General features: G+C 39.7%; 1 protein-coding gene and 1 non-coding gene across 5 annotated transcripts; one reads left to right on the top strand and one right to left on the bottom strand.

Annotated features, from left to right (window-relative positions):
• Nucleotides 1-62,005: 62,005 nt before the first annotated feature.
• MITF (melanocyte inducing transcription factor) lies at nt 62,006-284,614 on the bottom strand. Of its 4 annotated transcripts, none has more exons than XM_022572571.3 (10): nt 283,801-284,614; nt 148,112-148,361; nt 93,603-93,830; nt 92,477-92,560; nt 90,268-90,363; nt 82,732-82,849; nt 79,939-80,013; nt 74,399-74,474; nt 70,709-70,856; nt 62,006-65,584 (listed from the first exon to the last, which is right to left on the bottom strand). In XM_022572571.3, the coding sequence occupies exons 1-10, from the start codon at nt 283,902-283,904 to the stop codon at nt 65,183-65,185; spliced, it is 1,581 nt and encodes a 526-aa protein (XP_022428279.1). In that variant the 5' UTR covers nt 283,905-284,614; the 3' UTR covers nt 62,006-65,182. The 4 variants fall into 4 exon arrangements, with proteins under 4 accessions (XP_022428279.1, XP_022428280.1, XP_022428282.1 ...); XM_022572572.3 differs by having other exon boundaries at nt 79,939-79,995; nt 283,801-284,436; XM_022572574.3 differs by lacking the exon at nt 283,801-284,614 and adding an exon at nt 160,186-162,730.
• Nucleotides 185,818-185,925, top strand: LOC115803153 (U6 spliceosomal RNA). The gene has a single exon (XR_004023824.1). It is a non-coding gene; the product is annotated as a U6 spliceosomal RNA (small nuclear RNA).
• Nucleotides 284,615-288,358: the final 3,744 nt, after the last annotated feature.

The raw sequence follows: 288,358 nt of genomic DNA, 5'->3' as shown, positions 1-288,358 counted from the left end.
ATATTTAAATATGAACGGGGCAGCTGGCTTCTGTTATCTTAAAGGGTTACATTATGTCATTGCACATTTTCAGCTGGGGTAAAAACAAACTGTGCTCTTTCCACATATCATTCCAGTAATATATATTTGTATAAGATCACAGGGACTTATAAGCTGTCTGAAATTTTTCCAGCTCTAAAAATTAAGACCAAGGTACTCGGTTTCTTAAGAATTCAGCAACAACAACTAAAAACATCTGTTTATTACTCGTCGTGCTGTTTAGGATTATTTCTTAAAAGAAAATGACGATGACAACTATGATATTGACAAGAACAATGGTAATAAAGGTTAACTTGTGTTGACATTCACGACACACCTGGTGCTGTGCCAACAGCCTTCCCTGTAGTCTTCACTACACTCCAAAGAAAGAGATACTCTGAGTGTTCCCAACTTTCAGATAACGACTCTAAGGGCTTAATGGGAAAAGGTCAAAGAGTTAGAAAATGGAAGAGGCAGGCTGTGAAAGTAGCCAATTTTAACTCCAAAGCTTGTACTCTTAACCATTAAGATATGCATTCATCCTCATGTCTTAGTAAATAATTTTCTAAGGTTCTGGTAAGCAAATCTTAAATCTTCCTCAGGATGTGTATCCTCCAGGAAACCTTTCCCGGCCACCCAAGGCTAGACGGGATGTCCTGAACTCTCCTACCACATGCACAAGGCCTCTACGAGGCCAGGCAGCACACTGTTTGCCAACCTGCCACTCCTGCCCCCACGATGGAGTAAAAAGTCCTTGGGGACACCAACTTCATCTCCTCTAAGGGCACCCAGGACTGGTAGGCACTTGGTAGGTGTTTGATCGAAGAATGAGCATATCAGCAAATGAATTCTACCTCCTTTATCATAGAGCAGCCAAGTGGAATTTCAGCCCTACATTCCTCTTCTATTTTCCAATCATTCTCCATGAAATTTATCTCACTGGAAAGTTATCCCCAAACCTGCTTCCTTCCAAAGAATGGCAGGCACTGGAGTTGGACTACCTGGGTTAGAATACTGGGCCATCACTCCCTTGATGTAGAGCTAAGGTTTAACCCTCTTGGGTCTGTATCCTTAGCAGTGAAATGGGTTCTAAAACAGCACCTAATCTACACTACAGAGCCGGGAGGCGGTTTAAACATCATAACACAGGTACTGTGACTAGAATACTGACCGACACAGAGCAAAAACTTAGTATACGCTAAGTACAGTAGTAGCAGCAACAGTATTACTAGCTGTAGCTGTAGGTATAGGAGCACTAGTATTAGCAGGAGAAGTACTCCCTGAAAAACTGAACATGAGGAATCAAGGAGGAAAGATGAGGACACAGCCTCACTTTTTAAAAGTTTATATGCTATGTGGTGCTTTCCCTGTAAAGGACATAGCTATCTCACCAAAAACGTATCTTCTGGGCTTCCCTGGTTGTGCAGTGGTTGAGAGTCCGCCTGCTGATGCAGGGGACGCGCGTTCGTGCCCCGGTTCGAAAAGATCCCACATGCCGCGGAGCTGGGCCCGTGAGCCATGGCCGCTGAGCCTGCGCATCTGGAGCCTGTGCTCCGCAGCGGGAGAGGCCACAGCAGTGAGAGTCCCGTGTACCGCAAAACAAAAACAAAAACAAAAACAGAACAAAACGAAAAAAAAGTATCTTCTTTAAACATGCCCCCAAACCAGTTACAAAATAATAATTCTTATGTGCCAACGACTACGTTAAACATGTATGTGCGTTACGTAATTTAATCTCCATAACAACGTTTCAAGGTAAGTCCTGTTAACCTCAGTTACAGATGAGGAAGTAAAGATTCAGAGAAGTAACAGTCATCTGCCCAGAACCACACAGCTGGTAAGTTATCGCACCAGGAATATGAGTTTGAATTTCTTTATTTACGTGACGGCCTGTCCCTTCCACTAGACTGAAAGCACTATGGGGCAACAGACCACAACTTCTGTTCATTGTTATATTCACAGCCCATTGCATAATAGCAATAGGGCATTTTGGGATGTGTGGGGAAAAAAAAAAAATGAATGAATAAATGGATGAATAAATCCAGAGCCTAAACTCTTAACCAAAGTGTGCCTCTTAGTTATCTGAGATGAATGACATTTTTGTTTAACACATTACTAGCAAAATTAGAGGCTGGCCCAGAAATTTTATAATAATAATAATGCTTATTGAGTACCTACTATATTCATTGTTCCTTTGCTAAAGGCCTTGTAAAGGTCTTGCTAATCCTTACAGCAATCCACAAGGTAGATATTATTACCTCTATTTTACCAATACTTGATTACCCAGTTATGCAGGAATTTAAAGCAGGTCTTTTCCTGAAGCCCAAGGCTTTTCCACTTTGGGATCTCAACTCTGAAACAGGAACAAAGACAGGTGTGTGCTCTGTTTACTCTCAAAGAGACACACGAGATTCAAGCCAGCCAAACCCCAGTAGTTAAAAGAAGCTTCATAACTCCATTGACTGTGCCCAAGAAGAATCGTCCATGATGCCAGATCACTCTAGGTGGCCTGTGTGTGCAGAACTTTATTTTGTCCCCTACTAGTATATTTCACAGGATTGAAGGCACACTCAGAGTTACGGAGCTTCTGCTGTCTGCGTCCTTCAGGGAACAGGTATACAGATTTGTACTTTGACTTTTGACCACTAGCAGTGGCTTTATTCCAGCACCTGATGCTTAGTTTTAAGTTCCTGTAGCCTCATGCCTCTGCCAAATGTTACACCAAGCAATGGATTTGCTTATACATATCAATAAATTCCTGCAAAACCTTTCCACTTCTCTGCTATTGACCAAACCTGAAGTGCCTTCTCACTTCTGCTACACGCTCCAAGTAATACCATCTGATGAATAAAGACAAGAATCAATGAATCCATTCATTCATTTTCTTAACAACTACTCACTGAGTGCCTACTGTGCATCATGCATGGTCATTTTTGTAAAATGCCAAAGGAGGCACCAAATAAAATCAATGGCAATGACTGCTATTGCTGTTGACTCTCTTCATCCTTCTTTTGCATATTGACAGAATAATGGTCCCGCAAAGATGTCTACATCCAAATCCTCAGAACCTGTGAATATATTACCCAGCCTGAGAAAAGGAACTTTGCAGATGTTAATCACCTTGAGGTGGGGTATGAGCCTGAATCATCCGGATGAGCCCAACCTAGTCTCACATGAGTCAACAGAGCCCTTTCCTGCTAAGGTGACAGGCAGAGGAAGATGTGACTATGGAAGAAAAGGCAGAGAGATGCAACATGGCTGGCTTTGATGATGGAAGAAGGGACCATGAGTCAAGGAATGCCAGCGAGCGGCCTCTAGAAGCTGGAAAAGCCAAGGAAACAAATGACCAGCTACAGCCTGCCAACACCTTCATTTTAGCTCAGCGAGACCTAGAATGGTAACATAATAAATTTATATTGTTTGTACGTGATACTTTGTTACAAAAAGCAATAGGAAACTGATACACACAGCAACCGAAAAAGAAACAGCTCTCCTAGGCTTCCAAATACAGGGAAACCTGCTGTACAGCACAGGGAGCTCAGCTCAGTGCTCTGTGATGACCTAGATGGGTGGGACGTGGTGGGGAGGGAGGTCCAATAGGGAGGCGATATATGTATACCTATAGATGATCCACTTCATTGTACAGCAGAAACTGACACAACATTGTAAAGTGATTATACTCCAATAAAAAAAATTTTTTTAAGTATATTAAGGGTAAATATCAACTTTTGTGCCTAAAAGCTGTAAAGTACAAGAACGTAATGAATAATAAAATAAATATTAGCACTGGATATACTTGATACCAGCTGCAAAAATTCCTATTGCACGTATCACATTGCAAATCTTCCAAAATCAATACGCAACATTAGTGGATTAAAATGTGCTCTCTCACCAACTGGGTTAGATGGTCATTCCTTATACCCAGTAAGCAGAACTCCAAACTGCTCACCAAAAACATATGCAGCAATCACTTGATTTTCATTTTTTCACTTCAAATATTTTCATTGGTCACATTCACCTGTAAATCTGTTCTTTCCAAAAAAAAAAAATGTGTTTTCCACTCAGATCATCTCATCCACTAGGAGAGGAAAGGAAAAAAGGATTGGAGCTGTGCCAAAGAAGAAAAAAAGTTAATTTTCTTGCCAGTGGAGGATCTCGTTAAAATGAAACATCTTTCCCATGAAATGGATGCTAACACAACACAACATAATACTAATAAAGCCTTTTCATAATATTTTTCCTAAAGATTACTTGCATTTTAAAAATTGCCTTTTCTATCGCCCCCAAGTGATGCTTAAAAAGATACATCACTTCTGAACAAGTGTTACTTTTTCCTTGCATTTCTGGTTAACTTACATATGCTTTTGTGAAGTTATCTTTCATCAAAAAAACTTACCAAAAGTAAAGATCCTTTAGAGCTAAAAGGAATAATTTGTAGGATTTAAAGAAGGGCTAATAAAGCCCCACATTTTTCCAAGATAACACACATGCATGGCAGACCCATACTTGTGCTTAACAACTGGGGATAAAAAGGACTTGTGTTTAACATTTCACAAACAAGATATTCATTTTATGTGTATTTAATACCTGCAATTTTAAATGCAGGCTTCTAAATATTCACTAGTCACTTCATAATGAAAACTGAATGCATCATGCTTTTGGGTCTTGGGGGCGGAGGGATGTATAAATTTTTAAGGAAATATGTATCTGCTCTTTCCTCCCGCAAGAAAAAGGAGGGTGGATAAAGAAAGCATTGATGGTGTCAGGGTGTGGAACCGCTGGTGAGCAGGTGTGTGCTGTTGAAGGGGCCTCTGGTGAATTGAAAGCTTTTAAAAGAGATTGATTCTCTTGCTTAACTAGTTATTTCAAACATGCTTTTAAAGGTATTAATTACTTTACGGAAAAGAGTCTCCATTTGCTTCTAAATTGTTTCTTTGGGTGATTCTTTGCTGGCAAAAATGTCTGGGGTAGAAGTTAACAATCTGTCACCATAATTTGCAGTATAACATTTAAATGTTATACTTAAAATTATAGAAAATATTTGTGTCATTCAAATTATATGTAAAATATATTTATAATATATTCAAAATATATTTAAAATTTTATAAAATATTTAAAATTATTTGTTTTATATGAAAAATTATAGATTTATATGTAAAACAGTTACATGTATTATTCTATACATACATAAATATATGTAAATGCTAGATGAGCATCTCTTAAAAGAACTTCGGTTTTTGTTTTATTCATACATAGATGCATATTCTACATAAGTCTATGAAAACTTCTACTACTTAGTTTATCTTGCAGGATTCTGTAAATTAAAATAAGACATTAATCGGCATTTTCGCTACCTTCAGTACCTGTCCCCAGTGCTACAAAGTTGTTTATTCAAGGATTTTTCAGTTTAATCCGCTGAAGGTATTTAAGTCTGCATCAAAACAGCATCTTTGGCCCCAAATATTTTAAAATGCATCGACTCTAGTACCACAACGGTAGACACCACTGTAATTAAGTCCTCAGGAGGTTAAGCATGATTCCATACCTCCTTGTGACTTAACTCTTAGGTTTTAGCAGCCTGGGGCATCCAGGTTCGCATGAAAACTATTTTTGCAGCCCCTCAGGTACATTATATTCTCCAAGTGCAAAAGGAAACTTTCCAGTGACAAGAGGCCATTTTGCCAATTTGCTGCCCAGAACACAGACTAATGAGTCACAGACAGCAGAAAAAAGAAATTTAACACTCCTGGCATTAATGAGTCGGGTAGGGATTAGTCATTTTAAACGATCCTTAGTAATGCCATAAAGCAACAAAATAACACTTTGAAAAAAAAAACCCACAGGCTCCTTGATGTTTGAGCAACTTTAACCCAGCACCTACCAAAATTTGTAGAAATATATTCCCTATGCCACGATTTCTATACCTTTTTCCACGTAAACATTTTGAAACCAAAAAAGAATACTAAAGAAAGTAACCCTAATCAATTGTGTTCACTCCTCTTAGATTTTTAATAATACTAACAGAAATTCACCATCACCTATCCAGAGTCTGAAAAGCTTCACTGCTAATGTGAAATACATAGATAAGTGAAACACGGAAGGAAAAAAATCGACATCAAAAATGCATATTTCATTGGCCCAAGATACATTTCAAGACACTGAATGAATATCTAATTGTTAAAACCAACACAAAAGACTGAAGCTTTCCTCTCAATGTTCCCAACAGGATAATGCAGTGTAACAGTTTATAAACACAAGCCAGGAATTAAAATTTAAAACTACCCCAGGTCAGAAATGAGACCACTTTATAATTAGAGAAAAAACTACTGGCCCCCAGTGGAGATTAAGAAGGAGATGGTTTCTGAAAATGTACATAAGAGCGACAAAAATAAACAACTTCCACAGTCTGGTGGCACAATTCTGTTCCCTTGTGATGGAAACACAAAAAGGAGTCTCTAACAAGCTCCAAAAATATGTGGATGTGTATTTTAAGGAAAATTTAGCTTTCCAGACAACTATGTTTTTCTGCTGGAAATAATTAACTAACATAAAAATGATACACGGGTGTGTGTTAAAAGGACATTTAAATGAAACAGGTTGAAGGGCTTCATAAATTTACCAAAGATTAAACTAAAGCTGGATGTGTAAGAGGTAGTGATAAAACAATTTGGGGCGGCTCCTTCTTGAAGCAAAGATGGTTTGGGCTTTAGCAGGAGCCAGGCTTGCATAGCTAATCAGTGGCATGACCAGCCCAGACTCCAAAGTAGGAGTCCCGGTCAGCCCCTTGCAATCCATATACGCTCAAAACTCGTTACGTTGGATATGCCTTGTTCTTGACCTAAATGCAATAGAAATTCTTCCGTGGGGTGCATGATATACATGAAAAAGTACAACTTCTTTTTAAAACACCATTAGAATATTTCATTGTGTGTGGACATACACTCTCGTTACTCCTAAATGCTGTTCTATCGAGTACCGTTTATATTCACTGGCAAAGCGAAATCTCCAGGGAAGCCAGAGAGGGGAATGCAATTTCTGGTAATAACAGCTCACAACAGTGAATACTATCCACTTATCCCCACAATTTCCAGCTATTTTGGACTCCTTTCTGAATTAACCTTTCATATCAAAAGGAGCAATTCTGCACACAAGAGACTCCGGTACAATTTCATGCATAATTTATTCACTCAGTTCAACATTAAACGCACAGTCCTTGACTTTGTCAAGGTGGATTCTGTTGGCAGACTTCACAAGCAGCAAAACAGGAGAAATGAGATCTACAGCTCAACCTCTTCACCTATGCTGTCTGGTGAGAGATGGGGGGTGGGGACACGGGAAAGAGAAAAAGAAGGCAGGACTGTAACAGGACGCGTTGTCATCTGGAGAATCACCAGCAAGCACACAGTATTTTCACATCAGTCAGCTCTCAAAGGTTTTGTTTTTTTTTTTTTAAGTCCAGAAAAACTGAAACAAGTTTGAATTCTATTTCACCCACAGAAGTCTAGGCCAATTTTTTACCATCCTGACAATTCTACCATTCAAGGGAAACAATACTTTTGTCCTGAGTTGCTTAGTAGGCCTGTTGGAAGAAATGACTCAAAGCTGTTATTCAAACAAACCCACACATTAGCTTGAGGTCATATTAGGAGGGCTCGTTTTAGAAATTTAAATAACACAGACTTTCCAATGAGATCCCAAATCCCAGATGTGCACGCCCAAATTGGCCTTCAAGAACGCAGACATTCGTTTTCTCTCTTAAACTACCCATTTGAACCCTCAAATGAGGGACGCGTGCAACCAGTTGTAAAAACCGAACCCTGATCCTCCATGAAACTGTTCCTTGGCCTTTTTAGTGTCAGCTGATGCTGAGTAGACAGAACATTCATTTGCTCTCCTTTAAAAGGCCCCTTCATTCAGAGCCGTCCAAGCCACACACCTGAATCCAACTACTGTCCGGATTAAAACCCACAGACTGCTCTAGTTCCCAGTCTCACGGATGACAAACTATTTTGTTCATCCTGTAACAGAGGGTTTTTCCCTGTCCAATGATTACTGTATTAGGACTTAACACATACCGGCAACTTTGCTATCATTATTGAATTTATTCCAACGAACGTCACCACGAGATGGTGTTACTAACATCCACGAGTTGCAGATACAGAAACTGAGGCTGAGATTCCGATCACTATGCGAACCACTTCCCCTGCAGGCCTCCCTGTGCCTCGAAAGGCAAACTGTGAAGCTAAAGCAATGATTGAATTTTAACACTGAAACAAACTAAGCGATTTCCCCAAATAAACTAGACGAAGTGAACTGCTCCCTAACTTCAGCACTTGCCCTTTAAAATGTGACGTCCCAGCAGCCAAGGCCCACTTTCCAAACCTGTGGATAATACGAGGCCTAGGAGTATACAACGAGACGCCCTTGGAAACTCCACAGAACGCTGGAAATTTTCACGCAGGACACTTGGCAAAAGTCTTTAAATTTCAACGTTCTTAGCCAGCTTCCCCCACAGGCTACTTTGAAGAAGCGCAAAGCACATAAATTGGAACCTTACCAAAACTGAGCCTTACTTTTCTAATTTGCCTTTAAGTTTATTGCGAGACCATGAAAATTAAATACCTCTGGTACCGTCAAAGTAGCTCGCTGAGAGTTTAGCCGTGTTTCTCGGTTACCATTCAGCAGCCTTTTTATTGTCTCGAGATAGTTTCTGGATTGGAACCAAATCACTGAAATCTGTAAAAAATTCTGAGGTGCGGCAGGTTTTCTGTTTATGACCTTTTGCACCCCCGAGATGTTCGTGGATTCGCGTCCCGCTGAGAAGCTTAGAGGCGCCATTTTGCCCTGGATTCCACTGACCCGCCTCCCCAAGCCACCCGTGCAATTTGAGATGATTGGTAGGTGGGTGGGAATAGGCGGAGCCACGCCCAACGCTTTCCGCCCAATGCTTTCCGCCCAACGCTTTCCACCCAACGTGAGAACGCAGCGGCTGGAGTCCCCGGTATTCCCACCGCTCATCACCCTTGCTGCGCATGCCCAAGGGAATGTAATTTCCCTGTAATCTCAGATCCCTGGAACAGGACCTCATGCTTCCACGACAGCCAAGCCTCAAAGCTTCTAGAATTCGATTTATTAGAAGCCACACAGAGCTTTATCTCCTGATAGACACTCAGAAGAATGTCCACTCCTTTGCTTCCCAGCCTGGTGACCTGAGGCACGTGTCTTAACCCTTCTCCGCCCAACGCTTTCCACCCAACGTGAGAACGCAGCGGCTGGAGTCCCCGGTGTTCCCACCGCTCATCACCCTTGCTGCGCATGCCCAAGGGAATGTAATTGCCCTGTAATCTCAGATCCCTGGAAGTGGACCTCATGCTTCCACGACAGCCAAGCCTCAAAGCTTCTAGAATTCGATTTATTAGAAGCCACACAGAGCTTTATCTCCTGATAGACACTATCTCCTGATAGACACTCAGAAGAATGTCCGCTCCTTTGCTTCCCAGCCTGGTGACCTAAGGCACGTGTCTTAACCCTTCTGCACCTCAGTTTCCACATTAGGAAACCAGTGGAATAAAAGCTACTTTAGAGAACTGCTGTAGGAACGTAACCTGAAAATGATTTTAACTTGCTTAACCCACTGCTTGGTACAAAAGTGTTCAGTGTTCATGGGTGAGATTTATTTGCTCTCCATGCATGATCACAATTTTAATTTTAACCTTCACATCTGAGAGGTAGTTGTTGTAATATCTGTCATACGCCTGTGGAATCAAAAGCCAGGAGTTAAGTTACATGTGTCAGTCAGTGTTGCTCAGCGGGTAAGTGGGCAGCTGGAATGTGACCATGTAGCTCTTTGACTTCAAGGCCCCAAAAGCTGAAATCACCATACTATGGTGCCACACTAATAAATATTGCTAAAAGGAGCTTTGCAAGAACTGACAAAAGTACCAAGGAGGGACTTACAAAGGGTCATAAGTTTAACTTGCAACTAAATAAATGTAATTCACTACTCTTTATTCTTGCATCATTTTTTGAAGCACCCCATAAAAGGGATGTCCAAAATCAGGCTCCTGGAAGGAGGCTGGTGCTTCACCAAGATCCCCTTTCTCAGCTGGTACATGTGGCCTCCAGCTGCTGGGAGGTCCACTGCAAAGGGCTATTTTGTGATCTCTGCAAAAGAATCGCCTTTGGCAGATGGAAGTCACTTCCCCCGAGACACAGAGTTACAGGAGGTGTTTTAGTCAGGATTCTCTGGAGAAGTAGAACAAATAGAATGTGTGTATGGAAGAAATTTATTATAAGGCATTGGCTCACACTGTTATAGAGTTAGCAAGTCCAGACCTGGAGTGTGAGCTGGAAGCCTGGAGACCCAGGAGAGCTGATGGTGCACATGAAGTCAAAGGCAGTCTGCTGGAGAATTCCTTCTCGCTTGGGAGTCCTTCAACCGATTGGACAAGGCCCACCCACAGTATGGAGGGCAATCTGCTTTACTCAAAATTCAGGGATTTAAATGTTAATCTCATCCAAAAACATTCTTGACCCATAAAATTAACCACTGCAGGAGGTTACCCCCCAGGCCCTCCACTTTCAGATGTCCAGTGAGTGATATAGGATTCAAAGAGCCCAGGACATCTTTATGGACCAGACTGAGGCTAGATTTTACATGAGATCATATTCTTGCTTGGACTTTCCCCTTCCCTATTCAGCTTCCATCTCTCTCTCACAGGTTTGTCATAAGAAGATGTCCTTCAATAATCACATACAGGGGCTTCCCTGGTGGCACAGTGGTTGAGAGTCCGTCTGCTCATGCAGGGGACATGGGTTCGTGCCCTGGTCCGGGAAGATCCCACATGCCGCAGAGTGGCTAGGCCCGTGAGCCATGGCCGCTGAGCCTGCGCGTCCGGAGCCTGTGCTCCGCAATGGGAGAGGCCACAACAGTGAGAGGCCCGCGTACCGCAAAAAAAAAAAAAAAAAAAAACACATACAACATAACCAAATCCCTGTCTCAGGCTTTGCTTCTGGGGAAACCATGCCAAGACAATCCCTATTAGCCCCTGATTAGCTCCTGAATCACTCCACACTTTTTCAGTTTTACTCAACTCCTCTGCTTGTGTTTGTCTCACTCCACGTGTTCTCCTATTATGAATTGTGCTATTCTGACTCCACCTTCACCTGTCTGTTTGACAAATTGCCCCTACTCACTCAACCCCTTCACAAAATCTTCATCTCACTGTGGGGCCCCATGAATCCAAACTGAAAACCAGGGCTTAAGGAAATTTCATTTACTTATAAATTTCCATCACAGGTTTTTGGCATGTATTGGAACTGCAGTCATAATGAATGACAGTTACCTGGACCTTCGTTCTACAGCTGTATTTGAGGTCCAGGATGCCAGAATGCCTTTTGGTATAAACTACCTTATGCTAAGACCCTAAGAAGTTTTTAAACTCCCCTTGATTGAGGTTAACAAGAAATTACCACAGATAAGAAACTTACCATATACCCGTGATATATTGCCACTCAATAGCAAATTGGATTAGTATTTTAAACTGGCTAACTCATATCCTCTGACCTTTTTTCTCAACTGCAATAACCCTCAATACAGAGTGCCAGGTTAATATAATCAAACATCTTAATATGATGGTCAAATCCCTCCACGCTTTGAGCTCCACAACTTTATTAACTTTACCTGACAAACCATCCTTCCACATCAAGATGGTGTCTTAATCTGTTTGGGCTGCTATAACAAAAATAATATAGATTGGGTGGCTTAAACATCGTTTATTTCTTGCAGTTCTGGAGCTGGGAATTCCGAGATCAAGTCACCAACTGATTCAGTGTCTGGTGAGGACCAGTTTCTGGTTCCTGTGTCTTCACATGGTGGAGGGGCTAGAGAGCTCTCTGGGGCACTAATAAGGGCACTAATACCATTCACAAGAGCTCCACCCACATGACCTAATCATCTCCCAAAGACCCCACTTTCAAATACCATCACATTGGGGCTTAGTTTTCAACATATAGAAGCATCATCATCCACCTGACCTAGCTAAAAAGCAGGGTGAAAACTTCAACTTCATCCTCTCCTTCAGCCTCCATGGAGTCACCAAGTCCCTTGAGTGAAGTGCTCTCACATCCTTCCAATCTGTCCCCTCTTGCTCATTCACATCAGAGTCTCCCTTATTCATCCTCTTTCATTTTGACAGTTACAAGCATCTCCTAGCTGGTCTCCCTGCCTCCTGCCTCTCACCTCTGATCATTGTATCCCTGGAGATCATGTTCTCTGAGGTCATTTACAAGACTGAATCCCTCCTATGTATCAGAAGGCTTTTCATGAGTGATCCCAGCATACCTCTCTAGCGTCTCCCCGTTCCCAGACCCCTCAGCCCCCATACTCTGACCTTCCCATCGTTCCCACACATCCTGTCACCTTTAGGCCCTCCAAGAATCACTCCAGGTCCTTGGTGATTTTACACCAGCTGCTCAATGTGCCCAAAAGGTAACTTGCCTCTTGGCCCACACTCACCCTCAACAAACTTCTACTCACATCATTCAACTCCCAGTCACATTCTGTCTTCATTTGGGTTCTAAAAGCAGAGCCTGAATTGAGGACTTGTATGCAGGTGATTTACTTGGAAATTATTCACAGAAAGGAGGAGAGCAATGAGGGAAGACTGAGGAAGCAAAGGAAGCAAAGTTAATAAAGCTGCAGTATCAAGGTGGTTGCTATTGGCAATCTCAGGACTATTGAAAACCACAATGAATCCTTCTTAGAATTGTTCCTTTATTAAAGGTGGGGAGACTGGGGCATTGATCTACTGGCTTTCCTTTCCCCAACAGTGGGAGGTGGCCACTGGGAACATTAACTACCTGGGCATTTCTGCACTCTACTTCCAGGTCCCGATGCTTCAGAAAAAAAAAAAAAACAAAAAAAAAAACCTCGGGCAGCAAAGCTGGCCGGCACAGCTCACACCCTCAATGTGTGGGAACTCTCCACTGCCTGAGCAACAGAATCAGAGGTGGACAGAGGGGATAAAAGGCCCCCAGAGCATCTGCTACATCTTTTTTGCAAAGCTTTCCCCCGCTCCTCCAACGACAGGAATTCTTCAAAAGCCCTCTGTGTTTAGTCCTTACTGCAGCACTTCTGGAGTTTATTGTGACTGTTTACTGCTCACTATCTTGCCCCCGTTAGGCTGTGAGCTCCCAGAGGGTATGTTCTCCTAGTAGAGAAGTTGCTCCATTCTAGAATTCCTCAAACATTTGTTAAATGAATCAATAACTAAAGCTTCTCCTAAGCCATTCCATGATCCTAAATGTCTAATTCTACATATTTTGAACACAGATAAAAAGATAAGCTATCACCTCATTAATAGGAAGTTTAAGATCTACAGCCCTGCTGTCAAACTATGACCAAATACTTTAGATTCGATTCAAAATGCTACAGTAAAGTTGTTTTCTTCCGGGCTTTTGTCATTTTAAAAGTAATAAGTAAAAGAGACAGAGAGCAAAATCCTCCAGGCTGAAGAAATTTAAAAATTTTTATATAGATACTTTTTAAGTCACTAGTCAATACATCTTTATTATATTTTTAAATGTTGTTGCTATAAACTTAATCAATACAAAGTTGCCTTTAAAATAATTTAAGCAAGTAGCTATATTTTTTTCTATTCCAGGCTCATTCAAATTAACTCGAATGACTTTTTTTTCTGTACCCTTCTCCTCCTGTTTGCTTGATGCGCCCTGACATAAATTCAATACAAATATGGGTGGTTGTTCAGAGGGGCAGCCTAGAAATGTTAATAGGCTGATCACAATAACAGTCTCACCCTAATTCTGGGCAGCTCTCATCCCTAAAAGAATCATGCTCTCAAATTCCTATAAATTTAAAATAGAATTCCAGTGCCTTTGATTGAGCGTGCCAGTTTGCATTATTTTTCCATTTTATAAAACACATGGCTGGGGGAAATGTGCATTGCACCCAAAAATGTGCAATACACAACTCATAAATAATCCTTAAAAGTTGAATTATTATGTTGCTGTTGGCTTTTGGTAAAGTTAAACTTACCATTCAATATCTACTTGCTTAGCACATCCCATGCACTGGCACTGTGCTGGTAGATGTATTTATTATTAGGGACACAGAGCCATTCTGCCATGTCAAGCTCCAAAAGTCCACAGTGTTTTAATAGCTCATCATCAAACTCTCTAGGAAAGTCAAGTAGGTTCCACTTAGCAAAGCTAACTGATATCCCACTAACAATGTGGGATACATTACATAACTCATTAATAGGAGGTTTAAGATCTACAGCCCTGCTGTCAAACTATTACATAACTAATACACCTAAAATAATTTTTTTCCCTTCAAAAATGTTTACCATCTGTTAAACCTGATAGCCACTACAATTTTAACCAAACTCTACACTTCGATTTACATTTCAGTTCTCACCTAGTCTTTTTTTTTCCCAGAAGTATTTTACCCACTACTGCATATGTATGTACATATATATGTATATAGAATACATATACAAAATATATATGTATGTATAAAATATGCATAACATAAAATTTATAATTTTAGCAATTTTAAGTGCACACTTCAGTGGCATTACGTACATTCACAATGTTGAGCAGTCATCACCTCTATTTCCAGAACTTTTCCATCACCCCAAACAGAAACTCTGTACCCATTAAACAAAAACTATGCATTCCTGTCTTCCCTGGCCCCTGGTAACCTCTGTTCTATATACTTTCTGTGTCTATGGGTTTGCCTATTCCAGGTACCTCAGATAAATGGAATCACACAGTATTTGTCCTTTTGTATCTAGCTTATTTCACTTAGCATAATGTTTTCAAGGTTTATCTACATTATAGTATGTGACAGAATTGCTTTTGGGGGCTGAATAATATTGCATTTATGCATATGCTATATTTTGTTTATCCATTCATGTGTTGACAGATACTTGGGATGTATCCACCTTTTGGCTATTGGAACTAACACTGCTATGAGCACTGGTGTGTAGGTACCTTTTTGAGTTCCTGCTTTCAAGTCCTTTAGGTATACACCTAGGAGTGTAATTGCTGGATCACACGGTACTTCTAGGCTAACCTTTTTGGAACTGCCAAATGTTTTCCATAGCAGCTGCACTATTTTACACTCTTACCATGAATGTTCTTGTTGTTGTTGTTGAGTTGTAGGAGTTCTTTATATAGTCAATATATTAATCCTTTATTAGATATATGATTTGCATATATATTCTGTGGATTGTCTTTTCACTCTCTTGATAATGTCCTTTGATGTTGAAAAGTTTTTAATCATGAAGGCCAACATACCTGTTTTCTTTTGTTGTAAGAGCTTCTGGGGTCACATCCAAGAAGTCATTGCCAAACCCAAAGTCATGAAGACTTTCCCCTCTGTTTTCTTCTAAGAGTTTTATAGTTTTGGCTTTTAAATTTAGGTCTTTGATCCATTTTAAGTTAATTCTCGTATATGGTTTAAGGTAAGAGTCCAACACTTCATTCTTTTGCATCTGGATATCATTTTCCCGGCACCATATGAGAAAAGACCATCCTTCGCCACTGAATGACTTTGTATCCTTGTCGAAAATCAATTAACCATATATGTGAGGGGGTCTCTTAAATGTAGTTTCAGTGAGTCAGTTGTGAACAATAACCACTGGAGAGCAATAATTCAATTAATTTCACACACTGTAAAGAGCAATGATCTTCAACACTGCACAAAATGTGAGATTTTTTGTATAGCATTTTCCAACATTGCTTAGATTCCTTATTTTGAAAAAGTCAGAGACGATATACAAATACAATTATCATGTAGCTCCAGGTCTATATATTTCATGCCACACACGAGCAAGAAAGGAGCATTTCCTCGCACTTTCACTTCAACGTAAGGACAGGTTTCACTGGATTCACCTGGTGCAGTGATCTCCCTCTCACAATGACTCAGGAATGAAGGTCTCAGTAGGAAGGTCTTTTAACCATACTGGATAATTTCACTAATGAACAAACCTGTTCTAGAATCTGTGGCTAGAAGTTACAAATGGCATTATCTGTCAAAATGATGGGTCCTCACTTCTGCATTTATTGATAGTTGACTCTATAGCCCAGATGAATCCAATCCATCACTAATTAGCCAAGGGATTCTGTAAACAGGGGCAGGTTCAGATTAAGTCATGCAATTCCCTGGACCCAGAATTAAAGTTAGAAAAGAAATGAGAGCATTTCAGCTATCTCAAACTTCATATTGAATATGGTGTTTTCCTTTGATCACCGTATCTAGCAACAAATATATGAACGAACAAAAACCATAAAAAGAAAAATTGTTATGAAAAGCAAAGAAAATAATCGAAGTAGTTCATGGCCAGGATTTCCTTAAGTGAAGAGACTATGAAGCCTGTGGCTCAAACAGGTACATGAAAAGATGCTCAACATTACCAATCATCAGGAAAATACAAATCAAAACACAATAAGATACCACCACACATCTATTAAAATGGCTATTACTAAAGAGACAAGAGATCTGCATTGGTAAGGATTAAAGAAAAGGGAATCCTTGTGCAGGGTTGGTGAGAACATAAATTGGTACCACCACTACGGAAATCATGTGGAGGTTCCCCCCAAACCAACAATAGAGCTACCAAAGGATCCAGCAATCCCACTTCTGGGTATACATTATAAGGAAATGAAACCACTAAATCAAAAAGATAGCTGCACTCTCATGTTTATTGCAGCACTATTCACAACAGCCCGACATGGAAAGAACCTAAGTGTCCATCAGCAGGTGAGGGGATAAAGAAAATGAGATATACATACATACATACATATATATATATATATATATATATATATATATATATATATATATATATATATAAAAGAAGGAAATCCTGCCATTTGTGACAACAGGTATACACCTTGGGGGCATAATGCTATGTGAAATGAAAAAGCTGAACTCATGGAAACAGAAAGTAGAATGGTGGTTGCCAAGGCCTGGAGGTAGGGGAAATGGGCAAATGTTGGTCAAAGGAAACAAACTTCCAATGATAAGAGGAATGAGTTCTGGGAATCTAACGTAGCAAGTGATGAATATAGTCAATGACACTGTATTATATACGTGAAAGTTGCTAATCGAGTAGATTTAAATGTTCTCACCACATACAAAAAATAATGTGAGGTGATGGAGACAATAACTAACCTCATGGTGGTAATCATTTTGCAAATATATTCCTGTATCAAATCATCAGGCTATACACCTTAAACTTACACAATGTAATATGTCAATGATGTCTCAGTTATGCTGGGGTTGTGGGGGAGGGAGAGAGAGAGAGAGAGAGAGAGAGAGAGAGAGAGGGAACAGCTCTTTAATAGTGCTTTGTGATTTGCTGGGGGAAGAGATACCAGGATGCCAAGTGTGGGTGGTAGGCGTAGAAAGCATGAAAAAAAGACTTTATTGTTTCTTTATAACATTTTTTTGCAATCCTCTTATATGACCAACATCAAAACATTAAAAAACTTTTAACTTTAATGCACTGACTGAAAACGTTTTTATTAAACATTTAAAACGTTTTATTAATAAAATGTTTAAAACATCATAAATGTAATAAAACATTTTTATTAAATGTGCATTGCAAAACAAAAGAAAAAATGAATAGAGTTTGTGCCATTATCCTTAGCTGACGTTTCTGAAACATATCTAAGAAGTTGGTAATACTGAGAAATATCATCGAGGGTTTTGGCATTAGACAAACACATGTTTGCTAGTCTATGGAGCCTACATAAAATACCCAATTCTTAGTTTCCTTGTTTGTAAAATGAGGTTATTAATAACCACTTCATAGTAGTATTGTAAGAGGTAAATGAGGTAATAATGTAGAATCAGTAGAATGTGTAGCATGTGGTTAGAACTGAACAAATGTCGTTGCATTCTGAAAATATTAGTTATCTATCCTTAGGGAAATGGTGAGGCTATATATATATCTTCTCTGGTTATTCTGTAGAAAGTGTAGCAAATAATCACCCATCAGAACTAGTTGCTTTATACAGTCTCTGAAGGTGGCCGGCAGTATCCTTCCACCTTAAAGGAAACTGATAAAGACGGAAGCTGAAGTTAGAGGCTGGTTCCCAGTCCCTCAATCACTTAAGCTCCAAAAAGGAAAACCTTTGTTTTTTTTTTTTTGCGGTACGCAGGCCTCTCACCGTTGTGGCCTCTCTCGTTGCGGAGCACAGCCTCCGGACGCGCAGGCTCAGCGGCCATGGCTCACGGGCCCAGCCGCTCCGCGGCATATGGCATCTTCCCGGACCGGGGCACGAACCCGTGTCCCCTGCATCGGCAGGTGGACTCCCAACCACTGTGCCACCAGGGAAGCCCCCAAAAGGAAAATCTTATTAGGACAATAAATAAATAATGTATTAAATGGAAAAAAAAAGTTTGTAAAACACTTGACTCAGTATCTAAAACTAAGCACTCATAAGTAGTAATTTTTTGGTCTTATTCATATCTGTTCAAATTCATTGCCAAAAATATCAAATAAAACTATATTGTCATCCCATATCCCCTCTTATTGGCACTCACACAAGATAAATATTCTGTAGAGTATGAACCAAAATTAAGCTCATTTTAAAAGATTACTAAAATTGGGCTTCCCTGGTGGCGCAGTGGTTGAGAGTCCGCCTGCCGATGCAGGGGACACGGGTTCGTGCCCCGGTCCGGGAAGATCCCACATGCCGCGGAGCGGCTGGGCCCGTGAGCCACGGCCGCTGAGCCTGCGCGTCCGGAGCCTGTGCTCTGCAACGGGAGAGGCCACAACAGAGAGAGACCCGCGTACCGCAAAAAAAAAAAGAAGGAAACTCTGTCGTATGGATGATATTTGGACCTACATTTCTTTCCTTGGAAAAATATTAGATAGCCTTATTTTGGATATGCCTAAAGAAGGACAATGATACTATCTAGAGAGGTTTCATTTCCAAGTATGGAGAAATGATTTGGTCACAGTTTTTGCTGTCTTTAGTACAAACAACACTACACTGACCAAAGGAATGACTTCTACCAAAACATTCCATTAAATCTTTCATCTTGCCTGCTCAAATTTAGGGTTGTTCCTTTCCCAACTAATGAATAAACCAGACAATTTCTGGGCAAGGATGTGACACAACTCTGTGGCACACACAGGAATTTGTCACCCACCCACATATCTTTGGCCAGAACAGGAATCTGCCAGTCACAAATTCTGCCAGTTAATCCCTCCCTCTGGCTGCAATCGTGGGAAAAACAGTCTTGGGAACATATCTCCTGCTCAAAATAAAGAGCTCAGAGTAAACACTACCTATACAAAAAGCACAAGACACATCATACCCACAAAGAGAGAGAGAGACAACTTCAGGTGAGAGATGTCCAAAAAAATTTTTTTAATTATAAAATAAAAAAGCTTAACTCCCATGAAGGAAAGCATTAAATGGGTTTCAACTGAAAATGCAAAGCCATTTACATTTGCTTTGATATTGCCTAACTGTCTGCTGCAAAGGCCTTGAAATACCACCTATTTCAATATTACCTCCAAGTGAAAATGGTTTTAAGATGTCCTCTGTATTCTTTGCTGGGGACTGGAAAGAAATCACTGCATTACCCTGCATTTGCTCGGAGAGTCATTAGCCTTAGACAGCACCATCATTTAAGAAATTTATCATCAGTGCTGTCCTTCGCACAATGTATCAGTGCAATACATTATAAAAGCACCTCACTCTGATGATGTATGGCTCCAAGGATGGCAACATCTGGAGACGAATGGGTCTAAGAATAGATTTGGTCTAAGAGAATAAATGTATAGCTCCACCTTGGTAGTGTTAGTCTGAAATAAACCAGTATTTGTTGTTCCCAACCAACCCCTCAAACACTCATAACAATCTTTATAACTTCCCTGATTTAAAAAAAACAATTATTCATGACATTAAATTGATTTTTTACGACAAAGAAGGAAGGCTTCTAAAATTAGTGGGTTGGTACATTGAGGGATAACCTAGCCCAAGCTTGATGATAAATTTCATTCATGGCTTTCAGGAAAACTCGAATTTAGCCCACCTCTCGCTCACTTAAATTTTTCAGTAGATTCTCCAAAGGAGAGAGGGGAGATTAACGTCTGATGTCCTCAAGGGTATGAGAACAAAAACTGAGTTACAATTAATTCGTCTATACCAAATTCTAGCTTTCCACATGGCTGATGATACATTTTTTCCAAAGCTCAATTCTCCCATTTCCATTCCTCAAAGTCCAGAATGCTGTCCCCTCCATTACTCTGCCTAAATAGGACGCAAATATTTTAGCTAACTGCTGAAATAAATCATTATGAATATTTAAACTCAAAGAAAATGATGGCAAATGAAAATACCTAAATGGCTCAATCCACGCCTGCTAGAGTAACCTGCAGGGCCACAGACTTCTTTGTTAAAATGTGTTCAAAGTGCCCACTTTAAAAACTTCCCAGCACAGTTTGGAAACTGGTCCTGTTTGCCCATTTGAAGCACTGTGTCTCCAGGAATCAGTGTTAAAGCGATGCCCCAATCCAACTTGCTACTGAATCCCATCATTCAGTGATGCTTCCTTAACTGGAGTTCATCCATACTCCCTATGCTAAGAGAAAAAGAAAAGACAGAGAGGATAAAGTTCCATGTATGTGGGCTCTCTGGTGGTGCAGTGATTAAGAATCCGCCTGCCAATGCAGGGGACACGGGTTCGATCCCTGCCGCGGGAAGATCCCACATGCCGCGGAGCAACTAAGCCCGTGCGCCACAGCTACTGAGCTTGCGCTCTAGAGCCCTCAACAAGAGAAGCCACGACAATGAGAAGCCCGTGCACCGCAACGAAGAGCAGCCCTCCGCTTGCCGCAACTAGAGAAAGCCCGCGCGCAAAGACGAAGACCCAACGCAGCTGAAAATACATAGACAAATTAATTAATTTTTTAAAAAGTTCCATGTATGCACCATCTCACCATTATGTTCAATTAGTGTATTTCCTCCAACTATGTTAACATGCCAACCAGTTCAGAATCTTAGTGTGATTAACTTGGAAGAGTCCAGCTCCCTTGACTCCATGCCCAGCAACATGAATCTCGAAAGAGGGTCTCTCCACGTCTCTCAGCCTGCTGTAAGACTGTCTTATTAACTGGCCTTAACAAGCAAACTATTTTCCTCCCACAGGAAGGTGTTGGGGGGAGAAAAAACCTTAGTGTAGACCACTTGCCTGTGGTGATCAGGGACTTGATATGTTTTCAATGCTCCTGCACTCTGTCATCTTTTGTCTCTGCCAAGGCAATACCCTATGTTATTTCTGACAGATTTACTAAACCACCAGGAAATCTTGATTTTGGTGGGAAAGAAAAAGGCAAAAAGAAATACAGACAATTCAGAGAGACTAGAGAGAGAGTGGCAGAAGGGAAGAAGAAATGGATAAAAGCAATAAATTGCTGTGCCTCAAATTGGTTTATATTTAATGAGCTAACACCTATCTTAAATCAGAAGTCCTATTCTTAGAAGTTAAAAGAGAATCTATTCAATGCCTCGAGAGCAGCACTGAATATCATCTTCCAGTGACATTATTTCCTTTCGTGAAAGAGAGAACCTTGGCAAAATAAAATAGTTAATTAAGGAACATATCACTGTGTCACTGAATACTTTTCCAAAACTATTTCCTCCTTTTTCACTTTGATGAATTACTAAACTTTCACTGTTTGTCGTTTCCATTATACTAGTTTGTTCTCCTCTCTGTTTCCTGTTTTCTGAGTTCTTTTTGAGAATAGGATTTCTGATTCAAGACGGCTGTTAGCTTATTAAATACAAAAACAACTGAAGGCTCAGTATTAACATAAAGCTCCGTATTTTTTCCAAGATCCCTTTCCTCCAGACCCTTTGAAGCAAGTATGCCTCAAAACCTTACGATGCCCACCAACCCTCAAAAACTATGGAGTTCAGCTGATTTCATTTTAAAATAACACGTCTCCTGCACCTAAGTGTAGATATTAGTCCATGATGTCCTCTGTGGGAAGCTCAAGGCCTTTTCCAGTCCCCCCTTCATCCCCTTCACCAAGAATGGGACAAGTTCATGACCACAAAAGACTTCAGGCCATCTTTCTCACACCTCTGCCCACAACTGATTAAGCAAACCTGAGTCGTCAGATGTTCTCGAATTTATTGCTTCTCTTGCTCCTTTTCCTCTATATCTTTCTTTCTTTGCCATCAACGTTAAGATCCAAGATTTGCATGACACAGGGCAAATCAGATGATTTGATTTAGGCTCTCATCTCTGGAAACAAAACAGCCTGCCACTGGGACCAGTCTAAATGGCCAAGTTCTACACTGAGGTTTGGAGTCAAAGTCCCAGCCAACAAAAGAGCCTTCTGATGCTTCCCTTTACCTCTTCCCCACATATATCTCTTGGGGACCTTGTGCAGAACAAGAGATTAGGGCAAAGTAAAATTCAGCTGGGAGGCAGCAGACTGTAACGGCTGAGTGGTCCTCTGGCATCTGAGGCTTTACTGCTTTCTAGCTCTGTGCCTTTGGGCTAACATCCTATTTTCTCCTTTTTCCATTTCATTTGGTGGTATATGATAACTTGTGGATGAATATTTGCTAATTTTACTATTATTCTTGGGATGCTGGCCTCATATTTTCTAGCTTCTATTCTAATCAGAAAGGATATGTCTGCCTCATTTTTAATTTGAGGCAAATAGAGGTGGCTTTGAAAAACAAAGAGGATAAATCATTAAAACAATACAGCAAACTATTGTGCTTTGACCATGGTATATCAGTGAAAGTTGGACAATCATGCATTGGTTCCCTTAATCAGATACTTGTTTAACATTAAGCACCTAGTACATGTCTAAACTTTGCCAGTCACTGTCGGAATACAAAAGAGGTATGGGACCTGGTTCGTTGAGTCAAAGAGCTGCAAATCTGGTGGAGGAAACAAGACAGACATAGAATAATGGAATTTGGACCTGTCAGTGATTGAAGCACATCTGAAACAAGGGACAGACTAGTGTGGGTGACAACAATTGGGAAGAGGATAGAAAAAAGGAGTTTGAACCAAGCCTGAATGGGAAGGTCAGACTGAGACAGGCAGAAGGATAAAGTGTGGCATCCTAGAAGGAGGCCTCAATGTGAGTGGAGAGACAGAGACAGAACTGAGAATGGTGACAGCTGGAAATGGGGAGGAGACCTTGCTTCAAAAGACTGGAAATTATTTGGTAGTTTCCACTGAAATTAATAACATTTAAGGAGCCAGTTTCAGGAGAGAGATTACTAAATGAGTTGAGATTTTGCAAGTCTGATGTCATAGAAGATGTTTTAGATCCTAGTTGAATGCCACATTAAAAAGAGTTTGGATTCCTCCCCCCATTTTCTTAATCCAAGGCAATCATATGAAGATATCAGCCCAGCTTTTTCTTCACAAGAAATGTATCCATGCAATCTTTCCTCCATCTCCAGAATAAAAAATAAAGACTATTTAAAAATGACAAAAGCTATTCCATTTGAAAATGATGGTAGCTACCATTATGCTTAAAGATGAGAAAGTTAAACCAAGCTGAACTTTAAAACTCTTATAAGTCCTTTAACTGTGCACGAGATCACTCAGCATCCATGAATTCTTTAACAATATTATTGAGAAACACCCTGGGAAGACAAAGTGAAATGGTGAGATGCTGAAGTCCAAAGGGTACTTACTTCATCTGGTCAATTAGAATTCCCTTTGGAATTTATGCTGCAAGCCAGAGTACTACATAGATTTTGCAGTAAGAAATGAAATTAGTCTCATAAATGTTCCTAACTGAAAGACCAAAAATACAAAACAAAAAATGAAGACTATTGGAAATAACCAGTCATCTATCTTCTGAGCTGGCTGCCTCACAACAGAGTTCCTTATTGAAATCGAATTATGTACATTTGGGGGCCAGTGGGGGACATCATGCTGTCATTTGAATCCTCTGAGTTTCTGTAGAGAATCGGTTTTGCAGAAAGCTTCGTATATTCCAGCCTCAACTCAAGGACAACAGATGACTGGAGGAACAGAATCTTTAAGGTTGGCAAAAACAAATGGCCCTTCTTGTTAATGTGTTGCTTTCCAGCAAGCACCACTTCTCAGTGGGTGACCTGAGACTCTGTCACCTACCATGATGGCTAAACAGGTTTAGATCTCAAAGTCTTTCTTCTTGATAGGGACTTCTTCCTTAAAAATGTTGATGAAGATTTCACAGGTTTCTTTAAAAATAATGATTAAAAAAGAAATACCTCCCAGGCTTTAACTATGCAGAGCAATAAGCCTCAGCTACAAGCAAGTTTTGTTTTTTTTGTTTTTTGTTTTTTTGCGGTACGCGGGCCTCTCACTGTTGTGGCCTCTCCCGTTGCGGAGCACAGGCTCCGGACGCGCAGGCTCAGCGGCCATGGCTCACGGGCCCAGCCGCTCCGTGGCATGTGAGATCTTCCCGGACTGGGGCACGATCCCGTGTCCCCTGCATCGGCAGGCAGACTCTCAACCACTGCGCCACCAGGGAAGCCCCAAGCAAGTTTTTTAGGTCAAGATTTCTGCTTCCAAAAGAAACAGATTCGTAGAAATACATTTAAAAATCTTATTTATTGAAGCAGGCTACAGGCCAATTACTCCAGTGGCTGGAAAACAATTCCAAAATAATGAAATATACAATAATGCTGATTTGTCCCCTGTTAATATCACCACAATCTGAGAAATCCTTTGAGACACTGCACCAAAAGTGATTTTCATCTTTAATGACAGTTAATTACAGAAAATCAAAGGGAGGTTTTGAAAAGTAAAGAAAATATAATCAGGAATAGTATATATTCATTTGGCATTATTTAAATAAGCTATGTTTTTCTTAACAGCTCTTTTTTTTCTGGTTCTTTTAGTATTTTGCCACCTCTTTATTTTGTCACAGATGTTTTATTTTTTAAGTGGATAAATTTCATAGTTTTCATAGACTAAAAATTTTAAATATAAGATAAACAAAAAGGCTACCTACTAAATGGGAGGAGATATTTGCAAATGCTATATCTGATAAGGAGTTAATATCCAAAATATACAAGAACTCATACAGTATCAAAAAAACCCCACCCGGTTAGAAAATGGGCAGTGGATCTGAATAGACATTTTCCAAGGAAGACATACAGATGGCCAACAGGCACATGAAAAGATGCTCAACATCACTAATCATCAGGGAAATGCAAATCAAACTCACAATGAGGTGCCACCTCACACCTGTCAGAATGGCCATCATCAAAAAGACAACAAATAACCAGTGTTGACGAGGATGTGGAGAAAACGGAACCCTTGTGCATTCTTGGAGGGAATGTAAATTGATGCAGCCACCATGGAAAACAGTATAGAGAGTCCTTAAAAAACTAAAAATAGAACTACCATATGATCCAGCAATCCCACTTCTGGGTATTTATCTGAAGAAAACAAAAACACTAATTCGAAATATGTACCTCTATGTTCATTGCAGCATTATTTACAATAGCCAAATTATGGAAGCAACCCAAGTGCCTGTCAATAGATGAATAGATTTAAAAATGTGATATATATATGTATACATTATATACACTACATATATTATATATATATATAATGGAATATTACTCAAACACACACACACACACACACACACAAGAAATCTTGCCGTTTGTAACAACATGGATGAACCTGGAGGGCATTACGCTAAGTGAACTACGTCAGACATAGGAAGACAAATACTGTATGATTTCACTTATATGTGGAATCTAAAAAACAAAAGAAATGAACAAACATAACAAAAGAGAAATATATTTATAGATACAGCAAATAAACAGGTGGGTGACAGAGGGAAAGAGGGTAGAAAGAGGAAAGAAATAGGTGAAGGAGATTAATAAGAGGTACAAACTTCCAGTTGCAAAATAAATTCCGGGTATGAAATGTACAGTGTAGGGAATATAGTCAATAACTATATAATATTATTTAGGGTGACATATAGCAACTGGACTTGTCATGGTGATCGTTTCAAAGTGTGTAGAAATTCCAAACCACTATGTTGTGAAACAGCAACTAACATAGTGTTGCAAGTCAATTATACTTCAAAAAACAAACCAACAAACTTACAGAAAAAGAGATCAGATATGTGGTTACCAGAGCTGGGGGCTGAGTTGAGGGGAGAATACGAAGAAGGCGGTCAAAAAGTACAGACTTCCAATTACAAGATCAGTAAGTACTAGGAATGTAATGTACAACATGATAAATATAATTAACACTTCTGTATATTATATTTGAAAATTGTTAAGAGAGTTAATCCCGAGAGTTCTCACCACAAGAAAAAAAAATATTTTCTATTCCTTTTGTTTTGTACCTCTATGAGATGATGATGTTCACTAAACTCATTGGGATAGTCATTTCATGATGTAAGTCAAATCATTAGGCTATATACCTTAAACTTATACAGCGCAGTATGTCAACTATATCTCAATAAAACTGAAAGAAAAAAATAAGGTAAACAACTATAAAAAGAGCAAAAGATTCACAAGGCTGAAAGACAGAGGATATGCTAGCTTCTTTCTTGAAAAGTAAACATATCAAACAGAAGTAAATGAAAATTTAATACAAAAAATGCACATTTCGAACTGAAAACAAAAACTCACTATACTAACTATAAAAGCAGGAAATGTGTTTAGGTAGCCTCTTACTGAGTAAAGATTCCTCACATCCTTCCTTCCCTTCCCATCACTCCCCCTCCCCTCCACACACACGCCACACACACACAGGCAATTCTTTCCATGAACCGAAGATGCGGTGAAGAGAAAGGTCTCTAGTCATTTCCCATGAAAAACAGAATTCCCACTTTTAGCTCCCTCCTCGAAGCTAAGGCGTCAGAATCTCCAGAATGCCCATGCTAAAATACAGATATTACAGCTGGGAGGGTAGAACACTTCACTCACCATTAACAACTCTTTCATAACTTGGTTCTGCTATTGTCTCCCTCTGTGGAACTGAGAAATTTCCATAAATGTTCTAAATCTGAATCCCTTCATTGGTAAACAATGGATATTTACACAACAATGCATGTTCCATATAGTCACTGGGGAGGTGGTATGAAATGATGTCTGTAAAGGGTTTACTTTGCATCATGCCTCCTGAATTGTACAAGGGGCCCAATAAACAGAAGCTGCTACTTCTCTGATGATTACGATTATTCCCATTAGCTAATGGGAAGGAGGGAGTCCCAAGCTGGCTCAGTCAGAGACATCGTTAGAAGGTGGAGAGAAATGCAAAGATGAAAGCAGTGGAAGAAGGGCAGTCTGAGGGCTCTCAGTTCCCCCACTACAGTGGGGGAAGGAAAAAGTCTAAGATAAACACCTCTTCTTGGTCAAGTTTGCCTGTAGACAGGCCTGACTGTTGACTCATTTGCCATCCCCACAGACGCCACAGTCTCCAGACCGGTGGGCAGGTGTCCTAGTCTGTTTGGGGCACTAACAGAAATACGAGAGGCTGGGTGGCCTATAAGCAACGAAAATTTATTTTTCACAGTCCTGGAGGCTGGGAAGTCCGAGATCAAGGTGCTGGAAGATTCAGTGACTGATGAAAACCCCCTTCCTTGTTCACAGACCTCCTTCTAGCTGTATCTTCAAATGGTGGAAAGGGCAAGGGCGCTCTTCTGGGGTCTCTTTTGTAAGTGCACCAATCCCATTCACGAGGGCTCTACCCTCATGATCCAAGCACCTCCCAAAGGCCCTACCTCCTCATACCACCATCTTGAGAATTAGGTTTAAACATAGGGATTTGTGGGGCACATAAACATCAGTCTAGAGCAGTGGAGCTATAGTAAAAGGAGACCTGTACAAATACAGAGCATCTGGATAATTTCAACTCCTTGGGCCACTTCCTGTGACATGTTAAAGTTGTACTCTTTCACCCAGGGTGCTGTTGAATTTTGCTTGCCTTTTTCATCTTTTAGCTCTTGATAGGAAAAAGAGTTGAGGGGACAGAAAGAAAGAGAAGGATAAAAAGAATAAAGACAACTTTTAGACCCAAATGTTTTGTGCTTAGCGTTCACTTTTTCAAGATTCACCCAGGGATTCATCCCAGGCTCACAGCTGGTGTTCAGCCCGGTACCTTGTGCTCCGCAGAAACACCAGCCTTTGGCTGTGATGGACAGAGTGCACTTTTGACTCTACCGTTACATAAAGTCTTTGGACACTCTTTGCTTATAATCGAGGGGCCAAGTAAGAACTTCCTGACTTCCAGTTCCTGGACTTGAGGCAGCATTTCTTCACTGAGAGTGTTCCAAACTTTAATAATCATTATACAAGCTGTCAATCAGGGTAAGAAAGGCTACATCAAACAAAGCCAAACAGGTCCCTTACGGCAAGACTGCTTAGAGCCTTTAAAGTGCTCACAGAGAACAGAAATTCCCCAGAGAGGTACTTCCTTGAACGTTCAACACTTTTTGCACAGAGCATTTCACGGAATTAGCAGTCTCCTAAACATTTGGGGAAATGCTTGCAGAAGCCCCAAGATGGTTTTACATCCTGATTTGCTCTTTTTGTCTTAAATTACTTAGATTTGGTAACGCAACTTCATATTATCTACTTATAGGAGGAATTTAGAAACCCTATAATCATTCTTATATGATTAAGAATGCTGGTATGATGTTTAGGATGCAGGGCTCCAGATCTTTAACTAAAGCCACAAGTCCTTGAGAGATACAGAGAGATGGACAACTCATACAAAATCACACATTTCTGTGAAAGTCTTTTTCACAAACTCCACTGTAGACCCTTGAAGATTAAGGCCAGAAGTTACACTGGGACTTGGAAGAAAGTTAGGGTGATTGGTTCTGTCCCTAAACATATTCTCCCGAAGTGGTACCTTTCCAGACTCTGTGGAGAAGGTGATCACAGGTGGGTACCACTTCTGTGTGTTCTTTCCCACCACTATCCCACAGAGCAGAACTGATGCATCTAGATTTGGCTGGAAGGTGTGGGCTCAGGGAAAAGTTGTGGCTTTGCCTAGGTTGCTGGCTAACATATCAAAGAATAGAATAAATTTATGTCCTGAGGAATCAGGGAGCATGGTTCCCAGATGCAAGCAATTTCTCCAAAGTCTCCTCATGGTGGACAAGGGTTGATTTTGCCCACAATCCTCTCCTTCTTCAGTTATAAGAACGTGTTTTATTTTCCTTTTAGATACCTCTGTATCTTGGGGGACAAGACACTCTAACACTATTGGAAAGCAGGTTACTTTAGCCAATATAGATTTCCTCTGTCCTGTGGATAAAATCTGGGGTCCCAGCCAACACGGGGACCTAAGAGTGGGAAGCTCTCTCTCCCCTTTGGAAAGAGTAGATGCCATGGGCCATAAGCCTGGGGAAAAGACCATCATTGCCATCAGAGCAGAGATGGCCTTCTTGCAACTGAAGCCAACACAGAGGAAAACAGACTTGGAAGATGAAAAAGTAATGATTCCTGATGACAGTGTTAGGCCCCTTGGATGCAGCTATATCGCTGAAATATGGCCCCCTAAAGTTTCAGATTACAGAAGCAATAATGTCTCTTCTGCTTAAGCTATAGTTTGATTGAGTTTCTAAAGCTTCAATAAGGAAGTGACTGAGTAATCCACTCCTATTCTTAAAAATTCATGCAGAATTTGCATTCTCCTTCATAATACATCATGTTTATTAAAAAAATATATATGTTAAATTATTTACCTTTGAGTAAAGTTGACTTTCCCAGAAGATGCGCCATGTTTATACAGTGTCTTCTTACCCCCTGGCTCACTGCTGAGGACCCCAGTTTGGGGTTGCCTGGTTGCGGAACAAGAACGCAGTAGTGCCTTCTTAGTTCTTTCAGTCTTAACTATCCTGAAGGCAAAGAAAGGAAAAGTCAAAGAAGATGAAGAATTACATCCTAGGGAGGCTTAAGCATTGACTCCCAGCCTCCTTTGCCTGAAACCCCACTGACTGCAATATGGCTGAATTTACTGAGCCCTTACCGTGTGCCACATGCTTTATACGTATTATCTTAGTTCTCATGACATCTGAGGTGGTTACAATTATTATCTCTAGTTTATAAATGAAAAAGTACTGAGATTCACTCAGGTTTAAAAACACTGTACAAAGATTACAAACCTAAGAATAGAGCCAGAATCAAAACCTAGACAAATCTTCATCACCATCATCATCATCATCGTATTATGTTCCAGGCACTGTTCAAGGGTTTGACAAAAATAACTCATCATTTAGATAGTATTATCCTTTCATTAAAAATGGAGAGATGAAAGTTAACTGATCTGCTTAAAAAGTCACAGTGAATATGTTCCAAAACCAGATGGTCTTGCTCCAGAGTCTGCAGATTTGCCCAATGTACTATCTTCGTTACTTGGCCTGGATGAAAAGGAACAACAGTGCTTCCTTCCAAGGTAGGAGGCTCCAAGACCCTCATGCCATCTCACCCACGTAAGAAGCCAGAACTTCTAAGAAACCAAAACGATCATAACTTCCCATTGAAAACTAAAGGTGAGAAGCAGAAGACTTGCTACGCAAAACCCCAGCTGTCCCTATATCACACTCAAAGTTGTACCTTCTAAACTGTGGCCTGATACATGCCTCTGAATTGATGGAGGCATAGCAAGCTCCTCTTGTGGGTAGAGTGGAAAGGGGCAAGTAGGTGTACTTGTTCCCAATTGCTTCTGTAACAAATTATCACTAACTTAGTGGCTTAAAACTACTCACATTTATTATCTCATAGTTCTGGAAGTCAGACATCTAAAATGGGTCAGTACGGCTGTGCTCCTTCTGGAGACTCTAGGCCAGAATCTATTTCCTTGCCTTTTCCAGCTTCTAGAGGCTGCCCGCATTCCTCGGCTTGCAGTCCCTTCCTCCATTTTCAAAGCCAGCGGTGTAGAATCTTCGAGTCACCTTGATTCACCTGTCTCTCACTTTCACTTGTAAAGACGCTTGCAATTACATTGGACCCACCTGGAGAATCCAGGCTAACATCTCAAGGTTCTTCGTCACATTTGCTATGTAAGGTATCATATCCACAGGTTCCGGGGATTAGGACCTGGTTACCACAGTAGGCAGAGGAGGTTTCAGCATCCCCAGAGGCCAACAGACACTGCTTCTAGAAAATAATTTCAACTTCATGATGTCAGTGTTCAATCTAATCTCTCTACTCCAACTCTGGATTTGGGGTGGAACCAGCAGGCCCTGTGCTCAGTCTGGGAGGGAACTAAGACAAAGGGGTGGAGACAGTTCGCACAATGATCCCTGTCTCTTCTAGGCCAAAAGTCACATTGCCTTTTAACCCAGAGCATTGCCACTTACGGTTGCCAGGATGCAATCAGCTGCGGGAATTAAGTTCATCTGCTACATCCAGAATAAGTTTCCACAGGTCTCCTTTAATAACTGTGTTTTTAAAGCACTATATGAATAGTGATTATTTCCTTGCTTAGGTCGGAGATCACTGTGCTTTCCACGCTTCATAATAGTAAGTGATTTATTTATTTGCTTGCTTTCTTGGATTCCCTCCCAGGTCATGTTGAAATGGGCATTATCAGATTTTCCCAGTCTTTGTTTTCTTTGCTATTAGAGAAATGGAACAGAAATACCCAGTTTTCTTTTCAGACACTTCTTAACCAATTGACTTCACTCCTATAATAAAAAAAAAAAAAATTAAATCTATGTTCATTTCAGTCTTGCATACAATTCTGAGATCTTTTCCCTCCCTTGAATTTTGGATTAAATGAAAGCATTCATGGGCCAATTTAGGCTTTTGTTAAGATTACAGACAAATTATATACATTCTGAATGACTAACAGGAAAAAAAAAAACAAAAACCAAAAAACTCTCCCTACCAATACATTGGGCTGGGGAGAAGAAAAACCCTACATTTAAGAATGCCATTGGGGCTTCCCTGGTGGCGCAGTGGTTGAGAGTCCACCTGCCGATGCAGGGGACACGGGTTCGTGCCCTGCTCCGGGAAGATCCCACATGCCGCGGAGCAGCTGGGCCTGTGAGCCACGGCCGCTAGGCCTACGCATCCGGAGCCTGTGCTCCGCAGCAGGAGAGGCCACAACAGTGAGAGGCCCGCATACCGCAAAAAAAAAAAAAAAAAAAAAAAAAGAATGCCATTCGTTAGGGACTTCCTTGGTGGCGCAGTGGTTAAGAATCTGCCTGCCACTGCAGGGGACACTGGTTCGAGCCCTGCTCGGGGAAGATCCTACATGCCGCGGAACAACTAAGCCCGTGTGCCACAGCTACTGAGCCTGCGCTCTAGAGCCTGCAAGCCACAACTACTGAAGCCTGAGTGCCTAGACCCTGTGCTCCGCAACAAGAGAAGCCACCGCAAGTGAGAAGCCCACGCACCACAAAGAAAAGTAGCCCCCGCTCACTGCAACTAGAGAAAGCCCACGAGCAGCAACGAAGACCCAACGCAGGCAAATAAATACATAAATTAATTAAATTTTTAAAAAAAGAATGCCATTGGTTAGACCCTAACTGAAGGCACTTTTAAAACTTTGGTCAAATGCTTAGGTATTCAAAGGAAATCTGGAATGGAGTTTGCACGTAGAGCAAGGGAGAAGTGGGTTGCTCTTCCCATAAGAGAATGGGAGACTTGTTGGTTTTACTTTTTGCCTTCTCAGAAAGCAGCTGTAGACAAGACATAAACAAATGAAAATAATGGTCTTTAAAGAAACTTTACAAAAACAGGTAATGGGCCCGAGTTAGCCTATGGGTCATAGTTTGCTAACCTCTGATCTAGTTCTTAAAGCCAATAAATTCACCCCCACTCCTGACATGTTTTTTTTCTTTTTCACTTGAGCAAACTCAAGTTGGGGTACTAAGTTAAATTGTATTTCAGTAAAGTTGGTTTCCTTTGTATTGCAATTAGAAACATTAATGTGAGGTGTCTTCGTCACACCTTCAAGGGATCTGAAACACAAAAATGGTTAAGAACCTCTGAGCAACACTTCAAAGTATAAAAACCAGTGCTCTGTATATACACCTCTCAGGAACCAGTTATTCCTGAGAGATTATATATGATGAAATTATAAATAGGTTGTTAAAAGTTGGGAAGGTTTAACAGAAGCCATAAGACATGAGAATGACATCAATGAGAAAAGCATCCATCCTCTCCTTGGCGCTATGGTGAGGACATCAATAGAATCGGATGGGCCCAGGGCTGACCCCAAGTGGCACTTTTCATGATAAGGTACGATTTTATTCTTGTTGAGAGTCAGCGTGGGAGCAGGAACTCACATGGACCTTGTGAAGCACCGATGGGCTTGAATCCCACGCCCATCTCTAGGTAGCTCTGGGTCCTTGGACTACTTACTTGATCTCTGTGAGTGTCAGTTTCCATCTTTGTCAAACTTTATAGGGCTCGTAAGGATAACAAAAGAGAAAATGCAGTGAAGGAAGGGCAGGCACTCATTTGACGTCCTCTTGCTCCTCCTTTTGCTGTGTTTATTGGTTTCCTTTGGGTGACTATTTAAAGCGAGAGCCTGAAGCATTCCACGAAGGGGTAAGAGCACAGCTGCTCATTTCGCACTTCAGGTTTTTATTAAGCAAACTGATAAGACATTCTGTAATTGGTACGTGTTCTTCTTTTTGCCTAATGACACTAATCTGTTTTTATCTTAGTCATTTAACTGAGTTTCATGATTAGCACAGGCAAGGTTTTAGGGATTTAAATCATTTGTTTGATGTTTTTGCTTTTAGGCATGTTTGATTATTTATTAAAATCGATAAAATCAGCTGTGTCAACTAGTTATTAAAAGTATAATTCTTTTATTGGCTAATACCAGGAGGGCTGAAGCAAATGAAAAACTAATGCATTACATGAATTCTTTATTATAAAGCCAAGCTTCTATAGGGGTGGCCTACATACTTTGCATTAACTGCAGCCTGTTTAGAACAAGTCTGTTCTATCTTTAGTCCATAAGGAAAGGACCAAGTGGGTAAGCATATGTGCAACTCGTGTTCTAATTTATGCTTTAAAATAAATACAAGTTTGAAAGAAGCAATGTGTTCTGGTCTTCAGAAAAGAAATATGAAATACTTGCCAAGGGGAGTGGTGAATAGTATCCAAAGATGGCTCCCATCAATTCCTTCTCCCCGCACGCAGGCCATGTCACTCCAACCATCAAGAGGTGGATTCCATTTCCCCTCCCCTGAATCTGTACCTACCCTGTGATCTGCTTTGACCACTGGAATATGGTGGAAGTGACTCTTGCCAAGCTTTGTTCAAGGTCTTCAAGAGACCTTTAAGAGCCTACACCTTTGATGTAGGAAGCCAGATGCCAAGCTCTAAAGATGCTGAGGCCAGAATACTAAATGATGAGACACCACATGGAGAGAGAAAGGACACGTGGAGAGGCACAGAGAGGCAATGCCAGACGAGGGAGCAACATCTTCTTGTACCTTTTGGCCCAGTCCACCCCATATGGAAGAGAAGAATTGCTCAGATGAGCTCTACCAGAATTCCTGATGCAAATATTGCAAAACATAATTAATCATAATTGTTTTAAGCCACTAAGTTCTGAGTTACTCAGTTACCCAAAAATAGATAACTTAAATGAAAGCAGCAGGGATAAGGGAATGAATACACCTTTTGATGTAAGTGCTCAAAATAAAATATCTGGTTGAATGAGTGAGTTTCTGCTTACCTAGGATTATCTCAACCCTTGAAAGCTATTTCAAAAGGAAGAGCTCCTCTTCTGCAACATTGCTGGGAAGGGAGAGAAATGCCCAAAGTGTCACACAGTTGAGGAAAAGATGCCGGCCCAGGAGTTTGTTATCTGAAATCAGAGTCACTGGCAAGAATGGTTGGTGGTATTAATAATGTGCTTGTCCATATAAAGAGTTAATTTATTAGTTATAGGCAGCACTTAGATGGGTTTCTGTTTCTTTGTACGCGAACAAGAAGCAGATAAGTTACCCTAAGCATACGTCATACTTTAACCTCAGTTATGTGAATAATGCATCTGTTCATCTCCAGAAAAAAGAAAAAGGTGCTCCTAACCTTGTAAGAAATTAAGTACCTAAGAAAAGAAAGAGAAAGGTAGTAAATATATAAAATATATGCAAATTAAAGCAATGTAATACCGTTATCACCTGTCAAACTGGCAAATTAAAAAAAAGTAATTCCCAAAAAAAAAAAAAAAAGTAATTCCCGATGAAGGCAAAATAAAGGCATTTTTATTCTAAAACACTAAAAGAATTTGTCACCAGCAGATACTCACTAAAGAATACATTAAAGAGGGTTCTTTAAATAGAAGAAAGATTATCCCAGATGAAACAACAAGATGGAGAAAAGAGTGAAAAGCAACAAAAACAGTAAATATGTGGATATGTCAAAATGGATATTAAATGTACAAAATAACACTAATGTATCATTTGCTTTTGCAGCATATAAAATTAAAGCACATGATGTCATATTACTCAGGAGTGGATAAATAGCAGTAAAGTAGCTAACATTAAAGTCCTCAGATTATCCATAAAGAGGTTAAAAATACTAATATTTGACTTTGGTAAGTCAAGGATGGATGTAATAACCATATAAATAATGAAAGAATATGAGTAAAACCTTCAAACTCCTAGAGAAAAATATGAGACATTCAAGAACTCTTTAGTTCAATTCATCCAAAGTAATACCAAAAAATAAAGGAAAAAGAAGAAAAAACAGGTTGGACAATAGAAAACATTCTGTAATATATCAGTAACTATATTAAATATAAATGTACTAAATGTTCCACTTAAATGACAAAGATCACTCAACTGGATTAAAAAACAAAATTGATTCCAAGCTGTTTACAAGGTATAAATATAATGGCTTGAAAGCAAAAGGTTTTAAGGGAAAGAAAACGTTAGGCCATACAAACTAACAGAAAGGAAGCTATGAAATAACACAAAATAGATTTTAAGTAAAAAACCCTATTAGAGCTGAGGGGGGACAATTTAAATAATAAATATTTAACTCACCAGGAAAATATAACAATTCTAAATCCCTATGTAACTGATGGGGATTGGGGCAAGCTGCCTCAAAATATACCAAGGTGGCATATTGATTATTTTGAATTAAAGTTACTTAAGAAACAGCTGATATAAGAAGAACCCTCTGACCCTCCTTTGTTCCCCTAAAAGCAGGAAACCAAGCTTCCATGGGAAGGTATCTTCCCTATTCTGGAAGGATGGAGGGCATCCTCATTGTCCTAGATGGGGAATTCAAGGCCAAGAAAGCTGTATAAACAGACTTTGTTAATTCTTCATTATTTTGCTACCTCAACCAAAAACCCCTTTGTTTTCACAAATCCTCACAAAACTTTGATTCTTGGTCTAAAAAGGTATACAGCCAGCCTGCTTTGGTCTTAGGTCCTATACCTATCAGGCCTCTGTACCTACACAATTAAATTTGCTTTTCTCCTGTTAATCTATCTTACATAAACTTGATTATTATATCAGCTGAAAGAACCTAGAAGGGTAGAGGAACATTTCTGCTCTCCTACATACCCAACAACTGAACTTCAAAATATATGAAGCTAAAACTGACAGAATTATAAGAAGAAATAAACAAACCCATAATCATCACAGGAAATTTTAAAGTGTCTTTCTCTGTTAACTCACAGATGAAGTAAACAAAATCAGTAAGCACATAGAAGGTTTGAACAGCACAATTAGCAAACTCAGTTTAAAGCAAGTACAAAGAATACTGCCCAAAACTAGAGAAGACATTCTTCAAAGACACGCATAAATGTAACCACAATCAATCATGTACTGGTCCTTGAGACAAGTCCCACCAAATTTCAAAGGGTTGAAACTACACAGAGTATGTTCTCTCACTACTAGCAATTAAAATAGAAATCAAAACCACAAAAAGTTAAGTAGAAAATCTCATATATTTGGAATTTAAGAAATATATTCAGTGGCCTCTATTTCCAGCTGGGATGGAATTGCTTGTTGAGAATAATCCTCTTCAAAAAACATCCCTAAAACCTGGGTAAAAAAATAATGATGAGTAAATGTAATTCTACCACCATAGGTGAGAAAATTATAAGTGACTTGGTAGCTGGCTTTTCTTTGTTTATATTTATTTTCCCAGTTTCATAAATTCATCAAGAATAACTTTTTCTAAATTCAATAAGAATTACCTTTTCACTTAGCAACCATAGAGTTATTACAAATAGAGTGTCACTACAGTTTTTCCATTATTTACATTCTCAATCAGTAGTTACAATAGAACAATTATTCTCATATGAGGGCCTTAGACGCTGTTTGATGTTATTAAAAGCGTACATATCCTTTGACCCAGCAGTTTCACTTACAGAAATTTATCTCCCAAAGCATATTCACACATCTGTCTAAACACAGATATACAAGAATATATATTGTGTATAGATGTATATTCTGAAGTATTTGTTGATGGAACACTAGAAACAATGTCCACTAACGGGATGGTCAAATAAATGGTGACGCATGGATATAAAAAAACGTCTTTCAGGAATTAGCAAAGAACGAGACAGGTCTATATGTGCTGATGGACTGTATGCCTTGGATTAAAACTCTTAGTTCAAGCAGCAGAAGTCAATTCTGGAGTACTCCAGCAAAAATGAAATGAACTGGAACATTAGGAGGTGGTCCACAGAATGGCCAGGAGGCTGCAGAACAGAAGAGGAATTGGCAACCCCAGACTACTCAGCACATCAGGTATCACTCCATCATCCTCTCTGGATGTTGGCAGTGCCCTTCAAATACTTTAATCCTTCAGTCACTCTGGTTGAGATTCACTCTAAAGAGAGAGAGAGAGCACGAGAGCATGGGTTGCATACCTCACCCTTGGCTACCAGAGGACAAAGGACTTCATTTACATTCTCACAAGGAGTGTGCAAAATGAGAAAGAGGTGATTCCACAAAATAAGGTCAGGGAGTTATTTGTAAGGGAGAAAGAAAACTGTACAGTAAAAAAAAAAAAAGTGTCCTCTACATAATGTTATAGGAATACAACAAAACATAAAAGTGTATGTATAGTAAGTCACCATTTGTATTTTTAAAAATGAGAGAATATATATTACATGTGTATGTATAGAAGGTATTCTTAAAAACAAGCAAATGAACAAAACTAAAAACCTACTAGAAACAGCATAACACCTTTATCTTTCATTAGGCCTTCAGTTCCCTGAGAATAAGAACTGTGTCTGTCCCAGGCTGTATTTTCAACAACACACACACAGGAGGCTCACAATAAAAAGTTGCAGAGTGAATAAAAGAATGTAGTTCTAAGGAAGAGAAGAGGAGACATAGGGGGAGAAAGAGAGAGAGAGAGACTGACTCTTCATACATTAATTTTTTAAAATCAAGTACCTGTAATCCTTTTACAATTAGAAAAGAGGGTAAAGAGAATTAGTAATTAATATATATATATATATATAATCTTTTTATTTGAAAATTCCTTATTCTAGGAAGTTTGGGAATTATTGTAATAAATGATCGGCCTCACCCCCTCTCCCCTGCACCATGTCATTGTGTATGTGCCCAGAGAGACAGTCAAGCAGAAAAGGCTGCATTGTCCAGTGGAACAAACCAGCTTCAGCAGGTGAAGCTCCCTCGCAGCATGGCACACACTGCAACTCAGCTACTCCTGGGCCTCAGGAAAGAATGACTGTGGAAAGATAAATAGTCAAGGGTTATTTGGTCATCACACTGGAGCCCCAGCTCTTTAGAAGTCTGCACTGATAGCAAAAACATTGCTGAGTGTCTAAATAATTTGAATGATATTAGGAGGGAGACCCTGAGAAGAGGAAAACAATGGCTTGATGACAGCAAGCTGACAATGGAACAGAATTTTGTGGGCTGAGATGATTGTAGAGGCAAACAATGGTGATATTGTCCTTCTGGTGTTATTGTTGTGTGATGCTGTAATTTATGGATGAAGTGGGATTTCAAACAAAATAAACAGACTTGAATTTGTTAACTAATACAGTAAGCATAGAACATTCTGTTATGTGAGAAGAGAAATGGGAATGTTTTCTATACCCCTGCTATCTGCTAAACAGAAATATGTTTATATTTGGCATAAACTCTTGCTTTCCATTGTTTTTCCTAGCTTTTTGAGAATATCCTTTTTCATTTACTCTTGAAAACAGATATAAAAAGTGGGTGAAAGAGGAGTATTGTCAATATGTATCATTATACAATTATTTTTATAGTTCTAGAAGTTAAAAAAAGAGAGTATATTTCACCAGCCACAGAAAACTCTTCTGTGAAAGTGTCAACTAATTTACTCTTTTCTTTGAAAATGTGATGCTTCTCTAATCGCAGATACTAAGGTGATGTGATGGCAATAACAACAATAACTATTTCTCTATCACAAATAGTTTATGATGTTCTGTTAAACAATTTAGTTTCGGTTACACATATAAAAGAGGAACCACTTCTCTCTAAACTATAAAAAGCAGGTTTATATCTCAGTAAGCATTGTTAGTGATACATTACTACTATTTGTGGAATTCTTGGATTAACCTTAGTAAATTATGTATCTTACACCTCAATGCTGGGAATAGTGCCTGACATGTAGTAAGGGGTAGATATTTGTTGAATGAGTAAATATTTGATTTTCCATGAGTAGGGTATTGCTCTAAGCTGGGGATACATCCGTCAAGGACAAAACTGAGCCTGAGACAAAATTCACAAAGACTATTTATTTATAAACTTGCAAGGGAACCTATCGGCTGTCACTTTCATTTCAGCAGGGATTCAAGGGTGTTAGAAAGGAGAGGAAGTTTTATAGCGCGAGAAAGGAAAGGCTAGGAGCCTCTGATGGGCAATGGTTCTACTAAGATGGGATTTTGGAAGCCAGAATGACTTTCTATATGTATATTTGGCAGCCCTGGGTTGGCCACCATGGGGCAAGCAAGCAAACTGGGGGTGCTCTTGAAATGGATGCTAGCAGCGGAGGATATGCCATGACAGTAATTTTCCGGAAACTGTGGTATTCAAAGGGGTGCACCGTTTACAGTAAAAATGATCATGATGGTCCTTTATGAGAAGCTGCCTGGGTCTTCTCTCTCTCATACACATAAAGAAACAAATTCTGTCTCTAAATTGGCAAAAACAAAAAACTCCTAAAAAATATAAAAATAAATAAAATAAGATGTCAAGTTCAAAATGGAAAATGCCACTACCGCCCCCAAATTCTAAATGCAATAAAAGTAAGAGGAATATCACTTCAACTGTTCCTGATAATTCATCTGATGTAAGCAAACTTGCATTTTTACTCAAGCCTTATTCAATCATAGATATGGTCTCAGGACAAAGATAAACAAATTTAATGTTTTACTGAAATCTGGATTATATCAGTGAAACATTTTCCTGAAGACTGTAGAGCCTGGTTTCCATAGGTGTTACCATGTTTACAGTGTAAAATAACCAAACATTATTTAGAAGTTAACTGCAAGGATTCACAACCTCTCAATTGGCTATGTCTTTATTAATTTATGAAACTACCATCGGTGGGGACAGTATTAGTGACCATGTGAAATTTTAAGAAATTAAATAGACCTCTGGCTTGGTGCCCCCCAAAATGTCAGTCCCTGCACATTAAACCAGGCAAAAGATAAAAAGGATTCCATTATATCTATAATACAATCTTCTTATGGCTTTAGTACAAGTTTCTTCTCTGCTAACAGAAGTCCCTGCAGAAGGTTTAAACAATCCCAACAATTTCATTATGTGAGCATAGCTAAATCCAATAAAGTAAAAGGGCCTACAGAGCCTTCCCATATGCTCAATTCCAGACCCTTTCCTTCTCAGGGAGTCAGAGAACTCGGCTGGCTGGAAACTGATTCTATTCTGACTGCCCAGAGCACAAATCTTGCTTTGTTGACATCAATGCGAGCTCTCCTGAGGACACACAAAGAAGAGAGGAAGCTATTAGAATTTCTCGTGACCCTGCTCGGAGCCAAATCCAGCTTTGCTTAAATGAATGAAAATGCTTGTTACGCGGCCCAAGAAGCTACTTTGTCCATTTGAAAATTAATTAGACTGTAGCTAGATGAACAACCGTAAGATGCTTTCACAATGTTCGTAGATGGATGACCTTGGCTGAGTTCCCAATTTTAACAAGTTTACCCTAAAGCAAAAACATGGCCTTCTGGCTGAGCTAGTGCCTAGTTATAATGCTTTCCTGAGTGGTAGCACAATCCCACCAGGAAAGGAAGTTAAGAAGAGAGCAGTTAAAACTTTTACATGCAATTGTAATAGAAGATGTTCTTGAAGGAAATTTTTTGTCTCCAGGGGCCAATTTAGTTGCCCATGTCACCGCTGGACTGGGAGAAAATGTCAAAATCTTGTATATGTCATGATCCATTCTTGATTAAGGCTCCTCAAGGGCACAGATTCTGTTGTTCCTTGTAGTGCTTTAAGTATAGAGGGACCACGGGGTTGGTAGATTGAAAGAATAAAACACAGACCCACATATTAATCTGTTTTTCAAGTGTCAAGCTGATGGTGTTCCTGGATGGCTATGGATCACCTTTGGGTGTAAGATCCTGAGCCACTACACTCGCAAAAAGACTAATACTTACTTTAAAAAGTAACCTGCACATTGCTACATAGAGGCAGGTCCTTAATAAATATGAGGTATGACAATATAACTGGTACTTAACTATCTGTAACATGGAGTTTAGGGCAGAGGTAATAGGAGTTGGACAGACTGTGTGGAAATAAAATTCCCCAATGTTCATAGCAGCACTATTTACAATAGCCAAGACATGGAAGCAACCCATCTGCCCATCAACAAGATTGGATTAAGAAGATATGACACACACACACACACACACACACACACACACACACACACTGGAATATTACTCAGCCATAAAAAGAATGAAATACTGTCATTTGCAGCAACATGGATAGACCTAGAGAAAACTATGCTCAGTGAAATAAGTCAGACAGAAAAAGGCAAATACTATATGATATCACTTGCATGTGGAATCTAAAAAATAATACAAATGAATGTATACACAAAACAGTAACAGACTCAAAGACATAGAAAACAAACTTGTGTTTACCAAAGGGGAGGGGGTAAAATGGAGGGACACATTACAGGTATGGGACTAACAGATACAAACTACTATATATAAGATAGACAAGCAACAAGGATATACTGTATAGCACAGGGAATTATACCCATTATCTTGCAATAACCTGTAATGGAATATCATCTGTAAAAACACTGAATCGATATATGCTATACATGTGAAACTAACACAACACTGTAAATCAACTACGCTTCAATTTTTAAAAAATTCCAGAGACTACCAAAAGTAGAGAAATTTTGAAAAGGTTTCCCAAACCTCCATTTCTTTCTTGATAAAAAGTCTCAAAAGGTGACCCTGCTCCCATGATAGCCAACTGAGGCAAGGATAGACATCTGACTCCACTGCAGCCAGTTCATTGGTTGATGCTGACCAATTACATTCTTCCTCTGTCCTCACTTCAGTCTCTTCTGTGTCTGCTTTCTCTTCCTGTGGCAAACAGTGGAGCATTCAAAGTCAGTAGAAGGAAAGAAATCATAAAGATCAGAGCAGAAATAAATGAAATAGAAACGAAGAAAACAATAGCAAAGATCAATACAACTAAAAGCTGGTTCTTTGAGAAGATAAACAAAATTGATAAACGCTTAGCCAGGCTCATCAAAGAAAAAAGGGAGAGGACGCAAATCAATAAAATTAGAAATGAAAAAGCAGAAATCACAATTGACACTGCAGAAATACAAAGGATTATAAGAGATTACTAGAAACAACTATATGCCAATAAAATGGACAACCAAGAAGAAATGGACCAATTCTTGGAAAGGTACAATTTTCCAAGACTGAACCAGGAAGAATTAGAAAATATAAACAGACCTATCACAAGTAATGAAGTTAAAAACCATAATTAAAAATCTTCCAACAAACAGAAGTCCAGGACCAGATGGCTTCACAGGCAAATTCTACCAAACATTTAGAGAAGAGCTAACACCGATCTTTCTCAAACTCTTCCAAAGAATTGCAGAGGGAGAAACACTACCAAATTCATTCTACAAAATCAGGTATCGCCCTGATACCAAAACCAGAAAAAGATACCACAAAAAAAGAAAATTATACACCAATATCACTGATGAACATAGATGCAAAAATCCTCAACAAAATACTAGCAAACAGAATCCAACAGCACGTGAAAAGGATCATACACCGTGATCAAGTGGGATTTATGCCATGGATGCAAGGATTCTTCAGTATACACAAATCAATCAATGTGATACACCAAATTAACAAATTAAGGAATAAAAACCATATGATCATCTCAATAGATGCAGAGAAAGCTTTTGACAAAATTCAACACCCATTTATGATTAAAAACTCTCCAGAAAGTGGGTATAGAGGGAACCTACCTCAACATAATAAAGGCCATATATGACAAACCCACAGCAAGCCTCATACTCAATGGTGAAAAACTAAAATCATTTCCACTAAGATCAGGAAAAAGTCAAGGACGTCCACTCTCACCACTCCTATTCAACATAGGTTTGGAAGTCCTAGCCACAGCAATCAGAGAAGAAAAAGAAATAAAAGGAATACAAATTGGAAAAGAAGTAGAACTGTCACTGTTTGCTGATGACATGATACTATACGTAGAAAATCCTAAAGATGCCACCAGAAAACTACTAGAACTAATCAATGAATCTGGTAAGGTTGCAGGATACAAAATTAATGCACAGAACTTTCTGGCATTTCTATACACCAACAATGAAAAATCAGAAAGAGAAATTAAGGAAACACTCCTATTTACCATTGCAACAAAAAGAATACAATACCTAGGAATAAACCTGCCTAAGGAGGCGAAAGACTTGTACTCAGAAAACTATAAAACACTGATGAAAGAAATCAAAGATGACATAAACAGGTGGAGAAATATACAATGTTCTTGGATTGGAAGAATCAATATTGTGAAAATGACTATACTACCCAAAGCAATCTACAGATTCAACACAATCCCTATCAAACTACCAATGGCATTCTTCACAGACATAGAACAAAAATTTTTACAATTTGTATGGAAACACAAAAGACCCTGAATAGCCAAAGCAATCTTGAGAAAGAAAAATGGGGCTGGAGGAATCAGGCTCCCCGACTTCAAACTATACCACAAAGCTACAGTAATCAAGACAGTATGGTACTGGCACAGAAACAGAAATATAGATCAATGGTACAGGATAGAATGCCCAGAGATAAACCTACACACATATGGGCACCTAATTTATGACAAAGGAGGCAAGAACATACAATGGAGAAAAGACAGCCTCTTCAATAAGTGGTGCTGGGCAAACTGGACAGCTACATGTAAAAGAATGAAATTAGAATACTACCTAACACCATACACAAAAATAAACTCCAAATGGATTAAAGACTTAAATGTAAGCCCAGACACTATAGAATTCTTAGAAGAAAAGATAGGAAAAACACTCTTTGACATAAATCACAGCAAGATCTTTTTTGAACCACCACTTAGGGTAATGGAAATAAAAGCAAAAATAAACAAATGGGACTTAATTAAACTTAAAAGCTTTTGCACAGCAAAGGAAACCATAAACAAGACAAAAAGACAACCCTCAGAATGGAAGAAAATATTTGCAAATGAAACAACAGACAAAGGATTAATCTCCAAAGTATACATACAGCTCATGGAGCTCAATATCAAAAAAACGAACAATCCAGTTTAAAAATGGGCAGAAGACCTAAATAGACATTTCACCAAGGAAGACATACAGATGGCCAAGAGGCACATGAAAAGATGCTCAACATCACTAATTATTAGAGAAATGCAAATCAAAACTACAATGAGGTATCACCTCAGGCCGGTCAGAATGGCCATTATCAAAAAAGCTAGAAACAATAAATGCTGGAAAGAGTGTGGTGAAAAGGGAAGCCTCCTGCACTGTTGGTGGGAATGTAAATTGATACAACCACTATGGAGAACAGTATGGAGGTTCCTTAAAAAACTAAAAATATAACTACCATATGACCCAGCAATCCCACTACTGGACATATACCCTAAGGAAACCATAATTCAAAAAGAGACATGTACCGCAGTGTTCACTGCGGCTCTATTTACAATAGCCAGGACATGGAAGCAACCTAACTGTCCATCGACAGATGAATGGATAAAGAAGATGTGGCACATGTATACAATGGAATATTACTCAGCCATAAAAAGAAACAAAATTGAGTTATTTGTAGTGAGGTGAATAGATGTAGAGTCTGTCATACAGAGTGAACTAAGTCAGAAAGAGAAAAACAAATACTGTATGCTAATGCATATATATGGAATCCAAAAAAAAAAAAAAAAACCAAATGGTACTGATGAACTTAGTTGCAGGTCAGGAATAAAGATGTAGACATAGAGAATGGACTTGAGGACACGGGGTGGGAAGGGGAAGCTGGGCGAAGTGAGAGTAGCATTGACATATATATACTACCGAATGAAAAATAGTTGGCTGGTGGGAAGCAGCCGCATAGCACAAGGAGATCAGCTTGGTGCTTTGCGATGACCTAGAGGGGTGGGATAGGGAGGATGGGAGGGAGACGCAAGAGGGAGGGGATATGGGGACATGTGTATGCATAGGGCTGTCTCACTTTGTTTTGCAACAGAAACTAACACGGTATTGTGAAGCAATTATACTCCAATAACTATCTATTAAAAAAAAAAGACTCTTTCCTGAAGCAAGTTATTATCTAATCAATGTTTGTGTATAAAATAAAGATATTGATTTATCCTTTAAAAAATAAAAAGGGTGACTAAACAGAGACAGGAGTTAGCCTGGTTGGAGGAGAAGAACTGTTTAGGTGTTGAAAGAGACAAGAGATCATGCGGCCAGCTTTAATTTCTTAAGATGTAGGAAAATTATAAAAACCTAAGAAGAAAAACAATGAAACAGGCCACCAGAACACTTAAGGAATCTTTCCTCTTGCCCACTCCCACCAAGAATTTATATAGTTTAAGTGTAGAGACATCTGCATATAAATGCACTCTTTGGGTTTTCCTAATGTAGCTAATTGTATTAGGACAACTCTTCCTGCCTTCCCTAACTCCAGATCTCTTCTATGTCTTATATGACTTAATAGTTAGCCATCATCATCCCTCCATACACTCCTCCCAAAAGAAAGTTATGTAGGTCTGGGCTCTGGAAAATCTAATACAGTCAGACATCTTTTGGTGGTGCAGCTCCATGGATGTCAGGGAATGGGTGACTCTGGTAAAGAGGGACATTAAATAACTCGTCTCAGTGCTGCACATGGAGGGAAAGGACTTGTGTTATCTCTACAAATCTGGTCAACAGGTTATCCACTGAATAAAGTTAGAGACATCACATTATTTCCTCCCATGGAGTCACTTGGCTTCTCCAGGATGAAATATTTCCCAAGTTACATGACAGCACTGGCCACTTTTAGGTTATCTGGAACTCACAGGAGGTCACCCCTGCTAGCAAGGAGAGTAACTTGGTTTCCTTAAGGCTGGCTACTCTGGATTTGCCAAGATATCCTCAATCATTTCAATGAACTCCTCTGACAGGCTCACGTGTGTCAGATTCCGTCCCCATGCTTTTTGCCAATAGTTTGAGTGTTTTTACCCTCCACCCAAACAACCAGAACTTTCACAGAATATCCAGCAAGTATCTAGAACTGTAGATGGCTTCAAGACCCTATGTTCTGTCTTTACTCTTCCATTTAGAGGAGAAATGACAGAAGGGATCATTTTCAGAAGGTGGACTGACCAACAAAGAACTCTGAGGAGACAACACAGAGCCCCCCAGGATGGCTAAAATGGGTCCTGTAATAAGCACGGGAGATTAAACAGAAAGCCTGATCTGACAAATATGCAAACAGACCCATCACAGGCAAATTTAAATGTTGAATATAAAAACACAAATCAATAGTAGTAATAATAGCAATTTGTATTTTCCCACGATGCTTTATAGTTTTCAAAGCACTTGCAAATACCTTAGCATAGTTGAATCTCACAACAGGCAGTGTGCTATTACCACACCCAGACTGCAGATTAACAAACCGATCCTCCAAGAGTTTAAGGGACTTTGCTAGAAGAACAAAGCATAACTGTGGGTAAGAGCACACACTATAGAGGCAAAGAGACTTGAGTTGGAATTTTGATTCCCACTTTTTATTGGGTACATGGGAACTTGGACAAGTTGTTTAATCTCTGCATACCTCGATTTATTTATCTGTAAAATTTGACCAACAACTAAGCACTGTTCTAAAAGCTACAGATACATCAAATATTCTTCCAAAACTCCTGCAAGATAGAACCCCCATTTTACCGATAAGAAAACTGAGGCAAGTAAAGTTTAAATCACTGGCCAGTGGGACTTCCCTGGTGGCACAGTGGTTAAGAATCCACCTGCCAATTCAGGGGACACAGGTTCCATCTCTGGTCCAGGAAGATCCCACATGCCGCAGAACAACTAAGCACACGAGCCACAACTACTGAGCCCGCGCACCACAGCTACTGAAGCCCTCATGCCTAGAGCCCGTGCTCTGCAACAAGAGAAACCACTGCAATGAGAAGCCCGCGCACTGCAACGAAGAGTAGCCCCCGCTCGCTGCAACTAGAGAAAGCCTGTGCACAGTAACGAAGACCCAATGTAGCCAAAAAATAAATAAATAAATAAATTCATTCATTAAAAAAAAAAAAGATTACACAACCAGCAAGCTGCAGAGGTGGGAATCACGCCCAGGCATGGCATCTCCTACCCATGCACCACCCTATCTATCCTCTGAACCTCTCTCATTAGCTGGGTGAAGAGTTAATGGCCTCACAAGACTATGCTGTATCTGGTGTAGCAAGAGTTCAAAACGTGGCAGCCATTCATTCCTTTTCTTAAAAGAGCTTCTCTTGTTTTTTGGCTGTCTTTCACCATAGAATGGAGGATCTCCAAGGGCAGAGGTGTCCATTTTGTCCACCGTGGTGGCCGCAGAACACAGAACAGTGCCTGGCACAAGATAGCGGCTCAGAAATTACTTGTTGAGTGAATGAACGAATAAACAATTGAAGGAATAAGGATCACATTCAGAGGTCTTTGGGGGAGTTGAAGGAGGAAGGGGTCAGAGCCGAGCATGGGTTATTCCCTCCGCCTATTTTCAAAAGTGGGTGCATTCTCAACAACTTTAAAGAAATACTGTTAATATGAAAGTTAAGACTGATGAAAAGGCATCTCTGGAAGCAGAAAACAATACACAGTTGAAACTTCAGAGGTCATACCTTGAGACAGATAGACAGGTAGGAGAGGGCTGTTTGGGGTACGTGTGCCCTTGGCACCTGCTGGTGGTACAAACCTTGCATCCCTCTGCCTGCCCCCTCCTCCAGGCTTATACACACCCCCAGCCCAGCCACTATTCTCCAGAGTTCCACTGGACCAGTTTGGGAGCTGAATGGAAGCTAAGCCTCCTGACTCCTATCTCAGTTTTTATCACCCCTCGTGACCTCAAACGCCCCCGAAGGATTCCATAAATGGATGAGGATCCAAATGAAAGAACTAGATTGAACTTAGGCAGGAAAGTGAAAGTGTCCTTTAAATGCCAATAGGCACTGCCTTTGGCATAACAAAGGAGTTAAAACATAATTAAGATCTGAAGACTGATTATGGGAATGTGTATGATTATTTTTATTATTTTTCCTCTTTCTATCTTTGTGATAGGATGTGATCAACCTCGGCCATGCCCCGTTGCTTAGTAGCAGACAGTCGGAGTTTTAATTATATACTAAAATAAGCTAAAGAACAGAAGACTGCTTTATGTCTAATACGTATATATCAAGAAAGGCATATGACAGCATCTAAATTGCTTTAGTGCCTGATAAAGAGTGCCTCTGGTAGGGTTGTCATCAAAAGATCACGAATGGAGTAGGAAAGGATTATTAATAAAGCTGCTACTCTATTTATATGTCCTCCATTGTTTGTGATTCCTTGTTAGAAGCTAGAAATGAATTTTTATCTACCACTAATTTCATCATGGTTTTTTTTTTCAGAGTCAGAGGGAAAAAAAAAAAACTTTTGTCAATTGCACTGCCAACCCTAGTCCTCCAAATAGAATTCTTTTCACTCCTCCAGATCTGCAATTCCCAAAATATTATATCTCACAATAAAAAATTAAAGAATTAGTCCATTCATTCTTTCAACATTCAACGAAGTCATGTACCAGCAGCAAACCCCAGAGGCATTCTCTGCCCTCACAGAGATTTAAGGTAAGGGAAAGATGATAAATAAGTAAAACAATGAAAAAATAATCACAGACTATAACAAGGGTTATAAAAGAAATAAAGTACATTACTTAGGATTATGTTTAGCTGCAAGTGACAGAAGATTCAAAATCATTTGGCTTTAACCAAGGCTGTGATTCAGCCCAGTAGGTACTGAGGTAGTTATAACAATTTTTTTAAATTGGCATCTATTCTGACTGATCAGTGCCTGATTCTCTTTGGTTGGTTCAGATTCATATGCTGGACAAGTTGTGTATATGTTGAATATTGATTATGGTTTAAAAAGTTTATTTCTCTCTTTCTGTCACATTAAGGAATGTTCTTCATAATGGTTAAGGCAGCTTCATGAATTCACCAAGGACCTAGATTTGTTTTGTTTTGTTTTTAAACTTTTTTTTTTTTAGTAATTTGAGAGATGGCAATTTTTAAAATTAATTAATTAATTAATGGCTGCATTGGGTCTTTGTTGCTACCTGTGGGCTTTCTCTAGTTGTGGCAAGCAGGGGCTACTCTTCATTGTGGTGAGCGGGCTTCTCATTGCGATGGCTTCTCGTTGCAGAGCACGGCCTCTAGGCGTGCGGACTTCAGTAGTTGTGGCACGCGGGCTCAGCAGTTGTGGTTCGCAGTCTCTAGAGCGCAGGCTCAGTAGTTATGGCAGACAGTCTTAGTTGCTCCACGACATGTAGGATCTTCCCAGGCCAGGGATCGAACTCGTGTCCCCTGCGTTGGCAGGTGGATTCTTAACCACTGCACCACCAGGGAAGTCCAAGGACCTAGATTTGTTGTTCACCATGGCTTCCAACTCATGATCCAAGATGACTGCTTGGGTTCCAGCCATTACATCTACATGAAGAACAAAGGTAAAAAGAGAGCCATACCTCTGCCACTTGAGGATAATTTAGTGTTTATCCTAATAACCAGAATATAGTCCATGGCTGCAAGGGGAGCTAGAACAGGTAGCCTTCATTCTAGGTGGTCAAATGCCCACCTGGAAATTAGGCAGTAATTCTATTACTAAAAAACCAGGGAGAGCAGATAAAGATAGGTAGTGGACATTGCCACAGCGGGTGACGTGACACAGAGTAACTGATACAGAGGGGGCTGCTTTAAACAGGGTAGTCAAAGAGGGTACTCAGGAGGTAACAGCTGAGGTAAAGCCTAAAGCATGCAAGTGACTTGCCATGTACACAGGAAGAAAAGGCCTTCAGGCAACAAGAATGTCTTATTTCAAAACAGATTGACTTCTGCTCAGAGAATGATTTTGACTTCATTTTATAAGTAGTATTCTGCAACTATTAAGTTTTCCTGAGCTGTCTGATAATCCGTTTTCTTCCCTAATTCTTAGTTGTCCAAATCTCAAAGTGTGTTACGTTATGGGAATTCTGAGCTTATTGCAACAGACAACCACTGTCACCTGTAATTTTGAACCTGGCAGGAAGATAGCTGAGAACATATTTAGTAGCAAAATACTACTTGATATATTATTTAGGGGTGTGTCTACCAGGGTGGGGATGAGGTGGCCAAGCCGAATAAGTGTGCATCTAGTATGTCTTAGAAACCACCACAAGTGATGTAAATAACATGTTAGATTCAGACAAAACCACTTGCAAATTAGGGTATTAAATCACAACTCACATTACAATAATGTGATTTGGTTTGGTGTTCACTGGAATAGAACTGATAGTATGGAACTAATGTGATGTTTTGTGCGAGTGTCACATTCGTTATGCATTTGTTACATGATTTCCATGCGTGCCAGAAATGTAATTCATTGGAATAAACAGAAGAGCTTCATGGCATGAAAGCCTAAAGCTATAAAGGGGAATATGCCTTCCCATCCTGTAATTAAGGTAACATCACACCCAGTGCATTTTCTTAATGAATATCTTACACTGACATCAAACAGAAAAAAGGAATCGGTAATACTATTTATTTCTGTAGATTTCATGTGAACAAAGATCATTATAAAGCCAGTGAATTTTGCCTAAATATATCTTTCAATGGCATCATGCCCTACTACAGAATACAGAGATGGTGTGTGTGTATACGTGTGTTTTAAGCCTTTTTCTTGAGTCTATTGACCAAACCACAGAAGAGGGGAATTGCCGTGGAGATCATTATCATAAGTTTGGAAGAAGAAGCTCTAAGAACATACTTTTTCTAAATTGACCAGATTCCCTACACGTCTTAATGTGTCTAGCTATGAACATAAGACCTAGTCTATGGCACCAAGAAATCATGTCTGTTCCAAAGCTGTTAGAATGTGAGCCTCATTTTCAAGTGCAAAACTATGTCCTTTTTACCTCTGTAACTTCAACACCTAACACGATGTTTGACATATAGCAGTTGCTCAGTAAGGTTTAAATGAATGAATGGTAACTCTCATTCACAACCATTTCCACTTACTCAACAGCTCGCGTAAGTCCTTACAAACGTGTCTGACAGAAATCCAGTATATAATAACATTCCAAGACCCCAGAAATTAGAATCGATTATCGAGAAACCAATACCATATAGTATTCTATTGTATACATCCCCCTCCCTCTGGAAACCTATCTCAATATGAAACATTACATGTTCACAGCGACCATGGATTGCAGTACACACATTTAGGTGTGCAAAAAAAAAACTTGTTTTATTTTTCTAAAATTAGATGTCATTTCTAATTGGAGTCTACCACCTCTTATTAAGGAGGTGGAAGACTAATCTTTGAAACTGGAGGTTCTGTTCCTTCGCCCATGGGATTTGGCTTCAATTTCAGGGTAGTCTGTAGAAAAGAGGCATTAGGCGAAGCAAGGCTTCAGGTCCTCCATGTCACCGTCTCTGGTCCTTGGCGATGGGCCCATCTGGGCTACTGGTGAGTCTTCCTTCATTCTTCTCTGCGAGGTCCTTCCACGACTGGGTGTTTCCACCTCGAATTCCAGGTCTTTCTAGTGAGTGATCATGCTGCCTAAGGCTCCATCCTACCTAAATACACCAGGAGTCATTTTTTCCTCTAGATATTGCTGCCTCTCCAGGAACTTACCTGGGGAGACCTTCCTGTCCTCTCTGCTCTCAGATCCCACAAAACTACCTGAGATTTTTGCCACCTCCCCAGGCTGTGGCCTAAGTAACAGTGTGGAGGGCCTATTTCTCTGGTGCCCATCAACACCTCTGCTCTCATTACCCTCCCTCCGACCTTCTCTTCACCCCTAACTCTGAATCTTTTCAGAGTCTGTTAAGGAAACTTTTGTATCCAAGTATTTGTCCTATGCTGTGAGTCTTTTCTGTTTCACTATGAAGAGCCTCTGCTGTTTTCCACTTTCTGAAGTAACATCCCTTTTCTGGGTCTATGAGCATAGAATAAAGTAACTTCATAAAGTTGTAGAGAGACCAAGGGAGCAAAGAAAGGAGGTGAGAGGCAGGGTGGGGGAGTGGGCAGTGACAGGGAATGCTGTCTGGGCTGTGGAAGGGGCAAGTGAAGGTTAACAGAGGGATGCTCTAGGGTACAAATTCTAGGGGTTAGGATTAGTCAAAGGTACACAGCAATCGAGGAAGACCAGGGACCAGTAGCCAGAAGAACTTGGGTAACAAGTGCTTGACGATGAAACTGAGCCAAATTTATAAGAAGAAAGTTTTTTTTATAAAAGGAAAAAGACCTCAAGTATTTGACATTTCTCCCATCTAGAAGGGAGTCCATGTCCCCTCCTCTGCAATCAGAGAGGGCTGGTGATTGCTCTGATCAGTACAGCAGTGGAAGTAATGCTTTTGGACTTGTGAGGTCAGGTCATAAAAAGCCATGCAGGTGCCATCCGGGCTTTTTGAAACATTCACTCTTGGCTTCCTCCCTCTCAGAAACCAGCCACCATGGTGAGAGAAACCCAAGCCACATGGAAAGGCCACGTGTGGGCACCGTGGTCAACAGCTGAGCCAAGTCTTTGAGTCATCCCAGCCTAGGCGCCAGACTTGTGAGCGAAGGAGCCTCCCAATGAGTCCAGCCCTCAGCTGCTGAGTCACGGCCAGCTGTCGGCGTCCTCCCAGCTGCGGCCCCAGACACCACAGAGCAGAGATAACACAAGCCATCCCAGCTACGCCCTGTCCAAATTCCTGGTCCACAGAATCCATAAGCATAAGAAGATGTCTCTTGTTTTCTGCCATGATTTCAGGCTGGTTTGTTACGCAGCAAGAGATAAGCAGAAGAGTTGGGAAACAGAAACAAGACCAAGGCAGTGAGCTGCAGCTGCCCATCGCTAGACTGGAAGGCTGGTCCAAGGAAAAAAAAAAACAGCCTCTAGGGCACAGGAAGAGCTGACATTTGAATGTTAGTCTGTGACAAGGTTCTCTGACATGTATTCATTCATTTAGCCTTGTAACTGTCTGAGGTAAGAAATACTCGTTATTGACACTTTACAAAAGAAGAAAGAGAGGTAGAGAGATGTTAGGGTTCTTGCCTGAGGTTATACAATTGTAAGTGGGGGGCACTGAATTCAAACCCATTCTGCCTCTGGCATCCGTGTTCTGCACGACATCGTAGAGCTTGCTGTGGTCCAGAACTTGTGTGGATCCTGCAGAACAATCTGTACACCTATTAGAGAAGATCCTATCAGCATTTTTAATAAAAGAAAAGCAACGATTGGTCTTTTCTCTCAAGGAAGTCTACTTAAAAGATAACGCAAAAAAAAAGAAGTTTGATGTCTTTTACTACTTCAAACACCATCCATGGCCAAATGCAGTTTGGGCTCTATAGACACTAAGATATGTTGGCTAATAACAGAGTGACCTTATATGGAGAAAAGACAGCTATTGTTTGAAACAAAACACTGTGGTATAAACACAATTGGAGAGAAAATTATGTGCCCAAGAAGTTATCATATATCCCATATCCTTAAAAAGTGATGAGAAAAATGCCATTTTAGGCTTCTTTCCCCACAGTGCATCATAGCACACACAATAGCATTCGCACTAGTTTCATTGTGTCTTGTGTCATTTTCAATTGTTGGCACTGTGTATATATATAAAACAGTCTCTATTCAGCAGTTCCTCATCTCAAACGAGGTATCATTAAAGAAGAAGTTCAGCTGACAACAGAGAGAAATAAATACTCAAGGCTGTTATCTGGTCTTTTATAATAATCCCAATAAAGAGATAAAATCTGGGGCTTCCCTGGTGGCGCAGCGGTTGAGAGTCCGCCTGCCGATGCAGGGGACGTGGGTTCGTGCCCCGGTCCGGGAGGATCCCACAGGCCGCGGAGCGGCTGGGCCCGTGAGCCATGGCCGCTGAGCCTGCGCGTCCGGAGCCTGTTGCTCCGCGACGGGAGAGGCCACAACGGTGAGAGGCCCGCGTACCACACAAAAAAAGAAAAATTAAATAAATAAATAAATAAATTGAAAAAGAGATAAAATCTGCGAAATAGTTTTCACTAACCAAAGTAAGATACACCTCTCACGTTCTGGTTTGCTTTTTTTTTTTCCTTCCTACTATTACAAAAGAACAGTTACATCTCATAAGCCTTGTTTAGGAAACATACAAAAATACTGAGATAGCTTTTAAATTCTAATTCAACTATTCTCATCCAAGCTATAAAGAGGAATTTAATCTGCTTCTGCTTAAGCAGAAAAAATGCATTGATTTAGATTATTTGAGTAGTAGGCCAGTAAGAAATAGTGAAAATCCTCAAATAACGTCATTGAAGAAAAGGATAAAGAGGAGGAACAGGAAAAAGAGGAGAAGGAAGACGAGGAGAAAACATTTCTTCCCATAGGTTTGCAAGCATAGTTAAGCTGTAACAGAAGACTTCAGACTACAGACTTTAAATGAATTTCTTTCTTTTTCACATACGGTCTGGAGAGGAGAGGTGCAGGGCTGGCGGGCAGCTGTGCCACAGTCAACGTCAGGCATCTGTCTCTGGGTTCCAAGTGGCTGCTTCAGCTCTGTTTTCCAGCCCGTAGAAAGTAAGAAATACAGGGCTGCTCACATCCTATTATCCAGAATTTAATGACATGATCTCACCTAGCTGCAAGGGAGGCTGGAAAAGAAGGAAGTGAGCAATGTGCTGAGCTAAAATTCAGAGCATTCTATTATTAACAGGAAGAAGAGAAAATAGGGACAATTATCCATCTATGCCATAGTCCAGAAGTTGGAAAATTATGGCCCAAATATGACCTGTCCCCTGCTTCTGAACAGCCTGTGAGTTGACTTTTACAAATGAACATTTACAATCGATTTAATCAACATTTACAATCAGGTTAGTGTTAGGAAACACTAACTTCAAACCCCAACTCAGCCAAATGTTATTCCCCTCAAAAATAATTCCCTTCTTTTCATGAGTAGATCTGAGTTAACAAACATGGTGCTCAATTATTATTATTATACTTTGAATTTACCAATGAAAAATTTGTGGAAATTTGTTTTCTCTCTTGTTATACAAGTACTGATATAATTTCCTTGATTTTGCCTCTCGACCTGCAAAGTCCACAGTATGAAATATCAGGCCCTTTACAGAAAAGTTTGTTGACCCCGGTCTGAGCTAAACTAAATTAGTGGAATTCCTGCAAAGCAAAGAAAGAAGAATGGCTTACAAGTGGCATAGCAAAACAGAACCCCATGACCCCAAGGAGTCTGGCCTGTGTTTCTAATCATAGCAAAACCTCTTTAACTAGGTCACAAACCCAGCAACTTCTATGAGCCAAAGTCCAGTGAAAAAAACAGGAAACTAGGGGAGAAAAAAGTTTCTGTACAGCCCACATCAAAGCACTAAAGTTCATGCACTGCACATGAGGAGAACACCCAGATCTTCACACAGGCCAGATTTTCCTCTTACAAGACGCAATTCTGTTAACTGTTAATGACTTAACTGGATTAGCGGTTTGCCCAAACCCACAGCAGAGCCGTAGCTGTAAATCTGAAGGGGTTGAGGAGGAAAGGAGATGGGGTAAGAGCACTGCTCTCTAAGTTCTCTTAAGATAAGGACCTCAACCTCCATTCCATCTCTGAAGCCCCCAAGGACACCACTGCACCACAGCTCAATGAAGTGATGGTCCTCTACCATCAAGCACAGGTAAAATTATATTCTTTATATTCTGTTTCAAGAGGCAGAGAATAATACACTTGAGAAAGTCTATCATCAAAAACAGGGAAGAGAAACTTTTGGCCATTTAGAGAGATAAATTATTCATAATTGAATTCATCTCCCAAGAACTCATGTAAATAAGATGTGATAACATGTGCTTGTAAACAGATATTTCCACAGTCCTAGCAAACAGATTCTTTTAACCTACAACTTTTTTCCAATGTTATCTATGTTTTTTTGTTTATTTTAAACAAGACTGTATTTTTATTGACAATATTGTGGCAAAACTTGCCAGTCTTGGTCTACTGGTCACAAATATGATTATTTTTTACACAAGTGGCAGGAAACTAGCTCAAATTGATTTAAGAAGGGAAAGGGGAGGAGAGGAGGGAGAGGGGCAAGGACAGGGGAAGAGGGATAAGCAGTAGAAGAGGAAGAAAAAATAGGGTATAAAGGAAATAAGATGATGTGTTAAGAAAACAGAAGTGGAGCTTCCTTTCTGTGAGGTGGTCAGTGCCCTCTTCTCTGAGGAGGTAAATTTTAACCTGAAATGTAAATAGGGAGCCAACTGTTGGAAGAGCAAAAATTAGACATTCACCAGCAGAAAGGACATCTCACAAGGACCATGGGAGGACCACCTTCCAGCTTGCAAGGCTGCCCCTTTCCCCTCCAGAAGGACTGAGTCCACCTGGCTCAAGGTGGAAATATGATTGGGTGTGGCCCGTCTATGCCCCGCCCCTGCCAACAGTGATTGGTCCAGGAGTAAGCCTACCAGCCAATGCAGGCCAAGGAGACTCTGGAAGGACAGAAACAGGTTTTCCAGGCTGGTTGATATACAGCAAGGGTGGTTTGGGGCCCTCGGCCATTTTGCCACCTCACAGAGAGAGTCTGGCTAAGAATGAAGCCCGCAAAGAGGAGAGCAGAGCAAAGAAAGAGAGGCACCGATTCAGGAAGTGTCATTTGAACACTCCAACTCTCAATCCTGGAGTTTTTCTACGTGAATCAGTAAATCCCCCCTTTCAGTTTAAGCCAAATGGAGTTTCGCTTCTGTCCTGTAACTGAAAACATCCTGACAACTCAGTGGGCTTTGGAAATGACAGAAGAGTCCATGTGTATTTAGAGGAATGTGTGCTTAGTGAATTCTCTAAACATCTTATTGAGAAGCTTGGGTCTTAGGATCTCCATCTGGGAGAGGATTATGTTGGGGTGCAGGGGTAAGAGTTGGAAAATAATTGATGAAAACCTAGCCATGAATGATAAGGAGGAAGGGGATACAGATGTAGGGATTTAATACCTTCTTGCCCTCCCTTTCCATCATCCTGTGGTTAAGGAAGAGGAAAGAAAAATCCTAAACGGATGCATCTGGGAGTAGCGAGAGATTGGAAAAGGTAGAGCTTGCCCAATCTTCTCCAAAGGTACAGAGATGAGTATCTGTTCTGCTTTCCTGAAGCCCTCACCTCCCGGTTTTTAGAGCAGCATCACCCTTTGGAGTCTGGGTGAATCTCACCTCCCTTTCTCTTGGTCCACATAGTTTAGGTGCTGATCACTAAATCTACCGGAGTGGACCACGTGACCCAGACCTGGCCAATTGGCATGTTCCATCTTTGGGCCATGGTGGTCATGCTCAAGTTGGCCTGATCAGAACTAATACAGGGACTTGGCATTAGCAAGAGGTGCTGGCTTTCAACTGGACCTTGAAACTGCCAGAGGAGTTCTCATGGAGAAGACTCACATGCAGAGAGGAGGGCAGAGTCAAGAAAACTACAGAGAGGCAGAGAGAACACCTTGTTGAAGCCCTTGTTGAATTCAGGCACACAGGAAGTTACATTCACCATTTAGACTGTATGGTAATATGAGCCAATAAATTCCTCTTTCCCATTGTAGAGAAGTTCCTCTGTTCACCATTTATTTCCAAGCAAAGAGTGGGAACTGAACAATATGAATGAAAGAAATCTCTGATCTCATTTGTAAGGAGTGCCAAAGATGTGTTAATGTGTTTTCCCTCGGACTTTGCAATACTGGGTATTTCCATTCTAGAGCAGTCTTAATAAGTACTATAATATACTTCAGGTACATGATGATTAGCATAGCTTTTCTGGGCTGGTCTACAACCAATTAGTAACTGAACTTTTGAGATTTAAACTGGTCCTTCAGTTAGGATTTGCCTGCATTAAAAAAAGAAATCATTGACAAGACTCTCTAAATTCTGAACCTCATGCAATTCTTCCTAACTTCCTTCCACCAAAACACCAACGAGCAGGACCTAAAGTTATAAACCAATTGTATTGTGCCCAAGACCTCCACTCGACTTCCCAAATATCAGGTGTCCAGAGGCTTTTTCTTTTTTACCACTTATAGAAAAGGTACACTGAATATGAGCATAATCAGAATTTATATGTTCACTAAAAATCAAAACACAAATTACTTTTTGAATTCAGGAATAATGATCTTTTTAGTGGCAATAGTTTCCTTAACCAGAGTCTTATATTTTCACTGGAAATGAAAAGCTAAGATAAAATGCTTATTCATGAATAATGTTTTAATGACTTCATTTTCTTCCTACAGAACAATAAACAAATGTAAGCACACTTACCTTAGGAAAACAGAAGGAATTATCTTTATCAACTATATAATTTCTGAAAAATCTCCAGAATTTTCCAAACTATGTTCTGTGGAACCATTAACAGGTATTTTATACACACACACACACACACACACACACACACGCACACACACACGCACGCACTCCTGTGGTCAAAAAGATTGGGAAACATTACATACTATTCCCAGTCCCGAAAACTCTCAATGCACACTTGCATATTTTAGAATGTGAAAAGTCTAGCAGTAGATACCTGTTTAAGTTGAATTAACCCAGCATTTCCCAAAGTTAACTCTCTGAAAATTAACTATAGCATTTTGCTTCCTACCCCGACTTCCAAAACCCCCATTCCCCAAAGCAACTTTTGGAACAGCTTGTGGAACTAGTTCCACAAAGCAAAGTTTGGGAAACAGTAGTTTAGTGGCTTCTATCTACACAGATTTTGCTGTCTGAATAATATGTAAGGAACTTTGAGTGACAATTGCACCCATTTGGATATAACTTCAGCTGACTCCATAATTAGAAATCTAAAATGCAAATTTTTCAAAAGCAAACTGCCTTTACCATTCAGACATGTTGCTGAGATTTATTTGGATTTGGGTACAGTCGTATTACTTTCCAGTATATCTGGTATAGGTAATAGGCTCCAAGGACCTATAAATATTGAACACAAATAAGATTAGCCATGCCTAAATTTTATATACAAACAAGTCTGACAATTTTAATATGGCAAATGTACTCTGTATTTTGGCGGGGGGGGGGCGGGTAACATTCCTCTTGGGAAAACTGGGAATGGAACGGAAACTTCTTCATTTATATTCTGCATAAGCTGTATATTACAGATTCATGTTAGTATGGGTGAGGACATGAAACCATTGCTATTGAGCTTCAGATGTGGCAGCAAAGAATTAAGAGATCATCACCATCTCTCTCTAAATATAATGAAAATCTAACTTTACAACACTCCTCTTAAATGAGCTTTCCTCGTGCTACTTGGCTATGCATTAAATCTTGGCATACACAAAAAAATAAAAACAGGGTAGTTCTAAAGGTTCATTTATATTGGCTGGATTATGAAGATTAACTCCTCAGATGGTGTTCTAAAGAAGTCATCAAATGTAAGTATAACTGAAAATAAAAACCTGAAAAACATTTAAATATTGATAGAAAAGTGAACGGATAGGATATAGTCAAGACACCACTCTTTAGATACATAACATCAATGTATATCATAAAGGATTACAAAATTTAACTCTCTAAGGAATATAATAGAGATTTCAGCTACAGCAAGACAAATTTTCTGGAAATAATATAATAGTTCTCATGGCAGAGGCATACATGCAGAGTATAAAGGTTTAAAACAATTTAAATTTTAGGTCATTTGTGCTGAAGATATTTTTACAATGTAAACTGGATTTATTACTAATTCTTTAAAATATTTTAATCCTGGATCCTAGAGACAACGATGCCCTCTTCTCCAAAGTAGCCTGTGGCTTCCGTCACCTTGCCAATTCACACAGACGTTAGTCATATACTAAAATGCAGTGTTTCTCAACACATGCATGCTTCTGTTGATACATATGATGGTTTTAGGTGGCCCAGGGAACATTCTTCTATTTTAATAATGAAAGTGTTTATGATGATAATATACAAATAGCTACACTTACTGAGGATTTATTATGTGCTGTCAAGCAAAAATCCTAGTGTATTAATTTGAATAGTCTTCACAGGACCACTCTGTGGTAGCTGCTCTTATTATTTCCAATGAACAGAAAGAAAATTGAGACACAGAGAAGCTAAGTAAATTGCTCAAAATCACACAGCTGGAAACGGGCAGAGATGAGATTCAAAATCAGTAACTTTAGCTGAAAGTCCATGCTTTGCCATTCAGGGATATGTATGTTTGTTTTTTAAGTGGGTTTGCTTAATAAAAAATTTAAGAAAGGTAAGTCTGTGGATATGAAATAAAATCATCTAAGCTGTAGGCCAATGTCTGATGTTCAGGTAACAGTTTGGGGGGGGGCGGGGAGCTAGAGATTAAAGATCCTTATAGACTGTGAAGTGAATGTTTATTAACAGGTCAGAAACCTGGGTTAAAGTCCTGGTACAGACCCCCTGAGGTGAAAAGCCCCAACTTTCAACTTACCCGCTTTCAGTGTGGCCCAGAAAATTCTCTTGTTCAGATACGAAATCTTCCTACTTGTACACGTTTTTAAGACATCACACAATCACATGTCTATGGGAAATATAAATGATTCAACTAACTCTGAAAAAGAAAAGGCTCAATTATTGTATATTACAATTTAAGGAGAAAAAAAATCATGCTTAAGAAAAAGCTGACAATCAGAACAGAAATGTTACGGGAAGTTTCTTGCTCATTTTCTCCAGAGGTTAAACCAGATGATTTTTTTTTTTTTTTAAGGGCAGAAGTTTAAGGTCTAGCTAGGGAATAAAGACATGTTTTGTCTGACACTTCCCAATTCAAATCCAACATTTATCAAATGATTCTTAAGTACTGTATTTAAAAAAAATTAAAAGAAAAAACAGCGAGAAGCTGGCAACCTGGGTATATTAAGCTTTCATTATCACAAATTTGTATTTTAAAAACCCAGTACCTTTTTCGTAAATATGCAAGAGTTTCTCTGACAATTTCTCTCTTTGTAAAGCCACCTCTCACTGAAACATTTAAAATAAAATTCCTATATCTAAAATGAATTCTTGGCATTTGGGACTTTTAAAACTCCCTAAATTCAGAGGGGGGGAAAAGCTGCATAATTATAGTTCATCTCAGTGCAAGTCATAAAGTAATCAAAAATCTTTAAAACCAAAAAGTAGTATCTTAAGAGTGGCATTCAGAAAAAAAAATACTTACTGACATTTAAATTTTTTTCATGCAATTTGTTATTCATTAAGTCAGAAGAAAATGTGTGCTCCTATTTTTTGATAAAGCAAAAAAATATTCAAAATTGGCATTAACTAAACACAACTGGCCACCACTATGTGAAAAACCAAATGCTTTAATGAGGCTATCAAGAACAACAGTTCAGTTATTTCATTGGATACATTAATACCGATCCATAATATACAGTGCTATGGACCATACAGAAATTATTGCTGCATCCAACAGCAGGTGACTAGTATTAACATTACAGTACCAAGCGTCCGCAAGAGACAGTCATTTGTCATTTTTTTTCAAGAAATAGGGATTTTTTTATATACTGTTATCAACATCAACGTTTCCCCAGTGCATTTAAAAAAAATATTAGTAAGTGCATTCCTTTGTGCTTTATTTTATATCTTTTAACTTCCTATGTATTTTATTTGTTCTTATTGCTTTAGTATTTTAAAACAACCAGAAAGAACTTTGTCATCCTATGTATGACCAGGTTGGTTGTATGGTTTTTGGCAAAGTCAGAAGGTTTGGTATTTCCAATGCCATACCCAGAGGCAGGTGGACAAGTTTGGCATTTTGGTCACTCCATATGGAGGCCCAACCCCAAGTCACAATTCTGCACCCAGGAATGGGGGGAGTGGTGTGGACCATTCTCCTTGCCACAAACAGTGAGCTCAAACCACCGCCTCTTGGCTTAGCTAGTCTCTAAAACGCATCCACACTCTAGTTGGCAAAAAAGAAATAAATAAAACCACCCCAGAGATTGCAGCATTCTCCTGAGCTTGCTCACCTTCCCCCTCCCAGAAATTGTGTTAAGAAGGAGATGGAGAAGCAGGCAATGGTGAGCTCAGGAGCTGCGAGCGTCAGGGCAGTGGTACAAGATGCCATGCTTTCTTTCCACAAAGCTTTCTATAAGGTGGCTTAACCCTGGCCAAATTCCCTGGCCCATGGGTGAGTCAAACTTGCTCTATTTTTAAGAACTCTCTAAATCAGCTAAGGAAAACTAGCATCATACCATCGCGATCTTCGACTTTTGTGCCCAGCTCCCCTCCCCCTATATAAATATGAAGAGAAAAATAGACACTGCTATGATTGTATCAATGAACACTATGGTACAATTAGCTGTTCATGCAGATTTGCATCACTATTCTAGGAAAAGAGCTGTACAATTAAGGGGGTTGAAAGAATGGGAACTAATTTTCCCTACCCCCTTAAGTCATAAAGCTGTAAAACTGATAGCATCATCAATGTTTCCAAGGATTCTCATTGCCCACCGTGCATGGTAACTATGCAGTTGATTATTTTCACGTAAGCCATCCATTCATACATCTGACAGTCCTTCTGTCTGAACCCTCCAATATCCATCACCAATTCACAGTTGACATTTAAACTGTTTTTCTTTAAACACACACACACACACACACACACACACACACACACACACAATACCTCCTGAATAAGGTTTCCTGATGAAAGAAGTTGGCACTCTGTCACTAAAATATATTTCATATTAAAAATATATGAAGGAAAATTGGAAGCTCTTATATTGTCTACATAGGCACCATGCTACACGTTCCTCTTGATTATAGATACCATCTTGAAACTTTCTCCTACATTACAGTTCAGTCAGTGCTAGAGACTACTGCTATATTTAAGGCACTTCATTCTGAATGGATATGCTTTATGCCACTTGCTATTCAATTGTAGGCTGCTACTGAGAAACTCCATTCAACAGCCTGCCTCTTAACACCATTTGTCATCTGTATAAAACATCTAGGCCTGATAGAATATATGTAACACTACTGTTATTGCATAGGATTATACAAGTAGATAATGCACTGAAACTAACTTTACAACATTGCTGTTTGTTAAAACATTGTTATCAAGTAACAGTAATTGGCCAATACAGTATTTCTCTCTTTAAAAACCATTCAGCAGGTTTGCTGAAATAAACCCCAATTTAAACGACCATAACGGGCATATTAACGCTATGGTATCATTCTCCAAGGATATTGCTAGTTTTATGTCACTAAAAATAAATATGTAAGTTGTTTCTCTCTAGAAAGCCGGTTTTAGCCTATTTATACTACAGCTTAAATGTGTGGAAAATAGTTCTGAGTGAGACTGTAATATACAAAATATTCACAAAGCTCTCTTTAAACGCAAGACCTTGCATAAAAGTTTTCTTTCATGTGTGTACAAAGAATGCGGAAAACCACCAGTGAGTTGTAAAAATATTGAAAACTTGCCATTTTAAGATGCGTATTCTTACAAATTAATACAAACATATTGAAAAGAACAATGATAATAAAGAATCTGTACAAATCAAATGAACAGTAAAACATAATTTAAAAATAAAAATAGTAAAGCCAATTAGAAATGTGCCCAGTTTGGTTTTCTTATCAAAAGCGAAATAGAAGAGGAAAAAAAAAAAGGAGGAAAACTTTCAGTGCTCCTCAACATTTTACTTTGAGAGGACGTTAATTTCCATTTCAAAATAAAATATATCTTATGAAAAACTGAATCACACTCACTGATGAGGAAAACTGTAACAGAGCACAGAATGAATGAGAACAAGATGAGACCCCATGTTTCAGAGCCTTGGGCTATATCTCCCTTCAATTTCAGTTGCACCTAAGGTATCAGTTACATTTTCTAACCAGACAATACACGTGAAAATGGTTGCATTTTTTTTCTTTTATGGAATATAGTATTTCTTTAAATAGTTTGCAGTATAAAGACTAAATGATGCTAAAAGGGTACTGTATCTTTAAGGCAGTACCAATGAATCAATACATTTACAAAATGGAAAAGTGTTAGTATGGATTTCTTTTTCTTCTTCTCTTCCCCACCCTCCTCCTCTCTCTCTTTCTCTTTTTTTTCGTTGCTTTACATTCTTTCAGTTAAACTTTACATTTCATTTCCAAGGAAGTCACAGGCATGCAAATAGCAAACCAAGTTACCCCTGAATAAAAACGGACAGCAATTTCTCTGATGCGAAAATCCTCTTGCTCTGAAAGCCAAAATCTGGGGTGAATGCAGTTCACAGATACTGTACACTACCATACAGTACTTTGGAGGCATTTGTAGTTGTAAAATAGAATATACAAGTCTGTTTCACAAAATTCTAAAAATAAAATATATCCTGGGCTATTGATAAAGCATGAAAAAAAATTTTCATATTAAAGGAAAATGATCAAGAAAACCCCTTCAGGTAAATTATTAAATCTGCTAATCAAGAAAGGAAGCAGTCTGTGGGAATGCAGAGCAGGGGGAATTTGCTAGCAAGCGTGCTCGGTTTCTTCCATGCTCATACTGCTCCTTCGGCTGCTGGTTTTGGATGCCCCAGGGGACACCGAGGAAAGAAGTGGATCAGTTATGCCAACAGGAGAAAGAGTATCGTCCATGAGGATGTCTTCCAGTTTGGATCCCATTTTCGTGGGAATGCTATAGGCTTGGCTGCTCTCGGTCCCAGCTCCAAAGTTGTTGTTGAAGGTGATGGTGCCGTCTGTGAGATCCAGGGTCGTTGTACACGTTAGGTCTGCGTGTTGTTGGAGGAGGTCTTGGCTGCAGTTCTCAAGAGCGGGTTCCTGCTTGATGATCCGACTCACCAAATCTGGAGAGCAGAGACCCGTGGATGGAATAAGGGAAAGTCCATGAGCTCGAGCCTGCATTTCAAGTTCCTAAAAGTAAAATAAAAATCAGAAACTTAAAGAGGTGGTGCACAGAGGATTTTAAGACAGTGAAACTACTGTACGAATACATGATACTATAATGACGGTTACATGTTGTTATGCATTCGTCCAAACCCAAATGGTGTGCAACGCCAACAGTGAACCCTAATGCCAAGTAGGGACTTTGGGTTATAATGATGTCTCACTATAGGTTCATCTAGTGTTGAAACGCCCCACTCTGGTGGGGATATTAATATTGGGGGAGGCTATATACTTGTGGGAGCAGGAGGTATATGGGAACTCTCCACACCTTCGGCTCAATTTTGCTCTGAACCTAAAATTGCTTTAAAAAATATTTTTAAAAAATCAGGGACTTCCCTGGTGGCGCAGTGGTTAAGAATCCGCCTGCCAATGCAGGGGACACGGGTTCGATCCCTGGTCCGGGAAGATCCCACATGCCGCGGGGCAACTAAGCCCGTGTGCCACAGCTACTGAGTCTGCGCTCTAGAGCCCGTGAGCCACAACCACTGAGCCCGTGCGCTGCAACTACTGAAGCTCGCGCGCCTACAGCCCATGCTCTGCAACAAGAGAAGCCACCGCAGGGAGCAGCCCGCACACCGCAAATAGAGAAAGCCCACACACCGCAACTAGAGAAAGCCCGCACACAGCAACAAGGACCCAACACAGCCAAACATAAATAATAAATTAATTTTAAAAAATCATACATTTGCAAAAAAATAAATTGTTAAAATAAAAATTTTTTGCTCTTTCAAATTAATAAACACCATATTTCTTAAAGTACATAGAGTATCACTGGTAATACAGTAAATGATTTTTAGGTTGTATATGGATTTTATTATGTATGAAATACAGAGACACTTTCTCATAGATGTTAATGTTAACAGGGAGGAGAAGTTAAAAAATGTAAAAATAAAATGTCAAAATGTGAGCTGACTGAAGGAAAATAATCACTAAATAGTACAGGTCTACGCTCCCTACACTGTGCAGAGATATCTACGGGTACTATAATGAACTCCCAGGACACTGGGGATATTTTTAAAGTTTCAAGGGGAATGCACTCTACTGTGAGAATGATCAAACTCAAGACAGTTTTATAGTTTTAGTATTAGATTGTGTTACATTGTTTCCATCACAGCATATCAACACAAAGCCGGGTCTCAGGTAGCTGTTGTGATTTAAAAAAAAGAAAAAAAGAAAAAAACAACTCCTGCATGAAAATCAGTGTGGAATGGGAAAGGAGGGTGGCAGTGTCCAATCTGACTCCAAGGTTGGAGAAGCTGTGCAGTGCCTCACAGGCACACATATCTCACTAGTAAGTAATGTGGCTATTTAAAAATAAAATTAAAATGTGATTTTTCTTTCAATTTATATGTTTTATATTTTCAAATGGCTACTAAGTTGTTAGCACCTAACAAGGAAACGGTAGGTATTTTTTTGGTCTAAGGTGCAATGAAAAAGTTACTAAGATATTAAGGGCACTGGGAACTAATAAAGATTGAGTAGTAATGGCCAAAGTTATGAAAATTCCATACAAGTAACTGAAGTTTGGGATGCATCATTTAACCCATCTCATCAAGGCAAAGGGAGTTTTTTTGTTTTTTTTTAATTCCACAAGAAAGTGCTCAATGTGTTCCTACACTTTCTTCACATCCTTCCTATTATGGACTGAATTGTGTCCCCTCCCCAAAATCCTATGTTGAAATCCTAACCTCCAGGTCCTCAGAATGTGACTGTACATGGAGATAGTGTCTTTCAAGAGGTGATTAGGTTAAAATGAGATCCTTAGGGTAGGTCCTCATCTAATATCGGTGAGGGGAGATGAGGACGCAGAGATACACATAGGAAAAGCCACAAGAATAGGAAAACACAGGGAAAAGGTGGCCTAGGAGAGAAGCCACAGAAAAACCAACCCTGCCCACACCTTGATCTTGGATTTCTAGTCTCCAGAACTGGGAGAAAATAAATCTCTGTTGTGTAAGCTGTCTAGTCTGTGGTATTTGTAATGGCAGCCCTAGGTGCCTAATTCACTTCCTGAGTGTCAGAGACTTGCCCCAGTGCTTCATTTCAAATACCTTCCAAACAAGCTCTTTTCCTTTTCCCTTTCTGAGTATGCCTAGACCACCCCCCTACAATGAACCGTAAAGACCCCAATTGATCCTGAAGAGCAATTTGCTTCTACAAGCCAATACCATCTTCCTACGTTTGCGATACAATAAAAATAACAGAATATACATTTGAAGCAAGTCACCTTGCGTCATGAGAGGGGAAAATGTACTCTCCAACAGGACACAACCTTTCAACCGTTGCCCACAAGCCTAGAAACACATGTTCCTGAAAAGTTGTGCTCAGCCTGTATTAAAGGATGTTTGATTAGCAAGGTCTTCCTCGAGATGCAGTACAAGAGATGGGAGCCTGAGATGTCACACCAGTATATGCATGTTCCTTCACACAGTCTCCAGACACACAAGTCTCCTTGGGCATCATTTCAAAGCCCTGGGCTGCTTAATAAAATTGCAGTCCCAGTGATAGTAAGGCTTCATGCTCTTTATTCTGTGAACATTTTTGCATGTATCACTTAGGGTGAAAATGAAAGGAACCCCTTAGGCCCAAGCTGAACACATGCACAACGGTAAGTCTACGCCACATAATAAGAACAGCGCTCTCACAAGTGTAGTGTCTCTTAAAAAAAAAGAGTTGGATTAAGAGAGGCATCCATCTTACTCTAATCTTTTGTTGTTTAATTTAAAATGTTTACCAGCTGAATAAAGTGTTACTTAGATTGCTAAATAATGTGATAGATCTCACCTAGAGAACTCAGGCTCATTGCACAGCACAGCTTTCCTAATTAATAATGTTTTCCATGATACACAGAAGTTCTAAAGGCTGCTTCAGTGACATTGGAAGAAACCCAAGACATCGTCACCATGCAACTTCCAATTCATATTTTTCACGGTATTCGTATTTCACACGAATACATACGTTTGAAACCTTAAAACAAAACCTAGCCTGTCTTTCAAAACAGTTATTATATTTTATTATTTGTATAAAGAAATGACGCATTAGTACAAGTTGCTTTTATAAATAGGTATATATACTAAGTACAAGAGACTAAAGACCCGTGTCTGATTACTGAAGAGACGGAACATAAAACAAGCAGCAAAAGCCAAAAAAAGAGAAAGCAGGGAAGGGGGATTTTCAAATGACACATAACCTCTATTTCACTACCAAGATTCCAAAAGGCACCCCCTAGAGGAGAACCACCTTCTGCCTCTCTGACCCCAGGGCTGAAGATCGCTGCCATGACATGAGAGATGTGACATCTAGAAATGTCAACAGTGTTGTGGGGTATGAACAAGCTTGGAAATCAGAAGTAAACTACTCTGTTAAATAAGTTCATCATCGGGGAATAACCACCACCAGGCAGTCTCTGAAGTGCCATATACTCTACACTGCCGCTCCATAATTAGTTGCATAGGAAACCTGAAAAACAACCATTGCTCTATGGCGAAACTGGGTATAAGTGGGTCCATCTACTTAAGAAGAAGATACAACGTCATCGACCCTTACGGGTTGGTTGTGTTCAAAGTCAGCAAGTAAATTAAAATAACCCCAGCCAACTCCTTTAGTCATTAGCAAGGAGTCGGTTTTTCTTTCTCTTCTTCAAGACAGTTCCAGAGGAAGTTGCATCTTTATATTCAGCATGAAAAGCCAAGTGATGACGAAGCACCAGGAGCTGATATTACAGGGATTCCCCCAGCTCATGGTTACGTTGGTATGTACACTCCTTAAATTGAATGACAGATGAATTACATGTATAATTAAAATAGTATTTCTCCCACTAAGAGTATGTAAGCTAAAGATACATATGGTATAACTTCATTATCTGTAACTATTTCTAAAATTTATACCCTGATGATAAGATCTTCTGGGTGTCCCAGGTTCCCTATAAACGTGAGCTTTGACCATGGACTGCACCCCACTCAATACTAAGGCATCGTTGTATTTAACAACTATTCTCAATTCTCAAGATTTGCAGTACTTATGGCTATGGACTGAAGTCTATGCCCCCCAAGGTTCATATGCTGAAACCTAATTCCCAATGTGATGGTATTTGGAGGTAGGGCTTTGGGAGGCGATTAGGTCACAAGCGGGTCACACTCATCATGAATAGGATGAGTGTCCTTATGAAAAGAGACCCCAGAGAGGTCCCTCACCCCTTTTGCCCTGTGAAGTTGCAGCAAGAAGACAGCTATCTATGAACTAAGAAGCAGGCCCTCATCACACAACAAATCTGCCAGTACCTTGATCATAGATTTCCCAGCCTCCAGAACTGTGAAAAATAAATGTTCGTTGTGTAAGCCACCCAGTCTATGGTGTTTTTGTCACAGGAGCATGAATGGCCAAAGACGTGCTACAGAGTTGCTATGAACACTGCATTAGTGAATGCCGAACCATTGTTCCGGGAGGAAACAGAGGATTAGGGTCCTGCAAGCATCTGTGCACAACATTTCACCAACCGATCAACATGTAACTTTGTTTTATGTGTGTTGCTGTTTGAAGTCACCTTGTTTACTACATATCATTGATTCATTAATATTAAACTCAAGGCCAACAGGACCACAACTCATGCCTGAATGAAACTTCTCTCCATAAGGCACATCACAGCCTTCCTGTGCTTAGGAAGATGTGAAAGCACTTCAGGGCCATGCTCAGAGGCCACTTTAAACAGCAAATCACCCGAAACACCCACAAAAATGTGAAAAACATGGCACTAAATAGACAGCAAAAAAGGACACTTGTTTACAGTATGAGCTGAAACAAGAAGACAGAGCATCGCCTTGCCCAACCTTAACTAGAAGCAAACGCACCAGCCAAGTCACATTTGCCAGGCTGCACATGTGTGCAAATGAGCGTGAAAGCACCACAAGTGTCGATTTGGGGGTTTCAAATAAATTTTTACGAGGAAACAAAATCACAAAGCGGAATCCACAAATAATGAGTACAGACTGTATTAGGATCACATAAATCAACTCCCTCATGGCTCATTATGCTTCTTCTCCCATCTTCAAGTCACTAACATGTAGTCACCTTCACCCTGCACACGCCTGGTACCTGTATTCTGAGTAACAAGTGCCGGTTGGCGTGCTCCAGCTTCTTCTGTCTGTTTTCAAGCTCTTTAGCACGTTGCTGTTCCCGTTGCAACTTCCGGATATAGTCCACAGACGCTTTTAAAATGGTTCCCTTGTTCCAGCGCATGTCTCTGGGATGAAAATGGAAGGAAACAGACCGTTTTAGGATTGAAGGCTCCATGAAAATTCAATATTTAGAGCATTCAGTTTCTAAAGACGAGGTAACCATTAGAAGTTGAGAATCGCTATCATTCATTGAGTGCTGGCAACTCGCTGGACACCGTAACTTCTATGTTATCTTCTTTCACCCGGACAGGCGCCTGGAGTCCGAGGGACGTTGTGCACATGTTGAATCAGAGACGATTCAACTTGTCTTCGGTCCCAGAGCTACATGAAGGTGGAGTCAGGACTTAAATTTAGGTCTGCTGATGACAAAGTCAATACTCTTCAACACTGTATTCAATAGTTACAGATTTCTAGGACTATAAAAGTTAACCCACTCAGACAGAATAAGCTATGACTGAAAAAAAATCCTGTGAGATCTCACTACTTAATCGTATGCGGCATAAAAATGGCATCCTTGGGTTTTATCATGAATATTCCCATCAATATCAACCTCTCTCCGATCTCCGCCTCCTCATCTACAAAACAACAATACCGGGCTTCCCTGGTGGCACAGTGGTTGAGAGTCCACCTGCCGATGCAGGGGACATGGGTTTGTGCCCCGGTCCAGGAAGATCAGCGGAGCAGCTGGGCCCATGAGCCATGGCCGCTGGGCCTGCACGTCCAGAGCCTGTACTCCGCAACAGGAGAGGCCACAGCAGTGAGAGGCCCATGTACCGCAAAACAAAACAAAACAAAACAAAAACAAAAACAAAAACAAAACAATGATACCATGCTTGTATGAGCAGCCTCATAGGTATGTTGTCAGAATCAAAGGAGGCACTTTATATGAATATGCTGGGAAAAGTTTAGAATGCAGTTCAAACAGTGGAGCAGGCACTGTGTTAAGGACTCAATGTGGTAATTACCATAGCTATCTTTAAACAGCATTTACTGCACGACAGGTACTTTTCAAAGTGCTTTGCAGCTCACTTAATCATAACAACCTTAATCGGTAGGCACTAATATTATCCCCATGTTACAGACTGGAAAACAAAGGCACAGAGAGGTTAAGTAATTTGCCCAAAGTCACACAGCCTGGAAGTGGTACAGCTGGGAAGCCTGGAGAACCTGGTGCCAGACCCCATGCCCTAAACTATTCTTCCTCCTATGTGACTGAGTGCTCAAAACAACTAGACTAGGTAAGAATATTCTGGTCCTCCTTCCCCCCCTTTTTTTTAACAGATGAGAAAAATGAAATATGAGAATTCTTCCCCAAGTCAGACATCTAGTAGGGGACTGTTCTGGAATTCAAACCCAGGTAGCCTGAGCTTGGTGCCTTTCAGTTTTTAAACACTATAGCGCGCTACTGTATTCCTATATGAGAACATTAAGAATGCCATTAAAATGTAGGTAAAAGTGAGTTGAAAAGTTTAGAGCACCCCAGAAAACAATTAAGAATAGAATTATAACTAATAGTAATATTTTTATAGTGCTTTAAATTAACCTGAGCTCTTTTATAGAAAATATTCATGATGATAATGACAATGATGAAAACAAAAACAATTTAATGTATGGAAAACCTCCTACCCCACTATCTGTAGCTGCTAAAAGGAGATTGGAAGTATCAGCTGGGACGTGTGAATGGAGGGCCATTAAAACAAGCCACCAAGTAATTGATCCTCATATGGGTTAGATGAAGAACAAAACAGAAGCTCTCGCATGGGATGCTGAATTACAGCCCCCAGAGAATTCCCAGGGGTTGATCCCTGGGGTCTGGGCACCAAAGATGGCAACCCAGGGAGGTGTCCTGAGATACTCGGAGTGAGCACAAAACCAACCCGCTTAACGTGCAGGGCTAAGAAGAAAACAACAGAAACTTCAGTCGCCAGAGAGAAATAAAATTATAATGAAAGATGCCTTCACTAGGCAAGTAAGGTGAGAGACCACTACTGAAACAGGCAAGCAGCCACTCCGTTTTTAAGAAGAGACTATTCCAACCAGTTTTCTTGGGTTTTACTTCCTTGTGAGACCCAATTAATCAATTATGCTTTGGGGTTTTCAAACTTTTTTTTTTTTTTTGCAACGAGAGCGACCCTTGCTTTACACAAAAGTGTAAACAGATCCCTGATATATAAGTCAATAAAAGCAGATCTACTCTAGGGCAGGAGAGGGTATGGGGCCGAGACCATGATCAGCTAGACTATGTCACTATAGCAGCCCCAAAGTCTGTTCCAGAAACCTGGTATAGTAAAACCCCCATACAGACTGCAGTCCATTTCATCTTGAAACAATGCCTACAATTAAAGATTGTTATCAGTTCAGATTATAAACACACAAGTATTCTAATACAACAGAGAAAGAAGATATGCAAATAGAGGCTTTCACTGCAGCCCCATAATTTCATAATATGTTGCTAAAGAGATCCACGTGCTACAGTTTAAAAGAATATGCTAAAAAGTGAAAGCTGATAAAGAATAGGAAAATGGGAATTCAATTTCAACTATCATGCAAGACTGACTATAGGAAATGAAGGTCACAGCCCCTTCGTAGGATGCATTTGTGCTGCAGAACTGAGATTTTGAATGTTTTGAGTTTCAAAACAGCTTTCCTTGAAACCTGGGAAAGCAAAATGTTGATGATGGAGACTGCGCTTGAACATTCATCAAAACCACCTTAGAATGGCCAATGGTTTTATTTTATTTTGTCACAAATTCCCTGACAATAATGTGAATAGCAAATTTAATAAGCCTTGCATGAATAATGCTTGATTTCATCTTTACATTTTATTAGGTAGCTAAAAGGTCATATTCAAAGGCTAATTTCATAGACTGCCTGTGGGAGCCATTAAAATGTATACATCTTCGAGCCCCTTACTTCAAATGGACCAATTTCTAATGGATAAAAATTGTGTATTTGTTGTCCTATTTGCTGACATTGCTGGTAGGAAAATTATCTTTACAACCGTTATCTCTGAAAGAGTGGCATGAGAGACTGAAAGCTGAAATCCAAATTAGCTGACCTGTGCTTATAAGAGGATTAAAAATTACTCTTTTTCCTAGATTGGTAAAACAAAGGGCATGTAATTTTTGGGAAAAAAATTGACCTTTTGTCTGCTGAATATTGTTAAACTTGAAATCTCCAGTATCAGCTCTCCATGCCTACAGATATTGTATGAGTTTGTTGGCAAACAAATAGCTAACAAATCTTGCTTTATCAGCTACTGAAATCTCTGTCCTGCATGAACCGATAAAAAGAATTTTTTTAGTACTTCGGTGTTTAGTTGCCAAGGATTCTCAGACTTCAGGAAGTCACTTCCTCACATCCAAAGCTGAACAGCTCATGTCCAACAATACTTTTGAACAATTCAGTTCATTTCTCTTGAAATTTCAGATTTCAATTTCAGTTCATTTCTCTCGAAATTTCAGATTTCAAAAGAAAGGCGTAAGAAGTATTCACAAATGGAACAAAAGGAGAGGGAGTGCTTCTTTAGTTTTTATAACTGTGTGCTTTTTGCAACATATGAAAAAACATTAAGGTACGAAAAAATATACAATGCAATTGTACTCACGGATCATTTGACTTGGGAATCAAAGTACCTAGTTCCTTAATGCGGTCATTTATGTTAAATCTTCTTCTTCGTTCAACTTCAAGAAAAAAGCACAGGAAAGGGCTATTAGTAATGGTGACATGTATGCATTTAGCATATCTCATTAAAGGCATGTGCATGTTAATTCTGCTGAGTCAGGACAACAGAAACGAATCTGTATTTCCTGGTTATTCTCCTAGTTTTGGTACTGAGGATAAAGCCCTTTAAAAAATGAGCTAGCTTTGTATAGAGCTTTATCATTTACGAAGCCCTGAGATTGTAAATTCTCATTTGACTCTAGTAACTCCTGAAATTGGAGTTACCATCCTCAGTTACAAATGACAAAACTACCTTGGTGATATTGGGGACCTGACAAGGACACCCAGCAATAAGTGGAGAACAGCCTGTACTCAGCCCTGATCCTCCAGACCAGGGGCAGCAAGCTTTCTGCAAAGGGCCTGATAGTGAGTACTCTGTGGGCCAAATAGCAAAATTAAGCATATTATTAGGTACTTACACAGCAAGAGAGAAAACAGATTTCCACAAATTTTGTGCTAACAGAATTCAAAATGTAGTAATATTAACTAGATACAATTTTTGTATCTAGTTTACTAGCAAGAAACATTGGATGCTGAAATTTGGATTTTATATAATTTTCACATATCATAAAATATTATTCTCATTTTGATATTTTAAAGCCATTTAAAAATGTAAAAAACATTCTTAGGCTACAGGTCATACAAAAACCCCTCCTCTAGCCCAGTATTGCCCAAGAGAAATATAATGCAAGTTTCATATGTAATTTTTAGTTTTCTAGTAGTCACATTAAATAAGGAAAAAGAAAGAGGTGTAATTTAATAGTTTTATTAAACTCAATCTATCCAAAATATTATAATTTCTACATGTAAACTAGATATTTAATATTCTTTTCTTAGTACTAACTTTTCAAAATCCAGTGTCTATTTTACACTGACAGCATGCCACGATTTGGACTAGTCACATTTCACGTGCTCAATAGGCAGACGTGTCCAGGGGCGACAGTACTGAATACAATAATCCTAGAAGTCAAGCATCTTTAACTGTACCATGCATCCTAACAGCATTCTTCTTTTATAAATCCAGCTGTATGTTCAACTAAATTATCATCTTCTCACGGGAGGGTGAAACAGTAGGCATATGAGTTAATAAATGTTTTTAATTTACCTAGTCTGACAAATAAATTCCAAATAACTTAAAGTCTAATAAATTGGATTAAAGATATTAATATTTTACGTTACACATATTAAAACCTAATTTATATTTAACTCACTAATATTGTGCACACTTAGGTAAATAATATTATTCACTACTTTCTCAATATATATTGCATTTTTTCTTAGCTGAATGATTATTTCTATGATTGAATCAGTTACATATAATACTGTCTTATTATCAGACTTTTATAAAATAGAAACAGTAAGTGATGCTAAATGGCTCTGAAGAAGAAATTTTTGGACCTCCGATCTTCTAGCTAACTTCCCCCAAACTCTGAAGTATGCCATGTTTTCTTACTTTTTCCAAGCATATAATAATCATAAAAAAACAAACAATACTGAAACACATGAAATGAAATAAAAATCCCCAATGATCCAGATACCACCACTGCAAAATCTGTTATATATCCTTTGTGATTATTTTTATGTTCTAAGAATAAACACACACGTGGCCTAGATGTGCGCCCAGGACACAGTTCTTAGGACTCTACTCGGTCTACATTCACTTCCGGGTGACCCCATTTAGTCTCATGCTTTTAAATACCACATATACACTGGTGACTCCCATACTTGTATTTGCAGCCCAGTCATCTCCCTGGAACTCCAGACTCATAAGTCTGACTACTAGATGTCTCCCTATGGAGGTCCAACAGGCAGCCCCAGCATTCCAAACTTGAGCTCCTGGTCTTCCCCACTCAAATAGCTCCACCGGGCTTCCCTGGTGGCGCAGTGGTTGAGAGTCCGCCTGCCGATGCAGGGGACACGGGTTCGTGCCCCGGTCCGGGAAGATCCCACATGCCGCGGAGCTGCTAGGCCTGTGAGCCACGGCCGCTGAGCCTGCGCGTCCGGAGCCTGTGCTCCGCAACGGGAAAGGCCACAACAGTGAGAGGCCTGCGTACCACACACACAAAAAAAAGCTCCACCCACGGGCTTTCTCAGCTCACTTACTGTAACTCCATCCTTCCAGTTGCCTAGGCCAGAACCTTGGCATCAATTCTGTACCTCTGTTTCTTTTATCAATACATCCCACACTTGATCCATCATCAAAATCTGCTCGCTCTACCTTTGAAATATTGCCAGAACCTGTCCACTTCAAACCTTCACTGCTACCTGAATAGAAGCCACCATCATCTCTTGCCTGGATTATTGCAATCCTCCTGAGTGGTATCTCTGCTTCACCCATGCCCATCACTACCTACCCCCGTTAGTCTAACTACAACACAGAAGCTTTTAAAACATAAGTCAGAGCCTGTCAATCTCTTGCTGAAAACCCTCCTATCGCTTCCCCTCTCACCTAGACAAAAACCCAGTCCTCAAGGCGTCCTCCAAGGATCTGGGGGCTCCCACCTCTCTGACCTCATTTCTACTCATCTCCCACTGTGACCACACTTTCTACGGTGACTCCCCTGTGCTCCCCCCACCCTCAGCCTTATGGGCCTTGCTCTTCCTCAACCAAGCCAGACACACTCCCCACTTTAGGACCTTCTACTGCTGTTCCACCTGCCTGGAACACTCTTCCCGCAGATACGTGAATGGCTCTGCCCTCACCTCCCTCAAGTGAGGTGACTCAAATTTACCCATGAGCCTTCCCTGACTGCCTGTTTAGGAGTGAACCACCACTTCCCATCCTGACCCCCTTGTCTGCACTATGTCTCCTCAAAGAACTTTCTGCCACCTAACATCTACATACTTCTTTCTTCCATTCATTTATAGAGCTCTATACCATCTAATATCTGCATACTTTTGTTTGTTTATTTATTTGTATGTTTATTCATTGAGGCATTCCGAGTGCCTATATGAGCCTAGCACACAGTAGGCCCCCAACAACTATGTACTGAATAAAGAATGACATTGTTAAAGCAGAATTACACTAAAAACCATTCTGCATCTATCTTTTCTCACTCAGCAGCATATTGTTGACACCTTTCATCGTCAACATTTGTATGTACTGCATTTTATTTTTAATTCAGTGCCTACCCTCCCCAATTATGAAAGTGATATGAGCTTGCAAAAATTTGCAAAACATGCAAATGTGTATACAGAAAAAAGTAAAAGCAAACTCTTTACACCACCCAACATTTTTTGCCTGAGGAAACTGTCAATGATCAGGCTGACTCCTAGATCTTCTTACACACACACACACACACACACACACACACACACCCATATAGTGTTTTCTTTTTTACATAATTGGACCCTATACATATTATTCTGCAGTTTGCTCTCTTCACTCAGTAATACATTGTAGACAAGTAAAACAGATCAACCCCATTCTTCTTAAGAGGCACTGAGTGTCCCTCATAAGGATGTACCATAATTTATGTACAAATCCTCTACTGATGAATATTTAGACTATTTCCAATTTCTCCCTCTTTTTCAAAGGTATAATGACTATTTTTGCCAATGCTCGCGTGTACTTTTTACTCCTATCACAGTACTTATCCTATGCTGTAAAAACCATCTGCGTGTATCTGACCGCTCATCTATTCTGTCTGCCCCTGCCTCTAATGGAAGCTCCTCAGGGTGGGAGACCTGTCTATCTGGTTCACTTCTGTAGAAAAGTGCCTTGTACATAATGGGGCTCAAAAAGTAGCTATGAGTGAATAAATGAATGTATTCTTTTGCCCATTTTGGGAAGGACTCTTACAAGATAAATTCCTAGAAGAGGAAAAGCTATGCCAATGGGCAATTGAAACTTGAGTATTAATTTCCAACAGTTCAATGAGATCTTAAGGTTGTTTTATAGCCCTCAGAGTTGATCATATTTACACTTTACTGACAACCCTGAACTTGAGAGTTTAGGTGACTAAGTAAAGGCGGATCATGTTTTTCACAACATCCAACTTAATTTCCGCATTTCAGTTAGGAGAAATTATCATTATCTCATTTCTAAGGTATTTTAAAAGAAGAAGTATCTTACAGTAAAATTACTTTGAAGCCAGAGGAGACTTAGAAATATTAGTTGAAATCTCTTGGTTAAAAGATGAGGAAAGCTTCTTCTAAGCGAAACAGGAACTGGGAAGGGCAGGATCTATTGAAAGAAGAAACGCACACACAACCTCCTTCCCCCAAGCACCTAGTGATTCCATTTCTTAGCATTTAATCTGGAGAAACAAACTCCCCTGTACACAGAGAGGCATGTCTGCAAATGTTCACTGTGACACTGTTTATAATAGGGAGAAACTAGAAACAACATAAACACTTAGCAGTAGGAGGATTATGAAATATCACAAGTTACACTGGGGAATACTAAGCAACAGCTTTTTAAAAGTAGATAGATCTAGATGAATAACAGCAGAAGGTCTTCAGGACATACTGGTGACGAAAGAAGCAGGCAGTAACAGATACAGACAATGCGATACTGTCTGTGTTAAATCATACACAAAACCATTCTATTATAACCTCTGCATGCAAGTGTAAGGGTGTATGTTCTTAAATACTTGGAAAGAGGTTGGAAAGACAAACAGCAAATTGAAAAAAAACCCAACAATGATTATTTTTAGGGATCAGAGAACTCTGGCCTTATTCTATCATTTTTATAAGGACAAAGTATTTATACATAACTTATATCCTTAAAAATCAGTTTAAGAAAAAGAGGATGGGGGCAAGAGATGAGAAATTCATACACACACAAACTATTTTCTACTTCCAAGCCCAATCCCTTTTTTATTTTCAGCCTCTTTCACTTGTTTATGAAACAAAAAATCTTAACTTTTCATAGGAAAAAGCTTAAAGATGTGACCAAGAGTAAATTAAGCATGTAAAAAAAAATAATTTTAAATGTTAGAAAACCTCTTTTTTAAGTCACAGGTAAAGTCAGAAATTTAGGAGGCTTCCTCATGTCACCCAATGACTCCCCTCCAGATGTTTAATTTTTTTCTTTTAAATCTCACTGGAGAAGGTGATCCCATAATCCCCTTTTTTAAATAAGTTCCAGTGTGAGCAACTTATATTTGGGTAGGTGGGGATCAAGACTCCCTCTTACCAAAAAAAAAAAAACCCCCGAAAAAACAAAACAACAAACTCCTCAAGATACTGAAAACGTGTGTGTGTGTGTGTGTGTGTGTGTGTGTGTGTGTGTGTGTGATTCAACTTGATCTGAGATTAAAATACAGGGAAAATTATATACTTTGGTCTCTCCAGAAAACAATTTTCTTCCATAAAATGTACCTTTAACAGGTGAAACCAATTTTCCTCCAAAATGTCTGGAAATGTTTTGATATAACGGGAAACATGGACTCCAATATAATGAACATAAAACCAACTTACTCAAGTTGTGATTGTCCTTTTTTTGTCTCTCTTTGGCCAATGCTCTTGCTTCAGACTCTGTGGGAAAAATATGCGCTGTGCATGTGAATGAAGTCATTAGAAATTAGAATTGTTCAAGGCACACCATAGTGTAAACTACAAAACACCTATTTTCTAAAGCAATGGACACTTATATGACTTGAATGAAAATAGGGTTTTAAAATTTCTGACTTTTAAAAGGCTTGCATTTTTTTCCAAAAGCAACATGTATCAAATAAATGCAAAAACTCAGCTTCTAACAGAATGGCGAAAGACCAGTAACAAAGATGTCTGACAGGCTGTAAACATACACGTACAAATAAGAAAAAAATAAATACTAGAAACTATGGGAATTTGCTGTTCATAGTGTATTATCAGGAGTCAACTTTTCTTTTCAGGCAATAGATCTTTTCAGTCTTTCTTTGATATGTTACGAAGGTATGAAAACTAAGCCGAGAGGCTTCCAAATTGGATCTCTAACTGATTAATGGAAATGAACTCATTATTTAAGAACTTGGAGCCAGGTTCTGTCAGAACCTGCTAGAATGAAATGATTCAATGACTCTTAGGGGCAACTACGTACTAGTCTGAGTTTATAAAAACAAAAATAGGCATAGGGTACAGAGGCATTTAGTGGCAACTCCATTTGGAAAAGTCTATTTGCAGAGCAACTCTGGTGAGATCTCTGTGATAAGGGATTACTTTCCGCCTTACAGAGAGCAAAATAAAACAAGAAAAAAAATGTTATTTCACTAATCCCGGGATTCAGGAACCTCTGTTATTTCCTTTTCAGAAGTGATATCCAAAACGTCACACTATCATTTCAGAACTTTATTTCAAAATAGAAATCTTTTCAGCATTACTTATAGCATATATTTATTATATGGCTATTATTATATGTATTTATATAGATAGATAGATACATAAATGAATAATTCAGAAGCTGAATTATTTCAGTTAGGAAGATCAATCCAAATCATTTCCTTTTTTTTTTTTTTTTTTACCTCTCACATAGAAGCATGACAGGCAGCTTTTATTCACACACCCTCTACTTCAGTATCTTAACTTTTTTATTGTTTTCTTTTTGCCCACCCCACCCTGTGGATCTCTGCCTGTCACCCTCAATCCACCAACTGTGGACCAACTCTGGTCAAGGCAACCAGTGAACGCCTTTGCCATCTAGTGGCAGCAACCACATCCTTCCCACTGAGGCTGGCCTCTTGGCCTTGGGGAGGAGGGTTCTCTTCCAAGTTTGGGCACTCCCCTGCAGCCTTAGGGTATTCTTTAGTTTTTTCCTCTCTTAGTAGCTGCTTGCCTGTACATGACTGATAATTATTTTAAAGCTTCCCTGTTCCAATCCCTGTGTGGTTTCTGCTTCCTGACTGGACCCTAATTCAGGTGGGAAAACTGGACTTCATAAAGATAACGTTTTTTCCTCTTAGGTCAGATTTGCTGACTCCCAAGCCTATTCTGTTTTGTCTACATTAGGCTACCTACCAAACTATTAGTGGTCTGAACCTCATTTCCTGTTCCTTTTCTCCTTTTCTTGCCATTTTACCCTTGTCCAATCTGTACTGGTCATTTTCTAAGATACCAGTGACTCTAGAAGTATATTGTCTGTTATATCTGCCTTTTTTAAAAATTTAATAAATGTATATTCCTTTCACCCATTTCCTCCTCCTACCCCCAGCTTCTGTTGTTTTCTTTTCTTTTTGAAGAAACAATCATATACATAATTCAGAACTCTACTTGGCACTCAGGAACTTTACACATATCACTCTAACCATATTTTACCATTATTTAATACAGATTCATTTAGCTATCTTTTCTAAGACTTCATTGTACTTTTCCTTCCTGTACAGTATCTACTTGTTTGTTGGCTTTTGATGGTTTTTATGTATTAATTAATCATCTTTTTTTAAACCAAATCAATGATTTTTTTTTAAAAAATTCTTTCTCCTGCCACGATTTTCTGAAGTATTTTTTTTTTCAAGACACCCTTGAACAGAAGAGGAATTTTCTGCACCAAATCTATATTCCACAGTCTCAGTCTATTCACCCAATCCTGTAGGATGCAAGGATCAAATAACAAAAAGGGGGATGAGGTGAAGGCCATAAAACCCAGCATGTTGGAATACCAGTTCTAATACAGTTTCATCATGTTTTAATGGCCAAATGCCTTCCCTAAAGTGTTAAACAAAAATGGAGAAATAGGTAATTTCACACTTGCCTCAAGAACAAATGATACCCATTGCTCCATTTGATGATTTATTTTTTCACTCCATGTAATAACTCTTTTGCACATGATACAGCAAAAATAACAGGAGGCATCTGAAGATGTAAGAAATATATTCTTACCCTATCCCAACTGTGGGCTTGAACGTGTGTCAAAGGAAAATTCAGACCAGGGTTCTCAAACTCAAAGGTTTCTAGGGGCCGAGCAACTAAGGAAAACACCAGATGGGGAGAGACATCTCATAACTGAAAGTGTTGCCTGCTGCCCTCACCCCAAAGGGGACAGCAGCCATAGACACAATAATGGGTGTCATGGAGTTACAGAAGCCTGATTCCCAGTATCTCAAGAAATACTGGAAACAAAGATTTTCAAAGATACATCCTCTATCTTAAAATATGGCTCAATGTTTTAACCACTGCATAGACCTAAAAAAGTATGTCTGCGAGTTGGAAATACTTCTGGAGGTCACTATTTGGATAACTTTGCTTACCAGAAAATTAACAGGAAATCTCTAGTAAGAGATTTTGCTGGGTATTTACCTGAGAGCTCCCTTTTTATGTTGGGAAGGTTGGCTGGGCAGGAGTTGCTGATGGTGAGGCCCGGTGGTGGCAGGCCTTGATTCCCATAAAGGTCAATCAAGTTTCCAGAGACAGGTAACTATAGAGAGAGAAAGAGTAATGGAAATGAATTGTTGAACGATTCCTAAGTTATTCAGCTAAAACCCATCTCCTATTCCAGACTTTATTTAAAAGAAATGGTTTGATGTAAAAAGATATTTTTTAACATAGGAAAAGATGAGATGTTTACCTTTTCATTCATTCACAGATATATGGTCTCCTTAGGGGGTTCCCCTTACTGACAGGAAAGGAGGCAGAATCTCACGCCCATAAAATCAGTCTGCTACCCAGCTTATAGGTTTATTTTGAGCATAGAGACAAAGGATAACGTGCGAACTCATTATTTAGCACATGTAGTAGCTTATAGAAGACACACAGTAAATATTGTCTATTATTATAGGTAGGGTTATATGTGGCATGGCTTTGTTACCAAATCACGTTTTTCATCAAAGTCAACTTTTTTCCTTCCTTCTCTTCCTCTCTCCCTTATTTCTTTCTCTCTCTTTATAAGGAAAAGCAATTAACAGTGTTTTCTTATTTGAAAAGAAATGGTTTCCTTACTGCTAAAAAGCTATTTTCCTTGAAACTGAAATCTTTCACAAAGCCACAAGAGGGAGCCCACTGGCTTTCATAAAAGAATAAAACTTGACGTTTGAAAAAAAAAGAATGAAAGAAATATTTAGCTTTCCTAAACTATCTTATGAGTGTTTGTCTCTTGTTCTGAATTGAATATTTTCAAGTAATGAACCTGTTTTTTTCCCAACAATGAGTTCCCTTTGAAACATATGCATTTTCCTGTAACTAGTTCACTGTCATGAGTTTGATGCACCCGTTTTTGTAGATGAAAGAGATCCAAGACATTTCCTCTTGCCACTCCCTGAAATAAAGTTCTAAATATTAATTGTTGGGAAATAGGTGGCTTCACTATTTCCACGGCAGACACTTCCCATTTCCAGCTTAACTTAAATAATTTCTGTAACTATTATTACCAGGTGAGATTTTATGTCATTCAGCCCTTCCCTTACTTGATTATACACTCTGAATCTGAGAAAAGTAAATTTAGATAACATTTAAGTATGATTAAACTGTTTAGTAATCAAGAGGTACCTGGTAAAGGCTGTACCACAATACAACACATTTCACTCTTTCAAATAGCCACTAACATACAGATGAAATTATACCATGAAATATAGAATCAAATGTGTTTCCCCTCATGGGTAGCCATCAGCCATTGTATTCCTATCATGGCTTCTAAATAAATACTCTATGAACTTAAACTCCTAGCTAGAGAGATGGGGGCAGGCTGTGCACAGAATAAGATATTTTCCAACACGTTAATATGACATTTGCTCTGATATAACTGGGGTTGGGGGCAGGTAGCACAGACAGATCAGCAGGGCACATCGCTCTTCTCCACTCAGTCTTTTGCTCCTTTGTGAAGACAGCATCTAAATCATGTACATAAAATGGATTACACATATCTTACTATACATATGCATATGAACAATGCATTGTGATAATGTAAAATGCCCTTGAACCACATTTCAAGGGCATCTAGCTAAGGAACTGATAAAAAAAAAAAGTGACTTTGATTATTAGCTGTCATTTCACTTAGTGGTTTTATACGAAATAGGTCACCTTCTCAGGGTCAGCCTTGCCCTGTGTGTGTTCAGTTTTATTCTTGTCCAACTTAATACAGCAAAGTGAAAGGTGCTCAAATGTCTCAATACAGCACTGTACAGTCAGAGAGTCAAAACTTACAAGCTGGTATGACATCTGGTAACCCTTCTAGATTCCAAAGCTCTATCCTCCTATCCTGGAATTTTAGATTTGGGAAGAACTACCAGGTATTAATAAACCAAGAATGTGACTTCAGATTCAACGCCACAAGCTAAAAACAATTGTTTCCATAGCTCGAGAAATATAGATCATATGTATTATGCTTCATATGCAAATTGTATGCAAAGCATGTAATTGTGTTAGTACGATAATTTGTTAGAGATAAACAATAGGCAAGTGATAAATGCAACTAGCTTTTTAAAAAATACCCTCGAAGTCATCACTGGATCTATATTGAACATATATCTTCTATTATAAGCTTCTCCAGGACAAGAATATATTTTCTAACCACAATGTAAAGGAAGATGTTATATGTACATATATTTAATAAATGCAGACTCACAGAAAAAGAGGGTGAAAAACTCAAAAACTAGGAGTAAGACAGAGACAAAGACACAAGGGGCAGGATGGAAACAGGAAGAGAGAGACACAAACCCAAGAGGGGGAGAGAGATGGATGGACAAGTGGGGTGGAAGTGGGGGAAACCCAAAAAGGAATGGATTGGGAAGGGGTTAAAAACTGCAGAGAAGATTGCCTGGACTGACAGCAGTGCTGACCGAAAAGAGAGATGAATTAAAATCTCTATAACAAGACGCCTTATCGGGCACTCCACTGAGGTCAAACCTCATTACTTCCAGTTGAAAAAGCAGCTGATAACCCTCTGGAGAGCTCTCTAAAAGATTTCCCGCTCCGGCTGCTTTTCCAATACTTGCTGGTTAGGAGTGGGCAGCGGAGCGTCTGCTGGAATATTTTGCTGGGGAAAATTTAATTTTGTGGGCGCCTACTCTGAGCCAGGCACAGGAGCAGAAAGGCACTTTGTGTAGCTTATCTTGCTGACTCTACAAAAAGGAAAGTCTCGCTGTGTCTGAGCGGAGGTTTTTGATAGGAGGTTCACGATGCATGTTAACTGTAGTATTTGGGGGGCAGGATCAACCTGCTGATGATAACCAATTAGAAACCGCGCTTTTCAATTAATCTCCAACTAAACCTGAGCAAATAAAAACCCAGGTGCTCACTAACCAAGTGTGGATACTCAAATTTAGAAACTCACAGTACAGTCATTTACCGCCTGGGCTTAGGAGTCAGAGGCCCGGGTTAGAACCTGCCTGTCATTGACCTGCTACATGATATTAACCTCTCTGAAGTGAGACGTCCCTCTTTGAAAAGCGGCAATCATATCACCCATCTCACAGGGTTTTGTAAAATGTAAACGAGATAAAAGTAGGTGAAACAGGGCTTCCCTGGTGGCGCAGTGGTTGAGAGTCCACCTGCCGATGCAGGGGACATCGGTTCGTGCCCCGGTCCGGGAAGATCCCACATGCCGTGGAGCGGCTGGGCCCATGAGCCATGGCCGCTGAGCCTGCGCGTCCGGAGCCTGTGCTCCGCAACGGGAGAGGCCACAACAGTGAGAGGCCCGCGTACCGCAAAAAAAAAAAAAAAAAAAAAAAGTAGGTGAAACAGAGTACCTGCTTGTTAAGTGACTGACAAACTGCTATGTGTAGTAATATAGTTTTCTGGAAAGTACCGTATACCCAGTCTACAGTTTTTGGACAGTCAAGCTAATTTTCACTTTGATCAACAAAACTGTCTGCCATGTTAATTGCCAAGCATCCCGTTGACCACTGCACCAATTAATTGGACCGCAATGCAGATCTAAGCACAGAAATAAGGGGATCTGCAGAGCTAAAGTGACCACTCACTACCCTAAATCTTCTTCCTTGGGGATGATTTTGCCCCTTTCCCCAGGGGACATTCGTCAACGTCTAGAGACACTTTTGGTTGTCATAGTGGGATGGCAAGGTGCGAATGACATCCAGTGGGTAGAAGCCAGGGATTCTGCTAAACATCCTACAATGGACAGGACAGTCTCCATAACAAAGAATTATCCATCTCAAATGTCAATAGTACCAAGGTTTGAAAGACTCTGCTCTAAATGATGGCTTATGCTCTTTGTATTAATGACTGTTACTTGTTGAAGCTACTCAGAGGAAGGCTGATTAAAATAATATGGCTTTCTAATTAGAAATGAGTCTCCTAGCCATGCAAATTTAAGAAATGATTCTGTGGTTCCCCGTCTGAATTAGAAAAATCCCCTCATAAACATGGTTAACATCAAAATTAGGTCAAAATAACACCTTTGGAGCTAAGGAAGAGGAAGAGGCATCTTCTGTTAACATGGATATATTGTGTCTTTGCTGGGTTTTTATCTAGCACATTAACTTGATGGACAAGATTTCACTTCCAGTGCACAAGCTACACAATGGACAGATGAAAGCCACAACCTAATTAGGACAAATAAAGAGAAGGTAGACACACGTGGGTATGTGCCCTAAACTTGGTCTGAATCAAGTTCTTCAATGCTCTACCAAAATGAATATTTTTCCAAGTAAATGATAATTGTAAAATGTTATTATTTTTTCTCTCTGGATGGTCCCCTTCTCTGAATATCAATTGAGTACTGTTAGCACAAGTAAACTGGGACTTTTATTCTTTGTTTGTGATGGTACAAGAGGGCCCTTGTGCTCTCAGAATAGTTATTTCTAGACTCCAATTCCCTTAGGATAGTTTCCTCTCCAAGTGTTCCTTCCACTTTATTTTTTAAAGTAGTTTACTTGAAATAGACCATTTCAAAGAATCAAATAAAAGGAAAAATGCCCAATGTAAAGGACATTCAGTTTAAACTTCCCTGTGGGGAAAAATAAATTAAAACATTAGTAAGTTGTAGTGGCTTTGTTATTTAATTTTGACAATTAAAACCCAAATTTATCATGAACAAGAGCTAGTAACTAACATTCAGTGAGAGCATGTCAGCCAAGACTGTCCTAAATGTTTTTTTGTAGATTAACTCTTATAATTTTCACATGGATTCTATTGTTTTAGATGCTACTATCGTCTCCATTTTCCAGAGAAGGAAAGTGAGGCAGGGAAGACAAATAACTCACTCTAGAGTATGTATTGAACTCAGATGTCTGGCTCAGAGTCTGTGTTCCAAACCTCTATGTTACAGTCTTTCTGCCCGTAGTAAAATGCTAAAATAGTTTGTTGTGGGAAAGCTCTGGTGCGGGGGAACACAGAAGAGAAATGGATGCTGGGACAAAGTCAGTGACTCCTGAGCGTGGCTGCAGGTTACTCCTCTCCTGACTGGGAATTAATTAAAGTCTACCTGGGGGTTCCTTCCTATCTGGGAACTCCCCTGAGATGGCCTCTCTGCTTCTGAATTATCCTTCTCCATTCAAGGTCTGAAGTGGTCTCCTCTTCTAAACTTGTAAGCCCAATGAGACCAGGAAGGAGACCTGAGTCATTTGCATCCACAGCACCTTACCCAGCACTGGTCACATGTGAGGTCTTTAATAAATTCTAAATCAATCTTAAAATGAGTTCAGGAGCAATCGGATAATGAAAGACTAGGATGTCTACTCGAATGTAGACTGACCGAGGAGACGTGGGTTATCAGCCTAAAGGTCACATCTCCAGAAGGGTTGTCACAAGGACGAGTTCTCCATGAGGCAAACTGGGACCCACATCTGGAATTCACAGAGAGACTCACTATGAGAAATATTTCCATTATCGAGTATGATATTATTCTAACGTAGAGCTTCACACATTACAGGTGCTGAGTGAATAACACCCAGAAAAAATGCTATCAAAATTATTTGAAACTATAATAAATTACATTTAATAATTTAGATATTGTTGAGTACAACCTATGTTTCCAACGCTAAATGCTGTACACACTTTATGAGATGACCATGTGAGGTAGAAACAGTGATCAGTCCCATTTTACAGACGGGGAAATGGAGGACTTTAAGAAGCAAAGTAATGTGCCAGGTCAGACAGTAAATGGCAGACTCAGGATTTGAATCCAGGTCTGATCATAAATCTTCAACTCCCAACCATTGTGCTTTACTGCTTCACTTGTAAGTGAGTGCGTATTTTCCACTGGAGGCTTTTAAGAAGCCAAATGCCTGATATTTTGGTGGGGAATACAAAGGATATGCAAGAGGAGGTTAACGCATTGAGTACTAGGTTGGATCAGGTGACACCCAAGGTCCTCACCTTTGGGGAAAAATTTAAAAAGGAATAATTTTTTAAAATCATGCCGATTCTACAGTCCTCTTGAGTGTGCTCAGGTATCCACTTGATGCCACTGGAAAAACGACCACCCTCATCAGCAAAGTTCTTTTGAGACAAGTGCAGTCTGCCCCACGGGATGCGCAAAAGTTGGAAGCAAGAGGGTTCCACAGAAGCCAACCAAGGGCTCAAAGAAGTTGGGAAGAGTTTGGCACGGAAACATTTGTCAGAAAGAATATTTAGCTCTTTCAAAATGAGGGGGTGAGTTTAAATGGACAGTAAATTGACAAAACTAAGGATCCCAGAAGAAGATTAGAGGTTTCGAGGGGAGTCATCCTTAACCCTCAAGACTTCAAGTAAGTGACTTAAAGGACTGGATCAAGATAGATAAGAAAACTTAACTATAAAAAATTGGTTTTTCTAGGGATTTTAGTGTAAATAAGTAAGAGCTACCACATTCCCTTCCCAAGGAAATTTACTATTGGAATTTAGTCTTTAAAACTTTTTTGTGTATATGTGGGGTAAAAAACATATGACCTAAAATTTCCCATCTTAACTATTTTTATTGGGTTGGCCAAAATGTTCGTTTGGGTTTTCCGGGAAAACCCGAACAAACTTTTTGGCCAATCCAATACGTGTACAGTTCAACTGTGTTAAGTATGTTCACATTGTTGGGCAACACATCTCCAGAACTTTTTCATCTTGCAAATCTGAATCTCTACACCCATTAATAACAACTCCCTTTTACCCCCTTACCATCATGGAAGTCAGTCTTTTAAAAACTAATTACTAAAGAGTATGATAGTCTCATGGCATTGCTCGTATAGAAAACAGAAAAGGACGGGACTAGGCCTTCAAAGATGTACCGAGGAGTCCTGGCTCTGACACATCCGAGATGTGTAATCTAGGGCAACACAAGCTAACTTTTCCTAACCCTAAAACGGAGGGCAATGACCCAAGGAATTCCTGCAAGGACCAGATAAGACAAAAATGGAAGGAGTGAAAGAAAATGAACTCTACAAGCAAGGCTCCAAACTGCAGAGAGGAATAAGTGACAGAGAAGAGCAAATATGACCCCTGATTAATTAACTAAAATTGGAATAAATTTGCTGTTGAAGAAGGGTAACTTGAATGTCACTCTATCACCTGTGAATAATAAGGGATCTCCTTTAAAAAGTGCATTAACTTCTCAGGCCAACCAGAAAACCACTGTAAATAACGCAGTCCAGAGTATTTCCCTTGGCAGCAGTGTCCTAAGTTGGGCATCAGATGTCAAAGGCAACTGGAAGATCTAACGTGCTACTGAAAGTGGACTTGGACTCCAGGGAATGCAGAGCTTCATCATGGGGTTACTGATAAACTCATGAGAAATTCTTAATTTCTGATGTCTAAGTCATTTATTTGTGATCCTGAGATACTTCTCTGCCTCATCGTCAATACATTTCTCAATGAATCACTTGCAAAGATAAACTGAAAATTCAGGAGAAGGGAGAAAACACTGGAAATAATGTCACAAGATTTTCTTTCAGAAAAAAAGATCACCGATACCGTATTTGCCATTTGCAAGGCGGGATCCATCAGGCCCAGGATTTCTTCATTATAACTTGATTCTAGGCTAATGATGTCATCGATTACATCATCCATCTGAAGGAAAAAGGCAATGGAAAACAGACAGATATAAGCAAAAACTGTGCAAAGCAACCCAGAAAGAAATCCATGGTCTTTCCTGACCCAAAGCAATAACATTCTTTAGTTAGATTCTAAGAGGTAACTGTCCTCCTCCTCCCCAAATAAGAATATTATTGAAGACCATTAACACTAATGGGTGATGAGGATGACATACGCAACCAGCACTTAGTGAGTGATTACTAGGTGCCAGACACTGGGCGCAGGACTTTTTATGGGCTAGGTGATTTATCCTGACAATAACCCTATCAGGGTAGGTGCTATTATTATAGCAATTTTCCAGGTGAGATATATGAGAAGCAACTTGCCCAAAGTCACACTTCAGAGAAGGGTTACAGCCACAGTTTGAACCATGCTCTGAACTTTTATGCAAAACTGCCTGCCTTAAACAAGAAAGATGAACCAGGAAATTTCATCTTGAATGACAGCTGCCTTTTCCTTTTCTCCTCTAAAGACTATGCCCTGTACCTTTCCCACACCCTCCTTGGAATAAAAAAACACAGATGGCAATTCAGCCCTTTGCTCCCACAGGGGTGTGTGGGGCACTGTGGCTGCCAGGCCACTGGGTATCCCTGCACTAATCTTACAAGGACTTGTAAAATAAGTTTCTCCTCGTACAGCTGCCAGCGTGCTTGGCACTCCCAGAGGAGTACACCAGGACGAGGTTATCATTACAGTCGTGGAGCTGACATTCCCTCTAGATCAATTTTATTCCTGTAGTACCGAAACATTAGTTATGATAATAAACAACAGTGATTACATGTGCATTGCAGCAGTTGCAAAGACAAGTCTGTGAAAACATTTCTTCGCAAACACCTTACATATTTGAGCTACTTGGTGTGCGTGTGCACACACGCTTGGGTCTTAATCGCCCTTCACAAGTACACAATGAAATCTCAGAACTCAGAGGGATGCTCCTTTGTGTCTTTTTGCCATTTTCTAATTAAAGAAGACAGGCTCCAACATCATGGGGCTTGTCGGAATCCTGGTTCTCCCACTTTCTGGATTGGGGTAACACCCTTAATCTTTAAGAGCCTCAGTGTCCCAATCTGTAAAATGGGGGTAATAATACTCATGGCCTTATTGGATTCTTGTGAGATTTCAGGACAAACCATATAAAGTGCTCACAGTGCCAAGAATATAGTAAACATTCAAAAAATGAGTGGCATTAAGTGACCCCTGAGAACCATTGGAGGTCAGTTTTGAATAACTGTCAGCACACTGTTTCCTTTCCAGGTACACCAGTTGTATCTGTTTCGTTTGCTTGTTTTTAAGAGATGATTTTCTAAATGAGTTGGTAAACTGGAAAATGGGCCAGAAGACTTATGAGCAACCTTTCTTCGTAAATTTTTTATTTTATTTTTAGGGAAATGAACTTAGTGGGCTTGGTATGAGAGAATTTTTTCTCTTATGAAAAGAGTCATACATGTTGATAAAAGGCAGTAGAGAAAAGCAAAAAAAAATAAGAATTTTTTGTTTCTTATTCTTCTTTCTCATATATGTATATACACATTAAAAATACATAAATATATTAATAAATGGGTATAGCATGATTTATATAGCCATTAAGTAGGATGTCATAGAAGAACTTTTCATTATTTGGGAAAATATCCATGATTTATCATTAAATGAATAAAATTTCAAAATATATTTTCCATGAGATTCCATTTTATAAAACAATATATAGATCTCACACACACACACATCTTGGTTTTACAAATATCCTGTCAAAGTTGCTAACCTATAAATTTGTACAACATATTTTGATGATGCTATCTAAATGAAGTACAGCAGTTTACATTCTATTTTATTAAAATTTATGTATTTTAAGCAGTTTAATGACTTACAGCAACTCAGGGAAAAATGCATTTTAAGTATCATTTCCCTAGTAACTTTTTAATCATGAGACATTATGAAGAAAATAGTTCTGTTCATAGCTTCCTCAATTAAAAAAAAAAAAATCAATGGGGGGAAAAAAAAACCCTTAAGTCATCAGGAAAGTGTGATTAGCCACAAATATAGATCCTCATTACAGAGCGTTACATCTTTGGGCTGCTGAGTCATTCAGTACCTGCATGCACGACGCTCGTAAATGCGTGTTCATACTTGGGCATTCGCTCTCCGCCCTGTTTTGTTCTTCAAACTTATAAAATCCCTGCAAAAACACAAGCAAAATCAGCCTATGATCTGGATTTGCAAATGACTTTTCAATGACATATTCACACGAGGCTGATGGTGCGGCAACAAGATGAACTAAGCTTTCTGATAAAGTGTAATCTGACCGAGAAACAAAATAATGAAGGAAGAACTTCTTCCAGCAAATCAGCTTGACAGATGACAAACATGGACAGAGAAGAATAAGATGGTTTGGTTTGGGCAAAAGGGAAAAGACTTAGTCCCTCTAGAAATTAAAATCAACCAAACTTCAGAAGAGTCACCTCTGAATCACATGAACATTTCAGAGGACAAACTCCACTAAAATGAAGCTCATCATCTCATATTTGGAAATAACATATTAAATCACAACCCTCCTGTTAGGTATGCTTCAAATTTTGATGCAGTAATTAGCTTGAGGTACATTTGAGTCTTGTCTCCAACCCAGCCTTTACAAAAAGCAGATTTCACCAGCAGTGGCAATTTTATTAGGAAACCGAATTCACCCGGCAAGGAAATCTTTGCTTTTCTGTTAGATTTTCATGTGCTATATTCTTCCAATCCAGCCATGCACACTCTGTGCTTTTTTTTTTCCTTTCCAACTCAGGGAGCAATAAAAATAACATCCCAGACGTTCACAGCAAGCGGAACTTCTAAACCGCCTGTCCAACACCTTTTCTATTTTTACTCTCCCTTTTCCACCTTTCCCTCTCTCCTTGCATTTTCACTGCTCTGTAAACGGAAAGGAATGGAAGAGAACACTCAGCTAACGAAGCAGAAACGGGGTGGAAGAAAAAGTGTCCTCGCGTCTGGGTTCTGCTCTGAGGGGGCCAGGTCCCCTGCCAGGAGCCATAACCCAATAACCCGGGGATGGTGACAGGGAGAAGAGGCTGGAGGGTGACAGCTAGAATGGGGAATCGGGAACAATGGCCAGCGAAGGTGGCCACGCGGACAGACTGGAGTCCACGGTCAAGTGCGGGAGGGAGATCCAACAGACAGTCATTCAGTGTAAGAAAAAGGAGAGGGGAGGAGACATGAATTACCTCTTTTTCACAGTTGGAGTTAAGTGTAAGCATAGCCATGGGGCTGTTGGGTGCGCTGCTCCCGGGCACTGGTGGCATGACATGATCGCCAGGCTGGTTTGGACATGGCAAGCTCAGGACTTGGTTGGCATGTTTATTTGCTAAAGTGGTAGAAAGGTACTGCTTTACCTGCTGCCTTTGGGCTTGCTGTATGTGGTACTTGGTGGGGTTTTCGAGGTGGGTCTGCACCTGAACATAGCCACAGAGGGAAGAGAAGAGAGCGCTGTTATTGGTGAGTTTCGGACAGCTCTTCTTTCAGGCACAAGCATGAGACGGGCCAGTCCACCAAGAGAATAGATTATTAAGCCCCTGTTAGGTACCAGGCACCGTGCTGATGGATTTTGATACTACTGAAGTTTAAAGGCTAACCCTTAGGATTTGGGGTAGTACTCTGCCCTATTTCCCTGCTAACTGGCGGTCCATCATCTCTTTAAAACCTTGTGCCCTTCTTCTCATGTCTGATGACTAAAAATTTGCCACTAACTGTAGGGCAAAAATTTCCCCAACACACCTGAAAGAGTTTGTTAAGATCAAAACAACAATCTAGAAGAAGGCGCATAACTTGATTCATTTCAGTTTTCTTTGGCAAACAGAACCGCTTTCTGTTTTAAAAAAACACAAAAAACCCTCCTTAAGGAACAACTATAAAGCGGTTGTAGAACGGAAACAGAAACATTCGGATGATTAAATCAACTGGTTGTGGATCAGTTCCTCCCACTTGCATTTGGACATGACTGTTCAACATTTTAATTAAGATCTTAAACTCAACATAAAAAGCAATTCCCCATTAAGCAGTTTCTTTCAAACACATAGCACTTCTATGTATGTGTTTTTGAAGGCATGAATATTAAGCCACCAACATTATTTTTCCCTTCTTTCTTATAGACATTAATAGAGAATAAGAACTTTTAAAAAAATATCAATGATACTCAATTTAGTCACTTTTTCCTTGATAAACACAATTTAATCTTAGAGCCATGAACAGGAGCTCATGGAGAGAGCACAGCCATGCACCAGGGGAAAAAAAATCCTGCTAATATTTACTTTATTCAAAACTGCATTGAATTACTGATTATGGTATCAAACAATAAACAGCATTAAACGGGAAGACATGTACTTACTGAAAACTGTGTCTACTACAATAACATGAAAAGGTGAAACGCTCAATTTGTTGATTACATTTCAGAGACTAAATATAAGAATAAAGCTCACCTGATAGTGATTATATTCTAGCATTTCCAGCATAACCACGTTTTAGGTGGCCCCAATCCAACAAATAACGGTAGACTATTCGCTCCCTCTACTTTCTGCAACTCCGATTCGTAGACTGGCATAGAGAAAGTACTATAAACAAGGTATCCCGAGACACCACCGGAAACTTTATCACAGCAGCCCTGCTTATAATAACCTAAGCTAATTAGTTATGCATGTAAAAAAAAAAAGTTCACACAAAGAGCTTTTTTTTGGAAGCCCTACGAGTTTGCTCTTAAATATTGATATCAACCCCCCCGCACCCCAGCCAGCTTGACGTCATACTTTTTTTTCATAAATATAAAAGAACCTTTTTAAGGGATGAGCTATCAAAGTCAAACTCACTGTCAGATCAAGGCCAATTCACTATTCATCTTTAGTTCCAGTAGCATTAATAGACAATGGTATTTCTCTTTCAGCAATAGGTTAAGAGCTAGATGCCCCCTTTGGAGAACATTGCCTAAAAGCTACACATGAGACTCTTCTAATGGCCGAATAACTCAGCCCTTCCAAATGCAGAAAGAGTGTCTTTTAGTATGGGGGAGTCTCTGATGAACTTTCAAGTTCAACAGCCTCATCTTGCATCCTGGTCTCAATGTGCATCTTATTCTTAACTGGACAGATATATAAATTTCCTACTGACCTTGCATCAGGAAGAGGGGGAGCTATTCTAAATAGAAAAGGAAAAATACATACATACAGAGGCAGTTTTGGATATATATTTATGTGGAAAATAAGAAATACACATCTCCCCAATTTAATCCTCTAATTAGGAAGCATAAAATTTTTCACTAAAAAATCTTTTAATATAATTCTTGGGGCTAGAGAAGAATAAGAGTTATCATATACACAACTGATGCATTTACAGATTTCCTTATTCATTCCATTATTTACTGTTATTATGTGCTAAACACTGTGCAAGGCACAGAATACACATTGTGAGCAAGTAGATATAATTGCCAGGTTTATGACCCTGAGAGTCTGGGGGGAAGCAAAGGAAGATAAAAGGCAAACAAATATATATCTAAAAATTATGATAACGGTTGATACGCACTGCTGAATTGGCGAGATACTTTAAGCACAAGAATTTGAAATTCAATAATTCCATCCAAATGCCCATGATAATGAAGTCCTTTAGTTGACAACCTCAAATTGTTGTTTCAAATGACTGATCTAACATGCACACAGAGGTTCACAGAGACATTTTAAGTTTCATAAAGGGTCCAGACACGATAATGATGAGGACAATAGACATTTCTAAAATAAACATAAAATGAGGGCAATGGGTGTAATGTGCTTATTTCACTATTACACTTTAAACATAAGGGGCTGCACATTTAAAAATAAATGTTAATTCACTGGCAGATCCTTATTTTTAATGAATCAGAATTTTAAGCTTCAGTAAGGAAAAAAGCAACTTGTTCTCTATTTGGCATTGTCAGTGAGGTCTTTACTACAACCAGGTTGGGGTAGTCAGAGTGGGATGTGTTTTTGCCCTTTTACTGTCAGTGTCTTCTTAAGTTAAGTTGAGAACAGACTGGCTATAAACACTATGGAGAAGACGGAACATCCCCAGATGTCTCCACTCCAAACACCTAAAACAGGTAACATAAATGAGGTCATGATCTGTGGTGTGCAATAGGGAGTGGTGAGGCCTGGGGCAAACTAGAGGGTGGATATTTCATCTAAAAGGAAGAGCTAACATAATCTGCAACTGATTGTGGCCATATGGGAAAACTATTCCAGTCTAGCTAGACCTTCCAATTTTTCAATTTAGTTGGCAATCTGAACTTGTTTTTTAAATGAAATCTCCCAGATTACAAAAATGACACCAAATTGTTTGATTTTTCATATTGTAGAAGACAAATCAAACAAATCTGTTGGCTGGACTCAGCCCACAAGCCAGTAGAATGTGGTCTCTGCTCTATAATGCCCGCAGGAGAATCTTCCTATCTACATTCCCTCGGGGGGGGGGGGGGGGGGATGGCCTAGGTTTTAAGAAGTTAGTTCCTCTTCTGAGAACTTAGCATCAAATCCAAGCACTCCTGGTGCTTCTCTGACAGGGATATCATGCCTGACAGCACAGTCAACAGAAGAATTAAGAAGTTGAAACCTGGGTTCAAATTCAGACTTTGCAGCTTACTACTTTTATGACCTTCTGCAAGTCATTAACCTTTCCAGGCCTTCATCAAGTCATGTGCTCAATGGGAATGACAATAGAACCTGCCTCTTAGAGGTGTTTTCAGTATTAAATGAAATCACACCTCTACCAGGCTTAGCAACCTATCTCAAACAGCAATTCTCAAACTTTCTTTTTTGTCCTAGGACCTTTTTAAACTGTTTTAATTTCTTGTGTTTATGCAGGTTATATCTATCCATATTTCTCATCTTAGGAATTAAAACTAAGAGATTTTTAAAACATAAGATTATCCGCTAGCACATAGTCCACTGGCCATTAGAACAATGACATTTTAACACATCATGTAGCCTCTGTAAAACTCTTCTGTATATAGATATCCCTCAGAATCCATGGGGATGGGTTTCAGGACCTCTTCAGATAGCAAAATCCACAGATGCTCAAGTCCCTAATATGAAATGGCATAGTACTGTACGTGAGAGATGAACATGAAAAAAGGAAAATAACCTCTCGGTATTATTATGAAAGTAGTTTTGACCTGACAGAACTACAGGAGTCTTGGAGACCCCCAGGGCTCTCTGAGACACTTTGAGAAGCACTGATCTGGAACAGTTAGTACTGTTGCATTATCTCCACCCCATCCTAGCCATGCCACCCCCACTGTGCGGTGGTGGTGTGTGACACAACCTCTGGGTGTGTTGCTTCCCTCATATCCAGAAGATGCTGGAAGGAAACACTAACTGCCCTAACTTCTCATAACATTATTATGAGGCTCTACACTACAGTCCTCGGAATATTTTCAAAGCCACATAAATATGAGGTTCTGTGTTCAGCCATCCTAAACCATAGCTTTTTAGTGAGTGATTTCCCTTTCATTAATTTTTAAATAGCCAAACAAGCACGCAACTGAAAACATATGTGGTGTTAAATATCTGTATGATTTCCTAATAATCTTTTCATGTTTTTGACCTTGAAACCAACTATACCACAGAATTCGGATACCAAAAGTTGGGTATTGCTGAGCACTACAAGCACAGACCGCAAAATAAAGCTGGAATACTTCTTACTCTATCGAAATACAGTATTTTATTGACGTAACTTATATTTCACATAAATAAAGTATGTTAGCTATCTGGATCAAGGGCAAAGATCCACTGGCTTTGAAACTTTTCTTCCTTTATTACTACTACTATCTCCTTGCCCTTTTTCCTTTCTTCATTCAGATCCTGAATTGATAGCAAAAGAACTGGAATAAATCACATTCTAATTGTCACAGTTTAGCTTCGCCACTTCCCAAGTGACACTGACAGGTTATTTTCCAGCAGTTTCATTCTAAAGAGATCCTGGAGCACATCAGTGTAAGATGGTGCCTGCAGATACTATCAAATTGGCTGACAAGAGAATTCACTGCAGGAAAAAGAATCCCCATCTGATGTTCACTGTCCTTCTATTCCCTCTACTATTTGTAAACCAGAATAAAGATAAAATTGAGCGAAGATTCCCATAATCCTTTTAGTTTATAATTGATTTTACTTTTTTAACAAGTCAACAAAGTATTTAGATTTCTCATTTTGTGTTTAGAGAGAGAATGTGTTCTTTTGCTCAGTAAGTTGAAGAAATAGTAAAAGGATTATAATTCAATCAATTGCTATCCACTACCACGCCCAAACCACTATTCTTTTCATACTGTTTTTTAAAGGACTATGTACAGAGATGGTCAATGATGCAATCACCATCCCTGAGAAAATGGTGAAACAAAGGAAGCTAGCTTTCTGAAATAATTTGAGCAAAGTCTTGCCCAGGGTCACATCTGAGAGGTGCCAAGATTCTTTTCAGTCCCACAATTATAACACTACCACGAAAGAAAACACCAGTCCAGAACACATGTTCTCACTCAGTCGTGTTTGCTGTACAACCTGTACAAAGGTTTCCCTAACAAAAAAGAAGGACAACAAGAATACGAATCCTGACCTAAGACAGAAGAATCAAAATCACATGCAGACAAATAATAAATGCTGGAAGAGGGTGTGTAGAAAAGGAACCCTCCTATACTTTTGGTGGGAATGTAAATTGGTGTAGACACTACAGAGAACAGTATGGAGGTTTCTCAAAAAACTAACAGTAGAGTTGCCGTATGATCCAGCAATCCCACTCCTGGGCATATATCCATAAAAGACGAAAACTCTAATTTGAAAAGATACATGTACCTCTATGTTCACAGCAGCACTATTTACAATTGTCAAGACATGGAAGGAACTTAAATGTCCATCAACAGATGAATGGATAAAGAAGATGTTGTGTATATACACAATGGACTATTACTCAGGCATTAAAAAGAATAAAATAATGCCATAGGCAGCAACATGGATGGACCTAGAGTTGATCACACTAAGTGAAGTAAGTCAGGCAGAGAAAGACAAATACCATATGGTATCACTTGTATGCGGAACCTAAAAAATGATACAAATGAGCATATTTACAAAAAAGAAAACAGACTCTCAGACATAGAAGACAAACTTATGGTTTTCCAAAGGGAAAAGCAGGGGTGGGAGGGGAAAAATTAGGAGTTTGGGATTAACAGATACACACTGCTATATATGAAACAGGTAAACAACAAGGTCCTACTGTACAGCACAGGGAATTATAGTCAATATCTTGTAATAACCTATAATGGAAAAGAATCTGAAAAAGAACAGATATATACATATGTATAATAATCACTTTGCTGTACAACTGAAACTAATACAGCATTGTAAATCAACTATACTTGAATTTTAAAAAGTCATATGCAAACAAAAAGCAAAAACAATGAGTACTTAAATAAAAGAAAATCAGAAGTGACCAAGGTTGATATGCCCAGGTCCTTTTCTCTATCACAGGGATCTGCCCACCTGCCCAATCAGGCCTGTTCCCTGTTTTTGTATGGCCTAGAAACTAAGAATAGATTTTATATTTTTCAATGGTTGAAAACCATCAAAAGCAGAATGATATCTCATGATACATGAGAATTCTATGAAATCCAAATTTCAGTGTGCATAAATAAAGCTTCCTGGCACACAGCCCCGTCCATTCGTTTACATGTTGTCCACGCTGAGCCCACACTACAGCATCAGAGCCCACGTGGCCCCCAGAGCCTAAAATATCTACCGTTTACAGAAAATGTCAACCAGTGCTCTGTAAGAAAGTTTTACCAATCTAGAATTCAGCTTTCCTATTATGTTGAAGCTTTAGCAAGGTTTGAAGAATGAGGTGGTTTTTCTAAAGAGAAATAGTATATGTATAAATAATTTTATAGTTGCTTTTCCGTATAACTGGACATAAGAACACAGGATATGCTTATTACCTCCTACTTATGATATGTCATAAGTACCGAGATTTTTTAAAACACAGAAAACAATTAGAATTCATTCACTCAAAATTGTCTACCATGTACCTGATGCTGTGCATTTTATATGTTCATTCCTAGCTTAGGTCAATTCAAAATAAAACTAAGAAATCACCTGGCTAGGCTACAAAGTATTCTTGAAAGCCTCTCCTCACAATTTTTAAAGATCATATGACGACAAACTGATTGAATACAGAAGGAACTATGGACTCCGGATTTTCATAGTTTTAACCTCTTATTTTGAGTTGTTACCGTCAGAGAGTATACCCAGTCGTCCTCTTACCAAATACAAAAAGAACTAAATACAGGACTCGGTGCGAGCCTTAATGTCTATATAAATCATCTGGGATCTTGTTAAGTGCTGTGTGAATCTGTAGGTCTGGGGTGTGGCCTAAGGTCCTGCATTTCCAATAAGCTCCCAGGGGATGCCCACCCTGCTGGTCCACAAACCACACCACACCTTGAGTGCAAGGCTTTAAGACGTTTACACCTGGACTTCTGCCCCGATCAAAAGACTTATATCTTCACATTCATTCACCAAATACTGTCTGAGTACCAACCAGATGCCAGGCAACTGTCTTCATCTTACACAGGCCGTTTGGGGCAAGGCTCACCCAGAAGACGACATTTAAGCACAGACCTGAAGTTGGGGAATAGAATGAGCCACGCAGATGGGTGGCAAGAGAAACCCAGCAAAGTACAAAAGTCCTCAGGTGTGAGGAAGCCTCCCATGCTCAGGGAACTGCAAGGAGGCTCTTCACACACATTCTTTCCTTGGCTGCTTCCTGACCACACTCGCCTGGTTTTCTTCCTGCCTCTTTCTCAGTGGCCTTTGCTAGTTTTCTCCTCTTCTCTCCCTCGTAAATGTCAGAACGCCTCAAGGCTCAGAGCTTGATTTCCTCTCTCTGCACGCACAGCCCTGGTGACCTAAGCCAGGCTCCTGGATTTAAACACTCTGTTTAGATGTCCTGAACTCCACACTCAGCTCCACCTGCTTATTCCATTGGGAGGACTGCAGACATCTCAAACTTAAAGTGTCCATCTTCCTCTTCCCCCTATGGTCTTCTCCATCGTAGCAGATGGTACCCCCATTCTTCCATTAGGTTGAAACATGTGAAATTACCAAAAAAATGACCTTCATCTCGTTCAACCTTGTTGCTCATTTCCAAAACCTTGGTCATCTTTGATTCATTTCTTTCCTTCACACCCCACATCTACTCCATCAAGAAGTACTGGCTTCCTTTTCAGAATATATCCCGAATTTAACTAATTTTCACCATCTCTACTGTTACCACTTGATCCAGGCCACCATGATTTCTCACTTGGATGACTGAAAGCCTCTTGACTCTTCCACCTACTTCTGTCTGTGCTCTTTTGCACCCTGTGTTCAATACACTGTGTGATCCTTGTAAAATATGTCAGATTATGTCACTCATCTGCAAAAAGAACCCCTCTGTAATGGCTCCCTATTTATGTCTGAGAGAAAACAAACTACTTACAATGGCCTACAGGTCTCTAAACCAGAACTACCTATGGGGCTTGTTAGAAATGCATATTCTTGGGCCCCATCTCAGAGCTAACGAATCAGAATCTCTGGGTGAGGATCAGAAATCTATGTTTTAACAAGTTCTCCAGATAGATTCTTATGCACAGCAAACTTTGAAGACTCCAGCCTAATGTGCCCCCTTCCCCCTCCACCCTGGGGTCATGACCTCTCTGACCTTATCTCCCACAACGATCCTAAGAACTTAGAGACCCCAACTCCCACCCTGCCAGTGCTCTCCATCCCCATACATACCCTGCTCTACTTTGTCCAGAACATGGCCTGGCACAGAGTAGGGGCTCAGCAAATATTTGGATAATCAATGACTGAATGAAGGCAGTGTGGCTGAAATGCATGAAGGAGTGGGGAGACTAGAAACTAAGGACAAAAGGTCAGATTGTGTAGGGCCTTGTACAGGTTGGAGGCTAGGATCCTGAAGCCTCTAGAAGTGTCCTGAGGAGATGGAGAAGTGGTAGACCCTCACTCTTCCTAACTAATTCAGAAATCTCTGGAGGTAACATCTCCGAGCCAGGCCGTTGATTCACAGTGCACCTCCCTAATCTGAGTTATAAAGCTTCCTTTTCTATGAGGGCAGACCCAAAGGTTGCCAACTCTTATAGCTCTCATCCACGATGCTTAGTGCCAGGATCCTGGAGATCTGTCTCCATCTCTAAACTGTAGACCCCTTGATAAGTCACAGTTAAAGCAGAATTCCTCAAGCTGGTGGCCCATGGGCACAGTCCACAGGTATGGCTTATTGCCTACAGAGTATTTAATTAAAAACTAGAGTTATCATACTAAAATTTGGATTTCTGGTTTCTCTGGATAAAACAGAAGATCTGGCAACAATGAACCACCTTCTAGCGGGCCAGCAAGGGGCAGGGTTGAGAAGCAGCTTCCCTCTTTTGAAGGAACACTTGTTCCTCATTTTGCTACATTCCTACCACTCCTTATTCTGACACTGATAACTGGCCTGATTTACTCATTAATCTGCCTGACTCCTGAAGGCATTTAAATTGGCAAACCCTGCTTTACCTTTCACACTCCACATTCCAGGAGGTAGTTCCAAATCTGACGGAATGATGGTGGCATAAGTGGGATCAGAATAAGCCTCACTAAATAAACAATCTCATATGATGTGAGTGAGAAAAAAAATAAATTGATATAAACTTTTAAAAGGTACATACATGTTCATCCAATAATTCACACTTTCAAGAACTTTTTCTAAGGAAATCATCAGATCTAAGGGCAAAGATTTAAGAACACAGGGGTACATCAGAGCATTGCCTAAAACAGAAGTGGACAAATTACTACCCTAGTGCCCACCTCCTATTTTTGTAAATAAAGTTTTATTGGGACACAGCCACACCCACTCATTTACATATAGTATACGACTGCTTTCAAGCTATTACAATACTAGAGCAGAGTTGAGTAATAGACCTTATAATCTCCAAAGCCTAAAATATTTACTATCTGGCTCTTTACAGAGAGTGTGCCAACCATTAATCTCTAATAACAAAATATTGGAAACAAATATCTAATAGAAAGCAATGCATTCAATTAATTATGAAGGAGCCATATAAGTTCAAGGTTCCTCTATCTCAGCATGACTGACCCTATGGCCAGGTACTTCTTTGTTGTGGGGTTGCATGTGTATTATAGGATATTTAGCAGCATCCTTGGTCTCTGCCCAGTAGATGCCAGTAGCGCCTTCCCCCCAATGCCAGTTCTGACAACCAAAAATATCTCCAACATTACAAATGTCCTTGGGGTGGGGAGGGGAATTGCCCCCATACAGATGGATACAATACAGTGAATGAAGTCCATATTTTATAAAACTATTAAATGAGGGGGAAAGTTCATCATGTAAGTAGGAACACAAAGCAGGTTAGAATCACTACATACACTGTGACCCTAAACCGACTTAAAAATGTTGTTTATACATATGCATACACACACACACACACAAAAACCAGTTACAAACCATTCATCAAAAATCTTCTCCATGACTGTCTCAGGATGATTAAATTATAGGTGGCTGCTACCTTACTGGTTCTTTTTAATATTTTCTATAATGTATATGGCACTAATTTTGTAATTTTTTTTTTAAAAATCTACAAATTCCACAAAAATTAAAGTCTGTGGATCTGGACAAACAAAAATATATACAGGCAGAATTCCTCTACTGAACATTTTGAACACCACAAATAAACCCATGAAGTTGTTATATAATGATGAAATCTGCCTCATTTCAATTTTTTCTTTAAATACTTGATCAGATTAAGAAGACCTCTTTATTTATTAAATTTTTGGTCTAACATTCAAGCCCAGACAGTTTGAGTTCGTACAATGTTTGACACATTCTTATGGTTTTATAAAGGGCTGCAATTACGTGGTTCCATGGTGCCCTTAAAATAATAGCTCATTGTAAGGACCGTCGAGTTCTCCCCCCTCCTGATGGGAGCTGCGAGTGCAGCATTCCACGTGCTATAACTTTTTTATGTGCCCCAGTTTAGCACTGCCTCAGAATTGCAGACGCCTTTTTGTTTCAGCATCCCCCCAAAATGCCCCTATTGTTTGCAGTTTATCGGGTATTAGAGATCATTATGACACAGGCAGCAAAATCCCTTTTCATAAGGACAGACACTCTTAAGAAACTAGCAGTGGTCAAGTTTGTCAGAGATGAAAACATTGCCCTGGGCCTAAGTAAAAGGTCAGTCAGAAATGAGAGCTGAATGCTGCTGGTTTGAAGGTCAAGTCCACACGAGCCGAAAACTGGCAAAAGCAGCCACCTCATAATAACACAGACTTTAGGGCCTAGATCATGAGACTGAGGGGTCCTCCTGATTCTTGAGGAAATGCATTGTCTTGGGCAATTCCTAAAACTTGTTGTATAGATTATGTGATAAAGAAATTCCAGTCTGGAATTAACAACTCCAACAATAACACTAACAGCTCACAAGCACTTTCTGACTGAGAGTTTTACATGCAGGTACATCGTAACTACCCCACTGAACAACCCAGCCATTCATTTAACCAGCATTTATGGAAGCACTGAGGATACAGCAGCCACTAAAGCAGAGTTCTTGAGCCCGCAAAAGCCATACTGAAGTTGGGGAAGCAGAGACAAACACGATGGCAACAAATCAACAAAGAAAGAACTTCATACAGTGACACAAGTGCAATGCAGAAAAGATAAGAAAGAAAGCCACTGGGAGAAAAGAAGGCTACTCTGAAGTAGGGACATTCCAGCTGAAACCCAAATGATGAGAAGAAGCCATGTGTGTTGAGAATCAGAGGAGCTTAAATCCTGAGCCGGAAGCAGGTTGGCATCTTTGAAAAACAAGAATGACATCAATAACCCAGCCAGCGGGGCTGGAGCAGTGACCAGGTCAGTGCATAAACTGAGAGATATGGTCAGGACCGGATATTATGGAGCTTTGTAGGCCACAGAAAGGAATGTGATTTTTCTTCTCTGCTGCTTATAAGAAGCTTTTGGGAGGTTTCAAGCAGAGAAGTGACAAGACCTGATGAACATTTGTAAAATGTCACTCTGGGATTGATGTTGATGGGAAAGAACGGTGGACACAGGAGAAACAATTAGGAGGCTCCCGTAGCTACATATATGAGAGCTGCTGATGCCTTGGCCTCAAATATTAAGATGCAGTTGGATATGAGATATATGCTACTAGCTCTTGTCTCTGGCTCCTTCTTAGCTTCCATCAAAACTAATTTAAGGATAGCACATATGTTAAAGGACTTTCTTACACAATGCTCTGAAATGTCTCACACCAACACCAAGAAGTAACTATAAATGATGCACAGTGTTGTAAAATATCCCATGTATACCTGCTTGGAACACATAAGCTAAGTGTATGGCCAACTGTCAGAGTGCAATGGAGAGAGGCAGCCTTGTCTTGTTAGTATCTGGCTAGAATTTCAGAGAGATCTGACCTCAAATCCTAAGCGAGTTGCTTAAATGCTATGAACCTCAGTTTTTTATCTGTAAAATGGGATCATGGATACTACTTACGTAGTAGTTGCTCATCTTGTTGATTAGTTTAAGTGACAGAATGCACGAAAAGTACTTAGTATGTAGTAAATGCTCAATAAATTAATAATGCTCTCTACTATTGTTAGTCCTGGATTTTTTTGTTTTCACATCCAAGTAGGTCATTGTTACATCATTTAGCTCATCCATCTCAAAAAAAAAGGTCACCTTGAAGGAGTGGAGAGGGCAAAAAGGAGGGGGGCAGTTCAGCCTCTTTCGGTATCCTTTTATCTTTTTCTCTTTGGCTGACTCAAATATCACAGATGGATGCCAAAGATAAGAGTAAATGGGGAGAAACAAGAATCATAGAGCATGGGACACTTGTTAGCTGGAGTATCATACAGAAGACTTTGTGAAATCTTTTTTCTCTCCCACTTCCAAAGGAGCTAGCTCAGCTACTTATTCTTAATCTGGGCCTTAGGGAAAGTGGAAACTCCTGAAAATTGTATGCAAACTTTCGACTCTGCATTTTTCTAGGAAGAGGTCTAACATATTGAAACATTTAAAGATGAAATTACACGTAGAATTTGCAGGTAAGAGGGAGGTATATACAGGAAACAAGATGAGCCATGAGTTGATAACTGTTGAAGTTTGGTGATGAGTATATGAGGGGCTCATTATATTATTCTCTCTGATTTTATTTAAGTTTGAAACAACCTATCCACATTCATACAGTGCATAGACATTTACATTCTAGATACTTCATTTATATCCATTTTCTATCTTCTTTTTCTATAAAAAGAAAAGTCCTATGGTACCATATTTACTAAGTAAGCACTTGGTCAATCTAATAACCTACCACAAGCATAAATGTCTGCTTTTTTGTTCACTGTTCTCGGTCTTTGCCTGAAGCTTTCCTCTAAAGGAGCTGACTTTATGTTGCATGAACCGATCGCTGTATTCAATATGCTCCAGGTCATTCCTCTGTACTGTCAGCCTGAGCGCCTCTCAGAGAAACATTTTGTCAACAAAGTAAGTTGGATCTGCCCATGTAGTGTTCTCACTGATAGAATCAGGGGTGTGTAGTTTAGCTTCAAATGAAATGTTTATTTATTTATTTATTTTAAAAATAAATTTATTTATTTATTCGTTTTTATTTTTGGCTGTGTTGGGTCTTCATTGCTGTGCTCAGGCTTTCTCTAGTTGTGGCGAGCAAGGGCTACTCTTCGTTGCGGTGCGCGGGCTTCTCATTCTTGTGGTTTCTCTTGTTTGGGAGCACGGGCTCTAGGCACGTGGGCTTCAGAGTTGTGGCACACGGTCTCAGTAGTTGTGGCTCGTGGGCTCTAGAGCATAGGTTCAGTAGTTGTGGCGTACGGGCTTAGTTGCTCCGCAGCATGTGGGATCTTCCTGGGCCAGGGATTGAACCCGTGTCCCCAGCGTCGGCAGGCAGATTCTTAACCACTGCGCCACCAGGGAAGCCCTGAAATATTTATTAACTTGTGCAGAGGGTACAAAACTGAATTCATATGGACCTTTTCGGATCAAAATCAGGACAACCTCTTTCAGATAAAGTGGCTGATGATTTACATTTATGTCACAGAAAAAAAGTACAGTCATCTGAAATTGAGCTGATGAAGACATTCAGGAGGAGTTTTGCTTTTGGTTTTCCTCACTAAAAAGAAACTGTTCATTTGCAAAAAAAAAAAGATTTATCACACTCTACAAAGCAAATTCTCAGAGGGATTTAAAATTTGCTGCAAATCTATAAAAAATGTAAAACAGGTAGGGCACACCTATAAAATATCAATATATGTAACTGAGATAGTCCCATGTGGATTTCTTTGTGTGACAAAAATAATGGATAAAATGTGTGAAGAGGAAAGGGACAAAATACTTCTTTTGAGAACAGAAATGGGAACTCTGAAAGACATAAGAATATGGGAACATACTGGGGTTTCTCATAAAGAAGAAAAATAATTAAAAAGTGAAAATGAAGTAATTACTGAGAACTCAAATACCAGGTAGTTTTCCTAAAAGTTTTCAATGGATTTGCTCATTTAATCTTCACTACCACCCTATGAAGTAAGGGCTGTTATTATTCCCATTTTAGGGATGAGAAATCTGAGGCTGGCTCCCAACCACTACACTAAATACTACCATGTTATGAGTTACCTGTAGAATTTATATCTCAGCATAGTATTGCTGATTGTGAAACTGTAGAGACCCTTTGTAATATGTTTTTCTCCTGAGTACTTGTTTTCACACTTTCATTATAAATAGTCTCTCCTTAATATATGATGATCACCTGGGTGGACACTAGGCATTAATCCAAAGCATGACCCGATTCCTAAGCAAACAGAAGGAGCCCGCAGGCCAGCAGTGGGCCAATGAAGACAGAACTTTACAAAAGAGAAGTCAATGTGAACATCTGTTATGTGAAAGCTGCCTCAGGACTTTGAGTAGTTTAAGGGTTGATGCTTCTTCTTACTTTCTTCCTTTTTTGGGGGGAGGCAGGGGATGTGTTGGGGGAGGGGGTGGGATCGGCAGGCAGACAGAATCTTCCTGATTCAAAAGGAATTTTTGTTAACCAAAAGCATCTGTATCATGGGATTTTTAAAGGAAAGGTTAAACCATTGTACAGTATAGTAACGTCTTTTATAAGAAAGAAAATGAGCCACTGTTATCACTGAAATGCCAGTCGCCATATACCTAATGGTAAACCAATCAAAAAAAAAAAGGGAAGAGAAGCGTCCAGATTACTCTTTTGTTAAGTGGCCCAATGGTTTGGAAAAAAACAAAAGGCAGTGGCTAATCAGTCCCTACAAGTCTTTATCTTATGTGTAGTAGATAGAAAGAGGGACCTCAGTGTGAAAGAAACCCCTCACTCCTCTCCTCAAGGAGCTTACAAATGCAGAGTTAGGATGGGGACAGAGGAAAGGGAAACCCACACACAACTTTACACGTAAGATGGTCCTACACTCTAAAACAGTGATTCTCAACCACAGGCAATTTTACTCTTTGAGGAACATGTGGGAATGTCTGGAGACATTTTTAGTTGTCACCACTGGGGGTACAGTCGGGTGGCTGCTACTGGCGTCTAGTGGGTAGAGACCAGGGATGATGCCAAACATCCTACAGTGCACAGAACGGGCCCGCTCTACAAAGAATGACCCGGCCCCAATCTCGATAGTGGAGAAGCCCTACACTAAGAGATGCTGTCTCAATTCAACACCCCAAACCTCTCTGGAGTAGATTTCAGAAAAAAAGGCAACAAAACCAGTCAAGCCAAAGGAATGGCATAGATACCTCATCAACTCCTGATGCACTTCCACATGTACCTGAGTTTCATAGTCAATAGTTATTTCATGCCTGGTCTTAACATGCAAAGGACACCTTTTAGTTCAATGGAAGGAGGAGGAAATGTCATCGTCACTGTGAAAAGCTTAATTCAAACTCAAAGATCTCGTATCATCTTGAGTTCTGGACAGTGATGTGGGTGGGAAAAGTAAATTGAGAATTATCAGTTCTACACGATAACGATCAACTGTGCCCTAAAACTACACAGAACCAAACCAAACAATTCTAATGATTCAAAAAGCACACTGGGAACTTGCTTTGGCATCTCTGAGCGCACTGGCAACTGTGAGTGCATTGGCAATATCACTTAGAAGTCTTTTCTATCTGATAAATACTAAAGGAACATTACTGTACTTGCAAACAAAGCCAGAGTACGTCAGTTCTTAGTTTGACATTTCACATAAATCCTCCTTACTCTCCCAAACTACAATAACAAAACAACAAAGTTTTCATCAATTCATTTCCTATATCTTAAAAAAGGAATTATTTTTTCAGTATATTTGAACAACTTTCAAAGCCATTAATTTATAATTTTGTATGTGACACACAGATTTTTATTTTCTAACTGCTTTAAGCAGTAGAAGTAGAAGTGAAGCAAATGCTGATGTCTGTTAAAGCTGAATGATGGGGCTCGAGGAGGGTCACTATGCTATTCTTCCTACTTCTAAGTATCTTGCAAATTTCCCATCATAAAAGTCATAAAAAAATGTTTAAACAGTTCTTAGACATACAAACACACACACACACACGAATGTTGCCTTGGGCGTTTATATAAAATAATTTAATCCTGATCATTTCATTGGCAAATTCTTTTTGGTCTTAAAGGTATTAGCTCTGGCTTTATTTTGCTGTCTGCCTCCCCATCCTCTACATTTAGGGGAAAAAAAAATATGTAAACACTCAAAGGAAAAACAAACAAAAAGCTGAAGTGAAAGAAATTGCACTAATTAAACAATATCATCTCAAAAAGTTTTTGTCTCAAATGATGCCTGGAGTGTGGCTCTAAATGACCATAAATGGGCTCTTAGTTTTAGCAAAATGATAAGTGAATTTCAACTGCTAAACTGAAGCTTCCTTATATTCTGTGTTTTATCTAATTAGTACTCTAAAAAATTATTGCATTGCAATAACTGAATTTGAGTGTTCTCTCCCTTTAGTATTGCAATATGCAATGATGCAGTTATAACTTTACCACTGAATATGTTTACAAAATTATCCTTTGATATAAAATGAGAGAGAGAGAGAGAAAAAAAATAGAAATGATTTCTTTTTCCTTAAGGAAAAGCATGTCATGAAAAGCCAGATAATGCAATATTTTTGGTTGGCTTTCCTTTAGATACGACAAGATTATTTACTTAACAACAAGCCATGTAATTATCCATATTCAAAATGGTCATCAGAGGGTAGGAGACTGAGTTTTAACACAAGTTTTACCCTCTCTGTTTAAAGAAAATAAAATTACAGAAGAAAATTAACTTCTATGGAGCATCTCTTCTGTATAAGGCATAGGCTCGGGCCTTTACAGATGTGAACCTTACTTGATGCTCACAGCAATAGTGAAGTGCTATCACTAGTCTGGTTTGCAGATGAGGAAACCGAAAAGAGAGGTTAAATAACTAGTCCAATGTCACTTGCCTGCTCTCACACCATCAGAGATCTAAACGCAAGTTTGCTGGGTTCCAAACGAACCAAAATACACAGGATTCATCGAGGCTTCACTTCTCAGGAGTCACCAATGCTGTGCTACAAGTGATATGGCAAACGTGCTTATTTAAAGGACTCCAAAATTGTCACCTCAAGAAGGAATGTATCAGAGAAAAACCACTGACGGACTTTTATTGAACTTATTATTGCCCTCAAGACTAGGGAGGAAACAAAAATTTTATGACCTTTATTATTAAAAGATGTAAAGTATATGGTTGGAGAAAATTTAGAAAATAAAAATGAGAAAAGGGAAGGGAAAAAAGCCACAGAAATCATTCTATACAGAGAGAGAAATCCTGACAGCATTATAGTATTTATCTTTCTACTGATCAAAGTAGAATTTTAACGTGGACACAGGCAAGGTTAGCAGGACTGGAACAAAAGTTATCTTGTTGAAAAAGACCAGGGCTCTATCTTCCCTAAAGGGGGATTTATACACATCTCTAAAACACAAAACATACTCGCCAACTGACCCACCAAGATCCTGCAAATCACATCCAATTTAATCTCTGAGAGTAGAGCTCTGATTTGCATTATTAATTTAAATTATATTTTACTTGCCCTACTCTTTAACTATATGCTGTAAGGTCCCAATTCTAGGAAATACTTGGAGCTACAAATAGCCCTGCGCCAGGTATCAAGGGAGTAGACATGGAATCATCAATAAGAAGAATACAAGGAATATGATAGAAGGAAAGACTTAATGTGGAAAAATCCTATGCTTCCTCCTAACCCTTCCAATTTCACCACACTAATGTGTTTTACATCATGCCATACATGCAACCACCCTCACCTAAGAGCAGAATTACACCCCAGACCCTGTTGAAGGGCTAATCAACAGTGGCAAAAAAAAAAAAAAAAAAAAAAAAAGAGGGCAGGAACTGTATCAAGTCAAATATCCCCAGATTTCAAAGTCAAAAATGATGAACAATACCTAACAATTTTCCAGACCTGAGTCCCCAGATCATGCACACTAACCTAAATGCCAACAACTTAAAAATGTACAAATGAGTTTTTTGGTCATTATTTCCCAAAACAGTCTATTGTGGTTTTTCAAAAGCATCTATTCACATTTCTTTCCAGACTATAAAACCACCTTCTTGATGCGAGCTCCTTGACGGCGGAACAGATGGCCTTCTTGTTCTTGTCCCCTAGTTCTTAGTACAGTGTCTGACTTAGTGCACTGTGCTACGTTTCTATTTCTAATAAACAATACGTTGCATGAACCACAATCCTACAGGAGAGAGCAAGTCTTCTAAAGATGGCAATAGTAGGTTGACAGATTTACCACGGGAGCTGGCTAATAAACCATGGTATGTTCATTTTATGATAATATCATTTAATTCTAAAAGAGTATACTTGTAAATACTGTAATTGATTCAGAACATCCACGAAGTAAGGAGAATTTCATTCCAAAATGTGTGATCTTGATAAACCGGAAATGTGTCACTTTAAATGTTAATAGTCATGTGACAGCCATAAGCCTATTATGATGTCTATCAAATTACCTAGTCTAGATACAGGATACTTACTATTTGGCCATAGATCTGTTTTCCTAATATTAAATTAAAAAGCAGTGCTATTTAGTAAATTTTTGCTTGACAAATATAGCTTGCCTACATAAAATGTTTTTAAAGGTTTAAACAGCCCCAAATTTAACTCACTCAATTATGAACCTATAAAATTTCACATCAAAAGGAGTCAGGAGTGTGTCTATGTTGAAATTAGAGAAAGGTGTAAGTTACACGTATTGATTTTTTTAACTAGAGAATGGAGAGTTAATAAGACTTCTCTCTGGGCTCTTAACACCTAAATCCAACATCTAGATGCCAAAGCTTCAGTTATGAACATATCCACCACATCATTTTTCATAATAATGAAAATGTATAAGCAATCTCCAACATTAGAAGAATGTTAGAAGTACATTCATTTGTATTAAAAATGACACATATGGGACATATATAGCAATATAAAAACACATGATATTGAAAATAAAATGCAGATATGAAAGTATAAAAGCTATAATTGCACTGACAGAAAAACATGAATTTTTTTAAAACTAAGAAAATTGTATTTTAAAATACTTTTATATCAGAACAACGGAATATGATATTTTCATCTTCTCTACCTTTCAAACTTTCTGGTATGATTATAACAATTTGCCAAGTTCTTTTCGCTGCAGAGCCAGCCTTCTACTACAGAAGTAGAGAATCATAGGTATTTCTTTTCCTGCCTCCCTTACAGCTCAGGAGAGAACAAGTGACTTAGGATCCACCAATCGGATGTACTTGCATGGGACTGATGTGCTAGAGATAAGTAGTGGGCACCACTGAGGGTGGTCATGGTGCGGGAATACTGGGTTTCTGGTGCAGTAGGGGCAATAGAGCAGGCTTCAGTGGTTGTTCTACAGACCAGTTCTATGCTGTGGTTTGAGGTGTTTCAGCTTCATGGCTCCAAGCCTAGTTCTCCTACCTACCTAATAACTCTGCAGGTATCCCAACATCCTGTCAACAAATCTCTTTAAAATTAACCAATGTTGCTAGCTATTAAAAATTCTGATACAGGGCTAAGGTTTGGCTACTTTTATAAATATATATGTAGATGTGTGTGTGTATATATATATATATATATATATATATATATATTATAGAAATAGGTACATACCGAAATATATATGAATATGTGCATTCATGTATGCAGATATACTTATGTACATATATATAAAGGGGGTGTTCATTTATTAATTTTTAAGTATTAGGAACTTTTCACACAAACAAGAACTATATGTTATGATCCATTTTTATTATGCCTGATGGTGATGTACACTTCTTGCATTTAAATGAATACAAGCTCTGGTTTAGAAAAGGATTCTGTGGTATGGAAAAACCACAAATGAATGGATTCTCTGATAATTTCTTCCCAGTGGAAACAAGTGAAATGAGCTGCTAGCATTTCTCTCTGGCTACACCTTACAATTAAATGTAGTCTGTGGAAGCAGGTGGTAAGTGTCTCTATTCAACTTTGTAGAAAAGAGCAACTGGTGATGCTTAAAATCCATGTTTGGATCTGTGTATTGCACAGTGATTGATCCATGGAATACCAGTGCTGTTTGTTATATAAAAAAAGGACACTTACTTTACGATGTTTCCATTCCATTAGAACCTACTAAATTAGGCTCTACATCTCCTCCTATGCTCAGTACACATTGTTCATAGCAGGTGTCCAATAAACATGCAAATACTGAATGGATAGTGAACTATCCTGAACTGCTCATCATTTTTACAGGTTCAGGTCCCCTAGAGGAAGACAAGCTCAGGGTTCCTCTTCTTAGTCTCTTAGTTAAAAACAACCAGGCAACTATTACAGTCCACCCCTGCAAAAAGTCTCAGCCTTTAGCAGTCACCCTTGTTCACATATTTACTCATCTGACACTGCGCAGTGATGGCACTGACCCAACACCCCCATGGGGTAGGTAAGTGTCCACTACTGCCACCTCACAAGTGGATGAAGCATCCCTAAGCTGGAGGAAGTAACCATTTCTGCACAGACAGACAATAAATACAGAACAGGGGTCAAGTTCATCTGCTAGAGGGTGTTCACTGCATGGTCCAGTTTAAATATCTTTTGAAATGCAAAATTGTTCTTTGAAACCAAAATTGTTCAATTCTGATAGCAAGTGTTGATGAGTATGAACTGTGTGTAAGTCTCTCTAATAAAGGAGCAGAAGGGGTACCACAACAGAAACAAATGAGGAAGCCCACAAAACCAACTTCTCCCAAGAATACGCATTTTGTTAATTCACATTTCAAAACGAGGGAGAATTTCCCCTCTTATTTAAAATGCCAAAATCCATCGTGTCACAGTCAATAAAAAGTGCAATATCAAATCTATAATGCATTCACGAAAGCCAGTTACATCTTTCTGTCATCCTGGATATGGAAAGGCTGAGTAGGTACTAGCACCAAAAGAATTCAAGGGCATGCATTTTATCATGCTATTAGCACGTTCGTTATGATGACATAAAATCACTGGCTTAGTTTACATGCTGGTGACACCTGTGGAACTGCCTGGCTCTACCCTCCTGTCCAATAAGCTGTGCTGTTATTTATATCCAAGAAGAGTCGACTGCATTATCATAAATGAGATGCAGTTCATCACCGCGCCTGGTGCTCAAGTATCTCAGGGGCTGAAAACTGAGTCACCTTCATGCAGACTCAACTATGTCACTGCTCCATTACCTCAGCTTCTCCTTTGGAACCTCAGAAAAACCTTATATTACAAACGTAGGGCAAATGAGAGCTCTCAAGGAAGAAGATCTCCTAAAGAAAAATAATGGCATAAAACATGAAATGCAACACACAACATGCTTCCTTCATATATTTGGACAGAAATGTCACGCAAATACCAGTAACACTACTATGTTGCTCATTAAACGATGATGAAACAAGCTCATTTAAAAATCTTAAAACAAAGGAAACTACAAACAAGACGAAAAGACAACCCTCAGAATGGGAGAAAATATTTGCAAACAAATCAACGGACAAAGGATTAATCTCCAAAATATATAAACAGCTCATGCAGCTCAATATTAAGAAAACAAACAACCCAATCCAAAAATGGGCAGAAGACCTAAATAGACATCTCTCCAAAGAAGACATACAGATGGCCAAGAGGCACATGAAAAGGTGCTCAACATCACTAATTATTAGAGAAATGCAAATCAAAACTACAGTGAGGTATCACCTCACACCAGTTAGAATGGGCATCATCAGAAAATCTACAAACAACAAATGCTACAGAGGGTGTGGAGAAAAGGGAACCCTCTTGCACTGTTGGTGGGAATGTAAATTGATACAGCCACTATGGAGAACAGTATGGAGGTTCCTTAAAAAACTAAAAATAGACTTACCATATGACCCAGCAATCCCACTATTGGGCATATACCCGGAGAAAACCATAATTCAAAAAGACACATGCACCCCAACGTTCACTGCTGTGCTCTTTACAGTAGCCAGGTCATGGAAGCAACCTAAATGCCCATCGACGGACGAATGGATAAAGAAGATGTGGTACATATATGCAATGGAATATTACTCAGCCATAACAAGGAACGAAATTGGGTCATTTGTAGAGACGTGGATGAATCTAGAGACTGTCATACAGAGTGAAGTAAGTCAGGAAGAGAAAAACAAATATCGTATATTAACACATATATGTGGAACCTAGAAAAATGGTACAGATGAACCAGTTTGCAGGGCAGAAATAGAGACACAGATGTAGAGAACAAATGTATGGACACCAAGGGGGGAAAGCAGCGGGGGCGGGGGTGGTGTGATGAATTGGGCAACTGGGATCGACATGTATGCACTGATGTGTATAAAATATATGACTAATAAGAACCTGCTGTATAAAAAAAATAAAATAAAATTCAAAAAAAAATCTTAAAACAATAGAGACAAACGTAAATCTAGAACACAATGCCCCATCTCATTCCTCTTTTTGAGTTCTACTCTTTAATCAATTTTAGAGTTGACATGTACTTTTTATATTTCTAGGCTAATTCAAATAGAATTAAATAAAAATATAATCACATACATAAAATATATGCATTTATTTATTTAATTTAACATCTTTATTGGAGTATAATTGCTTTACAGTGGTGTGTTAGTTTTTGCTTTATAACAAAGATAATCATCTATACATATACATATATCCCCATATCTCTTCCCTCTTGCATCTCTCTCCCACCCTCCCTATCCCACCCCTCTATGTGGTCACAAAGCACCGAGTTGATCTCCCTGTGCTATGTGGCTGCTTCCCACTAGCTAGCTATTTTACATTTGGTAGTGTATAATATATGCATTTAGAACAAACATTTGGTTGTGTGATACATACGTTTTCGTAGTTTGCTTTTTAAAAAATATGTATTATTATATTATAGACAACTAGATCTATCTCCCTTTTTAAAAGCACCCACCTAGTGTTCCATTCTATTAATATATTTTTCAATAATTCCCAGATTGGAGGGTATTTAGGTGGCTCCCAATTTTTACTATAGTAAGTAATACAGAATTGGATATTGTTGCATTCACGAACACACTGCACTGTTATATGATCTTTGCGGGGGCTGGAATCTTTAAGGTGGAAGATGGTTGGGCAAAGAGAGTGCCTGTTTTACATGTTGGTAGAGACTGCTCAAACTCTCTGCCAAAAGGCTGTTCCACTTACAGTCCCACCAAAAGAGGATCTGAGTGGCCTCTTACCCACACCCTCCCCAATACTGACTCCAACAGGTTTCAGAAGCTTTCTAACAATTTTTACAAGCAGCTTAAAGAATGAGTGTCACCTTTTCTTTAGGAAACTTTAAGACGCTTGACTTCAAAGAAATCACAGGTAAAGCTCCTGCCTCAAAGATAATTACAGTGTAAGGGGAAACTGCAACAAGGAACACAACTAAAAAATACCCAAGACTGTACCCGAGGAAGCTAACTAAGCAAAGTGATGATAAGCTTCTATGATAAAGCACTTTGGTAGTCTCTTAGGTTGGGATTGACTCATTACTTTTTTTTACCTTAAAGTGATCGCTCCTTTTTTGTTTTCAATTTTTAAAATTTGGGAAGAATGATATACTAATAACCATCTTCCCGCACCCAGAGTGAAAAAAATGTAAATATCCCCATGTTGGCTTTAGATTAAATACTGGAGATAATAATAAGTCCCTTAGGTTCCCTCGTCCAGTCTTAGTCCCCTTTCTCCCTCCCCAGAGGCAACCATTACACAGAATTTGTTGTGTATCCATCCAGTCCATGTTTTATGCATTTACAACACAGCACCTATAAAGCATCTGTGTTATTTTGGATGATTTTATTTAAAGAAACACAAACGTTGACCATATGTATATTTGAACCAACTTGCTTTTATCACTTGATATTACATTGCCCAAATCTATCCACAATAACATATACACATCTAATTCATATATCTTCCTGATGCTATGATGTAACCCATCCCATTACTGATAGACATTTAGTTTGATTGTGATTTGTTGCAATCAGAAGCAATGCCACAGTGAACATTCCTGTGTCTCCTTTGTAGTTTCTTTAGGACATAAACCTTGAAATGGAATTGCTAGATGGTAGGTTCTGCACATTGAAAACTTTATTAAATGTTGCCAAATTGTTCCCAAGGTATTTGAACAATCTATGGTCCCACTAACAACATATAAGGGTTTTGATTTCCCTGTTCTGTCCAAATATGGTGTGGTATTATCAGGCTTTCTAATTTTTGCCAATCTGGTTGAACATAAAATAGTATATGTTATCATTTGAATTTGCAGCTCTCTAATTATAAATCGGGTTGAGTTTTTGTAAATTGTCTATCTTTCTTTGCCCGTCCTCTCAACCCACTGTTTTCTTATTGATTTTTAGAACTTCTTTATATATTGTGGCTACTAATCCTATGCCTGTCATTTACGTTATTGATACTATTTTCCTATTTACTGCTTGTCTTTTAGTTTTGTTTCCATTTAACTACTTCTACCTTCCTTGAAAGTGGTTCAAGAATAAAAGCCATAGGAAGAGATCTTTCATTTTCATTTGTCCCATTTGCATTTGTGCTTCATTAATTTTCCAAAGTAAAACGAAAAAGTTAAAAAAAATAAAGTATAAACTGTTTATAAAATTATTTCAGAGAAAATTATTGTTAATAATATTATTAGGGAACTAACCCATAAACATTATAGTTAAATTGTCAATCTATAACATTAGATTGGAAAATCTTTTCTTTTCTTTTCTTTTTTTTTTTTTTTTTTTTTTTTTTTTTCAGTATGAGGGCCTCTCACTGCTGTGGCCTCTCTCGTTGCGGAGCACAGGCTCCAGACGCGCAAGCTCAGCGGCCATGGCTCACGGGCCCAGCCGCTCCGCGGCATGTGGGATCCTCCCGGACCGGGGCACGAACCCGCATCCCCTGCATCGGCAGGCGGACTCCCAACCACTGCGCCACCAGGGAAGCCCAACTTTTTTTAAAATGAAAACTTTTGTATACAAATAGATTCACTATTTAAATACATCACTAACAATGATATTCATAGTTAATACAGAAGATTAAAACCTTATATGATAACTAAGAATCACCTCTGTGGCCTTTCATGTGAAAAGTCAAATAATCACAGCATTAATGTCTCAACTTTTATAATATCATCTCCTGGAAGTGTGGTTTAAACTTAACAGAATTTTAGCAGCATGTAAAGAAAATCACCTTTTCCTATAATCATAATCATCAAAGACGTACTTTCTAAGGACTTATATTAAATAAATTTTATCACATAAATAATCTCAACTTAAAAGCAAAACTGATAGTACAAAGGAACTAACTCTAATACAAATCTTCAGAAACTGTATTTGCTCCTATAGGAAGAAAAGCTCTTAGATTGTTCCTAAGGAGAAAAATAAATCCTGAGTGGAATTACCAAATAAAAGAACATAAACAAAACACTAAAGCTTGTAATGCATTTTGCCAAATTTTCATCCAGAAAAACTGCACTAATTTGCATTATTATCAGCAGTGTATAAGGGTCCATTTCGCCACACACTGCAAGAGATTAAATAGCAATGCAGTAAACAAACCACAAATACACAAATATCAATGTGGTAAAAAAAAAAAGTCTTACCATTATTTTATTTGGTATTATTTAATATTGCTATTTTAATATGACTTTTAACAATAATGATTTTGTTATGTTTCTTAAGGTGCAACTATTTTTTAATTGTCAAATTTTTAAAAATTCAACTACCTAGTAATTATTTTTAATGGGAAGAAGGTGATGAAGGGAAATACTGGTCAATTTTAAACTCAAGCCAAGTAAATATTTACTATTTTTAAGCCTCTCCTGAGACAATTCTGAGAAACTCTTTTTGAGCCCAGAAGAAATATCTTGTTTCTTCTTTCTTTCAGATACTGTTTATTCTCAAGTTTTGGGGAGTTTGCTCTCATACATTTAAAGAGTATGTGGAGAGATGAGTGGTCTTGAGGAAAACTCAATATTAGAAAGCACAGCCAATGGCCTAAGCTAAGGTAAAGCAGATGATCTCCCCAAACTAGATAGTGCTCAAAACTGACAGGGACAGAAGGCTGGGTCTCCTGTCTGAAATCAAAGGTAATTTCAGCTATAAGTTTTGTCACTGTAATCCAGGCCTTTAGACTGGGATTGGAGGAGAATACTACATCTACTTGTAGACTAATTTCATCCGTATAATCTCAGGGCTGTCCATGATGTCTCTCCCCAGTAGAATACAACCTTCATGAAAGAAAGACCTTTGTGGTTTTTTATTTGTTTTTCTGTTTGTTTCGCTGCTGTTTTCTCAGCACCTCTAACAGTGCCTGGCACATAAATACTTAACAGATTTGTGTTGAATTACTCAACGAATAAATGACCCATTTATTCATTCAAGCAGATTGACCCACAGGGCCCCATCTCTAAATATTGGATGAGCTTTTCTCATCCAATGCTTCCAAAGAGATCGTATACAGGAAAGTTTGGGACATAGAAAGTAAAAATTCCAGAGATAAACAGCCTATTTAAGTTATATGTCAAGTTTTAAATCCCTTTCATTCTTTAAGTATCAATACTAAGGGTATTACAGCATAGTGGTTAGCAACATAAGATTATCTGGGGACACGGGGAGAAGATCAAATACAAACTCCATCACTCTATTTGTGTGGCATTCAATAAAGTGTTTAACTTCTTTCCAAGCAGAACAGTCATTAACAGCACCTCCCTCACACTGACAACATAAGTATCAAATGTGACAATTTATGTAAAGTACTTAGCACAGTGACCAGTATATATTAAGTAGCCAACAAATAAAAGCTGCTGGTTTATTGTATACTTGTGAGCAAAGAAGTAGAAAAGGCAGTGTGTTGACAGCATCTATTCTAAATCACACCCAACAGTCTAACGGTTGCCAGTGTTCATTCTAGACCCTCTCCACTTAGGCATCTTATAAAATAAGCAAAAAGAAACTCAATCACAGTCCTCCTGGACAGATTCTGCAATCCACTTCGGAAGCTACCAGGGTTTAATCAGTCTTGTGACAAGCACTCTGAAGTCACTTCCTAAATGTTAAATAATTATATCATTAAAGACCATGAAAAATCAGACTTGGAAAAAATTGAAGATTAAACAAATGGACTTATACATAACTCACCCCTCTGCTATTTGGGAGAATTCTGAAATGCTTCAGTTAAAGTATCTTAAGAGAAAGACACCTAGCAGAATGCCAGATCATAGCATTCACTAACCAGAGTAATAAAGCAAAGTTTCAATTTTACCTCTCTAAAAACTGTTACCATATACACAACAATTAACTATTAAATTTTACTTTAAAAGATAACAACAGAAGAACAAATTGGAGGGCAGATACCACCTGACTTTTCAAGACTTACAAGCGGACTTCCCTGGTGGAGCATGGTTAAGAATCCGCCTGCCAATGCAGGGGACAGGGGTTTGAGCCCTGGTCCGGGAAGATCCCACATGCCGCGGAGCAACTAAGCCCATGCTCCACAACTACTGAACCTGCGCTCTAGAGCCCGCGAGCCACAGCTACTGAGCCCGTGGTCCACAACGAGAAGCCACCGCAATGAGAAGCCCTCACACTACAAGGAAGAGTAGCCCCCGCTCGCCGCAACTAGAGAAAGCCCGTGCACAGCAACGAAGCTCCAACACAGCCAAAAATAAATAAATAAATTTATTTTTTTTAAAAAGACTTACTACCTACAGTAAGCAAGAAATTTTGATATTGGCGTCAAGACAGACAGATCACTGGAACTGAACAGAGAGTACAGAAAGAGACCGACATATACATGAACAACTGATTTTTGACAAAGATACAAAGGCAATGCAATGGAGTAAGGATAGTCTTTTCAACAAATGATACTGGAACAACTGGACATCCATATGTAAGAAAATGAACTTCAACCCATATCTTCCAATATATACAAAAATTTTTCAAAATGGATCATAAAACTTAAAGCTGTAAAACTTCTAGAATAAAAATTAGGAGGAAATCTTTATGATTTTGGGTTAGACAAAGAGTTCTTAGAAATGACACCAAATGACAGTAAAGGAATAAATTAATAAATTGGGCTGTATCAAAATTCAAAACTTTTGCTCTTCAACAGACACTATTAATAGGATGAAAAGACGAAACACACACTGGGTGAAAACCTGTGCAAAGCATATATCTGATAAAGGACCTCTAGATCCAGAAGAAATAAAGAACTCTCAAAATAAATAAGACAAACAACCCAGTTTTAAAATGAGCAAATGATTTGCACAGACACTTCACCAAAAGAAGGTATACAGATAACAAATAAGTACAGGAGAAGATGTTCTACATTATCAGTCATAAAGGGAAATGCAAATTAAAACCACAATGAGCTAGCATTACATGTCTATCACTATACACACCTACCAGAAAATTAAAAAGACTGACCATACCAAGTATTAGAGAGAATGCAAAAAAAAAAAAAAAAAAATGTAGCTCTCATACATTGCTGGTGAGAATAGAAAGTGGCGAAACCACTTTGGAAAAAAAATTGGAAGTTTCTTAAATATATGCCTATTGTATGATTCAGCTGGTCCACTCTCAGGTATTCATGTAAGAGAAAAGAAAGGATGCATTTATACAATGACTTGTATGCAAAAGTTTACAGGAGCTTTATTTTTAATATTCCAAGACTGGAAACAACCCCAAAAGTCCACTGAAGGGTAACTGGATAAACAAACTGTGGTAAATCCATACAAAGGAATACTACATAGCGATATAAAGGAACAAGCTATTCATACAAGCTATTCAGCCACAACACTGCTGAATCTCAAATTAACTATGGTTGAAAGAAGCCAGACCCCCTGCTCCCAAAAAAGAGTACATACTGTATAAATCCTTATTTATTAAACTCTAGAAAATGCAAACTAATCTATAATGACAGAAATCACATCAGTGGTTGCCTGGTGATGAGGGGAGAAGGGCTGAGCTGGGTGAGAAGGAGGGATGATAAAGAGGCACAAGGAAACTTTTGAGGGTAAAGGACATGTGCATTGTCTTGACGGAGGTAGTCATTTTGCAGGTGTATAATATATCAACATTTATCAAAATATATACCTTCACAATATGTGTAGTGTATCATATGTCAATTATGCCTGAATAATATGAATATGCTGTGCCAACATTCATATATATATGAATAATATTCTCGCTTATCTTTACCACCCTGTAGGTAGGTATTATTTACTCCTGTTTTACAGAGCAGTGGAGAAATGTAGACTGAGATTTCTTGTTCTCTCTCAATTAACTCTGCATCATACCAACTACTTAATATGTGCTAGGAACTGTCCTAAGAGCCAGGATCATGCAAAGATCTGGAGGTCATTTCCTTACTTACAGCCTATTAGGGTGAAAATAACTAATGGTAGTAGAAAGGATAAAGTGGTAATAAGTGCTGTAAGTGGAATACAAGCAAAATTCCATGAAGGAGGTGGGTGGAGAGTGGAGGAGGGGGAGGGGGAGGGGAGGAGAGGAAAAGTCAAAGAATGTTTTACAGAAAAGGCAGTGTTTGAGCCTTACTGGTTGGAAAAGCAATTGGCCGAGGACAGATGGAGGCAGAGGGCAGACCAGCAGAAGATATTAAGAGCACACTGTCAGCACTTCTGCTGCTATTTCTCATGCTGGTCAATGCCTGGTGTGGGCAAATACACAAAATCTAAAATTGGTTAAGTATCTCAGCCTTTCTCTTGGTCTTCAGTATGGTTAAATGGTGGGGATGTCAAATGGCAATGAAGTGTCAAATTTTAAACTATCAGTTATGTATTGTCTCCTTTGTTCACTACAGGATTTCCAGTGCACAGTAACCCTGTTTGGCACATAGTCAGAACTAAGTCAGTATTTGTGAAATGAATAAAAATTCTAGAGGACAAAAGTGATGAACAATTATGAGCAATACTGCTTCAAATCAATCATGGCAAGTTGTCTGTAGAGTTTTTATTCAAAACTTGTGGTAATATTAACAGTAAAAATACCAGCCATTAACATTTACTTAGCACTTACTTTTTTGCTTGCATAGGCATTATCTCATATCTCCAACAACCTTATCTTATTATTATTATTGCTTTATGGCGTTTATTAACCAGCGTGATAAAGCAAAGTTTCAGTTTTACCTCTCTAAAGACTGCCATCACATATTTCCCATTTTGCCAATGGGAAAACAGGAGCTCTCAGAAGTTAAAATTTTGCTGCCAAGAAAACACATATAGGACATGGCAGAGGCAGAATCCCATGCGATCTGATTCCAGGGCCATTTGCTCACACACTCCTGAAACACCTCCTACACCAAGGCAGAGGTAGAAGCTATGACGTCTAAAAGGGAGTTGAGTTTCTGAATTCCAACTCCAGTCAATTCTGGAAAGGACCACTGTGTCTCAACTAGTGGCAATTCAACAACACCCCTCCACTGACCATTGATCCAAAAAAAAAAAAAGAAAGAAGCTCCCAGAGACAAGCCTTCTTCTTGACGTGGTTATCAAAATGAGCTGTCTTCAGAGAAGAGGACCTTACCTGCCTCATCATCCGAGAGTTGGTCATGGTCAGAAGCAGGTCTCAGGTCATAGAAGAGAGTAAGTACAATCAATAGAGCAATAGACAAATCATACTCATTACTCTGAATTCATTGATCCAGTGTTCTAAACCGGACTTTGCTTATCATCAGAAACTATGAGGGAGTTTTTTAAAAAATAAAGATAGAAAGGGCACTTCCAAAGTATAGGTCTGTGTCTAGCTATGTTTATTTTTAAAAGCTCACCAGGGTATCCCAATGATGAGCTGGTTTGGAAATCACTACACTCAATTGCAAACTAGACCCACTTCCTAGGGAAAAAACTGTTCTTATCATACACATTGAATTTTCATCTCTATGGCTTCATAATAACTGAAACTAAAACCCATGAAATGTGGTCAACTTAAAAGGGAAATCTAATTCCTAAACTCTTTGAAGACCAAGAGACCACAGCTTATAATCTCTACAAACAAAATTGGAAATGATGAAACGTCATAGAAAATACCATTACTGCAGTATTTCAGTTATTCTATATTTTTGTAAAACAAAAAAAAAGTAATTTTAAAAACAATCCCTTTGGATTGGGGTGGGTTTTTTTGGTGTTTTTTACCTTGAAATATAAAGTACATATTAAAATGTTACAGATGCAATTCCAGCTAAATATGAACTGCCAATAACCAACTCAAAAGGCAAGATCTTTAAAGACAAAGACTTGAATGTGTTGCCATCTCAGTGTTCCAGAGGTTATAAGTGTAACAAAGACTGCACAGTAATTAGAAGTAGTATTTTTGTCAGAAGATCAAACCAGAGTGTCCTATGTTAAAAAAAAGAAAAAAAAAAAAGCCTCAGGCTGGTTTTCAAAGGGGTCTATTTTATACCAGAATAACCTATGAGCTCTCTGTTTCACCCTTCATTTGGAGGAAAATATAAATCATCCTCACAAGCCCGCTGGACAGCTAGTTCACTCAAACAGAAAAATCAAGGAATGAAGAGTGAGTCATGGATTAAACTGCAATTCCTTTCAATAAACATTTATTGAGCCCACAGTATGTCCCAGTACTATTTTGTTTGCTGAGGCCCCAGCAATAAGCCAAGATCCATGTCCTCATGAAGTTAAAACTGAACTTTAAGAATAAATATATTAAGTATGGAAGGCTCATAAGTTTATATAAATGGAAAGACTGAGGATGCACAAGAAATAACCTATCCCTGGAGAAACAAAAGAAAAAATTAGAAAAAGGAACAACCACAAAACACGAAAGTATTTCTTCCTATTAGATATTATGACTCTGCTGTAAAAGGTCTCAATTTCACCGATGGCCACCTATCCACTTTTATTTTCACAAGCATGGGGGACAAAATCTACGAGTCAGGCCCCCTCTTCACTGCCAGCTGGATGGGGGCCACATCTCAATTTCCAATGCAAAGCAAACAGTTCTAAAGCAAATGGCATTTCTACCACTTCTCCCAACCTTGCCAGACTGGCCAGGGCTCCATTTCCTTCTACTACCCCCATGCAGGCACAGAGGGGCCAACTCCAAGTCTGTAGCACGTGCATTTGCACGACAGACTCACGCTGGGATAAACAGGTCAGTTAACTGCCTACACCACGAGCTCTTAATGACATAGGATAGGAAGCTATACTCAAAACACAGTATATCTCGGAAACTCGAAGTACAGCCTAAGTTTTTCTGCAACTGTCTGAATGAGACAGGTGGTGACATGTTAAATACCTGTTTTCACAATTTACCATCGTAATAATCAGTTTCTTCATCTGCTTACAACCTATAAAGAAGTACGGAGCAACTCATAAAATAGGACCAACTGTCCTATCTCAAAACATGGTGATTAGACCATGAGCCACTGGGAGAAAAATAATTGAGCAATAGCTAACCTCCACGGGCTCATGCACTATTCATTCTAAGTGTATGCCGACAAAGGCATTCGTAAAGAAATTTGAACTGTGGGAGAGGGATGGAGGGTGAATAGAAGAGTAGTTTCAATGGCATAATGGCTAAAAACTTGGGTTTGTAAATAGAAACCCGTGTGCTCAAACCCATGAAATTTATCTAAACCTTGACAAAATGGAAATTGTAAAAACTGTTATAAAAACATAATTTTAAAAAAGAGCCAGAACACTTGCATTATTAATAGCAGACTATTCATATTTAGGGAAAAAATGCTCTAATTGAAGCTAAATATTACTAATTTTAACACAGAAGCAAAATATTACTGAAGATATACTGGATTTTAAAAAATCATTTTGATTCTCATAGCAGCATTATTTACAATTGCCAAGACACGGAAGCAACCTAAGTGTCCATCAACACATGCATCGATAAAGAGGATGTGGTTATATACACACACACACACACACACACACAAACAAACAAAATGGAGTACTACTTAGCCATAAAAAAGAACAAAAGTTTGCCATCTGCAGCCACATGGATGGACTTGGAGGGCACTATGCTAAGTGAAACAAGTCAGACAAAGAAAGACAAATACTGTATGATACCACTTATACCTGGAACTGAAAAAATACAACACACTAGTCAATATAACAAAAAAGAAGCAGACTCACAGATATAAAAAAACAAACTAATGGTTACAGGGGCGGGCAGCAGAGGGGTAGGAAGTAGGAGGTACAAACTACTGGGTGTAAGATAGGCTCAAGGATGTATGGTACAACACAGGGAATACAGCCAATATTTTTTAATAACTGTAAATAGAGTTTAAACTTTAAAAATCGTATAAAAAAGAACAAAACAAAGATTAATTGACGATAAATTTTTTTTAAATCCCTTTGGTTCATATCACTGCTAACTTAGTTAAAGAGCAATTCCTTTTATCTAGCTTATCTGGGAGTACGCTGCTTGAAATTACAATCAAAACCCAAGTTATAGACATAAAGTTACACTGTAGCAACTTCATCCATCAACACATGAATCGATTCACACAAGTCATTCCATCCTCACAGATTTTTTTTTTCCTTTTTCTTCTTCTTTGGAATTGAAACAACTTTTCTGGGGAGATGTGCAAAAGGGGACTTCCAGTGCTTAACACATTTTAAACCCACTTTTCCTATGTAGGTATTACCTTCCCAGGCAAATTCTTCTAATTTTAATAGTAACAAATACAGGACTTGCACAAAGTAATATCTCCAAAGTAGACACTGTATAATCACTTTTTATCAATCTGTCCATCTACTGCATTTTTCCCTTAGGGAGCATTGCCCCTCATCCTTTATTTGCCTTAATTATGTTACTTTTGTTCTTGAACAAATTATCTAGTCAAATATTCCCCAAATATTCACAACATAACTTCCTCTTATATTCATATAAGCTGCTTCTTCCTTAATGAAGAAAGAGCTGGTTGCATGCCTCCATCCACTCTTTATCCTCTTCTATCAGCTTTTGTCAACTCGAGCCCAAAAAGAAGGTCACTAGTCAGTGTCACCTCATGAGTCAATCAGTATAAGCACAGAGAACAAAGTTGCGGGAGGTGTTTGGATAAACAGCACCAGGAAGGATGAAAAGAAATTCAAGTAATGGTACCACACATATTATGCAAAAATGATTAAGGAGGAACTCTTGGAAAAAGAGAGCGAGAGAGACAGAAAGGGTTTAGAAACAGGAGAAGATAGGGAGGAACAAGACAGGGAAGTATTACATTTTTAAATTTGGGGGAGAAAGGTTATTTATCATTGAGGCAAAAATAAACCAGGTGCAACAGGGCTGGGTGAGGTGAGCCTTAACTGGGAGCAGAGGAAGGGGCCACCCACCCACTGCGATCAGAAGAGTAGCAGAGAAAGCCCCCATCACTGCCAGCCATTATTTTCTCTGAAAATCCATCATTTCTGCACGCCCCCCCCACCCCATGCCAGCAGAAGTCAAGTCCTCTTAACATACATTTAGACTTCTTGGGGGAAATCATGTAAGTTACTCTCAGCAAGGCTTTCTTGATTCATCAGATCTAAAAACAGGAGTACAGAAGTGGGCAAGTCTCTGAAAACATGTGTCTGCTTTACTTTCACGTCCCCAGGTAGACCCCAAGGAGAGATACCACCCAGAGGTAACTCAAGCCTAAATAAAGCCAGTGGCCCTTAAAATCATTTCTGTCCGAAGTCACCTGCATTTTTATCTTTTTGCCTGCAATTGGCTGATCCAGAAATTCAGGTGTCCTGAATTTACAAAGTCAACAAGGACATTATTCTCCTCAGGTGAATTTTCTCCAAGTGATTTCAGGAGAAACTTTCATGCTGTCAGGCCAAAGTAGCAGAGATTGTATGGGAGCTGGTGTTTCCCTGAAGAGCTTTGGTGCGCACACTCTCAGAGGATGGACTGACACCCCCTTGAGATGAGAATTCTTCGCGAGATCACCCGCCCATGATGGTTCAGAAAGGAATAACAGGCTCACGCTCTCTCGACAAACAGCAGACAACACTTCCTAAAACTTAGGTCTGGTGACCCTGGCCATACCTTTCCATGGCTCCCCACTGCTCCTGGGATAAAGACACGAATCCTAAAGGTGGTCTGCACGGACCTGGGGGCTCTGGCTCTTGCCTACCTTTTAGCCTTGGGCTCTGCACTTCTCAGTCTCACTCTCTGCCCACAAGCACCCAGACTTATTTTCTTATTTCCTGGAGCTGCCAAACCCTCTGGCACTGCAGGGCCCTGGCCACATGCTTTTCTTTACACCCTGAAATGCCACCTCCCCACAGACTTCACAGAGTTAACACCTACGCTGCCTTCAGCTACAGGATCACTTTCAGAGAATTCTTCCCTACAAAAACTCTTCCCCTGCCTTTTGCTGTACATTCCCACAGAACCTTCTTTCTTTCCTTCATAGCACACACTTGAGTTTTAAATTGTCCATTCACCTTTTGGGGGTGGTGCTGTGAAAACTGTGTGACTAAGTGTCCATCTCCTCCACTTTACAGTAAGCCTCCCCAAGTTGCCCTAAAGAGTCACAATGTCTCCTGGCCAGCCAGGCTAGATCTAGCTGCCTAAATGTATTAATAGCAAAGAAGGAGTGGGTGTGTCGAGACAGGGGTCAGCCAACCATGGAAGCAAAGGGCAAGCGGTCTGGAGAGGAGAATCCTGGGGAGGAGAACAAGGTCTATGTCTGGTTTTAATCAACACTGGATCCCTCATACACAGATGCTCAATAAATGAATATGTACTCATTTCCCTTTCCTCTCTGTTCATTCATTCTACAGATCGGCAGCTCCAACTTTCCTCCTTCCTTCCCCTCAATCTACTCTTTCAAAGGTCACAGTGACTTCCCAATGGAACAATCTAATGGACACATTTCAATCCTTCACTTCTTGGACACACATGTCATGCCTACAATTGATCAGCTGTTCTTCCACCTCCAAACTTTTCTATCACATCATGTTCTCCAACTTTTGTTCCTAGCTTTTGCATCTCTTCATAGGTTCTCAAAACTTTGTCCTTCTCTAGTGGTGTGTTCCAGAGTTCTTCTCAAGGCCCCCATCTTCTCTCACAACACCCTCTCTGGTGACCTCATACTCTCTCTGGATTAAAATACTATACTCTATGTGCCCACAGCACCACCCCGCAAGGCAGCCCAACCGCCTTCATCGTTGGAGAAGGAAACACTGCAGCGCTCGAAGGCTTTAAGGGCACTAGCTAATATTTGTGCAGTGCTTTCCTACTTGTCCTTCAAGACTCCACGCAAAGGCAACCACCTCAGTGGCTGTGCTGTGTACTTCACATACATTAATTCATTAGATTATCACAACTCTGAAGTGGATTCAGGTGTTTCTGCTCTGACTCCATTTATACTGTCCTGAGAAAATGTCCCGTTCTGCAGAATCACACACTATGTATAACAAGGCATATAGGAAAAGAGAAGGTTAGGGGCAACCCCTCTAGACCTCTGGATCTTTGTAACCAGAGCGTGAATAACAACTATCAGTATATTCTAATTCAACACCAGCTGGTTACATTTCTACTGGCATTTGCAGCCAGCTTCACAGTTTTCAACCCTGAGTCTCCTGCTTCCACCCTTCAAAAGGTAGATCTTGTATGGTAAGTGCTTCTAATGTAGATCATTTCTTTAAAAGTTAAAATCTGATCCTGGATATAGCCTTCATTGTGAGTGCATTGTGTTAATTCAGAGAGAAACGTCGCTACAGCTCTTCCTCTGCACTCAAATCTTCTGCAGAAGCAGAGCACCATGGAAAGGCAAGCAGTTCTTGAAGCCTAGATGCCATTAAACCTGCAGGAGGGGTGGATACTTTGTAGATATTTGGCTTATTGTAAAGTCTTCATCTATGGCTAAGGATTTCTCTTTAAATATCGTAAATCTTGCCCTTCACTGCCTCAAACATTTACATGCTGTGGTAAAGGAACAAAAGAGGGGCTTCCCTGGTGGCGCAGTGGTTGAGAGTCCGCCTGCCGATGCAGAGGACACGGGTTCGTGCCCCGGTCCGAGAAGATCCCACGTGCCGTGGAGCGGCTGGGCCCGTGAGCCATGGCCGCTGAGCCTGCGCGTCCGGAGCCTGTGCTCCGCAACGGGAGAGGCCACAACAGTGAGAGGCCCGTGTACCACAAAACAAAACAAAACAAAACAAAAAAGGGAACAAAAGGAATTCCACGTTACAGCGTGAGTTCTTTATTTGCCATTACGATTGAAAGTGTTCACATTAAAGAAACACACTACACCAGAATAAGATGTACTGATACTATATCCATTTTATAGATGAGGAAACTAAGGTTTAGACTAGAGACTAAATTACCTGCCCAAGATTACCTAATGACAGAGCTGGGATTCAAAGGCAAGCCGTGTAATTCCGTATTTGTGCGTTTAAGGAAAGAGAGAAGGAAAGAAGAAGGAAGGAAGGAAAGAAAGGAAGGAAGGGAGGAAGGAAACAAACGAAGGAGGGAAGGAGGAAGGGAGGGAGGAAAGCAGGAAGCAAAGCAGGGAAGGAGACAGGGAGGGAGATTAACATCTACAAAGGTGTACTCCAAGGTGGGAAAAAAGGAAAAACTGAAGAAAAAGGAAAGCCTTTGAGAGAAAACATGTCGGTTCTCTCTCTCTCGCATTAAAATGAGTATTAGTATGTAAACTAAAGGAAAATTAACAAAAAATATATAGAAGTGAGTCATGTGCTCCTGCCTTCACACTCACTCATCAATCATAAACAACCTTAGCCTCAACCCCTTTTCTTCTTAATAAGGAAAAGAACTGAAAGCTATACAACATTCTATGACCACAAATTATGTCAGAAATACGTTTTCCCCTTAGAGATTCAGTAAACCTGAGAATTAAATATTTAATGTGGATTTTAAGATGTCTGTATAAAAAACGCATGGCAGTTTGGTCAGCTTCCTCAACATCTATTCCTAGTAAGTCTGTGCTCAGTCTCTGCTTAAAAGGTCTTCAGTAAAGTCTCAGAGATGCAATAAGTGATAGCCAGTATTATTATTATCACCAAAACACACAAAGACAAAATAATAAAACAACTAAATAACAATAAAAAAGCTTTTCCAAACCACCTTTTGCCACCCTCAAGGAGAAACTTAAACTACCGTGGAAGTCTAAGCAATATATATGCTGGATGCTCCTTATCATGACAACTGTTCTGTGTATCTAATATTGAAAACAATCCTAACATTTCTATCAAGGGCTTCTAAAGTCCTTTGTCCTCTTTATCTTATCATGGATGAAATTTTAGTAATCTGTAGGTGGTCACCTCTCAAGGAAAAAGTAGAGACGGTTTACTAAATGTCAGTTAGGCGGGAACTCTGAGACCAGCTAGTCAGATAGGGAAATGGGGGCCCAGAAAGGCAACTTCTCCAAGGTCATACTACGGGTCCATGCCTGGGCATGGATACGATGCATGGATGCTTGATTTCAGGGCTGTAGTATCAACTGTTAAGTAGTGAACGTTGAAGGGATGTTGAAGTAGTGATAGGTTGAAGGGAATGGCCTTTTGTCTTATCTCAAGATAGTACGTATCATGGAAATGAGATAAATGGTTTAATAGAAAAAATGAGGTCAGCAAGTAGTTACTAGTGAGTACAGAATACTCAAGGTGACGCGTTTCTGAAATGTAAAAACTAAAAAAAGATCAAAATTTCATATAATTTACAAGCAATAGGAGTTGGGCAGTAGGATCTTACACTAGAAAAAAAAAAAAAAAAGGGCAGATCACGTAAAGAAGAAGTCAGGTAATCCCAGAGCATATGAGTCAAAGCACTTGCAGACTATATAAAAATAATTATATAGGGGCTTCCCTGGTAGCACAGTGGTTGAGAGTCCGCCTGCCGATGCAGGGGACGCGGGTTCGTGCCCCGGTCCGGGAGGATCCCACATGCCGCAGAGCGGCTGGGCCCGTGAGCCATGGCCGCTGAGCCTGCGCATCCGGAGCCTGTGCTCTGCAACGGGAGAGGCCACAGCACTGAGAGGCCCGCGTACCGCAAAAAAAATAACAATAAAAAAAAAATAATTATGCCATTTGGTTAGTGATGAAAACTTTCTGAACATAGATAACGATCCCCATCACTTGACTGGCTCTACAAAGTGGGCCCTGGGGCTCGGAGATGAGAGGCTGTGATTAAATGCACTTTGAATCTCTAATTGCCTAAAAATAATAATGCTTACAAAAGTGAACAGCTAATAAAATTGTATATGGTCACTTGTTTTTAACCAGAGTTCCAGATCCAAAATTATTGACTTCCCAACCTCTAAGGTAAGGTTTAATTTCAGAATCAGAGTATTCTGACAGCCTCTGACACCTATTAATGTTTCTTGAAAATTAGCCCCAATTTTTACCATTTTCCTCAGAGTTTTCTATAGGTAGGGATTTAATTGTTGCCTAATTTGGCTGTACATCATCAAAACAAATTCTAAGAATTTTAAGTAATGGGTATAATTTGGGGAGAAGTTAAAAACTGTGACCAAGCATCACACTCCCCAGCTCCAAAAAAAAAAAAGTCACTGTTAAGGGAAACTGCAGAGTCAGGTGATTTTTAAGAATAAAAATTCCTTGCTGCTGAAATGTAACTTAATAGTTATTGGTCAAATGAATCTTTACATTTTCCATACACATCTAGAGAAATTAATTCTGGATTGGATGGAGAATCAAACTCCCTCACCTTTTGCCAAAACATTAACGTTTTGATCATTTCTCAAGAACCCATTGTGTGGTTCAATCATCATGGACTTGGTGTGTGACTCTGGTTGAAATGCTGATGGCAGTGATCAACACTGATAAGTATTGGGCTAGATACAGTGCTAAGTGCTTTGCAAGCATCATGTCACTTATTTCTCATAGTAACCCTTTGAGCTAGGGACTTTCATTATCCTTGTCATGCAGACAAGGGCACTGAGGTTCAGAAAGGATTTGGGCACTGCGCATCTTACTCTAGAGCTTATGCCCTTAAACATATATGCTGCAACCAGAGGGCAGGTGTGACACATAATCAGACACCTAGGGGCAAGAGTTTTTTGAATGAATTTTAATTGAAAAGTGGAAACCCTAACAGAAAAGCAAAGTAGGTCTAGGAAACAAGGTTCATGATCAGTGCAGAAGTTCACAAGAGGCATCTTTTGAGTTATTTCTGATTTTCTTCTCTTACTAGGAGGGAGGTAAGAAGATAATCCATGTCTTCTGGTGGAAGAAAAGGGCACTTCATGGCTCCTATGTGAGCCATGCCTCTTCTAAGGCTGTACTTGGGTCCGCATGCTGGGTGTGCAAATTAAGGACTCCAGCATCAAAAAGAGTTGGTCTTGCCGTAGAGCTTCCAAAAATGAACATTTGTTTTATTCCAACCCGGGGGCAAGCTGGCCTCATGCACTGGATATACTGCCTTCCAGCAGAAAACTAATACTGAAAAAGAAAAAGAAAGAAAAACACTTTCTGTTGATGTCAATGCTCCAGTGTAAAAGGCCAAGCCAAGACTATGGCCACTTCATTTAAGACTTCTGATGTCAGAGACTGACCATCAAGGGTCTGCTGCTTGCAAAATGATAGATGTTAGGGTCCCTGGGACTCTGAAAAGGGCATTCTGTATTACCATTAACTAAATCCAATTTAAAAAAGAGGAAAATAGATTCTCGAAGTAGAATTGAAATAACACTTGATAGTTTAAGAAAAAGTTTCCTAAAAAGAAGTAGCTCTTAACCTTCTTTATAAGTCAAATATTTCCAGGCCCTGTTTGATTAGGATTTGTGCTTTTAGTTTTTGTTGATTAAGAAAATGTGTAAAGATAAGGAATAAAATGAAATATACGGCCTTGGTATTAATTTGTACTTTGTTCGTTGCAACAGCATCAACATTTATTTGAAAAAGAGATATATATGTAAGCAAGGTGGATATTTAATTTATAAAAGTTGGCGGACAAAGGGATTCATTGATCCCTCAGAGTTCCTACAAAGGCACAGTGGTTTCTGTGACTTAAAGTGGGAACTACTGTATAAGTTTAGTCTCTTATTATTGTTTTATCCCCAACTCATCTCCCCAAGATTTGGCGGGATTAATCTATTTCTATCAACTTTGCATAAGCGTCTGCCTATAACGGGAGGCACCAAAAGACTCTAAAGAGCTACTGGATATTTTGCAACTTCCACTGATCAATTTTACCTGAAAGCAACATTTCCTTTGCTTGCCTTCCGCATCGCCTCTCTCCTCAAACAAAGTGCCTACCAATTGTACCACTGTTGGAGATTTCCATAACCCTTTATATGTTTACTTTAGGTTTAAGAGGTTGACCTTATTTGCACTAGCATTTCCCAATTTTACTTAACGTTTCTTACAAATTAACTTCCAGGTTTCTACAACACTGATTCTCAAACATGAGCCTGCATTAGAGTCTTCCAGAGGGCTGGCTAGAACAAATTAATGGGCTCCAACCCCAGGGTTTCTGGCTCAGTAGGTTTGAGGTGAACCCAGGGAATTTGCATTTGTAAAGAGCTCCCAGGTAATGCAGGGGCTGCAGGCCCCAGACCACATTTTGAGAACCACTGAGCTACAGAACACTTTCCCAGAAACACCTTTTGGAGTTAAGTTATACACACCTAAGCTTCAGGTCAAGCCGAATGAGGATTTTACATCACAATTAAATGTGCTTCCAGAATGTTCTGTCTTTCCTCCCCTGTCTATGTCAGTGGTCCTAAGTGTCAGTATAAATGCGCACAATGTCTCACACTCTTAACGTTGTATTATGAATTCTATCAATGTTATGCCAATTAATGAGTTGAAAAAATTCTTTAGGTATATGATTTTAATATAAATTTGGAAAGCTACTGGGAAAATTGAAATCAAGTTTACAACGGTGTGCATATTTATTAACTTATATTATTTTAAGATGATAATAAAATAAGTAATAAACATCGAGAAAATATGTCACTCCAAACTCAGGAAATCATAAAATCTAACAATAGAAAGATTTTTCTTTCTGGAACTTATGGCATGCTTAATATTTTTACTCCCTTGGTTTTCTCGCTTGTTGGAACTGAACAAAAATGCAACTCTATAGGCTCTTAGTGTTTATATGAAGAACACATTAAATCTTTCAAACATAGTTTACTGATTCTAGTATAATCAACTCATTGTATGCATTAAGAATGACAAGGTATCTAATAAAATATAAATGTCATTTTAGGTGTACTATTTCTGGTTTAATAAATGGTCAAAAACTAGTATAAAACAGAAAACTTGGGTGCCTGGTAAATTATCAGCTGTGCTGAAAATTCCTAAAAATGTACTGCAAGTTAACTGAGGGAAGAAATTGCCTTAGCAGCATTAGCACAAATAAAAATTATATATAAAACTCCTTTAAAAAAGTAGGTTTCAACGTCCAACATGTTCGTTCAGCTACTACTGAATACACATTTAAAGAAGAACTAGGATTAACTGATCTCCTTTACCTTCAATGTCTTTTCTGCACCACGAACATTGATGAGATGCTTATATGTTCCTGAGGCTTTAGTCATCTTTAACACGCTGCACAGGTGCTATTTAAGTGTGATATGTGTAGGTCTGAGAAGCAACTGGATTGAGAGTATGAGTAAGATGTGTGACTAACGAGTTAAGAGCTGTCACTGCTCAGGCCTGAATGGAAGTCTGTTGGCAGAGGTGGGTCCAAATGCCACATTACCAAGGGTGACTCGGCTGTGCTCTCCTGGGAAAGGGTGTTTTGACAGGAAATATTAACCATACATAAGATATGTCAACTAACCTGGGCTCCAAAGGGTTGTGACAAAGAAAATAATGACTAAAAACTTTGGGGTCTTCTTTGGTGGGGAGGAAGGCAGTAGGAAAGCAGTCGTGTTGGGTAGGTGTAATGGCAGCAAATGAAGATGGGAATTTGGATTTGATAATAATAATTACTATATTTATTTATATTTTTCATTATTAACATAATTACTATATTTATTTATATTTTTCATGATTAATATTCATATTTTTCATTATTAACAACAACAAAGCAGAATCCTTTACTGAGCACTTTCCATCAACCCAGCATTGTGCTAAATGCTTTTGATCTGTGCTAATATAGAGGCCACAGGCTACATGTGCTACTGAGCCCTGGAAATGTGGCCAGTGTGACTGAGGAAATGACCTTCTTACTTCATTTAAACTTGAATTTAAAGACTTATACTCAACTTAGTTATTGGAAATCTTTTAAATGTGTTTGAAACAATCTGATAGGTAGATATGAATCTACCTTTTCAACTGTAAATCTCATAATATCTAAACTCAGATTGAGTAATTCAACGAAAATTTAGAATCTAAATGGAGATGTTCCTGTAGGTGTAAAATACATACCTGAGTCTGAAGACTTAGTATGAAAGACTTAATATGGAAAAAACAGAGAATGCAAAAACTTGGTAATTCTTGCATTGATTACATATTGAAATGACATTTTGGATATACTGAATTAAATAAAATACATTGTTAAAATTGATTTCGCCTGTTTCTTTTTACTGTTTTTAATGTGACTGACTAGAAAATTTAAATTTAGATATGTGGCTCACATTCTATTTCTATTGGATAGTGCTGCTTTACATGAACTATCTCATTTAACCCTCACAAAAATTCTCCAGGCCAGACACTATTACCTCTATTTCACAGATGAGGACACTGAGAACCAGAAAGAACAGGCAATGTGCCTAAGGTCACCCAGTTAAGTATTGGAGACTATCTGCTGATACGCTCCAATTCTGAGTCATCTAATCTAATCCCAGGTTTTTCAACAAGGATGCTGATTATGGTTGCATCTCAAAGCATAATGAAGCACATCAGTTGGCATTAAGGGGAATTTGGCATCCAAAGAATAATTTAGTGCAGTGTTTGGATACCAAGGCTACAAGGCTGAAGTCATAAGGTTCTGTACTTCTCATAAATTCAATCTTTTAAGATTAACCTGGCTGTCATTAATATCACCAAACACTTAATGCAGGAGGACCAAAGGCCATCACGACAGCCTGTCTTACCAGACGAAGGATTCAAATTAAATTCCATCAAATCACACTGAGTCAATACACTTTGACAAGCACCTCACATCCAAAACCTCCAAGAGCTTGGAATTTTTTTTTTTCTAATTTGCTCCCCCTTTTTCTTCACCAAGAGACAAAAGAAAGCCCAAGAAAATGCTGAATGGGGTAAAAGAAAATGCAACAAAGTTAATAGGGGACTATAGATGCCCTTCAGAATTTGTAAAAACACAAAAACAAGAGGGCACGTTTCCATCACTGCACAATATTGCTTTTGTTTAAGAGCCAAGTCTCAGTCTTGAAACGTGTTGGTAATAAATCAGCAGGAATTATTTTAAATCAACCGGTTTTATGAAATAAGCCAAGAGTTGAAAGAGGCAGGACTAATTACCAACATTCCTTGATGAATTACTTAGCGGCGTGTGCTAAGTCAATGTGCGTCTACGTCTTGATCCCCAATTTTATCCCGTACTTATTTCCCAGGAGGTAAAAAGAACATGTGGCTAATTAAGGCACCGATTTCCACAGCCAGAAGTACTCAAGGTAAGATTCCTTTTGAAAAAAAGAAAAGGTTCTTTGCCTGGTACTTATTAATCTAATTTTTACTACTTCACTAGAAAAACAGAGCTAATCTTGTCACCTTTAGGCAGTCTGAACTACCATGCAGTGTTCTGAAAAAATGTTACATATTTGTAATTTAGCCAATAAGAATTTCTTAAGCCTTTCCTAACCAGCAGGAATGTCTCTGGTTTGTCACTTCTAATTAAGTCTCAACAAAATTTCTAGCTCCTAAATTTTAATTATACGAAACTCAGGGCCAACAGGGGAGATTACAGCAAAGCTATGCCTGGTAGTAAGGTAGTAGAAATCTGAATTTTGCTTTTCACGTTGGGCCTCTCAACAACTTTTAAAAGTTATTCACATAAGAACCTACTGTATAAAAAAAATAATAAAATTCAAAAAAAAAAGTTATTCATAACCTGGTGATTCAAATCCTTTTATTCATTTTTTGTTTTCAGGACCCTTACACCTTGCTATCTTTCCTTTAAGGAAGACCATTAGACTTACATAATGTGCACACATCTAGTAAACTCACCTGATGGAAGAGTTCGGCTGCTCAAAAGAGTTACAGGTGAAAAAAACTTTGCTAAGACTCCTAATAAAATGCATTAAGAGATGCCCATTTAATTATATGAAAAATGTATGCATATGCTCTCCTGGTTAAAAAAATAAAATAAAGCCTTTGACCACCACCATCTCCAATCTCCAAACCCATTCCAGAGGTAATGAGTAAGAACAGTTTGGTATAGATTCATCTAGGTCCTTTTCTAGAATATTCTCTAGTTTTTAAAACAGTGATTACAACAGTTCTTTTTCTAGGACCATTATCTACTTTAATAACCTCCTATTTTATCTGCTCCAATTTTGATTCATCTCATTTTTGCAAAGCTATAAATTAATAGGCAAAAACATCTAACTTTATAAACGAGGTCTGAAAGACTACTGTATTGTTGGGAGCTAAATTTTCCTTAAAGTTTAGACTGATGCTCAAAGAAGTCAATAACAAGAGACATATTCAGGGCAGGAGCCAATATACTAGTACTGATTGCAGCTCTAACCTTGTGCAAAGCCACTGTACTACTTTACATATTTTTAAACACAGATCCCACCCACTTATTTTAGTAGGGCAATGTTAAAATTAGATTTTGCTTACGCATGTCCACAATCTCTATTGTTCAAGAGCATACCTACAGAAGGTGGTCTTTCAAATCTAAGTTCTTCTTTTAATTGTTGGGATTATGTAGGTAACATTGTGAAGAAGATTCATGACCTTTTCATACAGTAATATAAGATTTATGACAGCTGACATTATTAACTTAGAAGCAAACAGAAAAAGAACCAGAACTAAAGTCCCAGCTTTAACTGCTAAAATACAGCAAAAGTTATAATACATACTGCAGGGGAAGAAAAACTCTAATGCAACCATAATCTCAGGAGAAAATTCATATTAAAAAATATGTGCTAAGTCTACCAAATTGAGTATTTTAAAAATCATTTACAACAATACAAATGTATTATTGAAATGTACAGAACTATAAAGCATATGAATTGTAATAGCCTAGGCCAATAGGATTTCTAGAACGTAAGTCATCTTGAGTTATGATTTTTGGATGTTGTTACAGAAACTTTCACTGTAGTGCTTTTTGACCAATAATGATGACTATAACTAAACCATAAATTACCATAGTGGTCAATGTGGCTAGGCGGTCTTTTTATACAGCAAGAACGCGTCCAGGTTTTCCATCTGGCATATCGTGGAGACTCAGGGATACACTTTAATTATTCAATATGGATGGCCCCTTACTAATTTCAAATGCTTAAGATCAAGTATCCTTCCATTAAGCCTGTGAGACTCCTCTGTAGTTTCTCTTCAACCTCCCACTTTGCTCTACCATAGTCTGTTACTGGTGATTTTTTAAGAAATGTTTAGAGGCTATCCTTGAGCTATGTAGAGGAAGCAGGGTATCTGGTTATAAGTAAATAAAGTAGGCTGAGGGATCTAACTATGTGACTTCAGTGACTTATCTCTCTCTATGCATCAGTTTCCTCCTGCGGAAGATCAGGCTTATCATACTTATCTCACAGGGCTTCTAGAGGGATACATAAGACGAAAGATATGAAGGGTTCAGCTTACAACCTAACACAGCCAGTAATTAATGTCTGTGCAGTCATCACCTGTCCTCCTCAAAGTTGCTTTAGGTAATACCACAGTTATACCAGTAATTCCTATAAAAATTTTAAGCTATGGTCTGAAGATCTGTAATAAACATTTGCTACAGGTCCCAGGTTACCATGTCGGTTGAGAAACTAAACACTGCTACTTCTGCCTCCTAAAGTTTCTCAGGTCATTCACTGTAGGAGAGGAACTACCACCAATGGTTACAAAACTGGGGCCACGGAGTCCAACTGAGTGAGTTCAAATCCTGACTGTACCACTTGCTTCATCGACTTCTAATGAGCTACTTGACCCCTTCGCCTCAGTTCCCACATCTGTGAAATGGGGACATTAGTAATAACTGCCCAGTGCTGGACATGCCAACCATGACTACTATTCTAACAGTTCTCCAGGAGATACAGACTAGCTGGAAGGCAGGTGGCACATCTATAAGAGCCTAAGTATTCTCTAAACACAACACAAAGAGAGGAGTTAAGAAAGATTCAGCATAGAAACAGGAATGTTTCTCAAGTCTTTTTTTTTTTCCATCATCACCTCCCCTAAGCAGCCTCTTTAGACCTTTTTTTTTTTCCCCCTAACTACCTCTCCCCTCATCCCCAACCACAGGAAATTGTAACAGGTACATATACTGTATATCTGCTTTTGCACTATGGCCCTTTAGAGGATCACAAAGCATTGTAACACCTTAGATTTTTTTTTTGGCCTTCAAGAGCCAATTTTTGTACCCCTGGGGGACAATAACCCCTGTTAAGAATGCATGTGCTATAGGTCACATGCATTCTTCAATGTGATGTTCTTTTCATCACACTGGAAAGAAATTACCATTCAAAGCCAGATAAAAACAGAGGCTCACTCCAATTTTCAGTCCTCACTCCTAGGCCCCAGACCTTAGTACTCTCCTTAACATGCTACCCTGACCTCCAGTTATAGGATTATGAGAACTGTGTAAATGAGAAGAGACTGCGCCTATCAGTATGGCTTCTTTTAACAACAGAAAAGGAGGAGATGAGCAGCTGCTCTTCATGTAAACCCACAAGGTGACTTCAGTGATGGCAAAGTAGCTCTTTGAGAAGATAATAAAGATCCTCGTCCCTAAAGAGAATGTGACCCTCCTAAACCTGCAAGGCTCAGGTGTCCACTGAGCACAGCAGACCCGATCCACTACCTGAGGAGATCACACCACCTCGATTCTATGGTACCCCTTGGCCACATAAAAATGGCCATGTGCTCATAGTGGGAGAAATCATTTCCGGTTTGTGTGCCAATATTAACAAGTGAACATGGAATTACAGCTGATATTTCAATGTTTCCAGGAAAGTGGAATTAATTCATAGGCTTAGCTATGTCAAGGCTGACTATTTTGTTTTAGATAGTTGCTCCCCATAGGGCTGCTCTCTCAAGTGGACCAGGCCTAAAAATCTAAGCAAAGACGACTTTCTTCAGCCAGCATTTCATTACTAGTCCCTAGTTACTAAAAGCAGTGCAGAAAGAAAAAGACGTCTGAAATTAATCAATGCACATTTACTGAGATGCGTGCCCTACTTAGCCCGGGTTAAGTTAGAGTTAGATTTCACCAATGTAAGCCAACTCTACAGAGTACTTTCTTGTGACAGCCCTGAGATGACTAACCCCTTACCCATGGAGGTATGCATTCCCATTTGCACGGGAAGCAAATGGGCTACCGGTTGCTGCCCAGGCAAACGGGCACACACTTGTATCACCAGAATGATCTAAGTGTTTCCAATACACAGGGTAAGAAGTTCCCATTCTGCCTAAGGAGCAGGGAGTTTAAAGCAATATTTTCAGAAGTACAGACAACCCAGAAAGAGAAGAAACTATTTCCTTCATGGCATTTGAAAAGGTGAACCAAGAAAGATAGGGTTTACGTCCATCTGATCTAAACTGCCTAATACATTTCTTCAGACCTCGCTCCCACAAAAGGGAACTGTAAGCTGAAAAGCAGCAGAAGTCAGGAAGGCTGCACCCTAAACTGTTAACAACAGCTTCCCTCCTAGGAGCTCGAGAAAGGGAAGAGGCAGAGGAAGGGAGGAAGAGTGTCCTGCTGGATTCTCCTTCCACACTGCTTAAATCGGTCCCAAGTTAACAAGTATTGTCTATAATTTTTATTTTTTTAACTGGAGTATAGATGATTTACAATGTGTTAGTTTCAGGTGTACAGCAAAGTGAATCAGTTATACATATATCCACTCTTTTTTAGATTCTTTTCCCGTATAGGTCATTACAGAGTATTGAGTGGAGTTCCAATAAAAATAAGTTTTAAAGGGAAAGAAAATTACCTTATATGTGACACTGAACACATCAAAGTAATACGACGGAGAGATTCAAAGACCCTATAGGGAAACAAGGTCTCTAGGAAGACGAAAAGATGTTTGTGGAACGTGGAAACTGAATCCCTTTGTCCCCAAAAGAAGATATGGTCTTGTAAACACCGTGTTTGATTCAAAAACAAAAGGACACCGAAGTTTATAAATAATTCTGAAATCAAAGCTCACTGAATGTTTGTGTAAGTCACACTGACTGGTAACAAAAATATATGATGGCCCATGGACTATGGGATTAGAAGAATACTCAGATGTCCTTTCTTATGAGGTCAGCACCTCCAGCAAGGTTCCCTAACTAAGGGGACCAAGGCAAGCCGATCTGAGACATGCTGCATCTGTTCTTGCTTCTTTTGGCCAATGTGATGCTATCAAGGTTCTGTATTCCTGCCTAAACCAGGAAGAAAATCAAATGCATAATGGGGTGTGGGAGCCATCCCTTCTTCTAATTTGTAACCTACCAACTCACCTGTAGCTTCACGCACCTTCTTCCTATTTCTGTATTATACCTAAAGCATAACCTACACCTTGACAATTCAACATCAGGTAGATTTCATAAATTACAGAGAAAGGCCAGCAATTCAATCACCCACCCTTTCCCTCATCAGTGAAATCTCATGGAATGTTGGTTGTCGGACATGGTGACAAGAAAACAGGACATCCAACCATCCTGACTTGTTAGAATCACCATCTAAATGGGATGCCACACCATGAGACAACCACCAAATAAATGCCAACGTAAATTCAGTTTACAATATAGAGGGCCCTGGCAAAATGTGTTTCGGTATCTGATGAACAGCAAGCATCCTTTCTCACTCTGCACTAATCTGCCTGATTCCTTGGATTACCTGAGATGATTTGGAAAAAAGGAAAAATTTAAAAATAAATTCCTTCAAACTACTTAAAAGAAAATATCCTAAAATTACCAAAAATACATAATTTTTCTTTTAAATTCATTTAACCTTTCTCCTCAGGAGAAAGAAAAATTCAATATACAATTTACTCCAGAGAAAACACCTTGCCTTTAAATTTTTAAATTCCAAGGCGAAGAAAGGAAGGAAGGGATGTAGAGAGGGAAATCCTTTGCAATTTCCTATATATTTCTAAACAAAGAAATGTTTTCAAACTATACACTAAGGTTTTCAAGGTATACACTCTCAGAGTCCATGCAGGGGGAGGAATTCTGATGAACCTGCCAGTCCAAGATTACAGCAACCAGGTGTTTCTATAATCAATCAGAGCTGGAGAGATGAGACCGTGAAAATGCATGCTTGATGGCTGTGCGGACAAAAATGCAGTGGTTACTATGTGGTGCTTCTTCAGCCACGAGACCTCACATATGTCCACAAGGCCTTTCCCTGGTTCCTCTGCTTTTGTCCGAAAGAAGCTATAGATCAAATTTCAAACCTCAGGCTTGCAAGTCAAAAACCCACCTGTGGAAGAAACCACTTCCATTAATGGTTCTTAATGACATACTTTGTTCATTTGCAGTTTGACATACAGAGTCTGTTCACTACTGTGGAAAATGCATTATGCACTCCAGGAACTGGCTCATTAACGACAAAGAAGCATCCTTAAATTACAATACCCAATTGAATAGGGCTGTTATTAAGAAACCTAAAGGATATCTCCAATATGTAAATACATAGCAATACGATTAATCATTCCATGTCGCCTAACATAAAAATCAATAGTATGAATAAAGCCATAAATTAATTAAATCAGTGTAGAAACCAGAGGCTAATCCTGCAAAGTTTCATGAATTTATAGGCTGAACGACGACCATGTGAGGAATAAGTAATGTGAATTTCCAATCCCTATGAATTCCAAAGATTAGTCCTAAATTTACTAGAAGCTGTCAACAATTTAAAACATGTTTTATAAAGCTTCATATTTTAAGCATAACTCTACAAAAGAAAAGGAATTAACCAGAAAACACTAATTTAGCTTTTCAAAATCAGTCATTCAACCCACTGGCAGCAAAATGTTGGTAACATGAGTTTGTGTGTGTGATTTTCTATCAAGTTCTTGCAAACCAGTGGGAGGAGAGATTTGCCCAGGACTCTCCAGCACACGCTAGCATGTCTGACTGTACACAGCTACCTCCACTGAGAAGCAGGTATGTTCTATTTCAGCAATTTAAATCTTTAAAAATTAAATGATGAATTTACTCAGACTATACTATTACAAAGGATATTTATTCAAAATAATCTGTATCATCATGTATAAATTAGTACGCTCAGTGTTACGCCTTGAAAATGTATATTCATAGAAAAATGGACCAAGATTAAGCAAATTAGCTGTTTTTCTATTAACCATTTACTTCATAATAATATGCTTACGATTTAAAAACTATAAAAAAGAAAAAATCATTTCTCTCACTTACCTTTCCCTAATAAATAATTCATAATATTTTCATACATAAAACTTTTGAAAATATGAGAAGTATTTTCATAAAGTACTAAGTATTTGAAGTATTTGAAGTAATCATTTATGATACTCTCCTTTAAATTGTAATTTGAATCTCTTAGAATGCCATCTTATACGAAATCATATATTTTTATTTGATCTTCCACCTACCTAAGGATACTAAAATCTGTCTAAATAGCTACCAAACCTCTCCGCATTGCTATGCCTACACTTCTTTCTTTTCATTTATATGACACACTTCACTACTTTATATAAATGAAGTATAAAAATGCACAAGTTAAATAGAGATTAAACTAATTCAGTATGAAATATAAATTTACCACTTGTTCATTTTTATTTAGATTAGGTCTCCCAGTTCTAACAATTTATTCATGCTTTAACTTAGGACATATTTCTGGCATAACTAAATTGAGGGTTGCAGCTAAGGCCAGTGTTACCAGGACATAGTAACATATAAGGAAACACGGGTATATTATTCAAACCAATTAGTATAGATTTAAATTTTAATCATTTCACGATTACATATTCTAAGTAATAAAAACTTTTTAAAACGATGTCCCTTTTAAAAGTGATATGGAAATGATTTTTCAACATATTTGGGTAATTTCTCTTCCACTGGATATAACTGCCTTAATAGGAATATAGATTTCAGCTAATATATTTTAATATAATATCAAGAATTACCGTTGACTTAGACATAAACCACTACTAACACAAGTCCGTGTCATCTCTTCCAAAATTTGTCCTTCAGGTTAAAAAAACAGACTATTATAGTAAGTAAAACAGACATATTTCTCCACATTTTATTTTATTATTACTTAATTCATACAACTTTAAATAATCTAAGGTATAGGCAAAACAATTATGATTCTTGTGAACACCAGACAACTTAAAGAAATCTTAGATCTGTAAAAACCTAGTGACTGTCAATTTTCACCCAAGCAGAACAGAAAGATTTAATGTAAAATCTATTTCCAAGAGAAAACCTTGCCTTTACTTGGGCGGGGAGGGGGGAGAGGGTATGCATAAAATACCTATTAATTGTGGCAATACCCAGAACTTCAATCACATTAGAGTAAAATTTTATGCTAAACCATTTGGATCTTTTCCACCCTAACAGAATTTTAATTGGTTTCTCTATGCAAGAGTTTCAGTACTTCATCACTACGTTTTAAGAGTCTCTGCAAATAAGAAAACAACTGACTTAAAATTTGTTTTTAAAGAATCCCTTTCCTACTTCCTGGTAAGAATCACAGATTGCTTCCCAATGAAAACACAGCATCCTCTCTATTTGCTTTCATAGTAAACTTTAAATAGTGGGAGATGTCCTTTTTCTGAGCACAGAAATGAATACAATGCCCAACAATCAATCACCGCCGGTGAAGTTCACATTGTTTAATGAACAGTAATACTTGGGACACTTCCGAATGAAATAATTAGGTGACGGGGTTAAAAATATTAAAAAATAAGGAAGTCCCCTTACTTTTCTTTTAACTTTACCTGCATCAGTCACATTTAAGAGTTGGAATGTTTATCTTTTTTTTTCTCTTTTTATTATTTTATTTTTCAATACTCGTTTTAAAACAAACATTTGACGTTAACATAAACATCTAAATAATGTGCTATATCTTTCTAAATTTAAAAAATATGTACTGCCAATTTGACTTAAGACACATTTTTCTTCATTAGTAAGATTGCTCAATTTGCTTTTTTTCTCAAATTTTAATTTTTTAAATAGCACTCTGTTGAAATGATAATGAAAAATTCAATCTAACCTAATTTCTTTTTTTTTTTTTAACATCCTGGAATGTATCTTTAAACAAGCAGTAACTCCCAATGTGATGTGGAGGACCCATGTGTGAGACGGAATTCTATTCTTAGACTCCTTACAATTTCCCGTGGTAATTAGGAAGCTATATGTCCCCAATAGAATGATGCTAACAAGCTCCTGCAGTTTCTACTCTAGCAAGAAATCAAAGGGACCCAAAACAGACAACTCACTTCAGTTAAAGGATTATGCAGTCTGGTTATTAAAGCGTAGAAAGCGCTTCTACTGTTTTATATCTGAAGAGACTTTCTAAAAGAATCAGATTCTACAGCCGAGATTATTTACTCAAGAAAGAAGAAAACTAAAGAATGGCCATGGAACGTATTTAGGGAAAAAATATATAAAAGCTATTAGAAGAAGCTCATTTCAGATAACTTGTACATTTTGAAACTTTCCCCAAGAAAGATGGAAAGATAACATAACAAACCTCTATTCCTCCTTGTAATTTCTCATGAAACATCAACACTCTTCCCCCATTTAGTGAGGGTTACTATTAAATTTACAGTTATTTGGCATCCTTCTTTGGAAATGCAAAGCCATGTAGAAATCAATGGAGTTGACATTTATGAATATGATTCACATGGGTCAATATAACCAAATACACGATGAGATAAATAAGACACCTAGAAAATGGAAAATGTTGAAGAAGAAGAAGGCTTGGCCCAACCAACAAGAGTGACATTCACGTACCTTAAGGACTTCCATTGGCACCTGGGTGGCAGAGGGGAGGGTGGTGGGCACACTGACGTTTATGGCTGGTGTCTGACTCACGGGCACTCTCTGTTGCATGAACTGGGCCGCCTGCAGCTTCTGCTGCTGCTCCCTGCGTTCCTGTTCCTGCATCTGCTCACGCATGAGTTGCTGGCGTAGCAAGATGCGTGATGTCATACTGGAGGAGCTTATTGGAGGCTTGGAGGCCCCAGGATGATCCTCGGAACTGCTGTGGGAAAACCAAAAAACACAAATTTAGTTCCCTAACGAAACACTTCATTTGCATTTTGGGGTATCCTAAATTGCACCAAACTATGAAATGAGCCTGGGCAAGTATAATCAGATCGCAGAGTAGTATTCCACCTAATTGAAAATCAAGAGCTGACAGGATTTAAGCCATTAGTAGTTGAATTAAAATAAGTCAGCTTGATTGCATCTAGGCATTTTTATCATACGCTTACTTTTTTGACATTTTATACTGCATACTACTCATCACCACCAAATATAGTGCCACCATATGAAGTGCCAAGAAGAGAGGCGTCTTAATGGCACCCAGATTTCCACATTTAAAAATAAATTGTTTGATTTCCTTTTTTATAGCCAGATCTAACCAAATAACTACTCCTAAGTGCTATCTAAATTCCTTGAAGATATCTGAAATGTTTACTAACACAGAATAGTTTAAAGAAAAGGTGTACTTTGTCATGGGGAAATTTTTCTATGATACAGGGAAGTAAGAATTATTAATGAAAGAAGCATTTGGACCAGAATGTTAACACTGAACTCGACCCCAGTCTTCAGGAAAGAGGGCAGAAGACAAGCTAGTTTGACAACCCAATTCTTCTTTCCCTGGTTTTCTTTATACTGTCTTTTCTTCTGATTCACCTTGGCAAGCCCTATCCTACACACACTTTGTGAGTTCCCCATGAGGCCTACCTCCAATGGCATTGGTACTTATACTACCCAAAATTATTTAAAAAGCTTAAACCCTTGTTGTAAGTCAAAAAGAAAGGACTTCCTGATTTTCCTAAATATGGTTTTCTATTGCTTATCTTGCCAGCTCTATGACATCAGCAAATAATTAAACCTCTCTGCCTTAGTTACCATATCCAAAAAAGAGGAATAACAATAATTTTTTTAATTACCCATTTATTGAAATGGGAGATGTTTTTTAAATGTCTTTTGCATAATTTATATGCTAAAGCCCTACCTCTTAGGGATTTTGTGAGGATTAAATAAAATAATGAATGAAATAAGGCACACAGATCCCTTAATGAGTGCTATGTAGTACTGCCTTAATAAATGTTTGCTGTTGCAATTATTATTATCTAGAAATTTTAATTGTTTCCAGTAATATCATTTTCTTTTTTAAAAACATCCCTATTTAGGGCAAAGAATATAAAATCTTAATTAGCACTGGAAACAGAAAAAGAGTAACATTTGCCAAAATATTCACTCCAAAATTACTCTCCAAAAGAAGTATTTTGCACCTTTAAGCTTCCTTCCTTGAGTATAAACCCCGATATTGTCCTTATCTTCTAACAAAGGCAAAATAAAGCCATTAAATCACAGACCAGCCTTATAAACTCCTTAAAGATAGGAACCTTCAAACTCTACAGGTAAAAAAACATGCTAAAGGATGAAGAAATGTTTGTATTTCACCCTCACATAGTCCCAGAAAATTACATAATAAAACTTATACTAGCAGTTAACTCATTACTCAGCACAGAAAACTGGTTCAATAAACTGTGATAAGTTAATATAATATAATACTATATATAGCCACTAAAAATGGTGTAGAGATATATTTATGGTTGTGAATAAAAACTACACAATATAATAAACTTAGAAAACCCAGCTGCAGGAAAGTATTCAAGGTAGGATTCAACTTAAAAAAAAGTTCACTACAAGAATAAGTGCAAAGATAATGCTACCCTGAGCCATTGCCAGTATACATTATCACAAACCTTTAAGAAAACAACAGTATTGGGCTTCTCTGGTGGCGCAGTGGTTAAGAATCTGCCTGCCGACACAGGTTCAAGCCCTGGTCCGGGGAAGATCCCACATGCCACAGAGCAACTAAGCTGGTGATCCACAACTACTGAGCCTGCACTCTAGAGCCCACGAGCCACAGCTACTGAGCCCATGTGCCACAACTACTGAAGCCCACACGCCTAGAGCCCGTGCTCCACAGCAAGAGAAGCCACCACAATGAGAAGCCCACTCAGCACAACCATGAGTAGCCCCCGCTCGCCACAACTAGAGAAAGCCTGCGTGCAGCAACAAAGACCCAAAGCAGCCAAAAGTAAATTACTTAATCAAAAAAAAGAAAATAACAGTATTATCAATTTGATTCAGAAATTTCATTGATGGATAATTTTCCTAAGAAAAAAATTCAAAATGTGGAAAACCTAACATTACAAAGCTGTTGACAAACTGCACAATACTGTGAACCATCTAAATTTGTCCCTTAATATGAACATGATTATGTAAATTATGAGGGGAGATGTGGGTCAAAGAATACAAACTTTTACTTATACGATGAGTAAGTTCTGGGGATCTAGTGCACAACACGGTGACTGTAATTAATAATACTGTATTGTACACTTGAAATTTACTAAAAGAGCAGATCTTAGGTGTTCTCACCACAAAAAAGAAAATAAATAGTAACCATGTGAGGTGATAAATGTGTTTCACAAAGCATACATGTAAAAAATCATCGCATTATACACCTTAAATAATTTTGTTAGTTATACCTCGGTAAAGTTGAGGAAACAAATAAAACCATTCAAAAGATTTAAGAATAAAATAGGTTTAAAAAACAGTAAATTATGATACATAGATTTGATAATATACCTTTTTTTAATCCCACAACTACAAAGTGAGAAATGCATGTCCTAAGAGTAAATTAAAAAGTAGGATCAAAAGTGGATTTACATTCTAATTTAAAATAAGGAGAGAGTGTGTATGTACACAAATACACACATGACTAGCAAGATGATCATAGTTGCCACCGTGGGAGTGGAATTATAGGTAAATTTCTTTCTCTTTACTTTTTCCCCTGCAAACCATAATAAAGCCATAGTATTTTTTCAATGGCAGAATATATGCCACTAATTGAAGAACACGAGGAACATGAACTAATTTACAAGCATGAAGAAATAACTTGAGTGATCAAAGCCACCGTTTGGCTAGAAGACACTGGATCCATCACAGACAGTATTTTGACAATAGGATGGGAAAGTACTGCCTTATATCCAGCACACTTGTTCTCTTGGAAGTCTTCAGAATCCCAGAAGACTTAATCCCTCTTTCCTTTATAGTTTCCTACAGATGTACAAAGACTGAACAATGTAAATACTCTGTATTATTTTTATAGCATACATTCATCCACACCATAAAAATACCTAGCCATTCCTCAAAAATAATCCACCCTTAAGGTTCTGCTAAAAGGCCATCAAAAGAAAATGCATTTTCCCACTTTTGAGTATGTGTTCAGAGCTCAAATGTACTTTCCTAAGCCCAGAAAAGAAGGCTATTTAAAAATAAATAAATAAATAGATGGTCTTACTATTCAAAGCCTGTCAGGTTAAAACATTCCCAGAGAGACTGATCCTTTTGATAAAATCAGGAGCAAACCTTTGTGCCGTAGCAAATGCAGCTGTGGAAAAATCGCACTAATTAGCTGCTCAAGACGAGCCATTGGCCGTGATACAGGGGGGAAAATCCTTTCAATTAACAGTAAAGCATTCTTGCGACATCTTAAGTTAAAGTTACTAGTTATCAACCACACTGAGGCTGCAGACTTTAAAGTCAACTACAGTATCATTTAAAGCATTTACTGAAATAGCCTAACAGGAAAAAAAATACATATTTATATGGTAGACCCCTATAAGTAAATTAAAATTCCACAAAAGAAAAGCTAGCAGGGCTCAGCTAATTGACATTTTAATAAATCTTCTCAGAAAAAGGAAAAAGTAGTCACTTCACTACACACACTCCCTGCGGGATATTTCCATGTTAAAGATGACTCTCAGAGTCTCAGCCTTACTCTCGATCTTTTAAACACTGCTTTCTCTTAGAAATAGTTGAATGGGCAATTATCACCTTGCTGACAAAAATGAAGATACCTACACTTCAAAATGTTACCAGGTCAAATGAGCATAATGATTTAAACTCAAAGTCGAGGTTTATATGACAATATTACAGGGGGCCAAAAGCTTATTTTTAAAATGAGGACCTGATGCTTAAACTACTAATAATAAGCAAGAAGAGTTGTCCCAATGCATTTAATTTTAAAAGCTAACTGAACTCATCCAGGGCCCAATCTGCATTAGATAATCCTAATTCCATCAGTCTGATTCCTTTTAATCAGATTATGTAAAGGTCATTTATTCAACAAATAGTTATTGAGTGTTTCCTCTGTGCCAGGTGCTGGGAACACCTGGTTTCTAATCTCATAGAGTTTAAAGCCAGGGTCACATAATTTTTCTACGATGCCTTAAAATTAAGTCAATTATGTAGATTATCTGGCTCTTATCTAGTTCCACATGGGAAGGTGTACATCTCACCACGAGAAATCACCCTTTGAAAGCCAAATGAAGGGGAGACAAATGCCTTTACCGGCACTTACCGAATCACTGAAGCCAGACATGCAACCTCCCTGACAAGTGGGAATTGCTCAGTGGTGACTCAAGGAGGACGGCCATCAACTGGACGCAAGCTCTAGCTCAGTCACTGCTGACCAATCTGATCTTTAACGAGCCACTCAACCTCTCTGAGCCTCTCCAAAACCCACCCCCTAAATGTACAGCAGTGATTGAGTAAGCTAAGTTAAAGTGCTCAACACAGCGGCTAGAAAATGGACACTTACATAAATAGCCATAAATGTGACTCAAGTTCCTACCTCGATGGCTGAATTTACATTTTTAACCTTCAAAGTCAGCCTCTTCTCTGTGATGACAGAGGTATGTGGACATGTGCTCTGAATTATCTGGTATGTTCCTAAATTCAGAGTTAATTCCACTGCCTTGATCAACCACTTAAATGTATCAGAAATTCCATGAAATCCAATACCTTGCCATCCAAACAACACCTGCCTGACCATCCCTCACCTTTAACAGTGATGCCAAAACCCCCTCACCAGACTTTAGGAATCAGTCTTTGGTCTCCATATCATCGTCATCCAAGACATGAATCTGGCTGTCAGTTGAAACTTACCTTTCAGGAGGAAGGAGCTGATACACTTTCCCCTACATTTCCTCTCTTCAATTCCTCAGGCAGAGTACAGCCCTGACACTTAACTAACCTGTGGCCATGGCCAAGTCAGTCAATCTCTTTGAGCTTCGGTTTTCCCTTATTTATAGACTGTTTAATATATCTGCCTCTCAGCATTGTTAGGAGGATTAAAATTTGTAATAGATGTAAAAAGCTTAGCACGATAACCAGAACATAGGTCACATAAACTGGAACAGAGCTCAAAAATTAGTAGTAAAATAATATGAAACCATGAACATGCTACTTCTTTTTTGATGCAAGGAGGTGAATTTCCATAAGCCTACATGCAAGTTTGGACCACAGCAGATCTGCCTTTTAAGGTTTAGGCGATCCATATTTAATTCAGAGAATCTGACAAAGTTTCGCTGGAGTGGAGGGAAGATAATTTACCCTGCAGTTCTCTCACCAGATATAAAGTAAAAATCCTAGCATTTTTCTCCAGGAAAAACTAATCTTCTTTATAATCATTCAGGTGATAGAGCTCAAAGCCTAGCGTTTGCCTGTACTGGATACAATGTAATTATGTCCAGGAAAGCACAATAGCTAATGTTCACATACACAGTGGAGATGCAGGAAGGCATGATAATTAACCTCATGCACAGGTAAGAAAGCTATACCGAGAACACGTTAAGCTACCAGGGTTTCCAAATGCAAAAGGCTGGCTGCCACAATACCTGCTGTCTAAAGTCAAAATGCCCAGGCTCTATCCCTAGAAATTCTGACTTCAGGTTAGCTAAGGCCTAGGAATCAATGTGTCTACAAAAACTCTGCTCCTGATTCGGATGCCATGCTTAGAAACTAGAATACCTAAGATTACCCATTTGTTTAGTCGAAGAGCTGGGACATGAACCCACATCTTTGATTCTTAGACCAGAACACTTTCTTCCATGTCTGAGGAAATGCACATTCCATTCCCCACCTCCAATAACCCTCACAAGAGCTCTGAAGAGTCCTTCTGATACTGAACCCAACATGTTGAACGGAATGAAATGGGAAGGACTACTTTACTCCTGCCAAACACGCTATAAAATCAAACAGACAAAAACATTTGTGCAGATACTGCCAATGGATCGTCATGGTTACAACACAACTACTCTATCATAAGGAAAAAATCCACAGGTTGAATCTACAAAAATGTTGTTCTGTCAGCAAAAAGAAATTTTTAAGAGTCTTTAGAAAGTAAGTCCAAGCGCATAAATCACCGAAATAAGAGTCAGTAAATGGACATATCTTTTTAAATGGCAGTCTGGGTATCTAACATTTTAGAATGATCAGCACTTCCATTATCTTAACCTTTCCATTCCTTCCAAAGTCATCGCTTTGTAAGCGTAAAGATGGCTTCTTCATCGTGAATGGTGGAAGCAAGTACCAACAAGAAAATACATTGTTACTTGTCTACATGATATATATATGAAATATATGGTATGTCTGATATATGGTATATATGATATATATGATAAATATATATCTCACTTAAAATAACTGAGAGTATAACTCATGTAAACATGAAAGTACCAGATTTCACAGTTTGGCTTCAAAAATTGAGATCTTGTGGACTTCAGGCATCCCCAACCTTGGTTTTAGTGGTCAAGAAAAAAACATGAAAACATGCCAAACATCCAGCTTTTTCTGGTAACATTACCAGCTCAGACAATAAATACTACAGGTTTCTGGCATGGAGGAAATAAAAAGACTTGCAGAGTGTACCTTGTCTTCCTCCTCTTCTTTCCTTCAACAAATATTTGAATGCTTTGGCAAAGCATGTCCAAGGGCCGGGTTCTGCTAGACGTGAGGGTAGCATAGTGTCCAGAGTGGACAGAACACCTGTCCTCTGGAGCTCTTTACTCTCCAGGGTACAAAAGGAGGAAAGTATTATAAAAAGCAACAACCAGCAATCATATGCAAGTTAAAAATCTAAAACTGTTACTTTTCAACACCTGTACCCCAATTAGTTTGAAAACATCGGAGTCTCTCCGTATCTACTCAGGATTAGTATTCTTTAAGCTGGACCTTTGACAGATGCCAGTAAGAGTAATTTCAATAACTGATTACATCAAAATCTAAGAGAAACATAATGAGATTCCCAATATATCAATATTCTTCAAAAGAGGGTACAAAAAAATGATACCCTGGAGTGCAGGAAGAAAAGATTAAAATTTATATAAAATTTATCCATCATTTCTATTTTTGTACATGTTGTATATTATAATATAGTATTAGTATAGTGGCACATGTATAAAATTTATAAGTAAAATAAAACACGTTGAGAGAGTCTGCTTGAAAAAAAACCTTACTTTAACGAGGGACGACTAAAAATGTTTGAGACCTCTGTAATATTAGACCAATGTTCTTCTAGGCAACGTTCCTCATCAGATTTTTTTTAAGTTGATTATTTTCACCCCTCCCAAAGAGAGTTTCTCACTTCTATACACTCCAACCGAGGAGAGTCTCTTACTAAAAGGTATTTTCCAACAAGGATATGAAGGTGCCATTTCCTCATTTTAAGGCCATGACTGTCCTCCATTTCCCACAGATGCCACCACGGGTTTCCATGCTCCTAACTCTCAATTCCCCTTGAAGAAATTATTTCCGTCAGCCTACTATCAAAAAGCTATAAAGCAGATGAAGCTGAGGGTCCCACACTCACACTTCTTGTCTCTCCTATCAAGCTGCCTTTCACTAGACCATGTTCTAGAATTCTTGTTTACACTGTCCAACTATGGAATCTCATTCATATCTAGACGCCGTGCTTTAAAAGGCTCTGAAAAATTCGCCTATGAGGTGTAAGTAATTGATATGGCATGACAAGATATCCCACTTAAGAGTATTTTAAAAGAAAGAACTTTTTATCCAAAACTATGACAATCTAATGACAGAATTCAGACATGAGTGTGAAAGTAATTGGAACGATCTTTTTAAAGACAGAAAGGCCTTCTACCTCTACTCAAAAAACTGCCCCAGTCACAGGGCATGCTCTGTCCACTTGTCTAGACAACGTCACAACAGGTCAGAGAAGATTCAAAAGCCTTAATCACTTAACAATTACTGCATGTCTAGAACATATCAACCAAGAAGCAAAGTCTGCAATACTGTGTGGAAATCAAGACAAAAGTACCAATTGTGATCTCAGGAGCAGTGATTGTGTGCACCTGTCATGGCTTAAAAGCCAGCCTTACAAATAGTGTTAATGATTTATGGTGGTCACATGTTACTTGTGCCTGCCCAGCATCCTGTCCCACTTCTCTGGCAAAGGACCCTGATTTCACCTTGAGAAATCAGTCTCCTCACTTTTCATTCCCGAGGTAGGTTATGGCGGTGCTGCCAACTCCAGACATAGAAACACAACGTAAGTTGGACCAATCAGCATACCCATCGAATGTGCTTGTGCTCTAAAATGGTCCAATAACAGTCAGCCCTATGCTGAGTAGAAACAGAAATATTGACTAGAAATACTGGGGTAAAAGACCTCTATGTATACTAATGTTTGGAAAGATGCTAGGATATAAATCTGGAACTTCCTGGACTTATGTGAAAAGAAAGCCAAACTAAATGAAACAGTGATGTGAGTTGAAAGAGGGAAAAGAAGCCTGAGAACGAAGAATGAAGAAGGAGCCAGTGTTTAGATGACACAGAGCATCTGGATCAAACCATCCCTGAAGTCTTGATAACCCTGGACATAGGATATTGATTTACAAGGGACTCTCAATCTCCATTTCTGTTTAAGCCAGTTGGATGTGCTCTGTTATACCATAGCTCATTTCTGTGGCATTTTAGAAAATAACAGTTATTCCAAAAAAGAAAAAAAAAATCAATGTTTCAGCCTAAGAGCTATAACTCAAACAATCTAGTATCCATTCTATTTTCTCCTCGTTTAGGCTGGTACACTGCCACTCACAACATTTCCCAGCTTTCCAGGAGCTAGGTTGGCTTCACGCCTAAGTTTTGCCAATGAGACTTAAGCAGAAAGGTCATGTGGTACGTCCAAAAATTCTCCCTAAAGAGATACCCATCTTTGCCATCATGTCTGCTTGAATTTAGCTGTAATGGCTGCAGGACTAGCAGCCACTTTGAACCATGAGGATGAGAACCAGACTTAAGGACAGAGCTGGAACGTTCCTGGCCCTTCATGACCAGATAGAGCCAGCACTATGAGGGCAGAGATTTCTGTTTTATTCACATATAAATTCCCCAGCACTTAAAAAATACTTAGCATATAGCAGGATGAAATAAATATCTATCCAAAGAGTAAATCTGGTGTCTCTATTCTAACAAATACCCCACCTCCTAAAATCAGATACACTAAAACCTTAGTGTTGGAAGACCTTTCGTCAAACCATTTGCTTGAGTCATCCAGTGGCAGAGAACACATTTTTTCCAAAAAGCTCAGTTCTAGAGACCTACTGTATTACCTTAATTCTAAGACAAACTTTCCTTCCACGTTTTAAGAGTTCTCAAGTCAGAATAGATCATATAATCATTGTATATATTCAGTAGAGTTTTCATCTCCCCTGAACAGTCACCTTAGAATCAACATTGAATTGGATATAAGGAAATCCATTTGATAGACAAATCCTGTGGCACTGGACTAATCACAGCCGCTCAAAGGAGTTATAGTTTGGATAACCCAGAAATCTGAGCATCGGAGAAACACACTTAATTAAAAGGCAGAGGAAGAAACATCGATTCATTCAGTATCTGAAATGAGAATCCACAGAACGGAACAGAGAAAGGCACGAGACATGGGCCCAGAATACCTCTGTTGAAATCCCAGCTCTGTCGTTTCTCAGCTATATGACATGGGCAGGACCTTTCACCTGTCCAAACCTTAATTTTGTCATCTACAAAATGGAGGTAGGAAAAAGTACCTTTGTCACAGAGCAAGTATGAGAACTGAATGTATTAATGCAAGTAAGATTCTTAGAGTAGTGGCCAGCACACCCTGCAGACAATAAGTAATAGGCAATGGATTCTTCTGTGCTGTACTTCAATTCCTGGATTGGTACCCTCTGAGGCTCCTAGTAACTTGAAACTAGTGAAAACTGACAAGTTATTTTCTAGGAAGCCAAATCTCTTACAATGTTGCCTTCTGCTACAGTGTTTCTTTGCCTTCCTAGAGGAAAACACAAAAGAAACAATTAATTCACAGTGTGTGCCCTCCAAAAGAGCAGGCACAAAGAAGTTAATGGGCAACAGCTCAGTGAACAAGTTTTGTCAAAGATGTGTGCTAAGAATTTCATTCTGCGAGTTCATAAAGGAAGCATGTTCCTGTAGCCAGTATTTTAGTTAACCGGAAAAAAAAATTCAAAATCAATTAAGCAAAAGTAGTTGAAATTAAGAATTAATTTGGGTGTAAATTCAAGGATGACACCACTACTGTCCTTAAGCTGAATGGCATGTTTGATCCAATCATGATATCCATTAATTTGCTTAAAAATAATATTTCAAAAGTTAGTTAAGTTTTAGGGGATGTTGTTGTAGGGTATGAATCACAAAGAATAGCCATCATCTCCCTAACTAGTATCTGATTTACAAAGCAGAAAATTATAACATTTCTAACAGGATGACATTTTAAATACACAATTATGTATACTTTGTTCATAAAATGTTCTATCATTTTAGAGAAATGAGTAAACTGTTTTAATGACATACAATGAAATGAAAAACATCTATAAAAGCAAACAATACAGCAAATGAAAAATAATTTTAAAAGTTACTGTAAAACCTTTTAAAGATTTACCTACTGAACATTAGGAACTTTTACCACAATTACATTTATGGGAATTTTATTTTTTTCAGAATCAAATTCTCAAAATAGTTCTGCGACATTTAGTATTTTTCCATTATTCTTGCCGCCTTTAAACACACCTTCACAAGCTGCTGAACATAATGCTTTTCTGACTTAATCAGAACCTCTCTCATGACCCAGGAACGTTCAGTAAATAATTATTAAGCTCCAGAGGTGGCTTTTGCTTAAGTTGATTTGCTTGAATGCTTATTCACTTAGGGACACAGCTTTTAGTATTGTTTTCAAATCTTATCGCCTAACATTGAAAGTAAATGTTGAAGGAAATGGGGGAGTGGGAGGGGAGAGCTATGATCCATTTAGCATTTCTCCATTTTAGTATTTCTTTGAAAGTGCCAATTTCAAGCTTGTTCTACATTTCTATGCCAGACAGATGATTCTGATTTTCGATGTTTTGTTTTCCTCTCAAAGAGAAAAAAAAAATCAATATGCAGAAATGCAAATGAGATGTTTATTAATGCAACTGTTACTACTCCACAGTTGGGGGGGGATGGGGGGGCAGGGGGGAGAAAGCAAAAAATCCAAAGTGTTTGCAATGGGGCAATTTTGACCAATGTCACTAAGCACGCTCGTTTTCCTGAAGAAAACCCTTTTTTATTCATCACAAAGCTGGGCTGCAGTCTACCTAGTAATCATAAATCAAGCTCTGTTCTCACTCAGATTTTTCAAGCAGTCATTTTTTGGCATGATTAATTTAAGACCAACATTCCATTTCAAAAGAGATGGCAGAGCTAATGGGCTAGCATTTCAATCCTGCCTCCCCCCACAAATTAGTCGTTATCCTTGTCATAGCCACCTACTAGAGGTTACAGCTGAAACCGATTAAAGCCACAGTCACAGAGTAACAGTTCCAGTATTTTTAACTCCGAATAGTACCTCCCCTTTCTCTGTCCTCCCCTTAAAAAACAAAAACAAAAAACAAAACTCCTGTCAAGTGGTCCCAGGATTATTTCCAGAATAAAACTTCACTTACAGATATAAGCTTTCAAAGGAACAAGGCATGAACATCTGAACTCTAAGCGCCTCCATCTTTTTTCCTTTAAGGTGTTCTGCAAGCCCTTGGTGAAGAGTGAAAGTCAAAGTTAGTTCTGGCACTGGCTGTGTCACTAGGGGTGGCTCCTGATAAGGCCCTGGAAACTCCAATCCAAACACAGCTCGTGCTACAACCGTGCCTGGTGTCTGTCTGAAACAGCAGACCTGTTTAATCCAGTACCTACTGTACCTGCAGGACAAAAATGCTGCCTCACCCTGCAACGGGGGCTTCGCCAGGACACAGACACCACCAGAAATCCAACCCAGCAGCCAGGTGACACCTTGGGATGCTTACTTAGCCCTCCCGAGCACAGACAGGTACCAGTGGAGGCTTGCAGTGGCTGCGCGTTACAGAGAATGTGAAACCTGAGGTAATTTCACATACCGGTGAATTTCTAACACTTAAAAGACCCACAGAATCCAGGAGGGTTGTGGGACAGCTTCTGCCCCTTCTCAACTGGGGAGACCTCTAGCATCAGCTCATCACACACCTCTAGCTGCTTTGCATCCATGCACAGGCATTTCTGGAACTGGAGCTTGATTACTGAACGTGCTCTCCTGCTGACAAGCTAGAGATCTGGACAACATTCCTTACCCTCAGATCCCAAGAATATTCGGAGGGCTACCCTTGCCCAGTCCTGGTGGAAGTCAAACACAAGCTGCTTCAACTGTGGGCACTATCTTTTAGGACATCTTTAGGCCATACATCTGTGTATTCTTAGATTGTCATCTAATTAAATTCTGAACGTGCCGAAATAATAATACATGCTCTCAAAAGATGCTTTAAAATTGTGACATGACCTCAATATTATCAAATACTGATGCAGCTCCTACAGACTCAGCACACCAAAGATGTCCTGCCCACTTATGAAAATATGTCTGTTTCTCCCTACACACAATTCAGAGGTCAGAACAAAGACATCTGACATGGACTAGCTGTGCATCCTGGGCAAGTTACTTCACCTCTCTGTGCCTAAGAGTTTGTCTCCGAAGTACATAGTTGGAAAACAATGCAGTCTCTATAAGCCATAATCCAACTTGAATTTTATAATGTAATGAAATTATCTTTCTTTAATTTCCCTTTAATAATAGCAAATATCCAGCCAGGAGTCTCCGACAAGCTATTTCTAGCTCTTTTTATTCTTTGTTCATTTTTTCTTTTGTAGAATAAATATTTATGGAACACCTACTACGTCCCAGGCACTGTGCAAACTCTTGGAGTTTACAGTCTAGTGGGACACATATTAAATAATCACCCAAATATATAATGAAATGTGGTAAATGCTACAAGGAGCTGGGAAAGTTTAAAATGTAAGGGTCAGAAAAGGTTTCCCTTAGGCAGGGGCCTCTGGGCATAGAAGTGAGTGGGGGTAGCAGTCATGGGTTACGGCTGTGGAGCGGGGCACGGGAGAAGAGTCTTCTGAGCAGTGGTAATGACATGTGCAAGAATCCTGAAGTGGGGAGTTAGAAGGAAGATTCTTTGTGGCTGGAGGACAGAGAGTAAGGGAAATCATGGCATCCGTGAGACTAAAGCAGTGGCTAGGACCAGACCATCAGGATCTGGGAGACCAGAGAAGAGTCACTGATTTTGTTCCAAGATGAACAGGAAACCATTGAGAGGTTGTAAGCAGGGAAGTGATGGGCTCAGATCAGAGTTTTTAGAAAGGTCCCTCTGGCGGCTGCTATATCGAGAACCACCTAGAGAAGGAGCAAGATTGGCTACTGCAATAGTCCTAGTAGGAGGTGATGATACTTTATGGGGGAGGGGGAGGGGAGAAGGGACAAGAGTGGAGACAAGTGGATTAAAGTGGGTAGATTACTGGTAAAGCTAAAGACCAATAAATAGAAGGAATGCAGGTGGGGTGGGGAATCCAGGTCCCTGATGCAAATGATTGCATTCATTAACAATAGTTATTGAGGAGTTTCTACACACTCCGCATTGTGCTGGGTACTAGGGTTAACAGATGACTAAGATGCCACACTATTCCCCTTACTAACCTACTCCACACCTCACTTCTCCTGCCTCTAGCACAGTTTGGCATAAAAATCAAGAACACAGGTTCTGCACTTCCCTGGCAGCGCAGTGGTTAAGAATCTGCCTGCCGATGCAGGGGACACGGGTTCAAGCCCTGGTCCAGGAAGATCCCACATGTCGCAGAGCAACTAAGCCCGTGTGCCACAACTACTGAGCCTGTGCTCTAGAACCTGCAAGCCACAACTACCAAAGCCCACGTGCCTAGAGCCCATTCTCCACTACAAGAGAAGCCAATTGCAATGAGAAGCCTGTGCACCGGAACGGAGAGTAGCCCCCGCTCACCACAACTACAGAAAGCCTGCACACAGCAACAAAGACCCAACACAGCCATAAATAAATAAATAAATTAATTAATTAATTAAAAAAAAAAAAGAAGAACACAGGTTCTGGAGTCAACTTAACCAGGTTCAAATCCCACCACTTACTCATTCTGTGACCTTGTGCAAATTTACTAAACTTTCCATGTCCCAGTTTTTTCACTTGAGAAAGGGGAAATGATAAATGGCTATCCTGTAGGTTATTGTTAAAACTGAAGGAAACAATATATGTAACGTGTATGGCACAGTCTGACACACAGTAAGCTCTCAATTAAAAAACAGCTCTTACAATTATGATTGTAGTTGGAACTGTCTATTCTCGATGCACACTGACCAATCTACAGAACCAATGGAAATGCAACAGAGTGAAAAAAAAAACATAAAGAAACTGGGAGATCAAAGAAAACAGAGAGGGAAGGAAATTACCGTATCAGGACCTTAAAGGGATGATTTTTTTTAAAAGACCAAGCTGGACTCTCTCCCACCTTGGACACTATTTGAAGTTGCATTAAGTTACAATGCACCCGGGGAAGTTTTACAACTGAAACCCTGATTTATTACATGCTTACACACAGGGAAAATCTGTACCCTCTGTGGGCTCTCAAACGTTGATCACGAAACCAATGGAATCAATTCCAGCCATTCCAGCAGGGACAGAATGTGGTGGCAAATGCTCCCCTGGCGTGTCCCGCCAATGACATCGCCTGACATTTTGTCCTGGACAATCTACCACCCCAAGGAGGCTAACCGTTGACCATTTACATAAGTGTTCAAGTAAAATTACCTTTAAGGGGCACATGTTCAACTTATTCATGGTACTTCAGAAATATCTATATTATGCTAATGTTCTTGGGGGATCTCCCTGAACACAGCAATGAAATACCCACTGGCAAATGGAATAAAGGTTGACTTACACATCTGACACCATCTACAAAATTCATAAAACATTACATACATTTCCACGATACTGCCCCTCAAGTAGTCATGCAATTATTCAACAAATGTCTTCTGAGGGGCAGGAACCACGTCTGTTTGGTTTACTACTGTATCCCTAGAACCTAGTAGAATAAATAGTCCATGGTTCAGGAATAAAGACGCAGACGTAGAGAATGGACTTGAGGACACAGGGAGGGGGAAGGGTAAGCTGGGACAAAGTGAGAGAGTGGCACGGACATATATACACTACCAATGTAAAATAGCTAGCTAGTGGGAAGCAGCCGCATGGCACAGGGAGATCAGCTCGGTGCTTTGTGACCACCTAGAGGGGTGGGATAGGGAGGGTGGGAGGGAGACGCAAGAGGGAGGAGATATGGGGATATACGTGTATGTATAGCTGATTCACTTCGTTATAAAGCAGCAACTAACACACCATTGTAAAGCAATTATACTCCAATAAAGATGTTTAAAAAAAAAAAAGCCCATGGTTGATGTTCATATGTTTAAAATGGATTAATCTATAATGTGTAAGCAACTCTCTTGTTCACATTTGTACTATTCAGATATGTATCCTAAGTGCATATACATATATAAATCCACATGTATAAACACACACATATATACATAAATGCATATATACACCGAAACCCTAAATTTAAACACAAACTAAGAATTGGTAGCAGAGGAAAAAGAAAGATACTATTTTTTAACACGGAATGCTGAATGCAGAATAAAAATATTACCTGTACTCCAATACAATTCAAATCTTAATTACTACTCCTTGCCCCAAATTCCAGCAAATCAACTAGAGTCATCAGAATTCTTACTGACCTTTTTCAAAGACAACCTTAACTAAAATGGAACTTAAAACTATCAAACATCCAAGTGACAGCCAACTTTTTCTTTTTCTTTGTTTTTTTTTTTTTTTGGCTAAATTTGGGCCTCAATCTTTTTTGAAGGAAAAATTCAATCACTATGTTGAACATGTTAGAGAAGAGATAAGAGGTTTTACTTGTTATCCTGTCCAAAACTCAGCTGAAGAAAAGTAGAACCACTGTTTTATCACAGTCCGAATTCTTCTTGTTTTATTTGGGTATCAAATGTTTTATTGCCCCCAAAGCACATCATTTTCGTATATCTTTCCTTCTGATAGTTATTGCTCTTTTCAATAAACTACTTCTACTCACCACCCTCACAATAGTTAACATTTGAGGACTTAATACATGCCAAGGACTATACTGACCCATGAACTACGCCCCTACATACAATTTAGGAAGCACCTACCCTTCATGTTTTACTGTGATCCCAGCCAATGGTTCCCAAACCTATATCCCTATCATAAGCACCTGGGGACATTTCTCTCCACTCCATCTCCTTAAAATCAACTCAGGAGCATTTAAAAATACAAATGTCAAGAATCTTTCCCCAAACAAATGATTGAGACTCTCCAAAGGCATCGTTTTGAATTCCATATTTTTAAAAAAATTCTCATAAAGGACTATTGTGAAGTAAGGCCTGGGAACCACTATTATACAACATAATATACATAATTATATATAATATATTCTATGTAAATTATCTCTCCAAGAGTGACAGAAAAACACCCAAGAATGTAAGTTCCCTTTATTTGTTGAATAAAGAAGTCTTTACTTGAATAGTTTGATATATTAAAGTGTTCACTTGGAGTTTCAATGGATATGCTTTGAATGTTGAGTGAAAGCCTTGATTCACAAGTATCATGAAAGTGAATGCAAAACTCACAAACTACTCTCCAGAGTAACAAACACATCCCCTCTTTTCCCCACATGCCTTCGTGTTCACGCTCTGGAAAAAGATGCCACCGAAAGGCCCTTTCACTCAAACATTTATTGATGCACGCAGCATTTGCGAGACATCTCTCAAGTGCTGTGGGGAAGATAAACAGGAAGATGCAAGAGGCTCTGCTTCTCTGGGGTGAGCCCCAGAGAAACCCCAAACTCACGTACACAGGCCCATGGTAAGAGGGAGGAGGAAGGACAGAATGGTTGCTCCAGGGGCTCCTTCCCAGGGGGGCTCCTTCCCACCTTTCAGATGAGGTCTCACAGGTTTTCTGTTTCTTCCCTAGGGAGGGCTTCCCCTGCCCCCTATCCTACCTAAAGCAGGAACACCCACTTCTGCTATTTACTCTCCCAGTAAATGTTTTTTTCTTTCTTTTATAGCACTTACTCCAACTTCTAATCATTTTATTTGTTTGTCTTTCATCCTTGAGGGCAGGGTTCTTCCTTTGTATTTATTTCATTCTCGGTGCCTGGGATAAAGTAAGTGCTCAATAAATTTTTGCTAGATGGATGGATGGGTGGGTGGGTGGATGGATGGATGGATGGATAAATGGATGGAAGAATGGATGGATGAGTGACAAAATGAAAAAGATCAGGTAATGAAGGAGCTATGAAATATAATTTGATGATGGCATTTAATTAGGAAGTCAATAGGTATAAGTGGGACTCACAATTGTATACTTTTCATTTGGAAGCTTTTAGTTGCTGAACACAACTCACTTTTATGGATAAAGTATTAGGATACAAAGTTACAAGGAACTGGCAACCCAGCAGTTCTAATTTGAACCCCTCACAGCATGACTGAGGGCAATTTTTAATGACGACTTACCTGCAGAAATAAGTGTTCAGTACCACTCAATAACGTTTACCTCTTTCACCCTGTTTCTTCTTTTTTTTTTTTTTTTTTTCTACTACCAGGAAAAGATCTCCCTGTAACAATGATGGTACAGCACCTTCTGAAAGACGGCTCATTGTACCTGGCTCACAAAGAAGCCCTTTAAGGTTGAAAAGGAAAATGCAGACAAGACCAAGATGACCCCAGGTAAACTTAATCTAGGCTCATGTCAACATTATGAAAGAAATGTTAGATGCTTATACAAATATCCAGAAGAAAAAAATAATGTTTTTTTTAAAACTGTTTAGAAAACTCTGTCCTGAGAATACAGATATAATCTACAAAGAGACATGTCAAATGCTGTCAAAGTGAATCTTTGAGCAATTAATGAAGGGAGAAATAGATGAAATAATAGCTTGGTCTTTCATAAATAATCAATACGAGAGATTAGTTCCTTCCCTTGAGCTCTCTGATATTATCTGTTAGAGTTCACTTCAAAACAAATACTTGCTCTGCATTAAAGGCGATTCAGGAGCTGTCTCTCTGTTCTCTATAAATGGCAGCGGGGTATTTTCAATAAACAGACCACAATCTACAAAATAAGCCAAGTTTGTGAGACACCACAAATTTGAGGAGGGAAACACTGATTTGAGATTATGCCACTTTGATGGCATTTCCTGAAAGGAGAAATTTAGTAAAAATGCAATTACTTTCCTTATCTAGGTAAATAAATAGGAAAAGATAATGCTGTTGTCATGCGGCGGGGGGGGGGGGCACAAAGTTACTCACACTACGACTTTATAAGAAGTGAAATTTTCGCCTTCAGGACTTTTCACTTATTTAAAATGAAAAATGTGGACTTGTCTTTTACTGTAGTAACTCCTTTTTAAAAGTAATTAATGCCTGAAGAGCAAATAAGCACATAGGGTGTGTCTGCCATCCTCCTAACAGTGTTGAGGACAAAAGCAGGAGAGTTCAACCCCATCGTCATCAATAAAGACATCAGTTTCATCCTTCTTCCAAGCAAGAGTCAAGATATTGAAGTATTTTAAAGCAACACAATATTCAGCTATTAGAAGTGGCCTCCACAGACCATCTTAGCTGAGGTCCTGGCTACAAAGCAGGTAAATCCATCCCTCCCCAGCTTCCCTCTCCGAGACACCAAGGCATCAGCAGCTCAAAGAACCACCTAATCATTTATTGTCCAAGGGGGAACTGGAAAAGGGATGAAAATAAAGAAGAAGGGTACTCTGTCAGTTAAACTTTCTATTCCATTCATGTAAATCCCATATTTGTATTCCAAAAACTGAGCTGAAGGTACAGACAGACTGTTTCTCATGGAAAATCACAGTGCTATGGTGGAAGGTGCTACGAAAGTGTGTGAGGTGTGAAAGCTCTCATTTGTACAACATGTGGTAAGAATCCAGGGCAGTGACTTTGGCCTGTGAGCAGAAAACCTCTGAGAGGTCCACTATTTCATAAATAAGTAAACAACTGATAAGTCTCTCTTAACAGACATAAACTTAGCACCGTTTTTCAACTGGAGACAGCATAGTGTGGTGGTGTACTGTAGACACACACATACCCCATGCACTATGTAAGCTCAGGAAAGGTCTAGAGATACTTGTAAATAACATATTCACTCATAGTGAAGAACCTAAAGCTAAGATGTTGATGGCGATCTGAAACTTCTTCTGATAGTGGACAACTTCCAACGCTTTTTCAATGACTGTCTTAGCTACAGACAAAATTGCTAGCCCAGGGAACCTTCAGCTCTGACTCGATGTGTCAGTTATGTTTTTAATTTGTATTTTTACTATATAAACATACTCAGAAGTCAAGCAGGAAATAGTGTATTTAAATAAGCAAAAGTATAACAAATCAAACCTGTGTTCAGAAGATCACCATAGGTTAAATTTATGTCCATAATCAAGTTTCCCAAACTTCTAAAGCATTTCAATACTCACTCTTATATTAATGACATCCTGTTTCAGTTATGCTGAGCAAATAGGATTTGAAATGAGAAAAATAATATTTGCACAGAAATCCTTCCTGTTGATTAAATCTAATCAATCATCATAAACTTGATACACATTAGCATTCTGAATCTAATTTACACACTAGGGAGTCCTATAATCAAAGCGTATATTTATGTTGATAGTAAAATGTTAAAGTAACCAATATTTTAAATTAATAGCCTCTGTAGTTTCAAGTAATACTGCTATGCAGTAACATAAAAATGAAATCTTTGCTTGAAAAAATTAAGCTATATGTTCTTAAAAAATAAAAAATAGTGCCTAACCAAAACTACCTAATTCTCACTTTGACATTTACCAAGTATTTATTACCTGCCAGCTATTACAGATGAGGCTGGTGATGGAGCTGCAGAGAATCACCACCACTCCCATTCAAGCTTATTAAGCTCCTCATATCAAACAATGCTGGCTCATTTTTAAAAGATATGGACAAAATCATGAGTAAAAGATAGAAAAATAGAAAGATTTTTATTAAAACTCATTCATTCAACAAATATTTATTGAGCACCTACTACTTTCCAGGCACTACTCAACATGCTTGAGGTACATCAATAATATATCATAGCCCTTAAACTCTGAAGACAGAAATGTTCTGGAGTAACTCTGAATGCTCAAATCATTTATTAATTTAAACAGACAATTTGGAAGTTGCATGAATTTGCCATCTTTACGTGCCATCCACAATGATATTCCCATTAATACGGACATCTGCTTTCTAATACTGGATTAAGGATCAACGTGTTCTCATTTCCTAGTGTGCCAGGCAGGGAATTTGAAAATCTGAAAATCTGAAAAAATGAGATTGTGTCTCTGCCTCTTTAAAAAAAAAAAAAGAGGGGGGAAGAGAAAAGACAGAGAATTCATCATATCATCACACTGATAACTGTACCTTTATTTTATCTCTTTTTATTTAAATAAAGAAACAGGGACAAGGAGTGAGGTAACTTGCCTAGAGTCAAGATGTTGATGAGCTGCAGATCTAGGGTTTGAAACTCCAGGACCCACACGCCTCTCGCTAGGGTTCTCTGTGCCAAGTTTCTGTGAGCCACTCAACAATCACAGAAGCAAACTAATTCTAAAATTAGAACCTTGCAATGGAGCCACCTCTTTAGTGGTCTGTTCCCCACACCCCACACTAGAGTCTGAATTCCATGAAGGCATAAACCATGCCTGTTTAGTTCACCTCTTCATTCTTTAACCAGGCACAATTCCAGACCCAGAGAAAGAACCCAGTAACTATTTGTCAATGGGTTAAATGATTAATGAATTGACCATGGTGCTTTTTCTGGTCACTTCTGACTGTAATCTACCTTTACAAAAAAACAAAAACAGGAATGAAGCAGGCTTCCCTGAATATTTATACCAAGCATGAGTTAAATTAATGGCATTCACTAGAAATGTAAAGAAACACACAATGTTTACTCTCAAATAACTTAATCTAGTTGAAAAAAAGGGGAGAAAATGTGAAATATCAGCACAATTTCTAGTTTTTAATGGGAGAAGTAAGGAAGTACTTAGAAAAGAAAGAATTACTCAAAAAGGCTTTCGATGGGAAACAAGGTCTTTGGAGATTGGGGTAGCATGACAAACTTCCTTTGGCAAAGATGGTAAATCGTGAGCAAAGTTTCTCAAAGTGTGGGATACAGGATGGTCTCAAATGGAGACACACAGACTCCACATTCAATGACCATGGAATTACACAGTGAGAAAGGTCCTTTCCAATTTCTTTCATCCCAGGAAAAGTGTCTTTTTGATGCTAATGTGTCTTCAATCTCGAAACACTTGCCTTTTGTAACAAAAACAGCTCAGATCTCATACTCAGGCCCTTCTAGACCACACACCTAGTCAGGATCTAACAGTTTTCTTCCAATTTCATTATATTTATTTTACACATGCATCCATCTGTCGTTGCCATTTACTATAGCATTTCCTTTAAATATATATTTTTAATTTATTTAAGCCTCCATATGGAATATGGGGGCAAAGGTCATGAAGTTAGTATGAGCATGGCTCAAATTTGGGAACCCTGATTGAGAGAAACGAAGAATGTGTCAGAATCCTTCAGTGAAAACAAGATTAAACACAGCCCAGAAATAGTGGCTACTCTATTGCAGTGAGAAGCGAACAGCTACAAAGAATTCCAGTCTGATAAAGAAAATCATCTAGGGCTCTGAAATCATAGTACGTGGGCCTAGCCCTAATCACTTCCTAACTGTGGAAAGTGAACATGACTGACAGATATGATTCCATACAGGAAAACTAGGGGCCAGGCCAGTAGGACCGAGAATATCACAATGGAAGTGACGCCAGGATTGTTGATAGTGCCTGTAAACAAGACCTCCGTCCAGAAAAAAAAAAAAAAAGGCAAGGCTGTTAGAACAAAATGTTAGGCATGCTGTATTTCAATATATAATGACCTCTCCTCTCACACTGTGAAGGTCACTTCTGCCTGTGTTATCTCCTGGGGCACAAATATAGCTTATAGTCCAGTTTTGTTTTGGTTTGCCTTTTTTCTAATTTCATAATAAAGTACCAGAGGAGATTCCCAGTAGAGTTGTTGGGGTTTTTTTCCCTAGCTGTATAATATTTTTATACACTAGATGGAGCCAACTTTATAATGCTTTGGGATTCACATACAGGTTTGTGCTGGACATGAAAAAAACGCATACAAAAAGTTATGGGAGAGCCATGTACCACCTAAATATATTTTAATTTAAATTTTGAAGATCAAAGTTTTAATTTTAAAGATCAAAAGGTCCCATCATTTTACCACTCTGCAAATGTTCCATAACTCCTAAGCCCAAATTAATATCAAACTATCAATAATGCTGTAAAAACGTTTGAAATACGATCATCTTATAGTTCACTGGCACTTTTAACTTTGGTTTAACATGGGTTTATTATAGTGTTTTAAACTGACAATTTCAAAAAATATTTCTTTTCCTTTGCTTTGGGAGAAATGGAAGCAATTTATAAATGCAATAAGCATGATTCTCTCATCAGACCCATGAAGTAAAGACTACCTCTAGGGTAGGTGGGATCAGAGCAAAGAGAATGGCAGGTATAGAGAGAATATAGAAAACAGTCACCAGCATGGAGTGAAACGGCCAAGGCACTTGCAAGAGGAAACGGCTGATCTCCAGGACCAGGGAAGGTCCACTGCCCAAAGACAAGAATATACCTCTAACCTGGAGCCAGGGTGGGGCAGCAGGGAAGTAAGACGAAGGTTACACTGATGATTCTCTCCTGTCAGTCATGGTAACTCAATGCCTTTTCACTGAATCCTAATCCTTTAAAATCGTGGTTCTCAAACGGCACAGTCTTGTCCTCAGGGGACATGTGACAATGTCTGGAGCCATTTCTGGTTGTTACAGGCGGGGAGGCAGGTGCTACTGGCATCTAGAGGCAGAGACCAGGGTGCTGTTAAACACCTTACAAGGCCTAGCACGCCCCTCACAATAAAGACTACCCAGCCCCAAATGTTCAATAGTGCTGCGCGTGAGAAACTCTATTTTAAAGTAAGCAGCTCTCCCATACAGGAGACAGAGTAGTTCTAACTCACTGTAAGTGTTAAATAAATAAGCAAAAACTTCAGTGTGTCTACCAGACAGCTTTTAAAGTCGGCGGGACACAGTACACTGGCATACTTGAGTTACATATGCCACGGTATTTTGTCAACGTGAAAAAATTATGTTGAGTGATTAAAGCCACAGCACAGAGGGTAAGGATTAAGGAGGAATAGATCAATAAATTGAAGATTATGGACACAATGGATTAAGTACACAACAGTGAAAATGAACAAACTACAGCTATATGCCTCTACATGTTTCAAATCAAAAACAATGCTGAAAAAGGCAAGTCACACAGAATACTGCCATATGGCTCCACTGTTTATATTCAAAGTCTAGTTTAGACATGCAGTCATAGATAGCAACACTGAACCGTAATGAAAAGCAAGGGAGTGATTAGCGTAAAATTCAGGGTGGTGGTGAACTCAGTTGGGGGTAGGATACAGAGGAGGATGTAATCAAAGGTGAGGCTTCTAGAGTATTTTATATCTCAGGATGAATAGTGGGGACATGGTTATTCATCTTATTGTTCTTTACTTAACTGATAGGTTTTAGGTGCTCTTCTATGTGTATATTTCACATTTTTTATGAAGGATTAAAAAGGAGTGTAAGGACAGTGAAGATATAGAGATAACAAGCATAGCCCACTCATTAAGGATAATTTTGACCTATCTGGCTAAGGTACCATCAGGTCAGAGGTATCTCTCACTCTCCTTTGCCCTTAACCCTCCACTGTCTGGTCACTTATCATACGTTACCTGTCAACACCACACTGCATCTCCTCTGCCCTCACAGTTATTCTGCCATGATCCAGCTCTGGCCTGGACTGCTAAGTTGCTCTCCCCCCTCCCTGCAGTACATCCTAAACCTACTACTAGATAACTCTTCCTAAAGCATGGCTTTGCTGCTTTCATGCTACTACTTTATTTTTTTTTTCTGTTTTTATTGGAGTATAGTTGATTTACAATGCTGTGTTAGTTTCTGCTGTACAGCAACGTGAATCATTTATACATATATCCACTTTTTTAGATTCCTTTCCCCTATAGGTCATTACAGAGTATTAAGAGTTCCCTGTGCTATACCGCAGGTCCGTATTAGTTATCTACTTTATATATAGTAGTGTGTATATGTCAATCCCAAATCTCCCAATTTTTCCCTCCCCCACTTTTTGCCCTGGTAACCATAAGTTTGTTTTCTACATCTGTGACTCTATTTCTGTTTTGTAAATAAGTTCACTTGTACCTTTTTTTAGATTCCACATATAAGTGATATCATAGGATGTCTGTCTTTGTCTGACTTATTTCACTTAGTATGATGATCTCTAGGTTCATCCATGTTGCTGCAAAAGGCAGTATTTCATTTTCCATGCTACCACTTTACTAAAATTAATGGTTTATCAGCACAGAATGAATGAATTTCAAATGTCTTATTTAGACTGGCAATCAAGGCCAACTTATCTTTCTAGTCTCAACGATTGTAACTAGTGCAAACATTACAAACAACATACAGTAGTCCCCCACCTCTTATCCACGGAAGATACTTTCCAAGACCCCTAATGGATGAGTAGTACTGAACTCTATATATATTATGCTCTTTCCTATGCATACATATCTAGGATAAAGTTCAATTTATAAATCACGCACAGTAAGAGAATATCTGAATCACCCGCATCACTATTCTTGCACTCTGGGGCCATCAGTAAGTAAAATAAGGGCTACTTGAACACGACAGTCAATCTGATAACCTAGATGGCTACTAAGTTACTAACAGACTGGATATGCTGGACAAAAGGATGATTCACGTCTGGGGCAGGACGGCACAGGACAGCGCGAGATTTCATCACACTACGCAGAATGGTGTGCAACTGAAAACTTCTGAATTGTTTATTTCTGGAATTTTCCATTTAATATTTTTGGATGGTGGTGGACTATGGATAACTAAATCTGTGGATAACAGGGAACTACTGCACTCATTCTCTAACCCCAGCTGTATGCTCTTGATTAAATTGTTCCTCTTGCCTGGAATACCTGTCATGCACTCACCATCCCTTTCTACCAAGATCCTACACATTCTCCAGTAAAATGAAACAGAGGTTCGTTACTAAATGTTGGCGAGGAATAGTGCCACTGGAACACTCAGATGCTGCTGCTGTGGGTGTAAATTGGTACAAAGACTTTGGAAACGGTTTGTAGTATTCACCAAAGCTGGACATATGCATACTTTATAACCCAATAATTCCACTCCTTGGCACATAGCAAACAGAAATGTGCATGCATGTTCACCAAAAAGCATATAGCAATAATGTTCATAACAGCACCGCTCATAACAGTGCAAAACTGTAGGCAAACCAAATGCCCATCAACAGTAGAAGAGATAGTGATATAGTCATACAACAGAATATTCCATGGGAATAAACTATTGCCACATATAACAACAGGGATGAATCTCACATACATAATGTTGGGCAAAGGAATCCAGACATGGCAGTACAGGCTGTAGTGTTCCATTTGTATAAGTTAAATAATACCCAGACAGCATTAATCTATGTTAAAAGTCAGGATGGTGATTATACCTGGGGAAGGGTTGACTAGCAGAAGGTGCAAGGATGCTAGTAATGGTCTGTCTCATAGACTGGATTACTCCATGAAAATTCATCAGGCAGTACACATAAGATGTGTATACTTTTCTATAGGAATGTTATACTTTGATTGAAAGTTTACTAAAAAACATTTTAATAATCGACCCATTCTTCAAAATTATATTAATACCTTGACAAACCTTCCTCACTTTAACAAATATCATCCATGATCCCAGCTAGATGCCTTTTTTCCTCTGTCTAGATTTCCATGATACAAATGTAATGTTCCCTTTTATTTTTTTGTGCACGTTTACCAAAGTTGACTGTTACGCCACTGAGCATATAGACCAGTACTTTCTTTTCTGATTTCCTATAAAGCACTGACTTCTAGTAGCTAATCAAAAGATACTTATGGGATTTTAATGACATGCATTGCCCCTTTCAAAACAAGTCCACATTTCTCTCTCAGTGTGTTGGGTACACGCTGTCATTCTTTTTTAAAAATATTGTTCTTAATTTATATAACATTAAAATTCACCTTTTTGCTGTACAGTTCTAGAGGTTTTGAAATGCATAAATTCATGTAACCACCACCACAATCAAGATACAGAACAGTTCCATCATTTCGAACACTCCTTAGGCTGCCCCTGGGGAGTCAAAACATCACCCAACCCCATCCCCCAGAAATCACCTATTTTTCTATTCCTATAGTTTTGTCTTTTCCAGAACGTCATATAAATGGGATCATTTAATACAGAGACTTTTGAGTCTGGCTCCTTTCTCTTAGCAAGTATATTTGAGATCAATCCATGTTGCAGCAGGTATCGGTACCTATTTGCAAATTAATATTCCATTGTATAGACGAACCATGGCTTATTTATCCTTTCACCAGTGGAAGGACATTTGGGCTGTCTCCAGTTTTTGATGATGGTGATTAAAGCTGCTACACTTTTTAAAGACTTTTTTTTTTAAAAAATAGTATTTGCAAACGACTTACTAAAGGTCATACATTTACCAGTGATGAAAAGAAACGGTATACCCTCGTAAAAAACTCTGGGAAAATAGGAGTCAACAATTTTTCCCCTTATGTCAATGAACCCAGCTCACAATATATTTTCTGTAAAGAGATTTCAAACTCCCTTTTCTATATTTAGTGCACAGTAATGAGCCAGAGTTCATAACTATCCAACTAAAGCACTTTTCTAGAGGCTGCTTCTTGCCAATGTGACCCTATGGCCGCACTACTATAAATAACATGTATGCCTTGATCTGTGTACAGCTATTCATCAGTGCTACGTAAATAAGTGATTATGCCCTGCCGGCCTCTGCCTTTCATCTGACCTACTGGACTTACCTGCGATGCACAGAGGGGACAGTAAGTGACAGGCCTGGCACTCAGGGGCTCCAAGACATGCAAGGAAAAGGGCTACTTCAACGATTATGCAGAAGGGTGGCTACAGCTGCACTTTTTTTCTGTTGATTTAAACACAAAAAGCATATGTCCAAATCCTCGGGGGCAGAGTGACCATATCACAAAATTTCCATTAGCTGGCATTTCAAGGTATCCATCTATGAAGCCTGAGCCACTACACAGCCAGGGTCGAGGCCACAGGGAAAGGAAATGTCCAAGAACAACTTTTCAGGGACGTCTCTGAGCTGCACCTGCCACCTTGGCTAGAGAAAACACGTTGATTTTAAGCTTTGAAAACTCAAAGTGGCATGATAAATCTTTTTGTAATACCTCCATGATAGTAACTAGAAAAATCATGAGACTCTCATCCTCCAGCCTCTTTCAAAAGTTCTTACTAATAATAATAGCAGCTAATTATGGGAGGTATGCTACGCACTCCTGTGCTAAGCATTTTACATACCATACCTTGATTTATTCCTCAATAACAACCCACTAACTTAAACACTGTGATGATGTCCCTTTTACCAATGAGAAGAGTGAGGCTCTGAGAGACTGCATCACTTGCTGAAGAGTTTGCAGAGAAGGAATTCAATCCAAGGCACAGTCTGATTCTAGAGCCTGTGTTCTTAACCCACAGGCTATAGCCATGGCTCTACTTATAGAGATATTTATTTATTCATTATTTACTCAAAAATATTATATTATTATAGCCATCTAAGGAAATAAATTGGAATGAGATATGCTCCCCACCCCCTCTAGGTGCTCATTACTTGGAGGAGGGCAGAGAATCCTATAAATAATAATACCTTAACCATTTTGGTCACATACTTTTCTGAGACTCATATGAAAACTACGGACTGCCTCCAGAAAAAATTCACACAGGCACAGACACACAAACCTGAATGCTTGTAGCCACAGCCTAGGAATCCCTGGAATACTTAACTAGCTGACTATTAGCTGCAAAGGGTTTTGATTAAGAGAGGAGCAAAGTATTGTGAGAACTCAAAGGGGAAAGCTCAGGGTACGGAAGTCCTGAAGACGGAGATGCATTAGGCAAAGAAGGAAGGAAGGGGGCCTTCGATGAAGAGGTGCATGTTTCAGAACGCTGGTGGGAGGACAAAGGTCTAAAGAGGAAAGGGGAGGGAAGCAGGGAATTAGGTAGCAGATCATTAAAATATTCCAAACAAGAGTTTCCTATTTCTAGGAAGGATGTGGTGAGAATGAGGTATGAGTCCAGGCTCTGGGGTCAGAAAGAACAGGGTTCACATCTTGTACTACATATATGTGCAATGGAATACTACTTATCCATAAAAAGATGTGAAATCTTGCTATCTTCAACCACATGGATGGATATTATGGATATTATGCTAAGTAAAATAAGTCAAACAGAGAAAGACAAATACCATATGATTTCACTCATACGTGAAATTTTTTTAACATGAACAAACCAAATCAAACAAAAACAAACATATAGATACAGAGACCAGAGCAGTGTTTACCAGAGGGGAAGCGGGCGGGGGAAGGCAAAATGGGTAAAGGGGGACAACAGTATGGTGACAGATGGAAACTAAACTTGGTGGTGAGCACACTGCAGCGTATACAGAAGCCGAAATACAATATTGTACATATGAAACTTACATGTTATAAACCAATAAAAAACATATAAACACAGGCAGACCTCAGAGATATTGTGGGTTTGGTTCCAGACCATCACATGAATTTTTTGGTTTCCCACTGCATATCAAAGTTATGTTTACACTATACTGTAGTCTATTAAGTGCGCAATAGTACTATGTCTAAAGAAGAACACACCGTAATTTTAAAATTTTTTATTGCTAAAAAATGTTAGCCGTCATCTGAATCTTCAGTAAGTTGTAATCTTTTTGCAATAGTAACATCAAAGATCACTGATCACAGACCACCATGACAAATATAATGAAAAAGTTCAAATATTACAAGAAATACCAAATGTGACATATAGACACAAAGTGAGCAAATGCTATTGGAAAAATGGTGCTGATAGACTTGCTCGAGGCAGGTTTGCCACAAACCTTCAATTTGTAAAAAAGGCAATATCTGCAAAATGCAATAAATCGAAGCACAATAAAACAAGATGTGCCTATTAAGTCCCCTGCAATGAGAAAGAACGAAAGAGGGAGGGAGGGAAGGAGGAAGAGAGAGACAGGAAGGAAGGAAGGAAGGGAGGGAGGGAGGGAGGGAGGTAGGGAGGAAAGAAGGAAGGAAGGAAGGGAGGGAGGGAGGGAGGGAGGGAGGGAGGGAGGGAGGGAGGAAGGAAGGAAGGAAGGAAGGAAGGAAAGAACTGAGTTCAAATCCAAGTTCTTCCCCCCCTCATTAGCTATACAGCCAGGGGAAAATTAAACCCCTCTAAGCCTGTTTCCTTGTCTGTAAAATGGGGACAAGAAGAGCCCCAACTTCACAGGCTGTTGTAAGACAATCCATGGAATAATGCATGATACCCACTTGACACACTGAATATGTGTGAGCATTGAATACAGTGTAGCCATTATTATTAACAACTTCATCATTATCACCATCATTTTCACCCTGGCCTGATGCTAACATGGCTTCCCCAAAAGAACTCCTCCAAAACCGCACCAGAAAAGAACTCCCTGATTCATGTTTGGGCCAACCTGCTACATTCTTAGACCCATGAGGCACTGTAGAAGGATCCTTGACCAAATAAAGCCCCAGTGCAAAAAGCCACCATTAAAATACTCTCCTTGTAAACTCCTTGTACACTCACATGCAATTATTTATTCTCGTTAATCACATAAATACGTTAGAAGCACACTCTAGAGTAGGGGGAAAACAAATTAGGACAATCGTTGGGATATGGGGGGAGGGTATTTTTGAATATCATCAGTGTCTGCTCTTCTATTATGTGAGCATAGAGATTATCAAGAGCTAGACAGACATTACATGCTATTGTCAATACTATCATGTCCATAACAAGAATCTAAAGACATAAATTCTTGCAAAGCCTTTCTGTACCCAGTTCATCTATGTCGCCATTCACGGCATTACTATGTAGAAAAGGAAAATGGTACAAAATATTATACCCAGTTCTTCTTAATCACTGTGTTTTCAGTAATATTTTATTTTAGATTCTTCACGCAGTCTAGGAGCTAACATAAAAGTAACACACTGGAACCCATCCATGAATGCTCGAGGAAATGTGCACAGAGTATTTTGTTTTGATTCCTCAGCCATGGTAATAGACAGAATATTCATGAAACCCTTGTACTTAAAAATGTTCCATGGCCAGCCAATATTTGCCAGAATGATACTGCCATATAGTCAGCAATGGAAAAATAAAGTCATGAGAAAACACAACCATTCTCATCTTTCCCAGAAAGATGGCCAGGATATCTGCTTTCCTGTGCCATAGAGGCTGACACCAGCTACGAAAATCACAACGTTCCCCTCACTTGAAAGCACATATGCACAGGAAAGGAAAACAAAGGTGTTCCAATGATCTTCCTCGAACCCAACAGACTGTTAGAAATTCACCAGGCTTCCTTTCACCTTTAAATTTGTTCTCCTGAAAAAGCACAGTTAGTAAATGCGTTCATGCCATCGAAAACGCAAAGAAGTAGTAGAAAACCCAACTGTCCTAGAATAATAAAGTAGAAGAATTTGTTCGCGAGTCGGGGACAGAAGGGAGGAATCGAGGCTGACAAGAGGATAACGTTGCTAGTGCGTCATTAAACTCGAATGTGAGGGCGAGAGCTGATAGGCTGTGAAGCATATGGAATGGAATCATAGCACTTAGGATTTACACATGTCTTACCGGAACGAAACAAAGATTTATATTAGGAAATATTCCCACATGGCTTTCAGAAAACCTGATCAATTCTCAAGAAACTGAACCAAAGCAGTCTTTGAGACGTACATAAACTAGAGACGTATAAGTTACAAATCAGACCTTTCTCTCCATCTGAAATGTGTCATATGTGAAAGAAACTTCTATCAACATTAAGGATCATCAATTACTAATGCCACAAACACAGTCCATTTAGTGGAATTTAATTCTTTTCATACCTCTGTTTCTACACCAGCTAGTTATCCTTCTCTACAAGCAGCACACTCCAGGAGTTAAGAACACAACCCCTGGACTCAAACTTCCTGCATCTGCCACTAACTCTAATTTCTCCATCTGTAAATGAGGAACATAACTAAATGAGTTAAGGCAAGTAAGACACGCATGTTTCTGCCTGGCCTTGACACCGTTTTAATCTTTCTCATCTTCTCTAGTCCTAGTATATCTTTCTTGGGCAGAAAACAGGCAGAATGGATATCTTTGCAGAGTAATTCCAACATTGCTTTATGAAAGAAATGCAAACGTATGCCTGCTTTGATTTTATTCACTCTTTAACAAGTATTCATTAAGTTTCTACTATGAGCCCACAGGTAACCTGCTAGAAGTTGGGACATACCAATGAACAACAACAGATACAGCAACCAAGACACAGTCCAGGCCCCTTTCCTCCATCATATATTCCTCAGTGGTGCTTTGCAGATGCAGCTTGCTGAGCATAAAGAATGTGGAGTCACCATTAAGGAAAAATTGCTAGTACATGTGCTTCAGAGCTGGCCATGTTTACTGTCTTTAATCTGTGAACTAGTGACATACACCTAGCTAAGACCCTGCTTTTGAGAGCCTTATATGCTTCTACAACACCTTATGTGTCCATCTGTTAACTGCATATATATTTATTCAACACTTACCAAGAGCCAAAGGCCAGACTTGACCCTGGGTAGAGACTAGTGAGAAAGGCATGGTCCTTCTCCAATGTAGAATCTTGCATTTTAATGAGATTTTTTTTTTAATTGAAGTGTAGCTGATTTACAATACTGGTGTTAGTTTCGGGTGTACAGCATAGCAATTCGTTTTTTTTTGAAGATTATATTCCATTATAGGCTATTATAAGATATTGGGTATAACTCCTGTGGTATACAGTAAATCCTTGTTGCTTATCTATTTTATGTATAGTACTTTGTATCTGCGAATCCCATATAGAACCTTGCATTTTAGAGATGAGTGCACAGACGTGGTCCAGAGGGCAAACGCAACTGACCCTAATTCATACCATTAGGAAGGGCAGCACTGAATTAAAAACCATGCCTAATGCCAAATGCAAGTATGTCCTCTCCTCAGGGATTTTACTCTTCCTGCTGTCCCCTTGGCCTATAACGCTCTTCCCCAGAGGGTTGCATGGCTTACTCTTCAGTCAGTTAATTCACATCTCCATTTAAAAGGAACCTCAGAAGCGAGGTCTAACCTCTGAGCCTCAAATGAAATAGGAACTCCTCCTGGCTTTATTCCTCTTCATAGAACTTTCCACTCCTACCAGGACGTTAACTCCAATAGGGCACGTATCTTTGCCCATTTTATTCACTGCTCTATCCCCAGCACAGGGACAGCACTTGGCACAGAGTAGGTGCTCAATAAATATGTGTTGGGTGAATAAGCACAGTGTTCTTTTGACCTACCCTTAGGCACACCCATGTCACTCCTGCTGAGGAAGCTTACAACCCTTAGACTGCAGAGAAGAGGGACAATGACAAAAATCCAATTCATGAAACGTGAATGCTATGGAAAGAGCTGAGTGGCTGGGAAGCATGCGGAAGGTGACTGCGGCAATAGGAAAATATGCCAAAGTGTGGTTTATGCTAAACAGCAGATGAGTTAGGGTGGTGTACCAGTGTGGCATTAAGTAACAAGAGTCACATATCGAGAAATGGAGGGACACAAGGCACATGACATTCAGCCTCAATGTCATGCAGACACAGGTGGTGTGGGAGTGTGTGGTGAACTAGATACAAACCCATCCAAGGGCGAATGTTGGCCCATATTTGTTGACTCTTCAGATTTTTAAAAAGAATAAGTAAATCCTGAAGAGAATATAGAAATTGATGATGCCACATTTTGATCAATTCAGAGTTGTTTTCAACACTACTCAGGCTACACTAACATCTAACAGCACCATTCAGAACAGAAGGTCCCAGACCAGCAGCAACTATTGTCTTCTCTGACCCCATCCCCAGGAGTCACAGCAGTGCCACACGCAGGGCACTGAACGATGTCTTCTTGGGAGTCTTTGCAATTGGCATATAAACTCTAAGAAGGTTCATGGTTTCCTAATCTTCCCTCCTAGAACTGAATGAACAAATATTCCGACTTAACTTTTCAGTTCTTTCTTTTTTTAATTTTATACTGGAGTACAGTTGATTAACAATGCTGTGTTAGTTTCAGGTGTACAGCAAAGTGATTCAGTTGTACATATACCTGTACCTATTCTTCTTCAAATTCTTTTCCCATTGAGGTTATTACAGGATATTGAGCAGAGTTCCCTGTGCTGCACAGTGGGCCCTTGTTGGTTATCTATTCTAAATATAGCCGTGTGTACATGTCAATCCCAGACTCCCAATCTACCCCTCCCCCCGTGACCTTTCTCCCCCCTGCCCTTACCATAAGTTCGTTCTCTAAGTCTGTGAACCTGTTTCTGTTTTGCAATCTAAAAGAAATGATACAAATGAACTTATTTACAAAACAGAAACTTTTCAGTTCTTAATGAGAGATCATGGGATGCCAACGAATCTTAGGTACAAGACAATGTTTTCTCAGAGTCTCTATGAAGAATTACCAAAACAAAACCAAACCAAACCCTGGCAAAAAATTGCAGAGCTCTGGATGGTACTAGAATCAAGCAGACTCTAAAATAGGTCAGAGAAAGAGCTGTAATTGTTTTAAATTCTTACCAGGCAAAAAATAAAAATAAAATGATCTGAGGGGGGAAAAAAATCACACTCCTATTTTTCTTTATGTATACCTTGTTTGTTCCCCCAAACAAACTTAAAGCAGCTTACGTAAAAGCACACAACACCCCAAGATGAAACAACAGAAAACTAACATGCGCAGGGGAAGAAAACAGGATGAAAGACAATTCAAGAGAAAAAAGAATTAAATGACCCTAGGGATAAGATTGGTTCACAAAAGGCAAATAAGAATCTGCACGTTTTTCTAAAGGTGAGTCACAAACTGCTTTCTAAGCCACGGGGCACACAGTCCAAGGTCTACAAGGGCCAAGTGGTTAAAGTAAGGAGGTAAAACAAAGGGAAGAGTGCATGCTTTGTTTTAAGGAAAATGGCATTACTTTATTGGATCCCACGGTTGCCATGGAGACATGTGATCCCAGCATTGCCAGATCTGATTTTTCAATAGATGCTGGAAATTCAAACACACTTGTGCGAAATCTTCTCATTTTCCAATGTTGGCAAACTAGTTTTCTTTTGGTTTAAAAAAAAAAAAGTATGGGTTGAAGAAAACATGCCTGTGGCCATAAAGAGGAAGAAGACATGATCAGTTACATGACTAACTATATCCATAAAATAAAACCCCAAAGTTGAGTAGAAGTACAGTCATTTGTGGTATCAAAACCAGAGAGACACTTCTCCCAAGGATCTTCATAAAGAAGACACTGGAATATCCACAAGATAGGCACCCCATACAATCAGGATTCATGGGGCTCTATCTCATGATGACCTTCCAAGGAGACCGAGAGCATAATACTAAGTGTAATGTAATAAAACTAACTGCTGGGGTTGGGGGGAAATGGGGTGGGGGGTAGGGGCAAATTGTCAGGTTTAGAGATTTCTGCTGGTCTGGATTATTTCAGGTATAGATTTTACAGCAGATTTCCCTTAACTATTTTTTAACCAGTGAGCACTTTTGATAAATATAAAATCCTCACGCCTTTCTTTAATGTTATTTGACAAATCAGAGTAAAAGCTACCTTGGAAAATGGTTTTGCAAATGACATTGCCTTCTTTTTTTTTTTTTTCGGTACGTGGGCCTCTCATTGTTGCAGCCTCTCCCGTTGCGGAGCACAGGCTCCGGACGCACAGGCTCAGCGGCCATGGCTCACGGGCCCAGCCACTCCGCAGCATGTGGGATCTTCCCGGACCGTAGCACGAACCCGTGTCCCCTGCATCGGCAGGCGGACTCTCAACCACTGCGCCACCAGGGAAGCCCCGACACTGCCTTCTTTCCCCATTGTTTTACTAGAGTATTCGGAATAACAGATGAACCTTTATCCCTCGGACTGTAATCCATAAATATTGGTTTTTCTCAGCAGCATTTGAGAAGTACTGAGTAGAACCAGCTGCAAGGTTAGATCCCCTGACGAGGATCTGGAGTGAGGTATTCTATGGGACCATTAAGTTCAAAGCCATTTGCTTTACTGGACAGTCCATCTAGCAGTAGGATTGAACTTTGTGTATGTTGAAGAACCTGCCAGTCACCAGCCAAGGAAGGATACAAAGGTAGGACCAAATGTCTCCACAAAAAAAAAAAAAAAAAATTCTGTATCTGTTGCAGGTCACCAACAAAAGGACAAGCAAGCTCTAGTCCACACAGTGACACACAGTGATGATCCCTGGAATCCCTGGGGTGCTGAAAGGGTGGCTGGGTTCCAAACTGGGCTCTTGACATACCTAGAACTAGTGCAACTTTATTTCATCTGTCTCATGTAGACTTAGTTCTAATGCTTGTTTTGAACATGCAAATCTGTTTAAAAACATGATTGACACATCAGGGGACAATCTGAGCATAACCCACATGAACTTGAGCTTCCTTATGTATGATTTGGTCCACAAGAAACACTAGGTGAACACAGAAAACCACACCCACCTGAGTCAGGCAGTAGAGAAATACACAAAACTTACACACCACAAACACCTGCCCGCTACCCTCAGTTTACCATGCGTGCTGCACACCGCAACCACCCACAGCTTTGCTACAACTTTCCACCCAGTTTAAGACAGCTTCCTTCCACCGCCTCACCATGGTTTACAAGCTGCCACCCTCCCCTCAGCCACCTCCCCAAGCAAACACTAGGTCTTTTCAAGGCAAACCGCCAAGTCTATGTGGTACTTGCATACTGCTTAACCATTTAGCAAGTGTAAAACTCTAATGCTTTTCTAAGGTTCCTAGCTTTCCTTTTTTTATGTTCTTGATGAAGTTTTTGAGTATTGTGCCCCAGCCCCGCTTTTCCTATAGACTCTGTGCTATCTATTGCATGATTTTCCATCATCTAGTGATTGTCTTAGAAATGCGTATGTTGTATTAGGGAAGAACGGTCAATACTGGGATACTAAATAAAATGTTATTTGAAAGAAAATGATTTCACTAGAATGTAAGTTCTCCTCAAAGCTACCATGCTGCACCCCCAACTCCAGGGGATACCATTCACATCATATAAGATGTGTATCATTTTCATTATAAATTAACTAACTCGGCATTTAACAAATTGTTATGCGAAGCCTCATATGTGTCATGAAAGGACTACACTTCAAAGGATGCATGTGTTCACTTTGCAAAAGTAAAGGAAAACAAAAAAATACGTAAAAAAATAAAAATCATTCATCATCTTAATACACAAGCATTTTGATGTTCTTCCTTTCAGTTTTTTCTCTTTGCACATATAATACCACTATCCCTGCCATGTGCACTGTTTTGCCTGTTCTATTTATCTTATCTTGGCTTTAAATTGGCCTGCCACTTCTAAATCAAATATGCTTACATTTCTTTAAGAAAAAAAAAAAAACTGTTGTCAAATTGACCCAGTCATTTAACATTAACTGAGCACGTACTATCTGTTGAGCACCATGCTCTGTGACATGCAAATTAGAATATTCAATAGACTGGGCTTAACCACCTAGAGAATTTCTTAAAGTTTCCAAATTTGGCATAGTTAAAACATTTCTTGCCCTTAAGATTAATTACTATTTTCATTCTAGTTCTAAGATTGGTTAAAAATATAAATTACATAAATAGCACATTTGGAAAAGAAAATGGACTTGTACTATCAGCCACCTGCAAAGTACAGCTTCAAGAATTGCATTCTGCCCTTTTATCTGTCACCTTTCCAAATACTGTACCACCAAAATTAACGACACAAAACAAAGCTTCATTTGAATATTTCTAAGTAGTAAATACACACATTAAAGTGTCATGGTGCTCCCTTCGACAGCACATGTACTAAAATTGGAACGATACAGAGAAGATTAGCATGGCCCCTGCACAAGGATGACAACGCAAATTCATGAAGCGTTCCATATTTTGAAGGATATATGTATAGCTGATTCACTTTGTTATAAAGCAGAAACTAACACACCATTGTAAAGCAATTATACTCCAATAAAGATGTTAAAAAAAAAAAGTATTATGAAGTCTGCCTATCAATTTTCCCTCTTTATTTGTCCAGCAAGGTTATTTTAAGATTTTATTTTGTTTGTGTTTGACTATGGGTTTAAGAGTTTAGTAAATTACGTGGAAGATATAGATACACATAAATATATATAGGTGTGTGTTTATGTGTATGTGTGTGTGTGTGTCTGTGTATGTATCAAAGACTGGGCTCAAATATATATATTCTTGAATTTTCTTTTCTACAAAATGTGAAATATACATGTCATTCTATATATTTAAGTTAAATTGGCTAACAAGAAACCAGGTGTAGAAAGCTGTTTGGGGTTGTATCTTCTCTTGGATGAGATGCTGGGAAACACTAAGAAATGAGGGCAATAAGGACAAAATCAAAAGAGGTGAGATAATCTAGACACATAATAGGGTGCTCTAAAATCACTGATAAATGATTTACTCTTCTCTTTAAAAATTTTTTTAAATAAAATAAATTTCAAAAAAATTTTAAATAAGCTACTTGGCTAAGTCATTATTCAGGTTCCAAACCAGGGGACGGAGGGAACACTGGCAAAGGTCACAGGGTTACATCTTCATATGCCATTCAGGTGCCAGCCTCCACCATATTTTATGCTTCTCCCTCTCTCATTGAAAAAGACCACTGTCTTATTATGATAACAATTTCCAGGTGGAAGCTAAGCCTTCAGTCAAGATTCCTGTCCCTTTCAAAGTACCTGTATGTGTGTGACATGGTAGATTAAGGTGTTCCAGCTCACCCTGGGCAACAGCTTTTCTCAACCTCACAGCAATTCATCTTGGGTACCCATAGAGGCAGTCCTGGAAAGCCTGAGTCTGAGAAGGGGTGAAAGTGCACCCCATAACTTTTCCACCAAAGCACATCTCAGCAGAGGAGCCACATCCTTGCAAGGAGCCCTGGTAGCAAGGCCTAGGAGCATGGTCTGAATTCACCGTCAACAAGGGAAAGGTCTCCTGGCAGCCTCACGTTTCATCTCACATTCTACTCTCTAATATACCCTTGCTTTTATCAGGAGGAAACAGTTGCTAAATCACCGACCAGCTGAATTATTGAGACTTTTGCACCCCTACCCCAAATAGTCAAGAACTATTGATGCTCTAAAAAACACATGAGTCACTTTAACCTCCAGCTTCATGCAGCCTTTGGCACAGGGCTTCAGACTTCCACTAAGAACATAAGTGTTTTGATTTTTCAAAGCCCTGATGTATTTTCTTTTTTAAAAACATCAACAGCAATTCCCTTACTCCTTTTTATCTTTCAGTCTTTCTTGAGGAAGGACTACATTTAGAGCAGATCAATCTTCTCCCTCATGGGTACTGAACATGAATGAACGGAAATCTTGAGGCAAGTTCCCTTCTGAGCCCACAGAGATGTCACTGCCACTCGGAAAAGCTACCGGCCACCGACATGCCCCGTCCTCACATCACAGTGACTCCTTCAGCTGCAGAGGAAGGGAGAAGGGCAATATATCCACAAGCACGCCTGGCAGAGATGCAATTACGCCCCTCCTGCCCCTCCAGCCCCTCCAGCCCAGGCCCCTTGGCACCCTCTTCCATTTAGAGAGCTACTCAGACCCCATCATTCACCAGAGTGTCCTAAAAAGATACAAAAAAGATAAAGTCCTCAACTGTGCTAGACACCGGAAGAAAAAAAAGCAGCCACAAAATGAAAACTGCCTTTTAGAAGTAGTTATGGTTAAACATTTAAAAAAAAAAATCACATGATTTTGCTCCCCATACTGTAGCTAATGAAAAGGGGCATTTAGTATCCAGTGGGAAAAGCAGTGTTTTATAATTTCATCAGCAATTACTACAAAGCTCATCTGTAAGAGCTTGGCGAATCCTCACTTTTTCTGACCTCGAGAACCAACATTCTCTGAAGTCAGAATCCAGGGACTTATTCTAATGTTGAATGTTCTCCTGAGTCCCTTTAAAAGAAAAAAAAAGAAAAATGAACTTCACATTGACTGATGCATGACATTGTTTTAATCAAAAAAAAAAAGTGCAAGTTGAAACCATTATAACATGTCATAAAGCATCAGTAATAGCCACTCAGCAAGAACTAAACCATTTTTAAGGTCATAAACAAGCACGTACAGCGCGCTACACTAATTTATTAGAAACATCCTCTTTAAAAGAAAGGGTCACAGAGGGCTCTGGCTCAATCACACTGCTCTCCACACGCCAGCCGTAGAACTTATATATGACCTTTGCAATTCCCCTTGAAAATCCCTTCAGCACTCAGACATTTCACTTTAAAAATTAGGGGGAGGTGAGGTAAAGCCATAAAAATCAGTAGCAGGCACACCAGAATATGCTGGAATAAGATAAACGTCTTTCTCATAGAAGAAATGCATGCACTATTAATGAAAAGAATCCAATGCAAAAGGCAACTAGTCACATCTCCTTAACCACTTATATTTTAAACCCAGAAAAGCAAAATCAGACTTACCCTTGGAAGCCATCCTATAGGCTGACTCAGAAACGTAGCCTGTCGACAAGCCAAAAACAGCTACAAACCAGGGCTCCAAAAACTCAGTGGGTTTAATCCTCTCATCCACCTACTAACCACTGCTAGTACGTATGCATCTGGCTTTTGTTAAAGCACTTCTGCAAACGTACAGAGGATGAGTAATCGTTCAGACTTCGTAAAACATGCCAAACCCATCACTAATAACAGTAGTTTCATTTACTCATCACATTTTTGGGTGCCTCGATTTTATTTTTTTAAGAGAAATGAGTGTTTTTGCTGATGCAAATTCCCTGCCACTAGACCATGCACACATTATCCAAAAGGCAATAGGCTGCCTGGTGTGTGTATAACTTTTTCTGGGTCCTTGTCAGCAGTCAGAAATGTTGAACTAATATGTAAAGGCATAGCCTGCTTGATAAACTGTCTTTTAACATTAATAACACCACTATTTTCCTAAATAAACCCTCCAGCCAATTCTACTCTTTCTTTCATTGAAAAAGGCAATCATTTTATTATAATAATTAGAAATACGAATAAGAAAAATAAGAGATACTCAAGCATAAATTCACCTCTCACTGTCTCCCCATCCAATCCCTTCTCTGAGAGATATTCACTGTTGACAATTTTCAATGTATCATTCCCGAAATTTCTAAGTACATAGTATGCATGTATGTATACACACACACACAAACATTCTTCAGAAAAACTCTTGGGGACTGAGGAGCCTCAGACATCAGAATTTTCTAGATTTTGTAACAATAATGAAGAATATACAGAGTGTAATATCCCTAGTGAGATCAGCGCAACAGCTCATAATCAACCATATTAATTGAATATTCATGTTTTTTGGAAGAAATATTAAGCGGGATAATAAAGACTATAAATAGCCTCGTGTCATTTCAGGGCAGGTAATTCTGCCAAGTGAGATTTTTTTTTAAAAAAGTCATTCAACATTTAGAAACTTTTGAATTTTGGAATTGTGGATAAGGGATTTAGCCCTATCATTTTTCTCCCAGTTACTTACCAAGTTTTGAAAACTTTTTTTTATTAAAAAGGTTCATGATAATAAATTTTTAAAATACATATGAATAAAATTAAAGTCACCTGTAAAATCCCACCACACAGAGAATCGAGCTTTTATTCACTCGTGTTGAGTGCCTCCTGGGAGTACAGACTCAATAATCCTTGGGCACACTAAAAAATTAAAGCAAACATAAATTCTATTTTCTTTCTTTTTTTTTTTATTGGAGTATAGTTGATTTACAATTGTGTGAGTTTCAGGCATAGAGCAAAGTGAATCAGTTATACATATACATATATCCACTCTTCTTTTTTTTTTTAGATTCTTTTCCCATTACAGAGGCCATTACAGAGTATTGAGTGGAGCTCCCTGTGCTCTGCAGCAGGTTCTTATTAGTTATCTAGTTTATGTATAGTAGTGTGGATATTTTAGTCCCAATCTCCCAATTTATCCCTCCCCACATCCCCTGGTAACCATAAGTTTGTTTTCTACATTCGTGCCTCTATTTCTGTTTTGTAAATAAGTTCATTTGTACCCTTTATTTCTTAGACTCCACATATAAGCAATATGATGTGATATTTGTCTTTCTGTGTCTGACTTACTTCATTCAGTATGACAATCTCTAGGTACCATCCACGCTGCTGCAAATGGTATTATTTTGTTCTTTTTTATGGCTGAGTAATATTCCATTGTATATATGTATCACACCTTCTTTATCCATTCCTCTGTTGATGGGCATTTAGGTTGCTTCCATGACCTGGCTATTGTAAATAGTGATGCAATGAACACTGGGGTGCATGTATCTTTTTGAATTATGGTTTTCTCTGGGTATATGCCTAGGAGTGGGATTGCTGGGTCATATGGTAGTTCCATTTTTAGTTTTTTAAGGAACCTCCATACTGTTCTCCATAGTGGTTGTACCAATTTACATTCCCACCAACAGTGTAGGAGGGTTCCCTTTTCCAAATCCTATTTTCAAACAAGGTAGGAAGTTATACCTGTTTTTAACTAAAAATATCCACCTTGCAAAACTGTTCCCGAAAAAGATATGAACTCTTTCATTTACTCATTCATTGATTCAAACATTCATTGAGCTTCTATTATATGCCACACAATATGCTAAATACCAGGTATTTGGGTGGCCTGGATGTAGCATATAAAACTACCAGACATCAGATTAAATCTGAGTTTCAAATAAATCAGAGCTATTTCAGTATAGTATGTCCCACATTTAAGACATACATTTTTACAGATATAGTTTTTAAGTATTTGAGATACACTTATGCTTTTTAAATGTCCCACATTTGGGACACACTTATATTAAAATACTACTTGTTTTGACCTGAAATTCAAATTTCACTGGGTGTCCTATATTTCATTGCACAAATGAGGCAGAGTCCTTGCTGTCATGAGCCCTCAGTCTAGTGCTAGGGATCGGAGGACAGTAGGTGGACAGGTAATAAATAGGCAAACAACTACATACACAGTGTAAATAGAAAAAAGAGCTATGAAGGTGATAAACTGAGCAATTAAGATGGAAATAAAGAAGAATATTATTTAAATACAGAGTTCTTAAGGAAAGCCTTGTCTAGGAAGCTAACTCTGAGGGAAAGAGCATGCTGAAGGAAATAAAAACCTCATAATAGTAGAGCAGCTTGCACAAGACCTAGCCCATAGTATATGCTCAATAAATGTTCATTTCATTCCTTGGCAGGGCTGGGACTTCATCTCTTGGCTCACCCTAGTCTGGCCCTGTGCCTTGGGATGGAGAAAGATAATAAGAAGGGGTATAGTATATGTGGACCACCAACGGCTTCCTCCTTCAGAAAGTCTGGCAGCCACCAACTGTCTACAACCTCATGAGAGATATTGAGCGAGAACTTCCCAGCACAGCCCTCTGGAATGCCTGACCCACAGAAACCATGATATCAATAGATAACGAAATGATAGCTATTATTTTCAATCATTATGTTTTAGTATTATGTTTTAAGCAAAAATAGTAACCAAGCGTTGGCAAGAATGGGGACCACCCAGAACTCTCAGACACTGCTGGTGGAAATGTAAATTGAGGCAGCTGCTTTGGGAGACTGTTGGTGGTACCTAGGAAAGCCAGACATACATACATTCCGAGCACCAGCCCAGCTTCCATTCCCACTGGCACTGCTGCACTTCTGGTTCTCGCCATTTCCCACAACACAGCCCCTTCCTCCCTTCTCTGCTGGATTTGCAACACCTCCAGTACCAATTACACACACAGCCCCCAGACTGATCTTCCTAAAGCTCACCTTTCACGCTGCCATTTGGCTGCTCCAAAAGTCTTTCATATATAAACTTAATAAACATTTGCTGATTGATTACTTGTAAGATTCAAATCTAGAGAGTTTTACTAACTTGGCACTGAGGAGGAAAAGACAGAAAGCAAATAACCCAGGCATTCAGAGATTTACAAGGCAGCTCCTTGAAATGCCCTCCAAAAAAATTAAACCATTGCCAGAAATCCTGATTGTTGTGAAATACATATGTGGAAATACATCTCAAGGACCTACTGTTATCCATTCAAATGGAATGTCTCCAAAAAAAAAAAAAACCTGAGTGCTGTTATGATGGTGACAACCAAAATCAGATTTGCATAGTGAAGAATAAATTTCAAACCTGAAAGGTCTTCCGTTGCATGGAAAGGGAAGAGTAACAGTGTATAGAAAACAAAGAGGAAGAAAAAGAGAAAAAGGAAGGGAAGGGAAGGGAGGACAACCCTTAACCTTCTCTAGAATTTTGTGTCAATGCCCTACTCTCTGATAATTGTCTGGGACCATATCATTAGTGGTGGTAATGGGAGGGAAAACCATAATAATTGTAACTACTGTCATTTACTCTGTGACTGCCATGTGCAGACACTATGCTGAGCCACAAGATGCTTATATTGTCATCAGCATTAATGCAACCAATATTTATGCCAGGCACTGTGCTACCTGCTTTACAAGCATCATCTTATTTCACCCTCACAGCAATCTTGCAAGATTAGTTATTATTCCCATTTTACAGATGAGGAAACTGAGGGATGGAGAGGCCAGCTAACTTGCCTTAGGTTTTATCCATGAACACTTTGAGGGTCTAGGATAAAGTAAGATTCAATAAACAGTGAAAAACAATAAGAAAAAGATTAAAATGCCTCATGGGAATACTTGAAACATGGAAAGAAAAATAAAATACTGAAAATATTGGAAGTCAATTTATGGCAACATAAGAACTGACATTCTTGAAACCACAACCGATGGGATGAAATACACACAGAACAACACGAGGAATCTCAGCTAAACTGGCAGAAGTTAAGCTCCATTTTGTGCACTTTGAAAGGGAGAATCAGAGCCCATATTCATTTATTCATTTATTTATTCATCAAATATCTATTGAACACCTACTATGTGTCAGACACTGTTTGAAGTGCTGGGGATACAGCAGTGAACAAAGAGACAAAAATCTCTACTTCTATGGAACATTAGGGTGAGAAAGGGAATATGGACAATAAACTTAGTAAATAACTAAGCCACCTAAGGTGTTAAAGGCAGCAAGTGCTAGGGTAAAAATAAAGCACCAAGGACCAAGACAGGGGCAGGAAGGGAATGCTATTTTAAATACAGTAGTCAGGGCAAGCCCAGAGGGTGACAATGGAGCAAAGGCTTAAGGGAGGTGAGGAGATGGTTGTGGAGCTCTGTGGATGGTTGTAGGTCGAGCATCCCAGACGGGGCCATGCCTGGCATGCCGGAGCAAAAGCGAGGAGGCAGGTCTAGCTGCCACAGGGAAGCCCAAGGGAGAAAACAGGAGATACAACCAGATTAAACAACAGAAGCCAAACTGCAAAAGGCTCTTTGCTCACTGGATACCCATGATTCTTCAGCTTTGAGGGTCATGAATTACTCATAGAAGCTGATGAAAGCTAGGAGCCTTCACCCCAGAAAGTGCGCACACCAAAAATGCTGTCCTAATTTCAGAGGGTTGACATCTCCCTGCTAGACTCCCAGGATCTCAACAATATCCTAGAGGAGATCACAGTCCCTCCAGCTGAACCAAAGAAACACCCTGGATCTAACTTTGTATTTAATGACATCCCAAAGGGAGACAGCAGTTCAGGACAGTGGACACCAAGATTCCTCCAGTCTCTGAGGCTTTGCTTGTTCCAACGTCCTCACCAATCAGGGAGGTCATGCTCAAACACCAACAGCCCCGAGGGAAGCCAACTACATGCGTCACCTGGGGACTCTTTGCTAGTCACAGGGTTCAGACACAAAACTACATCACTAGTGACCTTAACATCCAAAGAGTAGAGGAATGCATGCAGTCATAGCCCAAGGGGAACTGGATGCATGTGGACCCCATCTACCGCCTTGCAGTTCATACATGTGTGTGCGCGTATGTAGGTACACATATATTTATATGTTTTAATTCTCTTCATACAAGCTAGAAGACAGCAGAGATTGTTTTTTGTTTTGTTTCGTTTTGTTACTGCTGAATTCCCAGTGCTTAGTACAGTATCTGGCCCACAGTTAGATGCTCGTTAAATAAATAATGGTTGAATGAATGAATAAATCCGAAGAATTACTTCTTTGCAAATCACTCTAGGAAATCAGTGGATCAAGATGTCACAACTGAATAGACAGAATAGTTATGTTGGAAAGGTTCAAGGATATGGTTAACTAGGGATTAGAAAAGCTTGATGCAACATGAGCACAGTATTCCATGTCATAAAACATGCTTAGGGAAGATTAGAAATTATACCAGCTTTCTGCCTCAGTCACACAAGTTTCTCACCAATGCTTCTCAAACCATTTGTAATTTGTGGTTTGCATCAGTTTGTCTGTTGTTTTTTTTAATTTCAAATCCAACACAGATCAATACTTTTTTTTTTTTTTTTTTTTTTTTTGGCGGTACGCGGGCCTCTCACTGTTGTGGCCTCTCCCGTTGCGGAGCACAGGCTCCGGACGCGCGGGCTCAGCAGCCATGGTTCACGGGCCCAGCCGCTCCGTGCCACGTGGGATCTTCCCAGACCGGGGCACGAACCCGTGTCCCCTGCATCAGCAGGCGGACTCTCAACCACTGCGCCACCAGGGAAGCCCCAGATCAATACTTTTGTAAACATAATAAAAATGAATTCTAAGACAAATGAAATGAAAAACAAAACAGACACACAAACATGCAAGCCCAAATTTGTATTAGATTCAAGAGACCTAAAAATCACTCTGTCCAATTGTTATAAAGGTTTCTGAACAATCAATGTCTGTTCATACCTCACTGCTGACCGACACATAGTTCATGAAACAGTCTAGTCCATGAATCATACTTGGAGTAGCATGACTCAGATCACACGCACGTGTGCGCGCGCGCGCGCGCGCACACACACACACACACACACACACACACACACACACACATATAGGAGATTCCAGCATTCACTTCAGATGCTAATGCTTTTGCTTTCCAGCTGATAATGAGAAAAATAACGTTCTGCTTCTATTACATTTCTGTCACATACTTATTTCAACTATCTAGGAATAAAATTATCAACTCCATGATGCTCATTAATATCAAACTCCAAGAATATGTTAAAATATTGACTACACCTCACTTCAAATTATCCCAAGATTTAAACATAGAAATTAGGAACAGATTGTTCATTTTATAACAGATCCTACATTTAGTAGAATAATTATAATGAGATATATTTTAAGTATCTAAATATGATGGTGATTTTATATTAATCCATTTAAAAAATGTAGTCTTTATATATTTACCTCCTATATCTATATATCTGCAGCTTTTCAGAAATATATTTATTGTGCAAACTAGTATAAAAAGGTTTTTAAAATGCTACTAAAATGATATATGCTTGGGCCACAAGTATTTTCCTTTACCTATTCTAAGTTTGTTAACATTACCTACTTGAAAATTATCCTATATAACCTAAACAAAATTGGATTAAATATAATTTATAAACAAAACCAACATATGACTCTTCTAAGAAGTAAACAGATTGTCTTTTTCTTTTTTCTTTAAATTATCCTTTATCCCAAAATACAACCTCTGAAACTATATAAACATAATCCTGAAATTTCTAGCCATTCACAAAGCTTCCTTAGGTCGGAATGAGTTAATGATTTTCCTCACAGTCCAACTAAACGTGCATTCCACAGGAAAGCCTGCTTGAGGCTGAACACAGAGTCAATACTCACTAATTCACTTCTTAGCTGGCACCCAGGCAAGTAATCCTAACTTTGGGCCAACTGTAAATAAAGGCAAGGATATTCCTGATGGTACTTATAACATGAATTTTCTAGAGGTAGAATTCAAGACTGTTGCCTTCAAGCCCCACAGAGCTTCTATCACATCATCTGGCAGAAGGAGTAAATAATATTGAATTACAGAAGGAAACTGTTGATTCCTCATTTCTTACAGGTCACTGAGGCTCAGATATACAAACCCCGTATTGCAAGGATTTTGCATCTTTGGGCAAAGCAAAGTAAAACAGCTGATTAAGGCAAAATAAGAAAAAAAATAAGCAAATGGTATTATAATGGTGCACCTATACAGCAAAAACTGAGAAGTTAACTCAAGAATGAAGTCTGGTTAAAAAAAAAAAAAAAAAACTCTTCTTCAATACCTGCACCTATACCTGGATTATAATAGGCAGGTAATAAGTGCAGTATTGGAGGAAGTAAGATAAAGAAGATTCAAACAAAGCCAAGTGCAAGCTCTGAAAAACATAAAAACACTGTGCACAACAACAGAATGCAGACGGTGAATTATGCTGATGCTTTGTTACAATTTAGAAAAGCTTAACTTGAAAAATAACAGCAACTTCCATTCTTTGAGAACTTACTATGTATCAAGCACTGTGCAGAGCATCCGTCATTTCATGCGATTTTTTCCAAAACCCTGCAAGACTGGAATTAGTACGCCCACTACAAATAAGGAGACAGGCTCAAGGATGGAAATAACTTGACTGAGATTAAAGTCAAACACATTAGATTAATGTGTCTGTCTAATTCCAAGCTTGTGCCCTTAACCTCACATCTCACTGTCTTCCAATGTCCAAACATTAAAAAATAATAATGACGATGACAAATGTTCATAGCTGCACCATTTGTAAATGCCCCAAACTAGAAAACTCCCTAAATACCCATCAACAGGAGAATGGACAAATAAATCTCAAAAAATTTATGCAATGAAATACCATATAATCATGAAAGTGAGTCAGCTACAACTATCCACAGCAACACAGATGAATTCCTCAAACATAATCGTGATGAGTAAGTGCCAGGCACAGGTAAGTACCTATGTGTGACTGTATGACTGAATCCATTTCTACAAAGCCCAAAACAGGCAACATTAATCTATGCTGTTAGGAGTCAGGATGGTGGCTACCATTTGGAGGGGTAATGACTAAAGGACACAGGAAGGGAGCAACTGGGGTGCAGATGTCATTTGATTAATTGATCTGAGCGCTGGATAACAGGAGCCCAATTTATAAAAAACTCATCATGCTATACACTTAACAATAAGCACACTTTTCTCTACATAGATTACACTTCAATAAAATATTTTTTAATCAAAAGAAGATGCACCTACTTAAGGCATTTTCTCCTTTATCCTTTTAATGTATTTAGACTCAAATATTCTTTAATAAAGCACATACTATATCTTCCCAAGCTTTACAAATCTTAAGTACAAATGTAAGAAAATAAATCATTAGAAGAATGGAATAATGCCATTTGTAGCAAAATGGATGAAGCTAGAGATTACCATCTTAAGTGAAGTAAGTCAGACAAAGACAAATATCACATGATATCACTTATATGTAGAGTCTTAAAAAATGATACAAATGAACTTATTTACAAAAAATAAATAGACTCACAGACATAGAAAACAAATTGATGGTTACCAAAGGGGATAGCGGGGGGAGAGGGGAGGGTAAGTTAGGAGTTTGGGATTAACATATACACACTACTATATATAAAACAGATAAACAACAAGGACCTACTGTATAGCACAGGGAACTATACTCAGTATATTATTAACCTGTAATGGAAAAGAATCTGAAAAAGAATATATATACATATGTATACGTATAACTGAATCACTTTGCTGTACACTTGAAACTCACACAACATTGTAAATTAACTATACTTAAATTAAAAAATAATTATAAAAATAAAAATTATTAGAGATTTCTAAATAGACTGGAGTTGGGGGAAAACAACTGACTAGGAGTCCAAAAACTCTGTCTGGGTGTATTGTTCTGTTCTCTCAGTGCATACTCTTGAGAGGAAGGCATTTATCCTCACCTGTGGTCAGTAGCCTCATCCAAAAACTGAAGGAATCAGACCCAATAATCCTCAAGGCACCTCACAGTCTTTTTTTCTGAGCCCTACACTTGCTCGTATCACACTGCTGCAGCATTCACACAGAAAAGGGGAACAAAAGAGCAACTGCTTGCAACTCTATCACACGATACAAGGGTAGAAGGAAACAAACTTGACATGTACATTTAATCAACCTTTGATTATCAATGTAAGATATTACAGCTCTGCAGACAATCCCCAGAAACTGAATTATATCACTCACCACTGGGTCTCACAGCAGCCTTGTTCACACACAAAGCAGTATGGTCAAGTTGTCAGACAAAATCTTTTGTGGATTTTTTACTCTAGGGTCATCAGCACCACCAACCTCCACGTTTGCCACAGGTAATGGCATATTTCCAGTTTTCCCTAAGATCTGGTCATTCAATCAGAAAAACGCAGAGAAATATACAATAGCTTATGTTGCAATACATTCTGATTTCATGCTCCTTTGTACAAATCCATTAGACTCTCTTACCTTCTTGCCATGCAAGAACAGAAACCTAACGCTGCTGATGGGACCCTGTATTAGTCAGGGTCCAATCAGGAGAGAGAAGCCACACAGTAATTTGAACGGAGGAAGTTTAATATAAGGAATTAACTGTAACAAGGAATTAGCTTATAAGAAGTAAATGAAACTCTAAAGAATATAGGAATGGCAGATATAAGGAGCACTCACTACCCTTAGGGCTCAGAGTCTTCCTCCCCAGGGCTGAGATCCAGGTCCTTTGAGCTCTCTGCACGGCAGGAAACTCACTGCGGTGCTGCACCTGTGGAACTTACTGGACTCCATCCTTTAGGATGCCAGGGAAGGCTATTCACAGAGAGGTGGCCCACCAGAGGCACTCTGCTCCAAATGTCCTCAAGTAAGAACGCCAGAGGAAGCTGGTGGCTACTACATGCAGCTCTGGCCACCATGCACTACAGGAACCAGGCACTGGAGAAACACCCATCCATTCAGGGCCACAGGCACTGCAGGAAACAAACACTGACAAAACTGATTTAGAGGGAGGAAAATTCACTTTTCAAGAGGCAGACAAGTCTGACAACAGCAGGAATAAAAGAACTACTTCCAAGTCAGGTGCAGGGTTCTTGTTTCCTGGGATACATCTCAACTGTCTTCTTTTTACTATATGCTGAGTTTGTCCCAAATCACTTTTTAGATGGTCCTTAGCATGGCACAGCTTTGCTAATACCAGTCTCCTGACAAATGATGACAGACTTTGAATATAAAGTCACTCACTGAGCCATAAATAGTGTTGCTCATATTTTGACCTTTGCTTAGCCATTCACACGAATGTGCTAACTGTTCTGTAACAGGATAATTTCAGGCCTGTGTGTGTGTCATTAGTGGTCTTTTGCCCAAGCTCTGCTCTGGTCATTCTGCTCACCAAAATGCAGGCTGGAGGGCATCTTCGGAACCAGAAAAGAAATTATATTCAACTACTTATATGCTAGGAGAGCAGGATTAATGATCAGGTAGTGTCATAAAGGATTTCAACAACAGGAAAGATCCAAACTAAACAAGCAAACACTGGTCAATAAGTCACTCTGGTACAGATCAAAAAACGCAGGCGTTTTAGAGAACATCAGATCTGGGGAAAAGACCTTGATGCTAAAAGAAATAAAATAATCATAATCCATATTTCCAGAAAAGAGGAAAAAAGCATAAAAGACTAAGGTTCAAAACCCAACTATATGATGCATATAAGCAACTAACCTTAAGTAGAAGGACACAGAAAAACTGACTGAAAAAGTAGAATGAAAATAAACATTTCTTGGGAATTCCCTGGCAGTCAGTGGTTAGGACTCTGCGCTTCCACTGCAGGGGGCACGGGTTTGATCTCTGGTTGTGGAACTAAGATCCCGGAAGTCATGCAGTGTGGCCAAAAATAAATAAATAAATAAAAATACCACTCTCTCACTTCGTCCCAGCAGCATTGACATATATACACTACCAAATGTAAAACAGACAGCTAGTGGGAAGCAGCCGCATAGCACAGGGAGATCAGCTGGGTGCTCTGTGACCACCTAGAGGGGTGGGATAGGGAGGGTGGGAGGGAGACGCAAGAGGGAGGGGATATGGGGATATATGTGTACATATAGCTGATTCACTTTGTTATACAGCAGAAACTAACACACCATTGTAAAGCAATTATATACCAATAAAGATGTTAAAAAATAAAATAAAATAAAATGTTATTAAAAGAAAGAAGAAAGAAAAGAAAGATTCCTTGTGAACACCAACCTAATTTAGGACTCAATAAGCCTGAGTTGAATAATGAATGAATTTCAGTTGGGGCCAAAAGAGACTTTGGAAAAGAAATAAAATAGAAAAATAAGGAAATCACAGGGAAAAGCAAACACTGTTCTGTGTTTGTGTGTGGGCGGGTGAGAGGGTGAATTTGAAATCTGGGAAATAACTTAGTCACCATTTCACAGCACAGTCCAAGGAAGGAAGAATAGAGGGTGAGACGCACAGAACCCCCTCTGTTGCTCTCTATCTCACACTCAGCTGCTTTGTCTTCCTGGGACTTAACCTTCCAGTTTCTTATTTCCATTCGATTTGGTTAGGTTTGGTCTTTTTTTTTTTTTTTTCCATAGGAAGCTAAGCTCTTTGAAGGTAGAAATGTCTCTTTTTTTTTTTAACTTTATTTCCCCAGTATCTAGGACAGTGCTAGGAACAGAACACATACTCAAGAAATATTTGTTGGGTGAACTAACAAAATCTAAGAAAGGAACTTTTATTTGATTATATATTGAGTATCAAGTGTTACATAGCAAGCACATTCTAAACCACGGGCCAGTAAAACTTTTAGGCTTGGTGGGCCCCGTATGGTCTCTGTTGCATGTTTTTTTGTTTTTATTTTTACCTTAAGTGTTTGAAAACAACTATTAATTGTAAAAACCATTCTTAGTTCTATGGCTAATACACACATACATACATATATACATACACACACATACAATCAACTTAATCTGGCTTGTACTTCTGCTTTCATGGACAGATTTTTTTTTCTTTCCTATTCTAAGCAGAGTATTCAGGAGCTAATATTAGCTTTGCTGCTATCTACCTATGTTTTCTTCTAATTTTTTCAGTCTAATTTGATCCTATTGAAGGAAAACAATAAATTCAAGGGCCTGAAACAATAAAACACAAGGTAAGCAAGTTCAGAACTGCAAGAGAGAAGCCACCTTGAATCCAAGCGTACAGTTTCTGCCATCTCTCCTTGCTTCCCATACATGCTACTCACTAGATTTTAAGTTTCAGCAACCTCATTAGTTTTTCAGGCTTTATGACTCAAGCTTAGGGGGTGGGGGGAGAGGGCAGCGACCCACAAAACAAAGACTTCAATGTCTCCAGAAGTTGAGAAAATTCCAGCATTGTCAGGGCAGATGCTATTTATAACCCGTTTAATGTGTACGCTCCTGAATGCATTTTCTACGGCGAATATCTGACCTACGCTTCTGAATTCCTGGCTCCCGCAATGGTGAAGGCGGCAAGCAGCTAAAAGTCTGACAACTAAAGGGGGGGGAAAAAATGAACTCCGTGCTATTACTATTTTATAACATCCGCCATCATGTGACAGAATTAAAAGGTTCCTGTTTTTGACTCACCTTCGACAAGAAAGTACCTCATTGCTATAAGCTTTGAGCTTAAGTTGCTGGAAAAATGTAGGGTCGGAAAATATCCTACAACAAACGCTTTAAGAGAAAAAAAAAAAAGTTATGGAAAACCCCATTTAACTTTTTTCCAGAAAAACCCACACACACAGGAATAGATGCCAAGCACTCATATTGAATGTGTGTATACATGGCCTATAACTGCACACATATTCTATGTTTACGCTTTTCTCTATTGCACAAGAGTGGGGCTCTTCGGGAAGGAAGGTATCTTGACCTGCCTGCTGTCCAAAGGACAGCATGCTAGGCAGCCCGGCACTGCTGCAGAACCTCTGCAGTGATGGATGACAATGGACTCTGCAAGCCCTGCACATTACCTCCATTCCATTCATGGATCCCAACCAAATTAATTTTCTCCTGTGCCAATTCTATCACATCCCCTGGGTTTACAAAGAAGTTTTTACCAGGCCATCAGAACCCAAAAGGGAACGAACGTTTTCGTCCTGGCAGAAACTTAAAATAGAGCTTAAAAATAAAACAATGGGAATGAATTTTTAGCTCTGCAAAGCTCTTAGTTTCTAGAAATTTCTTGTACAACTGAAAAAAAAAATCCCACTCTTGCTTTTATGCTCCATTTAAATGGCAAGTTATGAAGAAACTAATTTAGAAAGTTCAAGCTTTTCATTCCAGATCTGAACTGACATGTATTAAAGTAAACAGTCACGTCAAAGTATAAGTAGGACCAAGTTTCATGTAGATCCCTGGTAAAGATTCTACCCCAAACAGCACTGCCCAACAAAAATATAAAGCGAGCCACATACGTAAATTTAAATTTTCTAGTAACCGTATTAAAAAATAAAAAATGAAGCAGGTGAAATCAATTTTATCTTATTTTACCCAGTGTGCCCAAGAGTATTTCAACATTAATCAAAATTAAAAATTATTATGAGGGCTTCCCTGGTGGCGCAGTGGTTAAGAGTTCGCCTGCCGATGCAGGGGACATGGGTTCATGCCCCGGTCCGGGAAGATCCCACATGCCGCAGAGCGGCTGGGCCCGTGAGCCATGGCCGCTGAGCCTGCACGTCCGGAGCCTGTGCTCCGCAACGGGAGAGGCCACAACAGTGAGAGGCCCGCATACCGGAAAAGAAGAAAATTATTATGAGATATTTTACATTATTTTTTTCATACAAAAACTGGTGTGCATTTTATAATTGGAGAACATCTCAACTTGGACAAGTCACACTTGAAGTGTTTAATAGCCACATGTGGCCAGGGCTACCATATTGAACAACACAGCTTAAAGGCTTCTCTGATGCTTCATTAAGTTCACTCTTCCAACCCAGAAAGTTCTAGTTGGAATGACAAAGCTGTCATCGGGAAAAGAAGATATTCTGAGACGTGTTTCAACTTCTTGGACAACTTCACACTCAGGCTCACTCTCTGAGACATCCACACTTGGGGCCATCTGTTACAACGGATCAATGCCCACCTGAAAGAAGTTACCAGCTTCTAGAACCAGACATGCAACCGCAGCAAGAAGATTCTCCGAGCTCAAGCAGTTCCAAATGCTGAACTTCTGAACTTCATTTTTCCCAGGTGCTGCATCTGGACATTTAGCAGGGCTTAAATTAGTACCATTTTTGAGATACTGTCTTTGAAAGAGGGAAAAAAACCAAGGCTGAACCTTTTTTTAGGATGGGCCTTTGAGGAAGAAGGTTAAAGGAAACACTAGCTAACACTGGAAGAGACACTGTGCCCTTCACATGCCATTTTTTAAAAAACAAATCGTGACTTTAAAAGTCCCTTCAGTGTGAACCTTTTATTCCCATCAGAGCCTCAACTGAACAACTGTAGTTGCTTTTCTTAAAACATTATAGTCTTCTGATGTACATATCTTTTTCTTCTTGAAGGTGAATCCTACTGAAGTTTTAACCTATTAATCAGACAGGATTAGAAACAGTGTAGTTGATGAATGCTGAGTTTCATTTGAAACACTCACTCTTCTTTGATTTTTTCCAAACTATGTGCTCCTTGTAAGAAAATTTAAAATCAATTTAAAAGAATATGAACCTATTTTAATGCCCACAGACTCTAACATTACTTCTGACTTTAAAATATACCTTTGACTCCAAATGCTCTTAATGTTTTACGGAAATAGTCATAAAATTCCCAAATGTTTTATTAAAATCCAGTAGTTTCCATTAAAAAACTTAATATCTAGTGAGAATATGGAAGTCAAAAGCTCAAACTGTACTTCATTCACGTGTTCATTCAACAAATATTTATTTAGTGCCTACATTATACCAGACGCTACACACATACTACAGAGGTGCTGGGGAAAGGAAAAGAAACATGGTTTCTCCTTAGCAGAGCTTAAAATCTAAGCTGTAAGATGAATAAGTAAGTAATAACTGTAAGAATATGAGCATTAATACTGGGGAATTGTAGAAAACAGACAGATAAGGAGAAAGAGAGAGAGAAGGAAAGAGGGAGGGAAGAAATGAGAGAGATAGATGATAGATACATAGATACAGACAGATAAATACATACATACACACATACATATATAGGCAGGGCTGTTAAAGCTCAGATTTGATGGATGATAAGAAAGTCAGCGAAAAAAACTGAGGGGAGCAGGGAGGGAGTTATAGATGAAGGGAGAAATCAAGTGGAAACACCTGGAATGAAAACCAGCGAATGAACAGGAAACCTGAGAGGAAACAAAAAAAGAAAAAGCAAGCAAAGTATGGCTGGATGGCAAAAAGAAAGAGTAGGTGATGTTTGGGAGGAACAACGGGGGGGACTTCATAGGTCTCCTTAAGTTGTACGGACTACGTCCTAGCAGTGAGAAGCCACCTTGGAGTTTGAAGATTTGAATGGCTCAGAAGAGAGGAAATTAGATGGAGAGCATAGACTGGCCCAGGAGAAAGTACCTGCACTCTGATTCCCAAAATTCAAACTGAGGTAGACCACCCACCAAGTTTTATCCTAATGATAAATGCTGCAAATATATATACAGATGGAGAGGTATTCCTGGTCCCGAAGCATAACTTTATATTCTGCAATTGTCCTGGAGTAAGACAATAACGAATTTTATAATCACATTCCTGGAAACATCCCCCAAAGTCTTGATATAACATGAACCAAGGCACTGAAGCAAAGAGTTTTACTTCCAACTTGAACACTTGTTATTGTATTTGTTTTTAAGATATATATCAAATATACAAAGAATACAACAAATCCCCATGTAAGCACCATTCAGATCTTAAGATGTTATTGCAAATTTCTAATTCAATTTTTGTCAGAAATAAAATATCGGGGATTCAATTTAAGACTTTTTGTACCCCTGCCTGTTCTCCCTGTTCATTTCTCTCCTCACAAAGAAACTGCTTTCCTGAAATTGCTGTTTCTTTCCAAGCCAACTTTTTCATACACACACACACACACACACACACACACACACACACAGTCATTACGAGTACATGGCAATGTTCTACACATATTTTAAAACTTAACCTAAGTGACACCTATCCTACCCATCATACTGCAATTTGTATGTTTAATTCAATAGTTTTTTTAAACATGCACACCAGGATTATGTGAAGGGGTAAGACAGGTTTTTAAAATTATGGAACATTTCAGGGGTACCAAAAAGAACGAGGACAAATATAATAAACACATCCATCACACAGCCTAAGAAACAAAACATTAAAGATATAATCACGTTGATTTTCAAAGGCATTTTGCACAGTCTTCAGGAGTTTTGCATCCCTAAAGTCTATATGAGTAGTTTCAGAACAAGCATCAACTCTTGGCTACCATGCCTGGAAGTCATTAGTGAATTTTTCTGTAACTTCTCTGACAGTTCTTCAAGCAGAGGAATGGAAAATGTCTATGTTCTCCTTGATCCTATCACACTTCGGGGACAATTAACTGTCACAAGAAATGTGGTACCTTGACTTTCTAACCCAACAGCACTTTTTTCCCATGTAACATCCTCACTTAATGCCGCAAATACAGCCAAATACCACCACCACCATCACTATCATTACCGTCGTCGTCATCATCAACATCACAGAACGAGCCTTAACGTGTGTCAGGAGCTACACTAAGCATTTCACTTGCACTATAAAAACTAATGCTCACAAAACCCTATGACTTAGATATGACTATGTCCATTCTGCAGATAAGGCAACTAAGTCAGAGAGACGTTAACAAACTGCCAAAGATCAAAAGATAGTAAATGCTGGACACTAAATTTGAAGTCCACGTGTCTAAATCTCAACCTCTGATCTTAACCATTACATAAAAATTACATTGGAAAAAAATTCCACTTTCAATCATGCAGAGTAACTGGTACCACATTATCTCTCCCACTGTAATTAACTAGAAAATTAGACAAAATATATGAAACAACAGTTTTCACTCATTAAACAATAGGCATTTCAGGACGGTGATCCCTGAAGGAGGAGAAACAAATGAGATGAGCAATACAGCCACCTAAGAGTTCTGCCTAGAAGTACTTTACAGATTGTGAGGCAGAGAGGGGCAACCTAGGCAGAGCAGAGCAATCTCAGTGAGCTGAGAAGAAAAGGTTGAAATCTGGGGAGAATGAGGTAGTTAGAATATGTAAGACAGAGTACAAGAAAGGAAGGAGTTGTGCAAAAAATAGAAATCTGAAATCTTCCTATGGGTCTCCCTGAGCCTTTAGCTCAATAGCAATACACAAATGCAGAGGGTGAAACTCTGCAAGGCTGGGCAAAGAATAACTCAGAGAAGAATGACTACCAGGAAGAAAACCTCTACTGGGAAGCTATAAGCAGAACAGCTTTCAGAGCTCACAGAGCGCAGGGAGACAAAGTCCAACCTGCCTGAGACTTCATTAAACACCTGCAGCGTTCAGTGGAGACCCCAGAAAGGCCATACCTACTGTCCAGAAAGGTATGGCCTTTGTGGAGAGTAGGGATAAACCAGGCCTACGATAAGACTACACAAGATCCACTCTCACAAAATATAAAAACAACCTCAACAGAATCAAGCTGATCCCAAAGTAAACTAACTGCCTGCCAGGAGAAAACTCAACCTTTCTTAAAGGAAGGCGACAAAATCCAGAGACGCAACAGCATAATATTCACAATGATTATCATTTAATAAAATATTACTAGATATGTGGGCAGGAAAGACTTATTAACTCAGCAGGCCTGGGTTGCTCAAACCCTGCACATTCCAAAGGTAGGCCTGTCTTCAGGACTGACCTTCATTGGCTTCTAGGCGATAACCTCAGAGCCCTTGGAATATTCCGCTTGACAAGAGTGTTTTTGTACGTCTGAGCTCTTGAGCCACACTGTCTTATGGTGAACATCTCTTTCTGTATGCCTGAGGTGCTGTACCAGTTTACCAGGAAACGTTACCCTAGAAAAGTTTTCCTAACTTTTGTTACCTTTTTAAACTCTCTTCCTCACTTTTGTGATTTAGGGTGAATACCTGTTTTTGCTGGGGGGGAGGGGAAAGGACTGGGGGGAGTGGGTGCAGTCAGAGCGGCTAAGGTCAGTCACAGGGGCATGACATGACCTCCAAAAAATCTCCAGAGCAGCAAGTCTCAGGTAAACATCCTCGGTCGGCAACACTTTGCATGTGTTACTACACATTGTTGCTGGAAAATTAAGTGAACCCCAATGTGACTCCACTGGAAAGAGACACCTGAAAGTGTTGCACTTGTTTCTACATGAACCAATAAATTAATAGCTGGCACATCTCTGGATATAAAGATACCAAAATTTCAGACTACAGAGAAAAATGGCCGTAAAATTGACAGGTTAAAAATACAGAATGGGGAAAGACTTATTGAATGAATCGATGAATCAATATTTAAGTTATACTTTATAAAACGTACCACAAGCCTGGGTCATCAGACACTATGAATGCATCATTTTGGGAAGATGATCAAAAGTCTGTGGAGAACTGAATCTTTGACAGGGAGATCAAGAAGTTGCCCTTTCACACAACTACCTGATGAATGGTATGTAGCTCTGCTCCTGGTTTCTAAGAGCCAATCATACACCATTTAACCCACCGACAGAAGGTTAAATGAAACAATACTCAATCGTAATATTGATAAGCATATAATATCTTCCAGGAACACTTAAATTAAATACTTAATAGCCCTCCACTAAGTTTCTGTAGTTAATGTCTCCCTAAAAAAGAATGGATCAGCAACCCTCTTCCAGTGCCCTATTACAGAATTTTATCCGTGATCCTTAAGTATTTTCACTTTTTGTTCATAACACCAACCAACAAAAAACAAAAGCACCCTCTGAAAATTACTGATTTTCCACTGCACTTAACTCTGTAAACTTTAATCAACTTATCAGTAAGTCTTTTTTTTAAATAATTTTATTTATTTTTGGCTGCGCTGAATCTTCGTTGCTGCGCGCGGGCTTTCTCTAGTTGCGGTGAGCAGGGGCTACTCCTCGTTGCGCTGCGCGGGCTTCTCATTGTGGTGGCTTCTCTTATTGCGGAGCAAGGGCTCTAGGCGCATGGGCTTCAGAAGTTGTGGCATGTGGGCTCAGTAGTTGCAGCACATGGGCCCTAGAGTACGCAGGCTTCAGTAGTTGTGGCACGCAGGCTCTAGGGCATGCAGGCTTCAGTAGCTGTGGCGTGTGGGCTCAGTAGTTGTGGCTCGCGGGCTCTAGAGAGCAGTCTCCGTAGTTGTGGCACATGGGCTTGGTTGCTCTATGGCACGTGGGATCTTCCCGGATCAGGGATTGAACCTGTGTCCCCTGCATTGGCAGGCGTATTCTTAACCACTGCGCCACCAAGGTAGTCCGGTCAGTAAGTTTTTACAAAGAACAGTTTTGCATGCTCCATTCATACTTCACTGGACATAATAAACTTCATACCTTTTAAAGAAATCTTAACTATTTGGCTGCTACATAACTCCATAAAAGCAGCTAATGATTCAAGAAACCCGTGGTCCAATGTCAGATCTACGAGCAGCATTTGATAATCTTCTTTTTCTGTTAAAGCAATAGAAAACAATTTGGAACACAAGGAAAAATGGCCTAGGTCTTTCCAGCGGTAAAATCTATTTTAAAAATCCTTATGCTTGTGCCTCTGATATAAACTGAATTTGTAAGTGGCTCCAAGAAAGGGAATGATATTCATGCCCCAATACATTAGGAAATATAAGAGCACTTCCAGGAGGGAAAAATTATTCCACTTGGTGTAAATAAATGCATAAATGATAGAAAAGACTGTGTACACATTCTACCTACTGACCAATCAAATTTTCCTTTTATTTTACTTTATCTTTCTTAATTACCCAACTGTGTCAATGAAAAGTTACCTTGTAGAGTAACACAGAAGGATGAGAAAATCCTGTCTGAGCCAGGCTTCCAAATGCTAAGCGTGTTCACTGCTGGGCCAATTTCCCTCAGTCCTGAACTCTGGACACCCTTATGATTCCTATCATAAACGTTTCCCATTGTCTGCCCAGCCCACTGAGTGGGAGACCACAAAGTGATTTTAGGATGTGCAAACTGAGGACAAGAAGTAAACCAATGAGCTAAATCACTTGCACTCATGACCCAATCCTTACTCTTCACTGAAGCCAAAGAAAAACAGTAACTTTATCATTAACTCATAACACACAGAATTCTGTTGATATTACCCATATTTGCAGCAGAACTTCATGAAAAAAAGTGAACTGTATCTAAAAATATATATCAGAAAAACCCTATGAGACAATTTAGGCAACAAATAACTAGAAGTTCTAAGAATGAAATAATAACCAGTGAAAGAAAAATCAAGCTGTGAAAATTAAAAACTGACAGAAGGAAAGAAATAGTCTATTTAGAGTTAAATCAATACTTAAAAACTTGGTCCTTCAGGCATATTTTATAACTGTGCTTCTCTTCTCTACTATCTCTGTCTCTGAGAGCAAACATCTCAAAACTTGCCTTCTCCAAATATGTTAACAAGGCGAGCCCCTCACTGACATACACTTTTACCTTTTCAAAGCATTTCTACAACTGTTATCTAATTTTTCATTACACCATCCCTATGAGATTGCACCATTCCCATTTTAGACCAGCCTGCTAGTGTCAAGCACCTTGGATAAGGTCACTGAGCTATTTTGGGACAGAGCTAAGACTCTAATTCACTATCCTCATTCTTTCCACAATATCGCACTATTTTGCTTATTCTCCTTACCCCATTTCTATTTTTATCATTGCCCCATTTGTTTCTCCAAAGTTTCTACTAACCTAATGTTCTACTCAAAGCATATAGGGTTGCAAAGGACAGAAACCCACTGAGGGGAGTACAACGAAGGAGAAATGATAAGGACACAGCAGGCCACCTCACAGTTGCCTGAGGACAGGAATTATACAGCTGGGACCCTGGGGACTGGAACTGGGATGAGGTCAAAGACAAAGCTCTCCTTGCCGTCTCTCTCATGGGTCATCTTGCTGCATTCTCATGACATCTGTGCTTCGCCTCACACACCTACCCTAGGTAGTCTCTCTTTACACAGTCGGCCTCAGTCCAGACGTGGTCCAAGGTTATCATCAAACTCTCCTACCCCTTCCTCATTCTTCCATGCTTCACAGACTGTAATAAAGTTTGTGTCTTTACTCCAACTCTCTCAAGAGTGAGTTAGCTGTCTTTTGGCCAGATGACGGTCTGACAGACTTTGGTTGGATGTCCACCACTGGTTTGATTAGCTATGGGAAAGGGAGAGAACAATACAGCAGGCCAGGAAATCATCCTGGTAACAGGGTAATTCATAGACTGGGGCATTAAAATAATACATTATAACAGAACAAAATGCTAGTATTGCCATTAACCAAATCCCTCATTTTAAAGATGAGAATTCTGAGGTCTGCATGGTAAAGTGACTTACCTAAGCTGACACAGATGCACCATGGCAGTCATACCTACAGTCCACATATCCGATTCTTTGAAGCCACATATTTTATTCTGAAACCTATCATTGAAACTGGTCAATCCATAGTTAATGATAGAGCTGCTCTCTCACATCAAGCTAAACATCCTGGTATGTCACCAGCAAATCTACCATTAACCACAATGTGTAAATACTCATGAAATATTACTACCTTTAAAGCAGTACACCTCAACCACAGATGCCCATTAAAATCACCTGAGGAGCTTCTTAAAGCTCCTCAATGGCCAGTACCCATGTCCCACCCTAAACCAATTGTATTGGAATCCCTGAGGGCAGCCTCCTGACACAGGTACTGTAGTTTCTTTAAAGGTCCCCAGGTCATTCTAATGTGCAGTCAGAGTTCAGAATCACTGCTTTAGAATCTTAAAATTAATGTGCAAATATATCTATAGAAATTCTTTAACACCTCTAATTCAAATTCAAAATCAGGAAAATTCTCAAATAATTTAACATCTTTTAGATCACAAGTTTTAGACAAATTTTGGACAGCAACAATTAGAGCTACCATATACTGCTCATCTATGTGCTTTACAACTATGAAGCAGGTCATAAGCTCCATGAAGGTAAGGACCTCATGCTGTTCTCTGTCATATCCCAGTGTCTAGTACAGTGCTTTGTACATTGTAGATGCTTAACAAATGTTTGTTAATCAAACAAATGAATGAATATTCTTATTTATCTCTCATAATGGCTCTTGAAGGTAGGCATTATGATTTCCTTGTCAGTAATGAGGATTTTTAAGTTAAGAAAAACTCTAATAAACTTAGAGTAATGCATGTGCTCCACTTATACAGAGAATGTTGAAATTACATATCTTTTCAGAGAATTAATCAAAACTGATCTTTTGATCAAAGATCAAAACTGGTATTTTATACAGATGGCCAACAGGCACATGAAAAGATGCTCAACATCACTAATTATCAGAGAAATGCAAATCCAAACTACAATGAGGTATCACCTCACAATGGTCAGGATGGCCATTATTAAAAACCTACAAATTATAAATGCTGGAGAGGCTAAAGAGAAAAGGGGACCCTCCTACACTGTTCATGGGAATGTAAATTGGTGCAGTCACTATGGAATACAATATGGAGGTTCCTTAAAAAAACTAGAGTTGCCATATGATCCAGCAATCCCACTCCTCAACATATACCTGGACAAAACTATAATTCAAAAAGATACACACACCCCAATGTGTAGCATTACCCACAATAGCCAAGACATGGAAGCAACCTAAATGTCCACCAAAAGAAGAATGGATAAAGAAGATGTGGTATATGTATGCAACGGAATATTACCCAGCCATAAAAAAGAATGAAACAATGCGTGAATGGACCTAGAGATGATCATACTAAGTGAAGTAAGTCAGACAGAGAAAGACAAACATCACATGATATCACTTATATGTGGAATCTAAAATATGATACAAATGAACTTATTTATAAAGCAGAAACAGACTCACAGATATAGAAACCAAATTTATGGTTACCAAGGGGAAAGGGGGTGGGGGAGGATAAATCAGGAGTTTGGGATTAGCAGATACAAACTACTACATATAAAATAAACAAGAGGGATTTCTCTGGTGGCGCAGTGGTTTAGAATTCGCCTGCCAATGCAGGGGACAAGGGTTCCGGCCCTGGTCCGGGAAGATCCCACATGCTGTGGAGCAACTAGGCCCGTGCGCCACAACTACTGAGCCTGCGCTCTAGAGCCCGCGAGCCACAACTACTGAAGCCTGTGCGCCTAGAGCCCGTGCTCTGCAACAAGAGAAGCCACCGCAATGAGAAGCCTGTGCAGCAACGAAGACCCAACGCAGCCAAAAATACATAAATAAATAAATTTATAAAAAATAAACAACAAGGTTCTACTGTATAGTACAGGGAACTATATTCAATATCCTGTAATACCATAATGGAAAAGAATATGAAAAAGAATCACTTTGCTATACACCAGAAACTAACACAACATTGTAAATCAATTATACTTCAATAAAGATTTTTTTTTAAAAACTGGTGTGTTAAAAAAAGTTATTTTGAATATTAGTTCTATTATTTAATTCCAAAATCTGAGCATATTGCCACCAAATAAATCTTTGGACTGTTCAAATTCACACTGGACAGTAATCTAGGAACCCCACTTACGGCAAACACACTTTAAACTTAAGCCACATATCTAACTCAGTGTGTAGAGTTTTAAGAATTGAACGGAAAAAGTTAACCACGTTTAACCCAAAATATGACTCAAAGCTTAGTAAAGCAATGAGTTGGCAAGCAATATTCAAAGCCACCTGAATTATTTCTGAACACTGGCCTTGGTCAGTCTCAGTCTCAAATCCTTCAAGAAGCTATCAAAATCTGTACTAAGCTTTTGAAAAACAGCATCCAATTCTCCTAACTAGCCAATGCCAGGCTCAGGACCAAAGGTAGATAAGCCTGCTTAAAATACTAAGCTTTACAAATAAAAGAAAAACAAAAAGGAGGAGACAGTAGAAGAAAATGAAAATTCTTAACAACATCTTTCCTCACCTCCAGTCAAGCCAAAAAAAAAAAAAAAAAAGACTGCTAATGCAAACTGGATCTCTATGTATAAACTGGATTAGAAATTTCATAATTCACCGAGATTAAAGAGCTAAAAGCAAAAGAAGTGAAGAGAAACCCATGAAAGAACCTGTGCTTCTTCTTATCTAATTGAAACAATATTTTTGGAAGAACACTTAAGAATTTCAGAATGCCATAAAACTGGTATTTAATATCTAAAGAGTAAACAGAATGTCTCCTATGTTAATATAAATGTTGGTGTTCTCAGTACAGTATCTGAGCTAAGATTGCAAGACAGCCCCAGAAACAGGCCTGGTTCAGCTGGTGCTAAAAAGTATGCCCACATGTCAGCAAGAAGGCAGAATGAACGAGACATAATCCAGACTATAGGGAAAAAGCAAACTGCTACTAACATCTACTGTTTCATCATCAGGCAAATACATAAATACTAATGTTGGCCTGACGTTATGGCACGTGCAAAAGCAAAAGTCTTCTACCCACAACACTATGTTCTACAAAGAGAGATATACTTAGTTCCCTAGTGTTTATCCACACTCACGTGACCCTGTGGGTTTTTATTTTTAATTCAAAAGTTCTATTACATCACACTTTAATATGAGCAACAGCCTTGTGAAAGAACCATGTGATAAAGTAGTTGGGTCCAATGTCTAAGATGCACCCTGATCACAGATGAACCATCTGGGCATCCTTACCTTAACCCCTTCAATGCACCAGGGTATTATTTAGAAAATTATTGTTTTAGCACCCTAAGTGAGACCTTAGTCATGCTGTCCTACAGGTTACTTGAGGAGAGATCAGGGTAAGAAATCAATCACACAGCAATACTGGTTGGGATCATACTATAGTTCAACTCTTGCATAAGAATGTAAGGAGCTGTAGTCTCCCCCCGACACAGCTCATTCTTCCTGCTATATTTCCACCACACACTACAGGGTATGCTGATGATGCCAAATAGTTAAGATATTTTCTGAGTCTCTGACTTCTCAGGAACCATCTCCAGTCACTTCTCAGAAGTCAGTGAACCTAGTTCTATCTGTTCTGTGGTTTCTGCTCAGTGCTGCTGTTTTTAATTTATGAAACAGGCTGAGTGTACACAAGAGGACTGCATATCATCACAGGTGGGCACAAAAGATTTCCAAACACCCTTCATTCCCCACAAGACCCTGTTTCCAAGTCCTTTTGAGTTTTGCTCTTAAATACCTCTCATCCAGTCATTTGCTCTAACTCCACCATAAGTTACCATCCTAGTTAAAGTCACCGTTGTCTCTTGGTTGGACTAACACAAAAACTATCTCACCGCTCTCCCCAGATTTCCTCTTGCCCCCAGTCCTGTCTTACCCCACCCACCCCTGCTCAATCTCTTCTTCACACTGCAGCCCAAACGATCTTTCAAAAACCAAACCTGCGCATGTGACCCTTCCACCTACTTGACACCCCCCCCCTTTAAATTCTATAATACCTTGCCATTTCTCTTGGGGTAAAGATCTAAATCCTTCCAGGGAAGTCAAGGCTCTGCATGGTGTGGCTTCCTAGCCTCATCCCGCACATGCTCTACACTGAGGGCTATGCTTGTGTCACTCCCGTCTTACTGTTTCTGGAACATGTCATACTCCCTTCCCACCCTAAAGCTTTTTGCACATGCTTTTTCCTTCTGAAAGATTCTACCAGAAGTCAGCATAAAATTTACCTCCTTGGGAAGGCCTTCCCTAACCCCATGGCCAGGTCAAATTCCCTTATTCTATGGCCTTTTATAATTTTTTTTTTTTTTTTTTTTTTTTTTGCGGTAGGCGGGCCTCTCACTGTTGTGGCCTCTCTCGTTGCGGAGCACAGGCTCCGGACGCGCAGGCTCAGCAGCCATGGCTCACGGGCCCAGCCGCTCCACGGCATGTGGGATCTTCCTGGACCAGGGCACGAACCCGTGTACCCTGCATCGGCAGGCGGACTTTCAACCACTGCGCCACCAGGGAAGCCCTATCTTATTATTTTTTATATATTTATTTATTTGTTTGTTTATGTTTGGCTGTGTTGGGTCTTCTTTGCTGCACACGGGCTTTCTCTAGTTGCGGCGAGCAGGGGCTACTCTTCGTTGCGGTACACGGGCTTCTCATTGCGGGGGCTTCTCTTGTTGCGGAGCATGGGCTCTAGGCGCGAGGGCTTCAGTAGTTGTGGCACACGGGCTCACTAGTTGTGGCTCATAGGCTCTAGAGCACAGGATCCGTAGTTGTGGCGCACGGGCTTATTTGCTCCACGGCATGTGGGATCTTCCCAGACCAGGGCTCGAACCCGTGTCCCCTGCATTGGCAGGTGGATTCTTAATCACTGCACCACCAGGGAAGTCTGATTATCTGATTATTGGATTAACTTCCATCTCCTCCATTGACTACAAGCTCCATGAGGACAGAGACCCTGCCTGTGTTAACTAAAGTGACCCATTAGTCCCAATTTTCATGGAATAATCCCGGTTTACACTTGTTATCATAGAATAATTACTAAGTGTACCACCTCTGCCTTCCAAAAGATACCCAGTTACACTAAAACCTATATGGTTCTCCTGGATTTGATTCATCATTGAATCCTGGTAACTACTGCTAGAGCAGCTATATAAAGTAATCAGTAAATACTGACTGAACTATTGACGAGTATAAAATCTAATATAATCTTGATATGTATTCATATCAAGAAAAAAAAAGATCTACCAAGTAGCTTTCCAACATACCAAACTGCTAAACAGGGAGAACCATCAAATATATAGCCAAGTCTTAATAGTCTTTGGCACTGAGAATAACTTTGCTTAGTTACTAAATACACAATACTTTAGATCAACTCTAGAGAAGCACCATTGTGTCCATATTATTCCAAAATGGGTCACTGGAAGATCAACTGCTTTGATAAGGTCAGTACCTCAAAGGCTGTATAAAGAACACTTTGACCCAAATAAAGGTATCGAAGTGGTTTATCCACCACAGAGGTGCAGCAAAAAATGTTCTGCCTTAATTATTGCACTTAGTAAACGAAGGTGTTACCTGTATATATGTCATTGTAGGCAATCAAGGCTCATCACATTCAACCATAGGTGAGGAACAAATTAAATTACATTTCCATTTATTAATTGGCTTTAATCAATATAAAAGGCTTTTGTAGGGACTTCCCTGGTGGTGCAGTGGTTAAGAATCTGCCTGCCAATGCAGGGGACACGGGTTCGATCCCTGGTCCAGGAAGATCCCACATGCTGTGGAGCAATTAAGCCAGTGTGCCACAACTACTGAGCCTGCGCTCTAGAGCCCACGAGCCACAACTACTGAAGCCCGCGCACCTAGAGCCCGTGCTCCGCAACAAGAAAAGCCACTGCAATGAGAAGCCCGCACACCACAACCAAGAGTAGCCCCCACTCGCCGCAACTACAGAAAGCCCACGTGCAGCAACGAAGATGCAGCCAAAAATCAATTAATTAATAAAAACCACCAGTTATAAAATATATATATATATATATATATACGGCATTTGCTGCATAACTGCTTTTGACAAGGTAAATGTAAAATTGAGCACAGTTCATGTATCTGCTTTGGGCACTAGCCAACATTTTTTCATTCAATCCATCAAAGCAGTAATAGTTTAGGTGAACTATCTCCTAACTATAGCTCTGAATTCCCCATTAGACAGAGAGAAGTAAGAAATCCACTGACTGCCAAAGGCCATAAAATAACATCCAAGCATTCCTCAGGTCTGAGGTGTGCTAGGTCATCCCTAATATAGCTCCAGAACGCTACAACGGCACACAGGAATTTTAAATAAAAGAGAAATCGGGCAATAAGACCACCAACCAACACGCTCGGGGAAATCATATAAAGTTAAGAGAGAATCTGGCCCAGCTAGAAATACTTTCTTGGAGAGCTTCCCCAAGAAAAGGCAGGCCACTTCAACTGTTTTCCTTTATGATGAAAATTCTGAACAATTTAGGCATCCAAGATAAGGATCTTCAACAGAGAACTAGACAGGGATGAATGTGTAAAAACCTCTTCAAAAGGAAGCAGTGCATCAGAATTTCCTTGCATTACTCATTTTACTGGCTTGTATTTTTTCCTGTCTTAATTACACATGGAACCAATCTAACAATAACTGCGGTTTTAATTACAAGTCCATAGGCTCACAGAGTTTTAAGTAAAAAAGTTCCATCTTTAAACTCTCAGAGATTTTTTTTTTCTAACATCTTTATTGGAGTATAATTGCTTTACAATTGTCTGTTAGTTTCTGCTTTATAACAAAGTAAATCAGCTATCCATATACATATATTCCTCTTGGGTCTCCCACCCTATCTATCCCACCCCTCTAGGTGGTCACAAAGCACCGAGCTGATCTCCCTGTGCTATGCAGCTGCTTCCCCCTAGCTAGCTATTTTATTTGGTAGTGTGTATACGTCCATGCAACTCTCTCACTTCGTCCCAGCTTACCCTTCCCCCTCCCCATGTCCTCAAGTCCATTCTCTATGTCTGCATCTTTATTCCTGTCCTGCCCCTAGGTTCTTCAGAACTTTTTTTTTTTTTTAGATTCCATATATATGTGTTAGCATACAGTATTTGTTTTTCTCCTTCTGACTTACTTCACTCTGTATGATAGCCTCTAGGTCCATCCACCTCACTACAGATATCTCAGTTTTGTTTCTTTTTATGGCTGAGTAATATTCCATTGTATATATGTGCCACATCTTCTTTATCCATTCATCTGTCGATGGACATTTAGGTTGGTTCCATGTCCTGGCTATTGTAAATAGAGCTGCACTGAACACTGTGGTACATGACTCTTTTTGAATTATGGTTTTCTCAGGGTATATGCCCAGTAGTGGGATTCAGAGATTTGTTCTTTATACAAAGCTTCAGAGAGAACAGCCTGAATTCTTAGCATATGGGTTCAAGGGTCTACCTATAAAGGTCCATAAATCTTATTGTTACATGCATAAATTTAAAATGAGCTAAATATATTTTTCCAGAAAAGAATCCTTAGCTTCAAATTATAAATTGGCCCTTGACCCTCAATGTTAAGAATATTTTATTATGAAATGAATTCCTCATTTCTAAAAACACTCTCAGTTAAGACAATAGTAAAATCCCTCAGTTAAAAAAAAAATAAGTTTATTACTTCAAACAGATACCCTGAACCCCAAATTTGCTTTTGTAAGGTAGTTTTTCACATAACTAGTTCACATTAAATGGACTAAATTATAATAACTCTATATCCATTCGTCTAAAAATGCATTTATTCATTCACCAACTATTTGAGTGTCTATTATATATATTGAATGTTTTCAGTATTGAGGTATAGGGAACAAAATGGACATTCTTCTTGCCCTTATAGCATGTATTGTCTAGTGGAAAAGATGATAATAAACAAGCAAATAAGCAAATGATGAAAATACGTGCTCACGGATGTTCTTAATCACTATGAAAGAAACCAACAGGAAGCTGTGATTTAGTATAACATCAGGTAGTCAGGGAAGGCCTCACTCTTTTTCCCTCCCCGCCAGAAAAATAGAACAAATCTTTAAATAATCAGAGCTAGTGGGGACTGTAGAGAGCTTCTTGTTCTCAGCTGAAGTGCCTTTAAAATATCAAGTTATCTTCAAAATCTTAGGTAAAATAGTGAATATTTGTTAAAATATTACTTTAACATTCTAGTTTCTATCTAACAAGAACAAAATATCTCAAATCGGGAAAAAATGGAGAGGATGTTAAGACACATGTGGCAATAGAGGAATTATTTTTCTAATTTGAACTGGTTAGCTAAGACTGCAAAAGGAAATTATCAGGTGAGAAAAAGGTACAAGACAAAATTATGTCATTTTATAAACTCAGTTTCTTGTTAGCTTAAATACAACAATCGTGAAAGTCAGGGAGTGATTCCTGTAACATCTGTCTCTATAAGACATCCAGAAATTGGCAAGCTTTATTTAAAAACTAGATTTAGAATCACTAGCAGTACACGTGTACTACAGCTGTAAGACCTCCACATATACCCCCACCGTGGTTTCACTCTTCTAATGAGTAGAACAAAATTGTTTCACAGCTTTTCAAATTCAAGGGACAAGATTTGCATGGTGAAGTCTTAGGACTACATCATGCTGGGCTTACCACAAGACAGCCAACACCCGTGGTTCTCCTTGGACTCAGAACTCCCTCCCTCAGGATGGTCTCTGCCCCTCGGGGCCCCTCTGAGAGCCTGCAGAGGCTCTAGAAAAGCAGAAGAAAACGAATTCGCAAGGAAACACATTAGTGCCAAATGAAAAATCCTGCTCTCGTATACTACAAACACAAACCACATTCTGAAACTATCAACTCTTTCTTTTTTTTTTTTTTTAATTTATTTTTGGCTGTGTTGGGTCTTCGTTGCTGTGCACAGGCTTTCTGTAGTTGCAGTGAGTGGAGCTTCTCATTGAGGTGGCTTCTCTTGCTGCAGAGCACGGGCTCTAGGCGTGCAGGCTTCAGTAGTTGTGGCTCACGGGCTCTAGAGTGCAGGCTCAGTAGTTGTGGCATACGGCCTTAGTTGCTCTGCGGCATGTGGGATCTTCCCGGAGCAGGGCTTGAACCTGTGTCTTCTGCATTGGCAGGCCAAAAATATCAAGTGCTAATGTGTATTTTTTAAAGAGATTTAAACATAAAAAACGTTTTCAATGTTGGACATGGAAGAATCATACAGAAAAAAAGATAAGTGGTAAACAATGGGGAAAGGGTTGAGGGGAGCCAGAATAAAAAGGGGGGGCCTCAACCCCAAAAGTGTGTAGAGGGTTCAGAGAGATTAATTGTTGATGTGAGGGGCAGAGGAGACAAACCAAACTGGCAAAAATTGATCAAGGAATAAAATATAATACTATCTGTCATGACAAATGGTTATATATATTTTTAGAACTTCAGAAAGATCGTAGAGTTGGCTGTCTGATAGTGAAGAATTAAGCCTCTCAGTGCATGTACTTTTAAACTGTTTAAACGGCTCGGACTACACAAGAGGGACCGATGAAACCGATCTGTGGTGCTGACTCAGTCCTTCCTTCTGGATAGCACAGGGTATATCTGCCTCATAAACCCTTTCTTCTATTTCAATTGGAACACAAACAAACAAACCAAAGAAAAAATTAGCCTAGCTCATCCATGATGAATATACATTTCTAAGAAAGGGACTTCCCAGCATCAAGGAAACTGTTTGCCTCTTCCTCACTATGGGGAAATTTGTGGTTACTTAAAAAAAAAAAAAAAAGAGCTATTAGGTCAATGAAATTCGTAATAACAATAATATGAGTAGTAATTCTTGCTTTTTCATGGGATAAAATTACAAACTGTTAAGAATCAAGGTCTTTGATATATCTTTTTGAGGGTGTGTGTGTGTGTATACATGTGCACACTTGCTTTCTGTCAATAAAGGAATTTCTATCAGAATAGAGACTTTTTTGAAAAGCAGAATTGCTGTATTCCAATCCTTTTTTATAAGTCAAGCATTTTTTTTGAGGAAAATCAGGTATTTTATGATACTTCCCACAAAACCCAGCAAACTCTTTCATACTGAAATAATTATTAAGAGTAAACCACAAGGCTCAGTCAATAGCCAAGGAAGATTCTTTCTTTTCCAAGCATTAACCTCATTTCAGGAGTCATCTGAAACACAGACCAATATAGCTCCTGTTTCTAAAAAGATTTTTACTGGTAATGAGAATGATAAAACTGCAATTTCTTTCTGAAGGCTATATAAGGATTTATGCAAAGTTCAACAGAAGACAGATTTCCTTGAGTATACAGTACCAGGACCTAACACATTTCCCAGCAAGAGGATACCATGCATACATACATTTGAGCAGTCAATGAATAAACGAACAAAGATTAATGTGAGGATTCAAATGAGACAACTTCATAAACTGGATTTTCTTATAGTGAATCTTTTTTTTTTTTTCCACTTCTTATGCTACATTTCAGAAATGTTCTCTTCCATTTCTGAGAGTTGTCTGGCTAGAGGAATAGAAGTTTCATGAGAATACAGACCATTAGCACAGAGTCGGTGCTCACTAAGTGTGTGGAGAATTTAATGATCAACACATGAATTAAAACATGAAGAGCAAATCAATACATGAATGAATGAATGGTGAAAGAAAAAATCACCTCAGTTTCTCTGGACTTGGTTTGTCACCCTCTCCATGAAGCCATATTTGAGTCCCAAGCCACAAGACTATCTTAAAGGGACTTGTCAAAACTTAATTTCACTCCTTGGATTCTCATGAAGAAATGAAGTGGTTTCAAGGGGAAAATATAAACATATGATTGAGAAAAGTTGGTTCAAATCCTACTCCTCTTCCTAGAAGGTCCGTGACTCTTGGCCAGGGTTTCTTAACCTTGGCACTACTGACCTTTTGGTCTGGATAATTCTTCGTCGTACAGGCTGTCCTGTGCATTGCAGAATGCTCTGCAGCATCCTCGGCCTCTACTCACTAGATGTCAGTATCACCGTGTACCCCAGATGTGACAACTAAAGCCATCTCTCTAGATGTTGCCAAATGTCTCTTGGGGGGTCAAAATCATCCCCAGGTGAGAACCATTGCTATAGGCAAATTTCTTGATTATTTAAGCCTCATTTTCTCATTTAAAAATGTATGTAGGGCTTCCCTGGTGGTGCAGTGGTTGAGAGTCCGCCTGCCGATGCAGGGGACACGGGTTCGTGCTGCGGTCCGGGAAGATCCCACATGCCGCGGAGCGACTGGGCCCGTGAGCCATGGCCGCTGAGCCTGCGCGTCCAGAGCCTGTGCTCCACAACGGGAGAGGCCACAGCAGTGAGAGGCCCGCGTACCGCAAAAAAAAAAAGAAAAAAAGAAAAAAAAAAAAGTATGTAATACCACTTTTCATAAGTAATGGTTGTAATAAGTAAATTTAAAATAACTGTAATTACAAAAAATTCTGACAACAACAAGACTATAAACATTATTTGAGTGCCCATTATGTGCCAGGCACTGAATAGAGGAGTCATTTAACTTGATTCCTTCCAATCCTTACAACACCCTTATGGATTGTGGGCACTCACTCTCATTTTCACAATAATCACACAAATGAGAGTTGTCACAGCCAAGATTCAAACTGAAGCCATCTGATTTCAAGAGCCCAAGCGCTCACCCACCATACTGTACATAATCAATCTCCAAACACAGCTTGTCATTCAGTAGGTCGTCAACAAATATTTGTCTCCTTCCAACGTTTTTCCTAATTTTCTTTCCCTGGAAGAATCAGAGTTCAGTGTGTTTCCCTACTGCATGAAATCTGGAAATGATATCTTAAAATCCCCATGTCAATTATATCATAGTTGCCTCTTCCATCAAAGACAAAATGCTTTACATCCATAATATCTACTGGCATCAACGTTCTCTGTATTCAACTGTAAGTTCCTAAAGATCAGAGATCAGTTTCCACACATAATAGAAGTGCTCATGACATGTTTATGGGTGATAGTGTTCATCTTATACTAGAGAGTAACAAAAATATATTGATGTTGATTTGACATGTTCAGGGTTTACAATGAAAAGCTATATAGAGAATATTATAAAGGGTTACGACAGCTAAACTTCAACTGGAATTGAGCAATTTTATTTTTTTAAATACTAAATTATATCTAATGAATGGGAAGATAGAGTCTATAACTGTTCAAGCTTCTTAATGCTGGGCGCTTAGCCATGATGTTTCCACTTGAAACAACAGAATAAAAATGGGGTTGGCTAATGTTAACAGAGCTTTTTCTACAGGATTTAAAAGATCTTACAAGATTAGTCTATAAATGAATTTATTAATCATCATGGAAATAGCATATGACGGCCGAAAAAGTATTTAAAGTTTAAAAAAAAAAAAAAAAGGAAAGGAAACCAAACCATAGAGGGACACAAACTTTTATTACCAAATTTCTTTTTTAACTTTTTTTGTATAATGACAGTTTTCTATAATTTATACATGAGAATATTTACTTGAGGCTTAGTTTGGTAGAATAAGTCCTAATTTGTAGGCCATAACTTCTATTTTCTGGTCCAGTTACTTTCTCGAAGCATGTTGTTTCCCAACCATAAAGTAGTATTTCAAATACTATTCAAGGTTCCCTCAGTCTTAGCAAAGGCTCATTTCAAAATCTAATAAAAATGACAAGAACAATATCCATTTTTTAAAATGAAAGAGGCAGTGGTGGAGGTGGGGGGAAGGATCGAGTCCCACCATTTAAAAAGTCAGACATAAAGACCCTTCACACACTCTAAAATGACTATAATTTTAAAAAACTGAAAATAATAAGTGTTGGCAAGAATATGGAGAAACTGGGAACTAGAACCTTAGTACATTGCTAGTGGGAATGTAAAATGGTATAGCTGCTATGGAAAACAGTCTAAAAGTTCTTCAAAAGGTTTAACATCGAGTTACAATATTACACAGCAATTCCACTTGTAGGTAACTACCTGAGAAAAATGAAAATATATTACAACACAAAAACTTACACACAAATGTTCGGAGCAGCGTTACTCATAACAGCCAAAAAGTGGAAGCAACTCAAATGTCCATCGACTGAGGAATGAATAAACAAAATGTGGAATAGCACGACAATGGAATATTACTGGGCCATAGAAAGGAATGAAGTACTGACACACTCTACAACAAAGATGAACCTTGACAACTTCATGCTAAGTGAAAAAAGCCAGACCAAAAAAAGGCCATAAGTTGCATAATGCCATTTATATGAAATGTCCAGTAAGCAAATCCATAAAGACAGAAAGTAGATTAACGGTTGCCAGGGGACAGGAGAAAGGAGAGTTGGAACTAACTACTGAAAGGTACAGGGCTTCTGCTGGAGACAATGGAAGTGTTCTGGAATTAGATAATAGTGATGACTGAACAAGAAAGTTAAACTAAAAACCACTGAAGTATATACTTCAAAATGGTGAATTTGATGTTCTGTGAGTTACATCTTAATTTAACATAATGCTAGAAGAAAAGGTTAAAGACTAAAAAAGAAAAACACTCAACTTAGAGATGTGCAGTTAGTTCTTCACCCCCTGCAACCACCCAGCACCTGAGAGTGGTCTCGAAGAGCTTTCTGCCCTGAAAAATCCACCACCCCCCTTCATTATAGTGACATGAACAGCTGAAATGAGACACCAATGTTGAATCTTTAAACATTATAAACGGTAAGGGGAGCAGGGGAAGGAGATTTAAATCCATTTCAGAGTAGAGGACCACAAGAAAATAGAAGAACTTTTGACAGAAGAACTACTAAGACAGGGAAAGAAACGGACAAAGGGGAGGAAGAGTTTGTCCTAGGAAGAGAAAACAACGTGGAGGCTACATTGCCATTGTCTGTCTGCTCATTTTTGGTGTATCAGTTTGTGTAAATAAATGGACATGGCATCCTAGGAGGGAAAAAAAGAGAATACTACAAATCAGACTCAAAAAAAAAGAAAAATACCGAAGGTGTCAAATGTGTACACCAGAAAAATAAGAGCTACAGCAGAGGAAATAAATGCACAATTTTCTATGAAGTCACTTCTCAGTTATTTCCTCTTTCCAATCCTCCAAAACTATTTCCTGCTAAGCTTCTTCCTTCCTCCCTGCATTTCTTCATTTGCACAGTTTCTCCTCCTGCGCAAACACACCATTCTTCCTCTGCGGCGTGCCAGACCATGAGTTAATATGCCTGTCTCTGCATTCCCCAGCGATGAGCCTCACACCCCACTACCTCGTCTATTTCCTCAACTGTTACCCAGTTATTTTCTATTCCCATCTCAGTCATGCATCCAGTCATTCCCTCCCTCCCATAACAAACGAGTGTGGAGGGGAACTAAATGAAGGCCCAGTGGTGATACAAATCTGACAGTACCTTTACTCTTTCGGAACCTATAGTCTGGGGGGGTGGGGGGGGAGGGGCATGGAATTCATTAAGTGAGCACAAAAAAATTTAACATGACAAGTGACTTAAAGAATTAAGCACAAGGACCTATGAGGGTATTTAATAAGGGGATAGGGAGGGAAGTGAAGAAGTAGAAGGGAAAGGAAAAAGAGGTCAGGCCTATTTCATGGAGTAAAAAAACAGCATATGCAAAGGCCCTGTGCAAAGAAGTAGCATAACATACTGGAAGAAATGAACAAAGTCCATGGTGACCAAAGCACAGAAAGATTTACGGGAAAGCAATGTGAGAAAATGGGGGCGGGAGGTAGGGGGGTAGGCAAAGGACAGACCATGATCTAGGGTCTTTATCCCAACATTGAGAGAAGGGTTAAAGGGCTATTACAATAATCCAGAGAGAGATAACAGTAGCTGGGCTATGGAAATGGCAGCAGAAATTTTGCGATGTAGACACATCACCAAATAATAATAAAAATGATAATACCAAAAACCATAATGACAACAGCAACTATCATTTGCTAAAAGCTTATGACATGCCAAGACCTAAGCTATGCACTGTAAATATATTATCATTTTTCTTCACAACTGTGAATGGTAAATATTAGGATTCCTATTTTACAATCGAGGAAACTGAGACTCAGAGTCAGTTAAGTGACCTGGCCGAGATCCCATGCAGCTGATACGTGATACAACAGGAACTGAATAAAGTCTGCCTCGCTTCCACTAATACAACACAGTGTTCTTAGCATAAAAATAATAAAAGTATCAACTATTATGGAGCCCAGGAACTGGGCTAGTATGTTGAAAGTCAGTTGGGCTTTTAATCTTCCCAACAACTGGGTCATATGCGCAGCAGTATCCCCACTTTACAGATGGGGAAACTGAGGCAGAGCCAGGTCAGCTAGAGGCATAAACTGGGCCCATTAACAGCTCCCGACTCAGTAAGTCATAGAACTGGGATTCGAATGCAATGAAGACAATAAAGTTCTGGAAGGTCTTTCCTTTTCAATCAAGATACAGATCGATTAAAAATTAAAACTATGAGTCAACACTTTATCTATAATCTGTTTAACGCCTTCTGGAAAATCTAAAATGCATGCTGCTTCTGAAATTCACTTTTGTATTTTTATTGTAATCTCTAACCCACAGCATTGGGAGTCCCAGATTTGCATCACTACATATGTCACCACACCACTGACAGCTCAGAAAGATAAAGATAACCCTGGTTATAGATGAAAAAATACTAAGTATTTCCACCAAGATGGACAGAAGAAATGACTTTGACAATCAAGTCATCTATGGGGAATTATATTATTTTTCACAATATATATAATTAAAGTAACAGCATTTCAAAATCAAGACTGAAAATAAATGTCACTTACAGCCAGAGAGGATGATGTTAGATCATGAGAATTCATGGAAACAGAAAAGGATGACAGAGGCTCCCTGAATTCCTAATTTCTCAACTATCATGACCTGTACCCCTTCAAATACATAAATCTGCAACAGGATTTTTTTTTCCTCCCACTGAGTCCAACAAAACAGAAAATCCTTCCCGTTTGGCCAAAAGAATTCTTTTTTTTTTCCTATAACCTATTCACTCCCCAAAATTATGTAATAAATGATCCTTAGTATAATAGCAGATGCTATAACAAATACTCCTTTATATGATTTGTAGATATCACCACCCAGACAACAAATACCTCTGTGAATATGAGGGACTTCCCTGGTGGTCCAGTGGTAAAGAATCCGCCTTCCAATGCAGGGGACGTGGGTTCGATCCCTGGCTGGGGAACTAAGATCCCACATGCCGCGGGGCAACTAAGCCCGCATGCCACAACTACTGAGCTCGGGCCCCTCAATGAGAGAGCCCGTGTGCTGCAAACTACCGAGCCCACACACTCTGGAGCCCGCGCATCACAACTAGAGAGAGAAAACCCGCGTGCCACAACTAGAGAGAAGCTCACGCACTCCAACGAAGAGCCCACGAGCCGCCAACAAAAGATCCCGCATGCCTCAGCGAAGATCCTGTGTTCCACAACTAAGAGCCGACACAGCCAAAAACTTAAATAAATAAAGGGGGAAAACATCGATATGTTATGTTATACATTAAAAAAACCAACTAAAGCCCTCTTACCATTAGTAACAGGAAAAGCAGTAAAAATTAATGTCAAAAAAAAAAAAAGTGTGAGAACATAGGTTAAAAAAAAAACTTAGGCACAAAGATTGGCATTTTATGTTTCCCTGCGTCACCCTAACCTTCAGCTACTACGACAGATCTAACCCAGTTTTCATTCACATGTGGCACTAAATTGCTTTGATGAAAGCCAAATAATAAGGGGTATACCCTTTAGACCAAAATACAATGCAAATTGCTGAATATTGCAAGTAAAAATAATTTCTAAACTTAGAGTACAAGACTTTCTTTTTGCTAATGCATTTACCGTATATTAGACTCAGAAAACCTACAATAAAAATCTCCTACTAAGTGGATATTGTTTCTGCAACCTTTATCATCTAAATGTGGTCTTGGTGCTTCTGCTTTAATAGCGTAATCCCCAGGCATCAATTGCTTGTGGCATTTGCCCAAGTATTTTGAAATGTTTAGTTTTTGTCTAGGCAACAGATGTGAACTAAGTAACAAGTCAATCTGTCCCAGGATTTGTTTCACAACCACTCCAAAGAGATGTTGCTTGTCAGCTTCACAAACTACAGTGCATCCAAACAGCATTAAACGTTTTACTACCTGGAAAACTATTTCAAAAGATTCTTTACAGGCACTGAAAGAAAAAATCCTGTCAGATCATATCCCCTTTTTCTATCAAAAAGAATTACTGCCATACTCCTTGAAGGAATACCAACTAAACCCAGCCTTCAAAAATAACAACAGAAAATTAAAATGGTGTTTCAAAACAAAGGATTTTATGTGATTTATGATGTAAGGGACCCCTGTTCTATATAACTTGGTATGGTATGCACATGAGCAAAAATAAAGAGAAATCACTTCTCCAAAGAAGACGTACAGATGGCCAACAGCACATGAAAATATGCTCAACGTCGTTAATTATTAGAGACATGCAAATCAAAACTACAATGAGGTATCACCTCACACCAGTCAGAATAGCCATCATTAAAAAGTCTACAAACAATAAATGCTGGGGAGGGTATGGAGAAAAGGGAACCCTCCTACTCTGTTGGTGGGAATGTAAATTGATACAGCCACTATGGAAAACAGTATGGAAGTTCCTTAAAAATCTAAAAATAGAGCTACCATTTGATCCAGCAATCCCACTCCTGGGCATATATCCGCAAAAAACCATAATTCAAAAAGACACACGCACCCCAATGTTCACTGCAGCACTATTTACAATAGGCGAGACTTGGAAGCAACCTAAATGTCCACTGACAGATGAATGGATAAAGAAGATGTGGTACATATACAGTGCAATATTACTCAGCCATAAGAAAGAATGAAATAATGCCATTTGCAGCAACATGGATGGACCCAGAGATTGTCATACTAAGTGAAGTAAGTCAGACAGAGAAAGACAAGTATCATATGATATCACTTCTATGTGGACTCTAAAAAGTGATACAAATGAACTTATTTACAAAACAGAAGTAGACTCACAGACTTAGAAAACAAACTATGGTTACCAGGGGGAAAGGTGGTGGGGAGGATAAATTAGGAGGTTGGGATTAACAGGTACACACTACTTTATATAAAATAGATAATCAACAACCTACTGTACAGCACAGGGAACTATACCCAATACTCTGTAATAACATATATGGGAAAAGAATCTGAAAAAGAATAGATATATGAATATGTATAACTAAATCACTTTGCTGTATCCCTGAAACTGACACAACACTGTAAATCAACTATACCCCAATATGAAATTTAAAAATTTTTAATAAATATAAAAAGCATACTTGATATTAAGAGAAATCACAGATAACCTAAAAATGTGTATCATATCCTTATAATTTTATGTGTATCTGAAATATGTAAGATTGATTTAACATACTTGCTATGTACATACATTTGAATTTTATGAACAGATTGATTTTTTAAACAAGAAAGGAAAATTCATTATTTTTTTTAAACCAAAGGTGATCTTTTTATAATATGAAGAGTGATTACAGAGTATTTTTTTTTAATTGAAGTGTTCTATATCAGGCTTTCTTAAGAAGAGGCAAAGGAACAAATACAAATGATTCCATTTACATGAAGTTCAAGAATAGGTAAAACTAAGTCAGAGAGACAGAGGTCAGACTGATGGTTTTTCTTCTGGGGGGTGGTTATTGGCTGAGAAGGACACGGGAGAACCTTCCACAGTTCTGGAATCGTTCTAATTCTTGATCTGGGTAATAGCCACAAGGGTGTGTGTGGGTGTGGGCAGTTATAGGTGTGTGTATAAATAAATCACGATGCAAAGCAGTCTGGATGACATTACAACTTCTTAAAATGCACATAAATTTTAATGTTTGTCTATTACCTTGACCAAAAAAAGCTAGCACAACTAAAATGCCAACCAAGGACAAGAGAATCAAATCTCAGTCATCTTAGCTCATTACTAAGGCAAAAGAAGGGAGACGCACATGGCTTATTCTCCAGTGCACAGAAACATCAGTAATCCTCATAATCACCTATCTGAAAAAGGCACTAAGTCAAACTAACACAGGCCATCTGACTTTTTGTAAAAAAAAAAAAAAACAAGCACACGAAAAACAATACTTCACACTAAGGGGCCACATTTCTGATTAAGGGCCTGATGCCCAGCCTTGTTCAGGTATAGTAACAGACACCCTGTTAATTAAATAAATCATCCATAAATAGTCACTTGTAAAATGGGAAGCTACTTAGAGCACTACACAATGCATCTCTTTGCAGAGAAAAATTATAGAATATGTGGGAAATAGGGAGCTCCCCCATGATCCTCCCAATTGGGGCTATTTTGCCCAAGGTCAGAAGTTAGGGAGACTCTGTAGAAGATGGACAAGGTGGGGGGCAGCTCGTGGTTGGCTCCGTGGGTGCCACTGCCTCCTACACACTTAAAATATCTGGAGGGCCATGGGCAGGACCTTGTGCACCACAAGAAGTACCTAAATCCTACTGGAATAAAATGACGTAAGACTCAAATGGCATTCCCGTCTCGTTCCCATGCTTCCCTAATTTGAGTAGGTGTCACCCCAACCGCAGCCAAGAAATACTCAAACTATCTGATTAAGATAGCGTGGCTCATATATGCAGTGGAATATTACTCAGCCATAAAAAGAAACGAAATTGAGTTATTTGTAGTGAGGTGGATGGACCTACAGTCTGTCATACAGAGTGAAGTAAGTCAGAAGAGAAAAACAAATACCGTATGCTAACATATATATATGGAATCTTCAAAGAAAAAAAAAAACGCTTCTGAAGAACCTAGGGGCAGGACAGGAATAAAGATGCAGATGTAGAGAACGGACTTGAGGACACGGGGCGGGGGAAGGGTAAGCTGGGACGAAGTGAGAGAGTGGCATGGACATATATACACAACAAATGTAAAATAGATAGTGGGAAGCAGGTGCATAGCACAGGGAGATCAGCTCGGTGCTTTGTGACCACCTAGAGGGGTGGGATAGGGAGGGTGGGAGGGAGACGCAAGAGGGAGGGGATGTGGGGTTATATGTATATGTATAGCTGATTCACTTTATTATACAGCAGAAACTAACACACCATAGTAAAGCAATTATACCGCAATAAAGATGTTAAAAAAAAAAAAACAGCGTGGCTTACAAGCGAGGGCCCTATGTCAACGCACCACAGTACGACACCAAAATGGCATAAGCTGAAGAAGAGTCCAAGGCTGTCTTGTATACATGAGCCAACTGAGGTTCATTCCAAATTACTTGGAACCCAAGATAGAAATTAATTTCCCCTTTTTTTTTGTCCACGCCACACAGCACGCGGGATCTTCCCTGACCGGGAATCGAACCCATGGCCCCTGCATTGGGAGCGCAGAGACTTAACCACTGGACCCCGCCCCCCCCGGGGAAGTCCTGAAAGTAATTTCTAACAATACTATGGAACACGAGACTCATGTTGTCAAGTACAGATGAACCTATAAGGAAAATACAGCTCTACCACATACTTTATATACACTCTACATTACAGCAGTGGTTCTCGCCCTGTTGCCACTTGGGGAACATTTAGCAGTGCCTGGAGGCATTTTTCACAACTTGAGAGGGGTTTGGCATGCTACTGGAATCTGAGGGGTCGAGGCCAGAGATGCTGTTAAATAGACTATGGTGCACAGGATGGCACCCCCAACAAAGAACTACGTGGCCCCAAATGACAAGAGTGCTGAGGGTGAGAAAATCAGCACTGTAACACAGGTAACCAAAATGCAAAGATTCTGAGAGGTAAATTAGCAAATTAGAAAAGCTAAAGACTTAAACTCATAAAACCAGATGAAGCTGTATAGAAAATAAATAGATGCACAATGAAAAATAAAAAGCCCTTTAAGCTTCCTCTTCAAATATCACACAGCGTAAAGGCTTTTCAAAAAAATATGCAGTTAAAATAAGCAAAACTATTTGTTTTAGTGGGGGCGTGGGGAGGAATCTGTAAACAGAATCAATCAACAGGGGATTATGTGAAGAAATGATAAAATCATACTACGAAATATCTCCACATTAAAAATAACGATTTTTAGCTTAATGTATTGATTTGGAGAGATGGCCAGAAAATAGTGTCAGGGGAATAAAGAAAGTAACAGTATACAACGTGAGTCCATTTTTGTAAAAATTCAAACAAATAAATTTCTCTGTCTATAGATCTTGTTTGCGTGAGCAAGGGAGTGATTGTTGATCCAAAACAAATTATTAATATTGATTTCTTTAATAGGGCAGGACTCGGGATGGCGAGGAGGAAAATTAACAAGTTTTTCTTTATGTTATTATTCCTTTGGAATTAAAAAAATTTTTATAAAGAAAATTGAACTTAGGAAGGGAGGGAGGGTGAGAAGGATCAAAGAAAGGAAGGAGGAGGAGAAGAGAGGGGCAAGATAAAAGAGAGAATGTCACTGTAACAGCTGACAGCAAAACTTGAGTCTGTTGTTCCTGGTTTTACCAGTGAGTGCTGCTGTTGACCAATTTAATGGATAAAAGCAGCGAAACCAAATTTGGGAAAGCAACTCCAAGTGTCTGTCACTTTGTTCACTTTCAGGTCCCTTCAGCTAGCAAAGCACAGTTCAGTTCAAATGGCTTGTTTTGTTTGGTTTCTCTGATCCGCTGCTCATCTTGAAAAATTCTACACCAGATAGTGATGGGATCAACTACAGTCATATCTCATTTCAGACACCAACTCCGCTAGATGACAGCCTCAACTTCTGGCAAGTGAAGATAAGGACTCAGAGCATCAGGCTTCCCTTTAAGGAGTAACTCTCAGGGCACAGCAACTTAATTACCCAAGTCTCATTACCAGAAAATTCTCCAAATACCTCTACTCCACCAGTACTGGAAACTAAGCCCTCCTCTACTGTTGGTCACTATTATTCAATGCATGAAAATGCATTTTCCAAGTTCTACTACACAAATGAAATAGACCCATCATGAAACATACAGGCATTTCTAATAACGCCTCATACATACACACTCACACATGAATGTCATGCACTGTGTAGCTTTGAAAATTTTTTGAAACTGCTGCTTCTCCAATATGTTGCTGCTACTTACAATGGACAGCACTAACCCTACCTGGAAAGAGTAAATAATTAGATTTAAAAGATACAAGATAAAACATTGGGCCAGTCTGAACTTTCAAATAGCCAAGATTTTTACATTTTGCACAAGTAACTATTTTTAACTTCATATGAAGAGGCAGGCCCTGGGGTCTCTGGATTTCTTTCTATAGACAGGCATTTACTTACTGATGGCACATAAAAAAACTCAGAAAAAAATGGTTTGTTTTTGCTTGCAAAAATGATTTATCACTGTACTGTTAATCCAGCACTAGTAAAATGAACTAAGGAACATATATTTTTCTTTTCTAAGTTATGACATTCAACAAACCAACACACTGTTAAGAAGAAAAACAACTTAGGGAACTGTTCAGGGGTCAAGGAGCTTCTTTCCACCCCAGAGCTGAATCACAGTATCCAGGGTGGATTTCACAATACCCCCAGGGTCTGTACACACTGGCGCCAATCATAGCATTTGCCCTAATTAGCAAACTGGCTTCAGACCCATCAAAAACTTTCACATTTGAAATTTAACACATCTATATTTAGAACATGACTTGTAGGACATTTGCTGCAAGTGAAACAGCAAAAGAAAAAAAAGCACTGAGTCTATATTGTTCCTACAGATCAGAACTCTCAGACCTTTAAGACAATAGGCTACTTAGAGACGATAGACCCTAATTAGTTAGTATAGGACCAGCAGAGCACCCACAGGGCAGTATCAGTAGTAATAAGGCATTAGGAATTAAGGCGTTTAATATTTGAAACCTACAAATACGCCAGGAAGTTAGTGTATGTACAGTTGACCTTTGAACAACATGGGTTTGAACTGTATGGGTCCAGTTATACGCAGATTTTTTTTCAACAGTAAATACTACTGTACTACACCATCTGTGGTTGGATGAATCCACGGATGCAGAGGGGCAGTTATATGTGGATATTCCATGGATTGAGAAGCGTGGGTTCCCCTAATCCCTGTAGTGTTCAAGGATCAACTGTACATGAGGGCCTTGGACCTGATATAAGAAAATAGGGGATGAGAGAAATGTAGTCTGTTTCATGCCCTGTCTAAAAAGAGGTTGGCTACTCCTCAGTTCCAGTCATTTGTTGACTGGACAAGGCCCAGTTTTCCAAGAGAAGCTAGAAGTAGAGATTTTTATGTGAAATTTCCTATTTTTAAAAAAATGTTGACCACTAATTCATATTTTGTCAAAAAAAGATTATGAATCCATCTGAATATGTCTGTGGTCCATATTCAGCCTGTAGACTCACGGTTTACAACTTGAAGTAAGATGTTCAAATAACTCAATTAAGTAGTTAAATTAGTACCAGGAGACAAACACAATTTTTTTTCAATTCTGGTTAAAAAAACACATATGATAAAATTTACCATCTTTTAAGTGTTCAGTTCAGTGGTGTTAATTACATTCACATTGCTATGCAATCTCCAAAGCTTTTTCATCTTGCAAAACTGAAACCCAATACCCACTAAAAAATTCCCCTTCCCCCCCCTCCCCCAGCCCCTGGCAACCACCCTTCTACTTTCTGTTTCTATGAATTTGACTACTCTAGGGACCTCATATAAGTGGAACCATATGATATTTGCCTTTTTCTGACTGGCTCACTTCACATACCATAATGTCCATTAAGGTTGTAGCATGCAACAGACTTCCTTCAGTTTTAAGGCTAACTAATATTCCATTCTATGTTTATCCATTCATCCATTAATAGATATTCGTGAGTTGCTTCCACCTCCTGGCTGTTGTGAATAATGGGTGTGAAAATACCTCTTCGAGACCTTGCTTTCAGTTATTTTGGATACGTACCCAAAAGTGGAACTGCTGAATCATGTGGTAGTTCTATTTTTAATTTTTTGAGGAACCACCATATTGTTTTCCACAACACTTGCACCATATTACAGTCCCTTCTAACAGTGCACAAGGTTTCCAATTTCTTCACATCCTTGCCAACACTCATTATTTTCTGAGTTTTTTTTTTTTTTTTTTGGCTGGGTTGGCTGGTTGGTTGGTTGTTGTTGTTTAATAATAGCCATCCTAATAGGTGAGAGGTGATATCTCATTGTGGATTTCATTTGCATTTCTCTTATGATTAGTGATGCTGAACATCTGTTCCCATCCTTGTTGGTCATTTGTATGTCATCTTTGGAGAAATGTCTATTCAAGTCCTTTGCCCATTTTTTAAAAATATTTATTAATTAATTAATTTATTTATTTGGCTACACCGGGTCTTAGTTGCAGCATGTGGGATCTTCATTGCTGTGTGCGGGATCTTCGTTGCGGCACACAGGATCTTTAGTCGCGGCATGCAGGATCTAGTTCTTTGATCAGGGATCGAACCCAGGCCCCCTGCATTGGGAGGGCAGAGTCTTAACCACTGGACCACCCAGGGAAGCCCCTGCCCATTTTTTAACTGGGTTGATTTTTTGTTGTTGAGGCGTTCTTTATGTATTCTGGATTAACCCCTATCAGATATATGATTTGCTAATATTTTCTATTATTCCACAGCTTACCTTTTCACTCTATTGATTAAGTCCTTTGATGCACAAAAGTTTTTAAGTTTGATGTAGTCCCACTAGTCTATCATTCCTTTTCTTACCTGTGCTTTTGGTGTCATATTCAAGAAATCATTGCCAAGTCCAATGTCATGAAGCTTTTCCACCATGTTCCTTTAGGAGTTTTATAGTTTTGGATCTTATATTTTGATCCATTTTAAGTTAATTTTTGTATATGGTGTAAGATAAGGGCCCAATTCATTCTTTCGTATATGGATATCTCCCAACACCATTGGTTGGTTAAAGAGACTGTCCTTTCCCCATTTTGTGGTTTTGGCACCCCTGTCAAAGATCATCTGACCATATATGTGAGGATTTACTTCTAGAGCTCTCTATTCTATTCCAGTGGTCTATTTCTGTGTCTTAATGTCAGTACCATACTGTTTAAATTACTGTAGCTTTGTAATAAGCTTTGAAATCAGGAAGTGTGAGTCCTCCAACTCTGTCCTTTTTCAAAACTGTTCTGGCTATCAAGGAAAATGCACATTTTTCATGAAAGACTCTTAGGTCAGGTTTTTCCAAGATCCATGCTAGTAAATGCTCTTTTCCAATCCTCTACCAGTACTAGAATATAGAAGCACTAACTTAAAAAGGATTTAAAGACATGATGCAACTTCCCAGGAATTCCAAACTTAACATTAGATGGAGCGGATACATCTAAATATCCTGGCTTTGATAGTGGAGGGAATAGTGATTAAGAGGACACAAGACTCAAAGGGATCTGTGTTTTGGTTCCACAATTTCCTGTTTATGTGACCTTGTGTGTATTATTTAATCTCAGTTTCCCCATCTATAAAATGGAAGTAATGACAGCACCTCCCAGGGCTGTTGTGATGAAAAAACAGAACAATGCAGATAAAGCACTTAGCACAGTGCTTTCCTGTCACACAGTCAGCACTCAATCCATTTCTGACTACTACATCAATCTTGGAATTTATGCCTCTCAACATTAATGATTTTCTTTTTATCAGTGGTATAATTTTTACGGAACAAAATGTAACGCCAGGCATCTAGGACACCAATGTGGAAACAGATATCCTTTACTTAGTAAAACAGGAGTTCAATGTCAGAAGCAAGGAGCAGTCATGCTGAGATTAATACAAAGAAGAGAGTAATAAAGCTAGGGTAATTTATATTTCCTTAATGAAACCTCAGATTCACTCATCCAAAATGCATCTGGTATAGAAAACCACTGGCCAGACAGAAACTGAATTTAATGCAATTCAATAAACAAATTCAAAACTAAAACACCAACACTTTCCAACAAGCTAAAAGGAAGAAAATCCGTCAGTTTGGTCTGGTGTAGCCTGTGCTACTAAGAAAGAGAGGAGCTTGAAACTAAATCCTTTAGAAGTTAAATCTTGATCTAGGTCTTTTATTCATTAACTGGCCAGTTTTACATGTAAGTGCTCACATGAGTGTATAAGAGAAAACAGTCAGGTAAATTGTGCCATGAATCTCAAAAGTTTAAATCTGTATCCATTCTCACTTACTCTGGAAACCATCTGATTTTCCATACCTCCTTGGCAAAGCTCACACCACCTTAGAATCTAGGAGTAGAATATGGCGCCATTGTCTATACCAATCAGCCTAAACCCATTCCCTCATCAGAGGCACTGGCTCACGAACGGGAACATGATTTAAGTCTGGCTAATAAGAAAGGTTTGATCTTCTTCCTTGCTGTTCTGAAAGAGCCTCCAGAAATATATCTAATCTCTCCATCTCTCTCACTCTCTCTCTCTGGATGTGGAAGGGACAAGTAGACTCAGGAATATCTGGTAGACATCTGCACATGAGGTAGAACCAAAAACAGACTAAAGGTGACATGTCACCGTAAAGGCACAGTGGACGGTATCAGAAACAAGACCCATGATACTAACACCAGGCCTCTCAGTCAAAACAATCCTGAAGTTCAAACCAACCCTGAAAGGACCTGCATTCTTCATGTCAAGGAACCAGTAAATCTCCTTTCTTGCTCAAGCTTGATTTTATGTCATTTACACCTGAAAGGATTTTTACCTGATATACCAATCAAACTCTAATGCTAAAGCAAAACTTTTAAAATAGTGTACACTTCCAAGCATGTATGCCCAGATGTATGCATTTGGGTCTCTAGCCTCAGATATTTGTACCTCAAAAGAGTAAGACAACACAAACAATTCTATGGCTCCCACAGTCTTACAGTGAACTCAACATCAATGTTACTCAAGTGTTGTGAGCAATCATCTCCGTGCCACCTATAAGAGCCTGAACATTTGACTCCAGGGAGCAGTAAACATTTTCCAGATATATCTCCTTCCCTCCCCTGAGTAAGCTAACACTACTTAATCTGTGCTGCTAGGACATACATTCATTTTTCCATGTTAACCAAAATGAAGGAACCCTGGATATTTGATATGACATTACAAAGACCTTGGACTTCAATAGCTTCTTTCTTCTAAGGAGCTCAAAGAGCTTCACAGTCATTTACTGTCAACATTCCCATAAAGTAGACAGAAGCAGGTATTCATGCCCCGGGGTCAGCAAGATGCAGCCCTGATGAAGGTCACCAGACACTGGGCAGTTATAGAATGAGGCCAGACTCTCAGGGAATCTGCTCTGTTTTGAAAATAAACCATGTCTCAAACCTGCATTTGGGGGGAAGCAAAGTCAGAATAAAATGATTCTCTCGTTCATCATTTCCCCAAGTGCACATAGGCAGATATTCTCCTGTCACTCCTCCTCCCCTCCAAAGACAGGAGAATTCTGTAGTCAAGTAAATCTGAGAAAAACGGGACAAAGATAAACAAGTGTGTTTGCTGGACATTTCAGAACCTTTAATATGTTGATGCACGCCATGATGCTTGAGAAGGTTAAAAAGTAAGCATAAATAAGAACTAAGACTGGGGCCTGGCACATATATACGTGCTCAGTAGATGTCACGAAAGAGGCACTAGTAGGTAGGAGTCCAGTATCTGAGGCCATACTGCCTTGGTTAGGATCCCAGCTCTGCCACACAATAGCAGGATAACCTTTCTTCATCTGTGAAATTGGGATCAAAATAATACCTACCTCATAGCATTGGTATATATAAAGTGCTTAAGGTACACACAGGAAGCACTCAATAAGTGTTAGGTGCTATGGGTGCTTTGGTGGTTGATGCCCTCCAATTGGATGTTAGAAGGTAGTTTACCAAATTTACTTGATTACACAACTTTTTTTTTTACATAAAGCATCCTACAGCATTATTACCTGGCTGACCTCAGAACTCTAGTTCTTAAATTGTATTTAATATCCCTCTTGCTCCTCTAAGAAGATAAAAATCACCCTGGATGTGTCCACCTATCTCTTTCTCTCTTACCCAACCCTCCCAACCCTTACCCCCCCCCCAAAAAAATTCCTTTTATCCCAGCATTCAGTAAATGGACATGGTCTCAGGTTGAATGTCCATGCTCAAGCTCAGTTTCCCAAGGTTGAACTTTCTCACTCACTCAAAACCTCAACTCATGAAAAATAAAGAAAGAGAGTCTTCAGGTTCCTAGATTACTAAGTACGAATTACTTAGTAAAAACTATGATGTGATTTAAGGCGAGGAAAAAAAAAAAGCCGGTAACAATGTGTACTTCAGTCAGAGAGAATGTAATGTGGTTGTTAAATGCACACATGTGGGCACGCAAGAGATCAGAGTTCAAGTTCCACTTCTACTTCTTAGTAGTCTCCTGTCTTTGAGATGATTATCTGTAAAATGGAGATTAAAGATGGTGCCTAGCTGATGGGACTATTGCCAATTTAAATACGATAATGCATGGAAGGCACTTACAGTGCCTGGCACAGTGGAAGCATCAATAAATGATCAGCCAGCTACTGCTATTAAATTGTTGCTGCTGCCGCTGCTGTTATTTCAGGACACAAGTGTCCCAGCACATTACCGCCACTCAGCCAGCCAGCCTCAGCCCTCATGAAGAACGCTCAAGCCCCCCTCAGAATAACCCGAATTATACTCAGTGCCACGTCTGTCAGCCCAGCTCTGCAGCCAGGGGTTCTCTGCCAGTGCAAAGCTTTCATGGAAGAGACACAGCGGGAAGATAAGAGATTTGTACCACTCGGGGAAAAAAAAAAAAAAAAAATCCAACCGCAGCACGTAGGCAAAAATAACAGACTCTCACTTGTATTAACCAATCCAAATGAACAAAAAACAGTTAGTTGCTGGAGCCCACAATCCAGGCCAACCTTTCCAGATTGGAATATAGGACGCTTGAGATTGACCTGAGGGTCTCCAAGAGAAAACATACCTTGGATCTGACACTTCAGAAGAAATCACCACCACATTTTCTTAACTTTATAATACTTAAGTTATGATTTTCCTAGGCTAAAAAAATCCTTTTATAAAGAAGAATCTGTCTCTAAAATCACTGTCTGGACTAATATACCTTTAGAAGCATCCATCCAAGTCACCTGGAAAATTCCTAATCTCTTGAAATCCAACTAGTTATTTACCATGGGTTAAAGTGGAGACAATCTTGCAAGTTCAGCTTCTCAACAAAGGAATTTCTCTAATATGGGGGAGGAAGGGAGGCAATTCACCTGTCAGGAATACTTTTGGTTAAAAACTTCCTATTTCTAAAAATCCATTAAAGCCTCTAGTTTTATGACTGTTTCCTATACTTAGAGACCTCAAAGTCCTTGACACTATACACTGAGGGAGTCTCCACTGCCTATTCTGAGATCCCAGAAAATCCTCGAAATGATTGCTCAAACAATTCTGATTCCCTTCACTCGCCCCAAAAAGTGGCCTCTAGAAACTTTTTAAGTATCTGCACTAAATTCTGGGATTTATAAAAAGGAAGGATCATAAGTTGCTGAAAAGCACTGATGACAATACCCACTTTTGCAAAGAAAGCCATGGTTCATCCTGAGAAAAGAACAAACAGCATGTTGTTCCTTCCTGGAGATTTGCTATGAAGAATAGTGGGTATTTAAACACACACAACACACACACACACACACTCTTCCCCAATGGCTCCTTTTATATAGACGACAAAGGAAAAGATGTAATTGTGATATTGCTAAAATTAACAAAAGGCTTTCATGAACAATAAAAAATATATGCCATTAGAATAACTCTTGAAACAGTTTTAATATATTTGAGGGAAGGGGAGGAGGAGAAAAGACAGACAAGAGGAAAGTAAACCAAAAAGGAGAAAATTAAATTGAATCTTTATTCTCCTGTTGATACATATCAGACCATCGTTCTCAAAGGATGGTGTGGCAAAGAATCACAAAGGAGATGAGCAAAATGCAGTTTCCTGGAAACCTCGAAATCAGTAGGGCTGGAGTCCCAGGACCCAGAAATTCACATCTAATGTGCTCCCAGATGATTCTGACACAGGTGACCCTCGGACTACACTTTGCGAAACACTGCTTTTAGACACATGGGGAGACAAAACATGTTCTGGATTATTCAAAATATCCTTTATAGAACCTTACAAATAAGTATAATAAATTATCCCATAGCCCATGGCAAATAGTTCAATTAGAGTAGGGAAATCCTCAATTTTTATTGTGCTGAAAGCAACATAAGCTGACACGCCATTTTAACAAAGGCTCTATGTGGATGTATGTGTGTGTGTATATGCGCACATGTGTGTGTCTGTATACACATATATGTATGTGTTTCTGTATACATATTTGACTATGTATACTACAGTCAAATAAAGCACCTTATCTTTCTTTTTTCTACCTGCCCAAAATAAACGAATAGTCAAGAATAACCAGGATTCTTAAAAAGATGACTCTAGGGGCTTCCCTGGTGGCGCAGTGGTTGGGAGTCCGTCTGCCGATGCGGGTGGCGCGGGTTCGTGCCCCGGTCCGGGAGGATCCCGCGTGCTGCGGGGCGGCTGTGCCCGTAGGCCGTGGCCGCTGGGCCTGCACGTCCCGAGCCTGTGCTCTGCGGTGGGAGAGGCCGCAGCAGTGGGAGGCCCACGTACCGCAAAAAAAAAAAACCCAAAAAACTTAAAAAGATGACTCTATCATACTGTCTGCAATTTAATACTGTACAGATGGGCAAGAGAGACAAGACGCATCCAAGCAAAATATAATTTCTGGCAGGTGAACTTACCCATAATCCGTCAGAGGATACCCAGTCTCTGCTTCCAAACCAGCATTGTTCACACACCTGCAAAAGAACCTATCTATTCAACTGCATGAATTTAATTGGACTATCACTCTGATGGAGAAAGAGAATTCTAGTTGCTACCTGGGCAAGAAGGAACAAAGAAAAAAGGTGTTTTTCGAGAGAATTGGTCTCCTCACTCTTATCATACAGCACGCTATACTGAAAGCAGTATACATTAGATGCGAGTAAACTTCCTTATCACTACTAGGACATTCTCTGGCGATGCTTAAGGCTCTATTCTTACCTGTGTCAAGGAAATTAGTTAATTTCTATGTTCTCTTAAGGATCTGTAAAACACACAACTTGAACATAATCCCATTTACCATTTGTAATTTCAATTAATTCAGATGAACATTCCTAGATTTATTGAAGTAGATAGCAATAAAACCTATGGAAAGCCTGGTGGTTACTTTGAAAAAGGTTAAGAATCCTGAGAGAAATAAATATAGGTGGAGAATATTTAATCAGGGAATGATATAGAAAAAATGAAAAGGCCCATGATAAAACAGGCTTTGAATGGTGAACCGTCATATGCAAACATTCCTCTAAAAATACAGGGCACATCCAATGTAATGTTGCTTGGGTTTGAAAATCAAACAGAACTGGATTTGAATCTCAGCTTGCCACTTTATCAGCTATGTGACTATGGGCATGTCATACAACCATACGTGATCTCAGTGTCTGCACCTGTTAAATGGAAGATAAACAGCAACTATATAATAGAACTGTTGTGAAGATAAAATTAGATAATGCATGCAGAGTTCTTAGCACATAATAAGCATTCAATAAATGTTAGCTTATTATTATTCTATTATAAGTGTCAGGCATGTAGGCGTGACAGCAATTTGACCTTTGCATCTACTGACTGACAGGGATGATTAAAAAAATAATTTAAGAGCTTATGATGCTACAGGTCAAGGGTCCAAACAAGTAATTCAAAGTGGCTCATGTATTATTAAAAAACCAGCTCCAGGGGCTTCCCTGGTGGCACAGTGGTTAAGAATCCACCTGCCAATGCAGGGGACACAGGTTTGTGCCCTGGTCTGGGAAGATCCCACACGCCGCGGAGCAACTAAGCCCATGCGCCACAACTACTGAGCCTGCGCTCTAGAGCCCACGAGCCACAGCTACTGAAGCCCACGTGCCTAGAGCCCGTGCTCCGCAACAGGAGAAGCCCCTGCAATGAGAAGCCCGCCCACCACAAGGAAGAGTAGCCCCCGCTCGCCGCAACTAGAGAAAGCCCACGTGCAGCAACGAAGACCTAATGCAGCCAAAAATAAATAAATAACCAGCTCCACAAACACCTCTCTAAATTATTATAGCAGGCTGAGGTCCTTACAGGGCAAGTCCTCTGTGTAGGGCCACTTGGGCTGAGCGGTACACAATGCCAGGACCTGCCATTCCTAAACCACGATCTGAAAATACCCCTTATATGGGTTGAACTGCGTGCCCCCCAAATTTTTATGTTGAAGTCTCAACCCCCAATACCTCAGAATGGGACCTTATTTGGAAATAGGATCATTACAGATAAAATTAGTTAAGGTGAAGACATACTGGAGTAGAACAGGCCCCTAAACCAATATGACTGGTGTCCTTATAAAAAGGGGAAATTTGAACAGAGAGAAGCCGTGTGAAGACTGGAGTTATGTCGCCACAGGCTAAGGAACCACCAGAAGACAGGAGGGAGGCCTGGAATAGATCCCTCCCTAGATCTTTCAGAGGAAGCACAGCCCTACTGACCCCTTGATTCCAGACTTACAGCCTCTAGAACTATAAGACAATACATTTCTGTTGTTCAAGCCACTCCATTTGCGGTACTTTGTTTTGGCAGCCCTCACAAACTAATAAACCCTGTGAAGTCGGGCAATGCGGCAGACCTATCTGAAGTCCACCAACTGCCTTCCAGAAATGTTGATTCCCAAATCTCCAGCATAACAAACAGTGCTACTGTCTGTTCCAAATGAACTTATATGCCCATCAATTGGACAGGCAATCTATTCTGTATGTTTCAGAAACAGAGTTCAGTAAAAAGGGAGCAAGTACATTCCGGAGACGACCCATCAAACACTCAGCAACATATACCATCCCTTCTGTGTTGCTGCCGCTGGAATTCAGGAGGATAAACAGCAGAATGCTCAGCCTAATGTCTGCCAAGACCAGTTGCTGTGGCCAAGAGGTATACTGCTTGCTTGGGAGCAGAGGACTGTTCAAACACAAAGCTTCCACCTTTTCTGATTTGTCTAAGCAGTGCTTCTAAAACTTTTCTGGGTGTCAAAATCGAATGAGAATTTGGTTAGAGCCAATGGCCCTCAACTGGAAAAACATACTTTACCCCAACATGTGCACACATGTTCAAGGGTCTAAACGGGGCCAGCGTGGTGGGCGTGTGACATGCAGTGCATTGGGCCTGGGCTTGGTTTCATGCTCTGCTGTCAGCATCTTGAAATTCTTACTTTTTAAATAAGGGGTCCCACATTTTCATTTTGTACTGGGCCCTGAAAATTATGTAGCTGGTTCTAGGAATACTTAGGAATACAAAAGTGCCATAATAATGGACAGCTGCACCCATTTGGGGCCAGTAAAGACTTCGGATTCTTATTCGACAGACTTTATTTGAGGGCTTCCTTCTTGAAAGGATACATGATTAGGGATCCAGCATTAATTAATAACCTGGTCACATATCTGAAAAACACACACTCACCAAAACCAGAATCAATCTGTCTCATCACTTAATAGTATTATTATTTTTAAAGGACTAGACAGCAAATAACTACAAATGAGTTATGTTTCCAAAGGACATCATTGTATTGAAAATTAAATTCTCTCCAGAATCACAGACAGCATAAAAAAACTTAGCATCAGACACTTCTCAAAAACTTCAGAGTAACATGGGCTGGTAAGAATTTGCCCTGACTTCCCAACTTATCTTGATCAACAATGTCACCAATATCTGGACACCTAGACTTCAGTTGTAGGTAGTCTCCAAAGATTGCAGTCAATGAAACAAACAGGCCTCCCAGTACTCATGCTCTTGCGTAGTTTTCTCCCACAATGAATCTGGGCTGGCCTGTGACTTGCATTAACCAACAGAAGGTGGCAAGAGTGATGCTTTGGCAATTCTGGACCCAGTTTCAAGGAGACTGTTAGCTTCCTTCCACCTACTCCCTCCTGGAACATTCACTCTGGAGATCTCTGAGCCACCATATAAGAAACCAAGTTAGCCTGCTAGAGAGACCACAGGGAGATGCCATCAGAGCCCTGAAACTACATGGAGGAAGACAAAATCCCAGTTGTATCAGGGCCCACGACAGATCTCCAGAGTTCTCCAGCCCTGGCCATCATCTACCTACAACTCTACCTTTATGAGGGACCCCAAGCAAGACCAGCGGAAGAACTGCCCAGGTAAGCCCAGTCAACCCTGAGAACAGAGAGAATTAATAAAACAGTTATTTTTTTTTAACTTTTTATTTTATATTGGGGTATAGCCAATGAACAATGTTGTGCTAATTTCAGGTACACAGCAAAGCAACTCAGCCATAAATATACATGTAAAAACAGTTATGGTTTTAAGCTACTAAGTTTGGGGCGATTTTGTTACACAGCAGTGGATAACTGAAATAAACCCTAAACATCCCTAAAATAAGCTCTAAACATTCCACTGAGAAAAGAGAGCCTAGAAACTGGCAATAATGAAGTGAACCAAGCCCACAGATGAGTGCTAACTAGCGTGCATCTTTTTTTTTTTTTTTAAGTTGTACTACGTAACGTTTTAAAATTGGGAGATCTCACATAAAAATCTAGATTGCTGGCTTCTGAGAAACCAGAACACAGACCACACTGGATCTACAGTCCCACATGGTCATAACCAGCAGCAACAGAATAGCACTTACCCCCTCTAAAAAGGGCCCACTGTCCTGTCCAGGGCAACACAGCTTCACCCGGCCCACCTCCCCTCAATCACAGTGCCTGGTCTGTGTCAGATCATCTTTTAACCCGAGGTTTAACAGAGTGATAGACACACAACTGGTGCTCAATACCTATTTACTGAGCAATTGCACCAAGCATCAAATGCTCTTATCACTCCCACATGATTGCCAAATCCTGTATTGACTACCTTGACTATCATTTCCCATCCAATCCTATCACCATGGTCTTCATGTCCTCTCTTAGATCATTGCAAGAAGCTCCAAAGGGTCTCCTAGCCTCCAGGCTGTACCTCCAATCCATTCCAGTCCATCCCCACTAGGATCACCCATGTAAAACACAGATTCGGGCATATTGTGGACTCCTCTCAAAACTCTTCAGTGGATTTCTGGCTATGATATTGTACTAGATGGTACCATTGGGGAAAACGGGGCAAGTACTTGGGATATCTGGGTATTATTTCTTAAAACCATGTGTTTTAGGAATCTACCATTATCTCAAATACAAAGTTTAATTTTTAAAATCTATGAAAGTTTTAAATGTACATATTCATTGACCCATAATTATATCCACTTCTATCAAAATTGAATTTGTACAAATTTTTTAAGTGTCTTCAGATGCTCCCCGTCACCTGTGAAACAAAGTCCACACTCACTCAGCCAGACTTTCAAGGCTCTCCTCGTTTTGTCCTCTATTAAAAACAATAGATCTCTGAAATCCTCAAACATACCCTGGCATGTGCTCAGCCTGGGGCCATCCTCCATCACCCTAAACCCTCATGGGTTTACAGCATTCTCCAACATGGGGTTCAAACCCTCTCTTCCCAAAAGCCTTCTTAAAGTCTCCCAGCAGAAATTAATCTCTCCTTATCCTACACCTCCTTGGATTTTACTTGCATCTTCAGTGTGCCCCAGCCACCCTTGTTGCAGAGGTATTTTCCTATATGTATGTGATAGGGACCATAAAACTATCGCCTGCTCTCATCCCAATTTCATAGAATCAACCAATTCAGAGAGGTTAAATTATATTCCCAAGATCGCACAGCATAGTGGTAGGCTTGAGATGCCTCTTTCCAAAATCTCTGCTCCTCTGCTCTACCTCAGGGGCTGAAAAATTATTTATCTTCAGAACCACTCTTAGCTAAAACAGTCACTGAGAGAATTCTGCATATATTAGGTGGGGAGACTCTCTTGAATTAAACTGGAATACAGGACAAATATTTGCATCTTACGATACCCTGAATAACATTACCTTCAAAAACAGTGAACAAATATTTCCTCTCTCCAGTTTTAAACACAGAATAATTATGTCCTTCACAGATACAAAAGTCATGGTAAAGGGGATGGCATTTTCCATCCCTGCTTTTACGTGCATATCAGTAAGTGAACACCAAATCGAATTCTCCTCATTTGCTCTAATCCCAAAGGGATCCACTGAGAGAGAGCTTATGGATACGGAAGATTTGGATAAATTTGAAAAAAAATGTCTTCTGCAGGTTGAGAATTTTAATCAGACGGGGGAAACGCTGGGTTTAATATATTTTAAAGACAATTCAGAGTTATATGTGTTTGAAGGTAACAAACAAAAATACAGTTGAAGTTTAAACACACCTCATAATTTACATGTTAATAGGAAATGATAGCTTGGGGCTGACTACAGAGTTAAGAGAAAACATATCCATTGAAAGCTCTCATCCATGTGATTAAACTCCTCTATGCCCTCAAACATTTCATACCCCTTCATCCCTTACCAGAAACCTGGCTGAGGCAAACCAGGCGACTACTTGCATACAGAAGTTCCACTTCCTTTGCTTCCTACTAACAGAACCATAATTTGCTCAGGACAGCAACGTGCCCAGTGAAGAGCTGCCAATTGACACAGTTCTAGCCAATGAGATGCAAGGAGACACCTACAGGGGGTTTCTAGAAAGACTTTGTGTTTTCCTGCTACAGGTCTTACCCTCTTATTTTTCCCCTCCTCTTAAAGCAGATGTAATGCCTGGAGGAGCAGCAGCCGCCTTGCAGCCACAAGGTAAAAAGCATCAGAAATAAGCCAAGACTAATCACTGCAAGGATGGTTCTGACATCACGGAACCACTAAAAGAATGCCAGTGGTCACGCAGCGCTGTGCTTCTTGTACGGGAGACAAATGGATCCCCATCTGTTTAGGCAACTGTTAGTTGGCTATTGAGTTTCATGCGTGAAAATGTAAACGTGACTGAAACACAAACTCTACCCCCAGAATCGTGCCTGCCCTAAAGCTCTCTCAGGTGACAGCTGTTCCACCTCACACCCCATGTACAAAGAAGAACTAATATCCACCATCCCCAACCTGTTTCCCTCCCAAGCGCTCCATCTCTGTGAACAGCACTATTGTTCTACCACCTGCCCACGTGAGAAATCTAAAAGCCATCCTTCCCGCCTCACTATCTCTCCACTTTAAGTCCAACCAATCACCCAGGGCTGTGCTTCCTCATCCCCAGTATTTCTCAGTCCCATCCATCTCTACAACCACTGTGCAATCCAGGAGGGCATCATCTCCTACCTGCACTGCTCCTCATTGGTCTATTTGCCACCACCTTCTGCAATCCATTCTCTGTGCCCCTGCCACAGTGATCTTTCAGAAACACAAACAGGATCCTCTGGCTCCTATTTAAAACTTTTCCATGCTTCTTATTGGCCTTTGAATAAAGCCCACCCTCCTAATCATGGCTGAAAAGGTCCTCCATTGACACTGAACTCAAATTAACTTTCTCTCCAAGCTCCAGCCTTCAAACCAACCCACATCTCAGCAGATATCTGCACATGCCTGGAGGAAGTTCTCCCACATATTTTTGATTGAATAGCTTTACTCATCCTTCCAGAACACATAATCTAGGAATTCCATCAGCACTTCCATATTTTGAATTGTGAGTTTCTACAACCGAGGTACGACCATTTGCAGTTCTCTACACACCCAATGGCTCAGTGCAAGTTCCCATCTTCCATTAAAACACAGGGGATTCCCGGGTCAATCACAAGACAAAACCCTGCTTTTCTCAAACGCCATTTATAGCTCTGGATTACAATCGCTGTTGTTGCTTCCCTAACCTTTTTGGGTTTTTTCTCATTTTAAAAAAGGGAAGTTGAACTTAAAAGATATATTGCAAAACAACATAAAGGTTTAAATAGGGATACTGTAGACCCAGTGACCCAGATGACTGAAGTGGAAAATGTTACTAACACTGGAATCAGTGCTTATCCATTTCCGGTGATGTGTGCTTATGATGCATGGTTGTTAGTCCTAAATGAGATTTAACAGCAGAAATTCAAACAATGTCAAAACTTCATGAACACAATGCCAGTTAAGATATGAAATAGACACAGACTTGATTTAAACATGGTTCATGTGACGGCTTTTTATTTTTTTATTTTGGAAAGTTTAGCTCCTGACGTTTCCTATGAGTCATTTTCCATGAATATAAAACTGTCCACCTAACATTGACCCTGACTAACTTTGATCTTTTGTAACAAAGAAAATTGTAAATGCATGATTATAAGGCTTTTACTGAGTATTTTCAATTTGCTGAAACAGCTCCATTTATATAAATATATCAACTGTAACAACGGACCTCAACATCAATTTCCACACATTAATCATGTTGATTTCCAAAGAGGGTTTGTGGAATCCATCTTAGAATATACACATTCTATATAAGACAGAGACATATTATCAGTAAAATTTTTTAAACGGAAACAATCCTAGTGATGGTAATAACAATGACAACAAAAGTCTTTGCTGTAGCTATGACTTACTGAGTATTTTCCATGGTCCAGGCCCTATGCTAAGCACTACACATATGCATTATCTTACTGAACTCTCACAGAACCTGGCACGACAACTAGAATCATCCCCATATTACAAAAAGAAGAAACTGAGGCTAAAAGAAGTTAGCAATTTCTTCATGGTCACACATCTCGTACATGATGGAAACTGATTTATGATCGCAGACCATCCCTCTGCAGAACCCAGGCTTCTTAATCACAAGTGCAAACATCCACATAGCATTTATCATGTACCAGGATTTGACAAACACTCAGTTAATCTTCACAACAACCCTACATAGCAGGTATTATTACTATTCTCATTTTACATATGAGGAAACTCCAACATGGAAAAGTCAAGTTACTAGATCAAAATGGTCCAGAGGATAAGCAGCAGATCCAGGATGTACCCCCAGGCCAGCACCTCCAGAGTATGTACCTTTAAACTACCGCCCTATCCACTGTACTATCCCCCAAGTAATAACATCTCTAGGGCATTTATCATGTGCTGGGCATTGTGAAACTTTCCATACATTACCTCATGAAATCCTCGAATAACTCTGAGGTAGGTGGTATTTTTATCTCCACTTTACATGGAGGGTCTGTGGCTCAGAGAAGTTAAGTCAGTTGCCCAGGGTCACACAGCCAAGTGCCACATTGGGAAATATAAAGAGCAACAGTTGGGTTTCGCTCCCTACCTCCCCAATTCTTTTCCTGAGGCATGAGTGGCTGGGAAACAATATGCATCAGACTTTCCACCTCTGTAAAACCACTCAGTTCGTGTAATTTAGGGTGTGACTATTCATAGATACCTTTCAGCTAATCTACTGGGAGCCAGTGCAACCACAATGCACACTTCAGAACAATGTATGCTTTCTCTATAAGAAACACGCCAACCCATCTGTGCAATATGAACACTTAGGACAATTTAGTTTTAAAAAGAAAGTCCACTGTTGTTGCTTTTCTTTTTCATACACAGTATGGAACTTTACTCTTTCTTCTAGAGAAAGTACCTCTCAGTTTTCTACTCCTATCCACTTAAAAGTCCCATTATTTAAACCCAAACAAATCTCTCCAAAAAGGCATTATGAATCTTGTTAAGAAAAAGCAATTGCTTCTTTATTCATTTTTAATAAAAAGAAAGGAGTACGATCTAAAAAAGAATTAAAGCTCATTTCTGGAAACAGTATTAAGAAATAAAAAATGCAACTACAGCAAAATAAATTGATAAATCAAAGCCTAACATGTCAGGCCCACACCAACTAAAGAATGCTGATTGGTGTGTGTCACTGGGTTTTGGTTTTTGCAGAGACAACTTTAATAGAATTCCACAAGGCCACAGAGTCACATGGAGACAAAAATCACATCTTCAGTATCCACAATAATATACAAAGTCAGTAACAGTTGTTACCCTTGGCCAGGATAGGCACAGACATTTAATATAAATAGACAGGAGAAAATGCAGAGTCTGCCTTTTAATCATTCTTTCATTGACAGACTCATTTAATCAACAAATATTTATACAGTGTCTATCCATGGGCTAATCTCTGGGAACACAATGATGAAAGAAAGAGCCACACTCTCTGACCTCATGGAGCTGGGAGACAGACAGTGAAGACATAGATGCATATAGGATAATTATGTAAGTAATTGAGTATGTAAGTAACTAGTATGAAGGAAAAGATCAGGAAACCATAAAAGAATAGCACAGCAAGCTAATTCAGATGAGGGGGCAAGGAGCAACCTTTAAATTGAGATTGAAAGATGGAGTAGATAGTAGACAAAAGAGTGCTCAGAAAGCGTCCAAGATGGCAGAAAGAATGTGTGCAAAGGCCTGAGGTAGAAAAGAATTAAAAGGAGGCAATGCCATGGGAGTCAAGAACTCCTGGCTCTACTTCCAGCTCAACCACTAACATGGGAATGTCCTTCACCTTTCTAGGCCTCAGTTTCCCCTCCAGCTCCAACAGCGTTCACTGGCACAGTCAATGGCCTCCTACGTGTTGCCACAAGGACAGCTTAGGTGCTAAAGGGCTGGCCTCATTCTTCTCAGAGTCGTTGGAGCGGGAACCATAGTAACTCCCACTAGCAGCAGTGCCTCCAGCACCCCACTCCCCACAACATGCCAGGAGACTCAGTGGAAGGGCCAGTCTAGCCAAGGGACAGCCCTGCTACCTCCTGGGAAGCTGTGTCCAGAATCATCAACCTGGAAACTTACGACATCTCTAGGCTGCCCAAGACAAGGTCAGTTAATAGAACATGAGGAATACATTATGTCAGTGGGTAAAATGACTGGAGCTCCAACTGACACCTGACAGAAGAGTTCACATGGAAGGCCTGAGATAAGGCAAAGGTAGGGCAATACTTCTCCACAAGTGAGACAGAGGAACTGACCAGCCGTGCACCTCCCAGGGGCACCAGTCTGTGTGGGGCACTGAAACATCAAAAGAAGCAGAAGAAATATTCTGATGGAAGGGAGAGGATTGAGATGCCCAAAGGACATTCTCAAGTAATAAAAGATGGTCCCTACACTGCCTCCTAAAGAGGGTTAATTGCAGGACCTTGATGTACTAAACAGTGTGATGCAAGTTTGGGGCAGAGCCCAATTGCTCGGGGCTGTAGAAGAGAGGCTGCCGCGCTCCTGACACCTCACACCTTGCATAGCACTAGGTCTAAATGGATGGTGCAAACATACTTAAAGAATACTGGTGTGAAAGTTCACCTGATTAAGCTGCCTAGGACTCCCATGGGCCTCAGGCTGGCCATGACTTCCTGCTCTATTTCCTGCCATGAACACTGCCTTGTGTGCTACTTTCTTAACCAGACCTGTCTCCTCCTACTCAACTCCTTGAGGGCAGAAGCTGTTTCTTGTTTACCACTCTACCCCAGTTGATAGCTCACTGTAGCAGTGAGCTATCGATAAATTAGCTCTATGTTATATAATCAAAAACTAGTATTAAGGCTATAAGACAAAAGCTTTATAATCTGTGTTGACCTAGACCAATAAGTCTGCGAGCAACCTTTAACATCAATACATAAAATTACTTCATAGTTCGCAAGGTTTTCAGTGTGTTTATGGAAAATTACAAAAAATTAAAGTGCAGTATGAGACTTCATACACCTGAGGTCCTGCTCTGAATACACACAGAAATCAAATCAGCCCCAAATATGAAATACTCAAACACACTGAGATTTGGTCGGGGGGAAATCAGTGAATGCAGAGAGGCCGTATCAAACCCTGGTAGGTCATTTAAAATTACCTACTCCACTAGCTTTGCTTTATAAGGTGGAAAAAAATTGAAGCTCAGAATGCTGAACTAATATGCCTCTACCCGGTGACAAAACCATGACTTAAATGATCTCCAAGTTTTAGATCATTGTTTTTCCCACCACACTGGGCTGCCACCTGCATTAATCACATCATGTTACTCCTGTAACTGGAAATCCGCAAAGGCTCTCCATTTTTCATGAGTAAATGGCAAAGTGTGTACAAACCCCTACAGGGCTTTCCTCCATTTGGATCCCATTTCTTTTCATGTCTTTTCTACCACTTATCCCTTTGCTCAGCCTGTCCCAGCCATTGTGGTAATTGTGCTGTTCTTGAATCAGGCACACTCCTGCCCAGGGCCTATGTCCTAATCCTTTCTTCTGTCTGCTGAGCCTTTCCCCCCAATACTGGCATGATCCACTCTCTCATCTCCTTCAGATTTTTCCTCCAATGTCATTTTCTCAGTGAGGCCTTCCTTGTCCACTCAATTTTAAGTTACATGTCATCCCAAACCCATCCATGCTTTATTTTCTCTATAGCACACATTGCCATTTAACATACTGTATATTTTACTTATTTATATATTTATTTCTACAACTCTCTCCTTCCCCACCATGTAAGCTCCATGAATACAAGGATTTTCAACCATCTGGTTCACTGCTCTGTTCTTCGAACCTAGATGAATGCCTGGCCCACAGTAAAACCTCGTAAATATAAGTTGAATAACTGGTTATATGGATTGATGGATGGAGTTCAAAAGTGGCTCAAATCCAGAGAATTTAAGAGCTGTGAAATGTCTGACAGAGTCTGGCAGCCCCTGGGAAACAGCCTGTGGCCTGGGTGTCATCTACCATCACTATGTGCCCACTCCAGAACTGGCATTCACTGACACTCTGGGTGAAAGACAGTAAACTAAGGAATGAAGTGACATGAAGACTTGTCAAAGCAATCCTGTTTGAGGCTTCATGACTCTCGGTTAGAGAGGCAACTAGCAAGCCAATATTTTTTATCAGCAACAAGATGCCTCTTACATGTCCAGATGCAGAAATCAGTTCTGAATTGCTTCCCTGTGCCCTTCAGCTTAAGTAGAAGGGGAGGGTTTGCTCAGATTGGACATCCCAAAAAAGAGACAAGATTTCAAAAACTTTTCAAAAACTGGCATGAACCCACATTTGCTATGAAGCCTGAATGGCTGGCACAGCTGAACCTCCATGCATCATTCTAAACATAAAACACCAAGCTTCAATTATATCTTAATGACAGATACATAAAGGAAGATACTAAGAATAGCCAAAGACAAGGCAGTAGGAACCAAGGGCAGATATTAAAACTATGTAATATTTGGCCCAGTCATCAAGGAAAAAAAAAACAACAACATTCAGACAGACCCAAACTAACATAAGCAGTTTATGGTCCTTCAGGTCTAAGAACCCAATGAAGGTTTGCATCCAGGTTATATCTCACCCCACCAGCACCTGAAATAGCAAAAACATCCACAAAGAGCTACCTGTCTGAACTTGAAAGACACAAGCTAGTCCTAATTTACAAACACAAAATACCAGGGACCTCTAAATGCCTTGCTAATTTCTAGTCTAATTTAGACCTTGACAGCCCAACAAATAGACAAGTTGAAAACTAGAGTTTTCCATTCCCACTATCAGTGGCCCCTCCCATGCAATCGACATGCTACTCAATCCAGTGCTCCTCATGACACACCTTATTATCCGTTGACCAATGTGAACTCCCTGTTACATTTTAATTCATTTCCTGGAGAATTTGGGGTGATCTCTACAAGTTCCAAATGCTGGAGCCAAATGCTGTTGAAAAATATTCTAGCATTTACTGCAATGGCAACTCTTACTTTCCAGTACTCCACATTTCCATAGCTAAATCTAAGATGGGGATAGCTCTTCTCTTAAACCTACAACGGCTGAAGCAGATGTTTGTGTATTATATGCCATCTGTAGGAACCTCCCCACTTGCTAATAGCACCCAGCTGGAGAATCATTTGGGACCATTCAAAACTATTAAGGCTATAAACTCTGACTTGGGTCAAGTCTAATAAACAAGTGTCATCCCAAAAGGAAATGAGTTAAGCTAGCCTTCAAAGTCATTTAAGCAAATATTCCCATGGTCAAAGTACCTCACAAAAAGCCTCTCATTAAATTCTTCTGCTGTTGATTTTGCCCAATTTAAATCAGAGATCACTGGAAATGTTCATCTCAGGAAAAACCCACATTTCAATGGAGTGGCTTTCAATGGGTTTGAAGTGACTAAGGAAGAGTCTCTGAAGGTTGCCCAGGTCTCTCGGGCTGCCTCACACATAGCAACAGCAGGTGCATGAAAAAATATTTAGGAAGCCAGCATGGAATGAGCCCAGCTCCTCCTATATAAAGTCAAGTTCCTGATCTGGAAATTCCGGACCATGAACAGTCACACAGGAGAGAAGAGGTCACAGCCAGTGATGGTGCTATGTATATTTTTGTCAGGTCTAAATCACACATTCATTTCAAAATGTGGCCACCTTCAGGCTAAGACTACACCTAGAACACTTCATTTCCCCAATGAAATCATTCTCATCTTTGAAAAATTCTCTCCAATACGACCCTCCAAGAAGCCCTTCTTAACAGTTTTTGTGGTTTTGTTTTTTTTTTTTGCGGTACGCGGGCCTCTCACTGTTGTGGCCTCTCCCTGTTGTGGCCTCTCCCATTGTAGAGCACCGGCTCCGGACGCGCAGGCTCAGCGGCCATGGCTCACGGGCCCAGCCGCTCCGCGGCATGCGGGATCTTCCCGGACCGGGGCACGAACCCGTGTTCCCTGCATCGGCAGGCGGACTCTCAACCACTGCGCCACCAGGGAAACCCAAGAAGCCCTTCTTAATACAGTGTAATCCATTCCTACTCCATCTGTTCTTCAGATTTAATCACTTCCTACATTCAGCCATCTGGGACCTGGCTTTACTTGCCTTAGACCCTGACTTATTTATTTTGTCTTGTGGCATAATGGTTTCTTGCTTTACTGTTCCACTTAACACTAAGGATGAGGGGGACCAGAACTATCCTTTCAATTCCTCTCTACCTCTATGCAGTTGCTTCACACCCAAGAGATACTCTAAATAAATAGTGGTTGAATGGAAAGAATCTCAGTCTTGGATTTAATTCTCTCAATGTCTACAACTAGTCTAACAGCTTAAGAACCAAACCTACTTAAAAATTAACTTAAGTTTTAAGTACAGTGAAATCACTCTAAGTGATTAATCTAACCACTGGATGTGTTTATTTTCCTAGTTTGGAAAAACAGGCCAGCCACTGGGTATGACCATCCCTAGATAGGCAACTCTAAGAATAATGAGGTAATTTCCTTCAAAGATGATGAGATTTTCAGGATTCTCTGGAAGGCACACCTCCCCATTAATGTGTCATTATTAATACCCAGTTCACTTTGGGTAGAAATGAGACTAGAGCACTTCAGAATTTTCAAGCAACTCCTCATTACATAGTACTCAAGTGTCAACATAATCTCAGTGTGACGGTCCCACTGCTCACAATGAATTAGGAGACATATTTACTAGAGATACTAGGAAATGTCCCATCAAATTTGTGTAACTATTTCTATGCTCATGTTCCAAGGATTTCATTCACTGTGTTTGCATAAGCATCCACATACCTCTCAGTGAGAAAAAAAAAAAAAAAAAAAGGATCAGAGGGTAAAGGGGTATTACCCCAAAACTAGGATTGCCAGATCTAACAAATAAAAATATAGAATGCCCAGTTAAATGTAAATTCGGATGATCAAAGAATAATTTTTTTAGTATAAGCATCCCATGAAATATTCGAGGCATGTATTTTCTAGTATAACTAAAAAATTATTCTTTGTGTGCAATTCAAACTTACCTGGACATCCAGTATTTTATCTAGCAACCCTACTCCAAACCCAGAAATTGTATTAAAAAAAAAAAGAAAGCACAGAGCAATGAATGCATTTTGTGAAGGTTTAATTTTCAGAAAGAATACAATAAGTCATCTATAGCATTATAGAACATTTCAGAAAGCTTGCTATAATGACTGCAAGAAAAACAGAAAGTGAAGTCCACTGAGTACTAAACTAACTACGTGCTGGGTACTATTCCAAACCCTTATCTCATTTAATTCTTACTCCATCCTCATGAGGTAGGAACTATTATTATTACTATTACTATTATTATTATTATCAAAGATACAAGGTGAACAAGTTGCGCAATGTCACAGACTAGTAGAGTAGAGAGTCAAACCCAGGCAGGTTTAACAAAAGGGCTTAACATGCTTAACGGCTACCACATTTTACAGGTGAAGAAATTGAGAATCTTAGCATTTTTGCCCAGACAGACAGCTGCTCATCAGTGCAGCTGGGATTCAAACCTAGGAGAGTCTGAATCCAGAGTCTTGGTCCCAACAATACACCACCTCTCCAAGTCATGCAAAATGGGGAAAGTCCCTTTCCCACCTAAACCAGCTGTGATTACCATGGTCATAAGTCAGAATGCTTCATCTTCAAAGAACAGTGCTTGAACCTAGAATGGCCTCCTCGGAATTCTTATCAGATCCATCCAGCTGAATTTTGACTCCTTGTAATCTAAAGGTTATCCTGAGTTAGATGGGGAATGTGGAGAAGAGTTCTATTTGGGGGAAGAATTTGTTGTTGCTGTCATTTCTGTACCAAAACATCTCTTTCAAACAAGCCACTTATCTGATGCCTACCAGTCTTGCTGCCTGGAGACAAATTCTTCTTCCTGCACATGAATCCCAAACGCTGGCTATAACCTGGAACACAGACAGGAAGGCCAATCTGAACCAGCCACCAAAGCCACCTTCAAGATCCAATTATGTGTGAAGAGATCACAAGAGCTAAGATTTTTCTGCTTGGATCTGGAACTAAACAACCAGCATTACTGCATGTAAAACATCAGAGTTCAGAAAATATCAGAAGCTATCCAGAACTTTACCTGGAGCAGACTTGTCTATGGGAAGCCTCATGTGCGTTATTTTACGTGTTTGTCTACCTCTGGAATGAAGACAGATGCCTTTAATCAGAGAGTGAAAGAGAGAGAGAGAGAGAGAGAAAACATGAGAGGGAGTGTGTGTTTAGGCATGTGCAAATACAAGGCATATACAATATAATGCTTACCTAACTTTCCCCTCAAAATTTCCTATAGGGAGCAGAGAGCATGTTGCTCAGGACGTGAGTTAGCTGCAAGAAAAGGAGGGGGTTGTCTGTGGATACAATGGACACGAAGAATTTTTCTCATGTAACTTATAACTGTGTAGTAATCTATAACTGTCTGAATACTTGACTGTGTCTCCCATGAGAATATAGGCTTCTTGAGAGCAGGGGCTGTATCTGTTGTATTCACCATTGTGCTTCCCAGGTGTATGGTACAAAACAGGCACCCAGTGATAGGATGAATGAATGAATGAGCAAACACTACTGCCACCAGTAAGCAGTGTGCACACAATCTTACTTTTGGCCTCACTGCCCTTAAAATCTGTAACCAAGACTTGTATCCTCTTGCAATCCCAACCTCCCTTCAGGGCTGAATAGTGCATGTGTATCATCATTTCTCACAAAGACTATTAAGCTGGCACCCTCCTAACTGGCCTCTGTGACACTAGACCTTGGCCACCTTCCAACCTGTTCTTCATTTGGCAGCCAGAGTACTATTCCTCTGCTTAAATCCAGCTACGCTCCCTGGTGCTCCAGCCACATTCAAAAGCTTACACTGTCCCAAAGGCACCATACTTGTGCTGTACTTCCAAGGCTCCCGTCTACCCCGAAGGCTCTCCTCTCATTTGCTTGGCAATCATCTTTTGATAATGAACTCAAACTGTATTTTTCTATGAGACTTTACTCTTCCCTTCTGCCCTCAGAGGAACTAACCCCTCCATCTTTTGTCCCTAAAGGTATAACTAAAGACCTAGCATCACATTCATGTCACTGTGAGTTACAAGAAGGCAGAGCCCATGTATTATGGACTGGCCATTTTATCACTAGCACAGTGTCTGGCATGTAGTAGGTGTTGAATAATCCCTTCCTTGATGGACAAGTGGGTTTTGGAAAATAAAAGTGGAAAACTTTGGTAAGCTAATCATTTCTGGATCTCTTACTGTGCTAGAGGAATATTGTCTATATTTATCTGCTAAGTCTACCAGAAAAATTAATGAAAGGAGGGACAATGGTGTGACCTGTTGTTGCTATTGTGAACACCTGCTGAGCAACAGACTTCATAGAATATTGCCTACTTGTAATTGGGATTGAGGTATCAAAAACAAAAGGACCCAAAATCAAGGAACCATGGTAAGGGACCTCAGAAAGAAGATACTTCTGAGATAGCAAATAAGTTTTGCCTCTATTGTCCCTGGTGAGACGTGGAAGCCTGGAGCAATGAATTCAGAAGGGCCCAAGGCTCCCCCCGGGTTTACACAACAAAGGGAGATGACTGTAGACAATATCTACAGTGGTGTAGCCGGGGGAAGAAGCAGTAGATACTACCACACAGTCACCCTGACCTAGTCCTTCCCCTTCACTGGACATAAGAGGAGACAGAGACCTCAGAAATGTCTAGCTGGGGGTCACATGATTAGTGAGTGGCAGAGCTGGCCAATACGTGCATTCATTCAACATTTACTGAGTGAGTATTAGGTCCTGCATGGTGCCATCTGCTGAGATAAAACGATGAACAAAAATATTCATGGTCATCAACCTAGTGAAATTCAGTTTCCTCGATGCCTAACCCATAGCTCCTCCTACTACCTCAATAACGTCTCCAACTCCCACCTCCCCACTATAAAACTCCCATTTTATTATATGTAGTGACATTGCCCAGAAAAATATAAAAATTCTTTTTAAAAAAATACCTAATTCCGGGCTTCCCTTGTGGCGCAGTGGTTGCGAGTCCACCTGCCAATGCAGGGGACACGGGTTTGTGCCCCGGTCCGGGAAGATCCCACATGCCGCGGAGCGGCTGGGCCCGTGAGCCATGGCCGCTAAGCCTGCGCGTACAGAGCCTGTGCTCCGCAACGGCAGAGGCCACAACAGTGAGAGGCCCACATACCGCAAAAAAAAAAAACCTAATTCCAAACAATTCAACCAATTCATAACTATTCTTTCTCCCCCCCATTCTATTTATCCAAACTTTTAAAAACTCACATTTAAGCAATAACTCCACAGTGATATTTGAAATTTTTTTCAGATAGCTATATCATTCCCAAATCTTATCATCAAAGAATTTATCACAATGTTAGAGTGAAGTGTTAGCTAAGCTTATAGAGACCCTATAGTTCACATTTTCCAGAGGTTGAACAATCATCTTTATACTGAGGAACTCAAACGAGTGCTTAATAGTTCCTACAGCAAGGAAATTCTATTTTTAAACATAATCCGAATCTTACCACTAAAAGTTAAACTAAATCCACTGTATCATCAAAGACAACAGAAAAGAATCAGTCACCATCTTACATCAAATAGTGGAGTACATATGCTTTTGGTCTGCAATTCTTCAGTTTCATCTTTTTCTCTTTAAAAATGAGAAAAAGGTCTTCTGTGGTGGCGCAGGGGTTGGGAGTCCGCCTGCCAATGCAGGGGACACAGGTTCGAGCCCTGGTCAGGGAAGATCCCACATGCCGCGGAGCAACTAAGCCCGTGCGCCACAGCTGCTGAGCCTGCGCTCTAGAGCCCGTGCTCCACAACAGGAGAAGCCACCGCAATGAGCACCGCAGCGAAGAGAGGCCCCTGCTCGCCTCAACTAGAGAAAAGCCCGGGTGCAGCAACAAAGACCCAGAGCAGCCAAAAATAAAATAAATAATTTTATTTAAATGAGAAAAAATAATTTGTGGGAAAAGTTAGCAGGAAAAGGGACTGCTCTGAAATCTTAAATAATTTAGCCAAAAAAAATTTTTTTTCATAGAAAGTAACTGACCCAAAAAGATATTATGTACCTATAATTTTCACTAAGGGGTTTCTTTCCACTTTGACTCTGGAGTAAACACATGACTTTTCAAATTCATGGTCTGCAAAATCCCGAGGCACCAAGGAACACTTATTTCCATAGAGTAAAAAGACACATTCTGGCCTTATTCTGAAGAGGACACCAGAAAACAAAACTAATACTGTGAACAAACAAATCTTAGCTAAAACTCATTGAAATAATCCAAATGGTTTCCATTCCAGGGAAAATAGTAAGTCAGCAGTTTGTATACGGCTGCCTTTTCCAAATACACAAAATAAGCAAAAACACCACCAGAGGAAAGTGCAAATGCTGAACCCTTTCTATTTCTGTTTCCATGGACTGCAATTCAATCAATACCGCGGCCTGCAGTGCTCTGCCGCCATTTATGCACACTTCCAGGTGGCCTCCAATGTCCCACCCAGAGAGTCCAGAGAACTCCCAGACAAGGTTCAGGGAGCCATCAATCAAGCCACACAGAGAATGACAAGAAAGTCTGGACCCGAGACTCCAACTGCTAGCACAAGCACTGGAAATCCAGAAAAATTAATCTTTGAAGGTGTCGAGCAACCAGAACTCTCAGCAAGAACATTCAGATTCTAAACAAGAAAACAATGGGGAAAGAGGTAGGCATTCCTTAAAGAACAAAAGGCTCTGGAGGAAAACGTAAATGAATCACAACCCTTCACCTACTACCATTAACAGCCTGGAGCTGGCAAAGGGCTGTTGAGTAAAAATATTCTAAGTAAGGAAACTTAAGGGAAGTATTCAAAACCGTTCACCCAGGATAGAAGACAACTCCATGTGCAAAATCCTAAGTGGGGAAAGTATATCCGAGGTTATTAAACAGCATTAATAACTCTTAATGATTAGGGTAGCATCGTAAAAACCAAATTATTTTTGAAGAATAACATGAACAGAAAAGTGCTGTTTTAACTTCAAGACAGAGAACTTACTTCCAAACCCCCATCCTCCTACAGAACTTGAAAGGACAATAATTAGTCAAGAAAACAGCAAAATGAGGAAGTGGTATTCTCTTACAATTTCTGTTAATCCCCACCAGCTGTAATTTAAGAAATTCAGTGACATCAGCGTTTATACTGGATCCAGCAAGAATGACAGAACTACGAATGCAGAATCATATGAGAGGGGGGGAAAAGAAACTTGGGGGCAACTGGAAAATACATCTGAAGACGTGGAAAATTAATTCACTTTGCAGTGAATCACTTCAACAGCTTCCAACACCAACACTGCCAAAAAAAAAAAAAAAACAGAAAAAGTGGAAAAGGAAGGATAAGCACCCCAAACCTAATCAAATGATCCAGTGGAACATCTGAAAAAAAGAATGTCACTGAAATAAGTGAAGTAAACATTTCTGAAAACAGACAGAAAGCAATCTAACCATTTGTAAATGACAAGAACCAAAGATTCAATATTACACAAAGATTGTCACTCTTCAAAAAAACATATGCTATACGAGAACCTGTAAAAACTGAGTTACTTTGGTTATTACTTGCATTACCTTCTTGAAGACAGAGTCAATTCCATGGTCTCCTTTTCCCCAGAGAGAGAAAACAGCTCGTGAAAAAACCATTGCAGTAATTTCAAGATGTCCCACCTGAGTTCACAGATGGACCTGGAACAGGTCTGAACTCCCAATATAAATGCCAACCATTACCTTTTACTCACGTCAGAGTCCGAGGGAGAAGAAAACCACACCAAACCTGACTGACCAAACAACCTATAGAGGAGTTGAAAAGGCTCACCATGGCTGCCTCAGCCCTTTGGCTGAACACTGAGTCCACTGAACCGTCTCAGAAAGGAGATGATTACAAAGACGCGATTGTAGCTGCTCTGCCACACGCGTACATGCACCTTCTCTCAACACTAGGAAGACTAAATGAGAGATGGAGTGATAATTAATAGGATTCTTGGCAGCAGGAGCCAGCTTCTTGAACAAACTAGTAATTGCTGCCTACTTAAAATGACAGAGAATCCAGCCAGCAAAGAGGGAGGTGCCAACAATGGGAATCATAAAAGGTAAAAAAGACTTACATCAACAGGTTACTTGGCTCCCATTCAAAACTACCTCCTTATCTACACATTCAGTTAATAATGAGAGCAAATAAATTGAAAATCACATACAGGAGGACTAGAGATCAATAATCCTTCCAGAAGTATTACCACAGATTTCCCTTCCACACACTCTCCAACACCCAAAATGTCATACATTGATCATGAAGATAACTATCAACTTGTACATGATGTCATACTAGAAAAGAACATTTTTCCCATAAGTGATATATTTGACTTGGACATCCTTTGAAAATAACCAGGCTGTTAAGAAACTTTTAACAGCAGCCACAGACACAGTTTACACTCTCTAGCCTGAAATTAAAACAATTTCTTGGTTGTAACCTCTCTAGGAAAGAAAAGGTATTTAGCTCAGAAGTTTTTTTACCGGTATGACTGAAGATTTCTGGCAAGGTAGAGGACAGTTAGCACCCAGTATCTCCAGTTTAGACCTCCCAACCCCAAGAAATAATAGTACTGATTACCAAACACTCAACTAGACAATATTCCCTCAGAGAAGACCAGTATCTACTGAACACTCCCTAGCAAGAAATAGACCAATGAACCTCTAACATCTTTAGATCCCCAGAGACATGGAGAGACGAGGATTCCATCTTCTGCCATGGGGAGATGTCTAGAGAGATAAACCAGGGCAGCAGGCACATAGTTTCATAACGACTAACGGACTAACGCCGACCAAAACTCTTCATAAAATCAACTCCACAAGTAAAGACCCACCTCGTTCATTCCCTCAGGAGATCCCTGGCTCTCTGATGGTATTACAGAGGATGACCTGATGCTCTACAAAAAACAGATCATTGAAAGACTAAGGGCTTCCTGACAAGATGCGGCCCAGGAGTCCCTATTGATAATATCTCATGGAAATCTCCAACTTTTCTCGTGGCAGTTAAAGATGCATGTGAGGTAGTACATCAGGAGCAGAAGCACTGAAAACTCAAATGGTTTACATTTTTCTTAGTATGCATGAGAATTAAGTGGTTGCTTTTTTTCAGTGTTGGTCTTTCTCCTTTCCCACTAATAAAAAGTAAGAATGCCTTTACATTCAGTCGGTGAATGTCTAACCTATCACTGCTGGAACCCACTGAGTATATATACGGCTCATCGTTAAAGCCACCATCTAGTATTTTTATAACTTCTCCCTCTCTATTAGATCATTATATCCTATTATTGAAAATATTTAACTCAATACTTTGCGATGACTAATGTTCTTAACGCCCAAATGTCAAGGCAGAAGTTATGTTCATTACACAACATTATGATGTTTCAAGACCTTTGGCATTCAAAGATAAACAGTCCAGAATGTAACAGACTGGCTACGACTTCATAAAGACATACAGGAAAAGCAATTAACAACTCAGGTTAGAAGGGAAAAATAGAGAGATGAATGGAAAACATCAAGATGTTAGGAGCTACATGTTCAATAGTAGCCCACAAGGAAGGGTATGTAGACAAGACTTCTTGATGTCACCAACTAGGGCCATTCAAAGATCTATAATGAGGAATGAGGAAAATCTATAACTTAATACCACACGCTTGTGAATGATTAAGCATCCACCGTCCCACCTTTTGCTACCTTTCTTGAAGTCTTCACAGCCTATCTCCTTTAAATCATCAGAAACAGCTTTGAAAACAAAGGACTATTCAGCCAAGCACTCTGTGAGCACCTTTAATAGATCTATTTATCTTGGATTAAGATGTTCAACCGTACCCAGAGTCTCCCTTTACTTCATCAGACACCTAGTCCTCTTTCTATTCCAAAATCAACATGAGTTGTTGCCCCTGATCTCTTCCTATCCTGCCTCCCCACTCCATGTCCCAATATATACAGTAACCACTTCAGTAGGGCAGATAAGAGGGTAAGCTTTGAAGTTAGACAGTCCTCCAGTTTAAGTCTTGGTTCCACCCTTATTTGAATGACCTTCAGCAAGTGACTTATGATGGCTCAGCCTCAGTTTCTTTTAAAATGGGATCCTACCTACCTCACAGAATTAAATATACAAAGCATTTGAAATGTACCTAGTATGCGTCTTAATATGTTTGTAATTCAACTAGATCTGAGTTATTCATTCCTGCTGTTTCAGCTTCTTGACTTTTCTAACAGGAAAAATCTGAAAAAAAAAATTACATAGGTACCCTTCTTATCCCAGGACTAAGACAGATGGACAGACAGACAGACACACACACACACACACACACACACACATGCACGCATATATACATATACATACAAAGAAGCCATTCTTTTTATGCTTTTTAACTTTTTATTTTATATTGGAGTATAGCTGATTAACAACATTGTGATGGTTTCAGGTGCACAGCAAAGCGACTCAGCCATATATATACATGTATCCATTCTCCCCCAGACTCCCCTCCCATCCAGGCTGCCACATAACATTAAGCACAGTTCCCCATGCCATACAGTAGGTCCTTGTTGGTTATCCTTTTGAAATATAATAGTGTGTACATGTCAATCCCAAACTCCATAGCTATCCCTTCCGTCTACCCTTCCCCACTGGTAACCATAAATTTGTTCTCTAAGTCTGTGAGTCTGTTTCTGTTTTGTAAATACATTCATTTGTATCATTTCTTTTTAGATTCCACATATAAGAGATATCATACAATATTTCTCCTTTCTCTGTCTGACTTACATCATTCAGTATGACAATCTCTAGGGTCCATCCATGTTGCTTCAAATGAAGAAGCCATTCTTTTTATAATACACAAGAATACGTTATGAAAATGCAAAAGGTACAGATGCAAGGCAGAAAAAGACGCAACTTTCAATACTTTAACTCCAATGTTCTGTAATTTTCATCACTTTAACCCCAGTGGGTTTCGGTTTCCAAAATGCAGAAGAAATTAAAGCACTAACACAAGACACAGCCTGTAGTAAGGACTCTGAAATGCTAGGTGTTGCTGTTATTACTGTTGTTGTTTGTGTTTCTTTGTTGTTATTAAATTGTAGGATGTATCTGCTATGTCACTGGAAACTACTAGACCTACTGAAAACAATTCTTTTCTTCCTTCCTTCCTAAAAGAATTCCAAGCACTCTCAACAAGTACTCAGTTAATGTTTACAATAATGACTAGGCTTATAATTATAATATGCTAATTTTCAATACACTGAGAAGTCAAAAACATCACCTTTATCTTCTAGGCCATGAGTAAGTTGAGCCTGGTTACTTCAAAAACTCCCTGCACCAGAATTCCTAAGCCATTTTACTGCTTTCTGCTGGATTCTTCAGCAGTGATCCCCACAATCTCTCTGTGCTCTTTTCCCAGGTCCCCATTCTCACTCTCCACCTTCTAAAGAACAGTAGAAATTATGCCAAAATAAAGAGTAACATATCTGAACAGCCCCATTCAACTTTAAAGATCTGGAAATGATGGGCCTTTTTTTTTTTTTTTTTTTGATGGGTCATTTTTATTGGCAAATAAACTCGTAAAAATAGAAGATTGGGTATGTGGAACAGCTTGATTATTGTGGCTTCATATATAGTCCACAACAATGTTGATGCAGACAATGCTTAAAAATGTTTTCCCGGGCTTCCCTGGTGGCGCAGTGGTTGGGAGTCCGCCTGCCGCTGCAGGGGACACAGGTTCGTGCCCCGGTCCGGGAACATCCCACATGCCGCGGAGCGGCTGGGCCCGTGAGCCATGGCCGCTGAGCCTGCATGTCCGGAGCCTGTACTCCGCGACGGAAGAGGAAATGTTTTCCCCAGTGAGCATGCTTTTTAGCTCAGACAAATAACTGCCAGAGAAAGACAGGCACAAGAAAACAATTTTGAAGACAGTCAACCCTCATTATTTGTGGATTCCCTATTTTCAAATTTACCTATCACCAAAATTTATTTGTAACCCCAAAATTAATATATGCAGCATTTTTACAGTCATTTGCGGACAGAGAAGTGAGAAATCTGAGCCACCCACAATATGCATTCCCAACTGAGGTCAAACAAGGCGATGCTCTGTCTCCTTGTTTCAGTTTTCACATGGCAAACAAGTGTCCTTTGGAGGGGGGGGTCCATTTCGTGCTATGCTTTTTGCATTTTTGTATCTTTTTGTTGGTGACTTTACTGACGACCTCCAAGCCTACCTAGTGCAGATGTGCAGTCTAGTGTTGCTGAGCATGAGACGGCTGTGAGGTGCCTTACGGAGAAAAGCGCAAGTGCCAGATAAGCTCCCTCGGACATGACTTACAGTGCTGTTGGCCATGAGTTCAATGTTAATGAGTCAGTAATTATTCAATAAAGTGTCTTTAAACAGAAACACACATAAAACAAGGTCATGTATCAATCGGGTGACAAATACGCTGTGACCACAGGCTCGCAGGAACCTAACCCTGTTCCAAATTAAATGTTCATCGTGACTGCATAGAACAGAACTACTACCACAGACAACAGAAATTGACTGTATGCTTATTTCATCTCCTAGCACCAATAGTAGTAACAACAATTAGTGCCCCTACTAACTTACTGTACTGAGCATTTTATATTTACCAGGCGTGCGCACATAATCTTCTATCATCTTCACAGCTACTCCGAGAAGAAAATACTATTACCCTCATATTTTAGGTGAGAAAACTGAGGTTCAAAAAACCTGTACAAGGGTCCACAGTTAGTAAGAAAAAAGGTCAAGATATTTTCATACACATTTTCCTGACAGAGTTTAACAGAATTCCCCAAAGTTATTGATCCCTTCTGGCACACCAGAAACACTTCATTCATTTTGGCCACTCTTTATTCAAGAAACATATATAGACACTATACTGGATCCTAGAGATGCCCAGGGAACTAACAACTTCCCTGTTCTCGTAGGGCCTCTTTCAAGTGAGGAATGACAGACAATCAAATAAATATTACCTATCAAACTATGTATTGGGCCAAAAAGTTCATTCGGGCCTTTCCGTAAGATGTTATGGAACGTTTTGGCCAACCCAATATAAGTAAAAGATGCTTGATTTCTTAAAATATACATTATTTTTTAAATAAGTCTTCAAACAAGGTAAGAGCTAATGGCTGTATTCAGTGAATATCAGTTTAAAATATATTCTCCCTTATACTATACATGATCTCTTACATTATATACGATCTCACTTATACGTGGAATCTAAAAAAAAAAAAGTTCATAGATTCATAGATACTGAAAACAGAATGGTGACTGCCAGAGGCAGGGATTGGGGGCGGGCAAAAGACTGAAGGCACTCAAATGATACAAAATTCCAGTTATAAGATAAATAAGTCATGAGAATGTAATCAGCATGGTGACTATAGTTAATAATACTGTATTGCAGTAAGCAACAAGGATATACTGCATAGCACAGGGAATTATAGCCACTTTCTTGCAGGAACTTTTAATGGAGTATAATCTGTAGAAATACTGAATCTCAATACTATACACCTGAAACTAATATAATATTGTAAATCACCTATACTTCAATTTTTTTTAAATAATTTTTTAAATAAAAATCAGAAGAAAACATAAAATCCGGTATTGCATATTTGAAAGGTGCCAAGAGAATAAATCTTTAAAATGTTCTCATCACAAGAAGAAAAAATTTTGTAACTATGTATGGTGATACATATTAACTAGATTTATTGTGGTGATCATCTCCCAATATACATGACAATATACACAGTATACAAATATTGAATCACCACATTGTGTACCTGAAACTAATATAATGTTATAAGTCAATTACACCTCCATAAAAATAATAATAATTTTTATATTGATTACATTTTGACTTGGAATTATTTTGGATGTATTGGATTAAATAACATACTACTCTTATTTAATAAATAAATAAACCACTTAATGTATTTCTTTCACTGATGTGACAACCAAGTGGGCTCTTTTCTTCCCCCAGAAAGAGCTCCTCTAGCCCTTGATGACCTGATCTGGGTTCCGTGCCAGCCCTTGGGCAGCCACCCATCTGCCAAAAGCAATGGCAGTTTACGGTTGACCCTTTTTGTTCACTATTATCTCCTGACTCCACAGTAGACTCAATAAATATTTACTGAATATCATTTTACCTCATAGGCAAGGAAAATTTACCGAAGGATCTTCCAAATAGTTCCCAAACCATGACTCTGAAAAAATAAGAGGGAGAGTTAGGGGCTTCCCTGGTGGCGCAGTGGTTGAGAGTCCGCCTGCCGATGCAGGGGACACGGGTTTGTGCCCCGGTCCGGGAAGATCCCACATGCCGTGGAGCGGCTGGGCCCGTGAGCCATGGCCACTGAGCCTGCATGTCCGGAGCCTGTGCTCCGCAACTGGAGAGGCCACAACAGTGAAAGACCCGTGTAACGCAAAAAAAAAAAAAAAAAAAAAAAAGACGGAGAGTTAGATCTCTTCACGTCCACCTCTTGAGACATCCAAGAAATAAACCTACTCTGAAAACTCCCCAAACTGCCTTGTCCATTTCCTCTTCCCTGAGCTATGGGTATCTTCAGTCTAACTCCAGCCTGCACAGCTGATTGATCCTCTTCTCTCACAAAAACACGGAGCTCACAAACCCATCACACTGGGTGGTGTGAAGCCTGAGAAGGATGGTCAGTCAGAAGACTTCATTCTGTCCTGTGCTCCTGAGTTCCCCAAGCACACTGGATCTCACCCTAAAGCATCTAACTCTATGCGTCTTTCACCTGTGTGTGTGGGGGGGGGGGCGGGTGGTTAGGGGGGTGTGGAGGAGGCAGGGGTGTTTCAATTACATGGAAAGAGGGAAACTGTCATTTTCCCTGTTTCGTTATAAAACTCAGGAAAGGAACTGTTTAGCCAAGAACCAAATTTCAATTAGTCAGGACAATACCACAGAAAAGCTGAAGATACTCTGAAAAACACTCCTTTGAGAATCCTGTATGTGCTTGTATGAATATATGTATAGTTTCTGGTAGAAAATGTCTCCCATTAATTGGTAATCAAACTAGTTCCCACCCCTCTGCACACAACAGCTGAGAGGTGGCGGAAGTGGTCCAGAAGAATGCTGGGTGACAGCCAAGTCCAAGTCCAGGTTTGAAAACTCACTGCATAAATCCCAAACGTGTGAGAACTGACTATATAGTTGGTTGTGACAACTGACTATATAACAGTGACAAAACAATGGTAGAGTCAGCAGCACCTACACAGATGAACCACTTCTTTCATTCTCATGTAAACCGCTGAATTCTAATGGCAATGACACCAGGAGTAGCCCTTGGGTACAGTAGCAGGCAGAGAGCAGCAGTAATGCAGGTACAGCAGCAGGTGGAGTGGTAATTGGGGCAGCAGCATCTACTGCGCCCTTACTACAGGTAGTACTCTCACTACCTTACTGAATCTTCCCAGCCAGCCAATAAGGGAGGGACCCTCGTTACCCAGGTAACGCGTCTTAAGCTGTAACTGATGAAGACATCCACTTATGTGTGCAAGACAATGGGAATATTCCTTCTAAGAAAGATGGTGGCTCTTCAAACTAACCCCCTTTCTGCTTTCTAGGGATCGGTTTAGCCACAGGTTTGGGGGAGAAATTTTGTGAGGCTCAAGCAAAGCATGTCATCTGATTGCGGTGAGCGTTTCACAATGTATATGTATACCAAAGCATCGAGTTATACACCTGAAATATACACAGTTCTTATCTGTCAATCATACCTCAATAAAGCTGGAAAAAAAGAAAAGAAAAGCAAGCTATCATGTTGGTGTGGGTACATAGCCTCGCTACGCAGTGCTACTAGGAGGGAAAAATCCTAGAAGAGTGAAAGATTTTGCGATTCAAGAATACAGGGGGGCTTCCCTGGTGGCGCAGTGGTTGAGAGTCCACCTGCTCATGCAGGGGACACGGGTTTGTGCCCTGGTCCGGGAGGATCCCACATGCCGCGGAGCAGCTGGGCCCGTGAGCCATGGCCGCTGAGCCTGCGCGTCTGGAGCCTGTGCTCCGCAACGGGAGAGGCCACAACGGTGAGAGGCCCGCGTACCACAAAAACAAAAAAGAATACAGGGTATTATGGCTTATACTGGATAGAGATAACTGTATAATGAGGCTGTCTTGTGAAATGTGAAAAGATAAAGCAGGAACTCACTACAGGCCAAGTTTAAATGTGACAGTTAGGAATGACAGATGCACATGTAGACATAGCTGTGGAGCTCGGCTTCTACCCTGCATGGCGTTGTGAAACCCCAATTCGTGCATCTTATTATTTATTCCTCCACCTAGCTATAGTCTATCATTACGATGAAAGGAAACATGTTGATAAAGACAAAGACTGTTCTGGCAACAAAAGTAATGCCTTACCTGTAAGTAGCATGTGCTGTCTTTAAATACCTCCCTGTTAGGCATCCCAAAGTTCACCACTATCTGATCTGCATCCACTCCCAAAGGTCCTGATGTTGATCATCCAACCGAGGGATGATCTGGCCCTACTTCCCTTCTCTTCTATGGACCCTCTTATTTCCTGCTGATTGCCTTTGAGTCGTTTTCTCTTAATGACAGTGTCTAAAACTAAAAAGTCATTTCAAGTCAAAAAACCTTGTTGGTGCTGTGGGCAAAGATGGAACCAGAAAAAGGGCCCGTTTATGAGCACAAGAGCCAAGGCTTCGGCCTGAGGATTTTACTCAAGTATTTCTTTTAATCCACACAATTAACTACAACTTAGATCATACTATTATCCACTCACCCCACTTATTCCTCTGTTGAAATAGAGGCTACAAGAATCACTTGCCCAAAGAGAGAAAAGCTAGTAAGTGGTCAAATTGAAATTTAAGTTAAAAATCCTTCTTTTCTCTGAAGGTTAAACCCAGAACTCTAGACTTCTTCGACTGGTTAGAGCTCTTAACCCGTTTACAATAAGAGCAGATTCTTTGCCAAAAAGCATCAGGGTTTTTTGTCTGGAGAAGGTCAGCATGCAGCAAAAGGAAAAAAATAAAAATAAAAATGCTTGGGTTTTAGTGGATTAAAAATAAGAGTAGGCTGAATTCCCTGGTAAGTAAGGAGTCCAGAACTGCCCTATAGGTCCTACTTGTCTGATACAACAGTGACCCTGCCCTTCCCTCTCCGCCTGAAATGAGGATGGCCTGGTGAGATTCAGGATGAGGGAGACGATCTGTTATGTCAGGACACCCTAACATGTGACAAAACAGAGGCTGCCTGGTCGCAGTCACCCCGCCCCTCTGTTTTGGAAGCTCCCACACTCTACAAACTGTCTGGAATTCATTAAGAAGGGAAAACAGGCTGACAGTCGTATTTCAAATTTTATTCAGCAGAAGTTTTGTGAAAAACAATTTGGTCATGTGGGCACACTCATAACCACCATTACCCTGTTTCTCCACCAAATCATTCAGTCAAGTGACTGCCGTGTGCTTCAAGTTTCACACTTTGTGAGTCTCCATTAAACTACAACCCTCCAAGATCTGGGCCAGGGCTCCTTATGGTAGTACAGCTAGCTTAACTCCAAGTCTCTTATTTAGAGATCACATCTGGACAACCAAGCATCCTACCTGGTTTCATTAACCTAAATCTGATAGCTAACTTTCTAGAGGGGATTTTCCTTTTTTTTTTTTTTTTTTTAATCACTGAGTGATTATTATCAATGATCATCTCTAGCCTGACCATAACAAGCAACATGGCGTTTTTTACGAAATGCACTCCAATCCAGGATATTTTTCATTCCAAAACAGGAACAATTTAATGTGGAGACAAAGGATTTATGGTAAAAGCGTTAGGGAAGTAGTTTGCAAACTTGAGTGTGCATCAGCATCTCCTGGAGGGCTTGTTAAAAGACACAGACTGCTGGGACTCCCCACCAACAGTTTCCGATTCAGGAGGCATTGGAGTAGGGTCCGAGAACGTGCATTTCAAACAGGTTTTTAAGTGACACTGAAGCTGCTGGTCTGCGGGCCACATTTTGAAAACCATTGCTCTAAGGTGGTGGTGGTAGTGACGGATGTATTGTTGCTGTTGGAAAGTGGGGCAGTGATTTAATCCATGAACTTGGAATAGGAAGCATTGCATAGAGGTGGGATTCTGAGAACGGATCAGCTCGGGCAGCCCCCACTCAGGTGGCAGGAAATCCAAATTAACCGTCTTTACTCAGAAAAAGAATTTATTGATAAAATAACAGAAAATTCCAAGGATAAACCTAACCAAAGATAGGCACAACTTGATCCAGAAGCCAAAATGCTACTACTAGGGCCATGGCAATGAAGGTTAGCTATCCATGGGAAGGGTGTTCTCTTTTCTAGGACAGTGGTGTTGACGCCCAGCTGGGGTCTCTATTCCCCAGTTCCCACCCCTGCATCCAGATCTCGGTATGAACCTGGTCCTTGCCAAAAGAATATGAGCAAGAGTGATGCCTGTCACTTTGGGACCCTAGTTGTGCCTTCTCCTCTTCCTTTCCACCACCAGACACAAAAGATGCCAGGGTTCTAGGCAATGGCAGAACAAGAAGATAGACGGAGACTGGGTTCTTGATTTGTCATACGGAAGAAAGCTGTCTGCCAACCAGGAACTACTACCTATGTGACTATCGCCTGCCACTTCCTTATAGCAACTAACATTAACCCAATACAAGGGCTTTGTTTTTCTCTGCCTCCGAGATAAGGCTTTATTCTCGAGCACAACACCTTCCCAAGTTCAAGATCAACGGAAATAAAGGGAGACTCTCTTTCTGTTAGCACCCAAGCAAATCCCTGGGATGCGTGACATCAGTCAACGTGTAACTCCCTGAAAGCAATCCCCGTGATACAGAAGAGTGGCTAAGTCTGTGTCAAATTCTCCACCCCAAAGCCATGACACTCAAGCACGTGGGCTAAGCATGTGGGAAGGGGTTGTTATAAGAATTTGGAAAAGTGACTACAGGCAGGCAAAATACATTTCCTCTACTCTCCACTAGGGGAAATGCATAAGCAAAGGGAAGCCGGCTGCCAGTGAGATCTGATTAGAAAGATGTCAGGTATATGAACCCAAGAGTAAGCAAGAGGGATACCCTAAGCCAGCAGTGACCTGTGCATCGCTGACCCCAGAAACAAATCCCAATTAATTGTGCTTGCCACTCAGCCCCCTACCATTAAAGCATGCATCTTAGTGACTATGATACTATGACCAAGCAAGCACCATCAAATCCTCTCTCTCATTCATTTCTGAATCAACAAGGATTTAAAACATCCACACACAATCAGTATCATTAGCACTGCATTCCAAGACCCCATCGTTTAGCATTTATACATCTAGCCTTTATCTAGATAACACATGATTAGTGTTTATCTACCTAAAGACCAGTGGATTAATGACCATGCCAAGGTGATGCAAGATGTGGTTCCAAAAAGTCTACCCACCAATTGTCAATACACCACAAGCCAGTGGCCAACCTCTCCAAGTTACTCTCCAAGCACACTTCTTTGCAGCAAACGGGCCAACTTTTATTTGGAATGTCACCAGGAATAGTGCCAATTGCTTATAATTTTAGAGACTGTTTTACATAAGCTACTGTAAACTCTACCTTGAAAAATAAATAGAATTTTCAAGAATGCATAGTTGATGTCATCCTTTTCCCGTGAAAGTAAATGACCCTAACTGGCCAATACTATTTTAATGTTTATTCATAGTCATTCTCTGCCCCAAGTATTATAAATTTGTTGCAAAGTGTTCTATTGGCTGAGGTGCCAATATTCTAAATTTAGGTGGTGTGATTATGCAGGCTTAGTAATACCACAGAGCAAAGCTGACCCTGAAATAATACCTTTTCATCATTGGTGAAAAACTTCAAATGCAAAAAAATAGAACAAAAATGTACCCAGTCCTTTTGATGGAGAAGGGATTGTTACAGTATTGGTGTGTCTGTGAATACTATCTCCAGCTGTTTGGGACAGACTCACTCAAGAGGAACAAGGTGGCCACATCTCACTGAGGTGCCCAGGTAGACTATATGGGGACTGTACTAGATTCCAAATTAAACAGGAAGATCATCTTTAGGATTTCTGTGTGCTCTTCCCTACACCAAGTTTCAAATCACCAGTTATAAAAATAAAATGTATGTTTTGAAAAACATGCTTTTTAGAACCAGTTAATATTTAGGAACATATCACAATAAAGGTACCGAAGTAAATATAGCATTCCTGTCTGTCTATTTTATCCTAATCTCACATACAACCTTAACCACCGGGCTAAATAAATCTTCTCTGCCTCAAATCTTCTTCCCATGGAAGCAAGTTAAGCTTCCCAGAAGGAAAACCTATCCTACAAACAACAGCTACACATGCTCCCACCAGTGGGGACAACACCTTTCCCATCTGCCCTTGACCACGTGGGAAAATAGGGGAATGTGTGTAAATGAGTCAGCAAGTTACCCCACTCTGGGGAGGGGGCGGGGAGGGCCCAGGCCACAGATGCCTTCCTGAAATTGCTCAATAACCCACAACTTTCTTATAGAAAGACATGATTCTACCAGTGCCTTCCCTAAACCTATAACTCACTATGGTTGGATTTACAATATTTGTTCCCACACGACCCAGGATTTTTTCCTTTTGAAAGTTACCACTCCGTGGGCACTTCAATTAAAGAACACAGCTACTGAAATTCGAATGCTTTGAAGATTTCTTTCATAAAGGGTCGAATTAAAAACACACCATTGCCTGTGGATGTCAATGTTAATGAAAGGTCGAAGTGGTGTGTGGGAGAAGAGGCTTGTTTTCCTTTCTGCACCAACGCTGACATTTTCACATCAGTGTAGACAGGAAGCGTGTGATCTAGGGGCTGAAACACAGGACTGGGAGTCAGGAGTTCTACATGGGTCATTTGTTTGTGGTGTGCGTCTTTGGTGAAATCAATCTCAGGTTTTACTGTTTAATCCTCGATGACTTGGACCTCTCCTTTGTGCCAAAAAGTAATTCAAAATGCAGCCAAAATTCATTCCTAAACTAAACATAAGGGAAGTATGCTCAGACCTGAATGATCTCAGTGCAACAACAGTGAGATGAGCAAGGGGACAATTCGAGTAAGATGATCCTGGAGGAAAGAAAGGATAACAAAAATAACAAGACCCATCTCCACGTTTAGTCCAGGGGTAGATTTATGAAGACAAGTATACATCTCTGACTCACCTGACATTAGGAAAACACTTAAGACCAAGTTATAAACACTTATGGGGAAGATTAATGTCTGCATTTCTTCTTCTACTATTCATATATTACCTTACAATTACCTTAAACCAGTCCTATGTGTCTTCCTGAGCAACTATAAGGTCAAGCCTACTGTTAACTCTTTACACGCATTACCTTTCATCTTCACAGCACCCTTCCAAGGTAGCTATTGCTCCATTTTACAGAGGAGGGAACCCAGGTTCAGAGAGGTTGGCGAACTTGTCCAAAGTCACACAGCTAATGAGTGACAGCACCAAGATCTGCACATTTAACTCAGACATTCAGTGCCTCAAAATCACTTCCTCCATGAGGTCATTCCTAAAGACCCACCCAATAAAGCCCCTTCTTTCCCAGTCACACTCTATCAATAACATTCTATTTAGTTTTCATAGCACCAAAACTTATCTTGTTCATCTATTTAGTTCATTATTAGCTATGCCCCCACCTCCAAGACCATACTAGCAGGAACCTAGTCTGTCTGGTTCTACTTTTGATTCCCTACAGCTGGCAAAAAGCTGTCACACGATAGGCACTTAATAAATAAGTGTTGTAAGGAGGGAAAGGAGGAAGGGAAGGAAGAGAAGAAAAACAAACAAATCCAGGTCCTGCTGACCCCAAAGTGATACTGCCTTTGCTGAAAGTGACTGAGGGATGTTTTAGAAATGACTTAGGGAAGACAACAGGAACTCATGACTTTGAGGTACCATTTATATCTTTGTGTGCCTTTCTCTCACCAGTATCACCACTCTCCAAAGCACTGCTTCCCTCTCAGCCTGCCCTGGTTCAACTTCTGTGTAAACACTCCAAAGGTTGTACGTCTTTATTCTTCATGATGTGCAAGAAAGGTCACGGAAGGAAAGACGCAGCAAAGAAAGAAGGATGCCATGTTTAAGACCCAAACTAGGGCATCCCTGGTGGCGCAGTGGTTGGGAGTCCGCCTGCCGATGCAGGGGACACGGGTTCGTGCCCCAGTCCGGGAAGATCCCACATGCCGCGGAGCGGCTGGGCCCGTGAGCCATGGCCGCTGAGCCTGCGCGTCCGGAGCCTGTGCTCCGCAACGGGAGAGGCCACAACAGTGAGAGGCCCGCGTACCACGAAAAAAAAAAGAAAAAAAGACCCAACCTAGAGAAACGAGGAGCGTGGTCCTCCTCCCCAAGTCCTCAGGAACAGAAAGAGGTGTGCGAGTTTCAACAGAGATCCCAGACCTGCCTGCAGGTCCTCTCACCCTCAGCCCTCAGCTGCCTCAGGAAAGATGCAGACTTCATGGCCTGCTTTAATTCCTTGCCCTCAAGTACACAGTGTTCACCAGACTCACAAAATCCTCCTTATAAACTTCACATTTGTCTTTACAATTTCAAAAGCCTGTGGTGACTACATTAACTATCTTTGACCCATCTTCTGGACTATTTTCTTCAAATAATGCATATCTGGAGAAGAGTCAAACATATTTTTATAATTTAGTTTGATGAGATGGACCTAACAGCAAAGTACGTTTCATACTTAAAACACACACACAAAATAAATGAAACTCTTGCTTACTGTCCTTGAAAAATGACAAAAAAACATTTAGCCAGAGTTTTTTCCCCCCTATTATTTATCCTAATACTGCCAGTTCTGAAACAAAGCAGTTGGAAGCAGAAATTTAGTAACTTTGATTTGTCCCAAGACACATTTTTTTACACTGAGGTCCTATTCCTGACAGTAAGCACATGTGACCTGTTCTAAAAAAAGGATATTTTCCACTTCTTGCACAACTGGAGCAGATATAAACATCAGCCTGTGCAAACTGCCCTGCAGAACTCAAAAGGGAATTAAAACACACACACATACATACACTTAAATAATTCTATAAATAGCAGTACACTTAAATAATTCTATAAATAGCAGTACTCAGGAAAAGGAAATCTCCAATAACACACAAAACCAACACTTAAAATTCCACTTTAATCAAGTTTTCCATCTAATCATATCACACAAGCAATTTGCATAATAAGATCTGAACACCTGCCAGGTTAAGGCACCCCAATCTTGTCTATTTTGCTTCAGATACGTAATTCTGTACATGCTTTATAAGGAGGGGGAAAATTGCAATCATGGTAAAGTAGAAGAGAAGGAACTGATATTACCTACTAACATGTGCTAGGCACCCTGCAAAGCACTTTTACATGTGTTTTCTCACTTTTAAAACCTCACCAACCCTAAGAGGACGGTTCTACTGATCCCACTTTACAGGTAAAGAAATCGAGACTCCAAGAGGCTAAGCATCTTTTCTTGAACGCAGACACGGGTGTTAAGTGGCAAAGCCATGGGCACAGCACTTAAGCACAGCTACCTCTGAACCTGTCCACATGCATCCAGTCTCTGCCACCCCAGGTGCCCAAAGACCACAAGGAAGAGCTGGGATTCTGGTTAGAAATATAAAAGGCAATCAGAAATCCTAAAAGTCTGTTTTAAGCTTATGCCTTCCAAGGCGTCTAACATTTTATTTAATGTTATAAAGAAATATATTTGAGTATTGCTCGACCTTCAAGTCCAAATTGAATACACTTATTCACTGACAAAATTGAGCCTCAATTTCCCTTCCTCTATTAAATTCCCATTGCTGATGCCCACGCCCCACGGTGATCACACTCCATCCTGTTTGTCTGGCTGGATCTACATGTTCTCTTTCCCTCACCCCACTGAGGCAAGTTTTGGAGAAGGTGCAGCATGATTCCCCATGGGCAGGCCCCGCGCCTTGCCCACGGCAGCACAGCCCAGCGCATGAGAGCACGGGCCCAGAGCCAGATCCAGGCCCATCTACTTGCTACGCCTTAGTTTTCTCCTCTGTAAAGTGAGAATAATAAAAATACATACACCGAAGGTTGAAGTGAGAATTAACTGTGTTAATTCAAGTGAAATATTCAGAATCATTCCTGGCATGTAGTAAGCACTGCATAAGCTTTACCTGTTTTCAAAATTATAATTAACACTATTTTTCTCATTTATTATTATCATTTTATGTGGGTTTTGCAAGATTAAGTTAACACACATAAAAACACTTAGAACAGAGGCTGGCACACAGTGTGGCCTCAGTTAATGTTAGTTGGGTTTATTGGTATTAATTTGCATGTACTCAACAGATATATGTTGAATATGAATTTGTATGTACGTGCTGACACCACAACTGTTTTTTTTTTAAACCAGCATAAAGAAACTGTTAAGGGCCGGATCAAAATTATAAAACGTGAAAGATTTATCTGCAGCACCTCATTAGGAGGAAAGCAAAAAGGGTTTTACCAAACTTGGGGGTAATTTTATGGCATAAAAACACTGGCCTTAGAGAAGAAAGCCAGAGTCAACCAAACGCGAACCCTTTCTGGAAGGTCAGGACTCTCTGCTAAGTAATAAAGAAATAACAACAAGAACAACATCTGCTAACATTTACGGAGCACTTACCATGTGCCCAGCACCATGCTAATACTTTTCCATAGCCAATATCACAGTTACTGTCCTTAAGACTCCTAGGAGGCAGGCCCCCCCACTTGCCAGATGAAGAAACTGAGGTTAAAGGTCACCCAGCCTCCCCAAGGTCACCCAGCTTGTTAGGGACAGACAGAAATGCCAGAACAATGCTCTTAATCTCCATGCAAAGTAGTTCCCTGCGGATTGGACAGATAAAAAAATCAAGAAAACTTTCAGAAATCAATAAAAGATGGACAGTTCTGTCTTGCCAAGAATGGATTATCATTTCATAAACGAAAGGGTATGTTTAGTAGGAAGACAGGAGGGAAAAATCTCAGAATAAGTCAAAGAAATGACAGTAGCCTTGCATAGAAATACATGTGTGTGAGCGTGCATGTGACACAACAGCTTTTTTCTTTGTCATTTCGACACAAACCTGTGACGGCTTCACACACACCTCTTTGAATCAGCATTTGGGAACCACTGCTGTATCTCGTCCTGCCACTATAAACCTAATACTTCCATTCCCATTTCTTATTTGTGGGAAGTTAAATAACCATTATCTAAACCATTATTAAAACTTTGAGTAGAGGAGAAACTGGAATTAGATTAAGCCAATTCTGAAGTCTGCCAGGAAAAGGGCATTAGCAGCTACAAAATCACAGAATTTAGCACCACGTAAATGAATCAGAAGAACCATGAACCTGAAAGATGCTACCATAGCTTTTAATGTTTTTTTTTCAGGACCCAAAGCCCTACAGAGTCCCTTCCCTGCTAGGAGCCCATTCAACAGTTCCACATCTGACCCTGACCCGACTGTGCCAACGTGTGAATTCTGGGTTCACCCCCTCATATTCGGCACTCTTCCTCTGCCACCCACCATTCAGGGCTCATTCCCAGGAGAACACACAAATGTTTCAAAAACCTTTGGGGAGGAACCAAACTGCAAACATTCTTCATGAGAACCTTTTCTCATAGTGTGTGTCTTCCACCATACGACACAGCTTTGCCAGTCCCTGTGAACAAAACGGGGTTCCCGTCATGTAAATCCATCAGCTTCACAGTCCTAAAGGCCAGGAGGTCTGGGTTAGGAATGAAACTGTCTCTCCTCATCAAACACCTGCACATCTGAGCTTAGCCCAAATGAAGAATATAAAACTCCTCTTTGGACAGACCCTGGTGGATACCTATTTTAAAAGAAACCAGAACCAAACCCCCCATCCCGAGTGGGATGCAAAGGGACAAAGCAACACATATTCAAACGACAAAACACTATTGGGCCAGGCATTGTCCTAGGCCAGTCAACCTGCAAGAGGGGTGAGTCTGTCCCCCGTGGACATTGGTGGTATCTGCAGACAAATTTGGTTGTCACAGCTGAGGGAGGGGAGCTACTGGCCTCTAGCAGGTGGAGGCCTGGGATGCTGTTAAATATCCTGCAATGCCCAGGATAGCCCCACATCAAAGAGCTATCCAGTCCAAGATGTCAACAGCACTGAGGTTGAGAAACTCTGTTCTAGGCTCTGGGGACACCACAGTAAACAAGGAAGAGACAGAAGTCCCTGCCCCCTTGGACCCTGCAGTCTAGTGTGGAGAAACATATCATAAATGGAACACATTAGAAAAGTATAGACTACGTTACAATGTAAGTACTATGGAAAAAAACAGAGCAGGGCGAGGAAGACTGAGAGTTTGGAGGGAGAGCCACTGCATAGAGCGTGGTCAAGTAGGCTCAGTGGGAATGACATTTAAAGGAAGATGTGAAGTTGGTTGGGGAAGGAACGAATGCTATTGCTCTCTGGACAAAGAGAGAAAGAGGGGTCAGCAAGTGCAACATACAAAGGCCCAGAGGTGGAAGGGTCTGGAGTATTCCGGGAATGGTGAGGACACTGGCTGGAGCGGAGGGAGCCAGGAGAATGGCAGCAGGAGATACAGTGAGAGCAGACAGGAAGCTTTCCCATACAATCTGCCTGGTACCATTTTAAGGGTCTCGAGTTTTACTGATATTAGGAGCTACTGGAGTGTTTTGAGGGCTCTGAGGAGAGAATGACATGATGTAACACATTTTAACACGGGGTTTCTCAACCTCAGCAGTGACAATTTGGGGTCAGATAATTCTTCATTGTGGGGCTGTCCTGTGTACTGGAGAATGTTTAGCAGCATCTCTGGCCTCTACTTACTAGAGGCCAGTAGCAACCCCCATCCATTGTGGCAACCAAAAATGTCTCCAGACATTGCCAAATGACACCTGGGGGGCAAATCACTCCTAGGTTGAACACCAGCTTTAACAGGAACACTTTGGCTCCTGTGTGAAAAAACCACTGAAAGCGGGTAAGGACGAAGGCAGGAGACCAGGTAAGGGACAGTCACCCAGGTGAGGGCGGGTGGCAGTTTGAACCAAAGTGGAGGCAGAGGAGTTGGTGACAAGTGGGCAGATTCTAGACATATTTTCAACTCCAAGAGACAATCCAGAAAATAAAACTGAGAGACAAAATAGTTGCAGCAGTCTTCACCTTCCAATTTCAACTTTTTCTGAGCAAAATTTTAAAAAGGGAGGTGCCCCGACAAAGACTTAACGACAAAAAGCCACGAGGAGGCCCTGAACGTGCAGCCCTTGTAGAGTCATACAACAGATGTTGATGACAGTACATTAGACAACTGTGGAAAACAGTACTATACGGAAATTTTGCCAACCCCATATATTTATTCACAGATTTTATTTCACTGGTTTATTTCAAAGAGCATGTGTCTGCTCCACAGACAAGTTTTACAGCGTTTTTAATTTAGCCTTCCTCTGCACACCAGTTCTGTCCCGCACCTGTTTCCAGCTTCAACGTGTGAAGCCAGAGCTTCCCACATCCCCGAATTTTTCCTTACACGTGCAAGCTAGCTCCTGAGGACGTTCAACCCTTGCAAGCCTTTTTCTTTTTTCTTTTTTTTTTTTTTTTGCCGACTCTGAAAAAGAACAGGCCCCAAATGCTCCAACGTGAGTTTCATGACATCCATTTGGGTTTTTCCAGATGGTATTTTCCTCGCTCTCTCAAACTCATTTATATTATTTATCACCTACCATCAAAAAGGTTCCAAACAGTCCGGGTATTTCTTTCAGGACCACACACACACACACACACACACTCATTCTGGCCATGTAAGCATTTGCTTATAGAAGCAAAAGCAGAGACTGCTCGGTAAAACACTGGTCCCTTCAGCCGAATGCAGATAAAGCCCCAATGAGCATAACCAACAATACCCTTTACACACTATTACTCCACACCCCCAACCCCCAATGCACACAATCTAGGCTCACACACAAAACAGCCATTATGAAGAGAAACCATCAACTAAAGGCGGGTTTTAGGCAACTAACTGCACAGGAGGTTTCCTTCCAATCTCTGTTAAGCATCTGCCAAGAGGCTGCTTCAGCCACCCAGTCAGTGGGTGCGCTGTTCCCACATTTTCTTCCCCGAAGTGGATTCAGACTCTCACACAGCCCTGAAAGAAGCAAACCTGGCTACGCTTTCCACTGGATCAAGTACCAGAGCCATGTGCCCCAGCAGCTAAGATCACACCACCTCAGTCCTGATTCAGCTGTCTCTCTTGATTCACCCTGATTTCTGGACCCTCCTCCCCTCGGCCAGACAGGGCCCTTCACCCAGGCCCTACCCACCGAGAGGGGCGGGAAGGAAGGTCTGAGAAGGGTGCAGAAGCACTGCAGAACCTTCCAGTTTCAACCTCATCTTACCTCACACTGAGAGAGGTGGAACTAAACCCTCTCTACTCAGGGCCTCAAATGACCATCTCCCTCTTAGTAAACATTGGAAATGTCCTGAGCAGCCACAGGGCAGAGAGAAAGGAAGACACCCAACCCGTTCCGATGGACGAGTGGGAATGGAGCCAGCATAGGAAGTGGGCACTAGGGGTGGTGGGGCGCCAGAAGAGCAGATGTCTTCATTCCTCTCCCAAAAAGTTTTTTAAATCCCCAGAGAATTAAACACTTGTCGCTGCCCAACAGGGGACACTCCCCAAACCCTCCATCTGAAAGCTTCTTCCCCTCCAGGGAAGGCCTGCATTTGAACGGAACCCTATAGCCCGGGGAGTTCAAGCTGGACGAGGAGACACGCCCCCCCCGCTCCCGCCACCCCCCTCCGGCTGCTCGCCACCCCCCGCCCCTCCCGCGCTGGGGTGCAGCGGCCGGGAAGGTGAGGGGCGGGCCTTGGGAAACCTCACCTGGAGGCCGCCTGGGGCGGGTTTTCCCAGAGGGGTGGTCGGACTCCTAAGAGGCAACAACACAGGAACTAATTGCTTCCCTCTAACATCGCGCTCGATCCACCCCAAGCTCTCCCTCTCCAAGTGTTCAGCCCGCTGGGATCTTCAGGAAAAGGATTCACTCGAAACTCTTTTTCCTCTTTCCATCCGGACAGCGTCCGGGCCCGGCGCTCCTCCTCCCCCACCTCCGCGCAGCGGCACTCCCCAGCCCCCAACAGCTCTCAGCAGCTGGTATCTCCAACCGAGGGTCCCCTCGTCCGCGCGGCCCGTCCCGGGCTGCCCGCCGCGCCCCCAAAGTGCGCCTGGGCGGAGAACCCCGTTAGCGCACCGGCCCGGCGGTCACGGCCCCCAACTGCGGGGGATCAGTTCGCCCTCTGCCCCGGGGCAAGGGCACGGGGTCCTTGTCCCAGAGCCCCGGCGAGCGGCTTTCCTCGCCCCAGGGTGGGAGGCGCGGGGTTCCCTAGCCGCCGGCCGCGCCTCCCTCCAGCTGTCACCACTCACCTGCTCTTCAGAGGTTGACTCTTGAGTTCGTAATAGGTTTTGGGCTCTTCGTGAAACTCCTCCCCGACTTCGAAATCCGGCACGATCCCCGATTCCGACTGCATGGCTCCCGCTTCCCGTCCTCCCACTGCTCCAAAGTGAGAAGCGAGCCTGGGGCCGGAGGGGAGGTGGCGGGGCCTGGGTCCCCCGAGCGGTGCGCCCCCGCGCAGTGCAGAGCTCAGCCCGCCGGCCCGCGGCGGCCGCCAACCCAGGCGCCCGGAGTTTACACTCGCACCCGGGCGGGAGGGGCGGCTGCCCGGCGCCGCCTGGGATCTGTAGTCCCGGCCGGGCGGGGTACTCCCGGCTTGCCAGGAAAGCCGCTGCCCCGAAAACTACAATTCCCAGAAGGCCAAGCGAGGGCAGAGGCAACGTGGTAGACACCGCTAGTGCAACTCCCCTGTTTGGATTCATTGTCAATGTCAGCAGCTCCTGTCCCTCCTCTCTCGCCACTTGCTTCAACGGTACAGACGTGGCTATTTAATATTAATAAGAACGGACTCAGCCCTGCTCTCCTACCATCACTCCTCCTCCCAGCTCACACATTCGCGAGGGCACGCCAAGTCCTTATTTTTTTAAAAAAAGGGTTTTGACACTGAAAAGTTTCAGCCTTCAAGCCTCCCTTAAAATAAAACTTTCTGTCAGGCTACATGCTTCCCAGCGCTGCTGCGACAAATCCACTTGTCCTCGGTTTGGAACTGAGTGGAGGAACTTTCCTTCACTTTGTAAGTAAAACAGTACTGTAGAAAGTGTTCTTGTGCGTTCCTTTTCCGTAACTAACTCAATCTGGGCTTTTACAATACTGTTCAGCCATCTGGATGACTCTCCCCTTTATCCAATTAGCCACTTCTAATCTAAAGCGGTACTTGAAAGGTGCGGTTAATTTTAAAACGCACGAAGTTACAAAACAGCGTCGTCACGGTCTCCTTTTAATTTCTCAGTTGGCTGGGAGTTCAAATGAGATTGTCCTGACATTTCAGACGTGCAGTTGTGGGGATCGTGAAATGTACAAGCGTCAACCCCCCACCCCCACCCCACCTTCCCGGCACTCATTTAGGTAACAGATTAACAGGCTCTGTTATGGCTCGTTTGAACTTCCAGTCTTTCCCTCTGATTAGTTTCAGTAGAGTGTTTTCCTCCTTTTAAAAGTGTTTTGAGGCATCAGGGAGGAAGTAGAGAGTTAGAGGGTGGCTTTTAAAGTTCTAAGACCCACAGTTGAAATCCCGAGTCCTTCTCTAAAGTGCTGTGTAATCGTCAGCTTGTCACTTGATTCCTAGAAGCCTCAATTTCTTCATCTGTAAAGGAGGAGATTGGCAAACTTGTTTTTTGAAGCTGTTGCAAGGTCAAATGCAAGAGAGTGATTTGTAATCTATAAAAATGCTGCTCAATGGTCAGTTTTATTTATTAGATCTTGAAGATATTCCTTTCAGACTAACACTTCATCTGTGAGTTTGTCCTTTCAAAAGTAATAAATTAAATGATCACCCTGGGAGAAAACTCTAAGGAGGCTAGACTAATAATGGGCACCTCCCAGGAGTTGGCTGTTTGCTAGTTTGCCTCACATGAGGCATTTTTAAGTTCACATTAGGTCCATACCATTAAAATATGACAGAACATGAACCTTCCTAAGAAAGATAGGCTTTTTGTGCTCATGAATATGGGATCCCAGATTCCATGATAGAGACTGCTGGAAATTAGATGTTAAAAGTTTTTTTTAAAAAAAGTGTTATTCTCTGCCAGAAGGGAGAGGAAATGTAAAACATGCAGGAAACATTGAGTCTAGACTCCTAGTCTCATCTTGTTTCTCAACTGTAGGTGGTTGGAATGTGGTAGAAGGGGTTGATTATCATAAGTTTGGGGTATTACAGGCATTTGAGGGGTATGGGCCAGAGATGCTATACATCTTGCACAATGACAAACTGTCTTGTCCAAATATCATTGGTACCCGCGTTGAGAAACACTGGAGTCTTCTTAATCTTCTAGTTCACCAGAAGCCTTTTAACGTGAGGAAAGCTATGGACCCTCTCCCCAGAAAATGTAGATGAAAACAAGATTCTTGTGCATAATTTTGGTCTGTTGACCTTTAAAGGCTATCAAGGACTTCAGTTAGAACTGTAGTTTATAACCTCTTTAGAACTATAATGAAACAGTCCATTTTGTCATTATATCCAATAGTGACCTGCTAGACCTAAGGGACCAAACCCAAAGGGAAAAAAACTGTCAGAAAAGCTAACACACCTGAACTTAGCTCCAACTAAGTAAGCTTGCCCATAGGTACACAGAGATAGCTGTTATTTTTTCCCCTACACCTTTTCTTCTGATCTCATCCTACTCTTGGTTCATCCTACTCTTCCATTACCTATAGTACGGTTGCTGATGGCAGTGCCATCGCTACCCAGTGGGAATGGATATGTGACTAGTCCTGAGCCACCAGTGGGTCCATTTTCCTAGCCATGGTGATTCCTTTAGAGATGGACACAGTACCCTAACATGACTAGAAGTCCTCCTTGGGACTTTTCTTCTAGGGCAACTGGGGAAGACTGTCTGATTCTTGGAAGCACAGTGCTGGATGGAAGGAATGCTAGAGCCTATTACTTGTGGCCCCAAAGGGAAGCTGATCAAAAACGAGAGAGAATGAGACAAGATCAACAATCAAAGAGAAGCGGAAACAAGCAAAACTGAGAAATAGAAAACAACAATAACATTGTTTCAGCTCCCTGTTCCAACCATACCTGAAACCAGATATCCTTGGACTTTTCAGATATATGAACCAACATTTTTTTTTCTTTTTAGTGGAACTGTTTTGGTTTATGCTTCTGTCACTTGCAACCAAAAGAGCTTTGAGTAATTACCTTAAAAACCTTTTACTCCATTTAATGGACAGTTTTCTGTGGACTTCCATACCATTAATTCATGTAACAAAAAGTTGGGGATGGCCCCCTGGCAGATGACCCCTGTAATCCCTCTTCATTAGTGAATTAAACCCTAGGAGTAGATGCCGCTTCTTTTAAAAAGGTGATAAAGATCAATAGCTCCATACATTTCAACCAAGGACCATGCCTGTTAAAAGCACCAAGGCAATGGCTAGAGACTGTAATTATTGTCATTAATAATATTACCTATATTTATGTAATACTTTACTTTTTTTACACATTTGTCACATGGACCTCTTATTGGAGCACTTAAAAATCCAGCAAGGGGAAAGAAATCATAAAGATCAGAGCAGAAATAAATGAAACAGAAACAAAGAAAACTATAGCAAAGATCAATACAACTAAAAGCTGGTTCCTTGAGAAGATAAACAAAGTTGATAAACCTTTAGCCAGACTCATCAAGAAAAAGAGGGAGAGGACTCAAATCAATAAAATTAGAAATGAAACAGGAGAAGTTACAACGGACACCGCAGAAATACAAAGCATCATAAGAGACTACTACAAGCAACTCTATGCCAATAAAATGGACAACCTGGAAGAAATGGACAAATTCTTAGAAAGGTATAACCTTCCAAGACTGATCCAGGAAGAAACAGAAATATGAAAAGACCGATCACAAGCACTGAAATTGAAACTGTGATTAAAAATCTTCCAACAAACAAAAGTCCAGGACCAGATGGCTTCACAGATGAATTCCATCAAACATTCAGAGAAGAACACCCATCCTTCTCGAACTCTTCCAAAAAATTGCAGAGGAAGGAACACTCCTAAACTCATTCTACAAGGCCACAATCACCCTACTACCAAAACCAGACAAAGATACTACAAAAAAAGAAAATTACCGACCAATATCACTGATGATTATAGAGCAAAAATCCTCAACAAAATACTAGCAAACAGAATCCAACAACACATTAAAAGGATACCATGATCAAGTGGGATTTATCCCAGGTTTGCAATGATTCTTCAATATATGCAACTCAATCAATGTGATACACCATATTAACAAACTGAAGAATAAAAACCATATGATCATCTCAATAGATGCAGAAAAACTTTTGACAAAATTCAACACCCATTTATGATAAAAACTCTCCAGAAAGTGGGCATAGAGGGAATCTACCTCAACATAATAAAGGCCATATACAACAAACCCACAGCAAATATCACTCTCAATGGTGAAAAACTGAAAGCATTTCCTCTAAGATCAGGAACAAGACAAGATGTCCACTCTTGCCACTATTATTCAACATAGTTTTGGAAATCCTAGCCACAGCAATCAGAGAAGAAAAAGAAATAAACAGAACACAAATTGAGAAAGAAGAAGTAAAACTAACAATGTTTGCAGATGACATGGTACTATACATAGAGAATCCTAAAGATGCCACCAGAAAACTACTAGAGCTAATCAATGAATTTGGTAAAGCTGCAGGATACAAAGTTAATGCATAGAAATCTCTTGCATTCCTATACACTAACAATGAAAGATCAGAAAGAGAAATTAAGGAAACCATCCCATTCACCATTGCAACAAAAAGAATAAAATACCTAGAAGTAAACCTACGTAAGGAGGTAAAAGACCTGTATTC

This window comes from Delphinapterus leucas, chromosome 10 (genome assembly GCF_059928025.1).
Source record: "Delphinapterus leucas isolate spDelLeu-1000000601 "Yukka" chromosome 10, BTC_Dleu_Yukka2, whole genome shotgun sequence".
Lineage (NCBI taxonomy): Eukaryota > Metazoa > Chordata > Mammalia > Artiodactyla > Monodontidae > Delphinapterus > Delphinapterus leucas.
This window is presented reverse-complemented; position numbering and strand designations above follow the sequence as displayed.

Excerpts from the sequence above, each read along its gene's own strand:
- MITF (XM_022572571.3), bottom strand. The coding sequence starts at position 283,904 with ATGCAGTCGGAATCGGGGATCGTGCCGGATTTCGAAGTCGGGGAGGAG. Across the intron at positions 82,850-90,267 it reads CCTTGCAAATGGCAAATACG|TTACCTGTCTCTGGAAACTT; the intron begins GTATCGGTGATC and ends CTCTCTCTATAG. Across the intron at positions 70,857-74,398 it reads ATTCCCAAGTCAAATGATCC|AGACATGCGCTGGAACAAGG; the intron begins GTGAGTACAATT and ends TTTTCATCCCAG.